At 41.5% G+C, this 288,358-nt stretch overlaps 3 protein-coding genes and 1 non-coding gene across 13 annotated transcripts in view; 2 read left to right on the top strand and 2 right to left on the bottom strand.

Annotated features, from left to right (window-relative positions):
- UPK3A (uroplakin 3A) overlaps positions 1-6,761 on the bottom strand; it is a 10,866-nt gene extending 4,105 nt beyond the window's left edge. The window contains exons 1-4 of one of the 2 annotated variants that reach the window (XM_038388144.2): positions 6,346-6,761; positions 5,081-5,236; positions 1,548-1,827; positions 684-766 (exon numbers count right to left, since the gene is read on the bottom strand). In XM_038388144.2, coding sequence (XP_038244072.1) covers positions 684-766; positions 1,548-1,827; positions 5,081-5,236; positions 6,346-6,400 — 574 coding nt within the window. In that variant the 5' untranslated portion in view covers positions 6,401-6,761. The remainder of the gene's footprint in view (positions 1-683; positions 767-1,547; positions 1,828-5,080; positions 5,237-6,345) is intronic. The other variant, XM_038388143.2, reaches the window with a different exon arrangement.
- Positions 6,762-47,843: 41,082 nt separating this feature from the next.
- On the top strand, positions 47,844-193,593 carry KIAA0930 (KIAA0930 ortholog). 7 transcript variants are annotated; one of them, XM_043515369.1, is made up of 11 exons: positions 70,956-71,089; positions 81,159-81,213; positions 138,730-138,878; positions 172,140-172,247; positions 173,629-173,706; positions 174,616-174,717; positions 176,217-176,357; positions 178,279-178,473; positions 181,104-181,266; positions 186,312-186,467; positions 188,369-193,593. In XM_043515369.1, exons 3-11 carry the CDS (start codon positions 138,768-138,770, stop codon positions 188,407-188,409), a joined length of 1,095 nt encoding a protein of 364 aa, XP_043371304.1. In that variant the 5' UTR covers positions 70,956-71,089; positions 81,159-81,213; positions 138,730-138,767; the 3' UTR covers positions 188,410-193,593. The 7 variants fall into 7 exon arrangements, 6 of the variants coding, with proteins under 6 accessions (XP_038258104.1, XP_038258053.1, XP_038258062.1 ...); XM_043515360.1 differs by lacking the exon at positions 81,159-81,213 and adding an exon at positions 96,778-96,829 and having other exon boundaries at positions 70,960-71,089; XM_038402176.2 differs by lacking the exons at positions 70,956-71,089; positions 81,159-81,213 and adding an exon at positions 47,844-47,977.
- LOC119850245 lies at positions 127,822-127,945 on the top strand. Its single transcript, XR_005290782.1, has one exon. It is a non-coding gene; the product is annotated as a U6atac minor spliceosomal RNA (small nuclear RNA).
- Positions 193,594-202,441: 8,848 nt separating the features above from the next.
- NUP50 (nucleoporin 50) lies at positions 202,442-237,640 on the bottom strand. Of its 3 annotated transcripts, none has more exons than XM_038374831.2 (8): positions 237,511-237,640; positions 227,819-227,897; positions 223,174-223,257; positions 221,275-221,470; positions 212,146-212,811; positions 210,201-210,279; positions 208,023-208,141; positions 202,442-205,475 (listed from the first exon to the last, which is right to left on the bottom strand). In XM_038374831.2, the coding sequence occupies exons 2-8, from the start codon at positions 227,885-227,887 to the stop codon at positions 205,273-205,275; spliced, it is 1,416 nt and encodes a 471-aa protein (XP_038230759.1). In that variant the 5' UTR covers positions 227,888-227,897; positions 237,511-237,640; the 3' UTR covers positions 202,442-205,272. The 3 variants fall into 3 exon arrangements, with proteins under 3 accessions (XP_038230759.1, XP_043371325.1, XP_038230750.1); XM_043515390.1 differs by lacking the exon at positions 237,511-237,640 and adding an exon at positions 237,214-237,357 and having other exon boundaries at positions 210,201-210,276; XM_038374822.2 differs by lacking the exon at positions 237,511-237,640 and adding an exon at positions 237,214-237,357.
- Positions 237,641-288,358: the final 50,718 nt, after the last annotated feature.

A 288,358-nucleotide genomic window follows, 5' to 3' on the forward strand; every position in this document is an offset into this window, starting at 1 on the left:
GAGAGTAATAGAAGGCAGATATATTAGCCCCAGGCTCAGTAGGTCCCTTTTCCCTGGGTAAGGTAACAGGGAAGGTTCCAGAACAATCAGGAACCTTCTGGAGACAATTAAGACAGGCTGATTAGAACACCTGTAGCCAATCAAGAAGCTGCTAGAATCAATTAAGGCAGGCTAATCAGGGCACCTAGGTTTTAAAAAGGACCTCACTTCAGTTTGTGGTGTGCATGTGAGGAGCTGGGAGCAAGAGGCACTAGGAGCAGAGAGTGAGAATGTGGACTGTTGGAGGACTGAGGTGTACAAGCATCAGACACCAGAAGGAAGGTCCTATGGTGAGGATAAAGAAGGTGTTGGGAGGAGGAAATAGCCCAGGGAGTTCCAGCTGTTGCACAGCTGTTCCAGGAAACACTCTAGACAGCTGCACTCTACAGGGCCCTGGGCTGGAACCTGGAATAGAGGGTGGGCCCAGGTTCCCCCCAAATCCTCCCAACTCCTGGTCAGACACAGGAGTCAGTCAACCTGGACTGTGGGTTCAGAAGAATGGCCAAGCTGAGGGCTGCCATGAAGCTCCAAGGTTAGCCAATCTGCCAATAAGCGCAAGACCCACCAAGGTAGAACAGGAACTTTGTCACAATATTTATTTCTTCCCCAAGAGGGAGCAGTTGACCTTGGTTTGAGGTACTTACCCCTACTGGTTTTCATTGGATCAGACCAGAGAGTTTGGTCTTTCACAACACCTGCAACCACATCTACTAAGAGGTACTTAAACCTGGAAGCAGAGACAGGCAGGTTAATCATTCTAGCAAATGCTTTGACAATCTGGCACATAAACCAATCCAGTAGCTGCCAAAAAATGAAGACTATGTAACATCTTTGTTAGAGATACATATAAAAAGAGACAGGCAATCAGGGGTGGCTGGCTATTCCAGAGGTTTTAGAGGGGGAACAGGGGAGAGTTAGTACAAAATCCTCTCCCACCTGTCACATTAGGTTTTTCAGTTTGTTCTTGTGTGCTTGTTAATTGTGTCAGTTGATAACCTTCCAACAGTAGCGTCTCCTAGTTAAATTCAGTATGATCTACACTAAGTTTCTGGGATGGTGTCCAAAGACTGGGTGCTGCAGGGCTCCCCTGCTCCAGGAAAGCATGGAAGAGACCATCAGGTTACCAGCTGGTGTATTATACTAGAGCAGATGAATAAGAGGTCTGCAGGCACTGAGTCAGACATTCAATGGCTTCTACAAGAGCCAGTTAAGACACAAGGTTTAAGGATCTCACTGTAACTTTGAGAAAAGGTAGCCATTTCATTTAGTTTCAACCCAGACACACCACTAGCCCTGAAGGGCTTAAGCATGGGTGGGGCAGCGAAGGTTATCTTTGTTTGGCTCTACTCAGAGCCATCCTTAACAGAGCCTTGAGGGTTCTGTTCCTGCAGTTGAAAGGAACAGTTTCACTATCATCAATTAGTGCAGCTTGCAAGTAAGTTTCATACCAAATTAACCTTAGTGCCAAGTGCAAGGACACCCCTATCCAAAAGAATTGTGAACTATACCTGTACGTTGTATCTTCGGCAAGAGGTGGGTTACAGGCACCAGGGAAGTTTGGGTCATATAAACAAGTCACATCATCTCCCACTCTGAAGAGGTATTGTTTCAAGACATCTGAAACTTTTTTCAGATTTACAACATCAGCTAGCATAGGGGGTGATGCACAATTGGGTACATTAAACAATGCAGCCCTGTAAGGTCCAAGTTGTCCTCCATTGGCATCTTGGAAAGTGGTGTTGAGAGGTTTGCTGCTATTGTCAATCACAGCTGATCTTACAGTGCTTGCTGCAAGAGAGTGGATATTTCAGCATAACCTTTGTTACAAGCGCCCTTCCCATCCACCCTCCCAATACTGAGCGCTTAGCTTTGTCAAAAGGAAGTACTCAAACAGACCCATGTTCAATTTTAACTTTTAGGGGCCCCAACAGACCCTTTCCTTTGCCCCATCCCCCAGCTTCCCTGCTACATCACTAACAGCAGAGGCCAGAAGAGAGAGACCCAAGACCAGCACTGGTGGTGGGAGGAAAGCACTTTCTGTAGCACCTGTTCTCCTGTCCCACTAAGCCATGAATCAGTTTACTTTTAGAGGCCTTGTTTGCCTCCACCACAAGAGATATAAGAAGCAACTGTGCTCCTATCTCCCCAATGGCTCCTGTAGTTGTCTGACAAGACAGCCTTGGGAAAGAGGGAGTGCCTCTGTGGGCTGCTCCCCTTCAGAATGGAGTAAATTGTCAGAGTGTATTGCCCCCAGACAGCCTGAAAAGGAACATCAGAGGAAAGCTGAGGAAGCTTGGAAGGCTGGTTAATTAAACCAGGTCATCCCTCAAGCAACAAGCCAACAATGGCTCCTGTAGGCGTCCTTCCCAGTGGGTGTTTGGGTCTGTGAGGCTACCCCAGACTTCTGTGCTCCACTTCTGGTTGGGATGGGTGAATCCCTTGCAGCAAGAGGACTGTAGGTATTTTCACTCACACACAGAGAGGCTCTGTATGTCCTTTCTAGCATTAGATCAAAAGACTCTCAGGAGGCATACAGAGGGACAGCTGTCAACACTACAGTAATCAGAAAGGGGTGGGGACCAGCCCAACAAGCTCTGCTGCTGCACTCCCACAAACACTTTTGTATTTGAGCCTCTGCCACTTTTAGTGGGTACAAATACGCTCTCATTCCTGCCTCTGTAGGTGTCCCCCACCACAAAAACTGAGGAGCAGCCTCTCAGCCCCTTCTGGCAGCACGGTCTCTGGGGATGGAACAGAATCCCTCCCCACCCCAGGGCCAAGCTTCTCTTTACCAGTCATCTTTGAGAAACCCACTACCTCATCCTCTCCTCTCACAGTGCTGAGGCTGACACAGAATGCAACCGCTCCTCTTCTCATATCATGCAGCTGCTCTTCATAACTGCCCCACCCCACATCCACTGGTGAATGTGCCAAGGAACAGGGGCAGGACTTATCCCTGAAGGAGGGAGAGGCAACTGAACCAAACCCTCCCCCAAATATTTCAAATAGTGTAAGGCAATAGTCTGGCCCTTACTCACGCCAGCCCTCTCTTGCCCGCCAGAGACAGAGTCAGTACAGAGAGTGCAGCCACACTGAGGCCCAGCTTTAAGCAATTTAAATTTGCCAACCAGTCCGTTCCGCCCACACACAAGTCACCATGAAGTAGTATTATGGTAGTTCATGGGTAAGTTTCATCTACCCCATAATGTAATCCCAGAAAAAAAATTCACGTCAGACATTAGTAATAATGTGGCACTAATCAAGTTAGCATAAAGCCTCACACCTATCAGGGTTACCTTCTCAAACATTCAGTAGAGGATCTCTGCACATTATAAAGGCAGAGTGTGTTCCTTTGATGGCAGGGAATAAGCCAAGTACTCCCAGGCTAGACAACATACAGTGTTCTGAGGAAGGTAAATCCATGTCAGTAATGCTTCCCCTCACCGTATGGGGTACCTTAGCATGATGAAACATGCTGCTTTTGAAGGCAGAGACAAACTTTAAAGAAATTGTCCCAGTTCAACAAGTAGTCAGGAAATGTTTCCTCATTTCAATGGTTGAATGCAATTCCTCCAAGCAGAAGTTCTTCCTTTGGAGCAGAGATGCGTTTTATTTATGGAGTGCATGCTATGGAATTTACTGTATGTAAAAGAGAGTAGTTTGATAGGGGTTTCATAACAGCTTTTAAGGTGGAATATTTTGAGACAAGCCACATGTCAAGAAAGTCTTCATAAAAAACTTCTACAGGTAGAAGCCTGGAGCCATTATGAGACACAGTTGTGTTTTAGTACTAAGACATCCTATAATACCAGTACATTCACAGCTATCCAGGTCACTTGAGTCTTTTTCAGGAGTTCTCAAATATTCAGAGTTAAAGTTCTTTAGTAGTAAGGAAGCATCTCCACATCCATCCTTCCAGACATGCAATAAGCCATGGGAACCAGGGATATACCTGCCAGCTAATTGAATTTCCTGGGCTATTCGTTTGTTGCTGCAGACTTACACAAGGTCTCATTTCCTGTGTCTGACTTAAGGAGAGAAAGAACCTTGTTACTGACACAGCTATAATTGCTAAGCTGTTACATGGCTTAGTTGAGCCTACTATTTGTAGTCAACATCTTTTCTTCCTTCAAAAGAATGTGAGTACTTGTGGCACCTTAGAGACCAACAAATTTATTTGAGCATAAGCCATCTGATGAAGTGAGCTGTAGCTCACAAAAGCTTATGCTCAAATAAATTTGTTGGTCTCTAAGGTGCCACAAGTCCCCCTTTTCTTTTTGCGAATACAGACTAATACGGCAGCTACTCTGAAACCTATTCTTTGAAGGCTCATCCTTCATCTAGATGCGAGCCTCCTGATATTAGCTTGGCTCTGCTGAAGTCGACTTAGCACTCAAGTGTTGCTAAATTGACTGCCCCTACAGTTTACATCTTTTAACAGCAAAGTTGGAAGAAGCAGGAATTCAAGCATCCTTTTTACTACCCTCACCAGGAAGTCACCTCATCTTTTTCCCCTCATTAGAAAGTGTACTCATGTTTGAGCAGTCCAATTAACTCACCTGATGCTGAGTTGATCAGAATAGACAAGGACCAGTCATGTACAACATTAGAAGTTAGAGCACCCATGACTAGTGGGCAATAGTCAACATGCTTGGTTCTCGTCTCTGCTGACCAGTCAGCCATAGTCTATATAATATCAGCCCACTTCATTGTTATGCTCAAATGCTAGATCTAAAATTTTTGTTAAGACCAGTCCTAGCAGAGAACAGGGAACAGACCATCAACTGGTATAGATCAGCAGGGCTCCATTAAAGCCAATAGAAGTATACCACTTTACACCCTCTGAGGAACTAGCTTTTGTTCTATATGTACTTTAGCCCTTGTTCTCTTTGCCCTGGCTTCCAGTTACAAGTGGACACTTGTCACACACACACTGCCACCAGAAGTAGAGGTCATCAGGTTTTAAAGAATTACATTATGTAGCTTCAAAGAGGGCAGGGGAGAGAAAGGAAAAAGAAAGGAAATAAAGCCAGATACTTACCAGAGTCAGCCATTGCATACAAGTAGACCATATAGGAGCTACCTGGAGACAGTGAATCATCAAACACACAGAAAGGTTTCTCTAGAGCAATTGTAGTAAGGGTAGGATTGTTTGTAGCAAGTTTGCTGTTTGCAATCTGAGGCCTCAAATTCTGAGCTAGAAGAAACAGGAAATTGAAATTAATATTTAATCAGTTTCCCCTCCTCCCTCAGACATAACCACAAAGTTTAAATAATAAGACCATTTCAAATAAAAGGTGGGTTTGGACCCTGTACTGGGAATACTTCTGAGTCATGCTCCATCCCCCTCACACCCCACTCTCCTTTCTGGAAAGAGAGCAAAGCCACAAGCAATACAGGTTTCAGAGTAGCAGCTGTGTTAGTCTGTATTCGCAAAAAGAAACGGAGTACTTGTGGCACCTTAGAGGCTAACAAATTTATTAGAGCATAAGCTTTCGTGAGCTACAGCTCCGATGAAGTGAGCTGTAGCTCACGAAAGCTTATGCTCTAATAAATTTGTTAGCCTCTAAGGTGCCACAAGTACTCCGTTTCTTTCTACAAGCAATACAGTTACTTTTTGCAACCTCTGGATACAGTTAGTGCTAGTAAGGAACTCATGGGAAGATCTATTATATCCTCCCTAGTAGGGATAGAGAGCAATTTCAGCAAGCCCTGAGCAGAGGAACAGAAGAGAGTACATTCACTCTCTAAGTCTCCTGAATTAGAAGGGGGGAAAAAGTAGTTTGAGATTAGAGCAATACTGAAAATATGATCTTGAAAAAAGGAAGAAAAAAAGAGAGAGAGAGCACATGCATGCGCGCGCGCGCACACACACACACACACACACACACACACACAGGGATTAGTACTAGACTCTCCCACCTCAACTCATCCCCAAGTCTTTCAGGGCAGTATAAGCAACAACCCCTGCAAAAAGCTTTATACTCAAGGCTGAGTCTGCTGACACTTTTCACCCCCTCTCCAATTTCCCTACTACTTCAAACACCAGACCAACTCAGAGGAAAGACAAGACTGTTTGCTTGGGACTGCTTTATCGCTTGAAGCAAAGCCATTTAAAAACAGATTTACAATCCCTGATCATCCCAGCTCTTCCCCCAAAACTCATTGGGTAGGGGGAAGACACCCAAAGCCTTTAAATTAAAAAGGGGGAAATAAAAACAGTTCATTGTTTGTGATCACAGACCAAAAAGTGAGGAGGACTTAAATCTCAGTGGGAGAGATCACAGGCAGATAGATACCACTTACCCACACACAACTGCCCTAGCCAGCAAAAGACTAGCATAACCCAATGGCTCTGCATGCTCAGGTACTGTAGAGAATCCCCCACAAAAACTATGCTAGAAAATAGCTGTTGCCCAAAATCACTGCAATAGCTCGTTGCTTTGTATCCTCTGCACTTGGACCGAACACACCTGAATCTCCTCACCTGCCAGTAAGTAACCTGCAGTGTTGTGCCCTAACTAACCGGACAGCCTCTCCCTCCAACCAATCAGCAGCTAGCTTTCCACTCCCTCTCTCAGCCTATTTGCATGCCTCCCCCCCCCCCCAGCCCACACAGGTGTATCCAGGCTGCAGGTGAAGCAGGGGATAGAGACCTTGTCCCTGCCCAACAGGACTATCTCACAAGGCTTGGAGAGAGGCGCAGTCCATCTCCCACAGGTGCAGCTGCAATGTGTTTCCATCATCCCTTTAAATGGCTTTGGTCCTGCCCTCTTGTTTCCCTTTCATACCCGCTGGAAAAGGGGGCTGAGATCATTTGTTTGAGGGTGCGGGTTTGAGGTAGGCCTAAGAAGAAGCCCAAATGGAGGGGAGGGACTGACTATTTGAATCCTGATTCTGATCTAATTTTTGAAATGGTCCCCTGTCTGAAGCCAAATTCAGAATTTATCTAGCCATGAATTTAGGGGTCAAAATCCAGCTCTGAATTTTGCTTCTTGGGGTTATATTGTACAAAAAACACAATGGATCTGATTCCTGTTATACCAATGTGAATCTGAGGTAAATTCACTGAAGTCAATGGAATTGCACAAATGGCAAACCAGTGTGAGAGAATTGGATTTGAATTATTGAAGTGGGACGATCGTGTGCCTTCCTCTTTATGTACTGCTGTCATTGATGATATAGGGGGTTCTAGTTCTGATCATGGAGCTGATAATCCCATACTTTAAAATAAAGCAAAACAACCATCCCAGTTCCTTAAAAAAATTTACAGCATTAGTGGGCCAAATTATTCTTGAAGCCATTGCAGTTACTACAGATTTATACCACTATCATTATGAACCAACTTTATCTCCCTAACTGTACTTTCTTAGGATAAACCAATTGCCCCTGAAAACTGTGTGAAATTGTAATCAAACGTTTATAATATAGCTTCCTTCTTCTACGTGTCTCATTCTGTGTCACATTTTATACATCAGTTTAAATGTATTAGGTTTGAATCTCCTCTCACACCACTGTTACAAGGGTACAGTATAATTCAGGGGTCGGCAACCTTTCAGAAGTGGTGTGCCGAGTCTTCATTTATTAACTCTAATTTAAGGTTTTGCGTGCCACTAATACATTTTAGCGTTTTTAGAAGGTCTCTTTTTATAAGTCTATAATATATAACTAAACTATTGTTGTATTTAAAGTAAATACGGTTTTTTAAAAAAATATTTAAGAAGCTTCATTTAAAATTAAATTAAAATGCTGATCTTATCAGTTTAGTGCAGGGGTCTCAAACACGTGGCCTGCGGGCCGCATGCAGCCTGCGGGGTTCTTTTGTGCTGCCCGCCAAGCTCCCCGCGCCTACCTCCAGGCCAGGGATGGGCAAACGACAGCCCACTAATTGCCCCCCGTGGCGCTGCGAGTCTCGCGCCACTCCCTGAAGCAGCCGGCACCATGTCCCTGCGGCCCGGGGTTGCGGGGGGAGGCAGAGGGCTCCGTGCATTGCCTTCGCTTCCTGGCACCGCCCCCGCAGCTCCCATTGGCCGGGAACAGGGGACCGTGGCCAATGGGAGCTTTGGGGGAGGTACCTGGAGGAGCGGCAAGTGCAGCACATGGAGCCCTGTGGCCCCCCCCCCAGGGGCCACAGGGACATGGTTCCGGCTGCTTCCTGGAGCAGCGCAGGGCCAGGGGCCAGGGCAGGCAGGCAGGGAGCCTGTCCTGGCCCTGGTGCGTGCCGCTGCCACCCCAGAGCCCGCACCCCTCACCCCTCCTGCACCCCAACTCCCTGCCCTGCGCCCCCTGCCGCACCCTGCACCTTGACCCCCTGCCGCACCCCTCACCCCTCCTGCACCCCACACCCCAACTCCCTGCCCTGAGCCCCCTGCCGCATCCTGCACACCTCCTGCACCTCAACTCCCGCTCCTGAGCCCCCGCCACACCCCGCACCTCTCCTGCACTGCCTGGGGGCAGGGAGGGGGCAGAGTTGGGGTGGGAACTTCAGGGAAGGGGTTGGAATGGAGGCAGTGAAGGGATGGGAAGAGGTGGGGCGGGGCGGGGCCTCATGGAAGGGGTGGTGGCGGGGCCAGAGGCAGCGAGGGGGGCGGTCAGTGATGCGGCCCTCGGGCCAATGCACTAATCCTCATGTAGCCCTCATGATCATTTGAGTTTGAGACCCCTGGTTTAGTGTGATCCTTGCCCTTGCTTTTTCTTGCTGAGTTTTCCAATGTCCAGCACATATTTGGATATTTTAAGCTGCACACAGGCTTCTGAGTGATCAGTTGTTAACCAGCTCCGAGAGGGACAGAGGGCAGATTTCATGTGTGAAAATATCTGTTCGCACAGGTATGTGGATCCAAATGCTGAGAGCACTGCAAATGCAATTTTCTTCAAACTGTTAAATTTCACTGGCAGGGACATCCAGCAGGTCAGAATAGAGGCCCCATGATCTCTCTCAGTAGCTTCAAGTGCACTCCGCAGATCTCCAGACTTTGAAGACTTCAAAATCTTCAACACCCATCCACTGAAATACAGACAAATGCAAGCCGCTTTCATTGAACTTTTCAGGTTTAATTAGAAAAGAAAGCATTGGACCAAATCGCTGGAAATCTTGAAATCTGTCAGAAAATTCTGATTCCAGTTCTTGCATGTACATTCTAATCTCAACGTCAAACGCAGTGCGCTGTTCCACATGGCATGATAGTGATGTAAGCAGCAAATCAGGACTTAAAAGTATCCCAGTACAGTGGTGCTGGCTGGAACAATTTTTAAGGTGGGGGTGCTGACTTGCACTCCCTCTTGCCCCTGTCTGCACCCCTCACTGCCCAGGCTGGGGCCAGTGGGCCACAGCTGGGGGCAGCTGCAGAGCCCTGGGCCAGTGGCCGGGACCCTGGGCGGGCAGCGGACAGAATCCCAGCTGGCAGGAGGCCAGCGGATGGTACCCCAGGCCAGCAGCAGAGCCCCCGGGACGGGTGGCCAGGACCCAGGCAGTCTGAGTGCTGCTGAAAATCAGCTCGTGTGCCGCCTTTGGCACGCGTGCCATAGGTTGCCTACCCCTGGTATAACTACACTGACTACAGGAAGTTATTCCTAATTTACGTTGGTATCTGTGTGATCAGACTCTGTCCCAGTGTTTCTTACAACACAGTAATGTATTCTGGGCCAAATTCTGTGCTAGAACAGCTCCATTGAATTCAGTAGAGATACACGAGAAGAGAATTCATCCCTCTGACTTTTATTTTCTCTGATGCTATTTGATAATATTTGCACTGGGAGGTCTGTTTGCACAACCTTTTTACTGATCTGCTAAAGAGCATTTTTGTCCATTAATGCATAACATAAGGCAATACATATATAGGGAAGAATGCCAAAAATGAAAAAAATTCTGAATATTCAGCAGAAACAGAGTTTACTGAACCCCAGGTTCCCTTCATCCTTCAGTCAAGCCAGTGCTTTCTTAAACAACTAGCCCTTTTAGAGCTGATCTCAAATTCCTCACTCAGGTAAAACTCCCAGTGTGAGTTTTGATAAGCTCAGGAGTGTGGAGTCAGACACATAATTTGCAGAATTTCCAAACAATTAAGTGAGGGAATCAAAGAAAACAGAGATGAAAAATCCTCTATTTCATCTTGTGCACCATTATCACTGAATGATTATTCCCCACAGTACATTTTCCTGCATTTTAATAAAAAATCAGATAAAAATAAAAGTAAAACAAAAATCAACAAATTAAGTCCCAGAAAAAGCGTTCATGTTAATTTCAGTTTTAAAATAATAATAATTTGCTTTGATTTGTAATCATCAAATAGATAAATCCCGCAGAGTTCTGCCTGAGTGAGGATTGTGGTGTCTGTTCCTCAGGCCCTGATGCTGCAAAGACTTAAACAGGTGCTTAATTTTACTACCATGAGCAGTTCCATTGATTTCAACAGGACTGCTCATAGTAGCAAAGTTAAGCACCTGTGTAGGTGTTTTCAGGATAGGGGCCTTATTCATTATTTTTCTTAAGGAGAAATACAGGGAGATTTATTTATTCAGATTTATTCAGGTTTAGTTTAATAAGTCATCTTATCTTTCAGTGTAGCTGACCAGCCACTCACAATGAGAACATTATTGTGTATATTGAATTATTTTAAAATTATTTCATGTTTAAATGTATCTGAAACAGAGGTAGAAAATAGTACAACAAGCACTCTCAGCTCCATCATAATTCTGAAGCCTATTACCAATCTGTGCCAACAGAGGATCCCCAAGTTAGGGTTAGATTTCATCCTCTTTTACACTGACGTAAGTCCATAATAACATCATGGAAGGCAGTTAGTATGGATTTATATTGATATATCTGAGAACAGAATTTGACCTGTATTTATTTTGACTAGGGCTGTCGATTAATCTCAGTTAACTCACACGATTTACTCAAAAAATTAATCGGGATTAAAAAAATTAATCATGATTCATCGCAGATTTAATCGCACTGTTAAATAATAGAATACCACTTGAAATGTATTAAATATTTTGGATGTTTTTCTACATTTTCATATAGTATTCTGTGTTGTAATTGAAATGAAATTGTATATTGTTTATTACAAATATTTGCACTGTAAAAATGATAAACAAAAGAAATAGTATTTTTCAATTCACCTCATACAAGTACTGTAGTGCAATCTCTTTATTGTGAAAGTGCAACTTACAAATGTAGATTTTTTTTGTTACATAACTTCACTCAAAAACAAAACAATGTAAAACTTCAGAGCCAACAAGTCTACTCAGTCCTACCTCTTGTTCAGCCAATCGCTAAGACAAACAAGTTTGTTTACATTTACCGGAGATACTGCTGCCCACTTTTTATTTACAATGTCACCAGAAAGTGAGAACAGACATTTGCATGGCACTTTTGTAGCTGGCATTGCAAGGTATTTATGTGCCAGATATGCTAAACATTCATAGGCCCCTTCATGCTTCAGCCACCATTCCAGATGACATGCTTCAAAGCTGATGATGAGCATTAAAAAAAAAGTGTTAATTAAATTTGTGATTGAACTTCTTGGGGGAGAATTGTATGTCCCCTGTTCTATTTTACCTGCATTCTGCCATATATTTCATGTTATAGCACTCTCAAATGATGACCCAGCACATGTTGTTCATTTTAAAAACACTTTCACTGCAGATTTGACAAAATGCAAAGAAGGTACCAATGTGAGATTTCTAAAGATAGCTACAGCACTTGAGGTTTAAGAATCTGAAGTGCCATCCAAAATCTGAGAGGGACGAGGTGTGGAGCATGCTTTCAGATGTCCTAAAAGAGCAACACTCCGATGCAGAAACTACATAACCCGAACCACCAAAAAAGAAGATCAGCCTTCTTCTGGGGGCATCTGACTCAGATAATGAAAATGAACATGAGTCAGTCCACGCTGCTTTGGATTGTTATCGAGCAGAACCCGTCATCAGCATGGACGCGTGTAGCCTGGAATGGTGGTTGAAGCATGAAGGAACATATGATTCTTTAGCACCTATGGCACATAAATGTCTTGCGATGCCGGCTACAACAGTGCCATGAGAACGCGTGTTCTCACTTTCCGGTGGCATTGTAAACAAGAAGCAGGCAGCATTATCTTCTGCAAATGTAAACAAACTTGTTTGTCTGAGCAATTGGCTGAACAAGAAGTAGGACTGAGTAAACTTGCAGGCTCTAAAATTTTACATTGTTTTATTCTTGAATGCAGGGGTTTTTTTACATAATTCTATATTTGTAAGTTCAACTTGTTTTTTTACCCCTTTTAGCCTTGCCCAGAGACTTTCAACAAGTCTCTCTCTTATTTCTAGCCTCAACCTCAGTCCAAGCGTATACATTTTTAACATATAAGGCAAAACCCCCTCCCTTTTTTCCCTGCCTGTCCTTCCTGAGCAAACTGTACCATTCTATACCAATATTCCAGTCATGAGTATTATCCCACCAAGTCTCAGTGATGCCAACTATGTCATAGTTGTGTTTATTTACTAGCATTTCGAGTTCTTCCTGCTTATTCCCCATACTTTTCGCATTAGTATACAGACATCTAAGAAACTGACTTGATTTCCCACCCCCAGTTCTGTCTTGTCTCTCCCTTATTTCTGCTATAACAGCCCATGCTTCCCCTCCCAGATTCTGACCCTCCTCCCAGGTCTTACCTGTGGGCTTTGGTCACCTACCACTGTCGATCTTAGTTTAGGCAAAATTCTGCTCTCTGTGACAAAGGCATACATCCAAAATAACTCTATTGGCTGCAATGGAGTTGTTCCAGAATTGCACTAGTATAACTTAGAGCGGAAATTTGGTCCTGTTGCTCCAATGGGGATTCTGGATTTCCATACAGATTTATATTGATTTCTTCCCCAGTGCTCACTTTGGCACAGGAAGGTAACATATGGGTCAAAATTAGGGCTGTCAAGCGATTAAAATATTAATCGCAATTAATTGCACAATTAAAAAATTAATCACGATTAATTGCACAATTAATCGCACTGTTTAACAACAATAGAATACAGACTACAGACTGGTTAACCTAGTGAGAAGGGTTTTAAACTAGAATCAATGGGGACATGTGACCAAAGGCCACATATCCGGCCTCAGCACTCTTACTGAAGGAATATCGGGACTCATAAAAACCATCCTCCAATCACTCACCACAAAAAGGGCCAGCTTTCTCCAGGACAAAACCGACTTCCTCCACAAACTGCAACATTAACTACCTCCTTCAAAACACCATCCTTGCCACCACGGATGTCACTTCCCTATACACCAACATCCTTCACAACGAAGACATAGCTGCCTCAAATATTTACAAGACAATGGACAACCCTCAGATCTCCACCCCAAACACATCGCCAACCTCATCCATTTCATCCTCGCTCATAACAATTTTACATTCAACAACAAACACTTTGTCCAAAGCATGGACATCATGGTAGCGGCTTTATTGATCGATTCAAGAAAAGCATTTCATAAGCAATGGGTAGCATGGATGAGAGTGCAGAAACAGTTGTGGAAGAAATGGACACTTGAGTGATCAAGGCTGGGCAGAGAGTGACACTGACATAGGGCATGTCTACATTTGAGCTGGTAGGTGTGATTTGCAGCTCATGTAGACATACTCGATCTAGCACCTAAAAAGAGCAGTGTGTCCATTGGTGGCAGTTCAGGCTTGCCACCTGCGTCAATGCGGCCACACTGCTATCTTTAGGTGCTAGCTTCAGCACACATTGCACAGGTACATCTACATGAGCTAGGAATCACACCTGCCAGATCAAATATAAACGTACTATAGACAAAAATGGGTAAGCGCAGAGGTGTAGAGCTGTGAAGGGTCATGAATGTGAAGAGACGAAGCTGACATTTGATGCACTAGAAAATGAAGAGCTAGTAGAAGGATTTAAAGTAGGGATGATGTAGTTGTAGAAACAGCTAAGGAAGATTATTTTATCAGCTATAGTTTATGGACTAGTGATGTGGGTGTAGGGAAGGCAGCAGAAGTCAAGATGTGAGAGACTGAAAGGCTGAGATGGAGAAGGGATTTGCCTTTGTATCAACTGTAGAAGAGTGCCTTAGCCACTGGGCTACAGGAATTGTGGTGTGGATATTTCTCACTCTCTCCTGTTGAAACTATTTCATTGTGTATAAATAATTAAACAGTCATTGGAGCAGGGTCTTGGGTCTCCCATATCCTAGGGTACAGAGTCAGTCTCACACTCTCTCTCTTGTCCAATGACTATTAATTGTCATTCATACTGACATAATGAATAGACATTGGCCAAGAAAAGACCATGAGACTGATTCTACAGCTTGGTGGTTAGGTTAGTCACCTAGGCTGCAGGAAACACATGTTCAAATCTTTTCTCTATATCAAGCAGAGGAGGGAATTAAACCTGAATCTCCCCCAACCCAGACAAGTGCCTTAACCACGAAGCTAAAGGTCACAACTGACCTTTTCTTTGCCCCTGCCCCTGGTAACCTACTTCTCTTTCCCCTTCTCTTCATGTTTAGTGAATCTAATCCTTTGCTTCCGTCAAAATCAGAATGAAAATGTTCAGGTCAAATCAAAGTGAAATGTTTAATTTTAATGCAATGCAAAAAAAAATTCCACTTTTCAATTCTCCCAAAACTATTGAAAATTTTCATTTTTGGTTTGACGCAAAACAAAACTTTTTTAAAAATTTATTTATTTTTCAAAATTGCCAGTGAACAAAAAAATCCATTATTTGCCCAGCTCTAGTCTGCAGTCTCCTGTATATACTTTTGGCTTCCTGGAAGCATGGCTTTTTGTCCACTGCTACCTCTGGGACCTCTCCATAAGGGGGAATTCTACAACACAGGGGAAGTGCCACTGTTACTTGGCTCATTACAGGAATTTCCAGATAAAATTTTGTGGTCCGTGTTAGCAGGAGATCAGATTAGGTGATCGTAATGATCTCTTCTTGCCTTAAAATCTAGGAATCTCGAATAGTTAGTGCAGCCTCAGGATGCATTCACTTTTTCACAGATTTCCTGCCTCCCCGGTTCTTTACCTTACTATGCATAAGTCCTGAGCCCCAGCCATGGACTCTGGGGAAAAGGAAAATGTTATTATGAAAGCAGCCAACTCCTTCCTTTCAGCACAGAAATAGAGAGTTCCATGCTGAGCGCATCCTATCTATATACAGATCTAGGCAGCATAACTCACTGAACCACTGATCTCCCTAACTCAAAAATCTTTTGTGTGTCCATAAGGAAATAGTAGACAGTTCTTAAGAGAGACTCATGGTCTTTTTTTTTTATCATCTAATGAAAACCATTTTGTGTAAATTAAAGATCAGACAAGGAAGCATGAGGAAATGAAAGACAGACTTTTACATAAGAGGCCAGACCTGCAGCTGATGTAAGTTAGTATAGCTCCTCTGAAATCACTCTACACCAAATGAGGATCTGGCCCCAGGTATTTTTTGTATTCCTAAAAGAACTCATGTAAGAGATCTTATTGCTGCAGTAAAATCTAACAATTTTGAAACATCTGTAACATGGAGCAGCTAGGAGTTAAAAATGAAAGTTCACTTTGTTGTGTTTAAACTGAGTTATTTCCTATGATGAGGAAATGGGTTGGAATCTAATTTTGTGTTTTATGCATTTTGTGCTGTTAAAAGCCACTAAGAAACAATCTCAAAATACTCTTCCCTTTGCAAAATTTCTGGGCCTATGTGACAGTATAGATAACCCCAGTATAGGGTAAGCTCCCTTTACTGGCTGAAGCCTGTTCAGACACTGTACCTTAGGCAAGTTGTTTAAACTCTGCCCCAATTTCCTCATCTGGAAAATAGGGATAATAATAGTTACCTACTTCAGGGAACTCATTATTGGTTAAGGGCCTGTTTCTACCATCAGTTACACTGGTGCGTAGGAGAAGTAAATTCTGATTGAAGCTAATGGAGTTACAGAGGTGTAAAACTGTGTGAGAAGAGAACCAGGTCTAGTGGTTGCAAAGTTCTCTGATGATGAAATGCACTCTGCATAAAGCCCAAACAATCTGGCTTTTTATGAGGAACTAAGCAGGAGTGGGGTGGGATGGAATACACCCACCCAACCTGCAAATAGGCTATGATGATGCCCATGTCAGGGTTTTAGTCTCTAGATTCATGCAGGAGTGGATCTTGGTGGCAATTCTTCTAGCCCACCCTCATGTATCTCCTCTATGATGGCATATTTTGAGTCAGTGCAATAACACTCTCACAGCCCAGCATGCCTAAAATTAGGTTCTGCAATAAGAAATTAACATGCACAAATGTGATGGAGGAAGATAGCTGTCATGAAAGACAAGATCTGGGGTCAGATCCTCAGCTGCTGTAAACTGGCACTGAAGCCAATCAGGCTATGCCAATTTATACAGGCCAAGGACCTCTTCAGTTCCTAATACAAAAAAGAAAATTGTCCAACACTTTCCTTTCCCATTAATCTCAACCCTATTAGGCCCATCCCTTCCTAAAGGCTTGGCTAAAAAGATAAGCTTTTCAGCATTCCCTGAAGGACAACAAATAATGGACTATTTGGACCAAAGTCCTTGTGTGATATGATACAGCTATTTTGAAGCATTAGAGTAAATACTATTCGATATATTCTGGTAGGATGCTGTTCAAAAGTACCTACCAGAAAAAAAAAAAGGGGGTGGGACTGGGTGGGGAGAATATGGTCAGATGTAGTCTACCCAGATCTTGGCTCCTTCCAATACCCACAGAGACATCGGCCCACACACACACACTTCAAGGGTCTCCATGACAGGAGTTGTAGAGAGGTGTTCTGAAGCAATTATAGTAGGTAGGGGCATGATTGGCATATTTATGTGTGTATGCCCCTCAAGTAGATTATGCTGGAAGCAGGAGTAATCTACACTGTTGGAGACTAAAAGTGTATCTGCTACTAGTCAAGATTTAGGTGCAATGTAATGTCAGTATTGCAGGATATGTGCAGTTATGTTTTGGGGAAATTTGCATGTTGTCTGAGAATTTGGTCCTCTATAAAAATGAGTTTCTGGTTGTTGTATACAAATTGGGAAAGAGGATGTTAAAACATCAACGAACTTCAGTTTCATCTTGGTATTTTTTTTCTGTACAATGTTAAAAAGACTCTCTGCTGCCAGTTATGCTCTTGTTCAGAGACTCCTTGCATAGCTTTTAACCTGAATAAAAACCTGGGTTACATGCAAGATTGGAATGCTGGCAAACTTGTGTTGAGTTATTTGTAAGTCTCTATGAGTAATGTCAAAAAATTGTTTTTTCAGGAATGCATCCCCATGGCTTGATATTAGTGCACAGCCCTTCTCACATTAAAGATTGTTCTCATGTTATGACAGAGGGGCCTTCAGGCCAAATTTCAGTTACTAGCATTGCAAACCCTATGAGCCAGGCACAACACCACTCTGTTTGGGGGCCCTCACAAATTGAGGGGGTTCAAGACAAAATGCCCCTACTCCCCGCATAGGAGATTCTGCAGTTGTGCTAGTGTAAATCTGGAGTATTTCCTTTGCAGTTAGTGGAGTTACTCCAGATTTACACATGCGTGCAGAGTCCAGTCCATAATATTAATCATATTTATCCCGTTCATAGAGCTTTTCATCAGTAGATCACAAAAGACTGTCCAAAAGAAGACAAGTATGGCTTTGTCCATTTCAGGGCTTAAATTCAGCTGGAGCCATCCAGAGCAGAGCTCCGGTAAATGTTTTCAAACCCACAGGAGCCCAGGTGTCTCCCATATGGCTGAAGCCCCAAGTCCCAGTGTGCTCCGCAGGGCTGAAGCCCCGAGCCCAGCACCTCCCAAGCCCCGGAGCTCTGGAAAATACTCTGTGAGAATTTAAGCCCTCATCCATTTTATAGATGGGGAAACTGAAGCACAGAGAAGAGAAGTGGCTTGCCCAAGGTTACATCATAATAAATCAAATGCAGGTCTCATGACTCCCAAGCCAGTGCCCTATCCACTGGACTATACTGCCTTGCAGATTATACTTTTTTCAGTGATGTTAGTGAGAGGATAGTATTTCCTTTTTCCTCTACTCTTACTGGCTAAAAACCTGCTTTTCTTACATACTAATAAAATCCGTCTCCTCTCTCACCACTCCAATAATATTATTATTTATTACTTACACAGCATCAGAGGTGTGCAGGGTACTTTGTGGACAAATAAAATTGACAGATGAAAAAATTACAGATTCAGCTCTATTTTGTATCTAAATAGTATGTCCTTCTTGCTTTGAATACTTTCTCGGGTCAGACCCTCTGTCACCCTCTCCCACTCCTGACTCCAGGTCTTTTTATTAACATTCTCCATTTGATTTGAACAGCTTCCTTCTACCAGCACCTCCTCCTCCAAATCTCTCCTGAAAATCTGTTCTATTCTATTCAGGGTCTTATACCACCCCTCACCATTGTAGTATCTGAGTGCCTTCCTGTCATGCACTAAGCAGTGTGATTAATATTCCTTATGTGTGGTTTGTTCTCTCTCATTCTCTCCCCAGGGGAGAATTGTGTTTTGGTAGGGTTTTGTTTTTGATTTTTTTTAGCTGTACACACTGTTAGGTGTTTATAGTAGAGAAGGTAGCGTTGAAGAGGTGCACCCTGCCCTTGAAACAGAAGGTGATGAGATCTGTGATGGTCATAGTTCCTGTGGGAGTTTGTTCCATGCTCTTGAACCAGCCTCCAAGAAAGCTCTGTCTCCTGCACAGATGATTCAACTAGCCTTTCACTGTGTACAGACTACGGCTTTACCTTCCCCTTCTTTGTGCCTTTGTGCTTGCACCGAATCTGTTCAGTTTAGAGCAAATGCTTCTGGGGACCTGACTAAAGATTTACGACTTGGTACAAATCCATGTAGCTCCATTGACTTCAGTTTGCTCTTTCTGCTTTCTAAAGTGCTGTGCTCATCTGTGATGCTACTTAAACAATAGTTATATTGTTCTGCAGCAGATTGGTTACTATGATATTATATAAAACTAGGTAGACATATTTTGCCATTGTGATTATTACATTATTGCATATTTAATGTGAAAGCCATGCATATATAATGTTAAACCTATGTTACAAATGCCACCCAAATTCCTATTTGATGTGCGTGTCACAAGCCACCTTGTAGTAGATACACTGCAGTAATGAAGCGAGTCAACATGGCAATGCAGTTAGTCTAAAAGGCCAACCTTACCAATGTATTAGGAGGTGTAAGGGACTGCGGAAGACTTTGTTACGGCCTAGCCAGGGAACTTCCGCTTTCTCGAGCTGAGATTACTGTGGGACATAGATAGCTGCTTCGTTATTGTGGGATAGAGATAGTTTTTGAAGGACACAGCTGCTTTGTTATTGTAGGAGACAGTTCTTGAAGGACACAGCTGCTTTGCATGGCCCTTCACCAGGTAGTAGAAAGCCCCCCTTTAAAAAGCACCTAACTTTATATTCATGAGCTGTTTTTGTATAATACTTATTAATGCTGACTGTCTGCCCCTCCGTCGGACTCCATCCCAGGCAAAGCTCCGGTGTGCTGGGTTCCCCGCCTCCGTGACTGCAACGCTTGGAGTCCCCGTTGCAGTCACTAACCTTCAATAAAGCCAATAACTCACAGCTGTGTGTAAGCCTTGTTTTTCTCAGAGTACTCCTGCCAGGCCTGTGGTGCTTTGAGCACCTTGGCACAGAACAGGAGGACTGCCAGGAGGTTTGTATAAAAGAAGATCTATGCCCACTCTTATACATTCACTGCATTAAGAACTGTAAAGAAGAGTCCTTCCATTTGATCTATGCCAACTCCACCTCCACTCATGGAAAAGTTTGATGTGTGAGAATCTGTACCTGCAGAGGAAAAATCTGTTAGCTGCAACCGTTCATGAAATGTGTGCCCCTTCACAAATGTTGCCATTGTCAATGCAGAGGGGAGGAGTAAATAACAGCAGCTAAGGCTGAAATACAGCCATGCAAAATATGAAAAAATACCCAAGATTGTTATTAGGGACTCATGCTTCAAGGCATAAACCAAGCTCTAACTAGTGAGATCTAGGAAGAAACTCTCTCTGGAGACAGGTTATTCTGTACCTGAAGCATCTTCCCTGGGGACTTGTTCCTCTGACGAATCTGGTGCTGGCCCATGTTGGGAGACAAGGTACTGAAACAGATGGACCTTGGGTCTGATCCAGTCTGGCAATTCCTATGTTTGAATTTGCCAGCATCTATTGGTTTGTGCTACAGTTGTAATCTTATGTAATGTATTCACTCTCCCTTTTAGAAATATCCCTTCCTGTATATTATTTTTTTTCTCTCTCTCTCTTTATTTCTCATTTTTTACAAAAAAAAAAAAAATAAGGGTCTAGAACCTTGGCCCTGCTAAATTCTCTTTGTGCCCCTCTGGCAGCGTAAAGCTGCCCTAAGTGGTCAGCTGGGTCCCTAAATGGTATAAAGCTGGTATAGCAAGTTATGCCACTCCCTCCTGTTTCTATTCTTCCTCCCCCTCCCCCAGGGGTCAGGGGTATGAGGGGGGGTATGGAATTGGGAGGAAGTGATCCCCATCATTGTAAGGGCACCTTGGGAGCTCCTAGAAGGGGGGAGTCACTTAGAAGAATCCTGAGGGTCTAAACTGAGCCCTAGCAGCCCTGTGGAGTTGGGCAGGTGTAGTGGAAACCTACCTAAGCCACTCCACCTCAGGTACTCTGAGTGCTACTCTAACCTAAAATACTCTTTAAATTGGAAAAAAAGAAATACATGAAATGGGGCCAATGTCTTCTCTTGAAGTCAGCAGGCTTATTCCAGTGTGACTGAGAGAAAGAATCTGTTCCTTAATGTTTATATTTACCAAAGGAGGCTAGAGAAGTTCCCAGATCTGTCCTGGAGGTATCAACACTAAAAACTTATTAACCCACAAATTGGGAGTGGCTTTTTGGAATTGTGTTGGTCTGTTGAGTAATTAAGAATTAAGATGGGGGGGGGGAAATATCTTAAAAATGCAAAGTAGGAAACTTAGTAACAAACCATTCTGGTCTGTCTGGAAAAACTAGAATCACAGTCAAGCCAAAAGAGGAAAGAAACATCTTATTGACTTGACAGAACAGAATGTCTGTTTTGAGGATAAGATATGGTGTAGAGGGCGGGGCTGCTTGGGACTCAGGAGCAGCAGGAGGTTCAAGCATGGCACCCTCTAGTGACTGTTCCCTAGCAGTGTGCTCTTGGCCAGTGCCGTTCTTTCATGCGTAAAACACCAAGTGATCGGGCAGTTTCCTATAGCTTCAGAAAGAGCTGGGGAAGCAGTGACTGAAACTCATCGTGGTTAAACAAAAGGAGTTGCTTCTGTGGGCCAGTAAGTGGCTCAGAGTGAAATGCAGAGGAGAGGTGAGCATCTCCTGATGCACAATACATGCTCTCAGCAGACCACCATAGTAGGATGTTCTGAAAAGTATCCCATGTGCAATATGGTGAGCCTGCTTCTGTACCCCCCTTCGGAAGGAGTACACAGCACCCCAAAAAAGGGGCATAAGGGAGGCAAGAGACTGGGTATGGTTGCAGTAATAGTGCAGAGGCCTCAGCCATGCTATGGAAGTGAGGTACTTAGCAAGCACTCGTGTAAAAGCAATATTTCTGCAAGAATCATTGAATCACCATTGAGCTTCCAGTAGTGTGACCAGAATCACCCTAAGTGAGGCACTTTCATCCCCAGCATGCTCACCTGTGGCTCACCCAGTAGGGCTCTCTCTGCCCTTTGCAGAATCAATACTGAACTCCTTGGGGGAACTCCTTGGGGGAGAATTGTATGTCAGTCATGAGGCGAAAGCATGAACACCTTCCACGTGCTGGTGTCCTGAAATATCACCTTGGAGCATCTTATTGACATTGTGAAATGGCTCATTTGAAGAGAAAAATAGCTTTGCAGAGAAAGAGAGAGCCCTTTTTTTGTTTTTAATGTCTTATTGGCAGCATTGGCCTTTCTCCCTGAACAGTTCTTCATCCACTGAAATATTTATAACTCAAGTTAGGATTGCCATCAAAATGTAATGATCATCTTTCCTCCTTGCACCAAAATACTGTCTGATGGATGAACAGATAGCTGGAATGGTAAGGTTTGGTAATAACAACAGTCCCTCACATTTAGATAGCACTCTTTCACACACATGAAACAGGATCCCAGCCAAGTTGTTTTATAGGCTATAAGCCAAATCCAGAACTTGTGTAAGCAGGTGCAACTGCACTGATTTAAGGGGAACTGCACCTGCTTCCAGCAGTTCTAACTTAAGGCTTATATATGCATGATCATGTATATACATACATATAGGCCCTAATCCTGGAATCAGATCTATATGGGCAGATCCCTGCCAAGGGCTCCACATATGTGCAGGGGTCCACCCATACAGATGTGACTGCAGGATCAGACCCCCTAATCACTGAAATCCACACTTCTATATCTATACTTATGATTTTTGTATTAGATGTAATATATTTGAAATGTTAGTATAACATGTAAAGAGCAGAAACTCTCGTCTCATATATTATGCCTTGTGAATCCTAGTTACTAGAATGTGGAGAGGTATTTTAATGCTAATTAATTTCACTGGAAGTCTAATTTTTTAAGAATGAATTATATTTTAAAATGATTTTCAAGAAAAATATAGCAATAGTTAGATGGGCCTTGAATTGCAGAATGTAATGGCTTCACAAGATGACACACAGCACAGAATGCATAAACTCCAAATAATATTGGAAAGAAGCAAAGCGCAATAAACAAAAAGCAACTTTACTCATTGGTTTACATTAAGTATGGCCTAAGTTGCTTTTCAATTATTTGATTTGTATTCCAGTAGTAGCTAGAAATTCCATCAGAGGTCAGGACCCCATTGTGGCAGGCACTGTACAAACAGAGTAGTAGACAGTTACTGCCCTGAAGAACTTATAGTCTAAACAGACCAGGGGAGAACAGAGGCACAGAGAAGATGGAACACCTCCAACTGGAAAATCATATTTTAAAGTACCACTGTCATTCTAGTTATGTCAATTATCTCAAAGTAAGATTTGTTTTCAGATTGATTTTTTTAATTCTTCCATGTTACAGCTTTTTTCCTCTACTAATTCCTTGGAAGAATGACCCAAACTCAACCCTGTGCACAGCCTGACATGGGGACCAAATGGGAAGATAGTGCTTCTCTCCCATCTTACTGGATGCCATGCCACCCACAATCCTCTTAGCACCATATATGGGGCAGCGAACTTCCCGGTCCCACTTTTGAACTGTCGCCTCAACTAAGGCTTATGAGGGTGAGGAAGCATAAAACTGAGTCCTATGCTGTGTCTGTGCTGAGAGAAGCCTCTCATGGTTCACTGCAACTTCAGCACAAGCTCTAGCTACTGCTGGAACAATGTACAGGTGCTAGAGTGGGAAGGGGCAGAAAATCTGTCCCTGGGTTTGTTTGGGAAGATTCTCTCCTCCTCCCTCCATGCTATGGCAAGGGAGGGTTCCCATCGAGGGTTGGACAAATAATCAAATTTTCAGTTCAGGGGTTGAACTGAAAAATAAAATAATAAATAAAAGAGTAGGAGACCAAGATTTCAGTCCCTGCTCTGCCTGATTCAGAGCCATCTGGGACGAAAACTGCTCACAATCAGGCAGAGCAAGGACTGAAACCTGGGTCTCCCACATCCAAGGCCAATACTATAGCCACACACACAATTTTTTGTGAAAATGTTCAAAAGATTTTATTTCCATTCCAATACATTTGAAACCCTGAAAGTTGCTGCACAACAGAGTTGTTGTCCGTTGTTCAGCTCCGATTTAAACTAATATGCCCTGGTCACATGCTCACAGCTAATGAAATGACTGCTTGTTAGGGTTGCAGTTCTTGGACCAAAGGACTTGCAAGTTCTGCACACAAACCAGCAAGCCTGTAACAGTAACAAGCTTAAGAGGTGGGGAAGAAGGAATTTCCAAGCTTCATAGGAAAATTACCTTCAGATAATTAATGCCTTGTTAAGAACTGAGATGGAGCACTCAAAATCAGGAGGTCCTAACAGTTTAAGTTGTAAAACAATAGTTTCTCATTCACACTGCGGTATAAGTAGCTTCTATTCCTCTTTCCCTTGTTAAATGTAAATACTAATATATTACACCATATTATTAACATAAACTCTTATCTGGTCTGATCAAAGTCATGGAAGTCAATGTGAATCTTTCCACCGATTTCAGTAACTCCTGGATTGGGTCCATATAGCACTATTCATCTGCACATCTCAAAGCATTCTACAAAGAAGGGTATCATTTTGCCTAATTTGCAGGTAGAGGAAACTGAGAGAGAGAGAGAGAGAGAGAAATGAAGCCCAGAGTCACACAGCAGGCCTCTGCCAGAGCTGGGAATACAGCCCCTCCAGAACAGAAAAATAGAACATCCATTCCACTGAGATTGCAGCTACCTTTTAAATTGAATGCCTATAAAATTTACCAGTGCTGGCAAATCTAGACAGTTTAAGACATACAATGGAGAATAATTTATCTCAATAAAACTATAGAAGAAATGTAGGCAAATCAGAATGTAATTACCTGAGTATGAGTCCTGTTCGTCTCCCATTGACTTAGATGAAAGCATGATCAAACTGTGAACAAGTGGGACTGATTCTAACTGTCTAGTTATATAGCCATCATCACCACTATGTCTAAGTGCCTCCGAGCCATTAATGGATTTTATCCACACCTCTGTGAATAGAGAACTCTATGAGATGGGGAACTGAGGCAAAGGGTAGATTAGATGATTTAACCAAAGGTCACAAAGGGAGTCTGTGGCTGAGCTAGGAACTAAACCCTGCTTTCTTGAGTCCTCAGCCAGTGCCCTCTCCACTAGATTGTCCATTTATTTGATTTCACTTAGGGTATGTCTGTACAGCAAATGAAGATATGAGATAGGCATGCTAGCATTAATCTAGCTAGCATAGGTAAAAACAGTAGTGAAGAGGCGGTAGCATGGGCTTCAGGGTGGCCTAGCAACCCAAGTAGGTCCCCAAGGTCACCTGTGGGCTTGTACCAAGGCTTATATTTAATTTACTATATATACATACCCTTGAATGAGTTTTGCACCGTGAATGCTATAGAACAGTGGTTCCCAAACTTGTTCCGCCGCTTGTGCAGGGAAAGTCCCGGCCGGGCCGGGCCGGGCCTGTTTGTTTACCAGCCGCATCCGCAGGTTCGGCCGACCGCAGCTCCCAGTGGCCACGGTTCACTGCTCCAGGCCAATGGGAGCTGCTGGAAGTGGCAGCCAGTACGTCCCTTGGCCCACGCCGCTTCCAGCAGCTCCTGTTGGCCCGGAGCAGCAAACCGCGGCCACTGGGAGCCTTGATCGGCCGAACCTGTGGATGTGGCAGGTAAACAAACCAGCCCAGCCTACCGGGGGCTTTCCCTGCACAAGCAGCATAACAGGTTTGGGAACCACTGCTATAGAATTCAGTGGCTGATTTACAGTGGTGTGAAATGAGAGCACAAACAGATACAGTAACTTTCAAAACTTAACCTTTTTGTACTAGCAGATAAGGTGTCTGACTGTTTCTTTTAATATGTTTCTTCACCTAGAAGTTTTCAAACTTCTCAACAGGAGAGAAATGCATATTTTAACTAAAAAATAAATCCACATTTTATCCTTTAATCACTGTGTCACTTTATACTCCGAGTTAATAATGTTTTAAAGCTGCCACTACCCCAAGACAGTAAGGAAAGAGGAAGCCCATGTCTTCCTTTGAAACACATGTTCAGTAGTGTGGGAACTTTTTAACACATGTAATAGATTTACGCTCCAAGAAAATGAATGATTCTTTCCTCTTTTCATGAGCTGTTTGATGGGAAAGTAATTGTTCTGCTCCCAGGAGGCAAGAAGGGCTACAGCTTCAAGGCTTCAAAGATGGTAGCCTCAGTACCACATCAAAGCAGAGCAAAGGTGACTCTGAGTGAAACCAGACAAACATGATGACAATCAGTCAGTATAAGAGCATTGGCCATCTGAGACAATATTTATACATCTGCAGGGAACATATTTTATTTAGTGTTTTGGAGCATGGTCATTTGATGAACAGAACTTGACTTTGTTTGGAAAGGAAAGAACAACCAGATGTTCTGGTTGAAAACTGCAGAGCTAGTTGCATGTTCACGGTTGCCACCTAGTGAATTCAAACAAAATGATTTTTCTGTTTTTTTCAGAAGCCAGCACATGAAATAGAGAAAAGCTCACGGGGCAGCCTGAAAAAGTTAACATGATGGGGAAGGAGTCAGAAAGAGTGAATGGCTTTTCTGACAGATTTTCAGGGCTGATTTCCTGTTTATCAGCATTAACATGAGTAAACCTAAACCTGCAGATTTTGGGGAAACACAATAACCTCCCAAAAGCTGTGTGTTTGTATTAATGTTCCTTCAAGTACAGAGAAGCTGCCTGGGCACTTCACTAGAGGCAGCACCACTCCAGCTCTTGAGTACATGGGCCTTGTGCAGGAGAAGACATTGCTGCTTCTGCCTCCTCTCCATGCATGATCCCTCCTTTCTCTTTGCGCCAGTTCCCCTTCCTTCTTTCCTACTGCCCCCAACCACTGCCAATTTCTGTCTCTTCATTCCTCTTCTCTGCCACCATTCTCTCTGGGCTTGCCAGACCCCAGTCCTCACTGCTGCCTCCCTCCTGTCCTCCCCAGGCTTTGGTTTGGTCCCCTGTACCTTTACCTTTGCTGCCAATTCCCTCTTTCCTCTCCCCTGTTCCAGTCCTCCCCAATTCTCTCCTTACTGGCTTTGTCAAGGCTCCTTCCCCACTCTGAACTCTAGGGTACAGATGTGGGGACCTGCACGAAAACCTCCTAAGCTTACTTTTACCAGCTTAGGTTAAAACTTCCCCAAGGTACAAACTATTTTACCTTTTGCCCTTGGACTTTCACTGCCATCACCAAATATCTAACCGGGTTTATTATTGGGAAAGGGTCATTTGGAAATGTCTTTCCCCCCAAAATCCTCACGAAAACCTTGCACCCCCTTCCTGGGGAAGGTTTGATAAAAATCCTCACCAATTTGCTTAGGTGACCACAGACCCAAACCCTTGGATCTTAAGAACAATGAAAAAACATTCAGTTTCTTACAAGAAGAATTTTAGTAGAAGAAAAAATAAAAAGAATCACCTCTGTAAAATCAGGATGGTAAATACCATACAGGATAATTAGATTCAAAACATAGAGAATCCCTCTAAGCAAAACCTTAAGTTACAAAAAGACACAAAAACAGGAATATCCATTCCATTCAGCACAGCTTATTTTCTCAGCCATTTAAAGAAATCATAATCTAACGCATATCTAGCTAGATTACTTACTAATTTCTAAGACTCCATTCCTGTTCTGTCCCTGGCAAAAGCATCACACAGACAGACCCAGACCCTTTGTTTCTTCCCCCCTCCAGCTTTGAAAGTATCTTGTCTCTTCATTGGTCATTTTGGTGAGGTGCCAGAGAGGTTATCCTAGCTTCTTAACGCTTTACAGGTGAAAGGGTTTTTCCTCTGGCCAGGAGAGATTTTAAAGGTGTTTACCCTTCCCTTTATATTTATGACAGGCTTGCTCCTTCTCCAGTTGCAGTTCTCCTCTGATTGTCTCCTGCTCCTACTTTCCTCCCTTCCAGTTTATGACAACCTTCTGCTTCCTCTTATTAGGGGCTGCCTCCTTCATCCCTCACCCACACACACATTTTCACCCACCCCATTCTCTCTGCTTTCATCAGCTAACATCTCTTTCATGAGAACCCTGAAAAAATTGTTCTTCTTAACTTCCTAGGATCCAACAAGAAGTAATGGGCTTAAATTGCATCAAGGGCGGTTTAGGTTGTACATTAGGAAAAACTTCCTAACTGTCAGAATGGTTAAGCATGGAATAAATTGCCTAGGGAGGTCGTGGAATCTCCATCATTGGGGATTTTTAAGAGCAGGTTGGACAAACACCTGTCAAGGATGGTCTAGATAATACTTAGTCCTGCCATGAGTGCAGGGGACTGGACTAGCTGACCGTTCGAGGTCCCTTCCAGTTCTATGATTGTGACCAAGTTGTGTTCTTTTTTGCTCTGGCTCTGTCCTTCTGATGAAGTAGTTGCTGGCTCACTACAATGATATGGCAATAGCTCTGTCTAGTGAAATGAATTGCAATCCACAAGTAGCTAGAACCACCATTGGGAATAAGAGTCTCACATTCTCTTGGTTGACATAATTACTAGAAATGGGTCTTCCCCTGTGTTGGATATCAGATCTAGTATTACAGCATTGACACATCTCTGCTAATTACCAAGTAGTAAAGATGGAACTCAAACAAATCCTGAGACTCTAAACACCCATGAACTTTGGGGCAGTTTGGAACCAGATCTGGATCCAGCTCATGCCACCTCTAAACCATGTTATACACTTGTGTCCCAATCCCCATGATTCTGGGGCAGACAGCGGCCAAACGAGCCCCTAGAGCATGCTAGAGTAGCCACAGGGCTGCTGTAACTTATGCTGACTAAAATGGTCCCCTAGTAATTGGTCTGCCATCTGGGGAGTTAATGAAGTGCATTGTGCTCCAGCTTCTCCGCTGCCAGCTCCCATCAGACTGCTTCCTATGTTGGCTGATGCCCTCCAAGTATTCCTTCACACTGGGGGAATCCTCAGGTGCCTGATATAAGGTCAGTTTGTGCTGCCTTACGAAGGTGTGAGGGTCAGGCCCCAATTCCTACTTGTCTCGTCTAGCCACTAAACCACATTTCTTTCTATACTAGCAAAATGTTGGAAGGGAGTGAAAGGAATCCTCAGAGACGTGGAGGAGGAAACTTTAGAAAAAAGTATAGAAAAGGAACATGGCATTTTAGCCTATCAAAATATGACATTCCTGACAGCCAGTATCAGTCAGTACTTCTCTGCATTGTGAATTGTGCACATGAGGACTAATTCAATACAACCACACCAACTACTATCTCCTCTAATCCCATTTTCTATCACTTCTATTTTCTCTTCATTTCCAAGTGCAGAGCTTCGTTTTTCCTCTTTCACTCCCTTCCCCTTGAAAGACAAGGAGATGATGGTGCTCTTCTTTCAAGAATGACAGCAACAGGGTATTTGTTTGCCCTTCAGCGACAAAAAGCCAAGAGAAAGACTGAAAAGGAGGCAGCATGTATTCTAAACCCTGAGATATCAATTATGAGTTCATGGCTGTTACTATGGATGCTGCATTTGTCTTTTGGAATCCCTTTATGTTGCTATACATACAGTAATGCTTCGTCACCTAGTCATTGTACTGCCTGTCCCCTCCGAGTTCTTAATTTTACTCTCCCTGTCCACTATTATTAATAATTTGTATTACAATAGTGCCTAAAGGGCATGATCAGGATTGGGCCCCATTGAGCTAGGTGCTGTACAGACACAGAGTAAGAAAAAACAAACCATCAGATCACACTGGGCACCAGGATCAACATCCAGCTAGAATTTTTTTTCCGTGAGGCTTTTACATTCACCATTTGCAAAGTCTGGTTTCTGCCAGAGTGGTAGAAAGCCCTCCAATGATAGAATATGGTGAAAAAGCACAATGGATCCCCATTCATCTCTGCTTTGCAGACTGGGGTTTGACCTGCTAATTAGACAGACTACTGAGAGTTTGAAATTGAGATAAAAACCAACAAAAAACAGACCCTTGTTCTGATAGAATTTGAATGACTATGTTTGCAGTCTGCTTAATTGTGTAGCTATATCCACTAGCTATATAATAAGGGTGCACAATGAACAGTATGTATACCCCTTTTCTGTGAGGCAGCAAGTATCAGGGGTCTTGCAAGTTGGCTTCCCAGTGGAGGAGAAATCAGTGATACAGTGTCTGGTAATATTCTAAGTGTAACTTATTTTATTTTCACATATACCCCAGTCCTGACACAGCTGTGGTCAAAGAGTCCCTTTTTTTCAGAAAGAAAAGGAGTACTTGTGGCACCTTAGAGACTAACAAATTTATTAGAGCATAAGCTTTCGTGAGCTACCCGATGAAGTGAGCTGTAGCTCACGAAAGCTTATGCTCTAATAAATTTGTTAGTCTCTAAGGTGCCACAAGTACTCCTTTTCTTTTTGCGAATACAGACTAACACGGCTGCTACTCTGAAACCTTTTTTTCAGGAATCTCAGCCCATACCAATGCAAGTTCCCAGAGAGCAACTCTGTTTCAAGGATTGACTTTAAACAGAGCCCAAGGCAGTGAACAAATTCTCCTGCTGCTCACATATGTTCCTCTTGCAGGATCACTGTCTTTAAAGAAAGCATTGCATAGTCCCAAAACTAAAACCACCACACATCTTTCCAACACTAAACATTTAGTTGCAAGTGAAGAACTTGAAAGACTATGTCTAAGAGTACCACCTAGTGATGCCAGCCATAACAATAGTAATGTAATTAATAATGCCACAGGAGATTTCCAACCCCTGGTCTAAACCAGTGGTTTCCAAACTTGTTCTGCTACTTCTGCAAGGAAAGCTCCTGGCGGGCCGGGCCGGTTTGTTTACCTGCCGCGTCCGCAGGTTCGCCCGATCGTGGCTCCCAGTGGCCACGGTTTGCTGCTCCAGGCCAATGGGAGCTGCTGGAAACGGTGCGGCCCCAGGGACGTACTGGCTGCCACTTCCAGCAGCTCCCATTGGCCTGGAGCAGCGAACCGCGGCCACTGGGAGCTGTGGTCAGCCGAACCTGCGGACGCGGCAGGTGAAGAAACTGGCCTGGCCTGCCAGGGGCTTTCCCTGCACAAGTGGCGGAACAAGTTTGGGAACCACTGATCTAAACCACTGTTTCTCAACTGGTGGATTCTGATCACTACAGGGGTTATGAAGGGCCATGGGGATGGTCGCGAGGTGTTGAAAATGTTATTACAACGTAAAGCAAAGAAAATCTTGCCCACCTACTCCCCCCACTCCCTTATCCTGTGTTCTGTGTTAAGAAAAAGTTGAGAAACACTAGTCTAACTAAAGCCTATAAGCTACTTCTCTCAGACAAAGGATGCTCTAACAGCACAAACATTTTGGACCAGAATTAAATTCAAGGATTTGTAGGACAGCTGAAAATTACAGAACATGAAAAAAAGTATGGTCTTGTGATTAAGGCATTGAATCAGGAGAACTGGGCTTAATTCTCAGCTCTGCCACCGACTTCCTGCGTAACCTTGGAAAGCCATTTAATATGTGTGCCTCAGTTCCCCATCTGTAAAATGGGGGAAATAATGTCTTGTCTTTTCAGACTATAAGCTCTTCAAGGCAGGGACTGTTGCTGACTTGGTGTGAACTAGAATTATAGGGCCTGATCTTGGGGGACACTAGGCAGTACTATAATAGAAACATGTACTTACAGTGTACATCTTCTTATTTTGTTATAGATACTCCATTGTTGATACATAACATTTTATCTATGTGCTTCCGAGACATATGAGCTGCCCAGAAAGGAAGCTGCGTGGAAGACGTGCCTGCTTTTAGTAGGATGGCGGATGGTTTCTGAAACATGGAACAGGTAGGTAGCTCGATGTCACCTGTATACAGTATAGAACTTAGAATGTTAGCTCAGAGGAATCATATAAAACGTGGCATAAAATCTTTCTCAGTGGTGGTGATGGGGTCAGCATATTCAGAAGATTCTGTATATTTCTCTAAAATACCAATTGGCTCAATGTGTAAATCCAGATTCTACCTATAGGAAGCTATCAAAGATATTACTGGGAATGAGATGCACATTCACTTAATGTACTAATCATTCAGAATAAGGAACTATAGGAGAGTAAGACTTAAGGAGGTGGATTTTCTGTTATTTACGTATGAAGAAGGAATCTTTTGTGTGGTTGCAAATGTCTTTTTTTTTTTTTGCTCTGGAAGTTGCAAGCTAAAAATAAGACCATCAACAGTTGCATTAGACGGGATAAAAATGTGTGGGATACAACGCTTCATGCATCAAGGTACACGCTCACCAACAATTGCATGGGTGTAGGGAGAAATCTCCCCCTATGGACAGATTAATCAATAATTATTTTCAGTGGGATTTCTTGAGCCTTAGATCCATTGAGGCAGGATGCTAAGCTAAGGAGATCACTCGTGTTACCTGAAATGGCAATTCCTCCTGTCTGTGCTTTCTATCTGAGGACTTCATAGTGTCTTACAAACTAATATATGGATGGGAATTTTTCTACTTCACTTTCTGTGTAGAACTGAGGATATTACCACTGTTTAACAAATAATAAATAATAGCACAACACCCTCAGAGAAATATTATCTCCATTTTACAAATGGGGAAACTGAGGCACAGTGGGGCTAAGAGAATTGTTGAAGGTCATACAATGAGCCAATAGTGGAGCCAGGTATAGAACTTAGATGTTGTGACTCTCCATACCCTATTCTGAACTAAACATTATCCCTCAGAAAATAAAGAGGTGTGGTTACTTGTATTGATGGGTGAGGGACTCATGTACTTAAAGTATTAATGGGATTTAGTGCAGAAAATTTGTATGTATCTCTGTCTAGGTTCCCTAATACATCACTAACCTACTCAAAAGAGAAGAGCCTGAATAAAAATGCAAATTCATGTTCATCAATTGTTGATAGGCCTCATTGGGCAAACCTTGAGAACTGGCTTAGTTACGCTGATACACAGGTCGTTGTCATTGGGTGCTTGAGGAGAACATGCTTGAAGCGATTACTCTTCTGGCTTTTAAATATAGAGTTGGCTTATTGAATCAGTTTAAGTATTAACCAATTTCATCCCTGTCTTATCTAATTGGGATCTGAGTAATGGAACATCTCAGGCCTTTCACATCTTGTTACTGAGACCATATATTTCTGGCATGGCAGGATGACTGAGCTGTTGCTCAAAGCTTCATTTAGGAGGCTATGTCAGCTGCTTCTAAAATATATTTTTAAACTATCTATTTACTGTAAAGAATTGATCTTCACTCATTTCATGCCAGGACTGGTTAGCAGGCTGATTAAGTGTCTGGGACTCAAGTTATTGAGTTTCCCTTGTTCTATTGCATTAAATCAGTGGTTCTCAAACTTTTGTACTGACAACCCCTTTCACATATCAAGCCTCTGAGTGCAACCCCCCTTATAAATTAATAACACATTTTTATATATTCAACACCATTATAAATGCTGGAAGCAAAGCAGGGCTTGGGGTGGAGACTGATAGCTCACGACCCCCATGTAATAACCTCGCGACCCCCTGAGGGGTCTTGACCCCCAGTTTAAGAACCCCTGCACTAAATGGAATGAATTAAGCATTCTTGTGCTTGGCTCCCTGAGCTAATCCTTTGAATGGTCATCCCTACTCGAACCACACGAACCCATGAATACAGCTTTACAGCAGGTGCTGTTTATTATTTCATAGTTCCTCTCTACATTCCACTTTTAGGCCTCGATCCTGCAGGATTAGGACCTCAGACGATAATGCAGTACAATGACTCAAATTGAACTCTGGTGTCTTTTCAGATCTGTTGATTGATCCAGATCTGTGTGATGCACACCAGTGGATCTAAGAGAAGCAAAAATCACTATTTTATAGGCAGTTGGGAGCCGTTTGCAATAGGTGCCTCTCACATGGATAGTGAAATGTGGAAATGAGAATTAAAGGTGCAGCAAGTAAATGATATAGGTACAGGCCTATTTAGGCCTTGATGTAGTTATATCTTGGAAGATGCACAAACAGACAGCATCCTTGCTAAAAGGCTGCCTCTGAACTCATTAAAGTCAATGGGTATTTTGCCTTTGACCTCAAGGAGAGCAGGATCAAGCTCTAAATGTCATGTGAAAATGAAATAATAATTTTCAGGCTAATCAATATCAATATGTAATCAGTGAAGTTTTTCACTGCTGTTGTGATGGCACAAAAAAGTAACAACCAGATTTTTTTCTTGCAGTGAATAGTTGATCCATAGCGTCTCCCTTAGAGAAACATACTCAGAATGGCATCTGCTAATTCTCTCTGCTACATGAGGTGGGCTCAGCCAATCAGGGAACAGGGAACCAATACCATAGGACTAATCACTACCAGCCAGGCCAGGCCAGAATTTGAAAGGGGGAACATAAAAACTTTCTTGCTGATATTAAAACATGCAGCCACACTACATCTATTATTGTCCTACATTTCATTTTAAAAAAATTGTCAAATTGATTCTCTTTTATGAACTCAAAACCAAACATAACAAATATTCTTTTTATAATGTCTATTTCAGCCAGATCCCTATACATCAATACTAGATTCTTGGGGCCAATTTTTTAAAAGATATTTAGGTGCCTTACAAAAGCATCTATCACCCACTGAAATGAATGGGAATCAGGCACTGAGATGCTTCTGAAAATCCATTAAGTGCCTAAATATCTTTAAAAATCTGGCCCTTTGGCTGGTCAACTGCAGCTCCAATTGAAGTCAGCAGGAGCCCGGGTGCTTAAGACTACTGAAAATCAAGCTTGATGGACATATCCAACTCTATTAAAATTAATGGAAGTTAGAGGTATGCATCAAGGGGACACCCTTTCATTTTAAAACTCAGCTGTAGCTCATTCCTTGTTTTCCTTTCTTTGGTGTGTGTTCCAGTAGAAGCTGAAAGGTCTTGCCATAAACTTTAGAGTCAGACTCACAATTATGAAGCAGAAAATCATTGTCAGAGCAATGCAACATACTGTATCCTAAAGAATCTGCAATTAGTGAAAAATGCTAGCACTAAAATGTGATTTGAATAACCCAGTATTAGTTTCTCTAGCTTTAATTCATTGATACTTATGCTCTCTACTTGCCAGCAGTCCCAGCTAGGAATTCCAACTCATGAGATGAGGAGTTTCTGGACTGCAGTGGTAATGTCATTGTTCTTGGTGATAAGGGAGGAAAAGAGCCTGGGAGAAAAGAAGTAAAAAATAAAAACAACCACACACACCCCCTACATTTTAATTTTTCTCCACAGTGATCATGGCAAGTAAATATTACTCATACTTACAATTCAGATAGAGCTGATCCAGTGCTGCCTCTCTATCTAGCACAAGAACTAAGCAAATATAGGCTCAAACTGCAAAATCTGAATCTGGATCCAGATTTCCAACACCCCAAAATTGGTAGGTGTTCAAATCACAGGTTTTGATTCAGCCCATCATAGAAAGAGGGGCCATAGTTGGATTTATGATGGGCACATCTCTGATACAAAGAAACATACAATAAGCAGTCTTTAATCAATGTCATAGTCTAATGTGGACACATTATCTTGAGTTCAAAAGTTCCTCAGCACGTGTCATGACCTGGAAGCAATACTGAGTAAAGCCAAAATCCTGACTACCTGTACTCACAAAGTCCCAGGAGTCTTTTCACAAGTATTATTCCTGGTATCTTGGCTAAATTCCAATGTAAGTAACTACATAAATCTCCCCCCAGCCCACACATCTCCAGTTGTAAACAGCACTTTTCCTTATGTCCTTTCCTAAACCACTGTGCAGTGTTACTGTGAGTTGTTAAATAATTGTTGTGCTCCACCTCCAGAGATGGCTGCATTTCAGCAGTGGGTGAAGTGACTGCTATATTATTCATCTTCCTCACAAAGGTGTGTGGAGACGTCATTAATGTTCATAAAGCTCTTTGAAATCCCTAGATGAAAAATGCTATAGAAATGCAAAGTATTCATAGAATCATAGAATATCAGGGTTGGAAGGGACCTCAGGAGATCATCTAGTCCAACCCCCTGTTCAAAGCTGGACCAATCCCCAACCAAATCATCCCAGCCAGGGCTTTGTCAAGCCTGACCTTAAAAACTTCTAAGGAAGGAGATTCCTCCACCTCCCTAGGTAATGCATTCCAGTGTTTCACCACCCTCCTAGTGAAAAACATCCAACCTAAACCTCCCTCACTGCAACTTGAGACCATTACTCCTCATTCTGCCATCTGCTACCAATGAGAACAGTCTAGATCCATCCTCTTTGGAACCCCCTTTCAGGTAGTTGAAAGCAGCTATCAAATCCCCCCCTCATTCTTCTCTTCCGCAGACTAAATAATCCCAGTTCCCTCAGCCTCTCCTCATAAGTCATGTGTTCCAGTCCCCAATCATTTTTGTTGCCCTCCGCTGGATGTTTTTCAATTTTTTCACATCCTTCTTGTAGTGTGGGGCCCAAAACTGGACACAGTACTCCAGATGAGGCCTCACCAATGTTAAATAGAGGAGAACGATCACGTCCCTCAATCTGCTGGCAGTGCCGCTACTTATACATCCCAAAATGCCATTGGCCTTCTTGGCAACAACGGCACACTGTTGACTCATATCCAGCTTCTCGTCCACTGTAACCCGTAGGTCCTTTTCTGCAGAACTGCTGCCAAGCCATTCGGTCCCTAGTCTGTAGCATGGGATTCTTCTGTCCTAAGTGCAGTACTCTGCACTTGTCCTTGTTGAACCTCATCAGATTTCTTTTGGCCCAATCCTCTAATTTGTCTAGGTCCCTCTGTATCCTATCCCTACCTTCCAGTGTATCTACCTCTCCTCCCAGTTTAGGGTCATCTGCAAACTTGCTGAGGGTGCAATCCATGCCTTTCTCCAGATCATTAATGAAGATATTGAACAAAACCAGCCCCAGAACCTACCCTTGGGGCACTCTGCTTGATACCGGCTGCCAACTAGACACGGAGTCATTGATCACTACCTGTTGAGCCCGACAATCTAGCCAGCTTTCTATCCATCTTATAGTCCATTCATCCAGCCCACACTTCTTTAATTTGCTGGCAAGAATACTGTGGGAGACCATGTCAAAAGCTTTGCTAAAGTCAAGGAATAACACGTCCATTGCTTTCCCCTCATCCACAGAGCCAGTTATCTCGTCATAGAAGGCAATTAGATTAGTCAGGCATGACTTGCCCTTGGTGAATCCATGCTGACTGTTCCTGATCACTTTCCTCTCCTCTAAGTGCTTCAGAATTGATTCCTTGAGGACCTGCTCCATGATTTTTCCAGGGACTGAGGTGAGGCTGACTGGCCTGTAGTTCCCCGGATCCTCCTCCTTCCCTTTTTTAAAGGTGGGCACTACATTAGCCTTTTTACAGTCGTCTGGGACCTCCCCTGATCACCATGAGTTTTCAAAGATAATGGCCAATGGCTCTGCAATCACATCCGTCAACTCCTTTAGCACTCTCGGATGCAGCGCATCCAGCACCATGGACTTGTGCTCATCCAGCTTTTCTAAATAGTCCCGAACCACTTGTTTCTCCACAGAGGGCTGGTCACCTCCTCCCCATGATGTGCTGCCCAGTGCAGTAGTCTGGGAGCTGACCTTGTTCATGAAGACAGAGGCAAGAAAAGCATTGAGTATATTAGCTTTTTCCACATCCTCTGTCACTAGGTTGCCTCCCTCATTCAGTAAGGGGCCCACACTTTCCTTGACTTTCTTCTTGTTGCTAACATACCTGAAGAAACCCTTCTTGTTACTCTTAACATCTCTTGTTAGCTGCAACTCCAAGTGTGATTTGGCCTTCCTGATTTCATTCCTGCATGCCTGAGCAATATATTTGTACTCTTCCCGGATCATTTGTCCAACCTTCCACTTCTTGTAAGCTTCTTTTTTGTGTTTAAGATCAGCAAGGATTTCACTGTTAAGCCAAGTTGGTCGCCTGCCATATTTACTATTCTTTCTACACATCAGGATGGTTTGTCCCTGTAACCTCAATAAGGATTCTTTAAAATACAGCCAGCTCTCCTGGACTCCTTTCCCCCTCATGTTATTCTCCCAGAGAATCTTGCCCATCAGTTCCCTGAGGGAGTCAAAGTCTGCTTTTCTGAAGTCCGGGGTCCGTATTCTGCTGCTCTCCTTTCTTCCTTTTGTCAGGATCCTGAACTTGACCATCTCATGGTCATTGCCTCCCAGGTTCCCATCCACTTTTGCTTCCCCTACTAATTCTTCCCAGTTTGCGAGCAGCAGGTCAAGAAGAGCTCTGCCCCTAGTTGGTTCCTCCAGCACTTGCACCAGGAAATTGTCCCCTACACTTTCCAAAAACTTCCTGGATTGTCTGTGCACCACTGTATTGCTCTCCCAGCAAATATCAGGGTGATTGAAGTCTCTCATGAGAGCCAGGGCCTGCGATCTAGTAACTTCCATGAGTTGCCGGGAAAAAGCCTCGTCTTAGTGCTCTATGTATTTCTATAGTATGTTGAATTCAGTCATTAATAGTATCCTTGGCATGCTTCTGTGGTGTGTTTGTGAAAGAACTGAGGAACTAGCAATGAGAAATCTAAAGAAAAAGGGGCCATCCAAAACAGCATAAGAACAGTCCACCTCCTCTCTCCCCATTTCCCTTGCAAATAAAATTAATGGGCATTCTATAATCAGCTCAGCAAACACTCACTGTTTTGAATAATTTCCTTTGAAATCATCCCCCCTGTACTCTTATGTGACTCTTCTGCCACCTTAGCAGATTAGCAATGATGCTCCTAATTAGAAGTGCCGTACAGGGTAATGAGATCTGAGCTTGGGCTTGGAGGCAGCAGCAAATGCATTCTGAAAGTGCTCTTCGAGTGCTGAATCTGCTGAGGTGAATTCAAACAACCAGACAGCGTTAGTTAGTATCAGTATGAAAGTTTCATGTCTCTTCTGGAACAAAGAACTCTGAATATTAGAAGCTTTCGCTCCTGTCAATGCAGCTATTGTTATTCATGGCAACTCCTCCCTTTAGCACATTTTACAGTTATTGAGTGCACTTATTTGGGGGCATGAAAGTGGAATTTCTCGCACTGCTGCATTGGTTGTTGCTTTTGTAGCACAACACACTTACTCTTAGTACGTATGACTAGGCAGCTGATAAGAGATGACAACTGCTACTGACTAGCTCTTCGCACCTGTGAATTGTGCACACAGCCTGCCTATGCTAAATCATTCTATTATTACCGTTACTCCATCCTCCCCTACTCCTTAGCCACATCCACTGGTCTGGTTCACCCAGCTGCTACTCTGTGTTGTTTAAATTGTGAGCTCTTTGGGGCAGGAATTGTCACTTACGCTATAGGACCTCAGTGTGACCAGAACATGTTGCAAGTCAATTAATAAGAATTTTTAAAATACTCCAGTGACTGTACAAAACGCTACAGCTTGAACGAGTGTGAATAGAGGATTTAAGGCCAGTACTGTAGAGAATAATGTTTTATTACTCTAAAAATAAAACTAATTTCCACTGTTTCATTTATGGGTCTTTCACAAAACACAGTAGAAGGCAGCTGATGTGCATGCAAGCTGGATACCAGTTGCTCTTTCCCCCTTTTTATTATTAAAAATAAACCAGCCTAACTTTCGTATTTTGAAATATTTATCAACAAAGACTTTAAAAACTAAGGCCCAAGATTTTCAAAAATAGGTTCCAAAAGTTAGGGTCCTAAGGCCAAAGTTAAGCACATAAATAAGGGGCTGATTTTCACACATGCTGAGCACCCAGCAGTTCTGCCATTGACTTCAATAGGAACTGCTGAGTGCTTGGCCCTTTTAAAAATCTGGTCACTTATTTAGATGCTTTAAATGTGGATTTAGGAGCCTAACTTTAGGTTCTTATTTTGAAAACTCTTGGGCCCTGGCCCTGTCTGCTCTGGGAAGCTACTGAAGATCTCATAGCACTGGCGATGTTTGCTTTAGTGGCTTTGCCCAAAATTTGCCTTCTCTTCACACTTTTCAATGTGCTGTGTGCTCCCTGGCTGCTATCTTCCTTCCCCAGAGCTGGCTGCAATTCAGTGTTGCTGTACATACATGGAGCCAGACTGTGTCCTGGCTAATACACCTGCACACAGAAGTAAGAAGCCTATGGCACCCTTTATTCCCCTGTGCCAGCTGCATATTCCACAGGGGGTAGCACCGAAGGGAGAGTAGCCTACCTGGGCTATGTTCCCTCCCCTGCATGTGGGAAGGGAGTAATCAGAAAGGGGTGGGCAATGGGGGGAGATGTGCTGGCCAACACAGCTGCAGTGGTGCACTTAGGGGAGCATGCTGTGCCAGGTGTGGAACTCATGTAGGGTAAAAGGGAACTGAGAATCTGAGCCATAATCAGGTCTCATGCTGCCCCATCCCTGGGGCTCATGGCAAAGCCACACTTGACTCCATCATGTGTGACATCCTTAAGAATGGAAGCTCCCATAGTAAGAGATTGCAACTCACATAATTTGGCCAGGTTTCAGAGTAGCAGCCGTGTTAGTCTGTATTTGCAAAAAAGAAAAAGGAGTACTTGTGGCACCTTAGAGACTAACAAATTTATTTGAGCATAAGCTTTCGTGAGCTACAGCTCACTTCATCGGATGCTCACGAAAGCTTATGCTCAAATAAATTTGTTAGTCTCTAAGGTGCCACAAGTACTCCTTTTCTTTTTTATATAATTTGGCCAGTTATTATGTGAGTTGAGTCATGGAGGTAGCGCTGAGATCCAACTCAGATCCTGGAAATTGCTGACAGCTCTGACATTTCATCAAAGTCAATGGGATTCTAGGGAGCTTAGCATCTTGCAGGGCCCTAATCTAGTGTTTGGGGGACAAATCAGAACTAGGGTTAGCCATGATTGCATGAATGCCTTGCAAAGGGGTGTCAGGCAATTTCAGCCCTACATACCAAAATCTTTCTTGTGAGATCAGGATTTACCAACAGTTCTACAGCTTGAAGTGAAGGCATGGATTTGGATAATTTCAGGGATAATCACCAGCATCACTTCCAAATTGGAAGAGATGTAGGTTCAAGGTTCCAGTTTTAATTTATCTCTGGTTATAACACCGTCTTCGGTGCTGAATGATACAGTGCAGAAGCAGGCTCCTCCGAGGCAAACAGAGCACAGCTGCAATGACTTCTGACAGTCTGCACCTTTAAATGGATGTTTTTTATGACACTGCCACTGGTATACACAGCCCTGTAGTAGATAAGGGGTTAAGTCTATTAACTGTGTCATTGGGGCTGCGTGACTGATCACTTCTCCACAGTCACACCAGACTTCACCCTTTACAGATTTAAATCCTGGTTGATGTTGTGAGGAGAGGAAAGATGATATATCTTTAAAAAGAGAGATGAGATCATCTTCCTTTTATAGAATCTGAGATCATTTGAAAGCAATATAGCAGTAGTCTGGGTGTGCTTCTCCTTGGGCATGAAAAGACCATTCTCTGGGAATATCTACCCATCTGAAAGGGAGATTATAGTAATCAGGTTTTATCTTAGCATCTGAACCCTAGACTTCTTTTTTTTCTTGCAGGGAATTGAGGGTTTGGTGGTGGATGTATTATTTTTTCTGCTGACATAATTCTGTCCATCAGAGTGACAACCAGGGCCTCTTTTTTTCCCTCTGTGTATGACTGAGAAATCATTATAGCACTTTTAATCTCATCTCAAAAGAGGAAAAGCCTTTTCAGTTGTCATGAAGCTATTATTAGTCATCAGAATGAAGCACTGAGGCCTGCCGAGAACAGTACCCCACTCTACTATTCATTTTCAGATGGGCAGAGTCTGTCAAATGCAGAGATATTTCTTTAACTTGTGTGTAATGTGCTGGAAAGATTCAATACTGATCCTGAAAAAAACTGCGCACATGCATACACAGATCTGTTCTATATTTGTACAGCACCTAGCTCAATGCTCCATGATTAGGGCTCCTTGAAGTTACTGCAGTGCAAAATAATAATAGCATCAGATCTGTCACAGATCAGCTTAATATTTTGTCTCATATACAAATGGAATATGTTCTATATGAGACAGTGTAGGTTTAATTCTTCTCTTGCTGGTTTTATAGAGTTGTAACTCCATTGCCGTTCATGGAGAACTCCTGATTTACCCTAGTGTAAGAGGAGAATCAGGCTCCTAGACTCTAAAGTACTTTACCAAGGTGGGCAAGCATCCTTATCTCCATTTAGCTGATGGGAAACTGAAGGACAAAGAAGTGAAGTGACTTGACCAACATCATACAATGACTCAGTGTCAGAGTCAGACTTAGATCCCAGATCTCCTGACTCTCACTCCAGGGCCCAGGTCACTAGACCTTGCTGCCTCCCATCAACAAGTACAGAGTAAAAATAGGATTTGTACATAGAACTGTAAACATTCCTCTAAATCAGTAATCAAAGAAAGTGAGGTAAAAATGTGGCATAGGCAGGGATGAGTACTATTTATGATAAAGGAAGTGGGAGTAGCACTGATTTATAATTTAATTATCAGGTTCTTGTTAGAGCTGGGTGCAATTTTGGCCCCCTCCCCCTCCAGAAAAAAAATGCAGAATTCAGTTGACGGAAACATTTGTGTTGAATCCACCCAATTGTTTTGGTCAAACTCCCCTCTCAAAACACAAGTTCCAAGAAACGAAGTGTTTCATTTTGATGTTTTCAAAATGAAACATTTCAGTTTTTGATTCAAAATGACTTTTTGTTTAGAAATTTCCTTCAATTTTATTTATAAAAAATAAAGTCTTTTAAAAAGCTCAGTCTAAACAAAATGTTTCATTTCAGGTCACACTAAACATTTTGTCTGACTCAACATGAATTTAAAAAAAAAGCTTTTTGGTTAAAAAAAAATTTCGCTTCAGGCTGATCTGAAACAATTTTCCCCCCAATTTTTCAGAAGTGCTGGTGAACAAAAAAACCCCCAAACAAACAATTATTTGCACAGCTCTTATTCTGGAACTGACTTGTCCTTATCCAGAGATGAAAGATTTTGAAACTAAGTAGCTGGCCAGCATGTATAAAGAGTTATTTATATTGATCGTAAGTGAGCTCAGTTTGTAATAATGAGAAATTTAATTATGCTTTGATGCCCTGATTTAGCAAAACATTTAAGCATGTGCTTAACTTTCAGCATGTGCTTAAGTGCTTTGCTAAACAGGGACCTGAGATCTGAAGAAATGTGTACATACAGCAAATGTTGTCATGTGTAGAAACTACAATATCAGGACATACTCTTCTGTCAGAAGTTATCAGTATTTAGTATGCCGGATTTTGATATTGACTGGAAAACAGAAGTCAGTGTGTCCACATGAAGTACTATTTTACATTTTTAGAGCACCATCTCTTTTGAAGAATCACAAAACGCTTTACAAACTATGGACCTAGTTCTGCAATCCACAAGAGTAGTCAGTGGGACCACTTGTGCCAGTAAAAGTGACTACCCCTAGATATCTAGCACCACTGAAGTGCAGCCAGCTCTGGGGCAGTGGAAAGGGGCATCTAAATGGACTACTCCACTGAGTTAATTAGAAAGCACATCAAAGCTGAGGTTACTGTGATTTGTGCTGGGAAATATAAGGCAGAAACAGGCTGAGAGAAATAATGTCACTTAGCTTTCAAAACCTCTCTCTGGGCATTTGTGTGTGTGAGAGTTTGATTTCTGAATATATTTGGTAGAGTTTTACGGCAGCACAGATTATCACAGTATACAGTTACTAGATAGCCAATCCTGTTAGAAATAATCTGGAGAAGAACATCAGGAAGGAATGTGAGCTTAGTTTCTGAAATACCGTATTGTCCTATAATTGCCTTTTCAATTCCCACTTTATATAAGCCCCTTGGAAAATCAGCTGTGAAATTTCACTCAGTGTTCATTGACAACCAGAAACAGGCACTTTGGGTGCTATAAAGAGCAGTTAATCTATTTAAGAGGATTATATTAATGATTTATAATACATAATAACACAGGGACAGATCCTCAGCTACTGTAAATTAACATTGCTCCATTGACATCAGTGGTGTTTTGCCATGAATTTACAATGCAGCACTAGCTAATTACCTGCCAAGTCTTTGTATGCACTTGAAAGAGACTTGGCAAGTGGACACAGCATCTGAAGTCAACATTGTGCAGGGGCCCAATGCTTGTATTTAGAAACATTAGCTCTTCCAGACAGGAAACTATTTTTCTCTCTTAAATTTCCACAATAAGCTAGCAAGATTCAAGATATATATACTTTGCATTGTGAATTTGACACTGATAAAACTTCAGGGACTTCTCTGAATAGCTAGGACTAGACAAAAGATTGAGCATGGGATGTGAAAGCTTCCCTATTATATCTGCTATAGCAATGCCCCTCATTCCTGACATGTAACCCCCCCCCATTCTAGTCCAGGGATTCTCTGGAAGAGAAGTCAATAATCATGCCAGTTGCAGAGTGGTTTTGTAATACAGACGGACATCTGCAAAGAAACAGGAGAAGAGCCCTGGAGTTGTTCTCACATTTAAACTTAGGAGTTGAATTTATGTCTGGAGGCAAAAAAGCTGCCATATTAACGGACTGCATCATCTATCCTTATTAGTAATGCTTTCTGAATTATTCCACCTATTGAATTTAGATTGATACTGCTTGGCTGATCCGTATCAAATGTGCCAAAAACATCCAATACACTGTATCAGAAAAAAATCCCTTAGTCCTTCTGTCCAGGATCAATGAAAAAAAAAATCCACCCAATCTAACAGATCTGAGGAGCACTTTTTTTTTTTTTGCTCATGTAAAATACTGGGATAAGAAAGGACAACACTGAAGAAAACACCATTTTGTTCATGAGAAAAAAGCCCAACATATGCCCGAGCAGCTCCACTCATCTGAATGCACTGAGGATTTAGACCTCCCCCTTTTCCAAGAACCTCTGTGTGGCAAAGGCAAGGCACAACACCAGCTTCCTTACTCAGTACCCATAACATGTGGAGATAGAGCTAAGCTTCCAAGTTTAGATCCAGATCTAAATTACCCCCAAATTCAGGAGTGTTCAGGTCGGGGGGGGGGGGGAAGAGTGGTTATTTGGGCTGATCATTACTAACATTAGTTCATGTTTATTTTGCTTTAGGCATTAATCTTGTGAAAACAAACACTGCAGCCATGGGAAAAACTACATAAAGGGATGACAAATTCCCCACAAGCAATGGACAGAACAGGATAACACCTTCTAGTTCAGCATTCTCCAGCCCCTCCTATTTTAGAGTTTCAACACAGTCCTAAAGATAAGGGGACTATATACCACACATGGTTGGATTGGAGGACAGTCTCCTCCATGTATAAAGGTCCAGACTTCACCTCTCATAACTGTCAGGGGCCCAATCCCAAATCATCTCTCTGGGTATATGAGGGCCCAAAGAATCTCAAAACCTGTGTGTGCTGAGAAGTGAAGGAGATAGGTAAAGCATTAGTGATGCCACACATGCGTGTGGACTCTGAACTCCCATATGTTCTGCAGAGGAGATTGCTACAGCTACCTGTGCAGCTCTCAGTGTGGAATGTGAAGGTATGGCCAGTGGGTCCAAGCACAACACACATCCATGTGATCACAAACCCACACAGGACGGAAGCATGAGGTTATGTCCATGTTTTCACTCCCCTTCATCTCCATGGTAGCCCAGGTGCATTGGACCTTGCTCCCAATTTGAGAGCTAGAATTCTGTTTCTCTAGATCTGTAGGAGATATTCACCCCGCAGCAGCTCTAACGGGGTTAAGAAGGCCCAGAAGAAGCCCATTAACTTTCACAGTTGCACCTGAAGGGAGCCCCAGGGATTTATAGATACCAATGGTTGATGAAGCCCAGCTGAGGGAGAAGCTGGGTAAGGAATATAAAGAGAGGACCTTTGTAATGTTAGGGGGAGAGTTTACAGACACTTGTTAGGAGTGGTGTAGTGGGAAACCCAGGAGAAGAGGGAAGGGAAGGAGTCTAGGATCCTAACCCTGAAAGAAGTGTTGACCAGAGGGGAGTTGTGAGGAAAGCAAGCTTGAGAAGGCTAAGTAGGAAGAAGATTTGGGGGAAAAAACAGCATCAAGGAGGGCGACTGTGTACTCTAGGGTCCATGGGCTGGAATCTAGTGTAGAAGAAGGGCCTTTGTTTTCCTACTAGCTACTGGGCAGTGGTATCTCCCAGTCCTGTGCCATCTGGACAAGGGGTTTAGTGGGACTTTGATACCCTGGAAGAGGGGACCATATAGTGACCTAGCTGAGTCAGGGAGAGGGAGTACTGAGAATTACAGGAAAAGAGACCACTGCACTAACAGAGGGACTATTGGCAAGCATGCCATATGGGAAGGATGCTGCTACTCCAAGCTGGGCTAGGAGCAGGTGCTATTGCAGTGAATGAATTCCCTTACAAGCTCCTTTGCTGTTTTTACAAGTAAATCCCTTCCATGCAATAATACATAGAATATAAAATACCCTTAGAAGAGAGTAGTACAGTATAATAAAAGTTGTGTATGCGATGTCCTTTATCTTGAGTGATCCCAAAGCCCTTTGTGTACAGAACCCACTAAAATGCTAACCAGCCAGTGCACAGTACTCTGCACAACACTGAAGATGAGGGTGAACCTTATCTATTGTTAATGTCCACACACAATAGAATGGACCTTGTATTTTAAGGACTCTTGATCTGTGGATGGGTATGGCAAGGTGTACTACCCCTTTAAGAAACAGCCTGGAGCTTATGGCTGAGACAGCCTGGGTGCGATCAAGGATCCCTGACCTGAGGTGGGCCATTTAAATAGGAAGAGACAGCTGAGCAAGAGTGTTAGAAATCTTGCTGTAGATCACTAGTCTGATGTGGGACCTAGAGATAGTTTATAAAGCCCTTACCTCAGAGCAACCAGACTTGTAACCCAAAAAACAAAGTTAAATAGCTGTTCTGCTGACATCTCAGGGAAAGGGAGAAAGCAAGCCTGCCTACCAACCAGAACAATATAAGAACTAGAGAAAGGTGAGTGAGAACACATTACCGGTGGGGAGAACAAGGCAAGATGGATTCCCAGCAGAGGTGGGTTTGGCGGAAGAGGGAGATCATGATGTGCAAAAGGGGGCCTCACCAATCCAAACAGAGGGTAGAAGGTCAAAAGCTGAGATTGAAAGAAAGAGAGCAATGAGCAGAGGGGCTTGAGAGATGCCTAGGGAGTGAGTTGGGGAGCAGGAGAAAAGGAGAGCAGAGATGATGTCACTGATCTTTAAGGCACTTCCCCATAGATTCTATCTCAGAATGGTAGGAGACAGAAAGAGGCGATAAATGCATAAGCCAGCTGTGACACCACCAACTTTTTTATGATTTAAAATAGCATTTTATAGCAAACACTTATAGAAGGTTGAAAACACTAGAAAGTACATTTTATGTTACTGGTGATCCTGAAAGCAAACCATTAAAGAGGATACAGAGTCTGATTCCACAGTCCTTACCCAGGCAAATCTTTCATTGACTTCAGTGGGAAATTTGGGCGAAGAAGGAGTACAGGATCACGTTCTTACTAGGGTTAGAGTGTTCCAGAATACGGCTGGTCAGCGGTATTCAAGCCACCCAAATATCATGGTGATGGGGAATAGATTTTATCTAAGTTCTTATCAGCTAGATGGATAAAGGGGAAAAGCTCTAGACTGAATTTAATGCTGTACCATCTGCACCTAGGAATTTGCTCCTGGATCCCTTCAGCTGTGCTGTTTTTGAGGATTGCAGCTAGCTCAGTAGGATGCAGGTGGTGAGGTAGCTTTTGTGATAGCAAGATCTGGGGTAATAATTGGACCTACAAATTTACCCTAATGATGAGCTCAACTGTGAGAAAGTGCATAAAAAGTTTGTTACAAAACCTATAGCAATCAACACTGATGGGGAAAGTGCAAAGGAGAGATATACTGAATTAGTACAAACAAAAAGACTTACTGATGTCATTCAAGGACTGTGTTAAGATCATGCCTGGTAAACAAGAGGAGCAGAGAACTGAAAATCAATGAACCAAAATTGGTAGGTCAGATACGAGGCATAATTGGTGAAAACAATAATGAGGGGATGGGCTATTCCACACATCTCTCCCTTTTTGGATTCTTAAAGAAAGAGACTTTGGAGACAAAATTGGCTGCTAGAGCAAGCTTCATTCATCATCACCATCATTCATATCAACTAACTTCTTCTCTTTTCCCTGCAAAAGAGGGTTATCATGATCTTTAATGCCATCTAAGAGACTGTCACACAAGGGCGGGAGGATTTCATTCTAAAAACTGTCTCCAGTTAAAGGTAAAGGGAACACGTGATGTAGTTAAAATGAAGCCTTACTCAATATGTTACCTTTCAAATGCTTCACTTGTTTTTCCTTTTTTTGTGTATCTTTAATAAAAGGTTAAAAGAATTTTAATGGTGTGTTTGCCATGGTACTAAGCAGGTTGAGGTCTCCATATATCAAACCCAGAACCTTGTTTAAAACTGTTTAATGTTGGACAGTGATTGGATTATGTTAATACCTTGGACTCTTTGGGCCCATATGTTCCATATTAATACAAGAGGTCTCAGCCTGTTCAATCAGTTTTGCATTAGAACAAGGACTTTGGTTGTTAATTGGAAGTGAATGGGGAAACCATGAAGTTGGTGAAGCAATGATGTCATGTGGTCAAGAAGACCTTTACTGCTTATGAGGGGCTGCTGTGGTTTGCCATGAGTTATAGCTTCAAGTACAGTGAGTTGCAAGCCTAAATTTAAGTTGGTGAAAGTACGGCTCACAGTGGCTAGCTACTCATCTGAACCTAAGAGTCAGGAAGTCAGCCCTTGCCAATGTTGCAGTCCATATGTCCATAGTAGTGATGAATCAGGCATAACCCCAAGGCTGTGCATTATCTTGATAATCAGAGCTGCATGCCATCAATGGTTGATGGTGTCTGTGTGTTACAAATTTCCTTAAGTGTTTACCTCTCCTTACATTATCATATCTGTCTTTCTTAACTGGCTGAGTTTGTACCAACTGTGCTCCAAGTCTGCCCATTTATTTATTTCAGGCTTTGGGACACCTTGGGGATGGTAAAGGCTGTAATAATTGAGTGTTGTCTGCATGCTAGTGACATCAGAGTCTGTGGTGTCTTACAGACTCTTTGGTGGGTTTGTATATATTTTAGAGGAAGGGTGAGAGTATTGAGCATTGCAGGATTCCAACTGAGATGGGTCTTTGTGAGGAGTGTCTGTTGTGACTTTGTGAGATCTGTTAGAGAAATAAATTGATCCACCATAGTGCTACACCAACTCAGTAGTGCTGAAGGCTTGTAAAAGTCTACTTTTGTTGGTATGGAGATTGGTTTTCAGTCCACGGCAAGGGCAATTAACCCATGGAACATTCTATTGCAGATATCACTGAGGACATGTTTATATGAAAGGTAAAATCATGTACAAATAAGACAGGATTTAATAAAAATATAAGGCACCTAAACCATTCTTTAGGAAAGAGATCTGTGTTAAAGCTTGCAAAAATATACACAACGATCAAAATAATAAATTAGAATGATCGTATTGGAAATGGATCTTTTGAATAGGAAATGGGATTTTATAAGCTCTTTGTAATGTGTTGTTTTGACTTTTGTGTATATCTTTGCAAATTTTAGGGGGAGAAAGATGGTTGTGTTGGTGATAAATCAGAGGGAGATGCTGAGTGATAAAGGATTATATGTCAGAGAGAAACTGTCTGGATCCTTTAATTCTTCATTTTCAGACATTCTAATGTGGCTTTTTTAAAACAAGATTGAAATTTTTTTGTAATGAAGGTATAATATTGGTTTTGGGTATAATCTGGACAACACTGAATCATGTGCTTAATCTTAACTATTTAAAAATACTTTTTGATTTTTTGCACATGTATATATTCCCATATATACCATTTAGGACAAGGAATTTATAGTCATAATTTCAATGCAATGAAAATAAAGTCATCTATAATTTTATTAACACTGAGAAAAATAAGAGAGAGAATCTGAGTTATGGGATCTGAGAACAAAGGAAATAATATTCCTTAGATGCAGATCTCCTTTTATAGATTGGACTGCATTAATAAGAGATTTTAGCAGCAGCAGCAGCTTTGGGAAGAGAAATCATTTAATACAATATAGTCTCCTTTCACAGACTCCTATTTACTCAAGTAAACATCCGGAATGATTTAATTACATGTGATAAAATCTAGTTAGTTATTCCTTCCATCCTATCCTCAGGGCAAAATTCTTCTCTCTAAGTCAGCAGTTCTCAAATTGTGGGTTGGGACCGCAAAGTGGGTCACAACCCCATTTTAATGGGGTCCCCAGGGCTGACTTAGACTTGCTGGGGTCTGGGGCCGAAGCCTAAGACCCAAGCCTGAGGGCTTCAGCTCTGGGTTGCGGGGAACAGGCTTTGGCTTCAGCTTCAGCCCAGGGACAGCAGGGCTCAGGTTACAGGCCCCCTGCCTGGGGCTGAAGCCCTCGGGCTTTGGCTTTGCGCCCCTTGCCCAGGTGGTGGGCTTGGGCAGGCTCAGGCTTCAGCCCTCCATCCCCCTCCACCCCCCGGGGTTGTAAAGTAATTTTTGTTGTCCGAAGGGGATCACGGTGCAATGAAGTTTGAGAAACCCTGCTCTAAGTCATGTGGGTGATTTCTACTCAGATATTCTGCTCTCCTTTTATGAGCAGAACACTCATTGACATCAGATAATAGTATTTCACCAAATTTGTAAAATACTTTGAAGTTCTTCTTCTTCAAGGTGTTCAAATACTGTAGTGATGGGGGCCATAAAGTTCTAAGCTAGATAAAGAGATTCTCTTCTGCTTATGGAAGGAGGAGTGTTTTGTGGTTTAGACACTGCATGTGGACTGAGGTGAAATCTTGGCACCATTGAAAGAAGTGGTAAAACTATGATGGATTTCAACAGGATCAGGATTTCATCCCTGAATTCTGTTCCCAGCCCTGCTGTGGACTTCCTGTGTGACTTTGGGCAAATCATTTCATTCTTCTGTTCCTCAGTTTCCTCAATTTCTAAACAGGGCAGTTTATTATCCCCAGTATTGGGGGTTTTTTGAAGATAAATTAATTAAAGTATACAAGGTGCTGAAAATCTATGGTGATTATTATAATAGAAAAGCCTATAAATATAGAAACAATTCAAATGAAAAGCACTATGTGAGCTCAAAGTATTATTAGAGCTGGTTGGAAGGGGGGTGGAGATAAAAATGTTGCAATTTTCCCCTGAAATTTGAAATTTAAAACATGTCTCTGTAGCTGGTCAAAAATGGAGGGGAAAAACTTGTGAAAATTTCACCAAAATTTTCTTAATTATTTTTTCCCAAACTCCAATTTTTTTGAAATAGCTTTAATTATCCTCATCAGTGGGAATGCCATGTATGTTGGAAGTGCAGAATACCTGAGCTGAGATCTACCACAAGGATTATAAAGGGGAAAAATGTACTTAAAGCTTTTGGAATGTTTTCTATACACCTGAAGCAACTTGGGGTACGGAGTTTGTCTTCCTTTGAGTTCCCTAGCGCAAGGGAGGTTTGAGGCCTCTAGCTGAGATTGTAGAACAAATAATAATAATCTTGTGAATATATGTGCAATGGAAATTGCTGGACAGGCTGTGTTGGAAAAGGAGTATTGAGGAGTATGTTGGTAGCTATGTCCCAGAGCAAAGTGGTTTTGAAGTTTAGTATTATTTCATTGCTTCAGTACTGTACAATTCCAACGTGCAAGACTCGTATTTTTAGCCCTTGTAAATGGGCAAACATCTTAGCCACAATTCATCACTCGTGCAGCTCACCATTGGTTGTAGCAGTGGTGAAGACTGAGCTCCTTGTTAGCTAACCTTCAGGGGTTCACACACCCATTCTCGGAAAAATTCCTCAACATAACACAAATTGGTGCAGCTCTTTTATTTTGCCTCATCTAATCTATCTCTTTAGATACTTTCTTGCCTCCCCTGCCCCCAACTCTATATTATCTGAGCAGGCAGAGATGAAATGCTGGTAAAAATTAAAATTCCGGTGCCCTATTTACCACTGTCAAGTTGCTCTGATACTGCAATGTTGGGAGATTTACCAAGACAAAACTAGCTTGTCACTTTGATGGGTTGGACCCCCCCTCGCCCCTTCTGGGATGCCACCTGATGTGCTGGGGTTTAACTGAGCCTCCCCTGCTCAATCAGCCTGGGTTCCCTCTCCCTGCTTTGCTGAATTAGGCTCTCCGGCTTCTTGCAGCACACACACGGAGGTAGGTCCACACCCCACTGCAGACACAGACTGAAGTCAGCTCTGTTTGAGAGGGTTCCTGCAGCTCTCATGTGCCCGCCTCTTTTGGCAGACAAACCCAAAATACTACTGTCTTGCCCTGTATAGAAATATTTATACAGCACAAGTTCATAAAATTCACCCTCTTCCTCAATTTGAAGAAAGATGTTGCCGCCCCCCAGTTAGAAATTATAGAAACTGGGTTTCATAATAAACAAAACAAATCTTATTAACTACAAAAGGTGAATTTTAAGTTGTAGCCCAGTGGGCTAGTTTGCTTTATTATATTCACTGCTACTGTAGCCCAGTGGGCTTGTTTGTTTTATTATATTTACTGCTTTGCATTATATTCCGCAATAATGCAAAAAACCTATAGGCCTCCTATCCTGTAAGACGTTAGCATAAGGTTTGAGACTTTGAGATTTTGATCAGATAAACGGCCCAACGGAAAAACCCCAAATATTTGGGGAGCTGAAATAGAGTTTAAAGGGAAGTTTTGACCACAGGTAAATAATTCAACCACAGAAGTGTCCTAGCAACGAACTGACATACATACATACATATCTTTTCTTTTAGGTTTGATTATTTGTTTTATTATAATAGGTTTATATTAGGGTATATTTTGGCTGTAACACAAGGGACCTCACGGCCACATTCTGTATGGTGAGCTAAGGCAAAATTAGCATACATATCTCTGGGACCTTTCACCTAGCTAGATGGAGCTAAAGCATAAAGTCCATGTCTGACGGCGACCTTTAACACAGAGGATGTGTTAAAGCAGGTTGGCATAGGAGCTTTCCTAAGTTCATACCCTTTTAAACTTAACAAGTACATCACAACTTGGAAAGAACTGAAATAACCAGTTAGGACAGAAATAACAAATGTGATATCTAATCACAAAAGGGCCATGGTAAATAATTGACGTATATAATAAGTTGAGATCATTGATATACTAACCTATAGGAAAAAGACACTCCAATGTTAGTGAGATGAGGAAATACAAATAAGGAAAAGGGGAAATTCCCTACTGAATATGCATCGAACATAACTGCGTCAGCGTAACATATTATAAAAACGGCATCCCAGCATAGGGGCGATAGGAGAGAGAGATGTAGTCCTTGGGAGGTGCCAGAATGATGGCCCCTGGTGATGATGGGGAAGGTGATGGTGATAAGGAAGATGATGGCTAACATTTCAGGTTGTTCTACAAGGGATGGTGTGAGTATATGGGTTTGTAGATGTACATTCTGTAGTATCTCTGTCTGTCTTACTAAGTTGTGGGTGTTTGTGATTGTGCTAAATGTATTAATAAACTATATTTGTAAATATATGAGTACCTGTAGTGTGAGTATTGCTGCTGTGCACATCAGGGCTCCCAACTATATAATAATTTAAATAATACTGGGCCTGATCTTGGGGCAAGAACCTGTCAACCCTCAAAATAATTGGGGATTTTTAAGTAATCAGTATAATTAATACATAATCTAAGATCAGGCTGCAAAGTGAATATAAGAGATAACAGACGGAATAAAGTAGATTACTGAGCAAATAAAACAAAGTATGCAAGCTAAGCTCAATATACTTAAGAAACAGGTCACAAAATGTAATTTCTTAACCTAAATATTATTTTAGGCAGCTTGTAACTTTTCTGTGGTTCAGAGTTCCAGTTATATTTCCTTTCAGAATGGACCTCTGTCTCGGTCTGGACTCCCCCACCCCCACCCTTCCCTTCAGGTGGCTTTAGCTGTCTTTCTTCTTGGGCAGACAAGCCATGGAGAGGAGTCCAACTTTGCTTTCCTCTGCACCTTTAAATAGGATTTACATAAGGCAGGAATTCTTTGTTTCCCAAATTTGACACCCCCCCCTTTCCCTTCCAGTGGAAAGTTACAAGAAGTTCCAAGTAATGTTTAGTATCAGGTGACAAGACCACCTGACTCTGTAGTATCACAGTGCTCCAAAAGTATCGAGCAGCAGGAAGGCCAAGCCTTTTCACAGTCCATTGTCCTCACTGATGTGCCATCTTCCCTGTGTGGCTTTTCCATTGTTGTACCTGAAGTTTTAGCAGTGGGCATCACTCAAAGTAGCATAGTTGAAATACAGATACATAGTCAATATTCCTAACTTCAGATACAGAAATGATACAGACATGCAAATTGGATAATCGCATTCAGTAAATTATAACCTTTCCAATGATACCTTACAAGACCCATCATGCATAAAGTACATCTCAGTTATGTCATATTCATATCATAAGCATATTTTCATAAAGAATATGGAATGAAACGTCACAAAAGCTGGCTTGTCAAAGTTATTAGGTTGGGGTAATATTTTCAAAAGCACTTAAATGACGTAGGAGTTTAAGTCCCATTGATTTTCAGTGAGATTTAGACTCCTAAGTGCGTAAGTCACTTTTTGGAAAATGGGATTCAGGATTCTAGGTTGTTTAGGGTGTATCTACACAGCATTTTGGATCGAATGGACACCAAAGCTTCAGAGTGAAATCTCCAGCCCAAACTGCAACTTCTAAGCAGTGTCTATAAAGCTATTTTTAGAGAGTTAGCGCAATCCCCGTTAGCCTAAATCTGTCAACCCAGGCTGGGAGACTTGCTCCTGCTCAGTCCAAAATGCTGTGTAGACATACTCATAGGCACTTTTGAAAATTTTACTCTAATGACATGGTGCTTAAAAACATTTAAGCCCTATCTACATTCCACTTTAGGGTTAAATGAAATAAAACCACCTGCCTCCCGTCTATGCTATAGCTTCCTTTGCTACCACTGCTGGAGCAATGCCAGTGGGGGATTATGGAAATGACATTTGCTTGCATAGATAGTCTTAGGTTACACTTACCTCATAGGCCATCACCAGTGGTGTACAGTGCATGTGTTGCTAAGCAGGCTGTGTCCACACTGTAGTGTGTAGCTATGCTTGATAGTGAAAGGCTCTGGCGGTGAGAAACTGCAAGCCTTTTCCTGCTGCCTCCCCCTGACAGATCCTTTCCCTGCTGCCATGGAAGGGAACTAGTGACTTTCTAGCAATCCAATTTCCTTTTGAAATTCCTCAGATATGTCATGGTCAGACTGGTCTACACCTCTTTTTTTCCAGTGAGGTACAAGGCAATCATCACAGAATAGTTAGTTAAATCTAAAACAAGAAAGTATTTCATGAAGTCTTCCAGTGCTGCGTGGTGCAAATTCCAATTAGCAGTCCTGACAAAATGAATAAAGAGCAGCAAAGACTCACCCATACTGGCACTTGTGCCATCATCTTCAGCTTTTTCCTGATGCTTGATATACTTTCGCACCAACCTTGCCAAATTCAGTTTATAGGTGCACTTCTTGTCGCGTATAAGGTGCCACTGAGCATTGTGTTTAACCAGATCCTCTGTGGGTGTGGTCTCCAAAGATTCAACTACTTGTCAGTATTCTTAGTTTCTTCTTTGATGCCTAAAAATGATCAAGACCAAAGTAAAAACAATAATTTTGTAATAAATTGTTTTGGAATTGTAATTACTTGTTTTATGTAAATATGTGCATACCATTTGCAGATGGATTCCAGTAATTTCTAGCTGGATGCTGACATCTTAACCACTGCCTCATTACAACTCTTTTGGCATCACAAACAAAGCTGATAATCAGTCTCACTGAGCTGCTTCTTTTTTTTTTGCCAGTGATGGCACATCAACTTGAAGCACTCCTTTCAATGATAGTAATCAGTAACACTAAAAAAATTAAGCCGGTATCATATTCTGAGCGCTCACTGATAGCATAGCACTGTCAGTCAAGGGCCACAATTTTACTTTGTGAGGGCTACATGTTTGCCATGCTTGTGTTAAAGTATAATCATGAAAAGATTGAGTTTTAAATTTTTTCTTGAATATATAACTACATAGTTCTAGGTTTGTCATGTTTGGGACCATTGTGTTCACGGGAAAAAGGGCTTTTGAATGATACCCAATGACATTGTATTTTCAAAATTTCCACCAACTGGAGGACCAGGACATGGGAGCCAGCAGGCAATGAGTCCCCCTGCCATGTCACCCTCTGTGTCACCATTGAAATTATGATTCTGTAGATTTTTACAAGTCAAAGGATACCTCCCTCACCTTTCTAACATTAACTTGTCCACAAAATGAGATTTTACTACATTATGCTCCCAGACTAAATGTCCTGTCTCAGAGGCCAGGGCCAGCTACTTCAGATATAAGTGCAAGAAGGCCCTTATTAGAAAATTATTCAACAAACTGCCCATCAGATTCAGTGAAGCAGGAGGGGTTTCAGAGTAGCAGCCGTGTTAGTCTGTATTCGCAAAAAGAAAAGGAGTACTTGTGGCACCTTAGAGACTAACAAATTTATTAGAGCATAAGCTTTCGTGAGCTACAGCTCACTTCATCGGATGCATTTGGTGGAAAAAACAGAGGAGAGATTTATATACACACACAGGGGTTTGTATATCTTAAAAATTGCTTATTCTCCCTAATGTAGCAGTGATACAAATGAAAATATTCCTTTCAGTTCTTAGGTTTAGTGGAAAAATTTGATTATTGTGAAATCAGAAGTTGAAATCTTTGCAGGTGGGATTTTGCAAACACTTTTTGCTGGCCTAATTCTGAAGTCAATGAATGTAGAAGTAAAGCAGTGCTGAGCACTTTTAAATATTCCATTCTATAATTTCACATTGCCTTTCATCTTGAAGTACTCCAGATATTTTCTAATCTATCAGCCAAAATTTATAGTAAAAAACTACACAAGGTAAATGGGAACATTGCTTGAGAAAAGACTGCAGACATAAGTTTGCTATTTAAACACACCACAAAGATCACCTCCCCACTGACACACAACCATGTGTGGAATGGAAACCAGCAGACAAAAGTGGGGGGCTCCATCGTAGTCCTCAACCATGATAACTCCATTAATGAGGCCAACCGGCAACTCTCTGACACCACATATTATAAAGAACTCAAAGAAAACCCTATGCCACAGTTTACCCAGGAATATAAGGATATTATCAAATCCTTCCACAAACAACTCCGAGAGAAACTCTACAACCTCATCTCGTACAACCCCCACACTCTTCCACCCCTGCCCAGGGACCTTCTACCTGCTTCCCAAAATACACAAACAAGGGAACCAAGGCAAACTCCTCATAGCTGACCACGGCACTGTTACTGAAAAAATAGTAGGATTCATAGAAATCATCCTCAACCACTTACCACACAAAGGGCCACCTTCCTCCAGGACACAACCAACTTCCTCCGCAACATTAACAACCTTCCTCAGTACACTATCCTTGCCACCAGGGATGTCACCTCCCTATGCAACGACATCCCTCACAATGATGGCATAGCTGCCTGCCTCAAATATTTGTAAGGCAATGGACAACCCTCAGACCTCCACCCAAAACACATTGTCAACCTCATCCATTTCATCCTCACCCATAACAATTTTATTTTCAACAACAAACTTTGTCCAAAATATAGGAACAGCCACATGTACTAGGATGGCTCCCCAATATGCCAACCATTTCATGGTCCACCTTGAAGAAGAATTTCTGGACAAATGCACCATAAAACCAATAAGATGCCTGAGATACATTGATGCAATGTTTTTCATCCTCTGACCAGTTGGCTTTAATTCCCTCAAAGATTTCCACCACAACTTCAACAATCACCATGCATCCATTAAATTCTCTCTGGACCACTCCCACACTAGCAGCAACTTCCTGGACACCACAATGAACGTCAACAGACAACTAGATCCAAGAAACCCATGGATCACCACACCTACCTTCATAGATCCAGTAACCACCCCAAACACACCAAGAAATCTGTTATCTGAGATACCACAGAACATGCTCCAAGGAGAAAGTCCGGGATATATACGTTAATTCACTCAAAACCACCTTCACCAAACAAGGACACTCCCCCAGAAAAGTAGATTGCATCATGGAATGGGCCACCCAAGTATCCCCAAGAGATCCTGCTTCAAAACAGAAATAAAACTCCCTCCGAGCACACACCCCTAGTTGTGACTTACCACCCAACACTGGAATCCATATGGGGTGTCATCAAACAACTACAATTCATACTCAATGGGGACCTCATCCTGAAAGATATGTTTCCTGAACCCCTCTTCAAACAACCCCCCCCCCCAACCTATCCAAAATCATCATCAGAAGCAAGCTCCCCACAGACCAGGACACACCAACACAAAGCAGCAGCAGACTCCACCAGAACAACAGATGCAAAACCTGCAGACATATCTCCACTGCTACAATGATCAACACCTCTTTCAAGATACCTGGCTCCTACATATGCTTATTACAACATCCAGTGCACTAAATTCCCCAGTAACACTGTGGATGAAACCAGATAATCACTATGCTCTCGAATGAGCTCATACAGGAAAATGATAAAAATCAAAGACTATTTCACCTTGGTGAACACTTTTCACAAAGGGATCACTCTATATCTGACCACATCCTCAAAGGAAACCTGCACACCACTTTCAAAAGACAAACCTGGGAGCTTAAATTCATAACTTTGCTAGACACTAAAAATTATGGTCTTAGGCCTTGTCTACACTGGCACTTTACAGCGCTGCAACTTTCTCACTCAGGGGTGTGAAAAAACTACTCCCCTCATGGAAGTGTTTTTTTTTATAGTGCTGGGAGAGCTCTCTCCCAGTGCTGGTGCCACAACTACATAGCCACGTTAAAGCGCTGCTAGTGAAGACATGCCCTTAATAAAGACACTAGATTTATGGCTTATTAAAACAATCTCCCACTAACCCCCTTTTTGTCCTCTGACTACAGGGGTGTTAATGGGCCAACAGAGTGGGAGGCTACCCAGTTTATTGCACCCAATGCAGCGTGAGCGTATGCGTGCATTCGGTGCAAGGAGCTCCTGGCCCTCAGAGACTGTGTATAGGCTTTGGAAACCAGAGTGGCTGAACTGGAGGAGCTGAGGAAGACCGAGAGATACATAGATAAAACTTTCCAGGACACAGTAGAATGGTTCCACCCCCGGTCTGATAGCTTCTATGCTGTTGAGGAGGATGAAAGCCCCAGGAAAGGAGAGCATCTACCTGGAGCAGAGGGAAACAATCCCATAGTTTGAGACCCTTCTTCCAGATGATGTTGTGGTATCCTCTCGCACTAAGGATATCTCTCCCTGGGGAGGGAACGCCAGCTATTAGAAAGAGACAGGTGTTAGTAATGGGCAATTTGATCGTTCGAAACATAGATAGATGGGTTTGCAATGACTGGGAGAACCGCATGGTGACTTGCCTGCCTGGTGCGAAGGTGGCGGATCTCTCAAGACAATTAGATAGACTTGTGTAGTCCTGGGGAGGAGCCAGTGGTCGTGGTACATGTAGGTACCAGGGGAAGGATAGGATAGGGGTCATAGGAAGGATAGGACATAGGGAAGGATAGGAGAGAGGTCCTGGAGGCCACATTTAAGCTGCTAAGTAAGAGACTCAAGTCCAGGAGCTCCACGGTAGCATTATCTGAGATGCTCCCAGTTCCACGCTCAGGGCCAGTTAGACAGGCAGAACTGCAGAGTCTCAATGCATGGATGAGACGATGGTGTAGAGAGGAGGGGTTTAGGTTTATTAGGAACTGGGGAAACTTTTGAGAAAGGCGGAGCCTATACAGGAAGGCTACCTAAACCAAAATGACACCAGATTCCTGGCACTTAACATTAAAAAGGTCGTAGAGCAGTTTTTAAACTAAGGGCTGGGGAAAGCCGGCAGGTGCCGAGGAGCACATGGTTCGGACATCCCTTAGGAGAGGATCTATTAATAGAGAATCTCTATGTCCTAGTGAGGACGAGAGGAAGGAAAATGATAAAATGATAATGATAAATGAAAATGATAACAAGCAGGGTTTGATCAGAAACAGTCAAATAAAAAAGAGTCCCATTCAATTACATCGTGTAATGGCAGACAGCTAAAAGGAGACAAGTTTTAAAAGTGATTATATACCAATGCTAGAAGTCTAAATAATAAAATGGGTGAACTAGATTGCCTTGTATTTAAGGTGAAACTAGTAAATTGGGGTTCACTGCACCTTTGGGGGGTGGAGAATCTGGAATATCTGTGAGTAGCCAGTGTCAGGGGCTGGATATCATGAGAATGATTCAAAGGGACTCAGGGATTGGTGTGCACCTATTGTTAACCTGTAAGGCATAGTTAAGGCTGGTGCAGACCAGAGGAGAGTGCTTGAGTGGCTGAAAGGCTGGTGGTGTCAAGAACGGACAGCCAGCTACCACAAGAAAAACTCCCTCTTGCAGGAGGCAGGGGGTAACAAGGTTAATCTCAGTCCTGGGTCACAACACCTCAAAGTTATTAGCCTTTTCCACAACTATATCACATTGTTGATTCTTTCAGTTTGTGATCCACTATAACCCTCAGATCCTTTTCAGCAGAACTATCACCTGGCCAGTTATTCCCTCTTTTGTAGCTGTGCATTTGATTTTTCTTTCTTAAATGAAGTAGTTTGCACACATCTTTATTGAATTTCATCTGGTTGATTTCAGACCAATTCTCCAATTCACTAAAGTAATTTTGAATTCTAATCCTGCCCAATGAGGTGCTTGCAGACACCTCCTTCCCCCGGCTCCCTAGCTTTGTGTCATCCACAAATTTTATAAGCATACTCTCCATTCCAATATTTTCATTAATGATTTTTTGTAATGAACAGTACTGGCCCCTGGACTGGCCCCTGTGGGACTCCACTATATACATTCTCCCAGACTGACTGTAAACCATTGGTAACTCTTTTTTTTAGTACTGTCTATCAACTAGTTTTGCATCCACTTTATAGTAATCTCATCTTGACTACATTTCTCTAGATTGCTTTTCAGAATGTCGTGTGAGACTGTCAAAAGCCTTACTAAAATTACTAGTCCAGTAGCCCTATTAAAGAAGGGAATTAGGTTGGTTTGGCATGATTTGTTTTCAACAAATACATGTTAGCTGTTCCTTATAACCCTATTATCCTCCAGGTGCTTAAAAACTGATTGTTTAATAATTTGTTCCAGTATCTTTCCAGGTATCAAAGTTAGGCTAATTGGTCTACAATTCCCTAGGCCTTCATTGCACCTCTTTTTAAATATAGTTACTATTTTTGCCATTCTCCAGTCTTCTGACACCTTACCTGTCCTCCATGAGTTCTCAGTGATGATTGCTAAAGGTTCTGAAAAAAGAAAAGGAATACTTGTGGCACTTAGAGACTAACAAATTTATTTGAGCATAAGCTTTTGTGAGCTACAGCTCACTTCATCGGATGCATTCAGTGGAAAATACAGTGGGGAGATTTATATACATAGAGAACATGAAACAATGGGTGTTACCATACACACTGTAACGAGAGTGATCACTTAAGGTAAGCTATTACCAGCAGGAGAGCGGGGGGGAAAACCTTTTGTAGTGATAATCAAGGTGGGCTATTTCCAGCAGTTGACAAGAATGTCTGAGGAACAGTGTGGGGTGGGGAATAAACATGGGGAAATAGTTTTACTTTGTGTAATGACCCATCCACTCCCAGTCTCTATTCAAGCCTAAGTTAATTGTATCCAGTTTGCAAATTAATTCCAATTCAGCAGTCTCTCTTTGGAGTCTGTTTTTGAAGCTTTTTTGTTGAAGAATTGCAACTTTTAGGTCTGTAATCAAGTGACCAAAGAGATTGAAGTGTTCTCAAACTGGTTTTTGAATGTTATAATTCTTGACATCTGATTTGTGTCCATTCATTCTTTTACGTAGAGACTGTCCAGTTTGACCAATGTACATGGCAGAGGAGCATTGCTGGCACATGATGGCATATATCACATTGGTAGATGCGCAGGTGAATGAGCCTCTGATAGTGTGGCTGATGTGATTAGGCCCTATGATGGTGTCCCCTGAATAGATATGTGAACACAGTTGGCAATGGGCTTTGTTGCAAGGATAGGTTCCTGGGTTAGTGGTTCTGTTGTGTGGTATGTGGTTGCTGGTGAGTATTTGCTTCAGCTTGGGAGGCTGTCTGTTAGCAAGGACTGGCCTGTCTCCCAAGATCTGTGAGAGTGATGGGTCGTCCTTCAGGATAGGTTGTAGATCCTTGATGATGCTTTGGAGAGGTTTTAGTTGGGGGCTGAAGGTGATGGCTAGTGGCGTTCTGTTATTTTCTTTGTTGGGCCTGTCCTATAGTAGGTAACTTCTGGATACTCTTCTAGTTCTGTCAATCTGTTTCTTCACTTCAGCACGTGGGTATTGTAGTTGTAAGAATGCTTGATAGAGATGTTGTAGGTGTTTGTCTCTGTCTGAGGGGTTGGAGCAAATGCGGTTGTATCGTAGAGCTTGGCTGTAGACAATGGATCGTGTGGTGTGGTCTGGATGAAAGCTAGAGGCATGTAGATAGGAATAGCGGTCAGTAGGTTTCCACTATAGGGTGGTGTTTATGTGACCATCGCTTATTAGCACCATAGTGTCCAGGAAGTGGATCTCTTGTGTGGTTCTGAGAGTGCTTCAGCTAGTTCCTTAACTACCTTATCATAAATTTCATCAGGCCCTGTCAGCTTGAATACATCTAATTTATCTCAATATTCTTTAACTTGTTCATCCTTATTCTAGCTTGTGTTCCTTTCCCCTTGTGGTTAATATTATTTGTGTTATGTAGCCAGTCACAATTAACTTTTTGTTTCAGTCTTCTAAGTATTAAAAACCTCAGCCTTCTTCGTGTTGTCTGTTATTAGCTCTTCTTCCCTGCTAAATGCTGGACCTATGCTTTCTTTCCTCTTTTTCTTGATCCTAATGTATTTGTAGAATCTCTTCTTATTGCCTTTGTGTAAATTGTGTGCCTTTCTAGGTTTAACTCATTTTGTGGCTCAGCCTTTCTCATTTTGTCTCTACATGCTTGTTCTATTCTTTAATAGGTTTCAGAGTAGCAGCCATGTTAGTCTGTATTCGCAAAAAGAAAAAGAGTACTTGTGGCACCTTAGAGACTAACAAATTTATTTGAGCATAAGCTTTCAGGGAGTTTCTTGAGCAAATGCTGTAGTTTCTTTTGGTAACCCTCAGTGGGATCAGAGGGTAATGGCTTGTAGAAAGTGATGTTGGAGAGCTACCTAACAGTCTCTTGTTCATATTCCGACCTATTCATAATGACGACAGCACCTCCTTTGTCAGCCTTTTTGATTATGATGTCAGAGTTGTTTCTGAGGCTGTGGATAGCACTGTGTTCTGCACGGCTGAGGTTATGGGGCAAGTGATGCTGCTTTTCCACAATTTCAGCCCGTGCATGTCGGCGGAAGCATTCTATGTAGAAATCCAGTCTGTTGTTTCGATCTTCAGGAGGAGTCCATCCAGAATCCTTTTTGTAGTGTTGGTAGGAAGGTCTCTGTGGGTTAGTATGTTGTTCAGAGCTATGTTGGAAATATTCTTTGAGTCGGAGATGTCGAAAATAGGATTCTAGGTCACCACAGAACTGTATCATGTTCGTAGGGGTGGAGGGGCGGAAGGAGAGGCCCCGAGATAGGACAGATTCTTCTGCTGGGCTAAGAGTATAGTTGGATAGATTAACAATATTGCTGGGTGGGTTAAGGGAACAACTGTTGTGGCCCCTTGTGGCATGTAGTAGTTTAGATAGCTTAGTGTCCTTTTTCTTTTGTAGAGAAGCAAAGTGTGTATTGTAAATGGTTTGTCTAGTTTTTGTAAAGTCCAGCCACGAGGAAGTTAGTGTGGAAGGTTGCTTTTTTATGAGAGTATCCAGTTTTGAGAGCTCATTCTTAATCTTTCCCTGTTTGCTTTAGAGGATGTTGATCAGGTGGTTCCGCAGTTTCTTTGAGAATGTGTGGCACAAGCTGTCAGCATAGTCTGTGTGGTATGTAGATGGCAAACTGGATACAATTAACTTAGGCTTGAATAGAGACTGGGAGTGGATGGGTCATTACACAAAGTAAAACTATTTCCCCATGTTTATTTCCCCCCCACCCTTCACTGTTCCTCAGACGTTCTTGTCAGCTGCTGGAAATGGCCCACCTTGATTATCATTTCAAAAGGTTTTCTCCCCCCAACCCCGCTCTCCTACTGGTAATAGCTCATCTTGAGGGATCACTCTCCTTACAGTGTGCATGGTAACACCCATTGTTTCATGTTCTCTTTGTATCTGTGTATATAAATCTCCCCACTGTATTCTATCTGCTACCCAAGATCCATAAACCTGGAAATCCTGGATGCCCCATCATCTAAGGCATTGGCACCCTGACAGCAGGATTGTCTGGCTATGTATACTCCCAGCTATCTTCAGGACACCTCTGACTTCCTGAGGAAACTACAATCCATCGGTGATCTTCCTGAAAACACCATCCTGGCCACTATGGATGTAGAAGCCCTCTACACCAACATTCCACACAAAGATGGACTACAAGCCGTCAGGAACACTATCCCCGATAATGTCACGGCAAACCTGGTGGCTGAACGTTGTGACTTTGTCCTCACCCATAACTATTTCACATTAGGGGACAATGTATACCTTCAAATCAGCGGCACTGCGATGGGTACCCGCATGGCCCCACAGTATGCCAACATTTTTATGGCTGACTTAGAACAACGCTTCCTCAGCTCTTGTCCCCTAATGCCCCTACTCTACTTGCGCTACATTGATGACATCTTCATCATCTGGACCCATGGAAAAGAAGCCACCATGATTGAGGAATTCCATCATGATTTCAACAATTTCCATCCCACCATCAACCTCAACCTGGACCAGTCCACACAAGAGATCCACTTCCTGGACACTACGGTGCTAATAAGCGATGGTCACATAAACACCACCCTATACCAGAAACCTACTGACCACTATTCCTACCTACATGCTTTCACCCAGATCACACCACACGATCCATTGTCTACAGCCAAGCTCTACGATACAACCGCATTTGCTCCAACCCCTCAGACAGAGACAAACACCTACAACATCTCTATCAAGCATTCTTACAACTACAATACCCACGTGCTGAAGTGAAAAAACAGATTGACAGAACCAGAAGAGTATCCAGAAGTTACCTACTACAGGACAGGCCCAACAAAGAAAAATAACAGAACGCCACTAGCCATCACCTTCAGCCCCCAACTAAAACCTCTCCAACGCATCATCAAGGATCTACAACCTATCCTGAAGGACGACCCATCACTCTCACAGATCTTGGGAGACAGGCCAGTCCTTGCTTACAGACAGCTCCCCAATCTGAAGCAAATACTCACCAGCAACCACACACCACACAACAGAACCACTAACCCAGGAACCTATCCTTGCAACAAAGCCCGTTGCCAACTGTGTCCACATATCTATTCAGGGGACACCATCATAGGGCCTAATCACATCAGCCACACTATCAGAGGCTTGTTCACCTGCGCATCTACCAATGTGATATATGCCATTATGTGCCAGCAATGCCCCTCTGCCATGTACATTGGTCAAACTGGACAGTCTCTACGTAAAAGAATGAATGGACACAAATCAGACGTCAAGAATTATAAAATTCAAAAACCAGTTTGAGAACACTTCAATCTCTCTGGTCCCTCGATTACAGACCTAAGAGTGGCTATCCTTCAACAAAAAAGCTTCAAAAACAGACTCCAGCGAGAGACTGCTGAATTGGAATTAATTTGCAAACTGGATACAATTAATTTAGGCTTGAATAGAGACTGGGATGGATGAGTCATTACACAAAGTAAAACTATTTCCCTATGTTATTTCTCGCCCCCACCCCACCCCCCACTGTTCCTCAGATGTTCTTGTTAACTGCTAGAAATAGCCTACTTTGCTGGTCACCATGAAAGGTTTTCCTCCTCCCCCCCCCCCCCCCCCCGCTGCTGATGGCTTATCTTAAGTGATCACTCTCCTTACAGTGTGTATGATAAAACACATTGTTTCATGTTCTCTGTGTGTGTATATCAATCTCCCATCTGTATTTTCCACCAAATGCATCCGATGAAGTGAGCTGTAGCTCACGAAAGCTTATGCTCTAATAAATTTGTTAGTCTCTAAGGTGCCACAAGTACTCCTTTTCTTTTTGCAAATACAGACTAACACGGCTGCTACTCTGAAACTTCTCACCAGGATAGTTTGCAGTTGTGCCTTGAATATTGTCTCTTTGAGAAACTGCCAACTCTGCTGAACTCGTTTTTCCCTTAGCTTTTCTTCCCATCTGACCTATCAGTTTTCTGAGTTTGTCTTCTTTTTTTAAAGTCCCTTTTCCTTATTCTGTTACTCTCATTCCTTCCTTTCCTGAGAATCATGAAGCCTATCATTTCATGATCGCTTTCACCGACATTGCCTTCCACCTTCAGATTCCCAAATAATTTCTCTCTGTTAGTCAGAATCACATCTCAAATGGCTGTCCTCTGGTTACGTCCTCCACTTTCAGAAACGGGACACTGTCCCTAACACATTCCAAGAACTTTTCAGATGTTTTGTTATTTCAGTGGTTTGTGTAATGATGACACAAACACTAAACATCAGTGAAGAACACTGATGAATAAGATTGCAATAGGGTAACCAGACAGCAAATGTGAAAAATCAGGACGGGGATGGGCAGTAATAGGAGCCTATATAAGAAAAAGACCCAAAAATCAGGACTGTCCCTATAAAATCGGGACATCTGGTCAGCCTAGATTGCAACCACAGGGACATGTACTTACCAAAAATGGAATTTGATCAGGACACCAGACAGATGGCCCTTTTATTTCAAAAATGTCATAGGGTCTTTAATGACAACCATTAGTTAGTATCTCAGATTTATAACTGATCCTAACAATGGCAAGTCCCATAGCACATGGCCCCTAACATCATGCTAGAATATTGCTTCAATACTAACTCAAAGGGGAAAATGCTTGATGCTTTAAATAGAACAGACTATTCTACAGATGCAGACTAAGTTCTCTCATTACTTATGTCTCCCATTATAGAGGTTCTAGATCATTTCTTTCACATCTTACTAAGGCCAGAAATAAATGATCTGGAGGCTAAAAGTACAAAACAGTGTTCCACTTTTTCCATTCGCAAAACATTGGATAAAAAGAATCTAGAGTATGCACAAAGAAGGCCAGTATGCAAATACAATCCTTTGTTCTTGCAGGACTAGAAATCATTCTTAGAAATAAGGACAAGAGAAGGGTGCAATAGTCCTGCCGTTGTACCAGTTTGTGTAGTGTGTCCCTTGTTTTAGACCCATAATTACTTTTGCTCCCTGAAAACCTGTTTCACCTGGAGGGGAAAAAAAAGGGTTGATTTCAAAATCATACCATATTTAACATATAGCTGATCAGTAGAGATGGATAATCCCACAAATAGCTAAGCAAGAGGAAATACAATATAGGAGTATATCTGCTAGTGTAGAATGTAGTAATAGTGTCCAGCAAGTTTATTATGGTTAATTTATTTGCATCAGAAATAGTGACTCATAAAACTGAGCTTGTAAATAAATGTCTTTTATGGTAAAGAATTTAATCCTTCACCATTTTGAAGTTCCCTCTGCCTTATTCTGCCTCTCACAGTGGGGATGAAATTCATCTCTGTGCAGAGGGCCAGCCCATAAACTTTGGAAGTTTAAAGTTTATGCACCCCTTAAGTCCAAATTAAGCCCTCTCACAAGTCCTTAAGAACCCTTTAAGACGCATTTAAGTTAAAGTAGGTCTGAAGTGGGACATGAGAGGTGAATAGGCCTTGTGATGACCTTCTGCACTAGGGAGAACCTCACTGAATGAGAAAATGTGGAGTTGAACTGAGCAATATGATCAAATGTTTTCACAAGTTAATTCTTTGATATCAAACACAGCAATTTTGTTTAGAAAATTATTCACAAAAGGCTATTTGGCTTTCAAGAGTGTTAGTCAGCTAGCTATATTATGAGCTCTGTGGGGCAGGGACAGTCTTTGTTGATTGTCTGCATGGTGCCTAATGCACTGGGGCTGTGATCCCACTCCACACAGTTAACTCTGGATGTCATCTTGCAAACAGAGGTCTCCAGGACTATGAAGGCTGTCACCGTCATGCACCTGGCTAACTGCTGATCAGGCATCTGGCAATGTAACCCCACAGCCAACTCATAAGAGGAGGATTTCTGCCCTTCCTGGGGCTGGGGGCAGGTGGAGAGGCACTGGGCCCTCCTGGTCCTTCTGCTGTTTGGACAAAGAGGATAATGTCCAGGTTCCAGCGATCTGGTCCAGCAGCAGTGAAAGCCCCTGCTAGGCTACTGCCACACTAGTGTCAAGGTCTGGTTCTGGAATGCCCTAGCTGAGGTGCTCTCCTGCCTGGTGCACCAGTGGCAGCTGCTGCCAGCTAGTTTCTAGCTTCAAGTGGGCCAGCTTTGCCCCCAGGAGAAATTATTCCTTTGATTCCTGAGTGGGTCCTGTCCCTTCCCACTGGTGTCCTCAGAAGAAAGGGGACTGGCTGAGCTGAGCTGCTTTCCCCTGATCCACCCCAGCTCCATCTGCTGTCAGTTTAATGGCTTCCAATAGCTTGACCTTGCCCTATTGAGAGGATTTTACTCCTTAACCCACATACCTGAAGCAAAGGGCCCTTGTTCTCTCCTCCTTGTTGCTACCTGGGTCTCAGGAGACCCCCTAGTTTGTTTCTTTGTTAATTTTTATAATATATATCTGTGTGTGTCTGTGTGTGTGTGTGCTTGGAACAACAAGTTGCTAACCTTGAACACAAAGGTGTTTGTTTATCAGGCTTCTGTTGTTAGTACCTTCCTTTAGGGCAGTGAAAGCTGGGTCATGTACTCCAAGCAGGAGCAGAGATAGAACAGCTTTCACCTCTGCTATCTTAGAAAAATCCTTGGAGTTACTTGGTACCAGTGGGTCACCAATAACGAGATCATTGAGAGAATGGGCTTACAGTCTATACACACTGCTGGATGTTTGCAGGCTTTGCTGGCTAGGACACTTGGAGCATGTGCCTCAAGATTGTCTGCTTTGCTCTATGGCCAACTTAAGAACTGCCTGCAACGCAGAGGAAGGCCAAAGCTCCCAAACAGCAGCAAGGACAAGCAAGGCCTCAAGAAATACAGTGTTCCTACAGACAACTGGGAAAATCCTGCTCACAATTGTTCCCTTTGGAGAAGCCAGGTCAAGGCTGGTACAGTGACTGTGGAGAGCTGAGGCCCGCAATGAGCCAGAAAACAGTATGCTTGAACTTCCATCTGGTGCATGGACCTGTAGCCACTGCGGGAAGGTTTGCTGCATGCGCATCGGGCTCTTTTATCAGATCATTGCTAAGTACCACTGACGAACCAACTTTGTTGCATCGCCTTTCATCTGTCAAGATGTTGGATGGCTATATAATTTGTATTACAGTAGTGCCTAGGGGTCCGAACTGAGATGGGACCCCAGTGTTCTAGGCACTGTACAAACATAGATTAAAATACAGCCCCTGGCCTGAAGAGTTTACAAGTATATGAAATACACAGCCCTAGTCCTGCAAAGATTTACATTGGGACTACTAACAGGTTAAAAGTTAAACATGCATAAATCTTTGCAGAATTGAGGCCTAACTTGCAACATTCACAGTTCAGAAAGGTATCTCCTAGTCCCTAGTGAGTATGCATAGTAGAAATTCATTAGTTCACACTAATGCCTGGAAATTAATTTACAGATCAGTGAATGCTGCCAATTGGCCAGTAATCCCTGTCAGGACTAACAATAGTACTGAGTGACAATGGGTGTCAATAACAGATGCACCTGAAGTGGGACTGAAATATCCACAACTTTAGTTGGGTACAATCCGCATGTATATCTACACTGGAATGTTAAGTTGTGTTTTAACTTGTACTCTCCTATCGGTGTGCTTGTAGACTTCTGTCATCTTGTCTTATACTTAGATTGTAAATTCTTTGGGGCAGGGATTTTTTGTTTGTTTCATGTTTGTACCATGTCTAGTACCATGAGGGTCATGGTCCATAGTTAGGGCTTCTGTAGTCTACTACACAATAACAATACCTGGAATGTGCCATCGTTAGTTAACCTCTTAAAACATGATGGAAAATTCAACTTTAGATGGGTCCTAAGTTTAGCGCCCTTTCAAAACCTATGAGTGAATCGGTACAGCTGAACACAGCTTGGCCTTGGCTAAGCTTGCAGGTAAACACCAGGTTTAGCTGGCCCCTTGTTGACAGCCCTTGTCATGGATTTTTCCAACTGTAGACAGGGCCTAACTGAACAGATAGGACAGAGAAGCAGAGAAAACCATGGCAGTTTGAAGTAAAACAAATCCTGAAGGGAATGGATTAATGGCCAAGAGGCAGTCAAAGGGGTCCTCGGACAGTGCCTTTACTTCTAAAGCGATATGCACGCATATGGTTAATTGCACAAGCAGAGAGACCGAAAGTGAGGGGGAGGGATTTCAGCTTGTCATGATGACTTCAAACAAACTCCACCCTGCAGCCCTCCCCGCCCCCCTTTCTCCTTGTCACACATCGGCTCCTTGCGGTCATTGGTGGGGAATTGCCTGATGCCTCTTTAAATCGCCTCTGCTGGTGCCTTGTTTCAGGAAGTGTCATAGGCAAGCCGCCCCGGCTCTTCGGCTATGGGAGGCGGAAGTGCCTCCTAGGTAAATTGGAGCAAATTGCAATCGATCTGCAGCCGGCTTGCAGAAAGAAGCGGGGTTAAACCCGGTATTTCCAGCAGGTGGATGAGAAGGACTCGGAAACTTTCCAAGGAGCTTTGGCATTACAAAGGGACCAGCCCGCCCCCACCCGCAGCACCGCCAGCGGCAGGAGCGAGATTATTATTATTATTATTATTATTAATTGTTTTCTTAAAACAATCTCATCTCCCAAACCAAAAAGCATCCGGCCCCCTTCTCCCCGCAGGTCTCTCGCCGCCCCCACGATCTGCCTAGGCGCTCGTGTGCTCTGTGCGGTGCGGTGGGGCGGGGCGGGGGCAGCCCTGCAGCCTGAGCCCGGAGGCAGACTGAGATGAAATCATTTGCGGTGGCCCTAGCATGGCATCTCCCAAGAGTTTCGGCCGGGCTGGGCAGAGAGAAGAGGAGGAGAACGGAGACCTGGACCGATCGCTCCAGCACATGCTGCGGGCGATAGTGGAGGAAAGGAACCGCATTAACATCCGCCAGGAGATCAGCGGGCTGGGTGAGTCCCCAGGGTGGGGCCCCGGGGACGGCGGGGGGGGGGGGCGCGCGCGCGCGGGGCTGCTGCCCCCTCGCATCTCCCCCTGCAGAGCGAGCCAGGGGAAGGGAGCGGCTGGGGAGCAGCCGTCCGCAGAGCCAGCCGCGCGGGAGCGAATAAAGGTAGCGCTTTGCCTGGCGCCTCCTGCAGCCGGCCCGCCCCCGGGGCGAGCTCCGGCTGCGGGGCTCGGCGAACGCAAGGGGCTGTTGGGCCCCGGGTGTCTCCCCAAGAGACCACATGGCTCGCCCTAACCGTGATGGCCCGGACTCCGGCGAATGGCTAGGGCAGGTTGAAAGGACAGAGCTCTAGCGTGGGGATATTCGTAGGTCCCGGTTAGCAGTGGCTCTGTTGGGCGGCGGAGCATTTCGCACCGGTACTGAGAGGCTGACTTGTGCGGGCGGGGGCGAGCGTTTCTGCTAGCTTACTCCTGGGGCCCAATATCGAGACCTTCCTTGTCATGCAATAAGGTAACGGGTTTGAATTCCTGTACGTTGTGTCGTGGGTGATTTCCACAGGCTTAGTTTACCACACAAACTCCCCTACCTCCAGCCCCCCCCCCCCCTTTTTTTTCCCCCTATCCCTGGGTGGTGGTTAATGGAAACCGAAAGTACCCATTTCTTCTGATGATAGGGATCTGCTTTTGTATACGCATTGGTTAAGTGATGAGAGAATCGCATCCTGTAGGAACAATCCCCTGCCGTCTGTAAGAGAGAAACAGCATTTCTCTTCTGATCTCTTGGAAGAATGGAAGCTCTAAGATGAGCAAAGCTAGCTGTGTGCCATTGCTTTCCAGACTGCAGTGGGAGCAGGAGCCTTTTTTTTTTTCTTCTTCATAAAAAGCCTGTAGACTAAATCAAAGTCTGTTGGTTTGTAATATACTGCTAGCCAAAATTGCTGCTGGGAACCTGTTGTGTGCTCTAGGGCTATCCTACTGTTCCAGAAATGGGCCTAATTTTAGTCTAAGTAGGCAAAGAACTGAAGAGATCAGTTCACTCTATTGTCTGAAATGCCCTTGGAGGAAAATGGTCAGAAGGCACAATATTGATAAACTGTGTTGTTTTTTTTTTTTAAATAAAAAATATTTTTTTTCCCTGGATCTTGGAATACATACCAGATATACACTTTTTTTTTCCGGTTCTTGAGATCACATGGCTGTCAAATGATTGATCCCTTTTATGTAGCTTTTTTTCCCTTATGAATCAGACACCTTCCTTTTCGGAGTAAGTGATTTCATACTGCTTGCCAGGGTCTAGGAAGAGCACAATTTATTTTTTTTTATAATCAAAAGATTTTCTTCCCTATTTTTAGCTACTTAGTATTGACTAAGAAGTAAATATTGAAAAGAGCTAACGTTACTTGAGAGGAAATAAATATTGATCAATCCAGTTACTGGGGAAATGGAAAAGGAGTACTTGTGGCACCTTAGAGACTAACAAATGGGCGTGTTGTGAAATAAGAGTCCAGGGTTGAAATCTGAGTAACCTACAAACCTGAATGCAGTGAAATTCTTCCTTAACCTAAGTCTCTCATATTATGAAGTCATTTGAATCCATTTAGGTTAACGGATAGAAGCTATGACCATACAGTATTATGAGTACTAAGACTAAAAGAAAAAACAGCTGTTATTCAACAGATGTTTCTGATATGAAAAACTATTTTACCCTTATTTTAAACCTAGCTTGAAATGGTATTTGTACCTTGGCCCCAATCCTCTTATGAGCTCATGCGGTTGGACCCATGTACCAGTACATAGCTCACTGCAGGATCAATGCTCTAGATTGCAAGTCTCTGAAACATTCACAGCCTTCTTTTATTTCCAGGTGGCCTAGATGTGTGGTTGAGCTTCCTCAGCACACATACAAGGCCCCAACCCTTTCCATTTTTAAGTCCTTCTTAAATATTTACTTCTATTGTGCTACTTATAGTGAATCTCCTTGACTTGAACACAAAAGGGATTTTCTATGCTTCTTCCCTGGCCTTTGTATTACCTGTGCATGCATCTGCCCTTATGCTGTGATCTCCATGGGGCAGGAATCATCCCTTATTGTATGTGCTTCATACATAGTGGGTGCAGCCACAAATAAATAGGATAATAATCATTACTACATGTTTGTACAGCATCTAACATAATGGGGCCCCAAGCCCTGACTGTAGCCTCCAGGTGCTACTATAACAGAAATAATGGACAATTACTGATCAGCATTTGGTGGTTTGCAGTTTTTATTTGGCCTATTTATTTATTAGTAGTAGTATACAGTTAGAGATACTGCTAATTAACTTTGGGCCTGATAGTTAAGTAAGTTGTAGCCAAAATGTTGTTTTTTAGTTGGTGGGAGGGAGATTAAAACATTTGCTCTGCAATAGGTATGAATCTCAACACTATGATTCTGCAGCACTGTCTTGAGAGAAGTCCCATTGTGTGAGCTTGGGCTGATTGTATGAATAGCACTTGTTGGGAATTTTTTAGCTAAATGTTTTATAATCAGAAAATGCTGTCAGCCTCCTCTGTCCACATCGCTGGGGGCTCACAGTGGGAGCCCCTCCTTGCAAGCTCTGGCTATCAGCTCTGGGTGGCTGCTCCCTGCTAGCTTGGGGAGCGGGAGAGGGGACCCCATTGCACCCTGGGGAGGGTGAAGAACCCTAAGAGAAGCAGAGGTGAGTTTGGAACAGCTGAACTATGGCCGGGGGCTGATAGGGTGGGGGGCTCTATTGCTGGTGGGTTCTGAGCAGATGGGGAGAGTGCTGGGAGGGTGAACTGAGGGCAGCAGGGGGTTGATAGGGTGGTGATGATGGAGGGACTGAATTGAGGAAGGGTTGTGTGGGGACAGAACTAATGGCGGGCTGGGAGACAGGATTAGTTGTTGGGTAGGAGATGGGTAGATGTGGGGGTGAAGGCTACTGTAGCAGGGGCCAAAATGGCCTTATCCAGTACATGTTGGACAGTAGGCAACATTGATTATCACATGCACACATCCTGGAAATGGGCAGGGGGAGATCAGAAATCAGGAGGCTGACCTAAAAAACACAGTATAATTTTTTTTTAATATCATGATTTTTTTGTGTAAATCTTCTGATTTTGGGGGGGGGGGGTCCATCTGATGATTTTTGATCTCTTGAAATTGGCAATCCTGTATTAGGAACGGATGGAATTATATAGTGCTGGGAAAAGTGAGAACTCTGAATTTAAGGTGGAGAAGCTGAGGAGATGTGATTTTAAAGATAGTCTTGAAGCTGTGTTTTGGAAGGAGGTTAGATGGGAGAAGAAAGGACAGCAAGGAACAAGCCTCAATTTTTGAGAGAACGAATAGAGCATAGATATTTAGAACAAGAGGCACTTGGCTATCACTCTGATAGGTGCTGTATAAGATCCTAGACAGATGAGAATTGGTGTCTTGGCATGAAGGCTGGAGATGGAGTGACTCTTAGATGCTGTGCAGAGCCAGGGCTGGATTTACACCTTACGTGCCCCAGGCAAAGCATCTTCAACACCCCCCTGCCTACAGCCGACCTTTGTGTTTTCTGTAAAACATGAAACAAAGAAATATAAACACAGGTTCTCCAGGAAGGCACGAGACCCTCTGCTACATGCAGCGCTCTTAGTCCGAGTTGGGGTGCAGCCCACCCACCCCAGGCAAAGCGGGGGGGGAGGACTACTTCTCTCCAGGGTGAATGGTCCCCACGTGTCTTCCATCCTTCCCGCAGCCTGGCGCAGCAGCCGTGCTCCGGCTCTGTCCATGCAAGTGAATGGGGCGCCGGCCACATCCCTACTTCTTCCTCCCCGGCACGGGGTGGAGGCAGCAGGGAGGCCGAGATTGGGAAGAGTCTGGGACACTCCCAGCACCTTCAGCAGCCGCCCCACCTGGCCGTGGCTCACAGCACCCCCAGGCGGGCAGACTCGGACGCACACCCCACCCCAACCCCACATGCTGGGTGGCCACCAACCCATGCCAGGAGCTCAGCCATCCTCAGGGGAGCTGTATGTATTAACTTTTTAACTTTTAGGTGCCCCTAGAACACTGGCACCCCAAGGCACGTGCCTTCTGTGTCTAATTGGAAATCTGGCTCTGTGTGAAGCCAGAGCCTAATTCTGCTCCCACCATTGCCAATGCAGGATCCAGCCTTTCATGCAGGTTCCCTTCCAGCATAACGTAGCACAACCCACCCTTTACTGCATCTTACAATCCTTCCTGTAAGAGTGCTATAAAAAACCTCCCGGGCTCTCAGGAAGGTGATTATATCTATTTGTTACACTGGCTGCTGCGTTATGGAGAACAGTGATCCAGGGTACAACTCCAAGATGAAGCTGCTTGGAGGTAAATAACCTTTTTATGGCAGTTCATTTAAAATTCCATTTAGTTTGTTTATTAGAAGAGCCCCATTCATGCTGTTGTAGTTATGGGCCTGTCACGCTTTCCATTGCAAACCAATATTTTCAGGGAGTTTATAACTCGGTCATAAAAATTAGCTTCAGGTTGGAACTTGACAGACATGGTCTTGGACCAATAATAAGAGCTTGTCCTTTTGTTGTTGTTATCTATCTCTTGAGCAGTTGGGTTTTGTGGTTTCTTTTCTTTTTTTTCTTAAAAAAAAAAAAAAAGTGCCCAAAACAGTAATAGAGGCTTCTGGAGTTTTTTTAGGATGCTGTCCTGCACTATTAGAACTCAACAACAAGGCTGTCAAAAAAATAGAGATAAACAAAATTTAAATTTTACAGATGATGAGCATGTATTGGAACCTGTCATTTTACTGTCCTCAAAAAATTTGGCCAATCCCTCTTCCCAGAGGGGGTGAATGAATATACGTGTATATACAAATCCCCAGTAAAAGCAGCTGAACCAAAGGGATGATAAAGAACAAGGGCCAAGAAGACTTAAAAAAAAAATGGGTGCCTAAAATTAGGCTCCTACATTTATAGCGAGGCACTAAATAAGTAAGTGGTGCAATTTTCAAAAATGCTGAGCATCCAGTTGCTCATGGTTGACCTCAGTGGAAGCTGTTGGGTGCTCAGTCATTTTGAAAATGAGGGTCTTATTTAGGAGCGGAACTGTGAATCTAGGAGTTTAACTTTTTAAGGCACCCATTTTTATTTTTTTTAAATCTTGCCCAGTGTCTCTTATGCACACTCCTCTGTGGGAGTCTTCCACTGGTCTTTGGTACCTAGATAGCATGGTGAAGGATTCTTTAATATAAATCTCATAGATGATGTATGGAGGCGCTGACCACTACTTTTGTAATTAAGGATGAATTCCACTTTGCTAAAGCAGGAATTCAATCTCTTTGTAATGGATTAAAAATACAATATAGACTTTAAGGCCAGAAGGGACCATCTTGATTAGGTAGTCGGACCTCCTTCACCTTGCAGACCAAGGCACCTGACCCAGCCGTTTCTGTAAGACCCATAACCTCTGGCTAAGTTACTGAAGTTCTCTGTAACTTGTATTCTTTTAAATCAAGATTTGAGAATCCACCATTTATTTTAGTTCAGACTAGCAGGTGACCTGTGCCCCATGCTGCAGAGGAAGGCAACTGCCTTCTTTCCCTCTCCTCCCCCCACCCCGGGGTCTCTGAGAATCTGACCTGGGGGAGAATTCCTTCCTGACCCCAAATAGGGCAATCAATTAAACCTTGAGCATGTGGGAAAAACCCACCATCAAGACATCTGGGAAAGAATTTGCTGTAGTAACTCAGAGCCATCCTCATCTATTGTCCCATTGGAGATACTTGCTACTAGCAGTCACAAATGGGCCACGTGCCATTGTAGGCAATCTCATCGTACCGTCCTCTTCCCTAAATTTATCTTCGCTGAATTTGGAACCCATACTCTGAATGCAGAATGAATTTTCTCAGAATGTACAAGGCAGTCTGTTAACTCATAAAGCAATTAACATCAATTAAAAATGGAGTCCTTTATGAAATTCAGCACGTGTCAACCTTTCCTTTGTCGTGAATGATGAAGCAGTAGTAAGGCCAGAAGGGATCACTGTGATCATCTAGTCTGACCTTCTGTATAGCACAGGCCACAGAATGTCACTGAAGTAATTCCTATTTGAACTAGAACACCTCTTGTAGCAAAACATCCAATCTGAATTTAAATTGGTCTGTAATGGAGAATCTATCGCAACCTGTGGTAAATGTTTACTGTGGTTAATTCCACTCACTTTTCTAGCTTCAGCTGCAGTGGAATAAATAAAGACAGGTGAAACTTTTCACATAGGTACATTAATTGAAGTTTTGCAGGTAGGCTATATTGAAGAAATTGGGTTGTAATAAAGCAAAGTTACTAATGACTGTTCCAGTTATGATTCTATAAGTCAGTCGTGGCCAGACTTTACCCAGGAGGGCCAAATAAACCTAAGCACAGCCTTGGGTAGGCCAAACAGATTCTATATATTTTAATAAGATTTAAAGTTACCTGTACTGATTTATAGTTGTTTGTTTCGTATGTATTTAGATAGGTTGTTTCTGTGTACAGTATTGTCTGTTTACACATTTGTGTAAACTAAAATAATGTAAACATGACAACAAAATGCTAATGAATTGGCAGTTAGTATATGGTGCTGAAGCAGGCTGTGGGCCTTATGAAATGCTCGGGTAGGCCATAGGTTGGGCATCCCTGGTATAAGTGACAGGGAAAGTCAGGTCAACAGCTCAAAAACCTCTTAAGTACGGTCATTGTGATATCAAAGGGAAAAATAAGGGGGAGGATCTCTATTAATCCGTTTAAAATCCTCTGGTGCCCCATTGGGAAATGACCCTGCTTTCCTGCAGTGGGCGCCTGGAGGGAGCAAAATGTAGACCTGGGTAAAATTTTTCTGCCAAAACTTTCTTCACTGAAAAACACAAATGAGGATCGACTGAAACATTTTTGAGAAGTTGTGTGGTTTTTGTGAATTGTTTCAGTTAAATTTTTTCCAGAAATGTCACAGTTAACCATTCTGACATTTCCAAAATGAAATATTTTGATTTTTTCAGGCTAGATTCACAAGGGGGCTTAGCACCATTCAGAAAATGATGGCAATGGTGGTGATGCATGCCCCCCCTCCCCTTCCCTCTCCTGGATATAGCCCAGTAGTTAGGACACTCACCTGAGATGTGAGGTTTGAATCCTGTCTCTGGAGCAGGGCCTTGAACACAGATCTCCTGGGTCTCCCACATTGCAGGTGAGTCCCTAACCACAGGGCCATTGTGTATAAGTGGGTATTGCTGCCATCAGCACCTCAGTTTTGTGAATCTAGCCCTTCATTTCCTTTGCTTTTATTTTAAAAAGCTTAAAAACACCCCACATCACAATGAAACATTCAACCTGAAACATATTTTTCTAACTTTTCAATTTCCCAAAAATTCAGAAAAATGTTGGTTTCAGGTTGACCTGAAACAAGTAGAAAGGAAAAAATATTTTCAGAATTGCTAGCGAACTGAAAAATCAGTTATTCACACACTTCTAGTGAAGTGTAGCAAACTTCATTCCTGCAGGAAGGTGCAATTTGCTTAGGTTTTAGCTGAACGATAACGTGATTCCACAGAACAGTTTGGTCCCATCTACCCAGGAAAGACAATGCTGTAACACACAGTCAGGGCGCTATCCTGGATATGGTAGACTTTGCTCTGTAGAGGTGTCAAGTTGATACTGGGCAAACTAAAACAAAAGTGAAATTAATCTAGTTTCATTGCCTAAGATGAGTGAAATACAAATGCATCCATGGCGAAAAATAAGTTCTGTTTTTAAATTCTTAAAATCAAACGTCTGAATAACAGAGTAAGGAAATTTTAAGGGAGCCCTTTTTAAGAACATGGTTTTAAAATTCTGGTTTTGTAGGTTTAAGTGAGTGTCTCTTGGCCTGTTGTTGTAATATTATACAGGAGTTGAATGTCTGAAAAGTATAATACTCTCTCCCTCCCTTTCAAAAATCAATTGAAGATGAGGTGAAGGTAATGGAATCTGAATTGCTTGAGGGGTTTACATAAATCTGGGGAAACAAACTCAAGGAGGTTTTTAAAAATATATATCTTTCAGGTCAATGTGTCACTTTGCAAAAAGACGCATGTTACTGCTGCTTAACCACCACTTTTAGTAATAAAAAGAAATTATCTCTTTTAATGGGGACATGCACGAATAGAATGAGGAGATGGCTATTGGTGTTTTTATATGTACTGCATTTGATACATACCCCAGAAATACTGTTTGCACTACTATCTTCTTAGCTTTGGCTAATTGTCTATCACAAAACACTATGTGATGAGTAGTTTTGTTTCTCAGCATTCATACAAAAACGCTGCAGAAAGCTTTCTAATATAATAGAAAGAAAAGGAGTACTTGTGGCACCTTAGAGACTAACAAATTTATTGGAGCATAAGCTTTCGTGAGCTACAACTCACTTGAAAGCTTATGCTCTAATACATTTGTTAGTCTCTAAGGTGCCACAAGTACTCCTTTTCTTTTTGCGAATACAGACTAACATGGCTGCTACTCTGAAACCTAATATAATAGAGTGGCCCAAATTCCGAGAGGAGTTGGAGAGGGTGTGACAACATCGTTGTCCAGTGCCCTCAGCAGGTAGGTTAATCAGGTTGGACTTTGTAGTCTTTCACCCTTTACTTAGTGATATAAGCACTATATACTGGATTGGGAATGGCACTGGTTTTGGTGCTGTATAGTAGCCTCAACCTCAGGCACTCTTCCTTCTGGAACTGTTCATTGAACATGATGGCTTATGTCCTCTTGTGCCTTTAGCTGATTCTCCAATAATCCTTGGAGTAGGTATAGATCAGTCCAGACTTTCTTGTACTTTAAAGTTTTGGCATCATCGGAGCCTTGTCCTGGAAATCTAGACGGGATTAACATGGGACCTGCTCATGAACAATGGCAGATTGACAGCTCTGGAGACAGATTTTCATTTTGTCCAAAGAATATGCATAACATGGGCCAGAGTAGAATCCTACATTGCTTACATGCATCAGCCTTGATTTGGAAGGACTGTCTCCAATAGTGAGAGGGTGGTTCATTTTCCATGTCCACTCAAAATAGTGCCTCTCTGCTGACCCTACCAGAAACAAGTGCAATCAATCCATGGTGGTAGTTTTTGTGATGTAAACACATGAACTAGGAGCTGGACTAAGATCACTGACTTATGTCACAATAACCAAATAGCTTTCAGATAATAGTGTCTTTATTCTCACTTACTACAGACCTGAGTTGGATTCAAATGCATCACTTTTAAGTCAGACTCTGCATAATATTCATCACCATAGATCTTCTGTGTGCCAGGCTTCTTAACATCAACTGATTTTCAAAGTTTGACAAATCCCTACCTATTGCAACCTCCTTTTCATCTACCCCAAAGAACAGATGTGGTGACAGCTCTTCTAGAGGCACAGATTCCAAGGCCAGAAGGCACCTTTGTGATCATCTTGACTGACCTCCCATATAACACAGGCCAGAGAACTTCTCCAAAACAATTCCTTGAACTGATCCTTTAGAAAAACAGCCAATTTTGATTTAAAAATTGTCTGACGGATAATTCTCCAGAAATGTTGGTAAATTGTTCCAATAGTTAATTACGCTCACTATTAAAGTGTATACTTCATTTCCAGCCTGAATTTGTCTAGCTTAAACGTCTAGCTACTAGATTGTGTTATAGTTACACCTTTCTCTGGTAGACTGAAGAGCCTATTATTATTTAATTGTCCCCCATATAGGTACTTAGACTGTAATCAAGCCACCCCTTAACATTCTCTTTGTTACGCTAAATAGAGCAAGCTCCTTGAGGCTATCACTGTAAGGCATGTTTTCTAATCCTTTAATCATTCTCTGAACCCTCTCCAGTTTATCTACATCCTTTTTGAATTGTGGATGCAGTATTCCAGCAGCAGTTGCACCAGTGCCAAATACAAAAGAAAAAATCAACTCTTTTCTTGTACTTGAGATTCCCTTGTTTATGCATCCAAGGATCATATTGGCCCTTTTAGCCATGGTGTCGCACTGGGAACTCATGTTCAGCTGATTATTCACCATGACCTCCAAATCTTTTTCCAGATTCACTGCTTTCCAGGATAGTCTCCTTTCCTCCCCCCCCCCCCCCAACCATCCTGTAAGTATTCTTTGTTCTGAAGTGCCCTCAGAATTCTTACAATCAGTGGTGAGTTGATTTTTTTTTTTTTCCCCCTGTTCAAATGGATATGGAGGATAATTGTATGTGGAAGTAACATCATTCTTTTCAATGAACAGATCCAGTCAAGTGCATCTTAAAGGGTTTTGAGGAATTGTTTTTATTTTCCATAAAATTCTCCATTCTCTGTTCCATAATGAAAGGTGTGCAGTGTAATTAAGTAATCTGTTTAGAGATTATAGGCTTATTGTCTCAGAAGGTTTCAGAGTAGCAGCCGTGTTAGTCTGTATTCGCAAAAAGAAAAGGAGTACTTGTGGCACCTTAGAGACTAACAAATTTATTAGAGCATAAGCTTTCGTGAGCTACAGCTCACTTCATCGGATGCATTTGGTGGAAAATACAGAGAAGGGTCACTCATGGTTAGCTATTGCCTGAGTAAATCTCTTCTGACCAAGGTGAGTCTTATGAAACAGCAAACTCATCACAATGCAACTTATAGCTAAAGCTCTGTGTAAACAAGGAGAGTCGTATATAATCAGAGTCCAGCTTTACATTTGCCATAGGACTGTTTCAGGGGTTGTTTTTGTGAGAAAATTCATTCTAATTAATGATGGCCTGAATGGAGTGACCCTTTCTCTTAGAACAAGGGTGCCCAAACATTGTGCCACCAAAGCACCACATTGAAATACCAGAGGGCCACATCTTATTTGCATACAGTGGAACTGACTATGGGCATCTTTAATACAGAGACCACAGGTCCCATTTGCAGTGCTCTTTCTTGGTCTGACTGGCTGGGGTCCATAATGAAATTTGTAATTTCCACGTGGGCTGCACTTCTGTATTAAAGATTTGGGCAAATTATTTTAGATCTTCATGGGATGCACTTTGGATGCCTCTGAAATGTCCCAGGATCTGAATTGTTGCTATTTAGTTTTTTTTACTTGCTATTGGAAGACAAATGCCGGGTTGATTTCAGATATTGACAATCAGGGTTCTGAATTTGTTGAATTTTAGAAATCCTAAATAAGAACAAAGAGCATATTTTTGTCCCTTTGACAAAAGGTGTAACTCCTGTTGGGGAATTATTCTTTCATTAGCACTATGTACTTTGCTTTAATTTAAAGAAAACTAGTCAGAATACTGTAATATGCCCTGAAATTGTGATGGAATAGTCCATATTTAGTGTTCCTTGTTGAACGGTTAGTGGGAGATTGTATCATAACTACCCTAACAGGCTTGACGAGTGTCCCAAGCACTAGGCCAATGTAGGAGGTGATGGCTGGGGCACCACATCAGGAATAATAATAACCTCCCCTCCTCGCCCCACCCAATAAAAAACAAACAAACTAGGGTGAAGTGAATTTTTTGATCCTTGTTGACCTATTTAATTTGTTTTATTTATTATTTGTTGCTTTTTAAAAGCAGCACTTCTGTATTATCCATATAGATGGACCCAGTCTGAGAATATGGATCTGTCTGGGGTTGTCCAGATCTTCGATATTGATTTAGGCTAACCTTGTGCATGAGATTTAACAGGAGATGGAACAAAAGTCCTTCTGATTTGGTTTGTTCCAGATGGTGCTGGGAAAATTAGGCACAACACTGTTGCTGAGCAGACCTGTATCTGTCAGGACACTGTATATGAGGCAACTACCTTCGCTGTGAGGTTGGACTGGGACACCATTTCAATTCAATAAGATGATTATTGGCAAAACTTGGAAGAGTTTTTGTGCAAAAGTGCAGAAGAGGTTCTGTCTGAGTGAGGTACAGTCTATAAATCTGGGGCCCATAGTGGGATTGGTGTTTTTTCCCCTCTGTTAGTTTGTCATTATGTCTGTTCTTTTGTCCAGTGCTTGGTTGCTATGCGCTGGTAGCAGCGCAGAGGGAGTAGGGAGGAATATATTGGTGAGAGTCCTGTGAAGACAGTTATACCTACAGAGAAGAAAGTTGGTCTAGTGGTTAGAGCACTAGCCTAGCACTTGGAAGACCTGTGTTCAAGTCCTTGTTCTATTACGGATTTCCTGTGTGACCTTGGGCAAGACCTTAGCCTTTCTCTGAGCCCTGCCCTACCTCACAGGGATGTTGTGAGGATAAATACAGTAAGAATTGTGAGGTGCTCAGGTACTCTGGTAATGGAAGTCCTGCCCATCTTATCTATCTCAGGTACTTGCAGAAGGGGAGGAATGGCCACAAGCAGCAGACCAGTGGCAACTAGAGGCGCATAAAATACTTCAGCACACCAATCGATATTTGAATTCACCTCTCAACACAAGGTGCCCCTATAAGTCCAACTTCTATTTTATTTTTGCTGAAGGGTTGGGAAGATGGGAGTAGCAAGAGGAGAGTGAGGGCAATTTACAAAGTGCCATCCTTCAGGATGTATCAGCTTGGTGCCTACTGTACTCTCCATGATCATGTGATGTGCCCCAGATTGAGTGCTATGCCTAGAGTTCATAGTACTGATCATGTGATATTCGGTGACTAGTCACAAAGGCTTTGGAAATAACAGATCTATATTTCAGTGCTTCGTTAGTCACTGAACTAAATGGGAGCATTGAGTTCTGCATTCTTATTTTAAATTCTAGAGATAAAGTCGAAAGGTAGTAAAGTGAAGGTAATTACAGAGGGGATTTAAAGAGGCACTTTTTGTAGTTTGTCATGCTACACAAAAAAAACCCACCCTAGAGTATTTCCCCTGTGCTGTTGCTGAAAATTTATCTGAATCATCATCTGATTATCTGATCATTCTCCTTCAACCCACATGATCCAGTTGAAGTCCACAATCATCGTTGCAGAAAGGCAGCGGCATCTTCGGAGTTAAAGTTGCTCCTAGGTTCCATTTTCTAAATCTCATATTGTTAGCCCCTTATAACTTTACCTTGTGTAGCTGGTGGTGAGGTATATTCAGGTTACATAGGTAAAATATAAGTATTCAGTCATGCTGTAATGCAAGGGACTGCAGGCCACAAGCCTGTAAGACAGATAGGTTGGCCAAAATAACCAAGGCCTAAGGCCTGAATTTTAGTTGACCCAAATAACTAACTGATGAGTGACCTTAAAGCCACAAGATAAAGTGTTGCAGGTAACAGATTTCTTATTTCACCATTTAACAAACTACAGAATCACAATTATTAATATTTTGGGAGATTGCTAAGAAATGGGTGTCAGCGAAACTTGCAGATGTCCAAATGCAATAATGCTATAGCAAGTGATTAATCAATATGCTAACAAGCATGATGCACATGGTTATTTAGCCAACAGAAACTAGGAACCCAAACATGAGTGGGGTCTGGAAGTTCAGATAAGGAAATGGGGCTGACCTCATCGTGAATATGCATAATACACAGTGGTTGTTAGCGTAACCCATTATAAAACTGGTTACCTGCCTAAGACACACGATACGGATAATTTCCTGTTGATCATCTCACCTATTTCAGGGTTCCCCCCCACAGGCTATGTGAGTAATGCTATTGTTGGACGTTCTGTATTATCTCTGTCTTTTGTTATCTTGCAGTGTTTATTGCTTTATTTTGCTGGATAATCAATTTGCTAATAAAAACACTTAATAAGAGTAGGCTGGTTCTTTCTTGCTTCACAGATCTCATTCTGATGACAACCATGAGACTGTAGCTGATCTGCAAACTGAACTCTCTCAGACCCCTGCATGCTAAACTGTGCTAATAAGAATTAAGATCTAAACATGCAACATTTGCTTAGCCTGGAAATTGTCAAACTTACTTTGAAAGGAAAAGAGAGCATTTCTGCAAAAGTCAATGAAAATTCTTCAAAGATTTTGAATGATGGGTACTTCTAAATGTACCCTGATTTGAAATGACTTTTGTCTTCCTATAGCACAATAATGACTTGTTACTTACCCCTTCAGGCTTCCCAAATAGTTAAATCTTTTTGAAAAGTCATACAGCAGCAGGTGGAAGAAAACAGGTTGTAATTAAGCAAGTTATTTACTTTTGTGCTCAAAACTCTTCACAACAATCTTGTTTCCATTTATATCAATGGGAGGTTTTTTCACCATTGACTTGAGTGAGAGCAGAACTGGATGCCAGGGTCAGAATTTTCAAAAGTGACTAGTGATTTGGGGTGTCAGTTTTTGGTGCTGAAGTTGGGGCACCTGGGCCTGATTTTTCTGAGTTGATCAGCTTCCATTGACTTCAGCTGGAATTGTAAGTGTTCTGAAAAATTAGGCTACTAACAATTCCAGCTGAAACCAGTAGGAGCTGAGGTGTATCAGCCCAAATCAGTGGCCACTCTTGAAAATTTGGTTTTGTGTGTATATGTGAATACTGCATTTCAGAAAGAAATTGTTGCCGTTTATTAGTTTTGTACTACAATAGTGCCTAGATGCCTCAGTCAAGATCTGTGCCTCATGGTGCAAGGCACTGTACACACACGAACAAGATAGCCTCTTGTTCAAAGAGCTTATGCTGTAAATGGACAAGATAGACAAAGGGTGGGAAGGGAAACAAAGGCACAGAGAGGAGATGTGATTTGTCCAAGTTCACACACAAGCTCACTGGCAGAGAAGGGAGGAGAACTCGGGTCTTCTGTATCCTAGTCCGGCACCTCAGCACCTGGATCACAGTGCCTCTGTTCACTCAGCCACCTCTTGAGATGTGCAGAGTTTTTGTTAAATTTGTCTAAGTCCTTTTCAAATGCAAGTCAAATTGCATTTTAAGAGTAGTGAAGCTAAATCAAACTGAAAATGGAGTGTGTGTATTTAAGCAGCTAACAAACAGTAATGGCTGCTTCATAATAGGGGCTCTTAAAATGCCAGCAGAGTGTAGTCATGGTTTTAGATCCAAGAAGTTCTCCCCAGAATTTGCAGACTTAGAATGGGAAAGGGATCAGCACTTGAGGGCAGGCAGTGTTGTCTCTCTCTTCCAAGTGGTGTTGGTTTGGCACAGATGTTCAGTCAATTACTTTTTTTTTTTTTAAACCATAAGGATCACTTCCACCAACCAGTTACTGGGTATTTCTTTGTTTGTTTGTTTGTTTAATATGCAGCCCTGCTTGGTGTTTAAGCTTTAGAGGTACCATCTCTTCTCTGTGTGCTTAGACTGACAGCAGCACAAAAGAGTTGCACCAGTGCTGTCAAGGGGATTGTTCAATGCTGTAAAGATCCATAACTGTGCAAGCTGCAGTGCTGTGTGCACTGGCCAATCTTTCTCCTGTGATAGGTTCCCAGAAAGGTTAGGAACTGCTTAAGGAAATATCTCCTCCTTGTGTGTCTGAGGCTTGTTGAAACAGGGAACCCGTTATAAAAGGCACAGTAATTTTGCAATGGAGAGGAAGTCTGCAACGGCATTTCTTGTGTCATACAAACATCTAGATTTGTGTGGGCTAAATCTTCAAGACTCAATTTGTTAGACGTTACATCAAGCACCCAGTTGTTGTAAGTCAGGATTTTCAGAAAGTGACCCAACCTGAGACACTTTTAAAAGGGGCCTGATTTTTACAAAGAGATGAGCATCCTTCCAATAAGCCTTCTTAATTGTGTATCCTGTGGGACACCCAAAATTTGAGGGACCCAAAGTTAAGTAACATTAGAAAATCTGGGCCATAATTAATGTGTTATGTTGGATTAAAATGACCATCTCTAGCTTCCACATTAGAACAGTTTCATTGTGCTAGAAGACGGAGGAAATGAGGCTTCAGATATGATTGTCATGTGCTCACTCAGATAGCTACTGGCACTGTTTCTACTTAAAACAAAGTAAAGAGCTGAATTTGGATCATTTCTGTCATTTTAATTGGGTGGGCAATTCTAGGTGCCTTAGAGATATTTCTGCTTATGTGGAAAATGCTGCTGTGATTGTGTCACCTCTTTTTAGTGGCAGGATATTTACCAGCATATAGCAAAGAAAATATACATCCAAAACATAAATGATGTGAAACATTCTGGATCTTTCCTCTAAGAGTATAGTTCTTCTGAAATACTGTATTACTCATACCTCCAGTTCCCTAAAGTCAGTGGTGAGCTGGAGCCAGTTTGCACCGGTTCACACGAACCGGTGGTTAAATTTTGAAGCAGTTTTAGAACTGGTTGTTTAAAAATTGTTATGGCTCCCTGAGCTCCTGGCCGGGGAGGCTCCCTTAGCCCCTCCCAGGCCTTCCCCCCCTCTTGCAGAGCCTCAGCGTAGCGTGCCACGCCGCTGGTGCCAGTGCTCTGGACCACTGCTAAGCAGCTCTGCAGCTCCTGTCACTTTGAGTGGCATGGTAAGGGGGTGGGGCAGTCAGGGACAGGAAGTGGGTGGGGGTCAGATAGGGGGCGGGGACAGGCTGTTTTGGGGGGGACAGCCTTCCCTGCCCGGCCCCCTATACAATTTTGCAACCCTGACGTGGCCCTCAGGCCAAAAAGTTTGCCGACTCCTGGTCTAGTTTATTATTTTATTAACGAGGTCATATTTGCCTCGTTCGTTATGTTGATATGCGTTTAATAAAGCAATACTTTGTTTCTATTTTAATAAACATGTAAACTTTTTTTTTAATTGTTAAGTATGACTCCCAATGACTCAATGCATTGCCACTTCTTATAGAGAAGGTACAAAAAATACATACTGTGGTACACCCCTTAAATCAGAACTTTTTTTAGGGAACCAGTTAAGATTTTGGCAGCTCATCAATGCCTAAAGTGATGCCTTGAAAGTGCTTTCCCACAAGTACTTGTGTGAAAATGAAAATGTGGGCATCAAATCCCACTTCCACAAGAAAGTGATCGCAGTATGCATCAGCTGGTGTGGTCTGCATGACTGGTGTTCTCTTAGGAGGAGAGTGACTGAGCAGACATGGAGCAAGAATAAATTTATATAATGCTATATATATACATAATATGTAGTAAACAGGCAAGAGAGCTGTTCTGATAGTCTTGTAATCTGTAGGTGCAAGAATTCTGTTTCCCCAAACTCTGCGTACTGGACTTAAGCCCAGGCAGTGAGGGAAGTCTTTTTTTTTTTTTTTTTTTTTTTTTTTAACTTAAACCTGTATCTGACAAAAAGATGCACTAGCAATATGAAACTTGTATATAAATTGGTGAATATATCGTTCCCCATCCATCAGTCTTTCTAAACGAGATCTGCATAAAACTGGATTGCATTGAAAGGATGCGTATTTGTTGGATGATAACATTTGTTCTTTCAATTTGTTAAAATTCAGAAGTAGATTACTAACATCAACAGTGCTGATAATTTCTGGATTTATGGCATTTAAAACTGAATTGGGCCATCCTGTAAGTAAGCAAAGGCACAACTGGATATTTATGAAGTGCTTGTTTTCTTTCGGTATTGACATGTGGCAATTAAAAGATGTAGTCATTATTTATCTGCCCTTGAATTTTAACAGATAAGATTACAATCTGTGCAGAATCATCCCCAAAACTGTTTACCATTCAACAATCTGATGAATTTCACATCTCCTGAAATGTATATTAGTGGATGCTGTATGATAGTTTAGCTGTTGGCAAGAAAGGTAGTAGCATTTGCAGTTACATTAGTTAGGTTGAAAAAACAGAAATTGCTTTTGCACAATTAGCTGTGGTTTGGGAGCAGAAAGGTAATTTTCAGCCTCATCTGAAGCCAAGTCAACCCCAGAAGGGAAGAGGCTATGCTGGACAGACCAATGTTCCATTATGATTTTGCAATCCACTGTTTAGTTGGTGTTTTTATGTCCCTCTCTGTGCCCCATTGTCACATTCTGGGGTGCAATACAGACCAGTGAGGGGTTGTCACCACCTGCTCGGCATCCTTGGGTGCCTTGCAATGCTTTGCTGTTGTATCTCCCAACCTGGGCTGCTCCCAACCAGCCTATCAATATCCAGGTCATACCCTGAGTATCTATGTGCTAGAAAGTCTTGGTTCAGCAGCCCTACCCCAGCAGCCTGTCTACAGCCGCAGTCTGGCTTTCACCAGCCTGGGTTACTACTTGCAGGGCGACCCAACACACTCCAGTGCTGGATTTTCCCAAGAACGCATGTTCTGCAATGTCCAGTCCTCTCCTGGACAGTTCAGATATTAAGGCTCATTGCTTCTGTTACTCTAACTGGAGTTCCCAAACAATTCACTTTAAACACAGTACTGGATTAGTTTAGATTAAAAATAAAACTAGTTTATTAACAAAAGAAGATAAGATTTTAAATGAATTCAAGTCTAAGAGATAGTTAGAAATGGTTACAAGCAAATAAAAGTGAAAACACACATCTAAAAGTCTAAAATGTAATCTAGCAAGTTTTGGTTCAAGGCTTTGTTAAGATAGCCTTTCTCACCCATGGTCTCCCAGCAAGATGTGACTGACTTTTTCCTTGGTCAAGATCTCTGAGAGCCCCAAAAATGCTGGTGCCTTTGTCCTTTTAGGTGAAAGAGAGAACTTAGGGTTTTCTGCCCCTTTCTTTTATAGTCCAGTGAACCTTTGAAGTGGATTCTTCTGAAGGTTACCTCTCAAATCATAGTTTACCCAAACAGTGAGGCAGATGAAATGGAGTGTAGTGGTGAAGGAGGCTCCATGCTCGCTCTTCCCCCAGTTGTTTGCTAAAGTGCAAATTGTTCAGTTTCCTGCCATCTCCTCCCCCTGCTGTTTTGAGGACCCTATTTACTACTTGTATGTAAATTGAGGTAAACACATTCTTTTGTTTAGAATCATCCTGTTTAACAACTTTTGCCTAGGCAGGGCTGTCCAGTTTTGAACACTTCCTAATAACATCCTACAGGAAGAATTCATAACTTTACATATACTGTTTCTACATACGTTTCACTGTGATGTTATTCACCAGCGAGTTACTAGTTTTCAAATGAAACCTCAGAAGGCATATTTCATACAAAGATTACTACAGGGGTGTGTAGGATGTGAATACAGGGGTACTTTTGCACACACTGATCTAAAGGGGATGCAAGTCTGTTACTGCCCCCACTACTGGCTGGGGTCTATATATTAAGCTATAGAGGTTCATGCTTTTAGCTCTGAAGATCCCTGACTAGGGTTGCCAGGTGTCCGGTTTTCAACCGGATGCCTGGTCGAAAAGGGACCCTGGCCGCTCTGGTTAGCACCGCCAACCGGGCTGCTAAGAGTCCGGCTGGCAATGCAGTGGGGCTAAGGCAGGCTCCCTGCCTGCTGTGGCTCCGTGCAGCTCCCGGAAGCAGTGGCATGTCCTCCCTCTGGCCCTTAGTCATAGGGGCAGCCAGGGGGCTCCGCACGCTGCCCCCGTCCCAAGCGCCACCCCCGCAGCTCCCATTGTCCGGGAACCCCAGCCAGAGCCCTCGCTCCCCATCATGCACCTCTGCCCCAGCACTGATTCCCCTCCTGCCCTCCAAACCCCTCGGTCCCATCCCAGAGCACCCACCCATACCCCCAGATGGAACCCGCACCCTCTCCCGCACCCTAGCCCAGAGCCCCCTCCTGCACCCCAAACTCCTCATTTCTGGCCCCACCCCAGAGCCTGCACCCCCAGCTGGAGTCCTTACCCCCTTCCACTCTCAATTCCTGAGCCAGCCCAATGAAAATGAGTGAGTGAGGGTGAGGAGAGCAAGCGACAGAGGGAGGGGGGATGGAGTGAGATGAGGGAGGCCTCAGAGAAGGGGTGGTGGAGGGGCATGCCCTCAGGAGGGGCAGGGCAGGAGGTGGGGCAAGGGTGTTCGGCTTTGTGTGAGTAGAAAGTTGGCAACCCTATCCCTGACTTGAGGAAAATTTAGATCCTGAGTCAAACTTTGTAGCTGGGTGCTTGCTCTTAAAGGAACTAAACAAAATCTCAGACTGCAAAATATTGATGTTTGGGGAAAGTCCTCATCCAGATCAAAGCTTGGCTCTTGGGACTCAGGTGAGAGAAAGTGAGTTACAACACAGAAACACTAGTTCTAAATTTACATAAGGACAGACATTGGTCTTGGCTTGAATGTGGGCTGAATATAGAAACTTTCTCTCTCCTACTATAGGTATCCAGTAGCCTTGCATCTTATGCAAGACAAATAAGTTATTAACTGAAATGAACAGGGCACTGCATTCCTTTTGTTGATAGGTTTTGTTTTCCCCGTTTGTATAAAACATGGTTCTAAGACTGGCAAACCTTAAATCTCAAATCTTTTGTGTAGCCCTTCCAGTTTCAGCATTCCTTTGAAATAGCTCATGAAGGAGCTGTCAGGGTTCCCTCCCCATTCTGAACTCTAGGGTACAGATGTGGGGACCCGTGTGAAAGTAAAGAAAAGGAAAAAAACAAGATGCAGAATGAGAGGATACTCTTACAAATTACTAATGGCCCAACAGTGGCGTTCTGTTATTTTCTTTGTTGGACCCGTCCTGTAGTAGGTGACTTCTGGGTACTCTTCTGGCTCTGTCAATCTGTTTCTTCACTTCAGCAGGTGGGTATTGTAGTTGTAGGACTTCCTACTTCCTTCTTACTTCTACCCACCTGCTGAAGTGAAGAAACGGATTGACGGAGCCAGAAGAGTACCCAGAAGTCACCTACTACAGGACAGGCCCAACAAAGAAAACAACAGAACGCCACTAGCCATCACCTTCAGCCCCCAACTAAAACCTCTCCAACGCATCATCAAGGATCTACAACCTATCCTGAAGGACGACCCATCACTCTCACAGATCTTGGGAGACAGACCAGTCCTTGCTTACAGACAGCCCCCCAATCTGAAGCAAATACTCACCAGCAACCACACACCACACAACAGAACCACTAACCCAGGAACCTATCCTTGCAACAAAGCCCGTTGCCAACTCTGTCCACATCTCTATTCAGGGGATACCATCATAGGGCCTAATCACATCAGCCACACTATCAGAGGCTCGTTCACCTGCGCATCTACCAATGTGATATATGCCATCATGTGCCAGCAATGCCCCTCTGCCATGTACATTGGCCAAACTGGACAGTCTCTACGTAAAAGAATGAATGGACACAAATCAGACGTCAAGAATTATAACATTCAAAAACCAGTTGGAGAACACTTCAATCTCTCTGGTCACTCGATCACAGACCTAAGAGTGGCTATCCTTCAACAAAAAAGCTTCAAAAACAGACTCCAACGAGAGACTGCTGAATTGGAATTAATTTGCAAACTGGATACAATTAACTCTAGGTTTGAATAGAGACTGGGAATGGATGAGTCATTACACAAAGTAAAACTATTTCCCCATGGTATTTCTCCCTCCCACCCCACCCCCCACTGTTCCTCTGATATTCTTGTTAACTGCTGGAATTAGCCTACCTTGCCTGTCACCATGAAAGGTTTTCCTCCTTTCCCCCCCCTGCTACTGGTGATGGCTTATCTTAAGTGATCACTCTCCTTACAGTGTGTATGATAAACCCATTGTTTCATGGTGTGTGTGTGTGTGTGTGTGTGTGCGTGTATATGTATGTATGTATGTATGTATATATATATATAAATCTCTCCTCTGCTTTTTCCAACAAATGCATCCGATGAAGTGAGCTGTAGCTCACGAAAGCTTATGCTCTAATAAATTTGTTAGTCTCTAAGGTGCCACAAGTACTCCTTTTCTTTTTGCGAATACAGACTAACACGGCTGCTACTCTGAAACTTATCTACTGTGTGTATTGTTCTCTTCCTGGTGTCGTTTTAGGAACATCTCTCCATATGTATTCATGGGTCCTTCTCCTAGATATATGCCTTTATGAGAAATTCAGTAAAACTTCAAGTTTTAAACAAAAATAAAGAGCTTTGTGCCATCTTATTTGAAATGTATAAAAGGCTGTAAGAGCTAAGGAAGCTACTGAAAAATACTTAGCATTGACTGCCAAGTGTTTGTCTTGTATGTTAGTCAAGCAGATGGGATTGTTTCACTTTCAGTTGTTAAATGTTTTAATCTTTTAAGGTTAAAACCATAAAATCCCAATATATGTCAATTTTAATTTTTCCTGTGTTAGGGTTTCCTTTTCTCTCTTGCTGTCTAATATACTAGTTGTCTGCACTCCTTATTTCTTTTCTCTTTTGAAATCTTGTTTTGCTTAAGAGAAAGAGGGCTTGGGGAATCATTCAAATGGAAGGATCCAGAGCATCACCAGAATTTCCTAAAGACAAATCAATTTAGTGTTTTAGATTATGGCTGTATCTCAAAGGTTGTCCTTCAGCTTTGCCCGGTCAAGGACCTTTCTGTGGCACTTCTCCCTCCAGTGATCCTGCTATCAGACCTTGGGTGCATGTGGGTGAGGATGCTTTGGCTCTGACCGTTTCTTTTATGTAGATTTTCCTCCTGGGACATCTGCTTCAGTTCACCCCTGGCTGGGAGGGGTGCATGTGGGCAGGCTGAAACAGCTGTGAAGAGGAGTAGGGTGATCTGGAACACATGTCTAGAGGAAGAAGAGGATCTCTTCCAACCAAGTTTGACTTCTGAAATGGGAGGGGAGAATGGTGGTTTTGGTAGTTGGAAAAATGCACCTGAAGTTGAGGAAAGGGCAGTCCAGAATTTTCCATGGTTCCATAGAAATTCCACTAAGACCAAGTCTCCTATGTAATATGATATATTACAAGCTTTTATATCCTTGGAACAAATGTTTGTTGCCTGATCTAAACTGAGGGTGTGACATTGATACCAGCTGCAAATTAACGCTTTCTGGGTGTCTGCTACATTGCACACCTCCTCTTCTCTATGAATATATAACTGGGGGTGCATCTCCTCCAATCCAAACTCTCAATTGTCTTTCTGTGTTTTAAATAGGATTAGTCTAAACTTGATATTTCTCAGCTCCTCACAGTGCTCTTAAGTACATTTTTATGCTGTCCTGAAGCTCTGACATTTCTGCACTCAAGACACTGCAGAGTTATTGGCGATGTAGCCTGAGATCAGTGTACCCTGAGGAGGAAATTGTGGTACAGACTTGTCTCTAATTCCATTAAGTCTTGACAGCAGTCCTACGAGGTAGGAATAATAAAATGTTGGAACAAATTAGTTTATAAACCAAAGCAGATTAAAGTTAGTGGAGCTACTCAAATTGAGAGGACGGGAGAAAATTAAGGTTTTGTGTGATGTCTTAATTTATCCAACATGCCCAAAGATGACCATTCTAGATGATAACAGTTCAGTAAGGACTTGTGTTAAACTTGAACAGATCTATAATACATTCACCATGAATCAGTCACTACTGTTGTGCTCATGTAGTTGTGTTTAATGTCATACTGTTACAGAAAATGAGAAGGATTTTAGCCAAGCGTAGCCTAGAAAAATGTAATTTTACTTTGTGTGTGTGTGTGTGTGTGTGTGTGTGTGTGTGTGTGTGTGTGTGTGTACATGCAACTTTCCATCTTCAGCTCTGCAAGTATTAACTAATCCTCACAACACCACTGTCAGAATAAAAACTATTATTATCTCAGCTTTACAGATGGGGTGAATGGAAACAGAGAAGTTAAGTGACAGGCGTAAGGCCATGGAGAGGGTCAGTGATAAAGTAGGGATTAGAGCACAGTGGTTCCTAGCACCTACTCTTGTACTTTTAAGATTTAGCAAAAATGGTTCAGCTGTTTCTCAGATTAAGATTGGGGGGGAAAGTAAGTTTTGTGCAGATTAAAATAATAATTAAAAAACTCACAACCTTTCAATTGAGAAATTCTAGTACCTCCATGCTTTGGAGTAGGGACTTGAAAAATGAGTCAGGGATCCTGTGGAAAAATAGTACAAGATCTTGTAATTTAAAGACTGTGTCATAATATATAGGGAGTCTGAGTTAAGGATGCACATTGTCTCCTAACTTTTTAATGCTTGACTTCGTAACATAAACTTCCTTTTAGTGTAGTTTGTATGTAATCTTTCTGTACAGTGGTGCAATTTATCCAGAAGGATCACAAAATATTTTAGTGACCTGACTGATTGACACGCTATTTACAGGAATCACTTCTACCCCCACTGAAAGGATGAAACTCAACATCTGTTATATGACACTTTAGTGGGGGTCCCTCCCCCTTTGGCTCAGTTGGAGGCCACTCCGCCTCGCTACGTCTCTGGGGTGCTACTCCCTATCGGGGATTAAAGCCCCGGCCCTTAAGCAGGATAGCTCAGTCTAACGGTCTTTAGGAGCCTAGGTCCCCGGGCAGGGCAGACAAACCAGTTTCAAGGCTCAGGCCCTGAGGCGGGATGGAGTACCAAACAGTCCAACGTCCCAGTGCTGGCAGACAGACGCAGGCCTCTTGGCTTAAGGTGGAGAGGCTGCCATCCCATGGGTGGGATTGGCAGCAGGGGATATGGGGACCTGAGCCCACCCTACTCCATCGGATCCCAGCCCAGGGCCCTAACAATGGTGGAGTGTTCCACACTATATCATTGGGGATCTGATGTTCAGGCAGAAACACAACCTGACTATATTTGGCTGTCCCTGGGCTACTTCCTACTCTCCCACTGTAATGTATATGTGGTGTGGGGTCATCCCCTGTCTCTTCAGGGAACAGGGTGAATGGCAGTCCTGGTAACTCTTCTCCTGGATCAGTCTCCTCCTGGGGCAGGGCATGGCACAGCACAGGTTCAGCTCCGGGGATCTGCAGCAGCTTGCTCCCTTCCTTGGTTCAGACTCAACTGAGTTAGAGGCTCTGCCTTTTATACTTCCTGTCCCACCTCTTAGCTTCCAATGGGAGGTGTGAGCCCAGCCTGGCTCTGGCCACCAGGGATCAGAGAGTGGCTCAGTGGGCGGCCACTCCATCTGACAACAGACACATAGTGACTCTATTCATCAGTTTTATTATCAGATGTGAAGAATATCTTACCTAATGGGAACTGCAGAGGAAATTTAGGTGGGCAGATGGTAATTTCCTAAGTTATACACATGATTCCAAGGTTTCAGAGTAGCAGCCATGTTAGTCTGTATTCGCAAAAAGAAAAGGAGTACCGGTGGCACCTTAGAGACTAACAAATTTATTAGAGCATAAGCTTTCGTGAGCTAAGTGAGCTGTAGCTCACGAAAGCTTATGCTCTAATAAATTTGTTAGTCTCTAAGGTGCCACCGGTACTCCTTTTCTTTTTACATGATTCCAAGACCAACTCGTCTAACTTTTGTTAAAGAAGTATTCATATGATCTTCTTTAATGATCAGGAGTCGGATTTCTGTTTCATTTTTCATCTGAAAGGCAAACTGTACCAGTGGCTAATAATTAATGTGGTGGTAGAGAACAGAGGAGATATATGCACCTTTATAATGGTAACCCCAGAAAGGGTCAGTTAAGAAGATTTCTAGAAAGGTTTTTGTATGGTAAATTGGGATGGTGATATTGATGGGTATAACTAGGTGCCTTGGCTGTATAGATAAGCACGTCCAAACAACAACAGCAAACATGAGGAAAATTGAAGAATAAATAATATTAAACTTCTGTTGTTTCAGCTACAGTACTTGTATTAGCAATCACTGAGTTAGGGATCAGGGCTTCCTTATTGTTCCACACAGCACTATGTTGTTAGTATACAACCAATAACTGACATATCAACAAACCAACCAGACCAAGCAGGTTTTCTTTGGAGATCCTTTCAATCCTAAAATTGATTGTCATGTTTAAACAACCCCATTGAGGAATTATTCCATGATTGATTGATTTCCAGGCAGTGATGCTGTATCTGTCACTCTTGTTGTTTGCTGCTGGCTTATTAAGAGGTGGGGAAAAAAAGACCCAAAACCCATTACAGAAGTGCTGTAATTACATGCATTAGGAAATCTGTGTATATGTCGTTAGATTAGCAATCACCATCCTTGTTTTAATTATTAGATTCTAGTAATTCTGTTTGGCAGCTAAGCCTCTTGATGATCAAGTTAAATTTATACAAAGTGCTCATTTGAGAATGGTGTAGATGCTGGAAGGGAATAATAAAGTATTTTGCAAACACGTGGGCAGGCAATAGCGTTTTATTTGACACGGCAGCCACTTGGGAGGGGTGGGGAAATAGAGATGCTGCATTTTCCAAAAAAGGCAGTTTTCATTCCATATCTCTCAACTGTACTTCATTTCCAGGAACACCATTAATCTTAATCCCACAAGTCCCTCTGTTCCACACTAATGTAACGTTCCCCTCCCTTTTTTGTTTGAAATTATTTACAGCAGAAACGAAGAATCATGAAATTGAGGTTACAGAAAGTAAACGTCCACTAAAGGAAAGAATCCTACAGCATTTTTACTTCCTGGCAGGAATAATTTTTGTATGTTTCTTATTTTGGATCTTCTGTTGCACATCATGTTCCATGTTTGAGCTTTGGCAGGTTGGGAGGTATGTTTTCTGCTTTGAAAGTGTTGAACTGCTTCATTCCCCATTGTTGCTTCTGTTCCTTAGCTTCGTCTCTCCTGTCGTTCTCCAAAGGTTGGATTCCCTCAGTCGTTACTCATGCAACATCAGGCTGTATCTGATACAGTATTAGCAATGAAGTCTGAATCCCTAAAAATCAAAGCGTTGTTTTTTTGTGGGTTTTTTTTTTTTGCATTTCATTGTGAACTTAATTTGTCCTTAAAATAGTGTCCATTGTGTCCTTAAAATAGGATTTTTTTTTGAGAATGGGACTATTTCCATCCAACAACTAGTTCAAATAAAACGCCTTGAATTTATTTTATTTTGCTCACAACCTAAGAATTAGAACTCTTATGTGATTTGATGCGACACTGTCAATTTCACTAAAGTGTCATAAAAAGTGGTAATTTGGTGCTGCAAAATAGCCCTGAGCAAAATAATTTTGTAGCTCCTCACCTGCCATCTCTCCTTCCATTTAAGGACTACAGGATTGGGCACTAAGGGCCTGATACAAATGCTGTTGAAACCTATAGGATTCTTTCTACAGGACTTGAGTGGGCCCTAAATGTTGCCGCTTCACAGAAGTGGTTGCCACCAGTCGGTATCCTACACAGTGCAGTCTTGGTTGCCTAGAATTGTTGTTAAATATCATTTGGAGTTGGGGCTAAAACCTGCCTTGCTACTATAAATGATTATATACAGTTCATTGCAGTGGCATTGTAGCCGTGTTGGTCCCAGGATATGAGAGACACAATGTGGGTGAGGGAATATCTTTTACTGGGTCAACTTCTGTTGGTGGAAGGGACAAGCTTTCGAGCAACAAAGAGCTCTTCTTCAAGTCCGAGTGTCTGATTCCTTTTTCCTTCCCCAGATGTGAAGAGCTGTGTGAAGCTTGAAAGCTTGTGTCTTCCACTAACAGAAGTTGGTCCAGTAAAAGATATTACCTCCCCTACCTTGTATCACTCCCTATATAATTACATGATATATAATTTGTTCTTAACTTGATTTTATTACCTATCTTATATATTGAAAACATATCAGTCTGAACCACATGGATTTATATAGGCACATATAAATCCAGAGTACTGTAAGTGCTTCCATGCGGTCAGACCACATTTTGGAGGGGATTCCAAACCACCTGATTCAGGGTTAAAACTAATCTCTAATTATTATGGGTTAAGAGGAGGCTTCCTTGTTGGGAAGATTATGCTACATCTGCCTACTGTACAGTTCTTGCACCTTCCTCTGAAGCATCTAGTGCTGGCCATTGTCTCAGACAGATACTGGACTAGATGGACCATTGGCAGTTCCAGTGTGGCAATTCCTGTGCCAATGTAGAGCCCCATCAAAGTCAGTCCATCTGGACAGAGCTTCTTGCAGATGAGTCTATATTTTGTAAAATAGAACTGTAAATACATGAGTTCAACATGCTGTATGTAAAAGGTGTCAAGTTTGTAGTGTTTAAAATACATTTTAAATGTTGAAAATACAGTTTTCACATGTGAAGATCCCTTTATGTTAAATTGTCTCTTCTGTGTAGGTTGGGCTGTTCTCTTTCTGGAATTGGTTAAAACTTCCCAAGAGCGGCAAAGCTTATTGTATGAGAACTAGTCCCTTTTGAGTATGTCTGTTCTTGACTTTGTAGTCACATTGTAATGAACGTAATTGTACATTTTTGTGTGAACATTAGACAAATGTTTCTTCCAGGGTCCTGTCTACACTAGAATTTACAATTCTGTTTGTTAAAACAGGACTAAAAATTCAATGTAGAGCTACCTCTTCAGCAAGAAGTAAGGTGTTGGTGCAGCGCCTAGCACAATGGGGTCCTGGTCTCTGACTAGGGCTCCTATGCACTGTATGGTAACACAAATAATTAATAATAATAAAGGGGAAGGGCCTTCCACTTTTTATTGGCTCTTAGATGTTTAAATCATTAAACAATATAGAACCAACCATGGACTGATACAGTCCCTTAGATTGTTGCTTATGTTTGCAGTATTTAAAAAATTGAAACAAATAAGCAAACCTTCAGTTAGGAATAAAAGGGCTGGCTACCAGAAGGCAGCCTGACATAAAGGCATCCCTGTTTCTCTTCTTCATGTGTAACTGCTTCAGGAAGGAGGGAAGGGATAATAAGTAGTTTGCAGTTACACATTTGTGGGTGAATAATGTGTTGATAAATTTCCTTGTGGAGCTTGCAGAATCATTCTAGATCTTACTCAGGTAGCCAGACTAGTTTTAGTAGTCACCCAGTAACTTCAGAGGGAGCTTGTCAAAGGATACAGGGCCTATTTAAAGAGAGAAGAAACTCTTTCATAAAATGCAATAAAGTGCTTGTTAAGTGGATCATAGGGGAGAAAAAATAGTTTTGCAACTGATGCAATTTAACCTTCTTTTCATAGTCTTTGAATGACTTAACTTGCATGGGAACCAGAGGGTATAGAAGAGTGCAAACATGAAAGTTTCCTAAGCTTTACGTCTCTTTCTTGAAAGTAGAATTGGGGCCAGATCCTCAGCTGGTGTCATTCAGTGTAGCTCCATTGATTTCAATAGTGTTGCACTGACTTACACTTGTGGAGGAGACTGTATACTGCAGTGGATGCAGTGTTTCTAGCGCAGTGGCTGCTGGGGATTTGAACTGAGAAAGCGTTGATAATAATGGACCTTGTAAATGAAAATTTGATGGGGCGGGAGAAACTTTGTCATTTAGCCCATTTATTTAGGGTACTAGAGTATTTAAAGTGCTGCTATAATCAGAAAAATAACCTCATAAAATTGGCGTAATTTTTCTCAACAGATGTAACTGTGTATTTGGAGTCCTGTCTGCTTTGCCCCCAAGGAGTTTACAGTCTAAGGGCTTGTCTTCGCTACCGGGGTAAGTTATCCTAAGTTACGCTATTCCAGCTATGTGAATAACGTAGCTGGAATCAATGTAGCTTAGGTTGACTTACCCCGATGTCTTCATTGTGTGGCATGACACTCTCCGGTCGACTTACCTTACTCTTCTCGGAGAGGTGAGCTACCAGGGTCGACTGGAGAGCACTCTGCCGTCGACTTAGTAGGTAGGTCTTCACTAGGCCCGCTAAATTGACAAAGCCTTGATCTCCCTTGTAGTGAAGACAAAGCCCTAAGTAACGGATTAATTTCTTCTCTTCCCCTGAGGCAATTGGGCAGTTTTCACTCTACTAAGTTTCCTCTAGAAACTGATGGAGACACCAGAAAACTGCTGAAAGAGCATTCCACTGAATAATGGCTCAATCCTATCCATACCTGTGCTGAATCTGATAAATAGCTCCTATTTTTAATTTTGGTATTGTAATTCAGTGCAAAAAAATGGAACTTGTTATGGCTGCTTATAGAACTGTCAGCTCTGTTTTTGGTTACTGCATGTAATAGGGTACTGGCCCTTTTAATTCAGAGGAAATAGTTTGAAAGGCCAGTAATCCTTTTCCAGGTGTCCTGGGAAGGCGAATGAAGACTGAAATAATAACCGATTATGGATACTTGGTGAGAGGAAGATCGTCACCAAAAATAGTTAATGTCTGGGAAGGGGAAGGTGTAGGAAAAACCCTGGCTATTGTTCCTCTAACAGCCTAGGACCAGTAGCCGGGTAGAAAAGGTAAGGCAAGAATAGTTGTGAGAAATCTCTTCTCCGGTTAAAGGCAAATAAATATCTTGTTGCAACAATGTCTGAGCTGCTTAGCTGACCAGTTGCCAGTGTTACAAGGAAAATAATTGGCTATCAAATTCACAGTAAAACTTATTTTTTAAATAAATCAATACTTGTGTATGTGGCTTACTGTGTGACATGAATAGGGAAACACTACTTTTTTTGATCTATTTAAAATATTTATAAGGTGCTTTGCAATAGGCATCTGTCTTAAATAAACAATAATAAACATTTAAAATCCAATATGAAGAAATAGCCAGTTAGCAAGAAGCAAAATATCTAGCATCAGGTGTCAGGGTATTAAAGTGGTGGATCTAGAATTGAATTTACAAATTATCTAAATCTACTAGTTTGTCTAAAGCAACTGGTAAAGACCAAGTGTTCACAGATATTTAGGTCCAGATGCCTTCAGTGACTTCTGTGGAGCTATGCAGATTTACATCCACTAAGGATCTGCCCCTTAGTGCTTATTACCTGGGGATCTCGTTCTCAGGCTTGCTCATTTCTCCTTGGTCTCAACAAGAAAATGTTGTGTTTGCACACGGTTGTATAAAGTCAATGCTGACCAGGTCAGTGTAGACTGGGACATAATGCTGAACATATTTTCCTACTTTACACTGATCAGTCCATCACAATCAACATTGTGTCACTAACTCAACTCTTTACGATCATGTTCAAATATGATAATGGTGCCTAGTGAACAGAAGCCCTCTGTCTCTCACCCTGACACACACAGACTGTAATGCTTCAGCTGCACCACTAAGCCAGCTGCAATCAATTATTATGTCTTAACTTCTCATTTCCCTGTACACTTTAATTTTGTGTATGGTTTTTAAGTTACTTGTCATGCAAACATAACTTAATTAAGGTTGTCAGTGACTTTTGGTGAGTCACTTACACTTAGAATGTTATTAGCAAGGAGAGGATATTTATTTTATCTGTATAAAAACAAAAATTAAGGGTATGGGGCTTCCTTGAAAATTAGAGGCTGGGCAGGATTTGGGCTTTGTTGGTTAGCTGGAAAACTAGGATTGTGTTTCAGGCAGTGATGGCCTGAAATGAAATTAAATGAAGTCTCAGTGCCACATGCTCCTGGTTTATTATTTTATTAAAATTGGGCTCCTGAAGTACAACCATCCTGCCTAGTTAATTGGAGAATTACTGCTTTTAACAATATTGTTTCATGCATCTTGTGAACATCAGAAGAAAGAAAAAAGAAAAGGAGTACTTGTGGCACCTTAGAGACTAACAAATTTATTAGAGCATAAGCTTTCGTGAGCTACAGCTCACTTCATCGGATGCATTTGCGAATACAGACTAACACAGCTGCTACTCTGAAACCTGAGAAGAAAGAAAGTGATACAAAAAGAAGACATAAATATGTCTAAGGCCTGGTCTCCACATAAAAGTTGTACCAGTGTGTTTTGGTTTTTTAATATTAGCACCATTGCTAGTATGGATGCAATTACACTGGTATAAAGGTGCCTTATACTGGTATAGTTCATTCTCCTTTCTGTAAAGCTATCCCAGTTTAAGTATACCAGTATAACTATGTCTGCACTAGAGGATTTGACTACTTAACCATAGTAGTATAGTTAAAGCAGCACAGCGTGTGTGTGTAGACAAGTCCTAAGCTATATTCTCAAACTGAGCATTAATACTTAAGCAAGAAAGCTTCTGTTTAAAATAGGTATGCCAAGGTCTTAGCATGCATCCCAGCAAGAGCGTTCTCCCTCTGCATAAGCTGAATAAATAAAGGTATTTCCTTTTGTCCTCAAGCATCAGAATTGGCTCACGCTCAAGAGCCCATGAATTCTCCGACTTTGCCTCCTTGTACTACACACAGTTTCAATGCACTGCAAAGCCATTGGGTGTAAGTGGTCATATGAGTACTACATTCTGGATAGGGGCTGAAATCTGTAGACACCAAAGAGGAAAACCAAAAGACTTAAGGCAGACTTACATGCATCAAACTATTTTGCTTGGTCTGAACGGACTCTGTTTCCAAAAACCTGTTCCTCCTTAGAATCTTGTCAATGTATACTGCACATTCAAATTAGAGGTGTAACTTGCACATAGATGCACTGGTGGAAGTGAGTGCAACTCAGAGGGAGCAAAAGGGTGGGACTTTATGAGGAAAAACAACTAATTGGAAGTTTTAAGGTTGAATTTGGGAGGGCTGCTTTAAATCGCTCCAAATGTATAGCACATTCCATTGAAGGATTGTAAAGAGCTTTACAAACACTAATAAATTAAGACCTTGTCTACACACACAAGTTGTACTGCTTTAACTATATTGGTATAAAGTAAAAGGGGTACAACCCTCCCTTTGTGGACATAATTATATTGGTATAAAAGTGCTTTATACTGTAACTATACCTATTCTTTTGTGGAGAGGGGAATAAACTATACTGGGATAAGTCACCCTTATACCTGTATAATTGTGTCCACCCCAGGGCTTTTACTAGTGTACCTATATTGGTAAAAATCACACCTCTACCAAAATAGTTAAACTGGAACAATAACTGTGGGTATACCAGGCCCAAGCCACACAACAGATAAAATTTGAGGCACAGAGGAGAATTGACGTTGAAGTCGCACAGAAAACGTGACAGAACTAGGAATTTCCTAACTCCCAGGCTTTTGCGTTAACCACAGGAACGTGTTGCCCTCCTGTACATGGGTATGTTTTGTGTAACAGGTGTTGTGTGTATGGGTTCATATTCCATCCTCATCGCCAATTTTGTAAAGAGACCGTTCAATCCAACACAATTCTCTGCTTACAGGACTGCAGTTGCTTTTATTCACAAGCATCACAACATTGTGATTGTGTGTGTGTGTGTGTGTGTGTTTGTAAGGGGGGGGAGGGAATCCCCTTTACAAATTAGGAAATAAGAAAGGGATGGAGCATAGCTGCATCACACAATACTCTGGGTAACCTAGTTAACCCCGTTGTGACGCTTTACTACTCTGTGAGCTTAACAGGGACTAGCTGATCTTAAAAATGGATGTTTTAATGGATTAGGTATGTTGTGAATTTTATATTTTCTCTTTTCAGACTTCACTGAGGAGGGAAACAAATGCAAATCTAAGTCCTTGGTATCTTCTTCTTCCTCCTTTTATTCCTGTTCTCACTGTTTTTAAAAAACTTCTCCCGCTTCGTATTCATTGCCATTTTGGCAGTTTTGAATTTGAGTGAAAGGGTGAAACGCTTAGTGATTGGAATATTTAGTAAATAGGAATTAATAAGCGTTTAGAATGATTCATATGAGCCCTCAAACTTTTAAAATGTGTGAAGTGGTCTTGAGTTATCCTGATTTGAAATATATAGTGAAGCATCCTAGAAACATGGAATAAGGCATGTTGTTGGGGTGGAAAAAAGGGGTGATTAAATCTTCTAGTAGGGAAAAACTGATTCTTAAAGAGATTAGGTGTCATCCTCATCAAAGCTCAGTTTCTGAGCTGCTGAGCATTCACTCAAGGAGCACATGCAACATTCTGTGAAAGGTACGTTTGACTAAATCTATAAGGATGGCGTGGCAGAGGTGAAGACATTCTTTATTTCAGAATTCCAGGAAGGAGAGAGGGAATATGCCTGAAGATGCATCATTCAAACGCAAACAAAACCCTGTAGTCATACACCCTGGCTGGCTGAGCTATTCACAGCAAAATTTGAAACCACTTGACCTTAGCATGGGTTTGACATTCATTGGGGTTCTGAACATCCAATCCGTTACTGAGAGAGATTCACAAACATGAGCCAAGTTGGTCATTTGTGTTTGTAGAGACTGCTTCCCCCTTAACTGCCACCCTCTGAAAACCAACTCTGATGTCTTTTTGGGGAAAGATGAGGCTGATAACCTGCCCTGAGACTGGGTGGCTGCTTTGTCAGCCCTGCACCAGCAAGGCCATGTGTTCATGATGCATGCTACTGCCCTCCTATCTGCACAGTGCCTCCCTGAAAGTCCATTTCATTGTAATGCATTACAAGCAGCAGATGGGTTGCAGCAGCTGTCAGGTAGCAAAATCTAATGACTTGAGGCTGAGTGATGCCCAAGCATTGCTTGTAGAGTAGCTTCTCTCATCCACTACTCAGTAGAGCCAGTGTCTGGAAGGAGGAGCAACAGCTATGCTGCTTCTGTTATACACTCTGCCTTCCTAAACTATGTCAGGGAGATCTCGGGGACCAGTGCTGGTCCACAGACTGGTCATTGAGAAACACTGATCTAGACCCGTCATGTATTCTGCCCCTGTGATGGGACTCCTGCGGTACACTCTGGAATCATGGGACTGCTGCGCCCCCTTAACTCTCCAGCCTGGGCTCTCTCTCACAATGCTTTGCCATTGACAAGCAGCAAACCCTTCCAGGCCCTGTAGTCACTCAGCCACCACATGCAGAGGCACCCCCAGCTAAATTGCATGAATGCTCTCCAAGCCACTCATGAACTATACACAGGGAAACACCAGTAAATCTCCCAAGCCCCCAGCCTTGCACCCCAGCAATATACCGTCTCACACAGCTCAAGACCTTCTCTTGACCAATGTAAGCTCATTAATTAGTTCATCACTTCATCAAAGGAAAGTGGTCATGCACCAGCCTTTGTAATCTGAGCAGATTCCCCACACATTTTTAACAAACTCCCTGGTAAGGATAAAACATTAAAATAGGTGTTTGGTTTTTTTTAAACTACAGAAAGATAGATTTTAAGTGATTGGTAGACATAAAGGTCAGATGTAGTTACCCTAAGAAAATAAAAAATAAACTAAATAAACTTCTAAATCCTAAACTTTTAGACTAAGCAAGATTTGAATCAAACAGCTTTTCTCACTCCACTGGATTTTGCAGGTAGGTACAGTTCTTAATACACAGGTTGATTTCCTTCTCAGCCTGGGATCAGTCTCCTCAGTTCAAAGTCTTTTTCTCTTCCCAGTGTTCTTGTTGTATCGTCTGCTATCTATACTGAAGGCAGGTGGTCTCATGATGCTGCTGTGCCTTATTTTATACTCTGTCCATGTCCTTGGAAAGATACTGGCCCAGGCATGTCCTGGTGGGCCTTGCTAAGTCCCAGAGTTGAGCAATCCCTATTGTGTGGAACTCTCGCAACTGTCTCTTACAGAATTGTAAATCTCTTGTTTACAATTCCCCTGCTGATCAATGGTCATTTAGCATCTGCTTGGGTCACTACCCTTTTAGTCACTGGAGAGCTAACAGTGGTTATCTTCCCAAACTCGCAACATATTTCAATAACAACCATATAGCAAAATCTCATAACTTCATACACAATAATGATATACATATTTTGACAGAACAATGAGTTTAATCAGATCATGACCTTTCCTATGATATCTTGCAAAGCACGCTTTTCATGATCTACTACAACCATATACCAGTGATGAATATGGGGGGGTTACAGAGTGATACTTTGAGGTGTAACCCCTCTCCCCTTAGTTTACTGCAAGAGTGTGAGTCACTGTCTAACTTGAAGACTGTGTGTGTTAGGGTCCTTTTGAGGTTTAACAACAGTATTCCCAAGTGTTGCTAAATATTGTAGCATTAACCACATGTGCTCCTGCAAAGTTCTGTGCATCTTTTAGCACTCTGTGGACTAGTCTAGTGATTTCATAAGTTAACAAGTGTGTCTTCTCTGGTTTGCTAGAAAGCATCTCCTTGTACCTTTGCATTACTGTTACCATTTCTGCTTTCCCAACTGGTGTTAACTCAATGTAGATATTAATGTTTTCCAGTATGTAGGTATCTTGGCATCTAGCCATTGAAGTAATGAGGCGGCGTGCCTCAGTTTCCTCTTCCACACACCAGCCAGGTTTATTATGGCTTCTCTGCTAAGTCTGTTTACAGGTAATGGCTGAGAAGCAGCATTACCATAAGGCTTCTTGACATTACATGTGTTCCCAATTACCATTCCTAGCATGTCCGAAGTCAATGAAGCTGGAGCTGTATCGATTTACATCAACTGAGGATCTGGCTCTTCATTAAGATTTTGTAAGTAGCATGGTTGTTATCTTGTAAACTACGTTAATACAAGCTATATGAGTGCAATCCTATTGAAAGGCATGTGCATGTTCCCTCCTTGGGAGGCATGTCGTTCAAGGGAAAACCAGTCCATTATGCAGTGGTGATCTTATTAGATAAGTAAACAGGAAGGTGATGGAACACTGCCTCAGCACAGAGTGAGCCTTCTCATTTTGAGATGAGCAAGACTGTGTGTAACTGTGGTATACCTTGGCTACCAGGTGTGTCCATTAATTGTTCAGGCTATGTCATATAGTCAAAGATTGAGTGAGTATAGTGTTGAGATGTCTGAAGCTTGGTCTACGCTGAAAAGTTATATCAGCATAGATACGTTGGTAAGGGGTGTGAGCAACACACCCCAGTGTAGAAGCAACTTTGTTGACAGAAAAGGGTCAGTATAGTCTCCATAGTGTAGACATATCTTAAGAAAGAAGCACATGCTGTGACAGTGAATGCAACCTACTGTCTATGGATTAGAAAACATTTCTTTGGCTAAGTCCTCCTCCTCCCTCATTTGGTCTGATGCCATAATTCATCCTGAGTAGCGCTGTGAGCAAAGAAAAGATGGTGCAAAGAATCCCAGAAAATTTCAGTCAAAGTGTAATAGTCAAGAGAGCTAAATTCTAAATAAGCTTGCAGGCACAGATTCATCATTCTTGTCTTCATCCTTTATTGCCTCATGACATTTTAAGGAATGAGGAACAAGAGCTGGAGTGAGGTGCAGGAATTTGTTTGCAGTTCTCCTGTGTGACTCATGCACTGCAGACAGATGTAAACCAGGTTTGCATGCTAAGCACCCTACAAAGATTCACTATTAACAGGAGCATTTTTAATAAATCCAAATTTAATATTTGTATGCTCTTTACATATTTTGTTGTTATGTAAGCATTATTAAATCACCTTTACTTTTTTTTTCTTCTTCATACAGTCCCTCCTAGCGTAGGTCTTTGTCCCCCCTTTATTGGCTGGCTGATATAAGTGACTTTATCTGCTGCTGCTTCCAGCTTGGGGACTTTCTCCTTTAGTTCATGTGGCCAACACTCACACTTTCAGCTCTGAAAGTACAGGGTCAGATTGGATTGACAACCTGAGTCAAGTGAGTTACAGACATTTACCAACAAATATTGCAGAGAGGAATTTAGATACAGATGAATAAATAATACAAATATATATAAAAACATATTTAAAAGAGCACAGACGTCATCTGGAAAATGTTGACTGTCTGGAATATTAATGCAAGGGAAGAAATGTGCCAATGGTATTATGCTTTAGGAATCTTAAGATCTGGCACAGGAGTTCTGTCTCCTATGAGACTATCCGTGTATAATATGTAACACAACCTGGCCATGTATTCAATAGATCTTTGTTTCTGTAGATTTTCCTTATTGGAGTGTTCATACTTCTTTCTGTCTAAAGTACTTTATCTGGCCCCCATTACTGTAGTATCTGAGCATCTCGCTGTATTTAATGTATTTCTGTTCACCACACGCTGGGAGGTAGGGCCATGCCATTATCCCCGTGGTACAAATGAAGAACTGAGGCGCAGAGAGAAATGTGACTTGTGTAAGGTCACATAGGAAATCTATGACAGAGCAGGGAATTGAAACCAAGTTTCTCAGGTCCTAGTCTAGTGCCCTAACCGCTAGGCCAAGCTTCCTCTCTAATGGTTTTAAATGAAATCTTCAAAGAATGGCTTGACTCTTTCCTGACCCTTCCCTTTCACTAGTATTGGGAGCTTCATCTTAAGCTCTTTGGGGCAGAGATCATCTCTGAAAAGTGTACAATCCCCAGCACAATGGGGCCTCGATCCTGAGGTGTTTACAGCTTCAGCTGATAAAGGCAATAGTGCTGATATAATATACTTAGACTTGACTTGATATTGCACAATATTTTAATCAAAAATACTAGAAAGATATAAAACTAACATGGTGCACATTAAATGGATTAAAAGCTGAGTAGCTGACCTAGCTGGCTAGGTCTCAAAATTTAATTGTAAATGGGGAATGATTGAGCAGGTGTGTTTCTAGTAGGGTCCAGAAGGGATCACTTTTTGGCCCTATGCTTTTTAACATTGAATCATCACTGATAAAGTTTGCAGATTACACAAAAATTGGGGAATAGTAAATACCGAAGAGGACAGGTCACTGATACAAAGCAATCTAGATCGCTTGGTAAATTGGGTGCAGACAAACAATATGCCTTTTAAATACTGCTAAATGTAAATGTGTACATCTAGGAACAAGGAATGTAGGCCTTACTTGCATGATGGGGAGCTCTATTCTGGGAACAAGTGACTGTGAAAAAGATTTGACACTAGCTAAAAGAACTAATGTAATTCCCAGATGCATGAAAAGGGGACTCTTGTGTAGGAGTACAAAGTTTATTTTGCCTCTGTATTTGGCACTGGTGTGACCACTGCTGGAATAGTGTGTCCAGTTCTGGTGTCCACAATTCAAGAAGGATGTTGATAAACAGGAGAGGGTTCAGAGAAGACTCACAAGAAAAAGTAAAGGATTAGAGTACCTGTTTTATAGTAATAGATTGAGCTCCTTGAGTCTGTTAAACTAAACAAAGAGAAGGTTAAAGGGTGACTTAATTACAGTCTGTAAGTACCTATGTGGGGGAAAAAATGTTTAATGGGCTCTTCAGTCTAGCAGAGAGAGATATAACATGATCCAGTGGCTGGAAGTTGAAGCTAGACAAATTTAGGCTGTAAATCAGAAGTGAGCAAACTACGTCCCATGGGACCCTCCTGCCCAGCCCCTTAGGTCCTGGCCCGAGAGGCTCGCCCCCAGCCCCTCCCCTGCTTCTCCCTCCTCCCTGCAGCCTCAGCTCACTGTGCAGTGCGGTAAGAGGGCAGGGAGCAGGGGGTGTTGGATAAAGGGTATGGGAGTTCGGAGTGGTGGGCAGGGTGCGGAGATGTGGATGGGGTCGGGACAGTCAGAGGGCAGGGAACAGGGGGGTTGAATAGGGGTAGGTGTCCTCGGGGGCAGTCAGGAAGGGGGGGGTTGGATGGGGCAGTCGGGGCAGAGGTTCCGGGGGCGCTCAGGGAGAATGGGTGGTTGGATGGGGCAGGGATCCTGGGGGGGCAGGGAACGGGGGGGTTGAATGGAGCAGGGGTCCTGGGAGGGGCAGTCAGGGAGCGAGAAGCAGGTGGGATTGGATGCGGGGGGGCTGGGCCATGCCTGGCTGTATGAGGAGGCACAGCCTCCCCTAACTGGCAACTAACTCCCCTAACTCCATACAATTTCAGAAACTCAATGTGGCCCTCGGGCCAAAAAGTTTGCCCACCCGGCTGTAAATTTTTGACCAGGAGAGTAATTAACCATTGGAACAATTTACCCATGGTGGATTCTCCATCACTGACAATTTTTAATTCCAGATTGTATGTTTTTCTGAAAGATCTGCTCTATGAATTATTTTCAGGAAGTTCTATGGCCTGTGTTATACAGGAGGTCAGTCTAGATGATCACAGTGGTCCCTTCTGGCCTTGGAATCTGTGAGTCTATAAGCTTCTACCACAATACACAGTACTTAAAGTGGTATGAAAAAAAAGTGTTTGTGTCGGGGTCTATCATAATCTGGGAATAGCAGCTTTGGCAAAACAGTAATTAAAATGTGCTCCTCAGCCACGTGGCTCGATTCAAAAATAAATAATTGCCAGATCTGTGATCTTTTGAGATTTTCTCCCCCACTCACTTGAAACACTGACTACACAAAAAATAACATTTAATAATTCTTATAGATCTGACAGTAGTAGTTTTTGAAATAGTCTCCCTTCGATGACTGTGGACCTCCACTCTGCCGATGCCTCAGGGTGTGGTGCTCATACCAGTAGGTTGGGATCTCTTTCTACTGGCATTAGGTGCCTCCTGAAGATGTCTTGTAATTATTTTATGGGGAGGAGAAAGAGACGGAGAATGGAAGGGAAAGTGAGACAGTGCATTGGAATGATGAGTGAGTGGACAAGGAGCCCTGGTGCTTTCTGTTTTCTCACTGGACCTAGAACTTCCTTTGGTGGCCCTGCCTGTTGGAGTTGCTGTCTGTGGGCCAGAAAAGTCTTGGTTTAAGACTAGGACGAAGTAATGAGCACTTGGGCTCTACTAAATTTGTTAGTCTCTAAGGTGCCTCAAGTTCTCCTTTTCTTTTTGCAGATACAGACTAACACGGCTGCTACTCTGAAACATGCAAACTCAGTGAGTTCATCCACTTACTGGGTTGAGGAGGCTCCACTAATGGGCAGAGTCAGTGTTCTCGTCTGGCTATGCATTAGCAAAGAGATCTGAGAATATCAGGGAATTCAGCTATAGAGCCCTCTGCAACCTGGGGAGCTCCCCCAGGTGTTTCTGATTTGACTGGCTGCTGAAGATTAAAGATTTTTGCACATCTCCCACTTGAGAGTGTGGGTTATTTGTTAGGTGATGGATTGTGGTATGGATATGAAAGAGAAGGATTCTCTCCTCCCCAAATTCCCAGCCCTGCCAGGCTTCTTATTACTGTTGACAGATCATGATACCACTTTAGGCTTCTTGATATGGCCAAGGACCAGTGCAATATTACTAGGAAGTGACCTTAGTTTGATGCTTCAGTGGGATCATAGAATGCAACTGCAAGCAACTAAGGGAGAGATTTTTCAAAGGGGCCTACAGGATTTAGGCACACCCATCCCATTGAAAATCAATAGGAATTGTGCATGTAAATCCCTTAGGTGCTGTCAAAAATCTCTCCCTAAAAGTTCAGGTGGAAACACATGCCACAAATGAGTAACAATGGCATGTTACTTCTTTGCTCCTTGGGTGAAATCTTGGTCCCACTGAAGTAGATGGCAAAACTTCCATTGATTTCAATGAGCCCAGGTTTGCATGCCTCGTCTTTCCTCACTTGTTGTCATGTCTAAAACTAGATTATATGATTTCTGGGACAGGGCCCACACCTTGCTATTTACATTGCAAAGAGCCTTCATGATTTTGGTGGCCGTAAAAGTAATTGTGGCTCTTGGGTGCTAGAGTAATTAATGTTCCAGAGCAGGAGCTGCATGTGCATGGTACATGTGTGGAGAGTGCTGTTTGTGACTGCTACCATAATACAATTAAATAATGGTGAGATCATATGCCTTAAACCTTGGCTGTGAATGGAAGGAAACAAGTGAGAAAAGGCCAGGCGCTGTGCACTAGTCTAATGGAAAACCTATGTCCGGAGCAGTCCCAAAGACTCCTGGAAATACAGAGCATCTGTCAGCATTAGGAGGACATGGGGAAGAAAAGACTGTAGAAGTTCAGCATAGGGAATGGGACTAAAAGGGAAAGTACAACTGATGGAGATGGAGAGATGCATTGTATCTGTAGCAGTTAGATTGGAAGGGCCCAGGCTAATTCTGTTGTTAATGAATATATGGAGCAACTAAAAGCATACTAGGTGCCATCTATATGAATAAAATAGATATGGTCCCTGCCTCAAAGAGCTTACAGTTTTGCAATTGGAGACGGGCCCTTTACCACTATGTCAGTGGAGCTCTGCATATAGAAATCCACCCCTGTGGATCCAATTGCAGCTCTGGGGCCTAGAAAGAGATGTGAGAAGATGAGGGCAGACAAACCAGAGAGGAGGTAGAGGGAATGGAGGACAGTGGTTGCAAATACAAGGTCCTGGGGAAGCCTACTGGTACTGGATGCATCTTAGTTGAAGATGTAAGAATCCACTTTTTTTTTTCTTTTAAACAAACACTACAAGATAGGAAACAAAGGCCCCAATTCAGCAAAGCACTTGAGCAGATGCTTAATTTTTAAAATTCAAAGCACCTGCTGAAGTGCTTTGGTGAACACGGATGGATTACTGAATTGGGGCTGAAGTGGACGTGGCAGCAGGAGGAGTGATGTGGAAATAAGAGGGAGTTGAAGAACTAGGGGAGTGGAAGGGTGGGGAGTGGATGAGAGGTGTATAGCTTGGATATAATAGCACAGTGGAGAGGAAGATTCTGTGCATTATAAAAGTGGGGATATGTTAAGTATCTCTGAAAAATTAAGTATTAAATAAAAGTGATCCTTAAACATTTTCTTCTCTTCCCTTCTTTTGAAAAAGTATCTTTCCAGCCATAAGTTAGCACTGTCCGTATTGCAACTAGATCAGTTATTCACACACACAGCAGTTCCTTGTTCCTGACCATTGCTGATTTGTTTTTTCCTTATTTTTAAAACTGCTTGTTCCTGCTTTGTCAGCTGGAAAATAGTCAAGCCCAGATAAATCGGACTACTTCAAAACGTTCTTTATTCTCGTGATGATGTATTGAGGACTGGTAGAGCTATATGGGGTAAGGATTTTTTAGTGGAGGGGCATTGAAGTAAACTCATGAAAGCGAGTAAATGGTCCTCTGCAAATCCTGGTTCATCTCTCTTGCCTTCCCAGTGTTATCTTTGGACTCTTTAAAAAAAAAAAAAAAACCCCTTCCTGTAGGTGAATACTCTTTGTGCTAATTTGGCAATGTTTCTATAGGAAAATATCAGAAAAATTAGGATTTTGATGTCCCAAGTTAATATATCTCTGATGATTTTGCAGCTACACAAACAAAGGGAGTGTTCAAATGTTCTTAGATTTAAACCTCAGTTCCGCAAGATACTTAAGCATGTGAGTAGCTTTGACTTAAATTGAATTACTTGCATGCTTAAATACCTTGCTAAATTGTGATCTCAGTCTACAGAGAAATGAAAATGAATTTTGTTCACAGATTGAACAAAATCCCATTCTGGTTATAAATTATTGCTCCTCTCTTGTCATCCCAAGGGAAAAAAAATTACAGAAACCTCAACTTTTCAGGCTAGTTAAATATGCATGTATCAACTTCTCTGCACTCTTATTCTGCCATTGAGAATAGCTGCAAGAAACTAGATTATGTTTTGGTGAGATTTCATATGAACATTAACTTATATATCCGTTTGCTTGGATTCTCCCTCCACCTTTTGGCCCCTTAGTTTGGCATTTGAATGAATCCCAAAGCTCCTAAGCAAAATTCAGTCTAGTTTTACCTGTTTAACTTAAAGCTTGTCTTCACTGCAGAGTTAACTAAAGTTTATAGCTCAAGTATTGCCCCCAACTCAAGTCCTGTCCACCCACAAACTCCCTCAACTTGAGTGTGGTGGTGCTTCTAAGTCACATTGACTGACCCACCAGGGGCTACCGCTCTGGTTAGCACAAGTTGTCAGATAACACAATCTCGCTGTGCAACTCCAGTGTTGTTTTGCAGTGTGGCTGCTCTTGCTCAAGTTAGACTAACTTGGGAGGAGTAGCTTAACTGTAGATAACTCAATTTAACTCTGCAGCAAAGACATACCCTGATATCTGCATGGTTTCCATCCCCACATCTTAAAGCACTTCTTTGTAAAGCTACTCAATCAAAACTTGACTCAGCTGTGCTGAAAAGGTTCATGACCTTTGCTGAACCTTCTGGTGAGTTTGGAGTTGGTGACAAAATCTTAACCTGGATGAGTAATTCCTAGCTTCAAGTTTCATTAAGGAAGTTCTGCCTAGCTCCTGTAATAAACAACTTCTGATAACTTTTGAAAGCTGGAATTAACCATTCTTTAGAGTAAACAGTAGACCCTGTTCTTGTCCTGATAAAGTTAATTCATACAAGATTCTGAAGTAAAATAAATTAATAAACAAGTCATGAGAAACGGACAGACATTGGATTTGGTTTCATTGCCCTTGTTGCTGTTTCCATGCATGAAATTGCACTTGTGTATTTTATACACAGCAGTCAGAAGTAGGAACTGAATCTACTTATGCAGAAATAAGTCTAGAGAGGAGTTACTTTTGTTTTTTTTATCATCTATTTGTAACTTTAGTTATCTGTAAATTGTGAAGTTCAGATTGGGTCCAAGTCCCAAAGTTTAGGTGTGTTCATACCAAGCGTTTATACATCTCTATAAATCACTTAATACAATTGACTCAACAACTTTCACATACTTTGGGAATATACAAGTCAGAGATCAAAAAGGATAAACGTTATTAAATGGTTATTTTGATATTGTTGTTGTTTGTACTGTGGTATCGCCGAGAGCCCTCCAATGCTTTATGCTAGTCATTGTATGGAATATAGAATGGTCCCTGCCTCAAAGAGTTTATAATCGAAGATGGGATGCAACGGTTGGATACACAAAAAGGCAGTGGAGGGCACAAAGTAACAATGAGACTACATGGTCTGTTACTAGCATCTCACCCTTGAAACAAATCTGTTATATAAAAAATAAATGTAAAGGGCAAGGACTGTAATTTGACCAGCTGAAGGTAAAATCTCTAATTGTTCTATTATGTTTGAGCTCAGTGTTTTTATGCAGATAGCACATTTTGGAGGATTGTTCAACTGTGAGCAAATGAGGAACTTCATACAAATGATACAAAGACGACTTCCTTTTGTTTTAGTAAACGGATATTCAACAGTGAAACCTCTGCTGAAACTGGGGTCAAGACTTAACCAGTAAATACCAGTTTAAGCCCCCCAAAAGGTCAACATTTATTTTTGCGGGTGGTTCTTGCCCAATGTCAGCCTTAGGTTGCCATAGAAGTTCACGTCAGATCAAAAAATTACCTTAAAATTCAAGATTTTTTTGGATTAGTCGTGTTGCTATGCATATTTAACTAAAAAGCTCAGTTACTTTGGAGAGTAGAATGTTTACAGTTTTGTGGCTACAGACATCCAGGGTTCAGGCAAACCCAGAGTCTAACTGTCTTTAGGAAATGTTGCAAAACCTTCCTGTTTGGGAAAAGCCTTTCTACCATAAGAATGACGGTCACAAGTAGGCAAGCCATTCATCTGGTTTTAAGCTGGACCATCCTGTTTTTCTAAGGTCCCCCATATAGTTGCAAAAAAACCCAACAGGATGTGGTTTTGTTCAGTATCAGACAGGTGACGCCATTTTGAAGACTGCACCCTGCCCTGTGGTGGGACCTTACATGCCTGGTGGGCACATGCTGTTCCTGGAAGTACTGGAATGTCTGGTATTATGGTGAAGTATAAGTGCCCCACCCCGTCCCATTAGTGACCACTGACTTCTATCCCCAAAGCTTCTACAAACCAAAAAACCAACACAATCCTACCCCTTGCAGAGATTTGACTCCCAAAAAAGAAACATGCCAGAGACTCCATGAATGTCACAGATAGCATCTTTCTGATCTCTGTGTTCATTTTAAGTGCCAGGCACTAAGTACCCAAAGTTTTCAAGCAAACTTTGGATGGTTTCTAGTTTGCAGCAAAATCATCTGAAATTTCATATTTTCCTCTCAAACTAAAATTGTGCTGTTTAGTCTCAGTGCCTCTGAGATTTTGTTTGTTTGTTTTTGTTTTGTTTGAGATTACTTCAACAAAAAAGCTTCAAAAACAGACTCCAACGAGAGACTGCTGAATTGGAATTAATTTGCAAACTGGATACAATTAATTTAGGCTTGAATAGAGACTGGGAATGGATGAGTCATTACACAAAGTAAAACTATTTCCCCATGGTATTTCTCCCTCCCACCCCACCCCCCACTGTTCCTCTGATATTCTTGTTAACTGCTGGAATTAGCCTACCTTGCTTGTCACCATGAAAGGTTTTCCTCCTTTCCCCCCCCTGCTGCTGGTGATGGCTTATCTTAAGTGATCACTCTCCTTTACAGTGTGTATGATAAACCCATTGTTTCATGTTCTCTGTGTGTGTGTATATAAATCTCTCCTCTGTTTTTTCCACCAAATGCATCCGATGAAGTGAGCTGTAGCTCACGAAAGCTTATGCTCTAATAAATTTGTTAGTCTCTAAGGTGCCACAAGTACTCCTTTTCTTTTTGAGATTTTGTTGTTTGTTTTGTTCAATTGCCAAATTGCAAGGAAAAAATGGAGGCACAAAGCAGTGTGGAGCAAACTGATCAAAATTTACACACCAATCCCTGGGTAGCAAAACTATTGAGTTCAACACTGTGTTGTGATTTTTTTGTTTTTGTTTTGTTTTGTTTTTAAGGGGCATGAATTTTAGCTCTTTGCATCACCCAGCTCTGGTAATCATATTGGTGCTTGTTGCTGCTGCAGTTTACTTAGCCTGGTCTACCCTGGAGCTGATGTGAATGTACAGAATAATTGCTTGCACGGTTCATGGAGCATGGCAGTGGTCCTCTCCAAGGATATGCTGGGAGTTCAATTAGGCATTAGGCCTCCAGTAAAAATTGTTATTGATTCTGCTTCTGTCCTATTACAATGTTGCGTACTCACTTCCCCTCAGACGACAGTGAGAATTTGTCCATTTGTATAAATTATGTATGACACTTTTTGGCTCTAGACATATTAAAGTATAGATGTGAAATTGCATTCGTAACACTTTTACTAGTTGTTGAGAAATCAGCTTGCTCAGCCTGGAAAAAGACTAATTGTTATTTCTTGGGGCAGGGAGGCTAAACTAGGAATTTTCCTGAAAATGTTTCCTTTCCCTGTTCAACTCTAGCTGTTTTTTGTCCATCAGTAGGATTTCTTACATGACTGTTAAAATTATGATCACTTTATGCCATTTAGAACACTAGAAAACACCATGGGCTAAATTTAGACCTGGTGTAAACCATTGGCTTCACTGGATATATTTGGACCAATAGGTGTGGTATTCTACTAAGGAACGTGATTTTCTAACTATAAAGGCTCTCAGTACAACATCTTGATGATTTCATAATTTTTAACCTTAGTTTTTGCACTTGGAAAAGGGAGAATTCACCTTCAGTTGATCGAAAAGAATGTAGCATTTCCACGTTGCTGATGTTAATGTTGTTAACCAGGTCAGGAGCAATGAGCATGGGGTGAGGTGACAGGGAGTATGATATAATGGAATCAGGAAAGGATGTGGAGTCGGGACATCCTCCGTTCTAATCTTGGCTCTGCCACTGGTTTATTTCTATGATCTTGGGCAAGTCACTTTGACTTTCTGACTTCGTTTTCCTCATTTTATAAATGGGAAAATCAGTGCCCACCTATCTCCTCTCTCTTGTGAGGATTAATTTGTAAATATTTATACAATTCTTTGGACGTCGAAAACTTTACAGAAATCACACACAAAAACCCTTTGTTAAAAGACCATTATTAAAGTTGCAAAGTCAAGCATTCAGAAGTTAGGAAATGCCAAAATTAAGGTCGTCTGTGCAATCTTAATTCAGCTCTCTTGTGCATCTGCATTATGATACAGTATTTAATTACATGATCAGACTGTTTTTTCCAGAGGACCTCACCTCATTCAGTGCAGTGGATGGGTGTTGCTCTCTTAGTGAGCAGCTATTCAATTATTTTGTTTTCTCTTCCTTGCTCAGTATGTGGCTTGTGGCCTTCATTATTGCACACACCCTATTCAAACCTTGTAATGAAGACAAAATTATTAACATTTCCTCATGGGTTTTTCAGTGGTGCTTTATCACTATCGTATCAGCTTGCTCCACAAATATAAATGAATTTATCTTCACAAAACCCCTGTTAAATGAGTGGGTTGATATTATCCACATTTCTCAGCTGGGGAGCTGACGCGCAGAGAGGTTAAGATCAAAAGTATCCACTGATTTTGGTGCCCAAATCCAGACAAATAGGACTGGATTTTTTCCAGTCCCAGTCTCAGACTCCTTTTCCCAGTTTGCTCCTTTTACTCCCCCTGCTGTAGCTTTTGCTCCTCTGCATTAGAATCAGGCACCTTTCCTCCCCTCCCCCTCAGGCTGCTTGGGTGCCAGCAGGGGGGTCACTGAGAACACAGGCTTCCTGTTCTCAGTTGTGCACCCGGGAGCAGCCATTACGGGTAACCTCCATAGTCCTGGTTCAGAGCATGCTTGGCCACTCTGCGTGGATGGAGCATGCACAGTCTAGTCAATGCTAAGAGCTATGGAAACTCGAGTGTGCCCATAGAGGTGATTTTAGGTGTTAAGCTCTAACAGGTCTTTACTGAGCACATGCAACTGTGACCTTTTTTTTTTTTTTTTTCCAAAGGCTTGTATTGTGGCCAAAATTGGGTGGATTTTCACAAGATGGCAAGAGGCTCATCCCTGACATAAAAGCCTTCCCACTCCAAATTTCAAGTCCCTGTTCCGAAGTAGGGGGGCACTAAAGCCATTGAAAGAAAAGGTCTCAATTTTTTGACATGGGCAAAACTGATTATCTTTCCCTAGTCTTGTTCTTGGAAATGGCTGAACCATTTTGGTTGAAATTTTCCAAAACAATTCAACCTGAGGCAGATGTCCAGCATAGAAAATTTCAACCCAAGTGGTTAAAAATCTGGCAAGCTATAAGCAAGTGAAAAGAGGTCTTTTAATGAGAAGTATTAGGCAACCTTAACAATAGGCTGGGCTACTAGTTCTGTCTGTAATGCTAAATATTGTTAGTAGTCACGTACACCTGTCTTGTTGAGAATAGGGGCCAGACCACTTGTTAACAGAACCTTTTACACATCTGATGATTTTATAATGTGCATCCATGATCTGTTTCTGGAGTTTGGGATAAAGAGATTACATATTGAAATTCACTGGATAACGAGGGGCCTGGACGCCTCATAGGATTAGTAAATCTACACCAAAACACTTACAAAGGCCCAGGGTTCTCCCGTTGCTATTGTAAATTCATCTGCCCAAGAGGCAGTGTTGAACTAGCGCTGATTACGCGGCGACTGAGGTTGGCTTTGTTGCATGATCTTAAATTATGTACTAATTATATTGATTATTTAAGAATCCCTATTTATCACTTTGAGGTTTGCCAGGTTCTTGCCCCAAGATCAGGGCCAGTATAATTGAAATTTATTATATTGTTGGGAACCCTGATGTGCACAGTTGCATCACTCACACTATAGGAGCTCTTCTATATTTACAAATACACCTCTACCCCGATATAACACTGTCCTCGGGAGCCAAAAAATCTTACCGCTTTGTAGGTGAAACTGAGTTTTATATCGAACTTGCTTTGATCCACTGGAGTGTGCAGCCCTGCCCCCACGGAGCGCTGCTTTACCATGTTGTATCTGAATTCGTGTTATATTGGATCGCGTTATATCAGGGTAGAGGTGTGTAGTTTATTAATACATTTAGCACAATCACAAACACCCCAGTTTAGTAAGATATACTACAAAATGTACATCTCCACATCCCTATGTTCACACCATCTCCTGTAGAACAACCTGAAATGTTAGCCATCATCATCAGTGGCCATCATTCTGGCTCCTCCCAAAGACTACATCTCTCTCTTACTGCCCCTATGCTAGGATGCCACTTTTATAATATGTTACGCTGATGCCACCATGTTTGATGCATATTCAGTAGGGATTTTCCCCTTTTCCTTTTTTGTATTTCCTCACTTTACTAATGTTGAAGTGTCCTTTTCCTATAGGTTAGTATATCGATCTCAAATTATTACCATATACATCTATTCGTTACCATGGCCCTTTCGTGGTTAGGTATCACGTTTGTTATTTCTGTCCTAACCTGTTGTTTCAGCTATTTCCAAGTTGTGGTGTATCTGTTAAGTTTTTAAAAGGGTAGGAAATTAGGAAAGCCCGTATGCCAACCTGCTTTAACGCATCCTCTATGTTAAAGGTTGCAATCATACATGGACCTTATGCTTTAGCTCATCACTATCTATCTAGGTGAAAAGTCACAAACATATGTATGCTAACTTTGCCTTAGTTCACCATACAGGATGTGGCCGGCAGGTCGCCTGTGTTGTAGCCAAAATATACTCTAATATAAACCTATTATAATAAAACAAATAATCAAACCCATAGGAAACTTATAAGAAAAGATATATAGGCAAGCAAGCAGCCTATCTTTAGATGTATCTCATGTACCTGTTATGTATGGCAGTTCGTTGCCAGGACATCATTCAAGGCTGTGGAATTTTCACAGCCCTCAGCGGCATGGCTTTGTCAAACTAATTTTCTAGTGTAGACCAGCCCTGAGTGATTGGTTCAAATTCAGCTCTGAATAGTAGCAAATGAAAGCTTGTTACCCTGTGATGGCTGATTGTGAGAATTGTTGAATTCAGTGGCTTCTATCCAGTGTTCAGTGGAAAGTTCCCATGTCCCAAGCCCAGTGCTATAGCTGCCATGAACTGGTGTCTGTGGGCAGTGTCTGTAGAGGGCTGAACGGGCATGAGGGCTGAACAACCCAGTCATCTGTAGAGCGGGTCCTTCCAGGTAAGAATTGAAGCAAATATGAAGGGTAAGAAGCTTGCACTGCTGCTAGCTGTTCTGTCCACACGTTGCCTGCCTTGAGCACTACAGTCTCTGTCATGCACGTTCAACTTTAAAATGTGCATGGTCTTGTAAGGATGAGCTAACACTTTAACACACCCTTTCTACAAAAGATAATTGCAAAGCAAAACACAATTAACATTTGCTAAATTGAATTGGGAACCCCAGTGTAATGAATTAGGACACTTTGGGCAAATCCTAATTTTCAGTGATGGTTCTGTGTTAACAAAAAACATACACTATCACAGGAGTAGGAAAATATTTACTTTATGATTAACCCATAACAAAAGCTGGTGATAGATTCGTCCTGGCAAACAAAAGGGAAATGTCATAGGGAGAACCAAAGATCGGTGTGATCCTAGGCCCTAGATCTGCTGGGTCAAGTCTGCTTTAAGCCTGGCCGTGCAGCTGTTGAAAATGGAGCAGGGTAAATGTGAGATTCAACTGTAACCGTTGGTCTGCTGCATGCTAATGATGAGCTATTTGTGTGTGTGTGTGTGCGCGTGTGTGTGTGTGTGTGTGATATGCATCTATAATAACCGTGTGTGTATGTGTCTGTTTGTGTTATAATAGTGAGTTACTAAAATTCTCCATGTACAGATGAGGAAACAACTAAAATTAAAACAAAATGTGGTTGTTTCTCAGGTTGTAAAAATATTTTAAGATTTGTAAATATTGTAAAGATTATAAACACTAAAAATAGAGGTCATTTTAATCTGTGACATTAACATATGGCTTCTGCTGTCAGTTACTCACCCTCCTCGCTGCTCTGAAATCATGGTGCGATAGCAGTAGGTGTTGATGACCTGGCAGAGTGTTTGGTGTAACAAATTCATTTGAAGGCATGGTTCTACTTGTAAAATGACTGTTGAATAGCATTATACATTTCCATGTTTGTCTCAGTGAAAGGTAAATGCGTTCAGCTTACAGTTGAGAAGAGATTCTTTTTCCTAATGAGGACAAAAACTCAACCGTGAATTTAAAGTCAGTCTTGGTTCTTACCTGCTTGTGCATCTTCCTCAGTAACCTTGACCAGTACAGAAATATATTTGTAAGTGTCCATCTATATTAACTACAACTATAGCTCACCTTGATTTGGTCACAGTGGCTTGTGATGATGCAAATCAAAACAAGTCTGGCTTGATTTTCAGAGATCAGATGTAGTTTGCTTTGTTTGCATTAAAAAGCAAACCAAAACTTTTTTGAATAGAGCAAACTTGATTTGAAGCTGTTCAAAGGAATACAATAGGAAAGTTTGTGGTTCCATTTTTCCAGATACCCTTTTGCAGAATCCCTCTTCAGAGTCAAAGCATTGCAATGCAGTTTGCGGGATTTTACGTTCAGTTGCTCTAGAGGGAAACCAGTGAAGAGTCATGTCTGCAGTGCAGAAAGGTCTGATTGTGTTGTGAAATGTGTGTTCATAATCTTGCATTCAAGCCATCTGCATTAATATTGTCAACAAAACAATTTATTGTTTCAGTTTAACAGTAGTTTTACCACTTCTCAATTTTTTCTCTTAGAGCTGGCCCTGGAGCCAGTCTCATAAACAGACCTTCCATTGGAATCAAAAGCAACAAAAGGCCCAAAGCAGTGGTTTGAACATACATCTTCCTAATGCTGTAGTGTAGGTTCACTTCTTTTAGAGTGAAGATCAATCTCTTTCTTGATTGTATGTGCTATCCTCTTTGTGTAGGATTGTGTCTATCTTACCTGTGTAGTAGAAATTCTGAAGGTACACATGTGGTTCCTGATATATTACATCATGATAATAGACAGAGTCTCTCTTTTGTGAAAGTGTCTTTTTGAAGAACAGTGAAAAAGCAGTTTTAAAAGGTTTAATTTGGATGGAACGTCATATAGCTGTTCAATGAAGATCAGTTGTTGTTCTTTACGTTTTGAAAGGGAAGTAAAATGTGTTTTTAAATATAGGTAAATGCAGTTTCCAAGAATAGTGCACTTTGCTTGTACCATTTTCAGTTATTCAGTGAAAAAAGTATTTTGTGTGAATTGGTAAGCAATTACAACTTTGTTTTAATAACATAAAAAGTGTTGGGTCTGTTATTACCATAATGTCTGGGTGACACATTCACGTAACTCTTCTATGCACCCGAGAGAGAGATGACCCAATGATGTTGCAACCAAAAAGCAGAAGGATCATTCTATTGGGATAGATAAGGACTTTTGCAGTAGAAGTAGTGCAGAAAGCAGTCTCTTGAGTTCTTTCTCACGTAAGAAGAATCTTTAGGAGGTTATCCCAGTGTAGTGCATTTGATATGGTTCATTCTAAATAGCCATGCTGAAATAGAGCTAATCTAAAGCAAAGTCTATAGCACATCTAATATTCAGAGAATACTTGAATATTCAAGACGTTTGGATAACTTTGAATAGCAATTGATGCAGTACCCAGCAAACCCAGACAAAGATCTTTTTCATTAGTTGCTTAGCACTGACTTCTAAGTAAATAGAGTAAATAAAACGTAAAATCAGCAAGCAATTAGTGATGCTAAGACCTGTCCTTGGTCCTGATAGACTGTTAGTTTGTGGAGGTTAAAAGACTCCAAACATGTTTACCATGTGTAAAGATGTAACAGTTTTTAACTGTTCAGTGCATTGTTCTGCTGACTTCTGGGCTCCAAATAGAGCATCAAAAATCGTACTATAAAGGGGATAAATAGAACTCCATTAACTTGGTTAATTGACTAATTGCTGATATGATAATGTCACCTTTGTTTTGTATAGAATTTTCTTCATCCTTCTATCTTCTTACATTCACTGCTACAATTACTATATAGGTCTGAAGAACAACTGAGCACATAACATATCTTGGCATTCTGCATGTATTTGACAGTTACTGCGGAGAGTAATGATACAAAGGATGGGCATCCCCAGTGGGGCTAACTTAGATCAAAACGGGAAGGGGTTGTGTGATGTCATGTGACGCTGCATCACTTGTATGGCATGACATAGAATAGGGAAGAGAATGGAGTCATGTATCTGGAAGGAGTCTGTGTCCTCAAACAAGCTTACACCCAGAAAAGTATTGTAGGGGGAAACATCCCTTATGCTCTCAGCAACCTCCTCTACTCGTATTCTCCTCTATGGGCTTCTAGGAAGGAAGAGGGAACTGACAGGGCCACTCTGTTTCCCCTGGATTCTGGCTAGAGGATGGCATATAGAAGAGTCGTGTTTCCCCTGGGGGTGGGGGAAGAGCTGTAGGGACAGGATCTGCCTGTAACTTTGAGGGAAGGTGGAAACCAGCAGTGGGAAAGAAGAAAAGGAGGCAGATAGCATAGTTCCTGGCACCAGTGCTATTCCTCCTACTGGTGGGAAGGCTGAGAATTCTATGAATGCCTCATCACCAGCTTTGCCTATTGCTCCCTATCCTCCCTCTATGAGGGTCTTAATCTCACTGGCCAATGAAAAGCAGCAGGAGGAAGAGCTGATTTCTCCCAAACTCAGGAGAGGAAGCTTTCAGCATTGGAGAATGAGGGTCACTCTCCCATGCTCCCATCTTGTATAACAGCTGCTCAGCAACTCTGGCCTGATGTCAAGGCACAGAATTTTGGGAAGCAGCTGGTTTATCTTTAGCTTGCTGCTCTGATGTCAAGGGGTAAACTGCAGTGAAGTTACTTATCCAGGAACTCGTCCTGCGGGGATGATGAACAGGTTTCCTTATGGTCTCATGTTCTGCATATAGCCTTGCTGGGATGATAAGTCATGCACATTTGTGAAGTTATTAGTTCAACCCCTTTCATTTTCTGGCCTGATGTTAAGCTACAGGCCTCTGATTCTGCAATCTCTAGCTTGCTGGGCTGATGTGAAGTCTTGTGAGGTTAGCTCCTCTAGTTTGCTCAATTTATGTGAATGCCAAGACTTTTGTGAGGTCTCTGGCTGAGCACCCTCACTTGCTGGGCTACTGTGAAAGTGTGCGTGTGCGCTGCAGTCTCAGTCCAGCCAAGAACATATGCTTGGAAAAAATACAAAAAGAAAAGTGCCAGTTGTAAGATTTTGCCTAAGTTTGGTCTTGTTAAAAATAATTATTGCTTTGTGCCCTTTGCCCCCAGCCTCTTGTGCTGTTGTGTTATGGATCTGAACATAATTACAACAGCAAAAAACTCAGGGTCCAACATACTGTTCTCTACCAGTAGCCAATAACTGGTCCTTTTTAGAGGAAAGGCTAATTTCTCCTCGCATCTCCCTCATTACCACTACCAGCCAAAAAGGTACAACTAATTTTCCAGTACTGTTTGGGGTACTTTCTCCCTGATTGCGGCTTATTATTGTAACCCTGAAATATCAGGATTTAGACTAGTTTCTGTGCTGGGTAGAATGCTGCAGACATTATCCTTATCCATACAAATGTTTAATCCTTTTTTTATTTGCTGGAAACGTACTAAGCTTTTTGCCCCGTTAAGAAAGAAGGCCTGTCTAGCCAGGGCTATTTGGCATAAAGGTATTTTCTTTCATGTATGTCAACTTGCCACAAGGTTTCTGACAAATGCTTTCATTACTTAGACAGTACAACAATAGTGATGGCGAAGCAACATGTGACTCTTTAGTCTTCAAGTCAGTTTAACAGCTGATGTACTGCAAAGAACGCTGAACTTGACTATGGGAGGAAATGAATATGCCAAGGTACTGAGATGTCAGCTAGCCTCTGCAAAACAAGACTGTGGATGCAAGAGTAGATTTGAAATGCTGGCTTTCAACCTATGAAGCACAAGATTTGGAATAGATCACTGTTGTACTTTTAGCCTCCTCTGCTCTGTAGCTAACAGGCAGCCAATTTATAAGATGCACACTTACTGCCTACCTCTTCCTTCTCCTCTTCCTCCGCCAATTACTATGCATGCATATTCCCATTAGACTTATTTAACACTGTCCACTCAAATACATTCTGTAATCAAATGATGTGTTAATTCATTTAACTGCCTCACCAAAAACAAGAAGGGATAGGTGTCTGTAGTACGGATGGGTGAACTTACTTTTATACTGTCCTCTATTCACAAAAGCATCTCCCATTGAAATCCATGAGAGTTCTACCCTAGTTCAAAGGACCACAGAGAAGGGTTGGAGTTTTTTTGTGCATTTTACTTACTTTCTGTTGAATTCAGATCTTTTCTTGCTCTTTTTTCATACTTAGTTCCCCAAATATCCTGAATCTTGGTCTTATTTGGCTACATATTTCTCAATTGTTTTCCTGATACTATCAGCTCCAAGTGCTTGGTGACAAAACAAGCATAGAGGCTTGGGGTGCATTTAAGTCTCACAAGAGCATGCCATGACACTCTTGGGGTCAAATCCAGAGGTGACCTATAAATGGTGAAGTAAATTGCACATTGGTGTATGTTGAAGGTAAATGGGTTTAATTTACACCACGAGGTGGTGCCAGAAGTGCGGAGTTATGGCAAAAAAGCCAGCAAAAGAAGAGTGTAAGAAGGTGTACAATGAAGCAGCTTCCCCTTTCTTTTTGTCACTTACCTGTATAACAGTCCTACCTTACTGCTCTCCATTGAGGTTAAATTATATCCACTTATTACTATATTACTTACACCTCCAATTAGGACATGGCTTGAATTTGATCATTAATTATGTGATCTGTGACTCAGCCATTTTGCAACCATGCCTGTAATAACTTTTTAAAATATACTTTCTCCTCTGTCTGCCTTGTGGTGTTGATGCTGCCATTGCAATTCACATTTTAGCCCTCTTATTTTGTCTTTACATTTTTCTGAATTCACATGTTCCCAGATAACATCCAAACAGTAGGCTCCCAAAGCTGAATGCCATCTGAGTACTGGTGTATTCACCCATCCTGTGCCTGTAGGTGAAGTTTTGTTGTTGGCCCAGCCTGGCAGCTAGAGGATATCCATGGAGGATTTCCAGTCCTTTGTCGCCTGAGGATAAGAGCTTTTAAATGTTCACATGTATTTCCCAAGTACCCAACATTTCTCAGACTACTGCTTTGCCACAAATGGGGACCTGAACTTCTCAGCGTCTCACACCAACTAATGGCGTGTGTGTGCGTGCGCATGCACGTGTGCGCGCACAGTTACAAAGGGCCTTGGTCTGGCATGCTGCTTTGTCACTGACATCAATGCAAGTTCCCCCAGGGATTGAAAGGGCAGAATGAGACTGAAGAGTATTTTCTTAGTGTATACTGCCTTGGGTGGTTGGTTTTGTTCAGTAAGCAAATCTTTCCTTGCACTTATTTATTTTATAATTTTATTCTTTAATGTTTATTGTCTATATGACAGTGGCATAGCTGAGATCAAGGCCTCAATGTGATTGTATTGCACAAACACCTAGTAAGTGAAAAGAATATCCCTGCTCTGATGATTTTACAATCTAAATAGACAAGGCAGCCAAAGAGAGGGAGAAATGAACTATTGTTACCGCCATTTTTACAGATTGGGAACTGAGGCGCAGCCAGATAAAATGCCTTGCTTGAGTTGTATGAAAGGAGAGAAGGTTAGCACTCCCCTTGATAAAGATGGAAGAGGTCCTAGTGACCTTTACAACACGCATATGGTTAAGGCATTGCCATTTCGTGGCATCTAACCAAGTTTTTGGTTTTGTTTTTTTTGTTTGTTTGTTTTGAGATCACTAAAGAAGCCTGTGACAGAGCCAGGAACTGAACCCAGATTTCCTGCACATTAGTCCAGTGCCTTGCCCACAAGACCTACCTACCTTCTTATGTGCTGTGTGATTTGTTCTCGAGAATGCTTATTGCTTTCTTTCTGCTTGGATGGGTCTAACAAGAAGATAAGATGTGAGTGGTGAGCATTCTGAAAGCAGTTTGGCTCAGTCTTTCCTTTGCAGCTGAGAGCAAAATTCTAATTGCTACCTTTACTGTAGATTTTTTTTTTTTAAAAAAACAGGCTTTTATTGTTCTCACAAGTATTTGAATAACTGAACACTACCCTGTCCATCGTTTTGTATCCCTCATTTCCCACTGCTTGCCATTTACCATTCCTTTTTATTTTTTGACTGAAACAGCTCGTTCATACACTTCCCTTGCATCATATCTTATAAAATATTAAAGATTTGATCTTTCAGAGTACATGTTTAATGTACCAAGCCATTGCTCACAGGCTCCACACAGGAGCAATCACAGTGAATGAAAGTCGTGCGTGTGTCTGTTGCAGCCAGAGGAAAAGTGTATCAAATTTAATCTGTTTGCTTGATAAATTTGTTTTTCAACCACTATAACTAATTGTCTATTACAACTGTGTCTGCTTACTGAGTGCCATACTTTATATACATGTAGGTGCTAGAACAGGGTTTGAATTTTGAGTAGTAGTCATGAGAGCAGATTGCAAAATCTGATCACGCTTACAATAAGGTTTGTATCTTGGCTCAGTGAATTCAGTTAATATTTCCAGTAATCTTTCCATCTCACAATTCAGTCATTCATTCTCCTTCTGGATTCTTGTCTTTGAATTAAAAATGGGGGAAAAAATCCATTTCTTATTTTTTCATCAAGTTTTTTTTTTTTTTTTTAAAGAATTGTGTTCAACTGAGAAATTAAGAATGAACTCTGTTTAAGAAAATACTTCTTTTTTAGAATGAAAAATACCTGCATTAAACTAATGTGTGTATCATCAGCAGGTCAGGGGACTTTTTAGTGACAATATCAGAAAGTGATTTGTAGTGGGATTTTCCCCACTCTTTAAAATAAAAACAGATTCCTCTGTCCCCAGCCCTCTCCCCCTCTTATTGGACTGCTGTTTCCCTTGTTTAAATTGATGGGTGTACTTTGTAAATACCAAAGGGCATGGTTCTGACCTTAACTGACCCAAATGAGGCCCGCACTAGGAAACATTAACCGGAGTCAATGGAAGGTATAATATTAACCATGACACAACTGTGAATTCAGGGGATGGCAGCATTTCTTAGATGCTTTCTAGAAACAGACATGTTGTTGATAGAATTCCTTCAACATCATGATAAACAGCTAAATCAATTAAAAAAAAAAAAACTAAAGCAAACCCCAACCCATAATTTATTCATTTTAATGAAAAATTAATTGCTGTCAATCATAGCTTATAGAGTGTTTGTTTTTCTTTGCTTTGAAATTGTAATCCTGATGCTCTCCTGTTAGTCGAATGCACACTAACAGGGTTCTGCATATCCATGAAAAAATGGAAATCCCCATCCTCACTTTCCACGTTTGAGACCTCTGGACCACCTTCCTGCCAAATCCCCCCAGTGAGAGAGATTGTCAATGTTAATATTGATCCAGAAGGAGTTTTGTAATTAAATGGCAGATGGATGGGATATAAATTTCATTCTCTCTAATTGATTCCCATAAGAAAAGGAGTACTTGTGGCACCTTAGAGACTAACAAATTTTTTAGAGCATAAGCTTTCGTGAGCTACAGCTCACTTCATCGGATGCATTTGGTGGAAAAAAGTTTGAAGTTTGTGAGCTGTAGCTCACGAAAGCTTATGCTCTAATAAATTTGTTAGTCTCTAAGGTGCCACAAGTACTCCTTTTCTTTTTGTGAATACGGACTAACACGGCTGCTACTCTGAAACCATTGATTCCAATGAATCACTGTTTCGATAAGGTACTTTTTACCTGGACCAATTAATGCACAGTACATTAGTGTGCTCTAGTAATCACTCTTCCCCCCCCCACCCCCACCCCATCCCTCATAGTGCATTACCCCATTGTGTAGATGGGCCCTTAGAAGCCTTAGTCTTGTTTGGAAATGTTAGATCCCAGCAGTATTTACAGTGCTTAGCAGGAGAGGTTATCTATTCTAGAACGAAATGATGCATATATCCTTCCCCTCTCCCTTTTCACAGGAGGGACACCACCTGTAGTTGATCTTAATGGCCACAGTGATAATGGGCCACAGGCTCACATGCTATTTCAAATCAAAAGGGTCAGTTATCGAGCAATACCAGAGCGATTACATTTAAGGTGTGTACTGAAAACTGCAGATGGATTCTAGAGAGAATATATTGAATTCGGACAGCTGTAAAAATGGAGTCATAGCTATTTGAGCACCATTCAGTCATGTTTAGAAAGGTGACAAATACAGGAAAATCAATTACCATCTATTGGCAATCGGGTGTGCATGGTACAACTGCTGCAGAGTTAATTGCTTACCCCACCTCAGTGTGTTTTAACCCTTTCATGTTGGTGACCCTTATTTGAAATCAAAACATTTTGGAACCCCTTTCCATTTACTGTAAAAGTATCGATGATCAATTATATAGGCTTATTGTTGTGGATGTATTTTGACAGCGAATATTTGACCTTGAAGTGTAAAGATGTGAGGAGAGCCGGGGTGCAAGATTTTCTTTGCTTTAGATTGTAATAAAATTTTCAGTGCCTCATGACCCCCCCCATAATTGACCCATGTGATGAACTGATTGAAAAACACTTGGTCTAATTTAATCAAAGTTATCCTTTCATATCTTCTAATAATTCCCTTCCTGTACGGATCTTCCATTTACGTCAGTGGAACATCCATGAAAAGTCGAATACTGGAGTCAGGATCTGTAGCACAGGAAAATCTGTCTCATGTTCTTCTGCTATTTATTCAGTATCTTTTTCTCTCAGTATTGGAAGCCCCTGTAATAAGTTCAGTGTTTCTTTCAATTCTTTGGTATGATTAGATAGAAGAAAAATCCAGAGCAACCAAGGGAAAAAAATTAATGCTCACTCCTCTTTATTGCAATATTTGCTCGTTATTTCAGTCTCTCTCTCTTTTTTGAGGTCACAGTGCTGAATTCCCTCAACATCTACTGTAGTTAGTGAGTGTTGATGGTGCTCATTACTATATATAATTTGCAGAGTGGAACTCTTTTCAAATTCCAAATCTACATAATACTTTTAAAACGTGAAAGATATATATTTTTTACACTTGGATGAGCCCATGGATTTTCTTCATTTTCAAAGAAAATTGATCCATCTGTCTTAATTGCTTATATGGCACTCATTAATGTACTATTTAAACACCCCATAATCTTCAATGCGTTTATCCTTGCAACACATGTGTGAGGTAAGGCAATGGTGGTCTTCCCATTTTACAGATGGGCAATGGAGGCTCTAGAGACTAAGTGATATGCCCAAGGTCACACAAGAAGTCTTTGGCAGAGGAAGGAATTGAACATGGGTCTTGCATGTTCTAGGCTAGCCCACTAGCCGCTGACCTTTCCTTCTTTCTTTTCTACCAAAATTTTTACCAGAAGAAGGATGAGATATTTCTGGTGAAGTATAACTTTTTTTTAAAGTGGCTTGGACCTTCCTGCCTGAGCAGGTACTTCTCTTCCCAGGCTGTATTATCATGGTTAGGATTGGTAGAGGTGTTCATGCCCATGCTCCTTGATGTATCAGAGAAGAAGCTATTGGCAAGATGTCCTCTATGAGGGCCTCTCATTTTGGTGATTTTCCACATGGTCTGAAATGTCCTGATTTTCTTGATCTTCTGAGCTTGTTGCAAAGTCTGTCTTTTTGGGATCGCAGAAGTGATTAGGGGTGAGCTTTTTTCTAACCCAGGGAGGGAAGCTTGGGTGCTTTTGGTTTCTAATATGCTGACTAGCTGATGTCTGATATGCGGTCAGGACAAATGTGCCATTCTGGTTTTGTGCTAGTTGTACCTTTTTTAATACAAAGAGTGTCTATATATCAGGGTAGGCTTTTTATGTTAAATCTGAATATTTTGAGAATATATGGCTAAAAGAGCAGTTTATCACATGCAGAGCATTTTGCTAACTCAAAACCAAAATGAAGTGTAATAAAAATCACCTACATGTCTTGACTGCTTTTAATCCTAAAATCTTGAAGAGCTTCACAAATAATTTAATTAACCTTCAAACATCTCAGTAAAATCATATTACTAAACCCATTTTACAGATGATGAAACTGAGGCACAGATTGGTGAAATGACTTGTCTTATGTCCCACGGTTTACAGTAACTCATGGCAGAATTGGGGATGAGACATGACTCCTGGTTCCTTGCTCAAACCACCAGATCAGAGTGAGATTATTTTTCTTCTTTATTGTATAAGTGATAACTACCAACAGAGTAGTTATCCACCAAATATGAAATCACTTTTTTAAAAAGTTTTCCTTTTGAAGCAAATATATATTCTGACATATTTTCTTTTTAGCCAGTGATTTTTTGCTTTTTGAAAGCATTTATTAAAAACAATTCCTAACCTGTCATTATATGGGTCTGGAGCCAGTTCCCTCAAATGAATATTTGATATAAAATCTAATACAGGTAAAAGGATACATTGACTGCATATCAGCTGACATAAATCTTGACTATAATGAGAGTAAAATCCATGCAAATGAATCATTGCAATGAATTGTTGTAATTAGGATTTATTTATTACACAGGTCTCATAATCATATAATTAACTTTTGGTATATTGAGATTTATAATCTGAACTCCTAATTCCATTTTGTTCGTTTAGAAGCAAAATCTATTAGTGGCAGAGTGTTCTCACCAAGCTCTCTCATGCTGTGTTCTGTACTGTGAGTGGAATTGAATCCCTGATCTAATTCCATTGTAATAAAGGGCCCAATTCTGCTCCTGTTAAAGTGAGAGTTTTACCATAGATTTTAGTCGGAGAAGCAATAGCCCCATAATAACTTTTTCAAAGACTCCAGTGTTTTTAGAATTAGCAAGTGTCTCATTAAATATCCTCCAGCTTGGCAATGGTATTTATACAGGCTTTTTATTCTGCAAGTCTGATGTAAGTCCAGCCAAGGACAAGAATGATAGAAATTTGTTATCGTTTCATGGTTGTGTGAAATGAGTTAGGTCTCAGTTCTTCCCACTGGATTTGTCTACGTCGCAAAAGCAAAAAGAAAAGGAGTACTTTTGGCACCTTAGAGACTAACAAAAAGCAGTATCAATATCAAGATGAACTTGTTAGCAGAGGTGCCAAGGATTAAGTGCCTGATCCTATGGAGCAGAGTGCCTTCTACTGCAGTTGTTCAGCACCTTGCAGGATTAGTCTATGGCTTGGAGAGAGAGCTACTCTCTTGACTCCCTAGAGGTGGCCCCTGCAGGGCAGGTTGTGGCACTTTGATGGGATGATGACCAGTCAAGGCCTGCGCTGTCTCTATTCTCTGTATTTTAAAAGAGGATTTCTGTCTCCTGGGCTTGACACCTTTCAAAAGCATGAACTACCCAAAACAATATTTAAAAAGCAATTTTGTGCAGGTAATTAGAAGACCTCCAACTTTGCCAAGGTTTTAACATTCAGCTGTGGATTTCTGAAATAATTGTTGCCAAATAGGCTGCTTTTGTTTTTGTTGAATAAATTGGAGAGCTAATGAGCTGTAGATGAACTTGAAAGGGTCTGTTACTTTCTGGCATTAAGTTAAAATTTTAAAAGGAGAGAAACGTCAATGATTAAGAGCAATGAGCTCTCCCCCACAATTAATTCCACTGCATTTATGGTAGATTTTTGCACCAGTCTCCCTCTTACCCCTGACATGGGGGGTGTAGTTGTAATTCTGTTGCATTCCAGCTATTTTTGGCTGCCACAGTCCTTTAGAGGTCATTGCAGCCAAAGAGAAGTTAGAACAGAACTGAGGCTGCTCTTAGTTAGACTGGAGCTGGGGTAGCTCTGAAAAGACACTTCTGCCCCCATTCCTTCATCCTTCTCCCTCCTGTTCCCACTTGAGCACAGCTCATCCAGGACAGAGAATCTGCCAGAAATCTCAGGTGGAGTTGTAAAGTCACCACCTCATTTCCTTGTTTCTGTGTCACCAGTTTTTCCTGAGAAGTTCCATTGTGGCTCTGTGGATAACCAGTTTCATTGCAGCAGCATTACTGCACGAAAGGAAGCTGACAGTTTCCTCTCTTGTTAGGGATGATCAATTTAATAAGTCAAGCTCATCTCCCCTCCCCTCTTGTCCTGTAAATATTGTAAATATTCTACCCTGAGGAGTTCCTGGTGCAAATCCCCAGGCCTGGTCTTTTCTCTGTACCTCTCCCATTTATACGAGTGCATTGCAATTACTACTTAGGCATCATTCTGGTACAATACATTAATGGTTATATATTATTATAACACATGCATGACACATGGCACTGAATGTTATCGACTCAGAATTTCACAGCTGCAACAGAGATTGAACTGTGATCCAAAAACATGATCCCCAAACTGGATAGAACAATATTGCAAGGATGACTTAAGTACAACATTGTATAGAGTTACACCACACCAGAAGACACTGTGTATTTAGTTATTTAAACCACTTACCTAGATACCTACATCTGCTTGCATGTATTTATTGACCTGTATAAAAACCACTCTAAGAAAACATCTGGATCTCCCTACTCCAAAAGCACAGACTCCTACAGCTTGAGTTGAAGGAAAACTCTCTCCTTCAGCTCATAGCAGCTTTGGGCCTCTGACATATGTGAATATGAGTTGAACCTCTCTTCATCCATCCAGTAAAGGTCAAATGGTGACACGTACATATAGCTAGTGAATTAAAAACTCATTCTGTTCCATTTTAGGTTCTTGTACTAAGTCCATCACCATGATATCGGTGTATACAGAGTTCCAATTTCCATTCTAAACCCACCTGGCCACCAAGTTTTAGTCACTTATAAATTACTCGAATGAATTTGTAATGTTCAGTTAAATCAGTTGGCTTTGAGTTTTCTAAGTTACAAGTTTGGACTGACATTTTATAGTCGTATAAATTGCCTTGTTGTATAGACTTAATTGATGAAGGAAAACTAAGTTTGAAAGATTTTTTTTCCAAGTGATGATAAACATTAGAATTTTTTTTAAGACGACTGTACATGACACCTCCATTTTTCCTCATCCTCACTCATTTCTGTAAAACATCAGAGAAATTAAATACAAAGCCCCATAACATTTAATTCAGTGTTAAGACTGTGAAATCAAGCACTCAACAGCTAAGAGATGTAACAAGCCCAGATTTCTGTGGGACATTGGGTGGGTCATGATGTATTCCTGTACTGTTTTCTGTTCTCTGTTCTCTGCTCTCTGCTAAATATGAAGTTTAATGTATTACTGCTTGTTATTAAATGTGTCTCAAACTTTACACAAGGCCAAGTATTGTTGCTGTGCACACTTGAGCAGTTACAGTGTCTTCAATACAACCATTCAATGAGTAAAGCAATTGCAGCAAGGCTGAGAATGTGCCAAATTACTGAAAACTTTTTGACTATCCTGGCTTCTTTGTTCTGTCTCAGCTTTTTTATTAATGATGGTTATCACATTTAATACACAGTAGATATTTCCTACAAATGCTGTGGCTTCCTTATTGATGATGATTGATGTATTCTCTGAATGGTCTTGCAGTGAAATTTCATTTCGTTTGAACTGTTGCTCTTGGACTTAGTTGGAAATGAAATCTAAGGTCTCTCCGGTCAGCTGTTTCTCTGGTTAAAGATTTTAAAGTCTAATCTCTTTGCCTGCTACATTAATTAAGAATGGAAAGAAAGGTCTCTCCTCTAAATATTAAATGCACATATAATGAGGTAGGAAAATGTGCTGAACAGCATTTGTGGATTAAAAGACTGACTGGTCCCTTATGAAGCCTGGAAGATGGTGACCAGAGTCTAAGAAAAATAATTTTTTGTTGTTATGGGAGATCGCACCTTTCTTTGCAATTGTCTAAAAACTCTCTCAAAGCTTAATTCAGATAGCTCCATAAATAAGTGTTATGTCTCACTGGATAAGATTGATTTGTGCTTCTCTACAGAAATTGTTGTATATTCCATATATGCAATATACTGCTATAAGGCGAATGTGCTACATTGAAAGATAGCTGTGGGGTACAAATCTACAAAGAGGTGGTTGTTTCTATTTAATTAAAAGTAACTGTAGTATCCACTTCAGGTGTTTTTTGTTTCTTTGCTATGAATCAGTAACAACACTTGATATAGTATCTTTCATTTCAGAGGACAGCAAAGCAGTTAAGAAGCTGGACTGTGGCACATCACCAGGGTGCCACCTTTGAGGGCAGATGGAAGTGGTAGAAAACCACAATTCATGCACCTATTAGACCAGGGGTGGCCAACCTGAGCCTGAGAAGGCGCCAGAATTTACCAATGTACATTGCCACAGTAACATCAGCAGCCCCCCATCAGCTTCCCCCCCACCCACCCCGGCTCCCAGTGTCTCCCACCCACTGGCAGCCCTGCCAACCAACACCTCCCACTCCCTCCCCACACTTCCCAATCACCTGTTTCGTGTCGTGCAGGAGGCTCTGGGGAGGAGCAAGGGCAACACGGCAGGCTCCAGGAGACGGAGCAGGAAGGGGTGGAGTTGGGAGTCTGGCCTGTGGCAGAACCAGGGGTTGAGCAGTGAGCACCCCCCAAAACATTGGAAAGTTGGCACCTGTAGTCCCAGAACCGGAGTTGGTGCCTATACAAGGAGTCGCATATTAACTTCTGAAGAGCTGCATGTGGCTCCGGAGCCATAGGTTGGCCACCCCTGTACTAGGCGCTCTGGTAACTCCAAGCACAATTGCCTCACTACCAGCCACCAGATGAGAGGATGCAGCATCTGTTTCCCTCTCTGTGCTCCAGGACTTGGCTAGGCAAGAAGAACAGGAGTACTTGTGGCACCTTAGAGACTAACAAATTTATTAGAGCATAAGCTTTCATGGGCTACAGCCCTCTTCATTGGATGCATAGAATGGAACATAGAGTAAGAAGCTATATATACATACAGAAAATATGAAAAGATGGAGCAGTGCTGCCCAGAGGATCCAGGGGGCCCGGGGTAAAGCAATTTCGGGGGTCTCTTCCATTTTAAAAAAAAGTTAGTTTTGCCATCCCAAGTGGCGAAGAAGAAAAAAAAACCTCAAGTCGTGCCGCAGAAGAAAGAAGAGGATAGGAGGACCCACCGCCGAATTGCCGCAGAAGACTGAAGCGGAGCAAGTGGGCTGCCGATGAGGAAGAGAGGGACTGAAAGACCTGCCACCGAATTGCTACCAAAATTGCCCCCCACCCTGTCTGTGGGGCCTGGTAGTAGGTGACTTCTGGGTACTCTTCTGATTATCATTTATAAATGTTTTTTTCTCCTGCTGATAATAGCTCATCATAGCTAATTAGCCTCTTACTCCACCTTTTCATATTTTCTGTGTGTGTGTGTGTGTGTGTGTGTGTGTGTATATCTATATGTCTATATATCTAACTCTATATTCCATACTATGCATCCGATGAAGTGGGCCGTAGCTCACAAAAGCTTATGCTCAAATAAATTTGTTCGTCTCTAAGGTGCCACAAGTACTCCTTTTCTTTTTGCGGATACAGATTAACACGGCTGCTACTCTGAAACATGGCTAGGCAAGGACTCTGGCAAGCAACTGGGCCCTGTGGGGCTGAAAAGGGGCTTCTTGTAGTATCTTTGCCCTTTTATTGTATTTAACTATGTAAATAGCTTCACAAAATTGTAAGTCAACCTCTGCTGTGAGTCCTTCTCCCAGTGAGATCTGAGAGACTGAGTCTCATGCTGCTTCTTTCTTCCCTGCCCTCCCGATCCCTGACTCCTTCTCTGGTACTTTTGTGGCATCGGAATTAGCAGGAACAAGAGACTTCACAGTCTGGTGTCATTAGCAGTTCTTGTTTCTGCATTCAAGAGGACTTTGCTACCCTTCATCTTCCACCCTCCTTATCCCCACTCAAGGAAAAGTTGATTCCCCATATAACTTAATTAGACTTCTTGATTTGGCATGAAAACCTAAGCTCTTTGGTCGGTTGGGTTTTTGGGGGGAAGGGTTGGTCGCTTTCCCATTAGGAATTCAAATCAGTTTTGTATCTTGACAAATGTGGGATGTATTAGAGGGTGCCTTCAAGGTCTGGGCTCATTAATACGATTGGCTAAAGAAAGATAATTAAATAATTCACTTTCTGCAGTGCTTACCACACTCCCCTGCCAACATATGGTAAGGCTATTGCAAGCTGACAGATTGAAGTAATAAACTCTGGCAAATGGTGGTGGTAGCTGCATTTGAAATTAATTCCCTTCTGTGCTTCTCTAATGTCTTCTAGATTGGTGCCTTGGCCCTGTCTTTTCCAATGACACCACCAGAACAGCTGGAAAAATAGAGAGAAACTTTAAGAGCCAGATCCTCAGCTGGTGTGAAGTTTTGTCTATCTGTATTGTCATCAGAGTTGTGCCAACTTACACCAGCTAAACATCTGGCCATAAACATGGCATGGGTGTCACACAGGAGTTAAACATGTTACCTTAAGTCATACAACTAATCCTTTAGTAGGATCACGCTTGGTCCCACAACATACGAACTCATGCTGTCTATAGTATTAAGTAAAATCAGATGTGACAAGGTGTCTTCTACAACTCTTAATTCTCCTGTTTTATTCCCCTTAGGTTGTTTCAAAGACGATCGCATTGTGTTCTGGACTTGGATGTTTTCTACTTATTTCATGGAGAAATTGGCCCCCCGGCAGGATGATATGCTCTTCTATGTCCGCCGAAAGCTATCCTACGTTAGTGGTGATAGTACAGAGGGAAAGAAGGTGAGTGAACAGAACTCAGAGTTACAAACAGACCAGTCAACCACACAGCTCATTTGGAACTAGGAAGTACACAATCAGGCAGCAGCAGAGACAAAAGAAGAAGAAAAAAAGCAGATACTGTACAGTACTGCATTAAATGTAAATTACAAAAAAAAATAAAGGGAAAGCAGCATTTTTTTTCTGTATAGTAAAGTTTCAAAGCTGTATTAAGTCAATGTTCAGTTGTAAACTTTTGAAAGAAAAACCATAACTTTTGTTCAGAATTGCAAAGATTTCAGAGTTACAAACAATCTCCATTCCTCAGGTGTTTATAACTCTGATGTTCTACTGTATATTGTAGCCTGGAAAATATTTTTCACCCATTTAGCATAGAATTTGGCTTTTTGATGTGCCTTGCTTGTCTGAAGTATTGCAGGGATACTGTAAATTGAGGGTGGGAAAAATCAAGCTCTGCCCACAACAAATTGGCCTGCAGTGAAATATCTTAGTTAACAACATGGATTTCAATAATGGTTTCAGTAGGCTTCAGAGTTAATACCCCAAAGAGATGAATGAGTGCAGTTCACATTTCTGATGGAGCTATTGTGTCTGTCAATCTGCAGACTCAGGAAAACAGCACAGTGTTGGTTCACATCCAGAAGGTTCCTTTTTGCAACTATAAGGAGTAGAAACTTTTTTTTTGTTTTTTGGTTTTTTAAATGAAAGCTTAAATACTGCAGAAGGAGAGAGAGAGAGAAAGAGCCAGCCACCAAAGTAGTGCTGATTTGATGCATCCATACATACCAGGACAATTCAATATTGCACCCATTAGGCACTCCGCAATGACTAACGCAGAACCCTAGGAACTCCTATAAAGGGGTGATGAGGTGATGTATAAGCAACTAGTAAACAGAACCTCAGGTATCAAAACCTATTTGTTGAGAGAGGGAATTTTGGCCAGAGGGCATCTTGGGACTTTTTTTTTCTAATTTTTGAAGATGGGGGGAAGAGGGGTAAAGTGTCTTCAATCAATAGAGCCACTAGACAAAAAAAAGATCCTAAGTTCAACATCTTAGGTGAACAACAGTTCCTGATTAAACTGACGTATAGTAGTCTTCACTGAAGACTTAGGACAGGGTATTTTGGAGGTTTGTAGCTCTTGGAGGAAAGCTATGCTTTAATAAATAACCCTTACCGAACCCTTGAAATTCCACAGCTGTATTACTGTCCTGCATAACACAAGACTGTGGTTTCATTTAGCCTGGTAAAAATGTGGATCTTTTGACCTCTTCTTCTTCCCAATGGAAAAGAAGAATCACTTGTTCACTTGAACAGTTTCATTCACATATGTATACTTAGCTAATTTCTAATCCCTAAAGCTTTTTAAATTATTCATCTTTCCTGTAGGGATTAGGAGATCAAATAACCCCTTGCTTATATCAGGCTAAATGAAGCCCCAAGCATAAATGCAGTCATAAATATTTCTGATCTGTGAGGCTTTTCCATAAGTAGAAGTCCTCGTTTCAGATTCAGTCTTAGTGAACTGCCTACCACAATGGTTGATGTGGGAAATAAGAACTTGTGTGTGCGGAAGCCTGGCACACTGAGCAAAGGGTACATTGTATGCTTCAATATTCTCAAGCTCTGAGAAATAGGCTGTTTCCTCTTGGGGATATTGCAGTACTTTAGAAGGTCTCGTGGGCTCACATATTTTACGAGTTCTTTTCAAAATTGTCCTGTAGGCTCCTGTTTGAAATGAGGGTTTGTGTTGCTTGGCAGTTTCAACTGCTTCTTGTATGGGGTTATTGAGCCTGTCTTGTGAAGTGAAACATTGATCTGTTACTTTTAATCTTGATTTATGGTTGGTTTAGTTTTAGTTTGACTTTGCAGCTTTGTCAACTATCTTGTGAAAGACAGACAACTGTCTGCAGTCCCTGATTGCCATCTCTTCACTGGGACTGTAAAAGTGCCTCCTATTTATTTGGATATGAAAAGGCAAGGAAGAACTAGACAAAAGATCAGGCTTTCAACATCAGTCACATTTTAAACTGCATTTTAAATCTGCCAACCTCCAAATTGTATACTCTCCTTAGCTACTGACTCTTGAAAACAGGCCCATCCCCTCTTTTCTACTGTGTGTGTACATACAATAAGTTCTTGATAGGGCCCATGTCAGGACAGAAATTATTTCTCTAATGCTGGGGATTTACTACGGTGTTCAATCTAGGATGTTGATTCTATTAAGCACTGGAATAAATTGCCTAGAGAGGTTGTGGAATCTCTGTCATTGGAGATTTTTAAGAGCAGGCTAGACAAACAGCTGTCAGGGTCAATCTAGATCAGTGGTTCTCAAGCTATCTGATGTGGGAGACCAGCAATTTTTTTTTCCAATGTGTGCGCAGACCGGCAGCTGATGGCGCGCAGACCAGCATCGGTCCGCCGGCCACCACTTTGAGTAGCACTGGTCTAGATAATACTTGAGTGCAGGGAACTAGACTAGATGACCTCTCGAGGTCCCTTCCAGTCCTATGATTCTATGATTCTATCCCAGGAAAGAGAATTAGACTCTCGAGTAACAGCTTTTCTTTTTTATTTATGGCAAGAGTGCGTCGTATCAAGTTTCTAAGGCTTTAGTCTTCAGAATCTCTGTAACCAAAATCATAGGACCCATCTGTCATCACCAGAGCAATCAGGGTAACTTAGAACAAACCTTTTTTCATATTTAACAGAGCATTAGCAGTTTAAGGGGGAGCCGTCTGACTCTCAGTTGTTCAATACTCCATTATGTCAAGATCGGGGGGGAAAAAACAAACCAACCCTCACTTCCCACTCCGTCCTACATCAGCCAGTGTCATTTAGTGAAAATTTAACACGTGGTCCTCCTTTACATTAAAACCCCTTTTTTACTACAGGAGTGATGTAAAGAGGCCTTAGTATAAATGGAATTAGGCCCTTGGTATAAGAAGTATAATGGTTTATATTAATGCAGTGGTTCTCAAACTTTTGTACTGGTGACGCCTTTCACATAGCAAGCCTATGAGTGCGACCCCCCCCACCCCTTATAAGTTAAAAACACTTTTAAATATATTTAACACCATTATAAATGCTGGAAGCAAAGTGGGGTTTGGGGTGGAGGCTGACAGCTCGCGACCCCCTGAGAACCCCTGCATTAATGGTACAATCTCTCTGCCACTTCTCCCTGCAATAGACATTTTTAAAGAATTACATTTTGGTACATTTACAGACAGCTCTGATTTTTCTATATAAGACAGTAGGAAATTGTGATCTCAGGGTATTAAGGGAAATCGTAGCATGGCTTTCTTGGCAACTCACCAAGGAAGAGACCAAAGTAAAACCTGAAGCAGCAGTATGTCATCAGTGCCAGATTGTATTAGCCCATTTGCCTTTGAATTCTTCTTTGTCACGTGGAATGTGCACCACATCTCTGGTAGGACTGAGAAGGACTAATACTTGTATTGTATGTATTGAGTTTGTTAAGGGTGCCCAGAGCTGGGGGTGGGTGCTCTCTTGGTTGGCGTAAATTTGAATAAATAAGTGGTGTTGGAATCACTGCTAATTAGATGTAACTTAGTTGCCCAAACAGCTAATCTTCCCGAAGGCATAAAAGTTACCAGTGTTGGTGCTCCATCTTCAGAAATAGAGAGAAATGTAGCCCCATAGATTATATACTAATGGGCCTCCAGAATTTGAGTGATATCTTTGTTCTATCTCCCCTTAAAGTACCAAGTATTGGCTGTTGTGGGAGACAGGTTGGTTGAGATTTTCAAAGCCAAAGGGATTTAGGCACACATTTCCAATGAAATTCACAAGAGTTGTGTGTCTAAATCCCTTGTTCACTGTGAAAATTTCCTCCTCCATCTGCCAGACTGTATTGTCCGACAGTCTGAGCCCGGATGTCATCTAACAGAGATGGCAATTTCTTTGTTTCATATCGTTGTTAATTTAAACTCTTTTTTTTTTAAATACTTCACCTTACTAACCAATGATGGCTTGGGTTTTTAAGCAATCTATGGGGCTGTAGGAAGAAGAATCTAGTGTAAGTTGTAACTTCTGGCAGTTCCAAAGAACTGGTTGAAAATCACAGTCACAGAAACAAGTAGCAAGACTCTGCATTTCCGCCTCCCCAGTAACTCACCAGCCCTTCTGCATAGTTAGAATGTGGGAAGGGATTAGTCACATGTGTGTGAATCGGTTCACAGACAACTGTGCTGCCTAAATGCTTAATATTTTGCTGAGTCTTCGAGTTGTGTTGTAGTCATAGCTGTGAGTAGGAGCTGCCGGCATTCCTGGAAGAGGAGAATGTTAAGTTAGACAAAATGACTCTCATTGTAAAACCTGAAAATGAAAAAGAGAGACTGTTTGCATTGCCAGAGTTTTTTACTATGACTTTCTTAAAGGAATTTCAAAGCCTTAGAAAACATGGTGATCTTACTTTCCACTGTACATAAGTTACCTGCAAAAACTCCTCCTGCATTTAACTTCATGCTTAATTTTGCTAACATTTTATTGATCCTATAAATTTGTGAAGATAAAAATTCTGCTACTTGATAGTCTCCTATCTGTGACATCAGAATGCATCACAGAAGAGAGCATTAGAATATCTAAAACTCATTTGAGAATCTATATTCCTGCACAGTTAGGAAAGTAACTGAAATAGCTTTATTGTGTGGTGATCAATAAAATATCTTCTCTGTTGGATTGAATTTGGGTGTGGCCATCAGGGGTTAAAGCACTATCACTAAATTTGATCATTTTTGGTGCTTTTTAAGTTGAATATTAGGTGTATGTGTAATATGTGTGGGTAATGGGTATATTATTACAGTTTCGGTGGCCATATATGTTTAAAATGTTTGTAGGATTTTAGAATAATTTAAATAAAATTAATTTAAGAAAACAAGAACAACAGCTAAGTGGATTCCTAATATAAACTATATATAAAAGTGTAGCAGGATTGAGCTATGCAATTGAAATGACATCTTACTGGAATCTACTAAATACATATTATTCTTATCTATATTAGATGTTAAAAGAAAACAGGGCCACAAATTTGCTTGCTTATATTTTAAACCTGGCTTCTGTGGCAGAGATTAATTTTGTTATGAAGGAAGTAAATACAAACCCGATTCCCCATCTGATGGGGGAGAAAAATGTCATTAATTACTGCAAATGCAGCACTTGTGAGTCACTAGAGGACTGAAGGACAGGGGAGAGCTGCCGAGGTTGGGCTACAATAAAGGAAGTGGCTGATAGTAGTTCTCCGACAATCTCATCAGTCCACTTCTCAAGCATCAAAATGCACTGAGGAAAGATCGGTGTACTCAATCAGTGAGTTACACAATGGCGTGTCAACTAGTTAACAATTGCAGGTATGAAAATGTCTTTTTTGAGGCCAGAAACTTGTCAGTCTTGTATATAATTTATGCAACCGAATCAGAGCGTTTGAATATCATAATTAAGGCTCTAATGTCAATGATAGCAAAATGCTCAAGGCAGAAAATCTTCAATCTAGACCATTTACCAGCTCAGTTTTGTATTCCACACTTTATATTCAGTCACCTGTTATAAATATTTCCCGACCGGACAAATATAATTTGAGATACAGTTGTTTATTAACTTATTCCAATCTCACTTCCTCCATATCTCTCTAATGCAGTGATACTCAGACGTCAGTGGTTTAGGAGCTGAACTATCGATCAATATTACCCAAAAATAAATATATATATAAATATGTACGTGCGTGTGTGTGTGTGTGTGTGTGTGTGTGTGTGTGTGTGTAAAAACAGAGAGAGATGATTGACCAAGTATTCTACAATTGGTTAATAACATATTAACCAATCAGGATGTTTTTACTAACATATTTTACTAATAAAATCACAGTGTTTTAATATCATGTGCTGCAAAGAGCTGCAGGAGACACATTAAAGAACCACTTGCAGCTCCTGAGCTTCAGTCTGAGTCTCATTGCTCTAATGCATCAGTTACACTATTTCTGTAGCATAATTTCCCACATTATGTCAATTTTAGGCATTCCATTTGCCATTTCAGGTATTCACCCCCGTATGAATGAGTCCAGTAAGGCTAAAAAATTGCACTCATAATGGACAATCCATTGCTGTAGTCTGTGTGCCCTGCTGCTCTGAGGATAAAATATGCTCGTATTTACGCTTACTAGGAATTGCTTATTGAACAGTTCTAACAGAGTAAAAATCTAAGACAAATGTTTTTGTCAATTACACCTATGTAAATACACTGGTCACCACATGGCCTTTGATCACACTTGGCTAATGCTTAAATTAACAGATGTGTACAAGAATAGGAACAACAATTTAGCAAATTTATGGAGGCTGAAACCCAGATTACTGAGGGACTGAATCAATGAATGAAAGATGTTACTGTTTTCAGAATACTAGCATAAGACAGGAGCTAAGAACAGTTTGTCAGCATCTTAAATGCATTGATTTTTCATCTTTCTCATGCTGATCACAATCTCTTCAATCCTATGCAGGAAGTAATGGTTCTGTTTCCCAAAGCAGTTAAAACACACTTCTTCTTCTTTTCCCGTGCAACAATCACAACAGCTTTCTCAGTGCCAAAGCTACGCTTCAGAAAGACCATTTCTGTACTGTCAGTTTCTTTCCCCCTAACATGTTGATCATGCATCACTGGACATTCTGAGCTCTCAGATATTTGGCCACGTTCCTCTCTAGCTTCTCACTTATCTATTATTTGCATTGCAATAGGGTCTAGACAGACAAGGCAAAGTGTGTGCGAGGAAAGAGAGGCACAAAGCAGTGAAGTTCTCTCTCCCCCCACCCATCAGGCTGGGAGGCAAGATATGGAAATATCCCTCTATGTGAGCAACAGATTGCAATAGGCTTTCCTGAGCCTAATACTATTTTAATTAATGCAGCTGCCTTTTTGCAGTCCTGCATGTCCTTCAAGGCTTCGCTTTTGTCAATTATGCCAGCTGAGCTATAGAACAGCTTCCTCTCGAAATGACTTCCCAGAGTATGTGGAGGAGTAGAAAGAAGAGTGTATAGAGGGGCTCTGCTTACTTGGGAATGGGGCTAGGGAAAAGTCCTGCATCCAAAATCACTAGTCACTCTTGAAAATCTCAGGGTACATCTGCACAGCAATTAAACACCTGGGGCTGGCACGGGTCAGCTGACTTGGGATCTCTGGGCTTGATCGGCAGGGCTACAAAACTGCTGTGTAGACATTTGGATGCAGGCTAGAGCCTAGGCTCTGAGACCTGGTGGGGGGAGGGGTCCCAGGCTCTAGGCTCCAGCCCGAGCCCAAACGTCTACACAGCAGTTTTTCGCCCGACAGTGCAAGCCCAAGTCAGCTGAGCCAGGCCAGCCATGGGTGTTTAATTGCTGCGGAGACGTACCCTGAGATTTTCAAGAGTCTCTAGCGATTTTGGACCAGGCCTTTTCCGTAGCCCCATTCCAAATGCGCCACAAGTCTTTCATTGCAGATTACATGCACCTTCAGTCCCTAGAGTTTCAGTTGTGTGTCCGACTCCTGGCTAATGAGATATAGATTAAGCAAATTAATCTCTAGCTAGATTTTTGGGTACTTTTTTCTAATATAGGTTGCTCCTCCCCCACCTCAGGAGCTTAGTATGGGTTTGTTAGGTTCTACATAATGTAGAAGTCTTTCTAAGAAAATAAGCTAGCTGCCAATCCATAGAGTGAAATCATGGCCCCATTGAAGGTAATGGCAAAATTCCCACTGACTTCAGTAGGGCCAGGATTTCACCCATAGACTCACTTAATGATGATTTGGGAGAAAGGTTCATTCCTGCTACACGCAAAGTGCAGGTGTTTGCTTTGTCAGTCTTTGAATAGAAGTTTAGGGACAAAGTGGGATTTAATCTTTTATGCATTGATGACTACCTTTTTTTTCCCAGGTGTCATTTTTGCCAAAAGTGTTGTTTTTATGGTCCATTATACAGTACTACCATAGAATATATATCTTGTTTGGAGTGCTGTGTGACCTTGTCATTAGGGTGAATTACTATTAGGTCTTCATTTTCTTGTAGTTAACATAGTGTCCCCTTTGGCCTTTACTGCTATTGGGAGAATAAATTGGATATTGTTATTTAATGTAAATTGTGTGTGTGTGTGTGTGTGTGTGTGTGTGTGTGTGTGTGTGTGTGTGTGTGCATGCACAAAATTGTGCATCTTTTCTTTAGCGGCCTATAAATTTGGTTGGCTCTCTGTCTATTTGAGAAGACTCCTGCCTTGTTCCTGTGGCACTGGAGTGGCAGATTATACCTGTACAAAAGAGAATTTAGAAGCTAATAATGTTCCACAGGCAGTTAACACCAGCACCATGCCCTCTGGTTAAACCAGCCATTGAGAGTTTGTTCCTGTAATGCAGTGCTTGTAACTGGGAATCTCCTTCAGAGTTTGTGGAAGTGCAGTTTCTTTAGAATGAGACAGAACTGGAATGCTTCCTTTTTGCTTCTATCTATAATTTCAATTAAACTAAGTAGAAGTAAATATTTAACTTCTAGCTATCCTACCAGTTTTATTCAATTTTCTCATCTCTAGACTTATTGTTGCTCTAAACATGACAGTCTGATCCCTACAATTACTGATCTGCAGATCCTGAAAATAAAAGTATGTGTATTTAAATCTTAGTTGTCTGTAACTTGGATCCACTAATCCAGAAATAATTTCCTGAATTCTAGTTTGTGTTTTAGCTTCATATTAAAAATACCTTTTGAAAGCAAAAAGAAAAGGAGTACTTGTGGCACCTTAGAGCCTAACAAATTTATTTGAGCATAAGCTTTCGTGAGCTACAGCTCACTTCATCAGATGCCTTGACTTGGGGAGTTGACTTGAGGAAGAAAGGAAACCATGGTGGAAGATGCCATATAGTCTTACAATTCTGCAGGTTTGCTGGTCAGTGTCAGAGAGAAAGTAGCAAACGGTAGTTTTGGACTGGTGACTCTGGGAAATAGAAAGTATCTAAGTGAAAATTCTCTGGCTTTGAGAAGGGATATGTAGAATGTTTCCCATCAGTGTATTGGTGTGATAGATTGGCCTCCACTCTTGTTTTGTCTCACTAGGAGATAAATTAGGTTTGTCTCTAAAGTTTGCATTTCAGTTCAGAAATGGTAATAGTTCAAACTCTGATTTTTAGAGAGAGGGACAAGGTGGGTGAGAATTTTTTTTTTTTTTTTAATGGACCAACTTCTGTTGGTGGAAGGGACAAGCTTTTGAGCTTCAGAGCTCTTCCTCAGGTCCGGAAAAGATAACCAGAGTATCCTAGTTAAATACAAGGTGGGACCTATCTGATTTTATTTTTTAGAGGTTCAGTAGCTCAGAAAACTGGGATACTCACAGATCTAAGTCAATGTGAGATTTGTAGTGATTGCTCAAACCTTTCTGGAAGGGGATGGGATTGCAACCAAAGTAATTAATCTGGAGTTTCAGGATCTCACCTCCCCAGGCAAGGGCGTCTCTTTCTAAAAAGTAGATTGCTCGAATTCTACATTTCAGTCTTGCACCATTGAACTATCACCTGCTACTGGATCAATAAATGTCAGGAGAAGGATTGCGTTATAAGAAATTAGAGCAGTGCTGCTGTCCCCATGAGCAGTGGGAATAATTGGGCAAGAAACTAAATATCAAAAGGAAACAGATGAAGAGGAAAAGAGATTGAGTGAAGGTTGATTTTTTTTTTTCTGTTTTTGAATTTTGACTGCAACTGAGCAGATTCAGCAGAGAGACGCTGAAATCACTGAGACAGATAGATGTGGTAGTATTAAAGGAAGAGTGGTAATTTAGGACTATAACTAAGGGATTACAATATATCTACTAGTATTGAGGGGTGCAAACACCGGGGAGAGAGAGCGGTACAAGGCAGCCAAACTAAAAACAATGAGATAAAATGAAACAATGGAAGATTTAGGCTGAATATCAGACAGTGTTTCTAAATCCTGAGACCTTTGACTGTGGAGTAGTTTCCCAAGGGAAATAGTGGAAATTTCATCACTTATGTCATTTAAAAGTGGAGTGGACAAACCCTACAGCATATTTTGCTAGTGTAACCGACCTTCTTTTGAAGAAAATGACCGAATGTCTTTTTTTTTTTTCCCTCCCTTTTTCTAATTTCTGGCCTTTAAAGCAGTTCAGCCCTGCAATTTGGACCCCGGTGTTCAACAAGTTTACAGAGAACCCTTTCTATAATCAGTCACAGCCCTGTTACCCTCTGATATGGATACAGTCTTCTCTAGAAAGCCATTAGCCAGGTTAGGAGGGGAAATTCTCATAGAATATTAGGGTTGGAAGGGACCTCAGGAGGTCATCTAGTCCAACCCCCTGCTCAGAGCAGGACCAATCTGCAACTAAATCATCATGCAGTACACTGTATACAAATAAAGATTACTTTTAGGTTTACCTATTTATTGGTACTAACTTGTGACACAAAAAAAAACTGTTAAATTTTGTTGTTTTTTTAATCTCCTAAATAAACTAGAAAATGTAAACACTTCTCTCCGCTTCTACAGATGGCCAAGTGTTGCTTCTAAATATGAAGTAAGCTTAGGTGACTGGGAAGACACATTGTACTTTACTATAGATGGTGGAGTGGATGTTACCTGTTAACCTCCTCAGATAATAAACCATCAAACCACAGAAATAAAGCATAATAGTTCTGCTGATTATACAGTTGCACTGTCAAAATGTTCTTTTGACAGAATACTTTTTCTTTCTTTCCCCACCATGCTAATTTCATCGTTGTACATCTGATTAAGTGACAACAAAAGAGACAATGATTTTTTTTTTTACAATTCAACCTTCCCCCATGCCAAAGCATAAATGTTTTATACAATCAGATGATTTCATTCTCCCTTCCTCATCACTCCCTACCTTATTTGTAATCATTACTGTCACTTTATATATTCCAGTATGAAGACCACTAAATTCTACAAGGTCGGTGACTTTCAATGATATGACTTCAGATAGCATTATAAACCTGGCAAATTACTCCAGCTGGCCAAAGAAAAGGTTCTCTACAGTGAATCTTTCTTTGTATTTTTTTTACGGTTATGTACAATTATCCTTATTAAGAAATTAGAGAAATGTCTTTTTTCTTTGTGTCATTTTATCTAGGTTAACGTAGAATAACCAATCACTTCTGCATCCAATATCAAAAGTAGCCCTGTGGATATCCCAATCTACTTGCACATAGTTAGAAATTCTTGGGCTGACCCTCTGGCCCCGTTGCAGTCAAGGAGTTATTGTCATTGACGTTCGTGGGGCCTGGATTTTGCCCCTAGTTAACACAAATGGTAGAAGCAAAAGATGTAGCAATGTTTTTAGATTTGTCACATTTTTTTTTTCTCCTTATGGTTTGTTGGACACTGATGGTTTCCTCAGTAGTGCAGAGGACTCAGGAGGCAATATAGGCCCCTGAACAGTGTAAATAAACTTGAGAATACATGTCCTTTGCTTTTGTTCTCTTAGGAATAAATAAATAAATAAAAACCTGAAGTTGTCTAAATTTAATCAGATTAATGGTCCAAATCTTCAGGTGCTGTAAATGTAGGAGATGAAGTCAGTGGAGCTAGTCTCATCTTCATGGATAAAGAAGAACAGACCACAAAACTAAAAATTAATGGTAACTTAGGTACAAGCAATCATAACTTTATCACATTTATAGTATGCAAACAGAACAAAGTCTAGACTGCTAATATACTTGGTGCTTTAAAGGGCCCAATTTCACAAAGCTGAAAACAATTATGAGCCAAATCACCTGGGAGGAAGAATTTAATCAGAAAAAATGTGAATAATAATTGGGAATTGTTTAAGAACACTTTACTAGACGCCCAGAAAGTCACAATTGAGAAAGAAGGCTGTATTGTTTTTTTTAAAAAGCAATCTGGTTTAGAGCAGAAGTGAAGGCAACTATATAAAAAAAAAAAGGAAGAAAGAATAAGTTGGTAGTAACGAATATAACTCAGAAGCTAGGAATTGATAGGGAATCAAAGGGACACAAGGAGAAATCTATGACCAGCAGAGCTAAGGACAATAAAAAAGGAGTTTAAGTTTATTAGAAACAAAAAAAATCCTAATGATGGTATTTGGGCCATTACTAGATGGACATGGTAGAAATATCAATAATAATGCAGAAAAGGCAGAAGTGTTCAATAAATATTTCTGTTCTGTATTTGGGGGCAAAACGGACAATGTAGTCGTATCATATAACAACACTCTTTCCATTCTGCTAGTATCTCAGGAGGATGTTAAACAGCAGTGACTGAAGTTAGACATTGTTAAATCAACAAGTCTGGATAAATTGCATCCAAGAATTTTTTAAAAACAGGCTGGGGACTTCGTTGGACTGTTCATGTTGATTTTTCAATAAATTTCGGAACACTGGGTGATTCTAGAAGACTGGAAGAATGCTAATATTGTGCTAATATTTAAAAAGAATGAACAGGATGGCATGAATAATTGTAGGCCTGTCAGTCTGACATTGCCAGGTAAAATAGTGAAGCAGTTGATATCGAACTTGATTAATAAAGAACTGAAGTAGACTAATACGTATAACAATTGCCAATCAACATGAGTTTTGGGAAAATAGATCCTGTCAAACTGTAATAGACTTCTGTAGGGCATATAACTTGGTACTGCACGACACTTTGATTAAAAAAATTAGAAAGATATAAAATTAACATGGAACACATTCAATGGACTAAAAGCTGGCTAAGTGATAGGTCTCAAAATGTTGTAGTAAATAGGGAATCATTATCAAATGTGTGTGTTTCTAGTGGGATCCCATAGGGATCAGTTCTTGGCCCTACACTATTTAACATTTTTATTAATGACCTGGAAGAAAATATAAAATCACTGATAGTTTGCAGATCACACAAATTGAGGGAGTGGTAAATAAGGAAGAGGACAGGTCACTGATCCAGAGCTGCTTGGATCATTTGGTAAACTTGGGTGCGAGCAAACAATATACATTTTAATATGGCTAAATGTAAATTGTGTACATCTAGGAATGAAGAATGTAGGCCAAACTTACATGAGGGGGACTTTATCCTGGGAAGCAGTGTCTCTGAAAAAGATTTGAGTCATGGTGGATAATCAGCTGAACATGAGCTCTCAATGAGACACTGTGGCTAAAAAGGCTAAGCTATCTTCGGATGCATAAAAAACAGAGCCCCCAGTAGGAGTAGAGATGTTACTTTATCTCTATTTGGCACTGGTATAACCGCTGCTGGAAACTGTATTCAGTTCTGATGTCCAGAATTCAAGAAGGATATTGATAAACTGGAGAAGATTCAGAAAGAGCCACAAGAATGATTAAAGAATTAAAAAACGAGCTGTATAGTGATCGACTTAAACTAAATAGATTGAGCTCTTTACCAAAGAGAACATTCAGGGGTGACTTGCTCATGGACTTGTATGCAGTGTTGTTGTAGCCATGTTGGTGCCAGGATGTTAGAGAGACAAGGTGGGTGAGCTAATAGAAGTTGATCCAATAAAAGATATTGCCTCACCCCCCTTGTCTCTCTCACAGGCTTATAGATTTTCAGGCCAGAAGGGGCCTTTGTGATCATCTAGTCTGCCCTCCTGCACATTGCAGGCTGCAGATCTTGCCCATCTACTCCTTTAATAGACCCCTAGCCTCTGACTGAGTTACTGAAGTCCTCAAATCATGATTTAAAGACTTCAAGTTACAAAGAGACCACCATTTACTCTGTTTAAACCTGCAAGTGACCTGTGCCCTATGCTGCAAAGGAAGGCGAAAACCTCCCAAGATCTCCGCCAATATGACCTTGGGGGGAAATTCTTTCCCAAACCCAAATATGGTGAGCAGTTAGACCTTGAGCATGAGGGCAAGACCCACCAGCCAGATACTTGGGAAAGAATCCTCTAGTACATCAGAGCTCTCTCCATCTAGTGTCCCATCGCTGGCCATTAGGAATATTTGCTACTAGCTGTCACAGATGGGCCACATGGCATTGTAGACAGTCCCATCATACCGTCCCCTCCATAAACTTATCAAACTCAGTCTTGAAGCCAGATATGTCTTTTGCCCCCACTGCTCCCCTTGGAAGGCTGTTCCAGAACTTCACTCCTCTGATGGTTAGAAACCTTCATCTAATTTCAAGTCTAAACTTCCTGATGGCCAGTTTGTATCCATTTGTTCTTGTGTCCACATGGTGCTTAACCTAAATAACTCCTCTTCCTCCCTGGTATTTATCCCTCTGATGTATTTATAGAGAGCAATCGTGTCTCCCTTCAGCCTTCGTTGGTTAAGATAAACAAGCCAAGCTGAGTCTCCTCTCATAAAGTAAGTTTTCTATTCGTTTGATCATCCTAGTAGCTCTTCTTGCACCAGTTCCAGTTTGAATTCCTTGTTTTAAAAATGGGATACCGGAATTGCACATAGTATTCCAGATGAGGTCTAACCAGTGTCCTGTATAATGGTACTTCCCTATCTCTACTGGAAATACCTCACCTGATACATCCTAGGATTGCATTAGGCTTTTTTACGGCTGCATTACATTGGCAGCTCATGGTCATCCTATTATCAACCAATACATCCAGGTCTTTTTCCTTCTCTGTTGCTTCCAACTGATATGTCCCCATCTTATAAAAGAAACTGTTGTTAGTCCCTAAGTGCATGATCTTGTACTTTGCATTATTAAATTCATCCCATTTCTATTATTCTAGTTTTCAGGGTCATCCAGATCATCTTGTATAATATTCCAGTCCTCCTCCACATTGACAATACCTTCCAACTTTGTGTCATCTGCAGATTTTATTAGCACACTCCTACTTTTTGTGCCAAGGTTATTAATGAAAATGTTAAATAAGATTGGTCCCCTGAGGAACTCCACTAGTAAACTCCCTCCAGCCTGACAGTTCACCTTTCAGTATGATCCATTTTAGGCTCTCCTTTAACCAGCTCCTTATCCACCTTTCAGTTCTCATATTAACCCCCATCTTCTCCAATTTCACTAATAATTACCCATGGGGAACTGTATCAAATGCCTTACTGAAATCCAGGTAGATTAGATATACTGCATTTCCTTTGTCTAAAAAATCAGTTATCTTCTCAAAGAAGGAGATCAGATTGGTCTGGCATGTTCTACCTTTTGTAGAACCATGTTGTATTTTATCCCAATTTACCTCTATGTCCTTATGTACTTTTTCTTTCAAAATTTGTTCCAAGGCCTTGCATACAGCTGAAGTCAAACTAACAGGCCTGTAGTTTCCCACATCACTTTTTTCTGCCTTTCTTAAAAATAGGGACTATATGAGCAATTCTGCCATCATAGAGTATGACCCCCGAATTTACAGATTCATTAAAAATCTTTGCTTGATTAGTCCTTAAGTACCCAAATGGGGAACAAATATTTAATAAATATAGGCTCTTGAGTCTATATATTTCATGATCTAATGGTTGGAGTTTGACTAGACAAAGTCGGACTAGAAATACGATATAAATTTTCAACAGTGGGCATAATTAACCAGCAGAACAACTTATCAAGGGTTGTGATGGATTCTCCATCACTGATGATTTTGAAATAAATATTGTGTATTTTTCTAAAATATCTGCTCTAGGAATTATTTTGTGGGATGTTCAGTGGCCTGTGTTAGACAGGAGGTCAGACTAGATGATCACAGTGGTCCCTTCTGGATTTAGAATCTCTGAATCCATGAATTCTGCTTTACATCAGGTAAAGGTCTGGCTCAATGCTATTTTTCCTCCCTCCAAACTTCTGTTGTTTTTGGATGCCCTGACATTGCTGCTTGTATACTGCTGCCATACTGATAACTATAGGCCATGTTGCGTATCTCTACATAAATCTGCATGGGTTAAAATGTGCCAAAAGATCTGCTACAATTAAAAAACACAGGTTACCCTAATCCCGCTGAAACCCACACTCCATAGGGTACTGTTGGATAAGGGGGCATGGTTTTAAAAGGGCCATAAAAGAATGCATTACATAGAAAAGGCAACATCAGTTCCACAAGATGCTGGTCTAACCCCTGAATTTGGTTATGTGGTAGTCTCGCATGCATGTGAGATGTCTCCTGCCACTGGAAAGTTGGGCTTGACTCTTTCCTATTATTGTTAAAATCATTTCTCCCGAGCATTTTCCAATTCTATAACACAGTAGCTGGCCCATTAAGCATCTTATATAGGCCCAGTCTTTGATGCTTATAAACATGCTCAGTATCAACTTACTCCATAAAGTAGATCCCACTGAATATTTTATACATGTATACAAGAGAAGGAATGGGTACATTGCCATGCACCTTCTGTTTTTAGAGGTGCATCTGTAGTTCCGGTTGTGATTTACTCTTCTGTGACCAGGGAAACAACCAACACTCCAAGTAGTAGCTTGGGGTATTGGACTGTGGTCTGCAGTTCTACTGGACCTTTTGTGCTGCGGAAGCTATTTCTCCTCACAGTGCTGGAGTCTTTTGCGGGGAGAGAGGGGGAAGCGTTTGTGGAGGTGCGTTGCAGAGGACATGTGGGAGGAGAAGGAGAGCGGCAATTGTAAGAATGCTTTACCCTAGGTTTAGCTGTTTATTTAAAAGTATACATCGTTGTCAAAGTAAATCAGAACTGGTCAGGTCCCTACAGGTAAGAAAGATATGTGTAGTGCCTGCTCTTGCAAGATGTTGAACGCTTTCAACCTCTGTTGATGGTACTGAGTAAGATTGATCTCCTAGTCAGGAACAAAAGGGTCAAAGGAAAGTGGGTTATTCTTGTCTTTTTTTTTTTTTTTTTTTTTTAAATGCAACAAGCCTCTGTTTTGGTGGTCATCTCTGGGTATCATTCCCCTGACTAGGCTGGGAAGGGTGTATGAGATGAATATCTTCTTTAAAGCATCATCAGACTCTCGTAGCTTGTGTGGTGAAAGCATACTCCATGGTGATCTAAGGTCCTGATCCCACAAACATTGACACGTGCTTAACTTCAAACACATGTAATCCCACTGAAATAAATATTAATGTTAAGCAAACATTTTAAGAGTTTTGCAGGAGCAGAGATAACTAGGCCCTTTCTCTTGGGATTCTCATATATGGGCTCTCGCAGGAGGGTCATGGACACCCTGTCCTTCCCTTAATGTCAAATGGGGGGGCGAGGAGGGGTTCGCAGGGCAGTTCCAGCTGAGAACCACAGCTCTCATTCATTCATTCCTCTGTTGGGATTCTTGAAGGAGCCACTGCACCATGCTGGAGATACACCACAGGATTAGCTTTTTGCCATTTTGGTTTATCAGAGCATGGAAGATCCTGGGAAAACAAGATACCCTACAGACAATTTTTAGTTGGCTGCAGTTTTATTGTTCTATGTCGGCTCTATTATTACAAAAAGAAAAAACTTTAGGAAATTAATATCCATAGAAATTAAACTAATTTGATTTTGGTTTTGTTGTTGTTCATGACTGAACTTTGCCCATTACACAAGCCAGTTCACAATTGCATCATCGCTGGAGGCTTTGTTAGGGCTTTAGAGCCAAGAGTCTAGTTGCCATAGCTACTGGGAACTGTGCCTTCTTGTACGTGGACTCCAGTCTGCATTCCAGGGGCATCAGGTGCAAACTGTAAATGATTGAGTGTATGTGAGACGGGGGAGTGGGTTTTTACTTTTGTCTGGGTTTTGTGTTTAATAATTCTGCAGCACTAACTCCAGTGAAAATTAAAATGTCCGGTACTTTCTAAATAAAAACCCATATCACATGTAAGTTGGGGTGGGTTTGTTTGTGGGTTTGTTTTTGCTGTTTCTATAGAGTGGTGTGCTGATAAACACAACCGTCCCTTTGTAAATTCAGTCTGGATAAATATTGTAGACAGGGCTGGTAGTGTCACCTATTATTGTTAAGGTTGCTGGACATTTCCCATTATAACATACTGTTTTATGTTAATTTTCACTCTCCGAAATGTCAACAATTTGGGCTGAAATTTTCCATGCTGAATGTCTGTCTAGGGCTGAATCTTTTCTGAGAGTGAGGCTAGGGAAAAATACACTGTTTTGCCCACATTAAAATTTGGTGACCCTTTTATTTATTTAAATAAATAAATAAATAAATATTTATTTTTTTAAAAAGCTCCAACCCACCCATACCTTGGAATAGACTTCAACTTTCACAGTATAATGGCTTTTGTGGGTGAGACGTGCCTTTGGATATACCCAAGAATAGCAAATCAAATTAAGCAAGTTATAAACCTTTTGAAAAATCGCAGTTCACACACTCTCAGTGAAGACTTTCTTAGGTTTTTGCAGCTAAATTCCACAAAGGCTCTGTCTGCATTAAGGATCCTCCAGCAGAGGACTGAACTTTCCCTGCAACTGCAGTTCTGGGGTTCTGTGCTTTGGGGATGCACTGTCTCTTCTGTACTCTCAGTGCCCTCCACGCTGATGCCCAGGCTGTGTGGAGGCGGAAGCTGGCTGATTTGAATGCAGAAGGGGCAAGAGCTGGACTTGTGAGGGTTGAGGGAGTAGATGGGTTCGGGGTGCTGTGGGGTAGAGGTAATAGAAGGAAACTGGAAATCGGGAGGATAGACAAGACTGGGCTGGGCAAGGACATAGGGATCTAGAAAGAGAAAGAAGGAGGGGAAGACTTGGAGCCAGTGGGTGCGGGGAGACGAGTTATCTGGGCAGAGAGTAACTGGTGGGGTGCAGGAATGGAGGAGTGGGGGTGGTGACATAATCTGACAAAGAGATGGGGGTCAGTGGAGAGCTGGGATTGGCTAGGCAAAGAGACTGGAGAAAGGAGTTTGGGGGAGAGACTGGGAGCCAGGGAAGATGGAGAGCATGAGTGAGGTGGGTGGCAACTGGAGCCTGAGTGGGGGAGACAAATGGGAGAAGGACCTGGGAATGGGGGTAAACTGGGAATGATTGGGCAAGGAGACTAGGACTAGGAGTGGTGGGGGGAAATTGGGCCTGGGTCAGGAAGTCCTAATGGGGAGTCTGGGACTGGGCTGAGAACCTGAGGAGTAGAAACTGGGACTGGCTTGGTGAGGAGAATGAGACTGGGACAAGGAGCCAAGATTTGAGACAAGGACAGGCTGGAGAGGAAGGGGCAGAGGGAATCAAGCTTGGGGGAAATGGACAAAAGAGTTGGTGCCCATTAAACCATGCACCCTTCCAGAGCCTGGAATAGAACCCAAGGTTTGTGAGTCTCACCATTCCTCTGCTGTCAGCAAACACCTGTGAAACCCACTGGCAGAGTGTCTCTCTCATCCCCCTCTAGTGCTGTTCTACTACTGCCACCAGTTTCTCTGTTAGCTGGAGTGACAGAGGTCTGTGGGTTGGATATAAAGTTTCCAACCCTGCTGATGACATGTGGGTATCAATATGATGCCACGTGATGCAATTTTTTGCTCTTTTATAAACCTAGGAAATTATACACTCACGCAAAACCTACGTTGAGAACGTTATTAAGGTCAGACACTCAAAAGCTAGGAAATGCCTGTGTAATATTAATTCGGCACCTTGGTGCGTATGAGTTATGATACCGTCTTTTAATTATATGATCGCATGCTATTTATGATGTGCTATGACAGGGGGAGTTCCTACTGGAGCAGTCTCAATGCAGCCATGCTACTGTGTGGTGAGGAGGGCACCTGAGCTATTGCAGGGTCTCCACGCACATCCCATGGTCCCACTAGTTTTGGCAACAGCTTTTGTGTGTCCCACAGCCTCTTTTCCCCTCACCACCCAGGATGATAGAGGGGAATCTCCATGAATAAATCCTCTCAAACATTTCCTCGCACAAAACGCCTTCCCAAGGCTCTAACCTGGGCCAGGCTGGCCCTACCCAACTTATCGACTCGTTTAGTCCTGACACCTGCTGAAAGATGTGATAAACTGTTCAAATCATAGTGGAATGATCTAAATAAAGGCAACTAAATCACTTAAAAATTATTTAAATCAGCTTGATGCTTTGTAAAATAATTTTGAAAATTTGTGCTATTGCAACTTTATTTTGAAATATATAATCAGCCAAATTATAAATGTGCCCATTTCCTTTTAATGCCATTATTGGTAGTGATACTGGTAGTTGAATTTTACAGCACTGCTATAAGCAAGGGAAGAAAAGAAAGCCCTGATCCTTCAAACATTTAAGCACGTAAATAGCTTTACTAATATGGATAGTCCTATTGACTCCAGTAGGATGACTGGTGGTTAAAGTTAAGCATGCGCATAAGCATTTGCATTGTTACCCATTTTGGCCTTAAAGCTAGTCAAAGTTTGGGGCCCTGTGGGTTGCTTCCACTGGAAGGCGAAAATGATGGATGAGTCTAGTACCTTTGATGCAAACTTATTTATTTATAAAGAATGTGCAAAGTCCTGTTTGCCTGACAGGAGGTCATGTCTTTGCTTACTTCCTCAAGCTCCTTTTAGCCGGCTTGTCCAGGCAGTGTGGGTCTTCTCGTGTGCACATATACACATACAATTGAAAAAACAAGCGCAAAACATCCTCTTTAGCAACTTAATGAGTATAAAATAGGAAGAAAGTAAAGAACTAGAAACACATAAAAATTCGGATTTAAATGTCAAAAAGTCATTATTTAGATTTTTTTTTTAAATTCATGTTTTTAAATCATGATTTTTATTTTTACTGATTCAGATGCAACAATAGAATACAATTAGACATCTAATCCAGAATAACTTCTATTTGCCATTGCATATATAATATCAACGAACGTATAAACTCTTCTTGAAGCCTTCTCTAGGTTTTATAGACGAGATGGGGAGAGACTGGCTAGGAAAGATAATCTGCTGGCTGAGTGAATGATGTAAACAACCCAATATTCTTTTTCTCATCTTGAATGAAAATCCAGATGAGAAATCATACATAAATCTCTGTTTATCTAATCTAATCTATTCTATTCTATTCTATTCTATTCTAATCCATACATGATTATAAAAGAATACATTACAGCCTTATAGAAATCAGTTCCTCTGTTTCCAGAAAAAACTTTACTAGCCTATGAACCCTTAGAAGCCATTTCAGGTTTCTCTTCATTTATTTTTGAACACATTCCAAGTGCTCGTTATGATTTTGCTTGACTGTTGCCTGTTGAATTTATTTGTATAGCTAATCAATAGCATAGGTATCCTTAGTCATTAAAGCAGTGTAATTAGGGTGGCCACTCATGCATCCCCAGAATACTGAACATCAAGTACTTCCGGGAACAGCATAAACCTTCCCCTGCTGATGTGATCTCACACACATGGTGTGTGCAAGGTCATGCCAGCAGGGTGGGGTGCTCTTCACAATGTAACACCCCACCCTCCCACATCCAATACCGGACAAAACCATGTCTGGTTTTGTCTCAGTACCAGATTGGGGGGGGGGGACCTTAGAAAAGCAGGATTTTTCTGGATCAAAACTGGACAAATGCCCTGCCTAGGTATGATGATCCTATATTTGGGCTAAATTGGTTTTGAGAACAAATTCAAGCACTTTTGGGGGGGGGGCGTGTTTCAGGTTACTTGCAAGAAATATATAGAAAAATGTAAGTAAACAAAGGAATTAGAAACAAAAGCAAAGGGGATGTAATGTTCTGCTCGGGTTTGGAGGGCAGACCACTCTAGTTATATCCATAAAGCATATTTGACCGTGCTTGATATAGCCTATCGGCATTTAACAGCACATTTTTGTTGTTCTTAAATATCTCCATAATTTTTAAGAGGTCTTTCTTTTGTTCTTGTAAATGAAATATCCAGCTCTGTGCTAGATTAAAGACTGGTAAAATGTAACGTTGCTTCATGGTCCTGATTTATAGCTATATGCATCATGGTGTGTAAAAGATAATGCACATCGATTATTCCTGAATCTGATACAAAAGCTGTAAGTATCACATAGGTTGAATCTTACTTGTGCAAAACTGCTAGTGATATGAAGGCATGACGTGTCCTGGAGAACAGTTGTTTCCATTGGGCTGTTTATGGATCTGTGTGTGTTTTGCCTACAGACTGTAAAGCAGCTCATTAGTTTTTGACAGGTTGCTGATTCACGCAGTGATACTGTGCTACACAGGAAGCTACTTAATGGAAAAGGGATGCTTTAGGACCCCAGTTCAGCTAAGCATATTGACTTCAATGGGTCTGCACATAGTGCTTAAAGTGTGTGTAGGAGAGGGGACAAATAATAAAAATTGGTGTGGGTCGCTGAGAGATACACTTTAAGCACTGTTTTACAAAAGTTCCTACTCCCAGATTGATAGACCCCCCCCCCACACACACACTTTTTCAGACTACTTTAAGCACTGTTTGTACATGTGCTTAAAGTTAAGCACATGCTTAATTGCACTGCTGGATCAGGACCTAAGTTTTCTGAAGCATGTTAATGTTGTGAAGTCAGCTAAAAAGACTTCTCACATTGGAGAGTATAACAGCTTCCTTATCTCTCCCTCCACTCCCCCCTCAAAAAAGTAATTTAACAAAAATTGGTAGTAAAATCCTAAATCTAGGAGTTTTCAGTCTTAAATTTATAAATGGACAATGTATGTCAACAGCCTGTTGCATCTAGTATTGTGGGCTCAGCACAAACTGGGCAGTTTATTTGGGTGCCTACCTGTGGGTGTGGGGTGTGTAACTTTGGACATCCGAGTTTAAAATGTTGACTACATTGCCATCAAATGGCATACTAGACCAAAACAAAGTTTGACACCAACTTTTGGTTCAGTGTATAGAAGCATCCCATTGTTGATCAGAGTACTTTCTCTGCACTGTGATGGAGTGACTGCATCTGAAATATAGCATTGACCTATGGATACCTCATTCCTAGAAAGAGACTGATAAAATGGAAGAACAATGTAAGTGGCTGGAGAGATCAACATACAAGGAAGGATGAAAAGAATGAAACGTCTAGTTTGGCAAGGTAACAGCTAAGATGTGGAGGCACGACATAACTTCTCAAATATTTGAACAGTCTTTTGAAAAAAAGATTAGATCAGAATTATTTTGGGTAGTAGCTAAAGGTGTAAGTGTTAGTAAGTGGGGAAAAATTAATAAAAGGTACATTTTGGATGACTATAAGGAAATCTTCCTTATGTTGAGAGAAATTAGGCTGTGGAATAGTGGAAGTGGTGATAATGCCATTGGCTAGGACATTTAAAAACTAGTCTGGACAAATCACACTAGTAAATTTACAATAGGGAATAATTCTGCTTTGGCAGGGAGATGGACTACATTGATTATATATATTCCATCATTAATTTCTTTCACCAAGAAAACTTAAAAATCAAGTACCTATCTGGGTGCTTGTTTCACTTCATAGAGGGGAATAACATTTTGCCAGTTGAACTTGCAAGCATATCTTTGTGAGTGAGCTTTGCCTCATCTCCCTATTATAAAATAGTTTCTTTGTTTTTGGATCTGGTCGAGTAAACCAAGAGACGATGTGACCTCTGGAGAGACCTGCAATCCCCCTAGAGTCTGCAAAAGAGAACCAGAATCATCAGATTTGCTGAACTGTTTGTGAATACCAACAGCTCACTACACCCTATTTTACCTCTCTTGCGCTCCACTGTCTTCTCTCCCCCCAGCTGTTTTCTGATAGTCACGGACTGTCTACGTGGTTCTAAGTGACCCTGTGTAAGACAAGCCCTCTGTGATGTCCAACAAGTCCATATTAGAGCTGAAAGTAGATCCAAGGTCTGGTGCATACTTCCTTTTTTAGGAAGACTCATGTACTAGTGAAAATCTAACAGGGTCCAAGAGTTGTCCTGTTATAATACACTTTTGAAGAATATTCTCACCATCCATCACAGTATTGTAAACTTCAACTTTATAAAATCTTGGGATTCACTTTTTTAAAAATACCTTTTGAGTTCTTAATTGCCTTCTAGTTCGTGAGTCTTCAGGTCACATTTTCTAGCTTTTCTCCACAACCAACAGGGCTAGACACACATTTTTGTTTTTTAAAATGAAAGCTGAGATTCTCATGTATTTACATGTCTCCTGGAGCTATTGCTTAAAGAAAAACACCAAATATCAGGAGGCTCGCAATAAAATCATGGGAGTTGGCAACAGTGACCTACATAAATGTATATACAATAGAACCTCAGAGTTACGAACACCTCAGGAATGGAGGTTGTTCATAACTCTGAACAAGATGTTATGGGATGCTTCTCAGGGCGGACTGCTTGGAGCGGGGCTCACAGCTGTGCCTCTGAACTTCAGCGAACCTCCGACCTGTAAGTGGCTGCCCAACAAGTAGGGATGGGGACAGGCAGCTGGTTCTAACCCCCTGGCTGCCAGAGTGATGAATGAGACATCCTGGGGCATCGTGATGTCGGTCGGCATAGATTCATAGAATATCAGGGTTGGAAGGGACCTCAGGAGGTCATCTAGTCCAACCCTCTGCTCAAAGCGGGACCAATCCCCAACTAAATTATCCCAGCCAGGGCTTTGTCAAGCCTGACCTTAAAAACTTCTAAGGAAGGAGATTCCACCACCTCCCTAGGTAACGCATTCCAGTGTTTCACCACCCTCCTAGTGAAAAACATCCAACCTAAACCTCCCTCACTGCAACTTGATATCATTACTCCTTGTTCTGTCATCTGCGATCACTGAGAAGAGTCCAGATCCATCCTCTTTGGAACCCCTTTTCAGGTAGTCAAAAGCAGCTATCAAATCCTGCCTCATTCTTCTCTTCCACAGACTAAACAATCCCAGCTCCCTCAGCCTCTCCTCATAAGTCATGTGTTCCAGTCCCCTAATCATTTTTGTTGCCCTCCACTGGACTCTTTCTAATTTTTCCACATCCTTCTTTTAGTGTGGGGCCCAAAACTGGATACAGTACTCCAGATGAGGCCTCACCATTGTTGAATAGAGGGGAACAATCATGTCCCTCAATCTGCTGGCAATGCCCCTACTTATACATCCCAAAATGCCATTGGCCTTCTTGGCAACAACGGCATACTGTTGACTCATATCCAGCTTCTCGTCCACTGTAACCCGTAGGTCCTTTTCTGCAGAACTGCTGCCGAGCCATTCAGTCCCTAGTCTGTAGTGGAGCATGGGCTTTTTCCGTCCTAAGTGCAGGACTCTGCACTTTGTCCTTGTTGAACCTCATCAGATTTCTTTATCCCCTAATTTGTCTAGGACTCTCTGTATCCTACCCTACCCTCCAGCGTATCTACCTCTCCTCCCAATTTAGTGTCATCTGCAAACTTGCTGAGGGTGCAATCCACACCATTCCTCCAGTCATTTATGAAGATATTGAACAAAACTGGCCCCAGGACTGACCCTTGGGGCACTCCACTTGATACTGGCTGCCAACTAGACACGGAGCCATTGATCACTACCCGTTGAGCCCGACAATCTAGCCAACTTTCAATCCACCTTATAGTCGATTCATCAAGCCCATACTTATTTAACTTGCTGGCAAGAATACTGTGGGAGACAGTGTCAAAAGCTTTGCTAAAATTAAGGAGCAACACATCCACTGCTTTCCCCTCATCCACAGAGCCAGTTATCTCGTCATAGAAGGCAATTAGATTAGTCAGGCATGACTTGCCCTTGGTGAATCCATGCTGACTGTTCCTGATCACTTTCCTCTCCTCTAAGTGCTTCAGAATTGATTCCTTGAGGACCTGCTCCATGATTTTTCCAGGGACTGAGGTGAGGCTGACTGGCCTGTAGTTCCCCGGATCCTCCTCCTTCCCTTTTTTAAAGGTGGGCACTACATTAGCCTTTTTACAGTCGTCCGGGACCTCCCCTGATCACCATGAGTTTTCAAAGATAATGGCCAATGGCTCTGCAATCACATCCGTCAACTCCTTTAGCACTCTCGGATGCAGCGCATCCAGCACCATGGACTTGTGCTCATCCAGCTTTTCTAAATAGTCCCGAACCACTTGTTTCTCCACAGAGGGCTGGTCACCTCCTCCCCATGATGTGCTGCCCAGTGCAGTAGTCTGGGAGCTGACCTTGTTCATGAAGACAGAGGCAAGAAAAGCATTGAGTATATTAGCTTTTTCCACATCCTCTGTCACTAGGTTGCCTCCCTCATTCAGTAAGGGGCTGACACTTTCCTTCTTGTTGCTAACATACCTGAAGAAACCCTTCTTGTTACTCTTAACATCTCTTGCTAGCTGCAACTCCAGGTGTGATTTGGCTTTCCGGATTTCACTCCTGCATGCCAAAGCAATATTTTTATACTCTTCCCTGGTCATTTGTCCAACCTTCCACTTCTTGTAAGCTTCTTTTTTGTGTTTAAGATCAGCAAGGATTTCACTGTTAAGCCAAGCTGGTCGCCTGTCATATTTACTATTCTTTCTACACATCAGGATGGTTTGTCCCTGTAACCTCAATAAGGATTCTTTAAAATACAGCCAACTCTTCTGGACTCCTTTCCCCCTCATGTTATTCTCCCAGGGGATCCTGCCCATCAGTTCCCAGAGGGAATCAAAGTCTGCTTTTTTGCAGTCCAGGGTCCATATTCCCCTGCTCTCCTTTCTTCCCTGTGTCAGGATCCTGAACTCGACCATCTCATGGTCACTGCCTCCCAGGTTCCCATCCACTTTTGCTTCCCCTACTAATTCTTCCCAGTTTGTGAGCAGCAGGTCAAGAAGAGCTCTTCCCCTAGTTGGTTCCTCCAGCACTTGCACCAGGAAATTGTCCCCTACACTTTCCAAAAACTTGCTGGATTGTCTGTGCACCGCGGTATTGTTCTCCCAGCAGATATCGGGGTGATTGAAGTCTCCCATGAAAACCAGGGCCTGTGATCTAGTAACTTCCATGAGTTGCCAGAAGAAAGCCTCATCCACCTCATCCCCCTGGTCCGGTTGTCTATAGCAGACTCCCACCACGACATCACCTTTGTTGCTCACATTTCTAAACTTAATCCAGAGACTCTCAGGTTTTTCTGCAGTTTCATACTGGAGCTCTGAGCAGTCTACTATTCCGTGACATACAATGCAACTCCCCCACCTTTTCTGCCCTGCCTGTCCTTCCTGAACATTTTATATCCATCCATGACAGTACTCGAGTCATGTGAGTTATCCCACCAAGTCTCTGCTATTCCATCATAATTCCTTGACTGTGCCAGGACTTCCAGTTCTCCCTGCTTGTTTCCCAGGCTTCTTGCATTTGTGTATAGGCACTTGAGATAACTCGCTCATCGTCCCTCTTTCTCAGTATGAGGCAGGAGCCCTGCCCTCTCGCGCGCTCCTGCTCATGCTTCTTCCCGGTATCCCACTTTTCCACTTACCTCAGGGCTTGGTCTCCTTCCCCCGGTGAACCTAGTTTAAAGCTCTCCTCACTAGGTTAGCCAGCCTGCTTGCAAAGATGCTCTTCCCTCTCTTGGTTAGGTGGAGCCCGTCTCTGCCTAGCACTCCTCCTTCTTGGAACATCATCTCATGATCAAAGAATCCAAAGCTTTCTCTCCGACACCACCTGTGTAGCCATTCGTTGACTTTCACGATTCAACAGTCTCTAAACAGGCCTTTTCCTTCTGGGAGGATGGACGAGAAGACCACTTGCACCTCAAACTCCTTTATTTTTCTTCCCAGAGCCACGTAGTCTGCAGTGATCCGCTCAAGGTCATTCTTGGCAGTATCATTGGTGCCCACGTGGAGAAGCAGGAAGGGGTAGCGATCCGAGGGCTTGATGAGTCTCGGCAGTCTCTCTGTCACATCGTGAATCCTAGCTCCTGGCAAGCAGCAGACTTCTCAGTGTTCCCTGTCAGGGCAGCAGATAGATGACTCAGTCCCCCTGAGGAGAGAGTCCCCGACCACCACCACCCACCTCCAACCCTGCAGGCTGTGGCCCTTTAAAACTGAGCTGCTTCTCCAGAGCACATTGTCAGGTGGGAGCTTGGGTTCCAGCAGCTCTCACTGCAGGCCAGGCTCCAGCAGGAGCTCGTGAAGTTTCTTTCCTGGGCTCGGATTGAGCATGCAAGCTTATCTCCCTCCCAGGAGGAAAAGGGGGGCACTGCACGCCTGTGGCTTACAGGAAAGTTGCACAGACCCCAGCGCCACTGCTGCTCTGCCTGTTTGGGGGCTCACAGCTGTGCCTGTGAAACTCAGTGTCTTTACCTCCTACCTGTAAGTGACTGCCCCGCCCATGTGGCAAGTAAGGGGATGGGAGTGGGGACAGGCAGCCCAGATGTGCCTACCTTTAAGATGCAATACAGGCACAATACAGAATTTGCTGGGCATGGGTTTGAGGGTTTTTTGGTCCCCCCTGTTGCCTGATTGCTTATTTCCAGTTCCAGGTGGTGTCTGGTTGACTGGTCAGTTTGTAACTCTGGTGTTTTGTATCTTCGAGGTTCTACTGTAGTAGTTTTATAATGCACCAGGGGCCGGGAGAGGTTCTGCAGCAATCCCACTGCTTGATGATATTTCTCAGTGCATAAGGTTATGTTGGTGAATCAAATGTCAGCCTTTGGTTTCCCACACTGTCAATCCCTAGAGCCTTTAGCGCAGTGCTAAACTCTCACTTTAAAAATATAAACGGTCACTGTTGGGCCTTTATTCTGATTCTTTTGGGGTGGAAATTAAGACCCTTGATGATGATTTTGAAGTAGATTCTAACATTGTTCCCTTTGTTTCATTGACACTTGCCTTCTGCCCATTTGCTGACTAGATAAAGTGGTAGGGGTTTAGGTTTGGGGTTTTTTGATATTTTGCAGCTTTTTCCGTGGTATTTGCAGACAAAGCCAGGAAGATGAATGAGAACTTGCATATAATCCATTAAGGACTTCCTAATGTTGATTTTTGGATCCCTTTAGTCCCCGAGTCAGCCTTAAAGGACAATGTGCCAAGGAGCTTAGATCTCTTATAGAATTTGTTGTTTTAAACAATAGTCATTAACATCTACTAAGCTGCAAAAGCTTCGGTGCCAGGATGTTTAAGCACTGTATGTCAGAATGTCAGTTTACTTAGATACTTTTTTTTTTTTATGAACTCCCTATTGGCTGATCATATAAATTTTGTGTATGACTTGAATGAAAACAACACTATTTGTTCTTGCATCCTTGGCTTCTCAGCTGAGACTTCAAGCACTGGGGGCCAAGTGGTAATGTATTTATTTGTCCAGTAGGAACTGGATTGAGACTGTTGATTTATTTATTACACATGAAGTATCAAACACCTGTTGTTTGGTGGTGACTTTCAGTTACGACTATCACTTTCTCACCTCATGGTCCCCAGTTGTACAGAGAGCTAGGATTACTTCTGGAGCCACAAAATTTACAAGGGATACAGGTTCCCAAGGGACTACTTTGTTTTACTTCAAGAAATCTTACAGGATCATTTTTACTGTTGTTTTTTGAAAGTAGATTTTGGAAACTAAATAAAAAGAGAGAAAAATGTGTAGAATTCATAAGGTGGTTATAAGAGAGTGGCTAATATTTCCAGATGTGCCTAGTGATTTTGGGTGCCCAAACTGAGACACATTAATGAGTAGGAGGATGGTCTAACCTTCTCAGTGACATAGGCCACATGGGTAGTTGTATGGCACATACATGGGCCACGTACAGTGAAAAACGGCATCCTCCATGCAATGTGATTTTGCTCATATGGTGCGTGCAAGGTCACACCATGTGGCGTACACCATTTTGTAGAGTAGATCTGCTGTGGGGGCAGACACATTTGGGGCTGGATGGAATCATCTTGTGGGCTGGATTCGGCCCAGAGGCCAGCAGTTGGACCAGCCTTATTACTTTGTGCGACTCAGGCCCCTGTTAGTGTCTCAAGTTGGGCAGACAAAATTCAAGGCACCCAAAATCTCTAGGCACTTTTGGGAATTTCAGTCTCTTACTGTAATCACCAGAAAAGTGCCATTAGAGCTGGTTCATTCTCCTGCTGTTTCCCTGGAGGTGCCCAGAAACATCAATAGGATCAGAAGCATAAATCCCCTACATGTCAGCTGGAGATGAATTACCCCAACATAATAGAAAACATTAAGTCGTCCACTTTTATCTTTCCTTAGACAGAATAGTGGGTGTTCCTCAGCTCTTGCCCATGATGATTGCTTTCTCTGTGTTTGGGGAGACGTTGTCCTTCTGCCCCATGCGCTATTAGGTGGCTTTCACGGTCAAACCTAGAGCTCTGTATAGTGTTAGTTATTACCCAGCCAAATTTGTGTTCTTATTTCCCTAAATACTTTTTCTTTGGGGATAGTGACACTAAAGTAAAGGACCATGGCAGTAATTCACTGAGATGCAGTGTCCTCAACCATATGTTTTACTGTTCACAAAATCATCTTATAAATGAGTATACAGGAAAAGGTATCAGAGCTGATTAGAATCCCCTTTATCTTCTTCTCCACTTCTATAAGTTAAGGGACATGGGGAAGGGAATATGTGAAAGCAGAATAGAATTTAGATGCAATTATAGTATTTATATTCAATAATTACATTCAAGCTTGAATCATTTTTCACAGATATCTTGCAACACTTTGATCAAAAAAACATGAACATCTGGTGACTTTTGTGAAATGAGCTTTGAACTTTGTTGCTGAGAGACAAGTACGTTCTGATTCTATGGCACTGTGTAAGAATAGGACTATGTATGGGAGAGTCAACTAACCTAATGTCTTATAGGAACCTGTACTGCTTAATCTGTCTTCCCCTGCATAGTCAGCCCACTGTGACCTCATTGCTTCCTTCCTTGAGTCTGGTGTACACTTTCCATTTTCCCAAGGGGAAGTTTGTCAAATTGTGTAGCCATGTGAACATCCTACCTCTATGCTCGTAAAATGTGTCCAACTTGGAACCCCGAGTGTACAAAGGTGCAGCCATCCTTAGTTTCATGTTGGAGTGGATATATATTAAAATACTGCTTTGCATTTTACTCCTTTCCTTTCTTCTTCTTGTTGCAGCCTCCTATCTGCAACTCACAATTAATCTCTGGAACTCATTGCCATTAGAAATATTGGAGGCCAGGAGCTTAGCAGGATTTAAAAAAAGGATTAGCCATTTAAGGAAATCCTTTTTGAAAGGTGTTTATAATTATGATAAATGCATATGGGGTATGATCATTCTTCAGGACATAACCAACTGACAAGCTTTAGAAAAAAAAAACTTCCTCTATGATGCAGGTTGTTCCATGACTGCCAGTTTATGGTGATTCTTATGCCTTCCTCTGAAGCATCTAGTTCTGGCCATTCTAGCATATTCAACTAGATGGCTGGCCTGGTCTACTATGGCAATTTCTCCTGTTCTAGCATTTCCACACTCTTGACACTGCTGGTACCAGGAGTTTCTTCCATGTCTCTCCTACCATCAGGAATGTTCTTTATGAACCTTTCTACCTCACTGATTTTCTCCTCTTTGGAAATCTCCCATGGGAAAAAATAATCTTTACCCTTTTGCATCTAACTTAGTTTATTTTATTTTATTTTACTATCAGCCTTATTAATATATTCACCAAAGAGTGTCCCAACTTCACCTTGTTTATACCACGTACAGTTTATGGTCTGGCACTATTTAATTTTATAAAGTATTCTGAGATGTATTTCCTGTGAAAGGTGATTTACAGAATAATGTTTTGTTTTATTTTAGTAACATAAAATTGTTCTTTCAGACCTCAGGGTATCTTGATTATGATTTTTGCTGCCTGCTCTGAAACACACTGCTGCCTCATTTCCTTTCTTCTGTATATGTCGGCCTTCATTCTAGCATTGTTCTTTTCAGAGGATTTGAGTTATGTTTAGAATTAACATAGTGCTGGATTGTATTTTCTAGGGTGTTTGTCTTGTGATTTACTCTCCTATTCTGGCTTTTTTTTTTTTTTTTTTGCATTCTGTTTTTTGGTTTTTTTTTTAACTCAGTGGTTCTCCTCTTGCCCCAACGAAAACAAAATAAAGGTGCATGGGTGGACAGTTTTTAGCTGTACCATGCCATCTGGCATTTTCTGGACACTCACCCTTTTGTAGTAAGGAATTGGTTCTTTTCAGCTATTCTGGTGTTCTGTCAAATAATAGCTTGCAAACATATAAACAAATATTTACATAACAGACCTGAATAGCTTCTTTGGAGATATTGTATATATTCAGGTCTATTGGTTGTGTTCCCCATCAGATTTTTTTTTTAATATATGCCATCTGATAGATCCAACTACACTGCAAATTCAACATATTGGTACTGTGCCAAACACAGTCGTCATTTTATAAATAATACATGTGCACTATTCAGGTTTTAATCTTCATATCTAGGCCATTGTTCTCATTGTCATCATCTGTAGTTTCATTGGTGTGGGTTTTGCTTTATGGGTTTGAGTTCAGACTTGTGATCTTGACAGATCCCTAATGGTAAGCAGAGCCAGTACTTGATGGGAAACCTCTAAGGAAAGCCCAGGGACTATAGGAAGTAATGTGGTAGATACTCATTTTTCAGAGTCAGTACTGAAACCGCGCTCCAAATGGTAATAGGTGATACTGTGCTGGAGGGTCTCTCTCTGGGTGAGATGAAAAACCCAATTGCAAGTAATGTGGTCAGTAAAGATCCCCTAGCACTTTTTGCATGAATAAAGAGGTGTGTGCTGGCCAAATTCTAGTTTGTGTAATTATATTCTGCCTAAGTTTCCCTTGTGATTTCAAATGTCTACAATATTCCTCTTTGCTTCCTGTCCATTGTATGCAGAATTGCTACAGTGCACCCCAAAGGTGTTTCACTAGTGGGTGAAGTGATTCCTTACAAAGCACTTTACAAATCCACTGGACTAAAGGTATCTCTGTCCCGTCAGATGCCTTTCATTTAGGATTCCTACTGGTGCCCCCATCATTCCAAACAACAACCATTAGATTACATTATGCATTAATTTGCTGACGTATTTCACTTACTTGGTGCCATTATCCTATCCCTTTTATGTGAGTATCTTATTTATGTGTTTGGTTAAAATATGACTAGCCAAAGCTCTAGGCGCACACACAAACTTTACTTATACATTAATAAATGAGACCAATGTCCTAAACTAAAATCCCTTCCAAATTCTCAGAACTATAAAAGCATTAGAAAATAACACCTCAGTGTATCTCCTGGGTCATCTAGTCCAGTCCCTTGCTATTGCAGGCAACTGCTATCTCTCCCACATTCCCTATTCTACATTCATCCCTTACCTGCAACCCCAGAAAAAGCCTGCAAGAAGAGCTGGCTTTGCCTGGTGACTGAGGGTCAACAAATCCAGGCTCTGGCAGACAAATAAGGCAGCAATTTTCAAAGCAGAGGTTCAAAGTATAGTGTAGATGTGTGCACACGAATGGGTGTTCGTATATCACGTTTACCTAGGATGTCTTGTTTTCTATCAGCAGGTTGAAGTTGAAGTTTACCGTAGGGATTCTAAGAAGCTTCCTGGCCTGGGTGACCCAGACATCGATTGGGAAGAGAGCGTCTATCTGAACCTCATCCTGCAGAAGGTCACAAGAACCTCTTCCTCTTCTGATGCTCACTTTAGTCGCACAGACTACTCATGATTATAGGGGATTCAAAACCAGCTCTGGTCTACAATGTAGTGTGAGGCATTTGAGCAATTAAAGAAAGGAAAAAAACAACCCATGTGTTTCATTTTGACTCTCTGGGTCTGAGTGAACATACCGAACAGATGAAGTCATCATGTTTTGTTTAGATTTCGATAGCTACATGATTCAGACCTAAAAACCATAAATACACTAATGTTCAATGAATCTGTGCTGAGGTCTGTAACCAAATGGGAAAATAGGTGAGCTTCACCAAGTGATAAGAGAAGACTGTTTGTTTGTTTTTAAAAAAAAAAAAAAAAAAAAAAAGGCAACATCTTCATTGAGATTTGAAATGTTGATAGAGCTATGAAACCGTTTTGAGCTCTCACCAGTAGCACCACTGCATTTCCACTGAGTTGCCACTTGCCAGCTACTGGCAGCAGAAGTTTAGTAAGCTATTTCTCATTTGGAGACATCTGAAAGTAGTATAGATTGTGTGTTTGTTTCTTTCTTTCTTTCTTGGATTAATACATGGAGTGTTTAGGTAGTACATGTGTTGGAGTTTTTGGGAGGCTGATTATTTTTATTATAATCATTCCAGATCTATACCATATTTTGTTGATTTGTGATCTCAGAATGGGAGACTTTTCATTAATGGCACATGTACTGAGTTGTGTTCATTTTCCTTCTTTCTCCACCAAAAAGACTAATTCCAAAGCTGCTCCTCAGAGAGCAATTTTCATCCTTAATTTTTTATGTAGAGTACAATAGAACCATTTCACTGCAACTCAAAATTCTGAGATTATCATCACAGCTGGGAAATGTTTGTTGCAAGTTTTCTCAGATTACATGGCAGGGTACTTTAAGTCTGTGGATATTTCCTGGGTGTTGCCCTTTTTCATTAATGTTTCCATTGTTTCCATGCCTAGGGAGGCTATTTCATCCATTTCAACCTTAAACTAAATACTACATGTGGCACACCTACTCCTCCAGCTAACCCCTAACCTTACATCTGAATAGAGTGCTAGAGAGATTCCCACATCCAGAGTCGATTGTACCCCATAGCAAGGGTCTTTGCAGAGCTGTTAGATATTGGAGTAATGGTCAGAATAAGTGTGTCTTGGCTATGAATAAAACAGCAGTGGTTTCAGTGTGTTCAGTGAGCTGGGGCAGAAAGGACATTGGAATACAAAAATGGTTCTGGTTTTTCTTTGAAGCCAGACAGAAAGATGAAAACCATGAATGTAGAGTGTTTTCTGTTTTGTGCACTGACATTTAGCTCTGAATGTCTGTTTTTCCCATCCCCACCACCAACTGACACCTCTATCGTCTGTTTCAGCTGGACTATGTGGTCACCTGTGCTGTCTGTACTCGCTCAGATGGAGGGGATATTCACATTCACAAAAAGAAATCTCAGGTGAGAGGATCCTACTATTGTTGAGGCTTCAAGAACAAACATTTTGCACCCAAACTTCACCACCCCTAAGAACTGTATAAAAAACAGGGCAGCGAGTCTCAAGTTGTGGTCTATGAAGCTGCTTCACAAAGGAGATGCCTCCATCCATCTTCATGAAGTGACGTTTCCTGATAGTTACATCCCAGAGCAGAGCTCATTTAATTTCTCAGAATGGTTTTTTGAGGTTGGCTTAAAATCCAAAAAAACAACCCACTCCAGTGCCTGTCAGCATCTTTGTTTGTTGGGTGTCTCTCTTTTTGGTGTAAATCCAACTGTGATCAAATCTGAAGATTGCCCTAAAAGTATCAGGGTATCAAACCCAGAAGAGGACAGAACCAAAAGGCAGCTGGGAGAGATTGTAGCATTGGGGGCTGTAGGCAAGGAGAAGAGACTTGATCCTACCAAAAGGTCAAGTCTACACAGAGGCCAAAAATCAACAGCACAGATTAAAAAAGAAGGACAAGAAGCAATGGGCTTAAATTGCAGCAGTGGCGTTTTAGGTTGGACATTAGGAAAAACTTTGTCGGGGTAGTTCAGCACTGGAATAAATTGTCTAAGGAGGTTGTGGAATCTCCATCAATGGAGATTTTTAAGATCAAGGTAGACAAACACCTGTCAGGGATGGTCTAGATCGGGTCTGCAGCAGCATAGACATAAAGGTGGCATGGTGTGGGGTGGAGACGGGAGGGGCATAAACTGCTACAGACACAAAGAAGTTTGAGAACCACAGGCTTAAAGGAAGGTGAAATTCCCCTATAATATGCCCTTCGCCAGTTCTGCCATGTTTTACTATGGAATTGTTTTTAAATATTCATAATTGTACATACGTTGAAGAAATAAGGTAGATAACATCTTCAGAATTTCTTCCAGCAAGTATTTGCATCTCCAAGCAAACACCCAATGGACAGCAAAGGAGAGGAATCAAAGATCAGCTACCCTAACATATTCTTCATGATTGATAACTTTGAAGAGGTGAGTCTGTTGTTAGAGCGGAACATTTTCCTCATTTTTGTCTTGTAATCTCCCTTTCCTATTGTTTGTCCAACTTGATATATCCCCACCCATATATTCCTGCCTTGAGCCACAAGGCAACAGTTCACGTAATTAGTCTTCGTGGAGCCCCAGACCATGGTCCAGCCAGCTGGACAAAGCCATGATTTTTTTCCCAGAAACATTAATCTGATGTGACACGCATCAGGTGTACCCAGGGTTAGTGAGGCACCTCACCACCAACTGCCCTTTGTGTTGAGGCAGCTTTGTCTGTGCCTGCTGTGAACCAGCTCTCTGAATCCACCAGCCTCTGGCAACATGAGCACTACATTCCAGGCCTCCGCAGGCCTTGCTCCCTCTGTGCAGTGTAACGAAAGGCACACACCAATGCCTGAGCCCTCTCCTGGTGTTCCCTGGAGTGTCCAGCCCCTCATCCACTGAACGCTCACAGAATTACCAGGCCTGCTTTTCCCAAAGGAACAGTACACACCAGCTTGTAGAATTCAGCTCCAGACCAGCACTTTGCTTGGCACCACAGCACAGAGATATATTTACCATGAAAACAAAAATAAGTTTATTATCAAAGACTAGAGATTCAGGATATAGTGAGTAAGGATATTGGAAGCAAATGGAAAAATATGAAACAAATTCATAACATGCTTTCTCGTAACTAAACTTAGCTAACAGGTTATCCTCCTCTCCAAAGCAGTTTATCTCATCCAAAGTCCTCTTAGAATTTTCAGCTGAGGTTGGCTGAGACTCTGTTAGCATGTTTGCATTCATGAAATCTGTTTACTTCCTAGGTGCAGGATGAAGGGGTATCTTCTTTGCCTTCTAGAAATACCCCAGAGATCATTATTTTTGCTCGTAGACAGGATACCCACCTGGGCCTTGTTTTTTCCTGTATGCTCCTTTCCTGTTGAGCTTACAACTTTAATATTTGACTTCATATGTAAACAGGCAACCATAGTGTTTAACGGTACTTAATTTACTTACAACAGAGAGATGCACGTTTCTTACCTCCTGTCTCGAGGAAAACTGGTTTTTCATCTTTGTTGGTGGCTGATCCCTTGATACAGACTTTACAAACATATTTTCAGTATATAGACATAACTCCTTATATAGTATCTGTACATACATTTCACAACAATATTAATGACCAGTGTGACACCGGCTTTCATTTGAGACCTCACATGACATTCTGTGGTAAACTAGAACGTACACATGAAACTCATGAGTTTTTTGTAACTCCTCCATACCCCATTACCAGTTGGCATTAAGAGGTTCCTGGGTTGCACCTTAACACCCCAAACTTTCTGGGTATTGGAAACACAGATCTAGATCTGAATTTTCCAAGTGGCCTCTGTCTGTACAATGGGCTGAAGTCAACCCATGTATCCTGAACACACTTGAGCTATATCTAAAGTATCTAATCACTACAGTTTTTCCTTTGTGTTTTGTTTCCTTGGATGCAATGGCAGGTGTTCAGTGACATGACCGTGGGGGAAGGAGAGATGGTCTGCGTGGAGCTGGTGGCCAGTGACAAAAGCAACACCTTCCAAGGAGTAATCTTTCAGGGTTCCATCCGTTATGAAGCACTCAAGAAGGTCTATGACAACAGGGTAAGACATTTCCTACCCAGAGAACCTATTTTGCAGCAATAGTGGTAGTGAAATTTCCATGATGTTTTCTATACTATTGATGCTGCCAGCTTTTTGTCTTCTCAAGCTACTTATGCTGAGTACCTGATAGTCTTCATGGCTGTGAAAATTACCACAAAGGGCTGTACGAAAATCCACTAGATTTGGTTCACACAGCCGTGGTGAACTGAAGTAAGCAGACGAGTCAGGCAGGATTTGTAACTCCTGTTGTTTGCTTGGGATTTAAAATTGGTAGGAACCTAAGAAATCTAAGTGAACCTGGTGTGAATCCTAAGAAACTTGCTAGTTCTGTAATAAAATGAATGCTTTGCTATATCACTTTTTGTATGATCCTCTTCTTTTCAGAGAGGTCCTGGGTCCTATAGTTATCTTCTAAGAGCCAGGAAGACCCTCTTAGCTTTTTTACATCTGTTGGTTTTAACTTTCCACTGGTGTGTCTTGTTACATAGGTATCTCTCTCTCTCTCAGATGTATTCTGTATGTCCACGTGCTTTGAAAGGATTCCTGCAATTTTCTTAGCTACTGAAGTATTAATTTGCTATGGAAATGTGAATATTAACAGTAATGGCTTATAATTCACTTTAACTTGGTGTAGAATTCCAGAGAGTGAGAGCCTGCAATAGAACCTCCCACAGAGAGCAGCTCTGAAGGCAGCTCTGACAAACATGCTAAAAGTTTATCTTAACCAGGGGTGAAAGTAAAATTGAAAATTTATGGGTACGGGGTCAGTTCCAGCCCCCCCAAAAGGGGCATGGCCTCTGGCAGAAGGGGCGGGGCTGGGGGGGTCAGCGTCCCCCAGCCAGCCCTTCCAGGCTGTCTGGTCCACGCCGCCCGGGGCTCCAGCGGCGATTTAAAGCATTCCAGTTTGTTGTTATGTTAGCTGAAATAGACTAGTTAGATCTGTTAAGTTTCAGAGTAGCAGCCGTGTTAGTCTGTATCCGCAAAAAGAAAAGGAATACTTGTGTTAGTCTCTAAGGTGCCACAAGTCTTCCTATAGATCTGTTAAGTACTCAAAGTTGCAGACTGGAGGGGACTCTAAATCTGAACCGTGGATCCATTGTCATTTTTTGCTACTACTTGAGGGAAAGGAAGAAAAAATGACTGTATTTTTGAAAGCTGTTTGGTTTCATTTCGCCATATTAATCCCTGGTATAACTCATGCGGCTCATTTTTCACCAGGAATAAATTTGACCCACTATCTTTCAATGCTGAGATTTTGAAACACACAACTTTGGGAATAAATTCCCATTTATTCCGACAGGCTGATCCTTGACCATTTTGGGACCCATCACTTTTTTTACACCTGTTTTCTCTGCTAACTGGGAATTGATCCATGATGTCTGGTATGTTTGTTTAAAAACTATCAGGTTAACCTTTGTGACAGATTATTTTGTTGAGGTTAGTTGTGTATTTGGACTAGTCGGCTCTTTATTCTTGCTAGGCAGTGTTGCCTAGTGGATAGGACACTGGACTGGGAGTCAGAAGACCTGGATTCTATTCCCAGATTTGTCACTGATCAACTGTGAGGGAATTGCCTGAGCTCAGTTGCCTCAGTTTTCCTATCTGTAAACTGGGGATATCATCCTCCTTTGTAAACCACTTTGAGAACTACAGATGAAAAATGCTATATAAGAGCTAAGTGTTGTTCATTATCTGCTTCTATTTATTATTTTGATTTTAGACCAACATTTTCAGAGTGCACCCAATCCCTGATTTGAAATGCAAGCCTTAATGTTTTACATTGGTGTTATTGTGTGATGCTTAGGTGCCTACTCACAGGCATCTGTACAAATGTTCTATAGAATTATAGTGTAGAGCAAATGTATACTCTAATGTTTAGCAATTCATGTTACATGCTTCTTTCCTTTTCTGTGCATTGAAGGTGAGCGTTGCAGCTAAGATGGCTCAAAGGATGTCCTTTGGCTTTTATAAGTACAGCAACATGGAGTTTGTACGGATGAAGGGGCCCCAAGGTAAAGGACATGCAGAGATGGCAGTGAGTCGAGTTTCAACCGGTGACACTTCTCCATATGGAACCGAGGAAGATTCAAATCCAGGATCCCCTGTGCATGAGAGAGTAGGTAGTATATGGAAATGCTGGATGGATGAATAAACATTAATGCACCTTGCTTCAGAAACCAATATGTGGGCCAAGGCTGTGATTAGTCACCTGTAGACTCTGAAGTTTGCTTCTGCAAGTTGTGTACAGCCAGTAAGTTGGTTGCTTTCTGTGCCCGTTGCTCTTGACCAGATAGGGGATATAGAAAGTTATCAGACTACTCAACAGTTTTGGAGGGATATTTTAATGAAGCAATAGTCAGGGTGGTGCAAGTCAAAACTGAGGCCCTGTCTCCTTTGTGCAAAATCAAAAGATCCCTCTGCAATTTCCATAAGAGATGGGGTCCCTTCCGAAAGGTGCTGTAGTAATGTAAAGTATTTTGTGCATTACTACTAAATCTAATAGGACACAGCACAATGAGGAGGCGCTTCCAGGGAATTTTGCCACAAATGTGACTTCTAGTCTGGGACCTGTATATTATTAAGGCAAAGACTAGGGCCCCAGAGCAAAGCACTTAAGTACATGCTTAACTTTTAAGCATGAGACTAGTTCAATTGACTTCAGTGGGACATCACCTGGAGCAAGACACTATTCCGTGGAAGAAGAGAGATCGCAATCTGGCCATAATTCAGTTCTAAGCACAGTTTCAGGTAAGCTGTTTTGCCTGGCTAGTAGGGATGTTGCCATACTGTGTTAGAACCTACCTTTAAGAGCCATGTCCTAGCCTAGGCAGTTACCGGTGTATTCTCCTATACGCCACCAAAAGAGCCCCAGGAAACAATGACTGCAACCCACTTTATTCTATAGGTCTCGGCAGTAGATTCTGCCTCTCCTTCCTCAAAGTCCCTGTTTCATAGATTAAGGTGAGAAGGGACACTTGTGCTCATCTGACCACCTGCATGAAACAAGCAATCTCGTTTAGTCAAGGAGAGCTGAACAGAACTTCTTCAAAGCTCATCCATGCTACCCCTTTGCTCAGCCACTGCAGTGTGAAAAGACCTTCCTGTGTCCGTGGCTTCCCAAAGGGCCAAGAAGAATGGCCACCACAGTGCTCTCCATGCTTTGCTGGCCTGCGGAGCAAAAGATCAAGCTCCTTAACCAAGCCTGGTGTCTCATATCCTAGAGTAGAGTTAGTTTCCCTGAGTTGCAACTTTGACAAGTCAGGCCTGGAGGGAGTTCCTGGTCTCTTCATGTCTCAAGACTTCCAATGTTCTTACTTGATGGTTGCTTGTGTCTTAACATTGCCCTGCTGGTAATGGTTTTAATTATGCATAGTTTACTATTGTTTTTCCATGTATGTGTTGTATCTAGTGTGTAATAAAGAAAATGATAAGAAAAGAATAAAGAAAATGCTTTTTCTAAGGCAGCCAGAAAATAGAGACTAAATACAAAAACAGGAGGATCAGATGGGTGTAAAAAAGCTTTTTGAATTTTTCATATTACTGACAGAAAAATGATGTGGAGGGATTCCTCAGTGCAACACCAACCTGGCAGACATTGCTGTCATCCTCAATTGTGTGTCACATAGCTCTTTATACATAGGGACAGATATGAGCAATGTAAGACTGCATCCTACAAGCTGCAGCAAAATTGTTAAATTAACCGTGTAGAGAAGAAAAGATGAGATGGGGATTTCTAGGGCAGCAAAGTAGTTTATCCATTTTTTCACTTGAAAGGAAACCATTGAAGTAATACTAGCAGCAGCACTCCACCAAGACAGTGAAAGCGTTCCTGAACTGGTCAGTCCTAGTCCTGGTTTGGCCCAAGAGAGACTGTCTTTCCAATGAAGAATCTCTCTACTTTTCCATCCTCTAGCTTTGCTCCACTCTAGGCAGCTGTCTCCATGCAATTATCATCACTTAGCCTAACTAAATCATTACTAGTCCTTTCCGCACATTTTCTTATCTGCCATAATGATGTACTGACTTCATTTTCACATCAGCATCCTGGCCTCAGTAATTGCTTCCTGACCCCGCCTCACTGAGACAGAATGTCCTTTCTAAAAGATTCTATGTCATCCTAAAGGCAAGAAAAGTCAACCTGATTTCCAAGGCAAGGTGCATGTGCCATTCAAATGCCAATCCATAACTTTTAATAGTTGTTCATGCTTGTTTTCTTATCCGTTTTGCCTAACATTTTAATGTTCAGGTTGATCTATTTTTATTGTTACCCAAATCAGTTTATAAATCTTTTTTTCTCTAGTTTTGTTTCCTGTGAATGAGGTGCTTGATAGACAGCCCTGAAGAATGAAGCCCCTCTTTACTCACAGCACAAATAGCAACGGTGCCAGACACTCTGCCTCCACCTTGACACACACTTCTATGGGTGCAGGGTTGTCCAATCACCATGGTTCATTTGCTTCTTGAGCACTGTGCTGAAACAACCAGGGAGAGTGCCAGCTGTGGTAGTGATTTTTGCAACATGCACACTTGTCCTCTGCTAACCTTACTGAGACAACCAAATAAAAACAGAGTTCAAACAGGAATTAATTCAGGGAAGTTCCAGGCCTGTGTTATACAGGAGGTCAGACTAAATAGATCTCAGTGGTCTCTTCTGGCCTTAGACTTTATGAACTCATTACATAGAAGCAGAAGTCATCAAATAAAACTCTGCCTCCAAAAATTCTTCTGTTCCTATTTCCCTTTCAGGTCACTTCCTTCAGCACGCCACCAACCCCAGAGCGCAACAATCGGCCATCCTTTTTCTCCCCATCCCTCAAGAGGAAAGTGCCCCGAAATCGGATCGCTGAGATGAAAAAATCCCACTCGGCAAATGATAGCGAGGAATTCTTTCGAGATGATGATGATGGAGGTGAGGGAGATTACATCAGAAAATCCAAGTGGCCTGGTGTAGGATACAGAGCTCGGGAAAGGGATAAAAGTGGAGATTTTTCAAGGGGCCCTAAGCAAGATACGCACCCAATTCCATTGAAAGTGAAATACACAAGCACTGATTTTCATTGGGCACCTAACCCCTTCAGAAAACTTTTGAAAGTCTGAACCTGACTATTTTTACCTGTTTCCAATAATACTCTTCTTTATCTGGGGGAAAATTGTGCGAAGAGAATCCTTCATTTCAGATGCACTTTCCAAGGCAATAATGTACAATAAACTAATTGGCAAGTCATCCGAATACCTTATGTTATAAAGGCCTGACCCAAAGCAGATTGAAGCCAATGGAAAGGCTCCCATAGACTTACAGGAGATTTGGATCCGGTCCTAAGTACACAGTTAAAAAGTCTGATACTACTAATGAATTGCATTTATGCATGTAATGATTTAACACTTCATGCAGATCTTAGCATATTTTCTCTCTCCACTTCCAATTAAATTAGACTTGGTTATTTAATAGGAAAAACCAACAAGGTTAATATTGAGCCCCATTCAGAAGACTGTAATTGAATACAATCACATTATTTTCCATCTCATAATTTTGTAATATAAAAACTCAGTGATGAGAAAGTCAGAACTGTCTTTCATATTCAAAAATGTATTCGGAAGGAATGCCAACAAAAGTAGGCCCCTATTGATATGATAATATGTAAATACAAAGGTGGTATTTTCTATATCACAAAATGGTAATAGAAATGATCAGTCGCTGCTCTTTTATATCAGTCAAATGTCAATTAATTTTGACCAGATTATCCAACTAGAAACCATGCAAAATTAATTCTCAATTAATGTAGTGGTAAATACATACATTTCTAGATCAGAGTTTCAAATAAAAAAGCAAACTTAAGTAACAACATTCTATTCAAATTCTGTGAGATAAAATCAAGGTGCTGATCTTCATCTAAATTCTTGAAATGTTCATCCACAGACATCACTCTCCTCCCCTTTCCCTTAATTTCACCACTTCACCATAGCCATAGAAGATGTACTTAGCATACGTGACTAGACAAAGTTTAGCACAAGAGCCGAGGCCTGACTCCTGTACTCTGTAGTGTGTGGGGGAAACTGCTGTGACTACACAGAGCCCCACTGACTTTGCTGTGTTCTTGCTGCATGCAACACACTGTGGGATAAGGGCCTATGGGACTTATCCTGCTGAACTTGCTGTTAGTTATGCTTACTGTGATAGCCAGGGCTGGCTCTAGGCACCAGCAAAGCAAGCACGTGCTTGGGGTGGCACATTTCCAGGGGCAGCATTCCGGCGCCGGCAATCATAGGCTCCGACTCCATGGGTGCTCTGGGGCTGGAGCACCCACGGGGAAAAATTGGTGGGTGCTCTGCACTCACCGGCAGCTCCCTGCCCCAGCTCACCTCCGCTCCACCTCCACTTGCTCCCCTGAGCGCGCCACCGCCGCTTCGCTTCTCCCTCCCTCCCTGGCTTGCTGTGAAACAACTGTTTCGCGCGGCAAGCCTGGAAGGGAGGAGGGAGAAGCGGAGCAGCGGCGCTCTCTGGGGAGGAGGCGGCAGTGGAGTGGAGGTGAGCTGGGGTTGGGGAGCGGTTCTTCTGCCCCCCCCAAGAGTTACTTCCTGCGGCCCTCCCTGCGCCCCGCCCTAGCTCACCTCCGCTCCACCTGCTCACTTGAGCGCGCCACTGCTCCACTTCTCCCCCCTCCCTCCCAGGCTTGCCGCGCAAAACAGCTGTTTCGTGAGGCAAGCCTGGGAGGGAGGGATAGGAGGGGATATACAGCATGCCTGGGGGAGGAGGTGGGGCCGGGGATTTGGGGAAGGGGTTGGAATGGGGCGGGGAAGGGGCGGAGTTGGGGCAGGGGGCGCAGAAATACAAGGGAGGGCAGCCAAAAAATGTTTTGTTTGGGGCAGCAAAAAACCTAGAGATAACCCTGGTGATATCAGTGGGACTAGACTCATAGACTTTAAGGCCAAATCATGATCATCTACTGTGATCTCCTGCATATTGCAGGCCACAGACCTTCACCCACCTAATCCTGCAATAGGCTAATAGCTACTGTCTGAGTTACTGAGGTCCTCAAAACTTGATTTAAAGACTTCCAGTTACAGAAAATCCACTATTTACTCTAGTTCAAACCCACTCTAGATCCATGCTGCTGAACAAGGCAAAAACCCCCCAGTGTCTCTGCCATTCTGACCTGAGAAAAAATTCCTTCCTGACACTAAATATGGTGATCAGTTTGACCCTGAATATGTGGGCGAGACCCACCAACCAGACACCTGGGAAAGAATTCTTTCCAGTAATTCAGAGTAATTCCCCATCTAGTGTCCCATCTCTGGCCATTGGAGATATTTGCTCTCCTGATCTAAAAAGGACACAAATATTACAAGAGTAGTTCAGGTTACAGCATTAGAACAGATAGAATTACTGGAATTTTGTTGGGAATCCAGACATATTTTAACATGTTGTAATAAGGGATTAAATTTACACATAGATAGATAAAGAATTTAAAAATAGATAAGTAATGTACATTAATTTGGTTTGTGGACTTCAGAAACCCAAGAATCCTACCGTTATTTGCTTGGAAAGTTGTTGAACTTCAGGGGCACAGTACAGAACTTACAAACCAGGGGGAAGGAGGACTAAGCCACCTTGGAGCCCTTGGTCTTGGGCTGCCCTGGGAGAATGAAGAAACCCTTGGTATTACTTAAAGATCATTGGGGGCTTGTCTAAGTTGTGGCAGCCTCTCTGCATTGCCCTCTGCATAGCCTGGAATGTGTTCAGTACTGCATGCTGCCAATGGCAGGATTTGCCACTATGCCAGGATTTGCAAGGGGATCCTTGCAAGACAGCCTTTTGGCTTTCTTCCACCATGCATGTGCCTGGGGAATCCTGCCCCAGACAGAGCTTTTAGGGCCCAGTTATGGTGCTGTGGCCTTTTTACCAGATGTAAAGGGACCAGAGCAGGGGTGAGGCTCTGATCTCAGGATTCTGAAAGATTGATGAGCAATCTTCTAACAAACTCTACTTTTTCCACTGGCTGAGTTTGCAAATGGGGCATATTTCCTTCTGCTCGTCTTAGAGACACTTCTGCTATCTCTACTTTTTTTTTTCCTGGAGATTTTATTCAATAGGAATTTAATCAATTAGATGTGGGGTAAAGTTTTCAGTAGCGCCCAAGTCATTTTTGAAAATGAGTTAGGCACCTAAGTCACTTACATGCTTTTGAAAACTTTGTCCAAAGTCAAATTGAATTGAATTGGTCACGTACTAACTAAATTGATAATACTCTTTTGACCCTATCATGCTAGATCTATGTATATTTGGGTTTTCTAAGGCATCTCCTGGAATGGTATCTAAGTGGGAGGGAAAAATAGATTTATGGACTGAACACTTCTAGGTCTCTGACAATGAAGAGAAAAGATGAGATTGTCTTCTCACATCCTTTGTTCTAGGTGTTGCTGGAATGGTCACTGCTACACATTTCTCTACTGTTTAAGGCCTTTTGGTTCTAATCTAGCTTTGGGTTTTGAGCAGAGCTTTCCAGAGCTGGGATTTCAGATCCCAAGTTTTTGTTCAGCCCGATCTCTACTTTTAATCACTGTTGTTCCTTATTAAGTCCCTGTTGTTACTTTGAGAGCCTATTTTTGGAACTGTAGATTGATAATGTAAAGAAAGCCATATGGCATGGGATCCCAAGCTGTGGTCCATGAAACGCTTGATGGAGGGGTGAACTGAACTGGCTCATCACATGATGCTGCCTCTCCTGGCTTCCAAGTGTAGATCTTAATTGAGAGCTAAAAATACCTTAATTTCCTAATATTACTTTTCCTCATAAGCAATTTCTGTACAGGGATATTTTGTGATCAAGAACGTCTCTGTATCCAACCAACATGTTAGAAAAGCCCAAGTTCCACACTGGTGGTGGACCACTAGAACAGGGATGGGCAAACTTTTTGGCCTGAGGGCCACATCAGGGTTCCAAAACTGTAGGGAGGGCCAGGTAGGGAAGGCTGTGCCTCCCCAAGCAGCCTGGCCCCCGCCCCCTATTCTCCCCCTCCCACTTCCCACCCCCTGACTGCCCCCCTCAGAACCCCCAACCCATCCAACACCCCCTGCTCCTTGTCCCCGACCGCCCCCTCTGGGGACCCCACACCCCTAACCGCCTTCCCAGGACTCCACCCCCTATCCAAGCCCCCCCTGTCCCCTGACTGCCCTGACCCCTATCCATACCCCTGCCTCCTGATGGTCCCACTGGGACTCCCACACCTATCCAACCCCGCCCCGTTCCCCGTCCCCTGCATGCTTCCCCCCCCCCGCCTTTGCCCCATCCAACCTCCCCCTGTCCCCTGACTGCCCCCCCCAGGACTCCCTGCCTTTATCCAAACCCCTCCCCAGCCCATTACCATGCCACTCAGAGTACCAGGACTGGCAGCCGCGTCGCCCGACTGGAGCCAGCCACACTGCCGCACTGTCTAGAGCACCGGAGCAGACCAGCGGCTCTTGCAGCCGTGCTGGCCGGCAGGAGCTCACAGCCCCACCTCCCAGAGCACTGGCAGCACGATGAGCTGAGGCTGAGGAGGAGAGGTGACATCGGAAAGGGGCCAGCGGCTAGCCTCCCCGACCGGGAGCTCAAGGGCCGGGCAGGAGGGTCCAGCAGGTTGGATGTGGCCCGTGGGTCATAGTTTGCCCACCTCTGCACTAGAGGATAACCGCTTGCTACTCTCACCAGCTAATGGAGTCACTCTGTTAATTCAAGTGGTAATGGTGTATTCTGTGCAAGAGCCTGTATTCAACTGCTACTAACGACCTCTGCCTGATGAAAGTGTATCAATGCCCTGCAGGGAATTCAGCTCTAGATAATAATTTACAACCCCACCACTACCATCCTATTTGTGATGGGTTCTTTTCAAGATGAAACTGATATCTGAACGTGCCAGGGACTGGCTGGCTATAAAGCACAATTACTTTAAGGTTATTTTCTTCTACCTTGACAGATCTTCACAATGCTTCGAATCTAAGGTCACGGTCCTTATCTGGAACAGGACGGTCTCTGGTTGGCTCATGGCTGAAGTTAAACAGAACAGATGAAAACTTTCTACTCTATGCACATTTAACCTATGTCACTTTGCCACTGCATCGAATTTTAACAGGTGAAACCTTTCAGATCTTCCCATAAATACCAAAAATGGTCTAGTCCCCAGGTGACACACACCTGTGAGTTAGATAGTTTTTTTTGTTTTTTCCCTATATTCACATCAATTGAATACTGCCCAGTTAATTGACCTATGTCACAGCCATGACATAGGCTTTCAATAGTGGGGTTAGACACCCTTTATATATTTTGCTTTTGACAATCTATGTAGAATGCCTAAACATTCCCCTCCCATTGCACTATTTTCAAGGGTTTTTTTAATAGGGCCATGTAAGTTGATATCCAAGGTGATATATGTACACCAGTGTACAGATTTATATTCAGCTAACTCCAATCTGTCTAAAGACAGTTATTGATGATGGGCTGAGGGAAACAACTGGAGGGCCCTGTACTAGCACTATCAATTGAGGGAGCATACGAACCTTTCTATGATAAGGCTGTCAATCTAGAGTTCCTGTCGGATCCTGGGCCGCTTTTGGATGCGGAGAAAGCAGCAGTGATCACAAGTTCTTGTTTATGTCGGTCTGGAGACTGGCACTTCTCTTGATGCTTGATGCAAACCTAACCATGCCCCTTTCAGCTCCAGATTGGAGCATTGTAATGCCCTGTCCATGAAGGTACCCTTTCAGACCACTTAGCAAGTTCAGACAGTGAATATTTAGTTGCCCATTTACATAACGTTTCATGCTATAATACAACTGTGCTACATTGGCTCAAAGATATTTTTTGGGTGCAATCTAAGGAGCTGGTTTTGATCTGGGAAGGTATTTGTTACTTGACCTCTTGTATCTTAGAATCCATCTCTCTCTTCATGCTCCAGTCCAGAAGTTGAGATCACCTGAGACGTGTGAGCTGATAGGTACTAGATTGGTTTGTCTGTGTGCAGAGCTTTCACCTAATGAAATCACTTCTTGCAGTTCCAGTAAAACCCCAAATTTATTGCAATTCAAGGAACGTTATAAACATTATCTATTTGTCAGGGTCTTCTTGTGAGGTGGCTTGAAGAGGGGGTGGACTTGTGAAAATCTTGAGTCCGTACTAATGCCTGATTTTTGCAACTTTATGCGAACGTACTTGATCTGCCTCCTAATTATGAAATATAAATCAACCCTCTTTTATACCAAATAATAATCTTTACTCTTTTTGTGTTGCCTAATAAAGGAGAGACTGGCAGCCCAATTGCTAAAATATCTCAAGTGCCCATTTAGGCACCTAAATACAGATTTAAGTGTCTACCTTTCCATGCCCATGTTGAAAATGAGGCCTGACTCTCAAAAGCGCTCTTCCAAATCAATGTTTTGCTGGACTAGAACACAGCAAAAATGCTCCAAAACCCCTTAGGTTTTGTGTTGTCTGTAACCAAGGCCAGCAGATGAAATCCTATCCATGTTTGTGTCTGTTTCTGAGGCTTCAAGAAAACCAGATGCTCCCTTGGTGTGTGAGAACAGAATTTGGGTGCATTTCTCAGTGGCAGCAAAAGCTTGTCTTGCTACAGTAATTACTGAGTAATGGGGCTCCACCAGTTCCCGTGGAAGACTATTCCACTGTCTAACAATGTTACCTGAAAGGATCCCCATACAACTGCACCTTTCCTGTCAAAGGACTCCATATCACTATAAAAACTCGACATTGGATCAGTTGTCCTTTCTCTCTGAGCCCATAGCTCTTGTTTACTACCACACTGTTAGTATGCTAGAACAAGAAATTAACATGTATTTGGTGGTATATGATGTGACAGTTCTGCTTTTTAATCCCCTTCTGAATTAGTGTGAAAACAATTTGACTAACATGCAATCCATGATTAGATCACTGGTTCCTCTTACTTGCTGTTTAACAATTACAAACTTTTGCCAGATATTCTCAATATGGACTGTAAATTGTCTTCCCTTGTCTGTTTAGATATTCTGGAAGTGCGGCAGAAACCAATTCTGATGACGTAGCAGAGCGCTGGGCACTGCCTTGGAATTTTGCTGCCAAGTGCCTATCCATGATGGTTTTCTGTGATAACGCTACCATCTAGTGTCAGGAACATAAACCTACACAGAAAAAAAGGAAGTCTAAGAATACCAGCCAATCAAAGTGCCTCTCTCTTCCTTCCTCTGCTGTCATACACCGTCTGCACACAGTAGTAATACATCTCTTTATAGTGTTCTGACTAGAGGACTTTCAAAAACAAAACCAGAAGGGGCTGTGTTTAAAAACAAAATCAATGCTTTATGAACAATTTGTTACCGTGTTTACTTTATAACTGAGAAACCAACATGTACAGAATGTGTTGAACTTTATATTAGTTGAGAGAAACAACTTTAGGATTTCATAATGATGTACCAATGAACTTTGTTCATAGACTCTTGTCCATGCCCTCTGTGTTATAATGGCTTTGTGTGCATGTGTTTTGGGATGCAAGGGACAATGGAATATTTTACTAGTCAGGAGGGGTAAGGAAAGAGATGCAACAAAGATGTGTTGCCATTGTGGTATGTGCAGTTGGTCAGGATGGAGCTGAAATGATGCTTTCAATGTTCTATTTCTGTTGGTGTGTCGTTCCTGAATTCCTAAAACAGCTTTATTCCGTGATGACTGTTTCCCCATTTACCAAAGAACAGTGAAGACTTCAAGCTCTAGAATTGTCTGAGGGAAAGAGCCAACATAAGAAGGGAAGAAAATGCTGCTCTAGAAAATCTGTAGTCCAGTTCCAGTACTGCTGCTGCTATGATATGTAGTGGTAAACCCAAGTCTTAATGTATAGAGAAATGGGAGAGCATAACTAGACTCCAGTACCAAACACGTTCAGATTATTATTATCCTTCTGCACTCGCAGGACTGCAGTGTAATGAGTTCTCCTCCTGGAAGCTTTTGACTGACTCAGCAATTTCCCTGGATTCTGTGTTTGTTAGTTTCTGTGACGATTCACTGTACTGGGGCACAAAGGGTTTTCTTTAAAGACAAGCTTAAGTATAGTTGCTTCTCTGAAAAGTAACTTGTAGTTGTGTGCTGTGTTTAGCAGTAATGCATGTTTTTCTAAATAGCAGCCCTGTAAACCTCTCTGGGAATCTGAATGTTCAATTGATAAATATTCTTCAACCAGCATTCAGTTAACAATTCTGATGGGGGCGCCAGAATATAGCATAGTTCCCTTTCTTAGCACTGCAGAGCCAATGCAGTAACCAGCAGACCCTAAAATACACACAGGAAAGAGATCAGTTGAGAGAGCAGATGCTCCTTAGTTACTCTTCAGGGCTTGTCTACATTTATAAACAAGCCCTCAGAATATAATGACCCTATGCTCCATGCTGGCACTGCTGTTACCAACATGGCATGTGCTTAAAGCCTAAATCTTTGGTTTTCCCCTTGACCTTTTCCCAAACTGCTTTGTTGTTGTTCTCTCAGTAGCATCAGGCGACTTTCAAGTAAAGCTTTCAGCTTCATTTCTGCCCAGAATCCATGGAAACAGTTCCACTGCAGCTTAAAGGTAGACTGTATCTTTATAGATCACCCAGCATGATGGCTCCATCTGGTAAGAAGTACTTGTCAGACTGTTTATAGTTACACTTTAAACCTAAATTAGAATATGCATTATTGGAGCCTAAGGCTGGAAGAAGTCAACTTAATGCAAAGTGATGGTATTTCTAACACTGGCAATGTGAACACAGTACAAGAGACTGTAGGCCAATTTCCCATTCACTTTAGGCAAATCTTTCAGCTTTAAGTAACTCATTAACTATAAAGTTATTTTGTTAGTGCTAACCAAAATTACTGCAGGTGAGAGACTGTCTTAAACATTGTTCCTCCAGTGCCTGTATCAAGAATTAAATCACTTTCGGCAAGAGAGCAACCTCCAGCCTTTGTCTTGAGCCTCTTAAAATGCCTTTATTCTTCACTTTTGTACTGCTGGGCTAAGCAAATCAATGCAGTTTTCCTTTAACTGTTCATTGCAGTGGGGAGGGAGAAGAGAGATAACGTTTGTACTTCTAGAGGCAATTGGAACATTTGAACCAAATACTCTTAGGTTAGTAAATATTATGAATAGGAAAATTTACCCATTTGGAAATGTGACTTAGGTGTCGGAGTACTGTTCTGTCTCCAGCCATGTTCCCCCCTCCCGCCCCCAGGCTGACATCAATATGGTAGGATTAAATAGTCTAAATTCTCATGGGCTGGAGACCCGAACAGTTCATGCTGTGTATATTTTCAGGATAAATGGCAAACATGGCATGATACTAAACTAATCAGGAAAGTATGGACAGTTCTAGGATCAAGGAGTACAAATTCCATAGCCTTATGCAAGACATACTGTCTTGCTGTATTGTATCTGGACTGGAGTTTTGCTAATGTCTAGTTTTTAAAGGGCTAAGAAAGTCAGCCAGTCATTTTGGTATATTTTATACTGTGTTAACAGATCTGCCACAGCCACTCTGAATGAAGAGTCACCTTTTTGACTTGCTGAAATGGACTGTAAATGCACCAGCTTGGACAGCCACAAGAAATACAAATCCATGTGTACTGAATGTCGTTAGTGCTCTGAGGAAATAGCTAGATGTGCCAGACTCTAAAATAGCCCTTCTAAAAATCTGAAGTAGAACTCTCTGTACAGCTCTAGTCAGTTGTCTTCTGTCAAGTGAAAAGTTTAAATATTTTTAATGAAACCTAATACTCCATCATAGGAGGATTTGGGTTTTTTTTTTTTATTAAACTATTAGAATCAAAACCTACAGTCCTTGCAGACAGGAGTCCCAGTGACGTTAGCAGGAGGTTGGCCTAAGTGAGGCTGGCATATTATTTGAACCTTGAGTCTCTTAGAATGCCCTTAATCTTCACTTTCATACTGAAAAGAACCTTTAGCATATTGTTGCACTACACTACATAAGAGAATGTGAGGTGGGAGCCGCGGATCTTTTTATTTGGAATTTTTCCATCCTGTAACTCAAAAGCATTAAATCAATGGAGCTGAGGCACCACCAGAATTTAAAAACTATCAAGGAATGGACTGAATGTTGAGCTCCATAAGTATACCATATAGACTACAAATAAGAGTAAACAGGGTTTCGTTTGCCCAGTTACTGTTTTGACTATTGAAGCAGCAGCAATTTTAATGATATGTACTGAAGCTTGACAACTAGAATGGAAGCTCTTTTAGTATGAGAAAGCACTGTGGTTAACATGAGCCTGGAAAGCTTTGCTGCTCAGGTCAATCAGTTAATCAATTGGTTATTCTTGTTTGGTCTGATAGCATTTTCCATTGTGCTGCACAACCACCACTTCCGGAAAGCTGAAATTTGCCATATTCATCATCCTCAGGATAAATATATAGACAGATGTCAAATACAAGAGTAAGAAATCTGTTTAGGTTGCAAAACTTAACAAGAGCTTATTACACCTTGAAATGGTAACATTAAAGACATTCTCCGTGATCAATTATATTGTATTAGCAGGGCGGCGCTGTGCCTTAAAGACCACAGTGTATGTAAAATTCCATTCAAAGTCTTTGCAATTCCCTCCAGCCACCACAGGATGTCTTCCAAGCCTGTCCAACCTCTTGCATATGTCACATCGTTGATAGAGGACATTGTTAGAAATGTATAAGCTTGAGCAGTCTTGGTTCATCTAAACTTTGAGTATGGATTCACACTCATTCTCATTGGATTCACTCAACCTTGAAGCAAAGCTTGACTGAGTCAAAGCCACATGAACCAACCTGGGTTTGCATAGTCCTTGTTCAGAACCATAAGCCAGGTCACCTTGCTCACCAGGGCAAACCTGGCTTTGAAACAAAAGTAGGGGAGCCTCAAGTTTGCATAGGTTGAAATCTGATGTGACCTGAATCATGCTGTTCTCCACAGTCCTCCATTTGCAGAAAGGATGCGATGGGCTTTTCTAAAAAGAGGGATAAATTTAGTTTGACTTCCAAGGGGAGATAACACATTAAATTTCCAAAATATCTTCTTGTACCAGCATTCAGTTCTGAAACTTCTAAGGCCACAACTGGATCCATGTAGCTACAGCCTTATGTCGACACATGCAAGTGCTTGTAAATCCCCTTTGACATTCCTTTCAGCCAGTCATTGTAATATTTTGCTTTCCAGCTGAGTTTGTTTTGTCATCTACTTTTTCAAGTCTAAAATCTTCCTGATAAAAATTGATGTAGGATAAACTTTCCAAAGTCCCAGCAACAGTCAATGGAACTTTAAAGTTCTTAAACGCATGAAACAAAGGTACTTGTGAGAATTCTACTAGTGCTAAAGAGACAGCCATCAGAAATGGCGAGTTTAACTGTACTTGGCAGAGCTGGCTATTTCCTATGGACACACCTTATATGCATTAGCAAATGGTCCTCATAGCCTCCACAGGGTTGTGACTCAAAAGCATTGGGAATTGGGTTCTCTGCAATCACAGCCCAGAGTTATCTGGGGCTGCCCCACTTTGTAGTATTAAATGTGACTGAACCAGATTGTGTAGAAATCGTGTGTGTTGAAAATAAATAGAATAGAACCCATGTAGAGAAATGGCTAAATGAATAAGTTGCCTGTACACCAAACTTTAAATGAAAAAACCAGTATTTTACAATCAGAATGTAACTGTACAAGATAATATAAGACAGCAAGCAGGTTACAATATTCAACATTCTCTATGTACATATATAAATATATTCTCAGACTAATTTTAACCAACTAACACTTTGTTGCATGGTTTTTTGCCTCATTGATCATCAGCATTGAGTGACAGATGATCAACTGAAAATCATGCTGGCACTGTAGCTGAGCCCCTCGAACAAAGAGCGGTGAGAACACCTTTGTGCACCAAAAATAAGACTAATGTTATTTATTGCAACATGAAGAAAATGTTGAATCCTTCAGCCAAGAAACAAAGACCTCTTAAATGACCATATGTTTTGTTAATAGTATTTTCTTTGTATTGTATCCTATGATGTTTGAGAGTAGTATGAGTCTATATTTCCAGAACATTACGAGTCTTTATATTAAGCAGCAAGTTAGAAATTGGTTGGGATAATAATGTGAAACATGTACCAAGGTCCACCAAATGGGCAATTATCTGAAGATGAGTATCCCATTTACTGTTCACTTTCATTTGACCTGTAGTAAAAAAGATTCATCTTATGTGACTAACACTGGCTCCTTGTGTGATCACTTTAGTATTTAGGGAGGGAAGGGGAGAAGGGAGGGGGAAATGCAACATAGTCTTAAAAGGTTTTTCATATTTTCAATCAAATATACTAGATTTTTTTTACTATTATCTTTTAAAATTGTGTTTTCCTTAATGGCTACATAAATCATTATGTATTTATCTAGTGGAAAGGTTAAATAGAATGGAATATTGAGACATGACTAGTTGGAATTTTTTTCTTTCCTGACAAGCTCAGGTACTTTGAAAGTCTCCATATGGTGAGGCATTATTAAAATGGGATTCCAGCTCAGGTGCTTCTGCTGACTGCAGTGTGACATGAGAAATGAGGCAGACTTCCAGGTAGGGAAGTCCAAAACTGTTTAAGGTATAGGATTTGATCTATAAAGCCTTAAACTGTTCAGAAGCCACTGGAGAACACAGGTACTATATGTTCCAAGGGATATATATAATTTAATAAGAAGGGTAGATGCAATCTGTACAGACCTCAGCATCCAAATGGATTTTGAAAAAAAAAAAAAAAAACTTTCCTGCCTCCTCTCATCACATTGGACCATTGGGTCCATACGGAGTTCCCTGCGCTTCCCAATTGGCTGCTCATAGCCTAGATAGTGGATTCTTACAAGGAATATACATTTACTTGACTGTTTCTTTTGTTGGATTTATTACCTTTATCTTGGGGGAGGGAGTATTACGAAACTTGTAGTTTCACATTATCAGGCACGACTAGCTGGTTATGAAAGCTATCGAGCAACTGACATATGACTTATTTGATACTGTCAACCATCAGTGGGCAGAAGTGACCTCTGGCTTATACCGAAAGAAACAGCATTGTTAAAACAATGTAGCAAGAAATCTTATGTTGGGAAAGAATTAGTTCAATTTAAGCCAATGGTTTTCAAGCTGTGGTCCATGGACCCGGGGGATGGAGGAGGACAGGGAGTGCCGATTATGTCTGAGATTTCCAATGGGGTCTACCCCGGGAGGAGGGGAAGGTTGGAAAAAACCAACTGCCCTAAGCAGTCTCTAGAGCCAAGCAAAGTTATTTGCAGAGATGCTCCATATATATGTTTTGATATTGTATGATCGTAAGTTTCTTCCTTCCTCTTCTTAGTTTAATTATCTTTCTCTTTAGTGATATAAACAGTGGCAACTCACTCCACAGATTCAGAGAGCGTTTCAGGAGCAATGTAGATTATTTTGTGTTTAACAGGTGGTGACTCTGGGGTTACTACCCCTAGTTGGCAGCTGTGGTGGTTACCTTGTTTGCTGACGCTCTTCGTATGTGAAAGCAAAGCCTGTGGTGATGCTGTGAGTAGCCCAAGGCTGACTCACCACTCAGTGCACTTTGAAAGTGTCCCCACCTGTGGTACATTGCTGAGGTAATAGTTCTGCTACTAAGTGATTCACTAATTATCTGGGTGATTCATCTAGTCAGCTGGAAACAGTTGAAAAGGGAGGGAGAAAGACATGTATGGGAAGCCTGGAAGGATGCACCAGAGATTCCCAAGATATCAGAGGTGAGAGCTCTCTCTTCGGTCCTGTTCTATGTTGGGGGAGTAGGTAAAGTCTTGGGAGGAAAACCTTAGGTTGTGGTGGAACAACTGTTTATGAAGCACATTGTAAATAAAGCATGTAGTGTTGAACTTGCCTCTGGTGTGGATGAGGATTGTGTGCACTAAGAATCCAAGGCAGGGCAACCCTCACATTCTGACAGCTGTGTTGTTCCTTGTTCTACTGTTGCTTGTGCTTCTTAGATAAAAAGAGACAAAAGTTGTGCTAGAAGGTTGGAAGAGATGCAGGGGAGAGGAAACCAGGAAGATTCTGGGCCTGATTCTCCTCTGTGACCCTGACCTGAAGAGAAAGTCTGACAGTAGCTCTGCCCCAGTCAGTGTGTAGATAAGCCCTCAGTAAAGAAAACACAAAGAGGACAAATCTTGCCTCCAGGAGTGCTCAGACCACATCCCTGGTCCCATACAGCCATATTTAGCAACAAGGCATCTGCCTCAATAAGTCAGCAAATACCCCTTAGCCAGAAATGGTTAACAGGGCAGGCTGCTCTAGATGACTTACTGTGAAATTTAGGTGCAGGGGGAATCTACGCCCAGCTCAATCGTGAACAGGGAAGTATTGCTATAGAATGTGGGTTCTCTCAATGCTCATTAGTATTAGCACCTCCTGCGATGTTCAAAACCAGCAACAGTGGGATTTTTTCAAAACATAGAACTATTTCTTTAAAAACTGTCAATCTAAAAAAAGGAAGGAATCAGTAAGTGTTCTCTGGGCTGCTGGAAAGGTGATTATTTATAAGGATCCCCCTTATTTAAGAATCATACCTTAAAAATTAGTTTGGTTAATGAACTTTGTTTTGGAAAATAGACAAATACACTTTTAGATCCTGTAGATAAGAAAATACAGTTAAGAGGGAAAATTAACCTGTTACAAACAAGTGAGGCACAAACACGTAGATGTTAAACAATAATATTAGGGCTCTTAGCCAGAAACTTCAAACAAACAACATTGGGCTAAATCAGCCATCCCTCTAACTAGAAATAAAAGGGGAGACTTAGTAACTGGCACCAAAAAGCTCTTTGATATATTTGCTAACTTTTTCCATACTTTGTACAGTTCAGAGCTCCTCAATTTATAAATAGATATGAACCATGCAAAACTACTTCATATCGCAGAGGATGACAGGATTGCTTTTGATAGGCAAATTTCTGCAGAGGAAGTTGAAGATGTAATTAAGAATTTAAAATCCAATAAAGCTCCACGTTCTGAGAGGTTTTCTGGAGAGCATTACAGAACTCTAAAGCGAGCATTGGTCCCTATTTTAATTAGAGATTGCAGATTCTTGGAAAGGGACAAAAATGGCGGTTATTCCTAAAGAAGGAAAAGATCCTACCCATTGTGCATCATACACCCCTAGATCTTTAATTGATGTGAATGCTAAAATGTATGCCAACATGTTAGAAAAGAGATTGTGTCCTCTTGCCCAAATATGTTCAGCTGAATTAGTCTGGTTTCATTGCTGGTAGGTGTCTAGCCAATAACAGCAGCAGAATTCTGAATTTGATCTATAGTGCTAATTCTAACAATTCTTTCCATGCACTGCTTTCATCGGAGAGTGAGAAGGCCTTCCACTGGCTGGAATGGGAGCCCTTCAGATTTTGGTAAGCTTTGGTTTTGGGAATCCATTTTATAGGGGCATATCAGCCCTCTGTTGTACTCCTCAAGCATCTATTGTGGTAAATGGTCATCAATCCCCTCCTCTTAATTTGTCTAGGGGAAGACAGGTGCTTTGTCACACTCTCCCCCTCCCCCAAGTTTGGCAATTGAATCATCTTCAATAAATGGGAGAAACAGCCCCTTTGTAAAAGATATTAAAACGCCTTCTGGACTAAACGCAAAGCAATTTTGTATGACAATGCTGTGCTCTATAATTTTTAATGAGGTTTCTGCTCCTGCAAATAATACAGTTGATGCTGGAACTGGTGCAGGTAGCAGGCTTCAAAGAAACTTATCAGCTACATAAGTTTAAATGGGCAAAGGAATTGAATTTATTTAGGAATAAATATTGTGGAGAAACAAATTTTAAGGCAAATTACCCCAGTGTGGAATAAAATAAGAGTTGGAGGGATGAAACAAACACACAATGTTTCAATATACATACATATATAATTTATTGCTGAAAACTTTCTTCCAACTCTGAATTTTAAGGGGGACACAGAACAGAACTCTAGTCAACTGCTAGGCTCTTTTTTCCCTGGGTCCCAATCTTTTAATCTAATATATGCAGGGGCATAATCAGACCAAGTTATAACTCCAAAATTAGTGTTTTTGGACCAAATTAGCCAAGGTCCTAAAAACAAATTTAGTCAATCCTGGAATAAGATCCATGAGTTGCAGAATAATATGTATAGTCCCTGACATTGATTCATATCTTGCCAACCATCCACCAGATGCTCATTTTTTAAGTGATGCAACAAATTTGTACTTGCTCTTCCCACACAGCATGTGTACATTCAATTATCCTAAAGTGGCAGTAAGCATCTCATTGCAATTCCTTCCCTGCCCCAGCCCCAATATTCAATTCCCTAAAAAGCTTTCCATTGACTGAGAGCATATACATTGGCAAAGGTGAGGCGTTTACCTTGCAAGGATCCCTTTTACTTAAAATATATTTGCCCTCTGTATCTGAATGGTGCTGAAATGCTCAAAGGGAAGTGTGTAGCAAGAAGTATTGCCACCTGTCTTCTATTAAATTGCCCTGTAGCCACATGGTAGTGATGTCCAAGAAGAAGTAAGATCTTATTTTTCTTCAAATCTATTTCCTGTAAATAGATAATACCAGAAATTCTTTCAGTGAGCAGAATGCCTTTTTTCCTTTGGGTTGGATTGTTTGTCCCCTTAAACAGGCACGAGAATAAAAAAAAAACCTCACTTGAGTATCCAGTGCCCTTTGATAAAAAGCAAAGAGATCTACCCATCCCCCAGCCAGGTGCCAGGTCTATTACATTGGTGCCTCTTTTTAAATAAGCCATTTTAGATAAAGTTGTTATATCTTTGAGAGGAACTCCCACATATAGATTTGCCTGGGACATCTTTGTATGGTCATAACTGATTTACTATAATTTTTTTTAATTGAGCCCCTTTTAGAGCTTTTCTATGAAAACCTGTAGTTTATTTCCTTCCTTCCTTGCCCTCCCTATGTCGCCTGCTTCCCTCTAGCTGAGGGAAATGTTAATGCTTCAAAGGCACACAATAAGTATAACATCCAGTGATGAGCTGCCCAAATATTAACAACCGGTTCCCTCCTCACCCCATGAGGGGGTCGTGGCCCACTCTTGCCCCATTCCACCCCCCGTGTTCCTTGATGCCTGCCCCCAGGCCCCTGACTGCCCCCAGAACTGGGCAGGAGGGTCTCGTGGGCCACTGTAGTGGGTGCCCACCCCTAAGAACCAGAGGGACCTGCCCGGGGGCAAGGTGGGAAGTCCTGGCGATGCTTACCTGGGGCAGCTCCCAGGGAGCATCCAGCAGGTCCCTCTGGCTCCTAGGGGTGGGGGAGCGTAGCTAGGGGGGGAGCAGCGGGAGCGGCCGCTCCCCCCACTGATCATATCAAAAGTGGCGCCTTAGGCGCCAACTCCCTGGGTGCTCCAGCCCTGGAGCACCCACAGGGAAAATTTGGTGGGTGCAGAGCATCCACCAGCAGCTCCCCCCTGGCCCCAGCTCACCTCCGCTCCGCCTTCGCCTCCTCCCCTGAACCCACTGCCCCGCTCTGCTTCTCTGCCCCCCTCCCCCCCGGCTTCCCGTGCATCAGCTGTTCAGCGGGGAGCCCGGGAGGGCTGAGAAGCAGGCGGGGGCTTCACTCTCAGGCCGATGGAGGCAGAGGTGAGCTGGGGCGGGGAGCGGTTCCCCTGCGCGCCCCCCCGGGTTACCTGCTGCAGTGCCAGCGGCCCACCTCGTGCCCGCCTCAGCTCACTTCTGCTCTGCCTCCACCTCCCTGGGCCTGAGCGGGAAGCCACCGCCTGCTTCTCAGCCCTCCCAGGCTTCCCGCCGAACAGCTGAGTCCTGGGAAGCGGGGGGGGGGGGGGGGGTGAAGTGGAGCAGGGCAGCGCATTCAGGGGAGGAGGCGGAGCGGAGGTGAGCTGGGGCAGGGCAGGGAGCTGCCGGTGGGTGCTCTACACCCATCAAATTTTCCCCATGGATGCTCCAGCCGTGGAGTCTGTGCCTAAGGCACCATTTTTGGCCAGTTGTTAAATTTAGAAGCCCTCTTAGAATCAGTTGTCCCCTGAGGGCCAACTGGTTCTAGCTAACCAATGCGAACCGGCTCCAGCTCACTACTGACAACACCCCCTACAGACTTTGCACAGGACTCTAAGACTCCATTGCTTCTTAATAGCCCAAGAAAATACAGAGCATTTAGAAAACAGACATCCTGGACACAACGCCCCTCACTCCAGCTCACTGTTCCCGTTGGAGTTCTAGCTGGTCCATCTGAGTTTAGGTAGCAGGGCTTCCCCCTGCCTCATCAGGGTCCTGCAGCAGCTTCTTTTTATTTGGCAAAAATGGCAGAAGACCCCAAATAAATCAGCTCCTGCCCTTTACAACAGTTCAGTCCCTGGCAGGTGGCTCCTACATCCGCCTCAATAGGTGATCAGACCCCCCAGCTGGTGCCATTTTTCCCATGCAACTTCTTCCCTGAAAAAGCAGGAAGCTGGTGGACTGTTTAGGGTGTCTGAATGAAAGACCATCCTGATTTAATTACCCTCCTGGCAGCCCTGTATTACTCTTCCTTGGAATTTCGGTCCAACATGGACTGTCCATCTCACACTGGGAGAAGTTCACAGTTCCACCATGCTGTTCTGCCTTATCTCCAGATTAATGAGAACAATTTTTTTCATCTTTCTCCTTGTAAACACCTTTTATGCATTTGAAAACGTACATCTTTACTCAGTCTCCTTTCCTCCACAAACCCATTTTTTCCATCTTTTCTTGTAGGTCATGTTTTCTAGTCCTTTAATCATTTTTGTTGCTCTGCAGTGGACTTTCTCCAATTGCTCACATCTTTCCTGAAAATGTGGCACCCAGAACTAGCTACACTACTCCAGTTGAGACCTTATCAGTGGACAGTAGAGTGGAAGAATTGCTTGTGTGTGTCTCGCTTACAACGGTGGTGCTGATAGATGGCAGAATGTTCACTTTTTTTGGCAACAATGTTACTGACTCATTCAGCTTGTGATTTACTATAAACCTCAGATCCCTTCCTGCAATACTCCTTCCTAGTCATTTCCCATTTTATATGTGTGCAACTGATTGCTCCTTCCTAAATAGAATACATTGCATGTGTTGTTCTTGAATTTTATCCTTCAGACAATTTCTCCAGTTTGTCCAGATCATTTTGAATTTTAATTCCATCCTCCAAAACACTTGCAACCCCTCGCAGCTTGGTATTGTCCACAAACTTTGTAAGCACATTCTCTATGCCATTATCTAAATTGCATGAAGATATTGAACAGAATCTGACCCAGGACTGATCCCTGCAGAGCCCCACTTGTTATGCCCTTCCAGCTTTAATGTGAACCCCTGATAACTACTCTCTGGAACAGTTTTCCATCCAGTTATGCACCCACCTTATAGTAACTCCATGTAGTCTATATTTCCCTAATTTGTGTATGAGGTCATGCAAGACTATCTGAAGCCTTACTAAAGTCAAGATATACCACATCTACTGCTCCCCCATACCCACAAGGCTTGTTACCCTGTCAAAGTGGTTAGGTTTGTTTGACATGATTTGTTCTTGATAAATTCATGTTCATTGTTACTTATGATCTTATCTCACAGGTGGTTGCAAACTGATTTGCTCCCTTATCTTTCTGGGTACTGAAGTGAAGCTGACTGGTCTGTAACTCCCCAGGTTGTCCTTATCCCCCTTTTTATAGATGGGCACTATATGTGCCCTCTTCCAGTCTTCTGGAATCTCTCGCATGAGTTTTTGAAGATAATTACTAATGGCTGAGATCTTCTCAGTCAGATCCTTGAGTATTCTAGAATGTATTTCATCAGGCTCTGCTGACTTGAAGACATCTGACCTCTTCCTTCTGTTTTAGCCTCAGATCCTACCTCATTTTCACCTGCATTTGCTCTGTTAGCTGTCAGATAGCAGCTAACCTTTTTGGTGAAAACAAAGGCATTTAACACTTCTCTTACCACATTTTCTGTTATTGTCTTTCCCCTCTCATTGAGAAAGAGGCCTACTCTGTCCTTGGTCTTCCTCTTGCTTCTAACGTTTTGTAGAATGTTTTCTTGTTACCCTTTATGTCTTTAGCTAGTTTAATCTCATTTGTGCCTTGGCTTTTCTAATTTTGTCCCTATATGGCTTTTGGGGTTTTTTTATGGTTATCCTTTGTAACTTGACTCAGTTTCCACTTTTTGTAGGACACACTCGAGTTTCAGATCACTGATCTCCGGGTTAAACCAGGGTAGGCTCTTGCCATACTTCCTATCTTTCCTATGCAGTGGGATAATATGCACGTGTGCCCTTACTAATGGCAGTTTTTCAGAGAGAATTCTTGAACTGTTTTTCTCAGACTTACTTCCCATCTTACTTACTAAATGCCCTAAGTTTGCTGAAGTCTGCCTTCTTGAAATTCACTATCTTTATTTTTTCCCCCCTACTGTTGATTAGGATCAAGAACTCCATCGTTTCATGATCACTTTGACACAAGCTGCCTTCCACTTTGAAGTTCTCAACCAGTTCCTCCCTATTTGTCAAAAATCAAATCTAGAAGTCTCCCTCCTTGCTTTCTCCACCTTCTGAAATAAAAAGCGTTTCCATTGCATTCCAAGAATTTGTTGGATAATCTGTGCCCAGCTGTATTATTTTCCCTGACAGACACTGGGGAAGTCCACCATCACCACCAAGTCCTGTGCTTTGGATGATTGTGTGTGTGTTTTTATTTTAAAGCCTTATCCACCTCTTCTTCCTGGTTAGGAAGTTTATAGTAGACCCCTATCATGACATCACCCTTAGTTTGTTTTTTTTTTTAAAACCCCTTTTATCCTTACCCAGACATTTTCAACAAGTCTGTCTTCTATTTCCATCTTGACCTCAGTCCAAATGTATACATCTTTGATATACAAGGCAACAACCTCCTCCCTTTTCCCCCTACTTGTCCTTCCTGAGCAAGCTGTACCCTTTTATACTAATATTCCAGTCGTGTATTATTCCACCAAGTCTGTGATGCCAACTAAGTCATAGTTTGTGATTGTATTTCTAGTTCTTCCTGTTTATTCCCCATACTTCTTGAAAGATGACAGCAATGCTCTATCTACAAGGCAAGATACAAAAATTTATTGAATTAGAATTCAAAATAAAACAGACACCATGATATAAACTACATGATGGTAATTTCCTAACAACTATTTTTACATTTGCTTTTAGTTTTTAGAGCTTAATTTCTAGTTAAATTTTCATGCACACAAACAAAATCCCCAGGTTTTGTATTAAAATCCGTAGACTAATCCCAGAATCTACTTTTAGGTTTCGCCTTCCAAAAGTGCCCTATGAACTACAAATAAATCAAACCATAGTGCCACAACATTTTTATAACTCGGAGCAAAATAATTTGTGCTGTACAATTGAACATTACAAGTAAAAAAAAAAGTGTAAGTTCTCCCCATCTCACAAGTCAAGTAACTGAAGTCAATATAAGATACATAGATCAATTTTACACTGGTCATATCTCTATCACTTTTCCCTGTTTAATTTTGTTTTAAAGTATTAACAGCAAAGATCTGTTGTAATAAAAACTAGGATTACGAGCTTAAATGAAAAATACTGGTTTTAATGTTAGACTTAAGACATTTCATACATATACTTTTCCTTTTAAGGGAGACTTTATAGGGTAAGCTAACGTAAAGATGTGAGTATACACTTACCTATTTCCATCTTTCCCATGTGTTTCCATACCATTTACTGATACCAATACATGCTCAGCTAAGGTGTGCCACCTCCTTTACTCATTGTTTCCCAAAACTATGATAGAAAATTTGTGTATTTACCAGCTTGAGCATTGTGGGCTACAAAGTTTCCAGCATATTAGATTTTCATTAATTAGCATCTGTCCCATCCTCTTTCCTGTCCTCAACACCATCCTCAAACATACAATCACAATTTAAATAATGTTTTAAACAACTCTTGCAATCACAGATACAGCAGGATCATTCACTGGCCTCTTCTACTAGCCTACCGAGCTTCAAGAGCAAGCCAAAACATGCGTGTACACAAGTCCCAGATTTCACTCATTTCAGAGGCAAGTATCATTCAGGATGGCTGTGCAAGGGGCATGTGGAAAGTTAGTTACATTTGCCTCTCCTAATGAATTTCTATCTCATTTATTGGTCCATATTGCAATTGATGGAAAGTACATTACTATACATCTTTGCACATGAGGAAGTAAACCAGTACCAAGCACAGTATCTCTAACAGTCTAATACACAATTGCTCTTAAAGTGTGAAGTGCTTAATGAGTGATCTGCTCATCACAAAAGATTATTCCCCTCCATGTGCAGTGACTGGTACACTACAAAACAATTTCTTCACTGAAAATTTAAGACACTGTCTTCTAAAAACAAATGCAAAATTTCAGCCCTTAGCCCTTTAACCTGAGCCTGTAAAACTTGTACACATCATTTTCATTCACAGAATTAACATGCAAACATTTAAGTTCTGACCTCTGAGCTATGTACCAGCATGAAGTTAGAAAAAATTGAGGAAACTAACCCCACGCGCACACAAACTTTAGTGACTAACTACAAAACCAAATGCAAAAAAGGCACCAATTTACATTTAAAATAGCTATGTCTACACAGCATCCGAGCTTCCTTCCAGGTTAACACTAAATACTTACTCACACTTTAAGATGAAAAGGAGGACTTGTGGCACCTTAGACTAACATTTATTTGAGCATAAGCTTTCGTGAGCTACAGCCCACTTCAAGATGTTTCAGTAGTCCAAAAGATAGAACAATGCAGCCAACACTAGTGCCATATTTGATGCCAGCAAGTAGTATTCTGTTGCTTTATCACATCACAAAGACAAATATTTAATAGTATAGTACCCAAGTTTACACACACACACACACACACACACACACACGGCTATGTCAGCAGACATTTACAGCACAATTTTTTATTTATTTTTAAAAACTTTGATGCTCATGACACACGCTTAGTAAATTTTAACAGACAGGGCATGTATTTGCCTTGCCTAATTTCTCCCACCAAACTACTTCTGCTGTTGTGTCTCAACCATAACCTGGAGGGAGTAGGGAAGAATACTTCTACGAGAGAGATAGTATTGCAATCTCCTCCCTTGGCCTCTAGCTCTGTCAACAAGAATACCGATTATAGGGCCAGTCTGGTTGTGGATTGAGAGCTAATAGTTTTCCAGTTGTCTATGGATACTATTGCACACCATGAACTTGCTGCAACAGTAAGCACAACAAAACAATTGTTTGCAGCAGAGCAACATTAAAGTCAACAGGAATAATGCAAGCAAATCATTTTCTTTGAGGAACCACAGATGCAGTCTCTGAATCCCAACAGTACATCAAATTTCTTACAAATTTAAAAACAATCTACAGAGGCATTGTTATTCAGGTACATAATTATCCAGGTGACAGTCCGAAAGATTAGATCCCTTACTAGAAGCTAGCAGACACTGATTTTGTATGTTTAAAAAAAAAAAAAAGCTATTCATCCTAGAAACAATTTCAAGAGTTAAACAATTTAGCCTCCTCCCTTCTCAAAAAAGGAGGTTGCTGCACTTCACCTTAAACCTGTGAAGAACATGTGGTACAATATTTTGTACTTTGATTTTAGTCCATTCAGCAATCACTTTAATTTAAATGTACACATTTTATCCAAATATGGTTCATACATTAGATATTCCAAAAAAGGAGGGAGGACAGATGGACACTTGTGTTCAGTTAAAGCTTTTATTAGCCATTTTAGCTTTCCTCACAAACTTTTCAGAATTCCTGTCACAGTTCTTAGAATGTCAGAGTAGAGTGTTAAGAAGTGTTCTAAGAAGTTAAAGGAAAAAAAAAGTGCAGCAGCAGTTTAGCAGTAATTTCTCAGAGCATTTGACTGCTGTATGTTTAGGCCTCCTTTTTCTCCAGTAAAATTTTGTGCAACTCATCTGCATCCTCACTTGTTTTCACTCTTATTAACATAGTGACAGGGATAGCGGAATTCTTCTCATCAATTGGTGGATTGGGAACACAGACAATAAGAACGTTGTTTTTTCCGGTTCTTGTGCATGGCATTTTGGGCGGAACCAACACATTCAATAGTATGTTACCTGCATTTGTGAGAAAAGAACATATTCCGTTAAACAAATTATTGGTATTGTAAGAAAATTTACATATTAGTAAGCTTACTGAGCAGGAATTTAAGCTTTAGTATGAAATGAGGGATACTCCCTCCCCGCCTCAAATTCCCCCTTCCCCCACCATTTATATTCCCAAGGGATTCTCCCACCAGCAAGGACTGTAGGTATGCTTTTGCTTTAGGATTTCCTTGGGGAAGCAACAGCAAATCGGTATGGTCTGTTTCATTCTGATCATCCATTTGACAGAGTAGTGTGTGTAAGTGGCAAAGCTTGCTGATGTGATCTACTACAGCTGCTGGAGATGCTCTAGTGGGAGGAGACAAAGGAATTTTGTTTCCCAAATAATATCTATTCCTCTGCTATTTCTAAAACAATGCTTCACTAGTGACCCAGAGGAGATGACATTCATGGAGATCATCATGAATTCATCAGATTCTTTCTGCCACTGCCAGAAAGGCCTCAAGTGGAAGTACTGACCAACTGGTAGTACTAGACAAGTTTAGGTCCAAGGTTAGGCCTGTAGTCTTTTGCCAGTAGAGATGGGGGTGTGTTTATCTTTGCTTTATAAAATACTTGGCTTACCAACGGTGTATCCATAAGGCTCTAGGGGCCTATTTCCCACCTCTTAGCCAGAGGTAAAATGTCAGTGAATTGTAGTTCATGGGAAGGAAGGAAAGAAATGTGAAACCTTCCCTCCAAAAAAGTAAGAGAACAGCAAAAAAAAAAAAAAAAAAAAAAAAAAAAACTGGAGGAACAGTGTTAGAGTGCAGAGCACAGGTGGGATTTTGTTTTTAGGAGGGTGAAGTGTCCCTATGACCAACTTAAACCTCAGCTAAATGAGGAAATGCAGTACACAAACCAAAATCTGAGTGTTCACATTATATCTATATAAACATAGCAACTACTATTCCGAGACATCAAGCACAGTTCTTAAGCCGTAGAAAAAAACTGCACTAAACATACAGGAGCTGTTAATATAGGACTGGATATGTTGTAGTAGAATATAATTTTTTATGGTTACCACTCTTCATTCATACAACATATGCTGGAAATAGAGTATCATTCAGCTATAAACAGGCATAAGTTAACATTAAACTACTAAGTGATTTTAAAAAAATCACATTCAAAGTTAGTGCTGTATTAGAGCAATTTCAAATTTAAAGTCAGCAATATGCATAAACAAAAGAACAATTTTCATAAACCTAGGAAATAATTCACAAAACTGTAGTACTACTGGTGGGAGAGGGTGAATTCAGTGTTCCATTGTACCATACCAATTACACCTTAGAGGTTTTCATGAACCAGAGCTCAGCAGCACCCTACACACACAGAATTTCTAGTGTGAAATCTAATTCAGATCTATCTATACCCAATAACAAGCCCATTCCCCATCCCAGATGCAAAAGTCCTGACTTCTACCTCTTCCTAGTGCTCTAGTATTCACAATTTATATCAAAATCACAGACATATGGCAATTTCCTGCCATATCCCTGGAAAACCTTACTAAATTAAATTTATGTATCTTTGGGGTCCATTGTATTAAATTAATGATTTATATATTGTGGTGGTCCAAGATTGTAGGTAACCTCTCGCGGGGGGGGGAACATGATGCGAACCCTGGAAAGTGATATGAACTTCAAAGGACTGTTATGTTTAAGTATTGAACAATATACCAGACAGAAATGGATTTTTTTTTGACAGTGTCAAGTGGTTTGCCTGGGGAATCTCTAGGGGGAGCTGAATGCAAATTCCCCACCTTCAGTTATGCAAAAACCCAGACTTTTGAAGCTATGCCCTGAGGATAGGACCATTATCTGCTGATTAGCTGTTCCCAGGGTCTCAAGATCAAAGACCCAAGCTGTATAATGGACAAACTAATCCATTCATTGGTGTGCTAGTTCTGAGCTAAGGCTGTTACAGACTTATAACCATACAAAACCCCCCTCGTAAGGTCTGGAGGACTGCATTCTAGTAGAGACCCTGTTGCAGCTGGGAGGTAATCTCTGGTAAAAAGGTATTAGTATGCATGTAGTTTTTTTATTATTATTATTAACATTTTCTCTGTAATGCTTTCACCTTAAGAATAAATGTGCTTGTTTATAAAGGGCTGTGTAGTTACTTCTAATGGTTGGCAATTACTGCTATTCATAGCCTTCAAAGCAGAAGCAAAATGCAGATGCTGGGTTTTTTAGGTAATCTGGCTTGCTGGGAATATCACTGTGTAGGCAGGGAGAACTGTGCAGCCGGTCAGGAGGAAGACACATGCAAGTCTCTACCTAAGTGGTGACGGCTGAGGAGCTGGAAGCCTAGGATGGGTGCGTTTAGTGGACCATGAGGGGGAAAGCGGGTGCAGTTGCTCTGAACTGTGACAATCACACACTAAAAAATGCATACACTTGTGTGCTCAATATGTACAAGTACTCAAATAAGAGATAGTTACAGTGAAAGCACTGGATTCTTTAGAAAAATAGAGCATTATTAGGACCAGCAAGACAGACTCAGAAGAAAGTTACATACCTAAATTGGTGTCTGCTCGCACCAACAGTTGAGTTTTTTCATTTCCTGCAGGTTTTAAATGCAGTGTTCCTACACCCTTTTCTTTAAATTCATTATCTTTTTTGTAGAACAGTTTGCATCTATAAAATAAGTCAGAGAGCATGTGCAGATATATAAACAAATTTAAAAAATCTCCCCGATAGTACACAATGGAGGATTTGATCTACTGTTAAGTCCTTTAAATAATTTAAACCGGATAATTTGAGAATAGAAAAAAAACAAAACAACCCCCCCCCTCACATGTCCAGTCTCCCAGATCACAACAAAATGCAGTAAGAACCTAAATAATGTAACTACCCGGATGATAGATCCCATAGCACGGGTAAGCTGTCTGTATTAATGTTGTTTCAGGAAGAAAGTGTGTCATTTAGGCTTTAAGTATAAATGTTGACTATCAACATTTGAAAGATGCTCAAAAAAAGGTGTGACATTTTGACTATTATAACAAAGGACAAAGCATTTTAAGTTAAAACTTTATGAAAAATAAGGCTATGGAAAATCTGAATAGTTTTGGAAGTTTTATGAAGATACTGGGCTTGTCTACACTTACCAGGGGATTGAGGAGCGGCGACTGATGCATTGGCGGTTGATTTAGCTGGTCTAGTGAAGACCCACTAAATCAACCGCATATCACTCTCCTGTCGACTCCTGTACTCCACCAGATAGAGAAGAGTAGGGGGAGTCAATGGGACAATGTCTCCCATAGACGTCGCCTAGTGTGGACCCCACAATAAGTAGATCTAAGCTACATCGATTTGAGTTACACTATTCACGTTAACACCAATTGCATAGCTTAGATTGAATTTTCCCTGTAGTGTAGACAAGGCCACTGAAAACTTGGCAAGAAAGAGCTACCTAAGTCCCATTCGGTAAACATCTGTGATAGCTGATCTCACTCTTCAACAAAATAAAATCAAATATGCAAGACACTAGTTTCAAACAAGGACACCAATTTATGGTATATGAAGTGCAAGCCAAATGACCATATGTTATATAAAATAAAGACCTGAGAAAAGCAGTTAAATAATACAGATTTTAATACATAAAACTCTTGGCCATTATTTGAAACGCTAATTTTACCGCAAAACTGGGGAAAAACAGTCAGCATTACGCACTATGGGGTCGCAAGTTAAAGCATAAAAATAAATTTTAGTAGGACCACAAAGCAAAAGGTTCAAAAATGGGAGAGCTTAACTTGAAAATATTAATGGTTAAAGTCAAAACCCCAGAGTTTGCAATATACTAAATTAAAATGTAGAAACTGTTATCCTAAAACAAGATCTTGTGTACTTTGTAAACCTTGCTTCAAAATATTTAAATTTAAAGCCCCAATCCTGCAAAGATTTAATATGGTACATGGTACTCACATGAACAGTTCCTTTTATGTCAGTGGGACGACACACGTGCTTAAAGTTAAACATTAAGCAAGCATTTGGAGCATCAGGCACTAAAACTGTATTTTGATTAAACACTTCTTTTAAGAAGCTTAAAGTCTGAATCCGAAACAAGTTTGGTTCCGTGTTAATGAAAAGTTATTTAGACTTAAAATACCTTAAATATTATGAATTATTTCATATACAGACAAAAATTTTTAAAAACAAGGAGTCTAACTTTAGACTCCTATGCCCAGTCTCCTCTGGGAGGGATTGTCAAAAGGACCTAAGTGACTTAGGAGAACAAGTCTCTGACTTCAAATTGCAAAACCTAATGGAGGAATATAGCTGGTCAAAGTATTTCAGCTTTCTTGAGCTGTGGAAATGCAATATATCAGAACGCAGTGTCAGTTGCAAATAGAGCACAAACTTTTGCTCATCAATTTTGTTTGAATAGGTGTTCTCACAGTAAGGATGTTAATAAGACCCTAGACATTCCACATAGATGAGCTCAGACGAAACTTCACAGGAAAAAAAAAAAAAAAGTAAAAAATCTGAAGTTCTAACAATTAAACTAAAAAAAAAAAAAAAGACGAAAACATCAATTTCAGCAATTCAGGACTGTAGAATAGGAAGAATGTATAGAACTTGCAACATGTAAATAAAAACCAACGATTTCAATTTTAAAAAAAAATTGAAATTTTTTAAAAAAAAAGTCATGATTTTTATCCACTATGACTTGTAAACATTAAAAATGACCACTCACTTCTTTGAGTAGAAGGCATCATCTTCCTTTACCTCATTAACAATTGCTTTTGGCGGCTCCTCCTCCTCTTCTCCTCCTCCTTAAACAAAGGAATGGTTTAATACAACCCAAAACAACTTTGCGCAGGTACCACTTAAAAAAATACTGTTTTCCTTGCACTGTATTATTGATAATACACAAACATACATATTTAGAGTGCACATATACAGTCCCAAGACTGTCAAATTATTTTAAATTGATTTGTGTCTTGGAGGTAAGACAACTATAAGAAACCTTCTGTGATCAGTAAGTCTAGTGTTTTCACAGCTACACCAGCTAAATGCAGTTAGGATCATTCTGATCTGCATACTCATTTTTGTAAATTTGAATAGCAGCTATTTAATTATAAGGTTGGTTAAAAATTTTTTTTTTTGGTTGGGAGGTTTAGTTTGAAAGTAAAGAGATATTCATGAGTAGTTTTTCCCCCAATAAAACAAATTATATGGAGCGCTTAAAGTATTCTAGGGTTAAGTCGGGGGAGGAGAGCTACACCAATGATATCAAGAGACAACAGATTAAAAATGGGTAAGAGCTCAGACTCTTTCCACCCCCCCACACTTGCTAGGAATTCTACCAGGATGCCCTGCCTGCCTCTGCTGCTACTCACAACTTTTCTAAACAGCAGCTGAAGGAAACTGACAAGATCTTTTGTAGTTTTACTGATCCCTAAATACTTAGGGACAGAGCAGCGAAACTGACCAGAATTTTTTTAGTTTCATTCTGCAGCTGCTTGACAAAGCTACTGGGTGCTGCTGTGGGACTGAAACTGCTTGAAGGCTTTAATGTACCACTGTGTAGTTGGTTCACTTTCAGAAAGATCAGAAACTTAGTTTTGTTGAAAAGTTTACATTCCACAGATACTGAAGTTTTGGGGCCTTTCCCCACCACACCTGCAAGGGAAGCTACCTCCCACTCCTCTCTAGTGAGTTGTTCCTCCCCCCCGCACCACTCCAAGTCCTAGATTATGTAACTTTTATATAAGCACAGACTGAAATGGTGTGTATAAGCAAATAGCGTTCCACCTCCTATATTAAACCTCAAAAGATAGACATGGGTGGACAGAGTTTACAACGGAAACATTTATAAATATTTTCACAGTACTAATCACTAGTCATTTTGTTCCAGAAAAAGTAAGGTATAGGGAACCAAGAGTACTCCAATTACCAACTTCACACATAAAACACTTTTGCATGACAGTTTAATCAGTATTTGACAGTGCTATTTAAAATTCAGCACTGTTATAAAAATGACGCTATGGACCACACTACGTTTGTGCGCCATTACTTGTAATTATGTGGAGTAGTGTTTAAAACAGATAAAAGGGATCCTTCCTTTAAGGATGGTGGGGATGGGGTGGGTTTACAGTCCCTTTAATTAGATAGGCAGGTTCCAGTACAGTTTAAGTTACATTTGGTTTAATTTGAGCTAGAGATTACAATGTAATTAAATTTCATCAGTGATTATACTTATCACATTGCAGGGAGAAATGTGCACTTTTTAGTATATACTAATCTGACAGAATAATCCAGATCCTCTGTTGATTTATAAATTTGGTTAAAATTCTGGATGAACACGAGTAAGATTTTTAATCATAAAATTTCAATAGTTGTGTAGGCAAATAAATTGCTTATATAATACTGAAAAAATGCTATTAAAATGTATAAATCCACTTAAAATTTACAGTTTTACAGTCATGACAGCAAAACAGAAATTCAAGATTAGAGGCAAAGTTCTGCAATTGTTCAGTACTGAAAATATAAAAGAGCAAAAAAGGTGAATAAACCTATACAAGCCCTTGTCAACCTTAATAGCTCACTACGAAGCAGCCTTGGAATATTAAGTTACATCCCCACATTCAAAACCTATCATTAGCTAAAAGTTCAATTTATCAAAAATCAATATTTACCTTTATCCTCACTACTTCCACTTTCTGTCTGAGCTTCCAATACCCTGGTGGAAAGTGTGGAGACAGACTTTCCCTGGTTTGCATCTTTTCCAAATACACCCGAATTCCCAGGGGACAATGAAAAACTAGTTAATGTGCCAGAACCAAGGGAACCCAAAACAGAACTATCAACATTCTTGCCAAAATTAAATGAGATATTTGATGCAGCTCCTAATGGTGATTCCCTGTTCTTTTCCGATGTAGATTCGGTTTTCTTGTCTGATTCATCCTCAGTTTTGTTGCTGTTAAACAAAAACGTTGATCCTTGCTGAAGTTTTGAAGTCCCAAACGTAGGAACAGACTGAGTTCCAGTTGTTTTGTTACTTTCATTTTCAGAGCCACTGTCACTACTGCTTCCATGATGTTGTTCAATGCTTGCCAAATATTTCTCATAGTCTCTAAATATGGGTGTCAGATCACAGAGGGGATTTGTGTTTACATGCTTTACTATCCAGTCACGCACAGAACAGTTTAGAGCTGCTAACTGTTTGTGATAAACGCTAGAGCTGCACATTTTACTTTGACTGTAACCAGAGGATGAGGATTGTTGACTGCCACCATTAGCTTTTGTGCCTGAAGCCTTTTTCTCAATCAATGTGGTAGTGGGACCATTTGATGTCACGGATCCTATTGAAAAAAGTAAGAGTCATTTAAAAAAAAAAAGTGATCTGGAAGATACTTTCTTCAAAGTTTATATATCAAATCATCTACGTTCTTGCTCAACTAGCCCTCTCTGTGAGCTCAATTTAATCTATATCACCACAATATTTAAGAGCCAAGGGAAAAGAAAAGGTGGAGCAGTACAAATAAACAGATAATGCTTTAAAACAGGCCTAGTGTGTTTGCAGTCTGGAGTTTCAAAATTGTATGGCTAGTGATTAAAGGTAAGAGGCAAAAATTCCAAAAAAAACCAATAGAATTAATAAGGCTAAACAAAGTATACTACCACCCCTGCCCCCCCCCCCAAAAACCCCAAAGCAAAGTGTAGAGAAATACAAGGGAAGATTCTAGGTATAGGTTAGTTTTCAGTCACTTATCTGCTGCATGCAACATGATTAGCTAATAAAAAGACCCAAGCTATTACAAGTTTAAATATGCACATTTAAAATCAGGAAATGCAGAAGTTATACACAGCCAAGTAAATATTGCTATCTTGCACAACTGCATATTTCACAATGTTATACATACAGTAGTTATAGTCACACTCTGAATCTGTTCTCATTGAAGTCAAAAGATCTGTCATTCACTTCAATGAGCCAGATCAGTCCCTTAAATCAGAAAGGCAGGGATATAAAATACTGAATACGTTCAGTACAGGCAACTTAACTTTGCTTTTGAACAACTTTAGCTTTTATATATTTTTCTCTTCAAGAGAATCTAATTACCTGTTTTATAGCTTTAATATTCAAAAGATTTTCAACTGAACTTTCCCACCTTTTACTGCTATTTGCCACAAAGATTTTCAGCAAAGCTTGTAACAGGGCAATAATAATAATATTACAGGGTAATAATTATACTTTTACAACAGAAAGCTATTTGTAAAGTTAAAAAAATCTAGAATTTACAATCTTTTAGAACATGACAAAGACAAATGCTGCAGTGATAAAAAAATTTGTTAGTCTCTAAGGTGCCACAAGTACTCCTTTTCTTTTTGCGAATACAGACTAACACGGCTGCTACTCTGAAAAAAATCAGATAATCTTTGAGTGTTTCATTGAAGTAAATTTAACAAATTGTCCTATGCCACTTGTTTTAGAGCAACCAGAGTGTAGTAAATCATATCTTTGTCTTGTTTGAGCAGGAATTTAGAGGGACTCCATAGTGATCTCACAATAAGATTAATTTTTGCTTAAAGCATGCCAAATGAGCACGTTCAGAAGGTTTGTTTTTTTAATTGATCATAACTCTAAATAAAGGCATTTATCAGAGCAGACTAAGTCCATGCTAAATTTCAAGCATTCATCATTTCCAGTCTGTGACTTAGGTTAAAGTTATTTTAACAAAAGCATTTCTTTCTTCTGTATCTAACACAAGGGATTAGGGGAAAATAAAAAGGTTACTATCCTTCTGTAACTGTTCTTCAAGATGTGTTACATATGTCCATTCCAAGCTTAGTGTGCACACCCTGCACACAGTCATAGGACATTTTCCCCTCAGTGGCACCTGTTGGGCAGGTCAAGAGCCCTCTGCTGTCATACACCACTGTTGCCCAGCTGCTCCAGAGTCCACTCCGTTTCTTCTTGCCTGACAATTCCAATGCAGAGGGGTAGGAGGGCAGGCTAGGGAATGTACATATGCAAAACATCTTCAGGAACAGTTACAGAAGGTTAGTAAGCATTTTTTTTTTTAGTTACTGCACATGGGCATTCCACTCTGACTCAAGCTGTAAAGTAGGAGCAGGGATTGGAGCTTATGTACACACACACTGGGATACAACTTGTCCACATTTAGCATAGTCTCTAGAGTGCTGAGTGATGGCATAATGGGATGCGAAGGTGTGCACCAAAGACCAGACTGCTGTTCTACCACTGTCCTGGATAGGGACCTGCATGAAAAATGACACTGAGGCCTCTTGCAAACTTGTAGAATATGCAGTTATTTTGCTCAGTGGAGAAATGCCAGCCAGATCAGAACATACATGAATACTGGAAGCTCTCCACGATAAAATTCTTTGTGAAGAGACTGGGAGACCTTTCATCCTGATTGCAGCAGCCATGAATAGTTAGGCTGACTAACGGAATTGTTTAGTCCTGTCTAGAACACGAGAGCTCTTCTAATATCTAGGGCCGATTTGCCTGGTATTGAAGTTAGGCTTGCTTACAGGTAATTTGCAAGGATTGCCTCTGGAGCAGTGTTCCCTCTGATTTTTCCTCACATATGTGCAGAAAGAATTTAGTTACGTACACCAATATGGAGGTGATGTGTGACGCAACCTCCATATTGGTGAACATAAAATTCATGCGGCAGGGGTGGGGCTGTGGGGTTTGGCGTGTGGGAGGGGGATCAGCGCTGGGGCAGAGGGTTGGGGTGCAGGGGGGTGATGACTCTGGCTGGGGGAGCGCAGGCTCTGAGGTGGGGCTGGGAATAAGGGATTTGGGGGTGCAGGAGGAGTGAGGGCTCCAGCTGAGGGGAGGAGTTTGGGATGCAGGCTGTCCTGGGGCTACGGCAGGGAGAGAGAGGACTCCCCACAGCAGCTCCAGGGCTGGGGCCATAGGATAGGCGCCTCTTCCCTGGCCGCAGCAGGTCCAGGGGAGGGTCACCTCTCCCCCCACCCAGGAGGTCCGGGGATGGGGGGGGGGGCAAGAGAAGAAAGAACAGGACTGGACAGCAGTTTGTTCAGTCTCTCGCCGTTTGGTACATATACCATTTTGAGCCATGCTTGAAGGAAATGCATGTGGGATCTTGTGTGACTTATTACAAAAGGTGCCTGCCACCATGTACTCCAGTAGTTGTAGGCAATTTCTGGCTGAGGACTGCGGGCTGGCCTGGATTGTGTTGATTTAAGACAGTTAAGGTGTTGAACCTTTGTAGTGGGAGAAAGGCTTTGGCCTTCACTGCATCTAGATAGGCTCCTATGAATTCTAGATGTTGTACTGAGTTAGAGTTGATTTTTGAACATTCAATTTTTAGGCCCAGCTGCATGAATATATTTACAGTATTTTGCATGGCTGATAGGCCACCAAAGGATCATGCCTGGAGTAGGCATTGGCAGTCATCTACATATGGATATCACAATTCCTAGTTTGCAAAGACATGCTGCTACAACAGACAGGTTCTTTAAGAACATCCTAGGTACAAATGATAGGCTGAATGGAAGTACCCTGTAGTGAAAATGGTCTTGACCAAAGAGGAATCTCCGAAACCTATTGTGGGATGGCTGGATCATATTTAAATAAGCATCTTGTAGGTCGAGGGCCGAGAACCAGTCTCCCTGGTGCAGAGATGGAATTATTGCTGCTAATGTAACCATACTGAATCATTGTGTCTTTACATATCTGTTGAGTGATCTCAGATCCAGAATGAGTCTCCATTCTCTGTTCTTTTTCGGGACCAGATAGTATTTGAATCGAAACCCTTACCTCTGTGCTGACTGGGAACTGGTTCTACAGCACTGAGATTTAGGAGAGGGTTTATTTCCTGTCTTAACAGTTGCTCATGAGAAGGATCCCTGAAGGGGGACAGAGAGGTAGGTAGGTAAATAAGGAAGGGGGATGGAATTAACCATTGGAGATGATTTCCAGTATCTACTTGTCTGATATCTTTTCCCAATTTGGTCAAAAAAACAAAACAAAAACAAAACAAAACCAACCCAACGAGATCGCGTCCAAAAGGATTAGATTATTCGAGTTTTGCAACAATTGATCATGGGGGTGGGGTGGTAGCTCGGGCCCTTGACCTATGCATCAAAACTAATGTTTCAACATTGATGGTTGTGAAGTTGAGGTTTGGTCTGTTGTCAGTCTTGGTTTCTGCAGCAGTTGTCTCTTCCACTGGGGGTTTCTAGTGTCTCTGGGGTGGAGGGAACTGAGCGGGCTAGGACCTTTGTGATGTCTGAGATTTACTGTATTTCCTTTTCTGTACAGGTGTATAGATCCCCAGAGAACACAACGTGGCTCTGGAATCTTTTAGTGTGTGGAGGGATTCATCTGTTTTTCCGCAGAGTTTGAATCCTTTAAATGGAAGGTCCTTCACAGTCGTTTTGGACTTCTCTTGGGAGGCTAGAAAGGTGAAGCCACAAAGCTCTCCTCATTACCACTGCTGTAGATATGGAGCTGGCAGCCATCTCAGCCACGTCTAATGGGGTCTATAATCTTGCTAGAAGCTGATGATCAGCAATGATGGCTTGGTATGGCTCTCTCTGATCATTTGGGAGATATTCAGTAGACACACTGAGTTTCAAATAATTTATATGATTGCTAATTATCAGGCCCTCGTGGTGAAATACTATCCTAAATTGTAGGGTTGCTGAGGAGTACAATTTCCTGCCAGATAAGTCCAGTCTTTCCAGTCCTTGTCATTTGGTGTTGATTTAGTGTGGTACCATGTTCATTTACAGCATCTACCACAAGAGAATTTGGGTGTGGGTGGGAAAATAGAGTCCACATCTTTAGAGGGGACATATATATATTTTTTTTAAATCGGCCCTTTTACATGTGGGCAGTATTATGGCTGGTGTTTGCCAGATGTTTTGGCTGGGTCTAGTAAGGCCTTGTTGATAGGAAGGGCAATATCAGCTAATGACGCCTTCCCTTCTTCGAGGGGGATCTGAAGTGAGTCCACTACTCTCTTGGTGAGCTCCTGAGAACGTTTGACATAATCTACCATGGTTGGTGATGGAGGTATAATGGCTTCATCTGCAGAGGATGAGGAGATATTTGCTGCTGGAGGAATCTCCTTGTCCAGTCTGCTTCCTGGTCCTCAAAAGTTCCTGTTCCAAAAAAAGATCTGGGGGGTCTAGAAAGGGAAGCTGAGGAAGATTGTCTCACATCAGGATAGAGGAAAACTCTTGAGATCCTAGAGAACTGGTATCTATAGGTTGCCCATGGGACTCAGTACAGTCACTGGGGTGGTGAGAAGGGCATGGGTGTCCATACCAAGCGGATAGGCCTTGTCTGTCATACTGATACTGTGGCTCTGTGACCATTTCTAGGTGACTGGTCTGTTGACATTACCCTGGGGAGCTTTGCACTGAGACTGAATATATATCAGTCATCCTCCTCTTCTTCACTAGATAGAGGTGGAACAGACAAGGAGGCTGATGGTGAGTGTCTTAGTACCGTGGGGAATTCAGGGGATCAAGATGTAATTGGTACTGCAGTGATGCCAGTACCAACTAATGGGGATTCAGGTGTTTCTGAAACCAATAGGTCTTTGGAGAAATGGAATTCCTGTGATACCGTGGTAGCAATCAGTACCATTAAAGTCTGCAGAGAGGGGACCATCGTTGTCAAGGAAGTCAACAGTACCTGTAGTCTTCTGGCCACTCAAACCACAGAAGAAGGTGCTCTAGTCTTTTGGTACTGAGGCTCTCGACTCCAGCAGTGACATTTTAGAAGAGCTAGTGCGCCCCCTACCGCTCCTGTCCTCTGACAATACGGACGTCCCTGTGCCTGTGTCCTTCAGATCTTTAGGCTTACTCGCAGTTTCAATGCCTGAGGAGCCTATAGCTGCATGGGTATCCAGTCACAGTTTGGTCGATATCACGGTGGACGATTTTGCCAGGGATCTTTTTTCCCTAGTCAATTCTTTAGTCTGGGGACTTGAAGCTCTCTTTTTTGAGGTTTTCTGAGAATCACCAGATTTCCTCTTTGAAGCCACCTGAGTGTGATGTCATGAGGGCACCGATGGGTATGTTGGGAACTGTTATTCTGCGGCGGTCCAAGGAACTTTCCATCATGAGAAATCTGGGTTTCAGCTGATTGTTTTTTTTTTTTTCTTGCCCTGGATTTTAATTTCAGGCAGAAAGTACACTTCTGTGGTACCTGACACTCTCTGAGGCAGTGAATGCAGTGTGAATGGCTGTTACTGACTGGAATAGCTTCTGTGCAGGAGAGAAAACGTTTAAACCCAGGGGAACCGGCCATGCCTCTCCGGGTTTCGCTTCCCAAAGGGGAAGAGATGACAAATCAGTATGGACAGGGAGATAACTTTTCAAACCCCCATCCCCTCAAAAAATATTTAAAGGAAAAAGGATAGTATTAATCTAATGTAAACTCTACTAGCTATAGTATCGACTGGAAATACAGTTCAGAAATAAATTGTCACTTGGACTCTGCTAATGCTTCATTTCAGGCCAAAAGTGGTTGAGAAGAAACTCGGGGTGGCTCACCTGTGCAGCGCTAGATAGCCTTGAGACAGAGCACAAGACAGGGAGAGCGCATATGCAGGCCAATCGGGCACTGCTATCTAAAATCTCCAATCTGAAGCACAGGAAGGTGGATACACCTACAGTGGAGCACCCATATGAACACTACTCGAAGAACCACCAATCTTTCAAAATGAAAAGTTCCATCTTCCAGCAGAGAACATGCAAAGAATTCAATCCTAAAATAAGATTATTTATCTTATAAGATTGTTTAGCCTAACTAAAAGAAGGTTGAGGGGAGATATGATTGCTCTCTATAAATATATCAGAGGGATAAATACAGGAGAGGGAGAGGAATTATTTCAGCTCAGCACCAATGTGGACACAAGAACAAATGGGTATGAACTGGCCACCAGGAAGTTTAGACTTGAAATCAGACGAAGGTTTTTAACCATCAGAGGAGTGAAATTTTGGAATAGCCTTCCAAGGGAAGCAGTGGGGGCAAAAGATCTATCTGGTTTTAAGATTCTACTTGATAAGTTTATGGAGGAGATGGTATGATGGGATAATGGGATTTTGGTAAGTAATTGATCTTTAAATATTCAGGGTAAATAGGCCAAATCCCCTGAGATGGGATATTAGATGGATGGGATCTGAGTTACCCAGGAAAGAATTTTCTGTAGTATCTGGCTGGTGAATCTTGCCTATATGCTCAGGGTTTAGCTGATTGCCATATTTGGGGTCGGGAAGGAATTTTCCTCCAGGGTAGATTGGAGAGGCCCTGGAGGTTTTTCGCCTTCCTCTGTAGCAGGGGGCATGGTTGACTTGAGGGAGGCTTCTCTGCTCCTTGAAGTCTTTAAACCATGATTTAAGGGACTTCAATAGCTCAGACATGGGTGAGATTCTGTGGCCTGCACTGTGCAGGAGGTCAGACTAGATGATCAGAATGGTCCCTTCTGACCTTAGTATCTATGAATCTATAAGATGTGCATGTTTACAAAATATTGGAAAAATGCTGAAGCCACAAGACCTGTGTGCTGGAAAATATAATCTCAAAATAAACTGAACGAGTACCATAATGAAGAGCCTAGAGTAGGATGAGTATTTTTGTTTATATACAATCTATATTTAAAATTATAGTTATCTTATTTATAAAACATTCTCTTACTGGTCAATTCACTAGAGCATAAAATCATACAGCTTTGGGAATCAATTATCCTGCAGTTTTCAGCTAAGATGCCCATAGCTCCACCTAGAGCTTCTATGGAGCAAAGAGCCAACATTTGTTTTACCTCTTCATTCAAGGAAAAAGGTAAATGATGATCCCACCACCACCAGAAGGAAATAGGATACAAGCATTATGAAAACCCAAAAGTTGTCAGTTTGACTCCAGAAAACTAGAGCCAAAAGTATTTTATACAATATACAAAAGATAGGATTCAAATCATCTTTAGTTCCAAGTTTGCCTATAGGAAACTGCAGTACAGAAAACTGTTTCAGATTATTGTAGCTGATTTATGGATAGGTTTTCAGTAGTTGTCACAAGTTATTTTAGAAAATTATAGAATCAGGTGGCCAGAATCATGATTTTAACATTACTTCGAAAACACTATTAAACACCATAATGGCTACATAAAAAAAAAATGGAAAATTCCCTTTGCTCTGGTGGGCAATCCATAAGTATTTTAAAGTAACATTTCTCAATGTGCTCAGTTTGATTTTAAGTAGATTAGCAATGTGTTTTATACATAACAAAATAAAAAATAGCATAGTTTTAAAGTCATTTAAATCTCTTCCCTTAAGATCTAAACACTATCTGATCCATCTTTCAATAATGAGAGTTGCAACTGAAGCAATCACATCTGATGGGTTACTTTCACTGAATTTTATTCCTCTAAATTGTGGAATTTATGAAAATATTTTATCAGCAGGATTTCATAAACTTGGCATGCTATACCATGTTTCAGTCTTCCATTCCCATTCATTCTTTTTTCCAGAAAGCCTCTAACTTCTACTTAATCTATTGCCAAATATGAATTAGTTTCCAAATGTCACATTTGGACATCAAACTGAGTATATGACTTGCCCTTCCCACTTGTTTAAAGTCTTTGTAAGAAACCCAACAGAGAATAGAATTTTTTGAAACTTTCTTTTACTGTTACAATGAAAAACTGTCACTTAAAGTCTGGACCACCACTTTAGCTTAAACAAATAATTAATGACTTTGGAATTTCATTTACAAATAAATTTTATTTTATTTACAAATAAAAGATTAGTCAACTTACCAAATGCAGGCTGTGCTTCAGAAGCAGTCTTTACACTAGTGAAAGAGGGAGTATTAGAAATACCACTGCTTCCATTCGACAGCCCTCCTAAAGGCTTCATTTCTGTACCATTACCAAATCCAGTGAAGCCACCACCTCCTTTTCCAGAAGGTAAAACAAAACCTTTAAACCCTTTAAAAGCTCCTCCATTGTCAGACTGAAATAAAATAAAATAAAAAAAATACAAACCAGTTATATACGCACCTCACCCACAAAAATGCTTTCATCTACTTAGTATGAATCAAGCACTACTGCAAAACAGTTCCAACAAAACAAAAAAAAAATTGTGAATGGTACCCAATCCCTAAAAACAAACAAACACGTACTAGCGTTTCTGTAGTTTACAACATTTGACAAACAATCATTTTCTAACCACTCTATTTACAGAAATCAGACATCAATTTCCTTCCGGTTCATACATGCTTTGTTTTCAACAAATATTTAGAATTACTGTGCCTTAGCTCAGGCAACTGACAATATCAGTGCAAAGGTACATAACTAAGCTTAGCAGAATTCTATTTTTTTAATTTCAATAGATCTGGTTTTTTAAAGCATTTTTTAAATCTATTTAAATTTTCATAGTTGTCGGAAATTGGGGGAAGGGGAGGTCAGACAATTATTTAACGACAGTAGATGCTGATTCAAAACTTAAAGCTTTATAACTATTAACACACAAATTGCCAATATCACGTCAAAATATACAAAATAAATATCCTTAAATCAAACTGTTTTCAAGCAACATTTTCCTTACTTTGACTATCTGTAAATTTTGAGTATTATTGACAAATACTTTTGCGTTGGTGCATGCATATGGTGAAAGACGTTTATCGACATTTACCAATAAAAATCTAATCCTTCCAAGCCTATATGTACACACACCTCACCTTGAGAGGATCAGAAGAGCTCATACTAACTAACATACTAACTAAATCATCAGAATAGGAAGACAAATTTGAGAACAAAATCTGCAGGACTAGTAATGAATGAGTAGGGAAATGCCCTATTTTAAGAAGTACATTTTGTACAGTATGTGGAAGTCAGACAGGAAGACATGATGTTAGTAATTAAACATTATACTAGCAATGTTGATAAAACACAATTTGATCTACTCCCACAACAAGAATGCATCTTGCACTGAAGAACCATTAATAACCTGCTTTGCTGAGCACATGGAAACCTAGAATGACAATTTCAGATAAAAACATAGAAAATTTATTTCCTACACATATACCTTCTGCCTGTTTCCAGAAAAGGTCTCCAGAATTTTTTTTAACATCAGCAAAATTCAATGTTTTTTCCCCTAACCTCATCCTCATAAATGGCTGAACCGTTTTGGCTGAAATTTCCCAGCCCAAATGGTGAAAAGTTTAACAAAGTTATAGCAATTGAAAATAGAGTATTTCAGGAAATGTCTGGTAACCTTAATAACTGGCAAGTTTATCAGCCTTCCTCCAACACTAAGTTGTTATTAAAATCTCCAAAATATTCCCACTGTTGGAAAACTGAAGCTATTCAAATGCTTGGTTTCTTTTGTCTTTAGAAATGCTAGTTAGTTGTCTGTAGTGCAAATTCAAAATGTTTTAAAGAACTTTCATCCTTTTTTGACCATGGCATTTGTACTGTCTATATCCCATTCCACCCTTACCATTGCTATGTGGACAGTTACCGAAAATACCTTCTGCAGCAAGCAGGTTTCTGTATTTGAATAGTGTCCACTATAGTACTTTTAAAAAAAGCTTGCTATACAAGTTAAATTACAGGGGAAATGTACAATACATAATCATGAAAGAGCACAGGTGGCACATTTTTCAGTATTAAAGATTGAGTGTGTAACTATAATTAGTCTTAAATGTTAGTTACCTCAAACCCAACATTTCGGCGCTTTGCTTTCTTAATAGCTCTGTTCTTCAGGACTTCTTCACTAGCCACTGAGAAAGTTCCCACCTGTAGGAAAAGTACAAACTGTGGAATGCCTGGTGAGGGTCTGAACATGCAGGGTCAAAATACCCTGGAAAGAAACCTACTAGTGGTATTAGTCTTCTGCGTACCAGCAGTTGTAAACACACAAGAATGGCCATACTGGGTCAGACCAATGGTCCATCTAGCCCAGTATCGTGTCTTCTAACAATGGCACGTGTTTTAGAGGGAAAAAACAGAACAGGCAATCATTGAATGACTTGTTTCCTGTTGTTCTCTCCCAGCTTCAACAACAACTACCACTCCCAACAATAAAACACATTGCCAAGCTCCCAGAAGTCAAAGCTTCACAAACGAAAAGTGGAGAATAAAATGATAGAGAAAAGGGAAGAAAGTGTGTTTTTAATAGTGGAAAAGGAACATTGATTTTATGAGCATTTATCTTATGAATGACTAGTAATATGAACAATTTTTCTGCTGTCCAAATCATCTTTCTGCTGCCAAATGTGACTTCAATCCTTCAGCTGACATTCAAGCAACTGTACAGGTTTGAAGAGCCAGAGTGATTTGGCAGCAAAGAGATGCAGTTCCCTAAAATAGAGAAATTCTTTTCTTTCAGAGAAATGTATCAGGCATGCTGTATAACATTTGTCATCACTCATTATGTACCATATCAGTGAACGATTAACTGATGTACCAGGCCTGCTGTAATTCTCAGATGTTCAATTTTATAAACTCCTCAATCCCCAAGTACTTCATAAAATAGAGATTCTACCATAAATAAAACTATTGTAAAATGATGCTATCCGTTACAGTGCAGACCAATTTGGGGACAGTGCTTTAACACTTTTCCAGTATGAAGAGAAAGTAAGCTGAAAAAGCCAGATATGTTGTTTGACAGGACTAGGCTTCAGACACTTTGGGTGGTTAGCTGGAAGTTTGAAACTACCTTCACATCCATCTCTCTCATATCATTCATTTTACTTCCCTTCCTCACAAATCCAGTTTGATTTCATTTTTATTATGGCAAATGAATGACTTCAGAAATTCAGCTCTTTGAGAACAAAGGTTACACAATATTGATGCTGGAGAAGTTAATCCCAAATTAGCAACTGCCTGCACTACTACTCTTGTGACCTTCATTTTGGCCTTGGCCTGTTAGATATAGATTGTGTGGCCATAAGTCATCACCAATTTTCTGCAAGCTGTTGCATTTATAAGGCAAAACCTGACCACCACCACCACCACCGAATAAATGGAGGACTTTAATACAATTTGTTTCAAAAACGTATTGGTAACTTTAGATTTCTCTCATTTTCTATTGGCCTAAGTTTTCACATTTTGAGAACTGCATAAGCTAGTATAATTTGTTTACAAATGATGCAAAAGTGCAGGTCTTAACATATTTTGACACTATAAATACCGATTCTTATATCTAGTGGAATGTGCTGTTTGACTGGTAGCTAACTGCTCCTACACTGTCAGCGAGGAACTAAGCAAAGTGTTCCAAGTTAAATAACAAGAAACATAATTCTGAAGTTGACCCATATAGAAACTAAGTGTGATTCGAACAGAAGTTCTGTACTTGGCTTTATCTATGAAGCCTCAGTAATGGCATAGCAGCCCACTCAGTGACTTCTATCTATATCTCAAGCAGTCAAAGCAACGGTCCCTACCAAACTTGGATAAGTATTGTAAAACTCTTCTACTCCACATGCATCTTAAGAACTCAAAACCCTTAAGCACTCTAACATTCACAAGTCTGGGTTCCCAATATAAATTTAACATCCTCTACTCTGTGCAAAAGGACTTGGGCTTCTGAGGAGGCTAGTTCCCTTCCTGTAATTCTAGCGACATAGCTAGAGGGGTGATCAGATTAAGGTCCCAGGATTTCTTAAAGTACACCTCTACCCGATACAACGTGGTACTCAAGAGATAACAAAATCGCACCGTGTTATAGGTGAGACTGCGTTATATCCAACTTGCTTTGGCCCCCCGTTCCTTGTTCCCTGACCACCCCCTCCAGAAACCCCCATCCCTAATCACCCCCGGACTCCACCTCCTACCCAACCCCTCTGCTCCCTGTATCCTGACTGCTCCAACCCCTATCCACACCCCTCGCCCCCCAACAGGCATTCACAGGCAGTGATGGGAAGCGGAGCAACATGGCCCCAGCCCGCTCCACTCCACCACCTCCCAGCCACGGCACTCCGTTTCCCGCCGCCGATGAGTGCAGGGAGGTTGGGGAAAGGACACCCCCAGCACTCACCTGCGGCAGGAAGCGGAGCGACGCAGCCCCAGCCTGCTCCACTTTCCTTGCCCGGCCCCAGCTGTGTCGCTGGGGACAGGGTTGGGGAAAGGTCCCGCACTCACCTGCGGCGGGAAGCGGAGCGCTGCGGCTGGGAGCTGGTGGAGTAGAGCAGGCTGGGCTGCTCCACTTCCCGCCGCCGGTGAGTGCGGGGAGGTTGGGGAAAGGATGCCCACCGTACTCACCTGCGGTGGGAAGTGGAGTGACGTGGCCCCAGCCTGCTCTGCTTTCCTTGACCCGGCCCCAGCCATGTCAATGGGGGGTTGGGGAAAGGTCCTGCACTCACCTGCAGCAGGAAGCAGAACACCACGGCTGGGAGATGGCAGAGTGGAGGGGCTGGGGCCAGGCTGCTCTGCTTCCATCGCTGCCGGTGAGTGCAGGGGAGATTCCTTCCCCCAGGCAACACAGCTGGGGCTGGGGCAGCAGAGCAGGCTGCTCCTGGCCCCCCGCTAATCTCCCAGGCCACTCTGGGACTGCGGGGCCCCCAGAAGTGCCCCCCCCAGCAGCTCCTGCCTCCCAGACCCTGGGGAGGGGGGGGAGCCCCTGACCGCCCCCGAGATCCTCTGTCCCTTATCCAACCCCTCAGCCCGGCACCCTTAACATGCTCTCAGAGCAGCGTGTCAGAGTTTTACCACATTGTATGCGAACCCACGTTATATCGGGTTGCATTATATTGGGGTTGAGGTGTATTTTCTTCAGCCTACATGGCACACAGAAGACCAAAATTCAGCCTTTTTTTGGTGTGATCTATGAACTCCAGGAGGCCTTGTTCCTTTTATCATGACTGAATACAGTCTTCTCCAAGACCAAAAGGAAAGTGAAATAGCTAGTGAACCCCATATATCATCTACATATATCAGTCCTATTTGAACGAGTGTAATGCAGGAACTAATCACTGTATAATACTATTAAAAAGTAGCCCCTGTAAAGGACTTAAGACATGTGAACTATTATTTCATCTTCTGCCCTAAAGAAGCTAGAAAAAAGGAGAGTTTGTTACCCCAACATGAATTCATTTTAAGCTGTAAATTAATAAGCCATTTGAACTGGTTCATGTTCTTTTTCAACAAGTTACAGCAAACAATTAACTTCATTGCTTGATACATCTTGGAGACTGTGATAGGATATATACCCCATTCTGGCATTGAAAGGGTTAAATGTGGGTCTGCAAGACCAATTAACTGACCTGGCTGCACTTGGAGGCTGGGCCATCCCCAATTAAAGATAAATGCCAAGGCTGAGATGAGCTGGGTGGTTAGTACAAAGCGAGGAAGCTTGGGGTAGAAGATGGCAGCTGCAGTCATTGGGGGGAGTCAAGGAAGAAGTCCAGGGGGAGAATTGGCCTTGGGATCCTCTCAAGTAAAGAAGTCTGACAGGAGAGAGACAGAGAATACTGGGGTGTGGAGCAGGCTTCAATGGTGAGGAATCCTGACAAAAGGGCAGGATCTGGAATTCCAGGGAGTGTACTCTTTGAGGTGTTCAGTGAAGAAACAGAGCAAGGGGAATATAAAAGAAACATGAAAGGTCAAGTCCATGGAGCGTGAATTTGGTTTAAGTTTATACTTCTGGTTGGGGATTTACTGGAGGATTCCAGGGAAGAGCCCTGAGAGTCCTGGCCCTGACAGAAGTGTGAACTAAGTGAGAGACCAACTGACAGGTTACAGTATAAGCAGGACAGCAGCAGCAAGGAATCAAAAGGAACAGATTTTGCTTGCTACAGTTACAGGATCTGTGAACTGGAACCCAATGTAGTCGGAGGGCCTGGGTTCCCCTAACAACTACTGTGGAAGGTGGTGTGACAGAAAGATCACCCGAGAAAGGCATAAGCACAACTAAGAGCCCTGAGAGAAGGGCATGCGGACTACAGGACCCACAGTTGGGAGCTGAAGACCCTTTTGTAAGGACACTGGACTGTTATTTGTTGTACTCATACCCCAGAAGAAGTGGGACTAAAATATGACCTGGCTGGAGGGCCAAGCAACAAGAAGAGAGACCATGGAAGGTCTGCAGCAGCTGTTGGCAGGGGGCATTAAATGAGGAAACAGCTGCTATGTGTGGCTGCAAAAGGACACACCAGTGGTAAGTCAAACCTTCTACAGAGGCCTTTTATTACTCAATTTTTCCAACTTGAGCTTTAATTTCTTGAGCTTTATCCAGTTTTACAGAATTAGTGTACATCTTTCACACATACTTGTTCTATACCTCAGGGGAAAGACCTCACTGTTGGCTTTGTCACAGGCATTTTATTATCTTGCTAGGAAATGCAAAAAAATCCTTTACCTCCTCAGTTTCATCCTCCTGATCCCAATTTCTGTCAGTCAACTCCTTCTCTGCAATTCTCTTCGCCATTTTTCCACACCTGTGTAAGAGTTTCAGTAATCAGCAATTTGTATTAAGTGTCAAAGTGATTTTAAAAGGAACCAAAAGTTAGTTACAAATTGAAGATCATTCTACTAATAAAAACAATGGGAAATTTGAAGTTTTTTATACAAAGTCATGTAAAATTGGAAATGCACACTGGAGCCTCAATTTACAGCATGTCACATCACAGAAGATGAACGACAGTTACCTATTTGACACTGTTTAATCAACATTACTATGAACATGCTGCTTTGTAAACCACATGTTCTTATATATAAAAACAGTTTCATTGCATCTAAAATACATACTGTAGAAGACCTGTAGAATTTTAGGCCAAATGTAAAAGCTATTGACGAGTCAACATAATCATGTTGCTCTTTTGAAACCAAAATTACTGAAACATTACTTATGAAGTTGGGGAAACTTGCACTTTGGTTCAAACACCAAACTGTAGTATAGGACAGCATGACACTTCGAGTGACTTCTGAAACATACTGAGAGAGGGAAATTAGCTGTTCATATTTGTCACTCTAGTGATCACTTTACTGGTCATCTCTGCAATATAAGAACCTTGTAATGTTTGCCAGGCATCAAATAACTGAAAGCTTCTGCACTCTAATTTAGCACAAAATGTTCTGAAAATGTATGTATAAATCAAGGCTATAAATTTAACTATTTTGCCCATGTCATAAATATAAAGGGAAGGCTAACCACCTTTAAATCCCGCCTGGCCAGAGGAAAAACCCTTTCACTTGTAAAGGGTTAAGAAACTAAAGATAACCTCGCTGGCACCTGACCAAAATGACCAATGAGGAGACAAGATACTTTCAAAGCTGGGGGGGGTGGAAACAAAGGGTTCTCTCTGTCTGTGTGTTGCTTTTGCCAAGACCAGAGCAGGAATGCAGGTCAGAACTCCTGTAAAGAGTTAATAAGCAATCTAGTTAGATATACATTAGATTCTGTTTTGTTTAAATGGCTGATAAAATAAGTTGTGCTGAATGGAATGTGTATTCCTGTTTTTGTCTTTTGTAACTTAAGGTTTAGCCTAGAGGGATTCTCTGTTTCTTTAATCTGATTACCCTGTAAGGCATTTACTATCCTGATTTTACAGAGGTGATACTTTTACTTTTTTCTTTAATTAAAATTCTTCTTTTAAGAACCTGATTGCTTTTTCATCGTTCTTAAGATCCAAGGGTTTGGGTCTGTGTTCACCTATGCAAACTGGTGAGGATTTTTATCAAGCCTTCCCCAGGAAAGGGGGTGTAGGGCTTGGAGGGATTTTGGGGGGAAAGACGTTTCCAAGTGGGCTCTTTCCCGGTTATATTTGTTAGACGCTTAATGGTGGCAGCAATAAAGTCCAGGGACAAAAGGTAAAGTAGTTTGTACCTTGGAAGTTTTAACCTAAGCTGGTAAAAATCATCTTAGGGGGTTTTTCATGCAGGTTCCCTCATCTGTACCTTAGAGTGGGGAAGGAAACTTGACAGCCCATATTGTATCTTGACAAAAATGTTTGTAGATTTAACCGCAAACTCGAAACAAAATTCTTTAGAAACATATATAAGAATATTTTATAAAGAAAAGAGGTTTGTTGCGTGTGTCCCCCCCCCACTAGTATTAGAGATAGGAGTCATTCTTACAATATCATACGACCCCAACAATGGAACTACAAGTTCAGAAGATACTTTTAATATATTAAAACCAGTTATTTCTTTTTGTAAACAATCAAGTGCTTAAGTTACTAAGAAGCTTTTTTTTAAGAAAAAGTAAACTCCAGCACCATTACAACACAGTTCAATGAACTCTAAGAAAAGAAGAATGGCCATATTGAGTCAAACCAAAGGTCCATCAAGCCCAGTATCCTATCCTCTGACAGTGGCCAATGGCAGGTGTCCCAAGGGAATGAAGAGACAGGTTATCATCAAGTGATCCATGCCCTGTCACCCAATCCCAGCTTCTGGCAAACAGACGGTAGGGATACCATTCCTGCCCATCCTGGATAATAGCCATTGATGGACCTATCTTCCATGAATCTATTTAGCTCCCTTTTGAATGCCGTTTTTGTATTGGCCTTCACAACACCTTCTGGCAAGGAGTTCCAGAGGTTGACAATGCTTTGCGTGAAAAAATACTGTGTGTTTGTTTTAAATCTGCTACCTATTAATTTTATTTGGTGGCCCCTTGTTCTTGTATTATAAGAAGGAGCAAACAACACTTCCTTATCTACTTTCTCTATACCACTCATGATTTTATAGACCTCTATTATATCCCCCCTTAGTCGCCTCTTTTCCAAACTGCGAAGTCCCAGTCTTATTATTCTCTCCTCATATGGAAGCTGTTCTATACCCCTAATCATTTTTGTTGCCCCTTTTCTGAACCTTTTCCAATTCCAATATATCTTTTTTGAGATGCACCGACCACATCTGCATGCAGTATTCAAGGTGTGGGCATACCATGGATTTATATAGAGGCAATATGATATTTTCTGTCTTGTTATTTATCCCTTTCTTGATGATTCCCAACACTCTGTTCTCTTTTTTGACTGCTGCTGCACATTAAGTGGATGATTTCAGAGAACTATCCACAATGATTCCAAGATCTCTTTCTTGAGCGTTAACAGCTAATTTAGACCCCATAACTGTATATGTATAGTTAGGATTATGATTTCCAATGTGCACTACTTGAAATTTAATGTTGATAAATGCAATCTGCCATTTTGTTGCCCAGTCACCCAGTTTTGTGAGATCCTTTTGTAGCTCTTCGCAGTCTGCCTGGGTCTTTTGTATCATCTGCAAATTTTTCCACCTCACTGTTTACCCCTTTTTCCGGATTGTTTATGAATACGTTAAATAGGGCTGGGTCCAGTACAGATCCCTGGGGGACACCACTATTTACCTCTCTCCATTCTGAAAACTGGCCATTTTTTCCTATCTTTTAACCAATTACCAATTCATGAGAGAACCTTCCCTCTTATCCCATGATTGCTTATTTTGCTTAAGAGCCTTTGGTGAGGGACCTTGTCAAAAGCTTTCTGAAAATCTAAACACACTATATCCACTGGATTTCCTTTGTCTGCATTACTTGTTGATCCCCTCAAAGAATTCTAGTAGATTGGCTAGGCATGATTTTCCCTTTAGAAAACCATGTTGACTATTTCCCAACAAATTATGTTCATCTATGTGTTTGACAATTTTGTTTTTTTCGATTGTTTGAAACAATTTGCCCAGTACTGAAGTGAGGCTTACTGGCCTGTAGTTGCCAAGGTCACCTCTGGAGCCCTTTTTAAAAATTGTCACATTAGCTATCTTCCAGTCATTTGGTACAGAAGCTGATTTAAATGATAGGTTACAGATGACAGTTAGTAGTCCTGCAATTTCACTTTTGAGTTCCTTCAGAACTCTTAGGTGAATACCATCAAGTCCTGGTGACTTACTGCGATTTAGTTTATCAATTTGTTCCAAAACCTCCTCTAATGACACCTCAATTTGGGAAAGTGCCTCAGATCTGTCACCCAAAGAGACTAACTCAAGTTTGGGAATCTCCCTCACATCCTCAACAGTGAAAATCAATGCAAAGAATTAATTTAGTTTCTCTGCAATGGCCTTATCCTTGACTGCTCCTTTAGCAGCTCGATCATCCAGTGGCCCCACTGGTTGTTTAGCAGGCTTTCTGCTTCTGATGTATTTTAAAAAATTTATTACTTTTGGAGTCTTTGGCTAACTGTTCTTCCAATTCTTTTTGGTCTTTCTAATTATATTTTTACACTTCATTTGCCAGAGCTTATGCTCTTTTCTATTTTCCTCATTAGAATTTATCTTCCACTTTTTGAAGGATGCCTTTTTGCCTCTCATTGCTTCTTTTACTTTGTTGTTTAACCACAGTGACTCTTTTGGTTTTCTGACTTTTTTTTAATTGGGGTATACGTTTAAGTTGAGCCTCTATTATGGTGTCTTTAAAAAGTTTCCACGCAGCTTGCAGAGATTTTACTTTTGGTACGGTACCAAATTTTAATTTCTGTTTCACTAACCTCCTCATTTTTGTGTAGATCCCCTTTCTGAAATTAAATGCTACAGTGTTGGGCCGCAGTGGATTTTTCCCTACTACAGGGATGTTAAATTTAATTATATTATGGTCACTATTATGGTCACCAAGCGGTCCAGCTATATTCACCTCTTGGACCTGATCCTGTGCTCCACTTAAGACTAAATCAAGAATTGCCTCTCCTCTTGTGGGTTTTAGGACTAGCTGCTCCAAGAAGCAGTCATTTAAGGTGTCAAGAAACTTTATCTCAACATTCCTTCCTGAGGTGATATGTACCCAGTCAATATGGGAATAGTTGAAATTCCCCATTATTATTGAGTTTTTTATTTTAATAGCCTCTCTAATCTCCCTGAGCATTTCAAAGTCACTAACACCATGCTGGTCAGTAATATAGCCCTAATACTATATTCTTATTTTTCAAGAATAGAATTAATATCCATAGAGATTCTACAGTACAATTTAGTTTAAGATTTTTACTTCATTTGATTCTACACTTTCTTTCACATATAATGCCACTCCCCCAGCAGCACAACCTGTTCTGTCCTTCCAATATATTTTATACCTTGGTATCACTGTGTCCCATTGATTATCCTCATTCCACCAGGTTTCTGTGATGCCTATTATATCAATATCCTTATTCAATACCCATTTTCATATTTAGACTTCTAGCATTGGTATATAAGCATTTTAAAAACTTGTCATTTTTTGGCTGTCCCCTATTGCATGATGTAATTGAATGGGACTTTTTTTCAATTTGACCGTTTCTCATCAGATTCTCCCTGTATTTTATCATTTTCCAACCTCTCCTCCATAGGGGAGGATCTATAAATGGAGATTCCCTAAGGGATGTCCGAACCACATGCTCTTCCACACCTGTTGGCTTTCCCCCAGCCTTTAGTTTAAAAACTGTTCTATGACCTCTTTAATTTAAGCGCCAGCAATCTGGTTCTGTTTTGGTTTAGGTGTAGCCCATCCTTCCTGTACAGGCTTCCCCAGTTCCTAATAAATCTAAACCCATTCTCCCTATGCCATCATCTCATCCATGCACTGAGACCCTGTAGTTTTGCCTGTCTAACTGGCCCTGCGCGTGGAACTGGAAGCATTTCAGAAAATGCTACCCTGGAGGTCCTGGACTTCAATCTCTTACCTAGCAACCTAAATTTGGTCTCCAGAACCTCTCTCCTATCTTTCCCCACGTCGCTGGTACCTACATGTACCACGACCACCGGCTCCTCCCCAGCACTACATACAAGCCTACCTAGATGTCTCAAGAGATCCACAACCTTTGCACCAGACAAGCAAGTCACCATGCGGTTCTCCAGATCATCGCAAACCCAGCTATCTATGTTTCTAATGATCGAATCGCCCATTACTAATCCCTAATAACTGGAGTTCCCTCCCTCAGAGAAGTATCCAGCGCGAGAGGATACCACATCATCATCTGGGAGGAGGGTCCCAACTATGGGATAGTTTCCCTCTGCTCCAGTTGGATGTTCTCCTTCCCCGAGGCTTTCATCCTCCTCAACAGCACAGAGGATGTCAACCAGGGATAGGACCGTCCTACTGTGTCACGGAAGGTTTCATCTATGCATCTCTTTTTTAGTTTGAATCTATTAAATTTTATTTGGAGAGTTAATTTTGAGATTTAAACCAGTCTTTAGAACAGCTTCTAAAAGGAATTAATTTAGTTAGCGCTGAAACTGATTGGTTAAATTATCTGAGATCTTGTTTAGTTAAAACTAAACTAAAACTACTTTTATGTAGAATCAGAAGGCTCAGATTTAACAAATCATAAAGTTTGATATGTTGCCTGTAAGAACTTACACATTTAATACGGAGTTTGTTTGGAGCAAAGCTTTAGAGTATCCTTTAACTCAACATCTTGGCTGAGAACTGTTGCAAGAGGGTTAATATCTCAGCATTCTATTAATCTCAATACCTCAAAATGAATCAACCTCATAGTAAACTGATCACTTACTACAATTAAATAAAATTGTAGAATTTCTATAAGACAACTATTGTCAGAAAAGGTTAAGTTTTTCATATTGAAAAGGAACAGGATGTTATTCTGTAGAGTTTGTCAACTTTTCACCCTGCAAAAAGAAATTAGGCTAAGTGATAAAGAAATTAATGCACTACTGCAATTCACCAACATCAAAACTACCTTGCTTTTCATAAGGTGATACTGGGGCTTGACCTCTTCTACAGCAAGTATAAATTTTAGTGCTTCCTGCACGAAACACTAAGTAGCAGTGGGTTTAAAAAAAAAAAAGTTCAGTATTTCTCACTAATACCTAAAGCAGAAAATAAAGTGAGATGCTTTCTGAGGTCTTAAAACAATTATACCATATTCATATCTTACCATATCATAACCAGAGTCTATGCTATAGGCTGGTCTACACTACAGAGTTAGGTTGACACAAAGCAGTTTACATTATCCTATGTAAGTGTCTACTCTAAAATTTTACTCCACCGACATAATTGCTGCTATGCTGATTTAATAACTCCACCTCCACGAGAGACGCAGTCAGTGTCAACATCGTTAAGTCGAGGCAGTGTAAGTGTAGACCCTGTGTTGCTTACATCAGCCATTACTGGCTTTCAGAAGCCATCCCACAGTGCCCCACACCGACAATACAGTTGGTACAAGCGCTTCTGGTGAGGACACTCCTGGTGAGTGTAGGGTGGACACGCAAAAGCTATTTAATTACTGCATCAGCTGTACACAGAGATAACTTAGGTCAATATAATTTTGTAGCATGGACATGCCCTATGTAATGACTTACACGGTTTAGTCAGTCAATACATGTTTACAGTCTGTGAACCTTGCAACAGTACTTCTGTATGAATTACTCTACAGATACAAATAATCCTGTTCTGTCAGAGTCATGTTAATTGTTTCTCTGTGATCTGTTTTGCAAAAAAATAACTAAATTAAGTAACAGGATGAGTAAATTAAGTAACAGAAAATATTTGGTACAAGAGTAGAGGAGATTCGTTTTGAGACATGATAGGTGACTGCAGTCCATATCCTACCCTTACTTGTAAGTATAAATACAAAAATACAGAGCCTGAGCCCTATGGCTTTAAGCCCCAAAGCTGGGCTGTATAGCGAGTTGCCACATCACTCAGGGACCTTGGTACTTACTGACTAATGATTCTGAAGAGCCCAAAGGCTGGGGGTGGGGGGTGGGGAGGGGGAAGAGAGGAGCGGAAGAGAGAATCCAATGACCCTTCAGAGGCAAGAGACAGGTTGCTGCAGCCAAAAAAAAAAAAAAAAAAAAAAACACAAGCTGCTGTCTGAATCAGGTTGAGAGTGATAATCAGGTTGAGAGTGAAACACCCTGCATGTCACCCACAAAATAAATTATTTGTGTTTTAGGAAACTGCAATGAGTTCACCATCTGCCCACAAAACTAAAATTTCTCCCCTGAAATCCAGGGGAGACACCTCGATAGTGAGAGCACATTGGAGCCTGTAAGCTGATAAAAGTGAATAAGGGAACAGTTTGGCATGAAAGCCCCTCCATCTACAAGAAAGAGGAAAAAGCCTACAGGTCTGGGCCCCAAGCTCCTCCAATTGCCCACTTGTTCACACAACTCCTCCATTTCAGTAAAGGAGCCATGAAGGGGCAGGGGAAAAAAAAGGATATCCTATTAAAGCAGAGTTTGTCTGTATCCATCTGTTGTCTCCTGTCTTATACTTAGGCATTGTTTCAGTTGTGTCACTGCAGCGCTTCAGTGGGGACACTGCCTACACCAACAGGAGGGGTTCTCCTGTCAACCTACGTAATCCACCTCCAAAAGAGACAGTAGCTCGATTGGCAGGGCAGAAGAATTCTTCCGTCGACCGAGTGCTGTCTATTCAGGTTGGCTTAACTATATTCCCCCACCACACACACACACAATGCTGACCAGTGTAGTTAAACCAGCCTAATTTTCTAGTGTTGTCCAGGCCGCATGTCTATGCATTAAGTAACCCAGTGGGGATTCTGGTCCATAATTAGGGTGGCTAGGCACTAGATAATACTAATTAACAAAATTATCAAAATCCTAAACAAGTTGTTTCTCAAATTAGAAAATGTGAGACCACTTCTACCCTAAATCCTGCGTGTATATATACAGTGGCCAAACATGCAGCTCTTGCACAAACTCTAGTGGGAGCGAGGCAGATCAGTAAGAGGCACAGAAGGAAAAAAAATTGGTTTTACTTTTAAAACCCAATATAGGTGTGTGTATCTATCCCTGACTTATTAAAATTAAGTATACAAACCTATTCATGTAAAATTAAGGAGGCAAATTTAGAATTACATCAGGAAATGTAAAGGTTAAGGTTATCTCTGCAATGTTAGCATTAGCATTTCACATACTACAATATAGCATAAGCCGACTCAAAGTAGAAAATTAAATGCAAAAAAATGGTAGTCCAGTATTACTGCTGCAGTTTAAATTAGTTTATTATGAGTCTGTTTCATGATATGTATTTAATGTAGTGTCCACAGGAAATAAAATTCATGCAAGTTAATGTTGTTAGAACCAATCTTCTTTTGGACACTGAATCTTTGTTTAATACGTCCCACTTATCTGATGCCCAGAGGCCTGTGACCAATCATGTGTAAGCTCAAGACTTAAAGTGGAGGGGTTTTTTTTAATAGTTAAGAGCCAAATATTTCCAAAATGAAAAACTAAATGGATCAGTCTCAGACTTTATCCCAGCTCAGCCACCAGGACACAGCATTGCCAACCCCAAAGGGTCAAAAACCATGAGCTAGGCCTTAAAAAAAAAAAAAAATCAGGAGCGTGACTTAAAAAATCATGAGCTTAAACAAAAAACAAACAAACAACTGGGCTTTTTTATTTGCCCTCCTCTTTCTCAGCATGTCTAGGGTGTGCTTTTTAAAGATGTTTCTTCACAACCAGGAGGGCTAGAAAGAGAGCAGCAGATTCTCCCCTGGTCACGTCCCTGCAGGAGAAGCCTTCCCAGGGCTACTGTGAGATTCTTAACACAAACCGCAGTGGGAGTCGCCACCCTGAGACTGGGGCGTTTTAGGCCGCGGGGGGGGGGGGGGGAGAAGGCTGCTCAGATAACACCGTCCCCGCGTGCGATCCCCGCCGCCCACCCCCAACCTCCGGGCGCTCCCGGTGCGGACAACGATGGGGTTAGATACGGGGAGGGGCGCAACGGGATGACGAGCTCCCTCTGCGCCCCGCAACGAGCAGCACCGGGCCCGGGAAGCCGAGACGGGAGAGCCGCGCAGGGCGGGGGCCGGGAGGTACCTGTCTCGCCGCTTCCCTGTCCGCTCCAGTCAGGCAGGGCCGGCGGCGGGGAGCGGACGGTGGCGCCTCCCGCAGCGCTGCGGGGCCGAGGCGGAGTCTGGGTCGCAGGGCGCCTGGGCCACGAGCTCTCACACGCCACCCCCCGACACAGGAAGTCCCCTCCGCGTTCCAGTCAGGGCCTCGCCGCCGCTCTGCTTCTCCGGGCCGCGGCCATTTTCTTGTTGTACCTCTACAGAATTAAACCATTCATACGGGAAACCGTCGGTGACCCGGACTCCCGTGCACATGCGCACTCACCTCGCGGGAGCCCGACTGGCGGGCAACGCACAGGCCGGACAAGCGGCGCAAACGCGGTACAGAGGGGGGCGGAGACTCCGGAGAGTGACTCGCGCCCGGCGGTTGGAATGACGGTCGCGTGCCGCCCACAGCCAATACTCAGGGCTTCTCTTGGCTCGTCCCACTAACGGCCTGCGCCGGTGGGGGACTGGAGCGCGTGGGGTGGCTCTCGCGCCTGTCGTTCGAATTCTGGTCACGTGTCCCAAGCAGTGTTTCTATATAGAGGGCGCCTCAGACTCTTCCACCCTTATGTCTTGGCCTTGAAGAAAAGGAGGACTTGGGGCCCCTTAGAGAGGAACAAATTTATTAGAGCATAAGCTTTCGTGAGCTACAGCTCACTTCATCGGATGCATTCGGCGGAAAATACAGTGGGGAGATTTATATACAACACACAGAGAACATGAAACAATGGGTTTTATCATACACACTGTAAGGAGAGTGATCACTTAAGATGAGCCATCACCAGCAGGAGGAGGGGGAAGGAGGAAAATTTTTCATGGTGACAAGCAAGATGGGCCATTTCCAGCAGTTAACAAGAACATCTGAGGAACAGTGGGGTGGGGGCGAGAAATACCATGGGGAAGTAGTTTTACTTTGTGTAATGACTCATCCATTCCCAGTCTCTATTCAAGCCTAAGTTAATTGTATCCAGTTTGCAAATTAATTCCAATTCAGCAGTCTCTCGTTGGAGTCTGTTTTTGAAGCTTTTTTGTTGAAGGATAGCCACTCTTAGGTCTGTAATCGAGTGACCAGAGAGATTGAAGTGTTCTCCAACTGGTTTTTGAATGTTATAATTTTTGACGTCTGATTTGTGTCCATTTATTCTTTTACGTAGAGACTGTCCAGTTTGACCAATGTACATGGCAGAGGGGCATTGCTGGCACATGATGGCATATATCACATTGGTAGATGCACAGGTGAACGAGCCTCTGATAGTGTGGCCGATGTGATTAGGCCCTATGATGGTGTCCCCTGAATAGATATGTGGGCAGAGTTGGCAACGGGCTTTGTTGCAAGGATAAGTTCCTGGGTTAGTGGTTCTGTTGTGTGGTGTGTGGTTGCTGGTGAGTATTTGCTTCAGGTGTGGGGCTGTCTGTAAGCAAGGACTGGCCTGTCTCCCAAGATCTGTGAGAGTGATGGGTCGTCCTTCAGGATAGGTTGTAGATCCTTGATGATGCATTGGAGAGGCTTTAGTTGGGGGCTGAAGGTGATGGCTAGTGGCGTTCTGTTATTTTCTTTGTTGGACCTGTCCTGTAGTAGGTGACTTCTGGGTACTCTTCTGGCTCTGTCAATCTTTTTCTTCACTTCAGCAGGTGGGTATTGTAGTTGTAGGAATGCATGATAGAGATCTTGTAGGTGTTTGTCTCTGTCTGAGAGGTTGGAGCAAATGCGGTTATATCGTAGACCTTGGCTGTAGACAATGGATCCTGTGGTGTGATCTGGATGAAAGCTAGAGGCATGTAGGTAGGAATAGCGGTCAGTAGGTTTCTGATATAGAGTGATGTTTATGTGACCATTGCTTATTAGCACCATAGTGTCCAGGAGGTGGATTTCTTGTGTGGACTGGTCCAGGCTGAGGTTGATGGTGGGATGGAAATTGTTGAAATCATGGTGGAATTCCTCAAGGGCTTCTTTTCCATGGATCCAGATGATGAAGATGTCATCAATGTAGCGCAAGTGGAGTAGGGACATTAGGGGACAAGAGCTGAGGAAGCGTTGTTCTAAGTCAGCCATAAAAATGTTGGCATACTGTGGGGCCATACGGGTACCCATCACAGTGCCGCTGATTTGAAGGTACACATTGTCCCCAAATGTGAAATAGTTATGGTTGAGGACAAAGTCACAAAGTTCAGCCACCAGGTTAGCCGTGACAGTATCGGGGATACTGTTCCTGACGGCTTGTAGTCCATCTTTGTGTGGAATGTTGGTGTAGAGGGCTTCTACATCCATAGTGGCTAGGATGGTGTTTTTAGGAAGATCACCGATGGATTGTAGTTTCCTCAGGAAGTCAGTGGTGTCTCGAAGATAGTTGGGAGTGCTGGTAACGTAGGGCCTGAGGAGGGAGTCTACATAGCCAGACAATCCTGCTGTCAGGGTGCCAATGCCTGAGATGATGGGGCGTCCAGGATTTCCAGGTTTATGGATCTTGGGGTATTCTATCTGCTACCCAGGTTGGGTTCCAGGGGTGTGTCTGTGTGGATTTGTTCTTGTGTGTCGGCTCCCTAATAGTACTGATAATAAGGGGTAGGAAAAGAGCTCTGTGCAGTCCCAGTGCTGGTCTCTCTCCAACAAAAGTTGGTCCAATAAAAGATTTTACTTCACCCACCTTGTCTCACTCATGTCCGGTGACAGGCAGAGCTATGCCTGACCCTGGAAATGCCAACGGAGGGTTGTTCTGAGGGTTGCTTCTGTGGGTGGCCCTTGGCTGAGTTCAGTCACCAGACTGTGTGATTGTGGGAATGGGATGTCCGCTACAGGTGTCCGGGTGCGCCATGCACACCCTGCTAATGGCAGCCACATGAACCCTGCCCGCCCATAGCCACGGGTGACTCACTGCTCCACCACCTCAATCCAGGTTAGACCAAGTCAAGGAGCATTTGTTTACAGAGCTCTTTCCCTGACTGACTGGTTCAACCCTGGCCCATTTACTGCACTGCCTAGGGCTCTCCATTTTCTGAGTCAAATATTACACTGAGGGTGTGCCAGATGTGGAGCCAGAGTAACTCCTGAGGAGTTAATCCAGGTCTGATGCTGTAGTATAGATAGGCTTGGGTGTGGGGAAGGGTTATATTTTTATCATTAAAATGTTGCTAAACATCAATTTCACTGTATGCTCAGAAACTGAAAAAATAATTCCTTTGAGAATAATCAAAATTTACAGCTGGACAAAGTCAGAAAAATGCTGCTTGAGTTTGAGAACTTATTAGAGTTTGATTTTAAGGACATGCATGCTGTGTATTTTGACATGTGACAATGTGCATTTTAATGGTGATAAAGCTTTAGCTTTTTGAAGCTCAACATCTGCTGTCATTAAACCAGTACCTGATTCCCCCAAAACACAGCAACTGAAAATTTAAATTGATAAAAATAAAAAAAGCTTAAAAATAAACTATCTGGTGAAATTAGTAACAAATAAGAAGAGAATTCTGCCAAGCCTAAGTATAGAGAATAATTTTGTTATGTATAGCCATGGGTTGAAAAAGAGCAACCATAGAGATTTTACACCTCTTACTTTGAATATAAATTACCCAATTTACCACCTTGTAGTATTAATGAAGGACTACAAATAAAAATTACCTGAATCACCATAAAGCTCTGGTTCTCAAACTATAGTCTGTGGATTAAGAGTTCTTTCATGGAGTACTTTCTGGTGACTCACCAAGAGGAACAACTCCAATTTAAATACTGAGGACTGATGTTAGGTTGGGAAGTGGGGCCATAAAAGAGTCTCTGTCTTCCAAAGTTAAGTTGATACACAAGCCAAAAGCTAAAACTGAAGACCAACTGGCAATAAATAATTATATGTAGGATCCTAAACTACCTGAAGAGGAAGTTTAAGCCCATAAATATCTGCTAACTGGTTCTTACATTCAGTTACTACCAAGTGAAACAATGCATTCTCCCACTCGTTTATATGTTTTTTCTGTGGTTTGTTAATCCTTGCTAAAAATATTGTTGTAAACTATTTACCTTAGGGTATGTCTACACTACTGTGCCACAGCTACGGTGCTACAACTATGCCACTGTAGTACGATAGTAGAGACACTTCTTATATTGCTGGATGGAGTTTTTCCATGCTGGAGTTAATCCACCTCTCCAAGAAGCGTAAATTAGGTCCATGGAAGAATTACAGCATCTACAGTGGGAGTCAGGTTGACCTAACTGTGTCACACAGGGCACAACCTTTTTCACTGCCCTGAGCGATTGTAGCTAGGTTGATTTAATTTTTAGGCATACACCAGACCTCAGTCAATAGTTTAATCTCTGACCCTACACCCACCCTCCAAGAATTTGACAAATAAGCCCTTTATAATTGACCTCATCTGACTTTTCAGCCTGGAAAAGAGATGACTAAGTGGGGATATGATAGAGGGCTATAAAATCATGACTGGTGTGGAGAAAGTAAATAAGGAAGTATTATTTACTCCTTCTCATACCACAAGAACTAGGGGTCACCAAATGAAATTAATAGGCAGCAACTTTAAAACAATCAAAAGGAAGTATTTTTTCACACAATCCATAAACAACCTGTGGAACTCTTTGCCGGAGGATGTTGTGAAAGCCAAGACTATAACAGCGTTCAAAAAAGAACTAGATTAATTCATGGAGGATAGGTCCATCAATGGCTATTAGCCAGGATGAGCAGGGATGGTGTCCCTAGCCTCTGTTTGCCAGAAGCTGGGAATGGGTGACGGGGTGGATCGCTTGATGATTACCTGTTTTGTTCATTCCCTCTAAAGCACCTGGCATTGGCCACTCTCAGAAGACAGGATACTGGGCTAGATGGACCTTTGGTTTGAGCCAGGATGGCTGTTCTTATGTTCTTATCTTGAAATTTCTTCTGAAGCATCTGCTACTGGCCACTCAAAAATAGGACTGTCAGAGCCCTGGTTGAGCTGGATACTCACAAGGCCGCTGTGTTTGTATTCCAACATTGGATCTGTGTGCTCCTAAGCTTTCCTTAGGTCTGGGTAGAGTCACAGCTCTATCTCTTTGGCCTCTAGGTTCACTCCCTGAGCATGGGCTCTCTTTCTGGTAACCCTTCTTAGAAGTGGGACTCTACAATCCAGCTACCCTAGACTCGAAAACCAGTGCTATATACCCTACCAAGACTCCCCACTTGCTTTAGCATGCCCTTTCTTAGAATTCCACCCTTTGAGAACTTTAAAGTTGTCCCCTTCAGGGATACATGATTGTTGACGCAAATAGACACAGACTTTGCAGAAGTATTTCTAAAGCAATTGCTCTCTAGATAGCACAAGAGATCTACAGATCTAGGAGAAAACAATAAACACCTGTATGCTATTCCCTGCCTCAGTTTCCTCACCAGTGCTGAGTATTCTTTTGGGTTTGGATCAGCGTCCTTTCAGGATTCTCTCATTTGTAAGAACAAGAGGTCATACAATTAAATTAATGGTATAGTAAGCAAATATAGAACAAATATAAATAAATAGCTCTTCATATAAAGCATAATTGGCCAGTCTTGGAAGAGAGAGAGAGTCAAATGATGTACGTAACTGGATTTTAAGAAGTGCTAGATAATTTTATAAGCAATAACATTTGAACTACTTTAAATGATTGCTTCTTGGAGCAGCTGGTACAGGAACCCACAAGAGGAGAGGCAATTCTCGATTTAGTCCTGAATGGAGCGCAGGATCTGGTCCAAGAGGTAACCGTAACAGGACCGCTTGAAAACAATGACCATAATATAATAACATTTAACATTCCTGTTGTGGGAAGAACACCTCAGAAGCCCAACACTGTGGCATTTAATTTCAGAAAGGGGAACTATGCAAAAATGAGGAGGTTAGTTAAACAGAAATTAAAAGGTACTGTGACTAGAGTGAAATCTCTGCAAGCAGCAGGGACACTTTTCAAAGACATGATAATAGAGGCCTAACTTAAATGTATACCCCAAATTAAAAAACACAGTAAAAGAACTAAAAAAGAGTCACTGTGGCTTAACCATGTAAAAGAAGCAGTGAGAGATAAAAAGGCATCTTTTAAAAAATGGAAGTCAAATCCTAGTGAGGTAAATAGAAAGGAGCATAAACACTAAATAAAAATTTAGTGTAAAAATGTAATAAGAAAAGCCAAAAAGGAGTTTGAAGAACAGCTAGCCAAAACTCAGAAGGTAATAACAAAATGTTTTTTAAGTACATCAGAAGCAGGAAGCCTGCTAAACAACCAGCGGGGCCTCTGGACAATCGAGATACAAAAGGAGCACTTAAAGACGATAAAGTCATCGTAGAGAAACTAAATGAATTCTTTGCTTCAGTCTTCACGGCTGAGGATGTTAGGGAGATTCCCAAACCTGAGCCGTCCTTTGTAGGTGACAAATCTGAGGAATTGTCACAGATTGAAGTGTCACTAGAGGAGGTTTTGGAATTAATTGAGAAACTTAACAGTAACAAGTCACTGGGAGCAGATGGCATTCACCCAAGAGTTCTGAAAGAACTCAAATGTGAAATTGCGGAACTATTAACTATGGTTTGTAACCTGTCCTTTAAATCCGCTTCTGTACCCAGTGACTGGAAGATAGCAATGTAACATCAGTATTTAAAAAGGGCTCTAGAGGTGATCCCGGCAATTACAGACCAGTAAGCCTAATGTTAGTACTGGGCAAATTAGTTGAAACAATAAGAAAGAATAAAATTGTCAGACACATAGAAGAACATAAATTGTTACGCAAAAGTCAACATGGTTTCTGTAAAGGGAAATCATGTCTTACTAATCTATTAGAGTTCTTCAAAGGAGTCAACAAACATGTGGACAAGGGGGATCCAGTGGACACAGTGTATTTAAATTTCCAGAAAACCTTTGACAAGGTCCCTCACCAAAGGCTTTTATATAAATTAAGTTGTCGTGGGATAAGAGGGAAGATCCTTCCATGGATTGAGAACTGGTTAAAAGACAGGGAACAAAGGGTAAGCATAAATGGTAAATTTTCAGAATGGAGAGAGGTAATTAATGGTGTTCTCCACGGGTCAGTCCTAGGCCCAAAACTATTCAACTTATTCATAAATGATCTGGAGAAAGGGGTAAACAGTGAGGTGGCAAAGTTTGCAGACGATACTAAACTGCTCAAGATAAGACCAAAGCAGACTGTGAAGAACTTCACAAAACCAAGTGATTGGGCAACAAAATGGGAAATGAAATTTAATGTGGATAAATGTAAAGTTATGCACACTGGAAAAAATAACCCCAATTATACATACAATATGATGGGGGCTAATTTAGCTACAACTAATCAGGAAAGAGACCTTGGAGTCATTGTGGATAGTTTTCTGAAGACGTCCACGCAGTGTGCAGCGGTAGTCAAAAAAGTGAACAGGATGTTAGGAATCATAGGAAAAGGGATAGAGAATAAGATGGAGAATATCTTCTTGCCCTTATATAAATCCATTATACGCTCACATCTTGAATACTGCGTACAGATGTGGTCTCCTTATCTCAAAAAAGACTGGCATTAGAAAAGGTTCAAAGAAGGGCAACTAAAATGATTAGGTTTCCATATGAGGAGAGATTAAAGAGGCTAGGACTTTTCAGCTTGGAAAAGAGGAGACTAAGGGGGGATATGATAGAGGTATATAAAATCATGAGTGGTGTGGAGAAAGTGAATAAGGAAAAGTTATTTACTTGTTCCCATAATATAAGAACTAGGGGCCACCAAATGAAGTTAAAGGGCAGCAGGTTTATAGAATCATAGAATATTAGGGTTGGAAGGGACCTCAGGAGGTCATCCAGTCCAACCCCCTGCTCAAAGCAGGACCAATCCCCAAACAAATAAAAGGAAGTTCTTCTTCATACAGTGCACAGTCAACCTGTGGAACTCCTTGCCTGAAGAAGTTGTGAAGGCTAGGAGTATAAGAGGGTTTAAAAGAGAACTGGATAAATTCATGGAGGTTAAGTCAATTAATGGCTATTAGCCAGGATGGGTAAGGAATGGTGTCCCTAGCCTCTGTTTGTCAGAGGGTGGAGATGGATGGCAGGAGAGAGATCACTTGATCATTACCTGTTAGGTTCACTCCCTCTGGGGCACCTGGCATTGGCCACTGTTAGCAGACAGGATACCGGGCTGGATGGACCTTTGGTCTGACCCAGTATGGCCATTCTCATGTTCTTATGTTTAAGTTATATGTACTAAACTTGTTCTGAACAGAACTCACATTTAACAGCCCAATCTGATTTACATGGGGTTATGAAGGATGCCATCATTGCACATATATCCTGTCCACTCATGTACAGTATTAGCACCTCACAAGTTGGGCAAAATTCACCTGTGACTACTTTGACCACTGAGAACTTATTTACATGGGCTTGTTAAATCTGACTAGTTTGTTTGCTCTAAGTGCACTGAATTAACTATATCAAACTGAAGTCAATTAACCAAACTAACTCCCATGATTTCTCTTCTGGCCTCCCATAATTCATCTGTAGTTTGCCAGTGCCATTTTGAAATTGCTGTTAGGCAGTATGGAGGACTGGCATGGGGGTCTATACATTCCATGCTGGTTCAACAACCAAATGCTTAACAAAGCAACTGCCTGCTCAGCCAGAGCCAATTGGCAGTCCCACAACAGTTGTGAGCATAAAAAGGGCTGCAAATCAGGAGGGTAGTGTGGCTGTTAGAGAGCTAGAGGGATTGTAGATACAATTGATACAACTACTGACCGCTATTCCTACCTACATGCCTCTAACTTTCATCCAGATCACACCACAAGATCCATTGTCTACAGCCAAGCTCTACGTTATAATCGCATTTGCTCCAACCCCTCAGACAGAGACAAACACCTATAAGATCTCTATCATGCATTCTTACAACTACAATACCCACCTGCTGAAGTGAAGAAACAGATTGACAGAGCCAGAAGAGTACCCAGAAGTCACCTACTACAGGACAAGCCCAACAAAGAAAATAACAGAACGCCACTAGCCATCACCTTCAGCCCCCAACTAAAGCCTCTCCAATGCATCATCAAGGATCTACAACCTATCCTGAAGGATGACCCATCACTCTCACAGATCTTGGGAGACAGGCCAGTCCTTGCTTACAGACAGCCCCCCAATCTGAAGCAAATGCTCACCAGCAACCACACACCACACAACAGAACCACTAACCCAGGAACCTATCCTTGCAAGAAAGCCCATTGCCAACTGTGTCCACATATCTATTCAGGGGACACCATCATAGGGCCTAATCACATCAGCCACACTATCAGAGGCTCGTTCACCTTTGCATCTACCAATGTGATATATGCCATCTTGTGCCAGCAATGCGCCTCTGCCATGTACATTGGTCAAACTGGACAGTCTCTATGTAAAAGAATAAATGGACACAAATCAGACCTCAAAAATTATAACATTCAAAAACCAGTCGGAGAACACTTCAATCTCTCCGGTCACTCGATTACAGACCTGAGGGTGGCTATCCTTCAACAAAAAAACTTCAAAAACAAACTCCAGTGAGAGACTGCTGAATTGGAATTAATTTGCAAACTGGATACAATTAATTTAGGCTTGAATAGAGACTGGGAGTGGATGAGTCATTACACAAAGTAAAACTACTTCCCCATGTTATTTCTCGCCCCCACCCCACTGTTCCTCAGATGTTCTTGTTAACTGCTGGAAATGGCCCACCTTGCTTTTCACCATGAAAAATTTTCCTCCTTCCCCCTCCTCCTGCTGGTGATGGCTCATCTTAAGTGATCACTCTCCTTACAGTGTGTATGATAAAACCCATTGTTTCATGTTCTCTGTGTGTATATATAAATCTCCCTACTGTATTTTCCACCGAATGCATCCGATGAAGTGAGCTGTAGCTCATGAAAGCTTATGCTCAAATAAATTTGTTAGTCTCTAAGGTTCCACGTGTACTCCTTTTCTTTTTCCAAATGTTGTTTGTGCCGTTAGCTAACTATTGTAAAGTGCTTTAGATAAAAGTGCTATATAAATAAAACTTTAATAATAATTAACATATTTTTGTTTTACAAATAAAAGCACACAACTCATATTTTAATATCCGTAGTCTTAACTTTCTAATGTGATGGATATGCCTGTTTTTGTGAGCAAAGTTCAGGGAAGTTGTGTGTAATGTGTTTGGCAGCTTTAGCCTTAGGTCAGGTTCAGCATTCATCCTGCTTCTGTATTTGGACTTGAGGGCGGTAAGTGATGAAAATCCTGTCTCACACAGATACATAGTAGGAAAAGGCATCAGAAAACGCACTCCTTTGTCTGCAAGTTCTGGGTACTCTCCAGTTCTTTGAATCCAAAACTCAATTAGGGGATGTCTTTTAAATTTTTACCGTAATGTTTCGTCACAAGAAAGCTCCAATAAGCACTCTTGTGCCTTATTGGACAAACCAGAGGGCAGCTCACTGATTTCAATTCCAAAAGGATTACATACCCAGTTGTTTGGTTCAGCTTCTACTGGAAAGTAATTTTCAAACTGTTGCTTAAGAGCAACAAAATGTTCTTCGATGTCATTTTTAATTTTTTTTTGTAAAGAACCAGTTCATTTTCAGACAGAAACCCTTCCAATGTTGGAATGAGTCGAAATCATCCTTTTTTACGTGACTAGCAAACAAGTCGAGTTTCTTGATCATAGTATTGATTTTAGCTCACACATCCAATATAGTCACTGAAATTCCCTGCAGCCCAGCATTCAACTCATTTAGGTGTATGAATATATTGGAGAGGTAAGCCAATCACGAAAGCCAGGATGAAATCTTCAAAACAGCTTGTGAATTGGAATGAGTGGTCTGTTAGAAATAGCTGTATTTCTGAACATAGCTCAAACAAATGAGTAAGTACTTTGCCTCTTGACAACCACCATACTTTTGTATGAAGAAGAAGTTGTACATGAGCACTACCCATTTCATTGCACAGTACACTAAAAATTCGAGAATTCATAGGTCGTGCTTTTATGAAATTAACAGTTTTCACAGCAGTTTTCCAAAACACCCTTCATTTCCACTGGCATTTTCTTGACAGCTAGTGCCTCCTGATGAATGCTACAGTGCACCCATGTGGCATTATGTGCCACTTTGCGGATACAAGTCATTACCCCACTGTGTCTTCCCACCATTGCTCGTGCACCATCAGTACATACTCCAACACAATGTTGCCAGTCAATACCGTGTTCCTTCACAAACTCATCTAGTAACTGGAAAAGTTGTTCGGCAGTTGTTCTTGGCAGTGAATGACAAAACGAAATATCTTCCAGTACTTTCCCTTCCCACTCATACCTGATGTATGCAATATCAGTCATCTCATCCAATTGCAATGCAAAATACCTACTGTTGTTCACACGTTTCCTGAGAATGTCTTTAACATTAGCTGCCATATCTTGAATTCTCCGTGACACAGTGTCATTTGAAAGAGGCACACAATCTACCTGCTTTGCCGTCTTCTTTCCACATATTATAAATACAAGTTCTTTAGCTGCAGGCAGAATAATTTCTTCCCCAATAGTGTGAGGCATCCCCACTTTGGTGATTCGAAGGCTTGTACGAAACGAAGCTTCCAGGGCCTTTACATTTACTGTTGCATGAGCAAACATTGTTACTTTCCCTTGTTACAACTCATGCAGTTTGTGATGAAAAAATTCAGGAGGTTTATCTTTGAAAGCAGACTGATTTGTCTCCAAATGACACCGGAGATTTGCAGGCTTCAAGCTTTTGTTAGCCAGCACTGTGTAGCATAACACTCATTGCACCATTGGTTCATCTTGTTCACCAGTCCATGTGAAGCCTACATTAATATAGCTTGAGTGATATTGTCTTACCAGTTTTCGGCATTTCAGTGTATTTTCATTACCGGTACTCATGCTGGTTCCTGGTAAACACAGGTCTGCACTCAAAATTTCCTTTGTACATGTATGTTGGCTTGCTGTACTCTCATGTTTGATTCTGAACTTTTCACTGATCTCACTGTCACTGGTTTGATTATTTGTTGTTGTTTTCTTTTTTAAATATCCTGTTTTCAACCACAAATCCATGTCTGGGGGTTGACTACTATCCTACTTACTGGACTGACAACTGTTACATTTTTTGAAAAAGCACTAGATTCTGGTACAGTCAGTACTTTCTGTGGTAAGATGAGGCTCTGCAACATAAGCCCTTGTATCAGAGGCCTGGTATGAGGCCTGAAACCTAAACTAAAGTAATGGTCAAGACTTTGCTGACATAAAGCAAAGTTATGCTATGAGCCCGGCAGGCCCTGCTCATATCAGTTGGCAAGAAGAGGGCTGATAATTGTACGTATACACAAACCTAAAGAGTATCAAGTACTAATAGGATAAATATATGCCAGGCTGGCACCAGAACAGTCTGGTACAAACACATTCCACAGAGATAATGAGGAACAGGCTGACCCATCCTATAAAACAGGGTCAAAAGGATAATATGATGGATAGACTTGTTTGTTCAAACCAACATGTACCAGAAGAGAGGCAGCACCCCAACACGCAGAGGTGTTGTACCTCGATGCGTCAGGGGGCAATGTGTAACTTGTTTGTACCTGTCTATAAGAATATATCCCTGAGTGAATGTCTTTGTCCAGCCTAGGGGGCAGTGGAGAGTCCTGCCACTGACTGAGCCGGTCCATTGTCAGGGATGTACTAGCAGAACCGTAGACATCTGATCCTGGGAGCTAGAGACTGTGTTTCATTTGGCAATAAACCTGGCCTGGTACCTTCTTACCTTATCGGAGTCTGGGGTCATTGGGGGTTCTCTTGGGGTCTGCTGTGTCAGCTATTTGCGCAGAGCTCGGGCAACACACAGAGGGAACACATGCATGCAGCCAACTGTTATTGACATTGAACAGAGCAGAGCACCACACCAGTGACGTCTGACGACACTTTCCACGTTACAATGATGCCCAATAAATACAATAGGTAGGTTAGCTGAATTGCATCCAATGCAAACCATGCATACACAGCTGAAAAATGAAACCAATTAAAATTATGTATATAGTGTAGTAGAGTACCAATTTAAAAAAACAAACAGTTCGCTTCTGGATTAAATATGAATAAAAATAAAATAACACCAAAGACCCAATTAAATAACCTACTCCTACCATAGACAACTAAATCTCTCCATTGGGCTGGGAAAGGGGTGTTTGTCTCTCCCCCACCGCAGCAGTCACCAGGTGGGGAAGAGGTGTGTGTTTCTCCTCTGCTGTAGCTGGGACTAGGAAGGAGGGGGTGTCTCTCCCCCACCATAGCTGGGGCTGGGATGGGGTGGGTGTCTCTCCCCTGCCATGGAAGCCACTGGGCTGGGAAGGAGGGGGGATGTCTCTCCCTCACCACGGCAGTCACTGGGCTGGGAAGGATGGGGGTGGTGTCTCTCCCCTGCTGGGGCTGGGAAGAAGGGCCGTCTCTCCCCAGCAGCCGCAGCCCCCGCAGCCCTGCAGATGCTAAATTCCCCCCACCCCCCTTCTCACCCTACTGCCCCCCCAGTTCCTATTTTCCCCCTACCCCCATTCATGCACATGCGCAGCTCCACTTACAGGGAACTATCTGCAGACCACCTGCATGGAGCTCACGGACCACTGGTGGCCCGCAGACCACAGTTTGAGAACCTCTGCACTAGCCTGTTATCTTCAATAGAGTTCCCGAGACCTTTCAACTTAAACACACTGGATCAGATAAAACAAGTTAATTAACTACAAAGAGATTTTAAGTGAGTACAACTAAAGCATAAAAGTCAGAAATGGTTACAAGAAAAATAAAGAGAAAATGCTTTCATGTGCGTAACTTAACAAACTGTATTAGAGTCAAGCAAAATGACTCACCACATACTACCAGCAAGATTACTGACCAAACTCTTCAGGTCAGTAGTACCATCATCCTGAGTCCTACAGCTATTTCCTTTGTCTTCTCAGGTGCAGAGAGTGCAATGGGCAGAGAGAGACTACTCCTGAGGGAATTCTGCACCAATTCTGCATTAAAAATTTTGCACATGATATTTTAAATTCTACAAAAGTCTGCATATTTTATTTGTCAAAATAACACAATATAATCACTCTGGTTTCAATTATTTTGGTAATTTATTTAAAATACAATAGTAACATAGCTAGATTTGACCCTTTATTTCTAGTTATTAGTCAACAAATATATACAGCAACTCTGGCAATGTAAAGGAACCTTAAAACTTTTACACCTGTTTTATACTACTGGGGGAATTCACAAAGATGATGGGAACAATTCACTAAGAAGGTAGGCTGCTACATTCTGCTCTGCCTGAGGTGACAGAGCCTTCCCCATGCCTACCTCCTCAGAAACACGCCGAAGCCCTTTCCCTCCACACTGAGCATGCTGTAATAGCGAGTGAGAGGGAAAGAGTGTCTCTCTCTCTCTCAGACACACAACTGCCCTGCCCCTGCCCCCTCACAGTGGTGATTTATATCTCTACCAGCTGCTCCGGGCACCCGAACCAACCTGCCTGCTCTGCCAGGGAGGGGCGTAGGACTGCTCTTGCAGCTTCCCTTTGCTTCCCTTTCAGAAGTCATTTATCTGTAGGGAAGCAAAGAAATCTGTGGGGGAAATTAATTTTGCGCACGTGCAGTAATGCAGAATTCCCCTGGAGTAAGAGAGAGAGGGGTCCTTTGGCGTGTTTGCCCCTCCTTTTTATAGTTTCAGCCCCCTCTTGAAAAACATTACTTGCCGAGAATCAGGAGACAGAGTCTATGTGGAAGGAAATTCCCTACTGTTTTTTTTCACCTGTTTGAACTTCCTTTGTTTTCCCTTCCTGCTTGATGACTCTGTTTACTGCTTAAATGCAAATTAAGGAAAGCACACATTCCTTTGTTTAGGACAGACCTATCTGTAGACTTCTGCCTGGGCAGGGCTTTGAGGCTCGAAACATTTGTTAACATTATACAGGGGAATCTTATAACTTCACATACAAATGTTGCCACACATATTTTATCAGGACAATACTGCCCAACAAATTGAGTTTTCAGATGATACCTTACATGGCATGCCTTGTACAAAGACTACTGCAATAGTGTGTAGGGTGTGAATACAGGGATGTATTCTGTCATGCATCTACCCTATTATCCAAGACATTAATGAAAATATTGAGTAGAACTGGACCCAGAGGTGACCTCTGTGGGACCCCATTAGATAAGCCCTCCCAGTTTGACAACAAACCATTGAAAGCTACTCTTTTACCCAGTTGTGCATCCACACTATAGTAATTTAATGTAGACCACATTTCCCTCGTTTGCTTATGAGAATGTCATGTGGGATTGGGTCAAAATAATTACTGAACTCAAGATATATGATATCTATTGCTTCTTCTGTATTCACCGGGACAATAAGCACGTCAAAGAAGGATATCAGGTTGGGTTAGAATGATTTATTCTTGACAAATCCATGATGGGTATTCCTTATTATCCTCTAAGTGCATACAGATTGTTTTTATAAGTTGTTCCAATATCTTCCCAGGTCTTCGTTGTTCCCCTTTTTAAAGATAGATAGTATGTTTGCCCTTCTCTTCTGGAATTTCACCTGTCCTCCAAAGTTCTTGAAGATAATTGCTAACAGTTCTGAGATTTCAGAGTAGCAGCCGTGTTAGTCTGTATTCGCAAAAAGAAAAGGAGTACTTGTGGCACCTTAGAGACTAACAAATTTATTAGAGCATAAGCTTTCGTGAGCTACAGCTCACTTCATCGGATGCATTTGTAGCTCACGAAAGCTTATGCTCTAATAAATTTGTTAGTCTCTAAGGTGCCACAAGTACTCTTTTTCTTTTTAGTTCTGAGATTGCTTCAGTTAGTTCCTTAAGTACACTAGGATTAATTTCATCAAGTCCTGCTGACTTGAATACATCCAACTTATCTAAATATTCTTTAACCTGATCTTTCCCTAGTTTGGCTTGCCTTCCTTCCTCCTACTTGACAATATTAATTGTATTTTGGTCACCATTACTCTTGTTAGTGAAGAGTGAGACAAAATAGGTTTAAACATCTTGGCTTTCATAATGTATCAGTTATTTCTTCTTCTCTGCTAAGTAGAGAGGATCTACACTTTGCTTTGTCTTTCTCTTGATCCTAATATATTTAAAGAATCTCATCTTATTGCCTTTTATGTCCTTTGCTAGGTATAACTCATATTGTGCCTCAGCCCTTCTGATTTTCTCCCTATAATCTTGTTGTTCTTTTGTACCCTCCTTAGCAATTTGTCCATGTTTCCACTTTGGTAGGATTCCTTTTTGATTATTGGGTCTTTAAAGAACTCCTAATAAAGCCATATTGACCTGTTACTATTCTTCCTACCTTTCCTTTGCATTGGGATAGTTCGCAGTTATGCCTTTAATATTGTCTCCTTAAGAAACTGCCAACTTTCCTGAACTCTTTTTTCCGTTAGATTTTCTTCCCATGAGACTTTGCCTATCAGTTCTGAACTTGTCAAAGTCTCCTTTTTTTAAAATCCATTGTCCTTATTCTGCTGCTCTCATTCCTTGCTTTCCTTAGAATCACAGACTCTCTCTTTTCATGATCGCTTTCACCCAAACTGTCTTGCACTTTCAGGTTCACTGCCAATTCCTCCCTATTGGTCAGAATCGACTCTGAAATGGCTTTCCCCCTGATTACTTCCTCCCCTTTCTGGAACAAAAAAGATGTTTCCAACACATTCCAAGAGCTTATTGGAAATATTGTGGGTTGCCATATTAATTTTCGAGCAGATGTCTGGGTAATAAAGTCCCCTGTTACTACCAGATCTTGTGTTTTGGATATTTCTGTTTTGTTCTAGAAATGCCTCATCCACCTCCTCTTCCTGACTGGTGGTCTATAATAGACCCCTACCAGGACATCACCCCAATTTTTTTTTACATCTTTTATCTTGGGCATACTGAAACACGCTCATTTTAGTCCTGTTGGTAGAGTACTCAAAACTGTTCTTCTTTTCCATGACTGGGGGGGTGAGGGGGGTGACTGGTGTGAAAGGGCGTGAAATTTGATTGGTCCAGACTGAGGTGCTAATATGGTATGTTCTCCATAGTTTGCAAGACAGGGCTAGTTTGGGGTGCTATACTTGACCTTTGTAACAAAATGTGTTCCAGTGCCACTGTTTGGCCCTGCATTGTGTGCAGCATATAAGGCCCAGTCCAGAAACATATGCTCTGTTTCAAGTCTATGGAATTGCTCCAGGAAACCATCCTCCACCCTTCTGCCTTCGTGGCCTTCTGTTGGGATGCAGTTGTTAGGATATAGGATATTCAGGCCTATACTCTATATCCTAACAGCAGTCACTAGTTTCCTGAAGATCTTCGTTCTCATATTCTCTCATTTCTTGTACGTGTGGGCTGTGGTGTTGCAGGTGCTAAAGAAAATCCAAAAAGCACAAATATTTATTGTCCCAATACTTGTCTCCATGCCAACAATGATCAAATGTTGCTTTCCCCACAGTTCTGGAATACCATTCCCATCTCTTTTCCCACTCTGAGGTTCAAGATAAGACATTTTCCATCTTTCTTCCACCCAGCATTGGTACCTGGTCCTATATAAGGCCTAAGAGGGATGTGTGAGTTAAGAGGACAAGAGGCAGGTTAATAACTTCATGTGCAGCCCTGCAGGCTGTCTTTATATTGGAGCATGCTACTGCCAGGCATGTCTCCAGGAGACACAGAAGAGTCTTGTTCAAAAAAACAATGAGCAAACCAGGAAGATATGCGCAACAGCTCTTTACCATGATCATGTTGCCACTGCTGGTATAGTGGTGGATGGAAAACACTAGCTATATTGGCAATACTTATACTGAGGGAATCACTGCAAGATATTTTTTTCTATGCATTTTGAAATGTCTCTGTAGCCTGACTTTTGGCAATTTGCTTCATAAAATTTAATTGTACCTAAAAACTCCATGCACTGCTACAGTTGTGACCCAAGATACACTGTCTATTGCCTTTTCTGTTTCTGTATCTGCTGTTACAGTAATTTTTTGCCATAATTTTTTTTAATCTCTGTTAACTCTGACATCTTGAACAGGAGGGAGGCTTGGGGTATGTGTGCAGTCAACTGGGAAGAAGAGTGACCCTCAGGCAGCTTGGAAAGGGTGGCACTGGAGTGGTATGTTTGGCTGATGGTTATCAGATTTGCTAATTCAGGGAAATAAAACCTTTATAGCTTTAGGTATCTGGTGCACATGCTGTTTTGAGCATGGCTTGCTGTTGGGGATGGGGAGAGGGGTGAGGAGTGTGACCCAGAACCTGTCAATGACAAGTGGCAAATAAGGGGGTACAAGAATATCCTGGTTCTGGTATGTACATTCTGATTCACCGAAGAATGACATGTGAGGTATTAAATGAAAGCCAGGTTCACAGTGGTCATTGTTAAATGCACGTACAAATACTAGGTAAGGAGTTATGCATGTATATTGAAAATATGTTCTTGGATTCTGCACCACAGCAGAGGGGGAAAAACAGGTTTCCTGTTAGACAAAAGATGTTTATTCACCTGTCTGTCAGCATGTAAATTAAGCATCGTAAGCCAACAAAATGGATGCACATTTACATACGTCAGAGATATGAAATCAACAGGGAAGAGCACACAGGAAAAACAAGCAGCAGGGGATTGTACTGTCTCTGAGTACAGATAATGAACTTTGGGGCTATAAAGAGAAGGGAAACAGGATATCCCCTTATTCTGCACCTAGGCAGTAAATAGGCAGTGAATTTACACACTAACAGGCTGTGCCCCAAGAGAGACCATTGTCTGCTGATCACCTGTTATATGAGGACCAGATCAGAGCCCAAACTGCATAAAGGAGTGACTCAGATTCATGGGCATGCATGTTCTGAGTTAACAGCTATTAACAACTTGTGACCACCGGAAGAACCATTGGTGGTGTCTGAAGGACTATTAACCAACCAGAGCCCTTGTTAGATTTGGGCGGGGAGGGGGGAATCTCTGGTAAGCTTATTAGCATGAATGTAGGTTGTTTAAAATATGTTTTCTTTGTAATGCTTTCACCTTAAGAATAGATGTACTTGCTTAGAAAGAGCTGTATGGTAACTTAAATAGCTAATCACACTTTATAGCCTCTGAGGAGAAAAGCAAAACAGGGTATACTGAGGCAGTTTTACTGTGCTAGGGGATTCACAGTGTAGGCAAGGAACTGTGCAGCCTTGAAATTCCTTGATCAGGAGCGGGAAGAGATGTTTGTGGCTGCCCAAGAAAAGTGACAACTAGAGAGTCAGGAGCTGAGAGTAGGTGCCCTTGCTGACCATGGATGGGAATACAGGTGTAGTTGCCCTGAACTTTGATGTCTGTACAGTTCTTAGCACAATGGGATTGGAGCCTTTAAGCCCTACAAATAATCCACACTAATGCTACTATTCTCGGGGGTGGGGAGGGTTTTGACTTGTTCTCTGAAACATTAGGCTGCATTCAGGATGTTTAATAAGGTAAGATTGTATAGGATAAGATTATATCTTAATTTAAATAAATATTAAATATATATTTAAGTCAGTCAGGCTTCACAAGTATGTACAGTATGCCAGGGGAGAATTTAGCCCTTGAAATATAAACTGGGGCTGAAGTACAAAAGCTGGGAGAAAGAAGAAATTTTTCCCCTTGCCAGAAAGTCATTTTCAGTGTCTGTTTTTGGGACCTGAACACGAGACACCCTGAAGAGGCCTGATTTCCAAAGGGTGAGAGCTCAGCACTTTCTAAAAATCAGGCCTGTTCAAGGTATCTCAGGTTGGGGCACCGAAAACTGAGATACCCAAAATCACTAGTCACTTCTGAAAATCTTGTCAATCAATAAATGTTATTGCAGATTGACTGGTTAAGAGCATCCACTTGTAATATGATAAAAGTAGTAGCTAAATATAGAGGTATCCTTTTCTAAGTTACTATTGCTGTAAATTGCACACATCATAATTTTCATGTAGTTTCTGTGTGGTTATAATACATGTAGGTCATATTACACTGTTACTGGAACACATTCATGAACTGAAGCATGAAAAATTTATAGACTAATGTACAATTATAATTTTCAATCATGTAATAGCACTAAATTTATGTCTTGATCCTGCAACACTTAAGCATTTCAGCAGCAATACGACTATTCAAGTGGATAAGTGTTCACAGGATTGGGGCCTTCTTTTATAAAACCCTGCTCCTGCAATGAGCTATAAGCAGGTAGTCCCCTGCACCCACAGTGGGATCCCTTGAAGTGATATGTGATTGGAGTAGCTTGGCCTAAGGTTGTAACTATTAAAAGAGTGGTGTATTTACTTATTACATTTATATGACAATTGCTCTGGCCAAACAGAACCAAAAAGAGTAGGTTCACTGTTGAAACTACCAATCTTGACAGTACTATTTTAGGAACCAAAGAATGTGTTTGATTATACACAACTTATAGAAAGGCGAACCTAAAAAGGTTATTCAATTTGATTACAGCTTTTATATAGTCCCATAAATCTATACTTTAATCTTAAAATATGGTACAAACAGATTGCGTTCAAGAAATAATGTGCTTTTGATAAAATATGTAAATACATCAGTGGCTCTGCAAACTCTTACTTAGATTAATGATCTCTTTCACTTCACTGGACCATGCATCCATGTAGCAGTCTGCAGGGCTGACCTGAGATTCCTAGCAACACAATAAAAATTGACATCAATATTATCCATGTTGGACTTACACCAGAGCTCAACCTTTTAGTAAATTAGGAAGGAGCCTCATTACCTTTCAATGTGGGACAGTAAACTATAGCAAACCCAAATGCTTTCCCTCTGGTTTTTGGTAGCTCAATTTTAGCATTAACATTAGAGAACACTGACATTTGCATTCCATGAAACAGAATAAAATTATTGTGAAATTATCAGTGTTCTGCATCAGAAAGGCCTCAAAATTCCTCCCCTTAATTTATTGCAGGAATAGGAAGCCAGATTCCCAACTCCAGTCTGGCCCCTTTGGGCTACCTAGGTTGCTCAAAGTAGTGGGACAGTGGTTACATCTAGCCATCTGATATTACTCTGGCAGATGGGAACTCTCAGCTGGCACAAATCTCCCAGCGTGTAATAAGCAGAAGAGGGTATGGCTGGGATGCTGCTTCATTTCATGAATTCTTAGCTGACAAAATGGTCCCCTGAGAACCGTTGCCAGCTGGTGTAAGATAGACCATCCCTATGACTTGCATGTACAAGGCAGAGAATCAAGGTGCTGTAACCAGCTCTTAGCAGATCCCAGCACAGCAGAGAATCTGGCCTATAATCCATTTGAATTGAGTAATCACAAGGTGTGAGTTGGGATAAACCCTTAACAGGACGGCCGGGGAATCTTCCGAGGGAATTTGTTTGGGAAATGCTAGGGTTTAGACCCAACTAAAACACTAGATCCAAACATACTCTGGATAAACTTGGATCTTGATCCAAAGTTTGCAGCAGGGCTGTGTCTATAACAAAATAAACCAAAATTTCAGATACTGATATAATCTTTGTAGTTGAGGCCCACCTCTTGAAAATGCATGCCATTATTTGGTGCAATGTTGTGCATTCTTAGGGCAAAAACTTACTCTTCAGAAATATTTTTGAGCCAGATAAAAGTTATCCTTAGCAGTGCTGGTTTAACAGTAACAAGAGACAGGGAATTGCCTCCAACTCCCTCTTCAGTCTAAGAGCTGACATAAACATTTGCTTTGTCTTGGTAGGTGGCAGAGAGGAAATAAAGAGGAATTGAAGAAGTCATGTTATTGCGAGACACATTCTATTTAAATTAAAAAGGTCACTGCCCATGTGTTTTCATCAGCCACCACATCAGGCCAGTTGAAAGTATTAGGCTTCAATAGGTGGCCTCTTACTGAGGGCAAGACATTTCAGGTGTAGTTTCCATTGCTGTAAAAAATAAGAAGTCACACACACATACACAAAACCATGCTGAGGTGTAATAAATGGTAAAAGGAAATTTTGATACATTTTTAGTAAAACAGACAAACATTCTTTTCTCCAATATTTACACATTTTACATATTTACTCTACACATTTCATCCAGAAGCTTAGTTGTTTAAAATAGCTTTACCTGTGAACTCCCATTCACTGTGATGAAGGCACCCAGAGTGCTTAAGAAAAAGTCCATTTATAAGATGCTCATTCACTAAGAAGTCTGCCAGGTCACTCAACAGGATTTTCAACTTTTCCTTATTCTTTCCTAAACTTGTATTTTTGGTATTGTAGCCTGGAAGACTCTCTCTAAAGAATTCCTTGAAAGTATTTTAATTGGAAAATCATCTTTTATGTTGTATGAGTGTATCCTGAGATACACTGTGCAGAAGTCTATAATTAGGGCACAGTATGCAGTGCTGACTAGTGGTCAGAGTAGTTAGGCTACCTGAGTGCAGTTACATCAGCTGGGAAACAGACTCCCTGTTGATCCAAGGTTAGACATTTGTTAGAGGTTCTCTTGTTGATGCCTCTGCTTTGCTACGTGATCTTGGACAATTTATTTGTCTTAGGTGTGTTAGTATAACCATCTAGAAAACAGCATTTATTATGGCTATTTCCTACTGGCCCAAAAATATCTATCAAGTGGATTACCTCCAGAGGGTAAATTGAATTTGCTTTCAGCATGGCCATCACCTCATTAGTCTCTGTAGAGTACTAAGAATTGTCTCCCTTATCCTTGTGTTGTTGTTGTTGGGTTTTTTGGGGGGGTGGAAGTGGGGGGAAGGGAACAAACAATAGGATACAATGAAATGACTGATGACATATAGGTTCATACTCCTCCCAAATGATAATTCCCTATACCTACAAAACAGTCACATGATTAGGGGAACTGAGAGAGAGAGAGGTTATTATTAAATTTAACACTTAAAATATTGGCTTAGTAAGATCAACAAAAAATAAGATTGGGGTCTATTTAAATCTATTACAGAAAGACAAACATTTATTTTTTAAAATACAAGAAAAAATGCTTATTAGTATGTATTCAAACCTGTTCTGTAAACAAATATAGTGAACAGACTTTTAATTTCTCTGATAACCCTGGGAATTTCTTCCAAATGTCCAGTAAGATGCTTTGATCCCAGCAAAACAAACACGGTAGCATGTGTCAGAGCCTGAATCTACAGGCTTGGGCTTGTAGGATCCTTGCTACCAAACTAAAAATACCAGTAACTAAGTGAGAATGTCTACACTGCTATTTTTAGCACTGAGGCATAAGCCTAGTAAGCCTACATCTGTAAAGTTGGGCTCAAAGATTGGGTGCCTTGGGTGTTATGTGTGTGTGGGTCCGCAGTGTAGATATACCTAAAGACTATGGGTGGGGCAGTGAGTCCTTAGCAGGCTGGGGAGAAACTCTACCTTGTGATATTGCTTTCCCTGTGCAGCAGGGAGCTCTGGAAGGCATTGTGCCTCTGGGAAGCTCAGTACTTCTTGGAGCTCTCTTCGGGGGGTACTACTCTGCACCATGCTAATGTAGGCCACTGTTTGATATGCAGAATAATGTCCCTAGTAGGCACAACAGTTGGTTTGAGGTCAAGCTCCCAAATTAAAGGAATGGGTGCTCAGATTAAGGTGTGGCTCCAAAATTACTTGTTTCCTGCTACCCCAGTTAGAAAAGTATTTTGGATGTCATGTCTCCGTTCCCCCAAGAGATTTTTATGGTGTCATTTTTCAAGATTCTCCTGCAGGTGACTGCTGCTCTACTTTATCATAGTTGTGATAGTAATTACTTCAAAGAGCAATTGTTAGCCTTAATTAATGTTTGCAAAACACTCAGATATTAAGGTGAAATGCTATAAAAAGCTAAACTATTTTTTGTCAAAGTAACAAAATCTTAGGAATATGAGAGTTTGCTACAGCATTATCCTATTCAGTCTTAGCTGCAAAATGAGGGGGGACCACTTTTTTTTCCTTCTTTTCTATGGCTATGTGATGTAAATTCTACCTATACATTGCTTAAACAGAAAGATTACTTTGAAGCTAGTTTTGCAGATCTGCATCAGTAATTGTCTCAGTTTGTAAAACTAATTACTTGAGCTATGTTTTTATATATAAGGTTTCTCATTGTACCAACAGATGTCTCTCTTTTTTTTTTTTTTGGCTTCATCTGTAAGGTTTGGAGAGCCATCAGGTTTATTCATATTTTCTGTATTTATAGAAAACTTGTGCTTTATAAATATCAAATTTTGATCTTCTCTATGTATGTTTTGTAGAACAATAGAACCAAAATCTGCCTTGAGTGAGACCACAGTGATGGGCATAAAAGCCGAGCTAGATAGAAGTATTATTTCCATGCTTTGTCCAGATGGCTGGAGTGTTTGTGTGGGATTTTTAGCTGTTCCTTTCCCTCTCCTCAGATGGAAATGTAAGAGTTGTTATTCTAAGCCCATAGTTATTGTTAGAAAATCAAATTCCATCTGTTTCCAACTGAACAAGGAACAAGGGAATCAACAGAAAACCCCATTTGCTAAACAACCCTCTTTGCCACCTGTGAGTGAAGAAACTCAGGGCAAATAAAGTCTGGTTAATCTGTCAGTCGCCCTCCTGATCAATTAGAAAAACGACATCTACTTTTAGAGAGAAAGTGGATGAGGTAATATCTTTTATTGGACCAACTTCTGTTGATGAAAGAGACCAGCTTTCAAGCTACACAGAGCTCTGTTTAAGGTCTGTGTAGCTCAAAAGCTTCTCTCTTACTAACAGAAGTTGGTCCAGTAAAAGATATTACCTCACCCACCTTATCTCTAATACACTGGGACCAACATGGGGTTTCTCCAGGAGCAAACACAGATGCTGCAGGCTCTTGTGGATCTATGGATTCAACAATCATGGGTTTGCCAGCCTTTGCAGTCCATGGAGAACTCCATTATAACACCTCCCTATATTCCCTACGCTCTACATTCCACACATGGATCAGGAGTTGCATCCCTACCATGCCACCCCAGGGAACATTAACGACAACCACAGCTTCCTGTACACATACATGTTAAATCACGGTTGCTTTATGTGCAGGTAAAATGGACGTGAATGTTCTGTTCCATTAATTTAGTTTTTAATGTATTTGCTTTTAAATTGCACAGATTTTTCTTTTCACTTTGTTACTGAATAAAATTCTATTCTTTATTAGTTCACAAGATATGCTGCAGAGTGCCTAGCAGCTCTGAAACTGACCACATACTTGTTACTCTACAGTGTGACACAACTCATAGGATCAATGACACACAGTGCAATAATCATAAAATTTACAGCAAGCAGTGTAAAATTAATAGGTGCATTCACAGTGTTATATTCACAGATGTGCACCAAGCACCATATATTTCTTCCCTAAAATAGCAGGGCTAGGTAGTTCACGGTATACCACAATGCATTACTGAATCTCACTCTTAAAGTGCTCTTTTAAAGCCTCCCTGAGCTGTATAGCTCTGCATTAAGCTCTTCTAATAGCGCTTGCATCTCCCTGTTCAAACTCAGCAGACAGCTTCACCAACTCTGCCTTCCACCCCAATGGTGACTTTTTCCACTTTGCTTTACAGATATTATGCAGGACACAGCAGGAAGCTATAACCAGTCAGATATCTTTCTCACTGAGATCCAATCTTATGAGTGAGCGGCAGTGTCCCTTCAATCTACCAAAGGCACATTCACCTGTCATTCTGCACCTGCTGAGCTGGTAGCTGAATCTTTTTTTGGTGATGTCAAGGTGGCCAGTGTACAGCTTCATGAACCGTGGCTAGGCTGGGTCCCCCAGGAACGCTATTGATGTTTCAGCATCACCAGTGGTAATAGACCAGTTGGGAAAGAAAGTCCCTGCTTATAGCTTTCTGAACAGTCCTGTGTTCTTAAAGATGCAAATGTCATGCACTTTCCCTGACCAGTCCACACTGATGTCAATGTAGTATCCCTGGTGATCCATCATAAACAAAGAAAAGTAGCCCTTTCTGTTTATGTACTTTGTGGTAGTCTGGTGCCAAAATAGTGATATGCATGCTGCCTATTGCTCCACTGCAGTTTGGGAACCCCATTGCTGCAAATCCATCTTGCACATTGCTGAGAGTCACAGCCCTGTGTAGCAGAAGACAATTAATGGCCCTGCATAGTTGCATGACAATGGCCCCTGAGAGGATTTTCCAATTCCAAAATGATTTCCTACTGGCCAGTAGCAATCAAGTGTTGAAAGTTTCCACAGTGTGATTGCCACTCATTTCTCCACTGTCAGTGCAGCTCTCAGTCTTGTGTCCCTGTACTGAAGGCAGGAGTGAGCTCAGCATAGAGATCCAGAAATGTGGCCTTATACTTCCAAAAGTTCTGAAGCCACTGCTCGTCCTCCCAAACCTGCATTATGAGGTTTATTATTATCCACCATCTGCAGTTGCTCTGTTAACACCACCAACAACCTTGAATTGATTCTTACTATGTCCCACAGCAATCTGTCCTTCAAGAAATTGTACAGTCCCCTGCTGATCTGGTTCTTCTTATTGCTCTGCAAACACTAGACTATCATGTGTCCTCTGCTTGCAAAACTTATGACCAGAGCGCAGAGCTGTGCAGACTTCTGTCAGAGATGGTGGATAGTGAGGAGGGCCATGCAGGTTCATAGGATTTTTTAAAAAGATGTGAAAATTATGGGATATAGACATTATGGGATCGAGACAGTGGCACACTGGGAAGTTGACCCCTTGTTCCCAGTCATCCTTGTGCCACTCGTTTCTGCCCCACCATGCATTGCCACAACTTCCCAAAAGACAGCACACTGGACAACGACGGGTTGCACACTGGGGATATCTACCCATGGTGTACTGTACTGTGCATCAACACTAGTATTCCTGGGAGTACATGCAGCACAGACAGAAGAAGCCAAGTATGCACATGACCAAGTAATATACTAACAGTGGCAGCTTTATGCTGACTTAACTTGTCAACCAAGGTTTGTAGTTTAGACATGGCTTAAGTTACCCATGACTGTAATATTTCTAGATGTAGTTTAGGCAAGGAGAATGAACTAAATGAAGGATCCTGACTAGTTAAAACATTAATTTTGTTTTACAAAATAATTGATTAATATGTCTCATAACTTACATGTTAAAAAAAAGTACTGTGGCAATGTTGTTCCCCCAAGGGATAGTATTTTTGCTTTTAATGTGCTGGGAAAGGACCTGTTGTGAAGCAATAATATAAGGGGAAATGAATTACCGAGCTTGGAGGTGTGGGGGGAAGGGAGGGACTCCTAAAAAGTAAATTCACAATCATTCACCAGTGAGGAAAAACTCGTACAAAGAGGCAACAAGGAGAATAAATAGAATAGAAGAATCAATCATCTTTGAAAATTGAACTAGTAATTTTGCAAATGAGTATTTTTTTCTTCATTTTTCAGAGTGAAAGAATTTGAGATATATACAGTGTATGCACTTAGTAAGATAATGTGTAATGGATGTTTATCACATTTAAGATTAAATTTCTGCACAATAGTCAATATTTTGTCTATGGACCAAAACTAATGTTTGTTTTTCACACAATTAAATGCCTTATTCTATCAATAATTCTACTCTCAGAATTGAAAGCAAATACAATACTCTGTAGATTAATTTATAGCTGAGTGAATCAAACAAATTAAACACTTTCTCTGAAAAAAATATTTTTCCTCTGTCAGTGAAGGGATTAGTAAATAATTCAGAAGTTATAAAGCAGTGCAGTAAACATCTGTTAGAGAATCTTCTCAGTAATTATAATTAACATACATTGCCCTTATATTGATATAATACCTTTCATCCTGAAGGATCCCAAAGTGCTTTACAAACTTTGTGAACTCAACCAGATACATATATTAAACAAAAATTAAAAGAAAATAAATTTGGTCAAGTATTCAGAAGTTAGGAAATACCAAAATTAAGGTTTCCTGGGTAACCTTAACAGAATTCCTATGTGATACTATGCAAATCACTTAAACCTTTTTTACAGGTGGTCACTCATTGTGTGTTTCTTATTTATGGAGACTTGAGGTGCTGGGGTCTGATTTGCAGCAGTTCTGAGCACTCACAGCTGCAGCTGAAATCAATCACAGCTGTGATTTGAATGTATAAAGTGCTATATAATGCTAAGTGCTTTGAAAAATCAGGTTCTAGGTGTTTCAATTGGGCACCCAAAAGTAGTGAATACCCTTGACCTTAATTTCTTTATGCCTCAGTTATCCATCTGTGAAATGGGAATAACAGCACTGCCTTAATTCACCGGATGCTGTGAAAATAAATTGATTAATATTTATGAAGCACTCAGGTACAATATGGACGTGCACTATGGAAAAGCCTGTGAGGTAATGAATAATTCTGTCTTCAGAGCAGGGTTTGAATAGCGTGCAGTAAAGAAGGCCTGGGGCCACACATTGAACAATGAAAAGAAAATGGTCATTGAATGGCTGGTCAATAATTGAGCACCATCTTTTCTGTGCACTGAACGAGACAGGGGTCCTATGGGGGAAAACAGTATGTGATCGTGTAATTAAAGTCTGTATATAATACATGCACAAAAGGGAAGGGCCTGAATTAGTTTCACAAGCACTGTTTCACCATCACCTCTGGAGGGGTGGTGAGGAAATCTTCCTGGAAAAGACGCTGGCTGCACATTTCCTGGGGCAGCCTCTAGCCCTCTTATATTGCATGTTGCTTTCTGCATATATAGTGCTGTTGTGTTGTAATAAAGTACAAGCTGTACATAAGTTTATGCATGTTTGCTGTGATCAGTGGAATTATGATGCTACCTCAAGGGCTAGAAAAGACTTCATTCATCCACAAAGGTTTTTGTACATCTATAAAAATTAATGTATTCAGGCATTGCCTACAATACATCTGCAGTTATGTAATGGTATTCAAAAACAAACAGTGTCAGGCTAACGCTTGCTGTTTAAAGCTTCTCTCACCTGAAAAGCACTAGCAATGTCAGTGGTGGTAATCGTGCTAATTTCAAGCTGTTCAAAATCAGCAGCCTACCTGCCCTGGCTGGCAAGCATCTCATTCAGCCAGGCAACTCTCTCACCTTGCTCTCACAAATATTATACAACACACAGCATGCAGCAATAACTGTAAGAACAGTTTCCTTGTTTAGGTATAGCCTTGCCATGAGACGTTTCCACCTGCCCTTCAATTTTCAAAAGGCACACTCCATTCCTTTTGCAAGTGTACAGGTGCTTAGTTAGACCTTTCCTTGCCTTTGTCCAGCTTACCATTACATGGCTTCATGAGCCAGGGAAACAAAGGGTAGGCAGAGTCACCTAGAATCAGGATTAGCACAGAAACCTTGGGCAGCCCAAGGGAAGAAAGACCCTCTTGTCAGATTATCAACAAGTCCTGAATTTCTAAAGATCCTGGCACTGTGGACTCTTGCAGACCATCCAAAGGTGACGGTAGTAAAGCAGTGGTGGGCAACCTGCGGCCCGCAGGCCACATACGGCCCATCAGGGCAATCTGATTGCAGGCTGCAAGACATTTTGCTGATGTTGACCGTCTGCAGGCACGGTCCCCCCGCAGCTCCCAGTGGCCGTGGTTCGCCGTTCCCAGCCAATGGGAGCTGCAAGAAGAGGTGTGCCGCAGTGTGCCTACCACAGCAGTAAAGCATTCATGGTGATCTACCAAGGCCTGCCATGCATAACTATTTGGTGGTTAGGCAGTGGTGTGGGGAGTGGCACAGAAAGAGGACATGTGTGCCATCCATCACCCCAGCACAGTTAGAGAAGCCCAGCTCTGTGAATCCATCTGTTATTTCCTGTACATTGCTTAGTCTGACCAGTTTGTGCAACAGGACATGCTTTCTCACCTTACAACTGCCCCCACTGTTGATTTTTCCAAAACCAAATTGATTTTCCACTAACCGATAGCAATCTGGGATTGCAAGCTTCCACATGGCAAGCATCACTCTTTTCTCCATCATAAGGGCAGTGCTCATCCCGGTGTTTCTGTGCTCAGTACACAACTCCAGGGATGTGGGCTTCTGCATCTGAAAGATCTGGAGCCACTGCTGATTGTCTCAGGTTTGCATCATATTCAGTCCCACCAGTTGGGGCTTATTGGATTGGCTCAGAATTGCTGCTCCACTGCATGTAGTTGCTCCATGAATAGCTGTTAACAGTGTAGCCTCTAAAGTGATTGTCACATCACTCTCTGTTGTCTGTCTGAGTGCACAGTCTGCAAGTACAAGAGGTTCGTATGCTGTCCTTATGACAGGGAAGAGAACAGACTCTTTCTCTGTCATATACATGTTTGCAGCAGTGAGCTCGTAAATGGCGTACGAGAGTGGTTGATTATGGAATAGGACAGAAGGAATTGTGGGCATTTGATCCCAAATCTCCACAATTCCCTCAGAAGTGTGCAGGTATCCCACAATACACTGCAACCATTTTTATTCTGAGTCAATGCTAAAGAGATTTTGTTATGATGAAATACATATTTCTTTGTACTTGGAAATAATAATGTGCCTTTTATGAAGGCAGTATGAGGTTGATAGGGTCCTTAGCTGTTCAGTTAGTTGCTTTTAAGTGCTTGGGTTTTATAAATAAGGTCATAGATAGCTACATTGTTCACAGATCTAAAGGGAGTGGTCTGGGCCAATACTTTGTATTAATATACTGGTTTTTCATCTCTAGATCTCAAAACACTAGACAATGATGGGGGTGCACGATTAGCCCATTTTATAGTTGGCCTACCCAAACCAAGTACAGAGATTTGAACTAATTTGAATGAGGTATACTCTGGGTCTATTTCATCAGAGTTCTGTTCCCAGCTATGTCACAAGCTTCTTGTGTAATCTTTGGCAAGTCAGCTAGGCCCTCTGTTCCACAGTAATTATTTGGTTTAATTAAAGTTTTCAGAACACATTCTCATTGTCAATGAGATTCTGAAGACAGAAGTTTTGTTGTTGTTTGAGTGAGTTGGAGCCTTATAATGATTCTATTATAACCTAAACAACGGTCAAACTATCACCTTTGGGACTAGAACCTTGGTTCTCTAACTTTAAAAATACAGAGCTCCACCAACTGAGCCAAAGAGCTCACTGGAGTTGTAATCTATATATTCTTTCTAAGCTTCAGCCACTCAATAGACAGCAACATGTCCCACATACATCAGGGTCCAGATCTTTCCTGATGTTCAGAAAGAAGAACATACCCCTTCTCACCTACTCTGAATGCCCCTTAACTGCAAATGAGGATATGGTCCAGAGTAATGGATACTGCTCCAAATAAATCAGTGGGATTGTGAATATGTGTGTGTGTGTATGTATGTGCATATATATACACCCACATACACCCATACCTCTCATTGACATCAATATGGGCCGGACTGACTCCCAAACTATCCTCAAGAGAACTCACTAATAGCTTTGCATAACTCTAATATATTTTCTTCAAATGTAGCTAACATACATAGGTGCTGGAACTAGGGATGTGGGGGATGCTGCAGCATCACCGGGCTTGAAGTGGTTTCCATTATATACAGGATTTACAGTTTAGTTCAGTGGCTCTCAGCACCCCCACTATAAACATTGTTCCAGCACCCCTGCCAACATATAATTTTTGCAAGGAGATTTAAGCTTGACGAGGAAGTAACAAGCTATTTAGGAGCTAGGGGGAAGATAAAGAAATGTTAGAAAAAACTCAATTTCATATCAGGGTAATTGTTAAATGATTCATACAGTTTGACTTTTCTTTGTACTTTGTGGAAATGTTCTTCTTTGTCTTCAGAGTAAATATGGTAATTTTTAGTCCATGCCAATCTGGCAAGCCAAAAATATAGTGAAGGTAAAACAGAGCTTTATAATGGATATTGGTTGCTGATTCAGAGGCTGTTTGTTACAAACACCACTCATTCTAATATCTATGTTTTCCCTAGAGGAGTGGTTTTCAACCTTTAGTCATTTGTGGACCCCCAAATTTTTTTAAATGGAGGTAAAAACCCCTTTGGAAATCTTAGATATAGTCTGCAGACCCCCAGGGGTCCACGGACCACAAGTTGAAAACCACTGACCTGGAGTATTCCTGCCTAAGTACAGACCTAGTTCAATACTACTTAGCTTAGAAATTCACTAGATAACAACTTGAGATGTTGTGACTATATATTCTTCTGTTTAAAAAAATAAGTTTAAAAATGTTGAGTATAAAATAATGAGGACACAGTTTGGGTTTGTTGTGAGAAATTTGGCAGTTAGCACCAGTGCTGTTAGCTTTTCAAATCTTGGCTGACGGTTCAATCAAGGTTCTCTCCAGGTTGACAATTAGTATGCATCATTCATCTAGAATGTGTCCCAGCCCTAGGTCCCCTGCTTAAATGTTTGGCACACATAACCTTTGCATTTTGGCAGGTGTGATGGGGTGACTACCCCACATTTACCCTGCAGGGTTTAATGCAGGCCAGATGAGCCAATTAACCCATTAGACAGCTGATTAAGGAGGCTCAGCTGCACAGGAATAGGTTGGGCCTATAAAGCCCAAGATCTGAACAGCTACAGGGTTGCTGGGAAAAAGCAGACACTTCTAGGAGAAAGGGAGTAATGAATGAAAAATACAGATACTCTCTGGGATGAGGGGAGGAGACTTTGGGAATGGTAGCCCCAGGAAGAAAAGGAGAACTGATGCTAGGAAGAAGCCCAAGGATAGAGCACTGAGTCCAGAGAGAGAGCAGGCCCAGACTGCTGAGCTGAGAGTTCCTGGACTGGAACCCAGAGAAGAGAGTTGTGGGCCTGGTTTACACTATCAGCCACTGGATGAATGGCACTGAGCCAGTGAGCAAGAAAATTGCCTAGGACTATTGAGGTGTTAAACTCTCCTGGACAGAGACGTGGCTTGAGGCTGAGCCACAAAGAGGACACTGTGGTTTCTGAGGCTTTAAGAGGAGCTGCAGGTGGATAGAGTGATGGGGTGCAAACTGGATGCCAGGGTGTCAGCCTTGAGCTAATCCCCAGAATATCAGGAGGTGCCTGTCTAGTGGTGTGCTCTGTGACAGCAGGCTGTTCATCTTACTTCAGTTGGACCGTCTTAATACGGATCAACTGAGATTAAAATTAGACAGCGTGAACAGTTAACATTATAGAGATTTGTATACTTAACCCCTGATTTTTCCCAGTGCTGCCCATTATTCATTGCAGGTTTTGGTTTTTTTTTTGTTGTTTTTTTTTTAACTCTTTAAGCATCCTTCACACAAACAATTCAGAGCTCTTCATTTCTGCCTGGTGTAAACTTAAAAGTTTTGATAGCAGTGTTCGGTTGGTTAGGAGTGTGTGTTGGGGCGGGGGAGGGGGAACGCACTCCTGACCAACATAGTTATGCCAGCACAAGCCCCATTGTATATGCACTTACACCATCAAAAAAGTCCTTTTGCTAATTTATAAATAAATAAATAACTTATTTTGAACTGGTCTGAGCTATACCAGGAAAAGAACTCTTGCTGGTATAAACTGGCCTCCACTAGAAGGGTTTGTTGGTATAGCTATCCCAGAAAACCTTTCTAGTTAAGACAAGGCCTTAGAGTAAATAAAACAACAGGCAGAAATAATGAAAAAGCTTAATAGCTCCTCAACATCTGTGGCTAAATTTTTTAGTCTACTCTTTGGACTAACTGGAATAGTAGTCCAAGTGATGAGAAAGTGGTCGTGAGAAAGCAGGAGACAGTGTGTGACAGAGATTTTCCCCCCTGCTAATGCATTCTAGATAAGCCTAGTGGGATTGTTTGATTTCAAGTGGTGAAGTCCAAGTCAGAACCATTTTAATCTGAAGAGGTCCCCACTGTAATCGCACAGAATTTATCTGAGTTCATCAAGTCAGTGGTGGATGGGATGGTATAGGTTGCACTGACCTAGCAAGCTAATGCTTTGCCAGCAGTGGCAGCCCCTGTAGATCTCCTCATTGACCACTTGGAGAAGTGTCCTTCTTTACAAATTCAGTAGGATTTTTTTTCTGTTCCCTATTAGGGCTCTGCTGTACCCATGTGGGTGAAGTAAAAGTAGAGAGATGATTCCCACAGTGCAGTTCTTTATAGGAAAAACATCGTGTGACGGTTCGGTCACAGAGACCCCCTTGGGACTGCCACCTGATGTGCTGAAACTACCTCTGAGCCCGTTTTCCACTGCCAGCTTGGGACTTCAGAATCCTGCCTTGTTTAGCCAGACACACTAGTCTTCTGCAACACAGACCCAGGTCTGATTCAAACACCCCCAAAGCTGCAGGTTGGTTTTTTAACTGAAAACCACTCAGCAGGTATTCCTGTCTCCAGCACCCAGACACCCAGCTTTCAATGGGATCCAAACCCTAAATAAATCTGTCTTACTCTGCATAAAGCTTATACAGGGTAAACTCATAAATTGTCTGCCCTCTATAACACTGATAGAGAGAGATGCACAATTGTTTGCTCCCCCAGGTATTAATCAAGAACCCTGGGTTAATAAACACAAGTGATTTTATTAAGTATAAAAAGTAGGATTTAAGTGGTTTCAAGTAATAACAGACAGAACAAAGTAAGTTACCAAGCAAAATAAAACAAAACATGCAAGTCTAAGCCTAATACATTTAAGAAACTGAATACAGGTAAATCTCACCCTCAGAGATGTTCCAATAAACTTCTTTCACAGACTAGATTCCTTAGTCTGGGCCCAATCCTTTCCCCTGGTACAGTTCTTGTTAGTCCCAGCTCAGGTGGTAACTAGGGGATTTCTCATGACTGGCAGCCCCCTTGTTCTGTTCAACCCCCTTTTATAGCTTTGGCACAAGGTGGGAATCTCTTGTCTCTCTGGGTCCCCACCCCTCCTTCTAAATGGAAAAGCACAAGTTTAAGATGGATTCCAGTACCAGGTGACATGATCACATGTCACTGTAAGACCTTATTCTCCATTCTTTCAGGGCTGAAACTGCACATACCCAGGAAGTTTGCGAGTAAACAGAGCCATTCGCAACCAATTGTCCCAGTTAATGGGAGTCATCAAGATTCCAAGCCACCATTAGTGGCCCATACTTTGCATAGTTACAATAGGACTTCAGAGTAATACTTCACATTTCTAGCTTCAGATATGAGAATGATACATTCATACAAATAGGATGAACACACTCAGTAGGTTATAAGCATTGTAACAATACCTTACAAGAGACCTTTTGCATAAAGCATATTTCAGTTACTTTATACGTACACTCATAAGCATATTTCCATAAAACAAATGGAGTACGATGTCACACATAGGGTATGGGTTAAGGAACTATAGACTGTAGGACTGTCTCTTGTGTATGCAATGTTTGGTGTGTACAGTATTTTCGAAGTTTATTTTCTTTTGGTGTTCTGAAGAGCAATAAAGGAAGAAAAAGCACTCTATATAGGACTTTAAAATTCTCTCTGCATCATTGTGATATCTTAGAAATCCTTTGTCTTGTTAGTTTTGTTTCCTTATATAGGGAAAAGAAGGCAGACTAGTGATCAATTTAGAAAAACCCACACAGGGTGCAAAAAGGACTTGTTTAATAGGCTAAACAAAGCTGTGAGACAACACAAGTTTCAGCTTGACATGGTTGTAGTTAGTATAAGGGGACCATATATTTTATACCACCTTCCACATCACTTTGGATCACAGATTTATCTCTTAAAAATAAGGGTCACTATAAATAATTATGGACATATTTAGAACATGATCAAATTCAAAGCAACACTACGACCCAGATCATCCATGTTTGTTTTTTTCCCAGGAGTGAGTGGTCTAGACCCATGAATGTGAAAACAAATGAAGCACCATCTTGGTTTGAAACATTTCAAACTCTTCTGAACTTGAGCTGTAGTGACATCACTAAAATCTCCACCAAAAGTAACAGTGAAACACGTCCTGCATTTGTTCCAGATGCAACAACCACTGGAGACCTGGACAAGGAGTGTTTCAGATCAGATGGGCAAGGTTCAAACCATGAATAAGAAGATCTTCTTGTTGACAGCTGTTCCTTGGGCAGCAGCCATTTTGTCAATTACCTTCTCTTGCTGAAAGGTTACAGATAAAGCAATAATTGGAAAGATCAACCTTTTTTTTTAGTATTGATGTCACTGCTTCTAAAGAAAGGGATTGGTTAACAACCTAAAAGCATCATCAGCCTTATGTTTGTGTGGACTCTTTCCAAAAAACCTGCTCAGCTTGTAAAGTGAACTCAGGGGAGACTGCCAGGAATGGCAGACCTTCTGGAAGAAAATTGGGCTTCTAATGTTTTGGGGGTTTTCTTTGTTCTTGAAGATATTACTAAAAATCCCCAGGATTCTGTGAACATATCAGTACTAACATATATATCAGTGCACTTCTTCGCATACAAAAGCAATCATTACCTGTGTTTGGCTAGAATAGTAGCCAAACTTTAGCCCTTCTCAACACATGGAATGTCCTACCAGTGAATGTTATATGATGGGCTCTACTTGTCCAGTAGAAGGAGTAGCCAATAAACCAAAATATTCCTCTCCTTTCTTGGGTATAAACACTCTCCTTTCCAGTGGAATAAATCCTTTCTCCCTATGTACCAGGGCAACAGGCAGTGTCCAATCTTTTACCCTACACTCCCATGACTACTTTTCTCTTTCTCCTTTTCTACATATCAGCCATCTCATGTGTAGTGTAAAAAAAACCAGCTGTTTTGGCTTTCTAGTCACCTATTAACCCTTGCTTCCATACTCCTGCAGACAGAGCAGAGATAATGAGGCAGGGGATGATAGCTCGACCCAAGTGGACCCAGCCAAACTATCTGAGCACCTTTCTGGACAAAGATGTGGAGTACCCCATACACCACCACAGTGACTAGATCAACAAATAAGGTAAGACAGAGGTGCAGATAAGTGTAAAACTTGTTTTTTAAAAATAGGAAGAGAGAAATCATTACTTTCTGGCAGGGGTTGAAAAAGATTATATAGACTAGGTGGGTCAGTGAGAAGGCTGACACAGGGCAGAGTGCAGTGATTTAAGACTCTGCGGGGTAGGGCATATGGATGGAGATATAGCCAATTATTTTAGTTCATTTCTTGTATTATAATTAAATGTTATGTCATATATAATCATATATGTTGCAGAATTATAGAAGTATAAGATTGATCAGAATGTAGAAGGAATAATCGTGTATTAGACATCTAAGTAAGTAGGGCTGAAACACAAGGCCTGCAAGATTTTAGCTTAGCAATTTTGGGCCTTGGAGTTAAGAAATGCTGCTATTAGCAAGTGACCATATATGTAACTTGTGCATAGGTCTTTATAGAATTTGTATATGCTTAGGTATTTGTAACTTTAATAAAACTTCTAAAACAGACTAGATCTTGTACTTTTAAATGTATGTGTGGTCACTACCTTTTGGTTTTTACATGTTCCTAGAGACTATAAATCTGAAGCATGTAAGAGAGGTGACTTTCACGCTTTTAAGCTTGAAACTGTAGCCACCAGAGCTGAACCCACGGTGGTGTAATGCCACATTACAAAATTCACTTTAAATAAATAAAAGGCTACAGAGAAATACTACTGTTGCCCTGAGGCAGCTGAAGGGAGGGGGACCCAGAGTGTTGCCAAAAGATGAAAGCCACAAACAGACACTGAATTGTATTTTTGGAGAGAATAAGGAGCCAGTTGCAGGATATATAGAGTAGGGAATTTGTGGTCATACTTGTGTATTCATGATTGAATTGATTTTTCAAAGCAAATAAAAGGAATACTTAATGTTTAGCTGTGGAACTAGAAAGCCTCCATCTTGCCCTTTGTTTCCATCTGTTGGGAACCAGAAAGATTTTCAACTCGTTATCAATATTTTCCCACCTTCCTGTGCAAAGGACAAGTGTCCTTGAAAGGACTATAGTTTTGAATTTGCTGATTGTCATGTAGACAAGGACATTTTCCAAATAAAAAGCACACAATCCATTTGTAAATCTTCTTGAATATATGAAAGTATAATCAGGCTGACTCAGACAGCTGAGCTATGGCATACCTCATTTGAATTCAGTCTTCCCCCAGGCCTTGTCTATAGGAAATATGCATACATTGTACTGTAAGTAGGAAACATGAATTATAACAATACTCATCTCTGGAGTTCTGAATTTATTTTAGTTTCAAATGTGTCTGAGCATTTACCTTTTTCATATCCTGGATGTAATTCTAAGAACTCTTATAAAGCCTTTTCTTGTAGCCATACTCTCAAGCACTGAAGCACCACAACTTTCCTTCACTTCCGTTATTCCTCACTCCAGCTCTTTCATGGTACTTTCTGCAGCAAGCCATATCTGACAAACAGAGGCTAAGGACACCATTCCTTACCCATCCTGGCTAACAGCCATTAATGGACTTAACCTCCATGAATTTATCCAATTCTCTTTTAAATCCTGTTATAGTCCTAGCCTTCACCACCTCCTCAGGCAAGGAGTTCCACAAGTTGACTGTGTGCTGTATGAAGAACTTCCTTTTATTTGTTTTAAACCTGCTACCCATTAATTTCATTTGGTGGCCCCTAGTTCTTATATTATGGGAACAAGCAAATAACTTTTCCTTATTCACTTTCTCCACACCACTCATGATTTTATATACTCTATCATCTCCCCCCTTAGTCTCCTCTTTTCCAAGCTGAAAAGTCTTAGCTTCTTTAATCTTTAATAGTTTAATAGTTATTTTTTCCAATGTGCATTACTTTACATTTATCCACATTAAATTTCATTTGCCATTTTGTTGCCCAGTCACTTAGTTTTTTGAGATCTTTTTGAAGTTCTTCACAGTCTGCTTTGATCTTAACTATCTTGAGCAGTTTAGCTGATTATTATAGCTGATCAAAAAACAGGAAAAATTTCATTAACATTTTCAGTTTCATGGTTTTCCATTTTGCAGGGTTCAAAATGGACATATTGCCTGTTTTTACTAAAGTTTCCATGATACTTTTTTAACAAAACATTTACCATAATTTGTATTGAGATAGTTTGAAAATCTTCCTTACTGAAAATCCTGCTGTCAGTTAAAATGAATTGTTTACAAAGGCCCACTTTTTTAAATAAAAATTTCAGTTAAAAATGTACCATGGACATTCTTCCAAAAAAGTGGAATATTTTAACCTCAAATTGAGAGAGCTTTCTATTATGAAAAAAGGCCATTTCCTGAGGAGTGGAGGAGGGGTGATCTCTTCATGCAACATGCTTGGTTGAATTTTGTGGACTGCACAAAATATTACCCAAGCCATTTCTGCCCACCATCTAACCCTGACATGCTTGTGTCACAGATAGGAGCTGGATGAACTTCAGTGAGTTTTTCCTTTGGGTGGATGAGCTCATTGTAGCTGAGACTGGGTGGAGAGGTCTGTAATCTTTTAACTATGCCTTCTGGCCCCTTCAGCCATTTCATTTCCATCTGCCCCCTGATGCTACACTCATCTTTACCGCTGCCACCACAGTTCATTTGTCTGGGATTTTATCCTTCAGGCCATCCCTGATGCTGCATAACCGTTCTGGAAGGGGAATTTTATCCAGTTTGCTAGGGTAAATCTGTAACCTTACCACAAGTTCCACGGCGCTTTAGCTGCCATACAAGCTCTGAGGCTTTGGTTTGTAAGGTTTCCTGTGATACAGTATGTATTACCACTTGCAAAACACGTAGTCTTTTCTCTAATTGTCATCATTTGATGAAATTTTACCAGGCATAATTGACTTGTAAAAATGAAATTAAAGAAAAGGAGCTCTGTGATATTTGATAGGGAAATCACAGCAGGGAGTGAGAAGGGGAAGAATAACTTTTCCTAAAAAGAAAAGTAACAAAATTTGGAGGGCAAAATGGTTTTAGTGCCCTTGAAAGATGCTGGTAGATGACTTTGAAAACTGATGTTCTGACTCAGGTAGAGCAGGAATTTGAACTTGGGTCTTCCGCAGACTACTTCAGTGCCCTGACCAGCAGACTCTTGGCTATTCTGAGGCAGTATGTGCTTGTTCTCACTTGAAGTCTTGTTTTCATATACAAATTTCAAAAAGTCTCAGGTTTGTCCCAGTATGGAACAGAAAAAATTTTGAAATCTCAAATTTTCATCAGATGGGAAAATCATTTCCCATTCAGTTCAGCAAGAAACATGACGTTGATGCTGGTGCGAAAAAGCAAAAGTCACTCCACCATTTTGTGAAGTTCTCTGTCAGTTTTGCTCTCTAATGGGAAGAGAATGCTGCTTATGTCCAATATCGCATGTTCATGACAAAAGGTTTGACACAGTCATTATCTATGAGAACACTGACTCACTTATTTCTGCCAGTTACTGTATTCCTAAGAATAACCTTTTCTAATTGCTGGTGATGACTCAGTCAAAATGCAAAAGACTAGGATGTTTACATTGTGTTGCCTCATAAAATGTGCTTAATCATCCTTCTAGAAAATATCACCTATTATGGCTGGATCTTTCCCCTGGCATTAACTCTGTTAATAACAACCAGAAAGAAATCCCGTCATTGTGTCTTTGCTTTACTCAGTTTATAACCACTGTGAGCCATAATTTGAACAGACTTAACCTGAGTTATGCACTGTATAAATATGAAGAATTCTTGGTAAAACTGAAGAATGCCCTGTCCTACAGAGGTCCCTCTTGCAACGGAATCAAAAGGGGTGGCAGGATTTGGGATGGCCATGGGAGTGGTGAACACCCCCTGTATAGCACAGAATGCAACTCTGCAAGAGCTTTTTACTTTACCAGTTGTTGGGAGGCTTGGAGATAGGATAGGGCTGAGCAGAAAAGGTCAGAACACAGATCCTCTAATCCATCTCTTCCCACACCACAGAGACTGCTCCAGCTATGTAGTGGACATGCAGAGGACATCCACAAGAGACAAGAGAAAAAGAGTTTTAACACAATTAAAGGGGTGTGTGTATATATGTCATATTCTGAGGTGCAATCCAAACCAGTGAGGGATTGTGTCACTGCTATCCCTGTAATCATGGGCTCCTTACAATGCTTTGCTGCTGTAGATCCCACCTGGGTTGCTCAAAAACTAGCCAGCTAATATGCAGGTCACATCCTGTGTATCTATGTGCTAGACAGCCCAGTTGAGAGACTCTAGCAGCCTGGCTGCAACCCTACCTCCATCTCTGGCTTCTAGTAGCCTTGGTTACCACTTGCAGGGTGAGCCCCAAAACACTCCCAGTCATCACTTTTCCCAAACTGTGTGTTCCACAATGTCCAGCCCTCTCCTTGACAGCTCAGAGATATAATATGATGTGTGTTTTCCTCTAAACACACAAAAACACATCATGGCTTATTAACTGAAGTGGGGGTAAATATACCCTGCCCTTTAAACACAACACTCAGTTGATTTTTGGTAAAAATGAAATAAATTTAACAAAACATACATAGTATTAAGTGAGTTCACATATAAGAAATGAAGATAGAAAGAATTATAAGTAAAATAAAACAAAATATGCTTTTAAAAGTCTAAAACTTAATCTAGCAGGCTACAGGCTTTTTTTCAAAATGGCTTCTCACCTGTCCTTCTGCCCAGCCAGAGTTCAAGATGCTGGCTTCCCTTTTCTTCTTTGGTGAAAACTCTTTGCCTAAGCATGTTTCTCACCTTTATTCAGTTCTGGTCCCTTGTCTTCCTAGTGATGGATGCCAAAGATGGCTTCTGCCCTTGCTTATATCTTCCAAAATTCAGTGAACTTTGTTTCAAGAGGCAGGATGACCTCTTGTTGTTCTTCCCCCTCCTGTGGGCTTCGCATCCCCCGTATGATTTCTGTATATAGGACTTCTGTTGTTTGATTCCACCATGCTTAATTGAAATAGGAGACAGGTAGATATCTGTGACATTCCCTCTTGTACAGCCTAATATAAATATCTATAATTCCTTATATAAAGGGTTAAGTTAATGCATACATTTCACAATTATATTAATTCAGTGTGTCACTAGCTTTCAGAAAAGATATCTCTATACACTTTAATATAGTAATATTGTACACATTCAGTTGTTTCAATTGCTTATCATTTGAGGTTCAACCAGCCTGTCTTTATAGACCAGTAAACCTTTGAAAAGGATTCTTCTGAAAAGTAAAACCCAGACCAAGCTTCTCTCTCCTGCTGTGTGTAAATACCATGCTATCTTTTCTCCTACTTGTTAGTGAGGTTTGCCTCTACCTCTTGTTAGCTTGATATGTCTGTTTACTGCTTATTTGTAAGTTGAGATAAACACACACCCATTCCTTTGTTTAGGATGGAACTGTTTAACCACTCCCTCGGCATACCTGGTTTATACACACTTTAGTTATAATTCCAGTATATAAACTCTTAATATCTATCACATACATAGATCAGACAAGAATATTAATCATCAGTGAGTTATTAGTTGTCAAATGAGACCTCAAGGCATATTTGTACAAAGATTATTACAATAGTGTGTATAGGGGTGGGGCTTAGTGTCACAATATCTTACCCTAATTCCTACCACACTGTGGTGGTGGGCCAGGCAGGTTTTCTTTCTTCAGAGTCTCCCACAGAGTGTGTCGCTGTGTCAGTCCCTTGTCCATGAACAGCAATTTGAGAATTGCTTCCTCTCTCTCTAGAGTGTGATGTTTTAACTCTTTAGCATCCTTTTAATCTTTTGGTTTCCAGCATTGACAAAACAAGTCCTTGTAACTGCTGGAGCCTGGAAATGACATCTTCCCAGCTAACAGCTTGGGCCTTGTCTTAATGACCTCCCCCCCCCAACACATTTACTGGGAGGTTATTAATCTAGAGCTACTGCATTGCCATTCTGTTAGCTTCCTCAGAGCCCTGTCTCTAGACTAAACCACTGTATGCGTATGGCAAACATTCCAATAACTCAAAATACAGCAACTAACCCATAACCAAGCCACATATAGAATTCATAAGTTAGTGCGGAACAGACCAATGTCCTTCACAGCATATACAAACTTCAAGATTATAGACTGATCCAGTTACTCTGTAACATATAGTTGAGTGCAAAGGAAGAAAAGCAGATCAAAAGTTCCACCATATTTTTGTTACACACTATCGAAAGACCAGGTGCTGTTCCTAGTATATTATTAATGTCATTCACTCTACTTAAGAAACTGCCCCACCATAAACTGCTGAAAAACTTACATTTTTGTAACAAAATTGGTAAAGACTGAAAATAGCATATTCATGGAATCATAAACTTTAAGGTCAGAAGGGACTGTTATGATCATCTAGTCTGACCTCCTGCACAACGCAGGCCACAGAATCTCGCCCACCCATTCCTGTAACAAACCACTAACCTATGTCTGAGCTATTGATGTCCTTAAATCATGGTTTAAAGACTTCAAGATGCAGAGAACCCTCCAGCAAGTGATCCGTGCCCCACGCTGCATAGGAAGACAAAAAAAACCCAGGGTCTCTGCCAATCTGCCCTGGAGGAAAATTCATTCCTGACCCCAAATATGGCAATCAGCTAAACCCTGAGCATGTGGGCAAGACTCACCAGCCAGACACCCAGGAAAGAATTCTCTGTAGTAACTCAGATCCCATCCCATTTAACTTCCCATCTCAGGCCATTGGGCATATTTACCGCAAATAGTCAAAGATCAATTAATTCCCAAAACTAGGCTATCCCATCATACCATCCCCTCCATAAATTTATCAAGCTTAGTCTTGAAGCCAGATGTGTCTTTTGCTCCCACTGCTCCCCTTGGAAGGCTATTCCAGAACTTCACTCCTCTGATGGTTAGAAACCTTTGTCTAATTTCAAGTCTAAACTTCCCAATGACCAGTTTATATCTATTTGTTCTTGTGTCCACATTGGTACTGAGCTTAAATAATTCCTCTCCCTCCCTGATATTTATCCCTCTGATATATTTATAGAGAACAACCATATCTCCCCTCAGCCTTCTTTAGCTTAGGCTAAACAAGCCAAGCTCTTTGAGTCTCCTTCCACAAGACAGATTTTCCATTCCTCGGATCATCCTAGTAGCCCTTCTCTGTACCTGTTCCAGTTTGAATTCATCCTTCTTAAACATGGGAGACTAGAACTGCACACAGTATTCCAGATGAGGTCTCACCAGTGCCTTGTATAATGGTACTAACACCTCCTTATCTCTACTGGAAATACCTCGCCTGATGCATCCCAAGACCGCATTAGCTTTTTTCACAGCCAAATCACATTGACGACTCATAGTCATCCTGTGATCAACCAATATTCTGAGATCCTTCTCCTTCTCTGTTACTTCCAAGTGATGTGTTCCCAGCTTATAACAAAAATTCTTGTTATTAATCCCTAAATGCATGACCTTGCACTTTTCACTATTAAATTTCATCCTATTACTATTATTCCAGTTTACAAGGTCATCCAGATCTTCCTGTATGATATCCCGGTCCTTCTCTGTATTGGCAATACCTCCCAGCTTTGTGTCATCCACAAACTTTATTTGCACATTCCCACTTTTTGTGCCAAGGTCAGTAATAGAAAGATTAAATAAGATTGGTCCCAAAACCGATCCCTGAGGAACTCCACTAGTAACCTCTCTCCAGCCTGACAGTTCACCTTTCAGTATGACTCGTTGTAGTCTCCCCTTTAACCAGTTCCTTGTCCACCTTTCAATTTTCATATTGATCCCCATCTTTTCCAATTTAGCTAATAATTCCCCATGTGGAACCGTATCAAATGCCTTGCTGAAATCGAGGTAAATTGGATCCACTGCGTTTCCTTTGTCTAAAATTCACTGAAATAGGTCAGACTTGAGATTCCTTGTCAGACCATAGGAAAGGTTGAAAGCCACTGCAGGCTTCCCAAGCCTTGTCTACACTAGGGTTTTTGGCAGAAATTTCCCACCAGTGCAAACTTCACCAGTGTCTTAGGGCTCCCACTATTGCTCCCATCAGTGGAGGATTATCACTGGTAGCAACCATGGGAAATGTTTACCTAAAATATACCTTCGTGTAGATACAGCCCTACTGTCCTGAAGGGTTGGGCTCAAGACTCAGGTTTTTAAGATACTTGAGTAGGTTACACAAATAATCATTAGCACACTTCTTCACCTGTGATCTCAAAGGCAGAAGAAGTTGCAAATGGATTAATTTGGCCTGGTATCTCAGTTAATAGCTGGCCACATATTGTAGCTACCCTTGAACATCTTTTGTTAGTTTAAGGAGCCTCGTTCCTGTTTACAAGCAAAAAGGGCTGCCGAAACACTTCATTAGCTGAAACCATAATTATCATTTTCTTACCTTTGGCTAATATAAGTATGTTTCTGCTGAAAGATTAGGGTCGCAGTGCCGATGTATTTACAATTAAAATACAGTGAGTGGGCTAACGGCTGCTTTTCACTTGCCACATATGGAGGCATTTAAGGCTAAGATTTTCAAAAATAGAAGTCTGAAGTTAGGCTGCTGTGACAGGAGGGATTCCTTTGCTACCCCTTTAGGACAGCTTTTTCTCTGCCTCAGCAGTGCAAAGCAGCCAAACCAGAATCAAGCCCCTTGCTTCAAAAAATAATGTGAATAGACTTAGTTTTATATGAATTACTTTTCAGTCTCTGCGCAGAAGAAAATTATTTTTTCCTGTCTGGGAAGCTAACATATTCATGTGGGAAAGAGAGATTCTCTTATTTCATATTTTTCAATAAAATCATGCTAAAACTTCCCTGGCAGTATAACATCTCCCCTCCAGGCATGACAGGGGTTTCCCAAGTAACCCTGCAATTTCATTAATTAACCATACAAAAACAAAGGAATTGGTCAGAGGAGGAGGCAAGCGGAGCCTCTGCTGGGTTGAACAGCCTTTTCTGCAATAACTTATCCCAGAGTCGCTTTGGGAACAGATGTAAGGAATGATTTATGTATTCCATTACTATAATCCAATTTGTTTCTATTACTTATCATTATTCTGTGATACTGTGTACTAATAATCATGTTACTTCATTAAAAGAAAGGTTCAATTTATGCTGCCTGAAATTATGACAGCTCTAAGAAAGAATGATTACAAAATTTACCGTTTATTTTCTTCAGTGAAGTGCATGGATATTTAGAGCAGCTCGAATTTTGTACTCTGAGCCTTTAAGTGGAAGGATTTGCTATAATAATCTTTTGGAATGAGTAAGTCACATGGCAACTCCTGTACCATAGGGTAAAGTGTACAGGCTAATCTCTGGAAGCAACATATCCATGAATAAAGGAGACTCTTACTGTTGCTGCAGTGGACTAAAGGAAATGAATGTTTAACAATAAATATGACATCCCTGTTTGAATATAGTATGCTGTCCAGGACATCAAGTCCTTGCCTGCTCCCAGCAGCTGCCTTATCTTAGTGGGACCCTCTTACATAATGGATGCTATGGTTTTTTCTCCTCCAGTGGTGGACCTTCAGAGAGTCGCACGCACACACACATGACATGCAGTGGTATAATCAGCCCTTTGTCCTGGAAAGACAGGTCTCAGCTGTAATTTTGCAAACCTCCCACCCTCTACAAGACAAAGCGATGCCATCAGAATCTTCACCCCTTTCTCCTCCTAGAGACCAACTGGAGAATCTTCAGAGACACACCCACCCATGTGGAGAAAGCAGCAGCAGCAGAACTTTCCCGCTGCTCTTTCCTCGCAGCAAGGAGGGGCACAAGGAAATGCCATTCCCCATGTTAAAATCACTTCTTTGACTCATACCTTTTGTTTTTAAAGGGAAAGTCACAGGGCTAAAGTAAAGAGATGAGAGGAAGTGAAAAATATCTGACTTCCATACAAATCCTGCAAGATTAGGGCTCTTCAAGATTTAGAATCCGCCACCACATGTCGAATGGAAACAATCAGCCTTGACGGAGGCCAGAAGAAGCCCAGGTAGCTGGTTCTGACTTCTAAGGACAGGGGACTTGACTACTGTTGCTCAGGATACACTTAGATTTAAAATATGGTTAAAATGATCTATGGTGTATCGTTTTAAATAAAATCTGCAGATGTTACTGGGGGAGGGGGAGACTTACCCCCATGCTACCCTAAGTAGAGACATCAAGTTTGCCTACCCATTTTCAGAACCGTCCCTGTTTTGAATACACAGAGTAATGGAAGGAGTCAAAGGGGAGTGAAAACTACAATGGATCTCCAGAAAGTAATAAGCCCCATGAGGACTATACCAAAAAAGCTTGTGACTGACAAACTTCCTAGTGTATACTATTGGAACATGTAATTTGAATGAGACCCAAAATGTGAAGCTCATAGTGATAACAAGCGCTCATGGTTATGGCAGTGAAACTTCTAACTTCTGTGCAGCCTCAGATATAATTCTGGTCATACCTGATGCAAGCTTTCAATACCTATGAGAATCATATTTGATCTCTGTGAAAGTTATAAACTCTATAAGGATAGCCAAAAGAGGCTTGTAACTAAGTATATGCCAAATAAATAAATAGTTAACCAAAACTGAATAAGTGGACATTGTGTTTTGCCAGAGCTGAATTAGAAGCCAAAGAGTAAACAAATCAATAAATGATACCCACATAAATTATATATGCCCATGTCTTCTGAAAGAAAGTTGGTCAAAGGATCAATGCTATTCATGAATCCATCTCATTGTCTCACAAAATAAAATAAATTCTACCCTAGTATAATTTTACTGAAATCTGCCTCTTGTAAATATTTAAAACATCCTTTTTGGGAATAGAATATTGGGTCAGGAATTGAGTCTACTAAGCCTTTCTTTCCATCTCTCCTCCAATTCCTCCTGAAAACTTGGCATATAAAATCAGGAACGTCAAATACACTAGTTAATCTTTTTAAATGACCTTCCTTCTCCCCCATCTCTGTCTTTCTCTATTTGATTCCAAACATTTAAGATTTAGGTAATGCAGGAATTACAGGGAGTTAGTTTCTTTACTTTTAGTCAATAAATAGTATTGCTACTAAAAATATGCAGGAAAACATGAATTGTTTGTTTTATCCAAGCTACCTCACCTGTAATTAAACTCTTGCCAACTAGAGCTGGGTAAACTATTCACAGCAGGTCATTTTATTTAATAAATGTAACTCTTTATTATTCTGTTTGTAAGTCTTCCATAAATATCCTTTGATTTGTATCCATTTGCCATTTGTTCACAATTGTTTGAATACTTTATTCAAATATATTTCAACCAAAAGGCTGCTTCTGAGCTATTTGCTTCAGCTATGTCTTTGACTATTTATTCTTGTTAACTGCTGGAATTAGCCTACCTTGCTTGTCACCATGAAAGGTTTTCCTTCTTTCCCCCCCCCCCTGCTGCTGGTGATGGCTTATCTTAAGTGATCGCTCTCCTTACAGTGTGTATGATAAACCCACTGTTTCATGTTCTCTGTGTGTGTATATAAATCTCCCCTCTGTTTTTTCCACCAAATGCATCCGATGAAGTGAGCTGTAGCTCATGAAAGCTTATGCTCTAATAAATTTGTTAGTCTCTAAGGTGCCACAAGTACTCCTTTTCTTTTTGACTATTTATTATTTGTGTTGTATGTTTGGACACCTAAATCCATGTCGCAGTGTTTCTGCTCCATAGTTAGATTACTGAAACTCTTTTGGAGATGAGGAGGAAAGTCAAAAAGATTTCAAGAGGGTGATGTGAATCCTGGTGTCAACATATGTTCCTACAGTTTCTCACATTTTCACTTCCTATGAACATTCTTGCTCATAAAAAAAAAGCATTTGTATTAAAGTTCGTGGGAAAACAAATAGAAATTCACGAGGGTTTCCCAAATACTACTAAAGCAAATTCAGTTTCTTTTCAAACATATGTGAATATATTGTAGATGTTACCTAGCTTCAATTAATTTTTAACTTGTTTGCAGTGTTGTAGCCATGCTGATTCCAGAATATGAGAGAGACAAAGTGGATGAGGTAATATCTTTTATTGGACCAATTTCTGTTGGTGGGAGATACAAGCTTTTGAGCCACACTCAGCTCTTTCTCAGGTTCCCAAGGTTGTACCTTCCACCAACAGAAATTAGTCCAGGGAAAGATATTACCTCACTTACCATGTCCCTCCCAGTGATTTTTAGCACATTTTTAACAATTTGGCTTGATACTTAACCAAATTTGGTATGGCCAGCACAGCTTTGGTCCTTTGATTTCATCAGTATTCTGTACTTAAGTCTAGTTCTTTTCTTTATCCAAACAAAATTAGCCATGTGTTTCTTTAATGTAGTACAGAATGTTTTTTGTTTCAGTCTATTGAGGGATTGAAAAAGGAATATGAAGCTGTGCAATATGCATCCTAAATATCAGGGTTTTAACATGCAATAGTGTAGCCATGTCAGTCCTAGGACATTAGAGAGACAAGATGGGTGAGGTAATATCTTTTATTGGACCAATTTCTGTTGCAAGAGACAAGCTTTTTTGAGCTTACACAGAGCTCTTCTTCAGGTTTTGACATGACTGCTTTATATAGAACAAAAGATTAAATCCACAACAGAGAGACAGTTTGTCATTTTAGGACCCATCCAACACCCAGTTCATTGGGAGTCTTCCCAGTGATTTCAAAGGGCATTGGATTGGACCTCTTGAGAAAAACTTTCTTATGATTATAAGAGTTTTATCCTGCATTCAGCTGTCCCATTGACTTTAAAGTGAGTTAAGGACAGCAGGATTTAGCATTACATTATATTTAAAGTCTCTTTGATGGATTATTTGTAAGTCTTTCTTTCTGTCTTTGGGTATATAGTTTTTAACATTCCTTGGCAAACTGTAATTTAAAAATGAAGTGATATTTTTTGACAGTCTAGCCTTGAAATTATTTCTTTCTGGATAAAAGGCAAGTAGTTCTGATTCAGCCAGGCTGTATCAAAAGAGGATTTAAAAGCACAGTACTTTAAAAGTCAAGATCAGGAAGGCCATATGTAATTACATCTTGATTTTAGTGAAAAGGGACATGTTTTATATAAGAATAAATAATATGCCTGGCTTAGTCTCTTTCTTTTCTCTGCAGCATGCTTTCTACTGAGTGAAAATAAAAATGGACATAAATAGAAAAACATTTTTAAAGCACTCTTTATGGTGTCTCTTGGCTCAAATACAACATCAAATGTTGATTGGTGGTGTATTCTCTATAAAGCATTTAAAACATTAATTATGATTTCATTAATGTGACTAAGCTTAAACTACATGGTCCCATTCACACTACAACTGAAGTTCTAATTGCTATTTTGGAGCACTGTTAGAAACCTGTGCTTCTGATTAATAGTCATTGCATGGGTGAGCAGGTTGAGATGGTGGGATCATAAGCATAGTTTAAATAAATCCTCATCCATGCTGTTCAGGGAAACCATAATGTGAACAGAACATCTGTAACCAGGTGAAAAATGCTTGACCTTTAAGGGCCTGCTTCTCGGAGGGGCTGATTTTACCAGGTGCTCAGCACTTCCTATGAGTTGCTTTGCACCATTCAGGATCAAATTCTAAGTGAGTGTCCATTACTAAGGAAATTTGATTTTAAAGGACTGGTATGCTAAGAAGTTTTAAAACGTGCATTCAATTTTGTGGGGACCAGGAGGCATGGTGGGTTGCTTGCTGTATTTTATGATATTATTGCTATACTCTTATTTCTAGAGAATTAGATTAATCATGTGTAGTTTAGGAGAAAAGTGAAAATGAGATTGGTGGTACGATCAGTGTGTGGTTGGTTGGTTAAAATTACAATACCACATCACCATAACAAAATCTGGCAGCCTCTTCTTTGGATACTTGCAGGATTAGAATTAGGGACCTTCTCCTAGAGGTGCATGAATCAAGTATTGGTGGCTGAAGGCACTATATAGAGGTAATGACTACAGGCATGCTATGTGGAGAGAGAGAGAGAAGCATGCTCACTGGAACCCTCTGCTACATCCTTTTTAATAGCTGTATCTTGTGCTGTACCCATTGCAAAACTCAGTGCTATCGGTTGTGTGAGCAGGTGGGACACAACGCCACACAGATATACCCCCTCTGGTTTTCCGGTGCCCTCACCCTCAATGCATGCAAAATGACACACAATTTCTGGCCTAGTGTGAACAGCTTCCCTGCCTGTTGGATCTTGAATTTACAGCAGCTTCCAGACTCTGGATGCTGTTACCATACAGCATGTGCTGCAATACTGAGGCAGTGGTGGTGGGCTATGAACAGTGCTTTAGCATTCAGTATGCATTCTGTAGGTTTCATCAATGTAAGCCAACCCCTTAACATATTTTATTATGGTT

This window comes from Dermochelys coriacea, chromosome 1 (genome assembly GCF_009764565.3).
Source record: "Dermochelys coriacea isolate rDerCor1 chromosome 1, rDerCor1.pri.v4, whole genome shotgun sequence".
In the NCBI taxonomy this organism is placed as follows: domain Eukaryota; kingdom Metazoa; phylum Chordata; order Testudines; family Dermochelyidae; genus Dermochelys; species Dermochelys coriacea.

Bases quoted from the DNA above. Each gene is read 5' to 3' on its own strand.
- KIAA0930 (XM_038402125.1), top strand. From the start codon at position 70,945: ATGGCATCTCCCAAGAGTTTCGGCCGGGCTGGGCAGAGAGAAGAGGAG. The intron at 174,718-176,216 runs GTGAGTCTGTTG...ATGCAATGGCAG, and splicing joins TGATTGATAACTTTGAAGAG to GTGTTCAGTGACATGACCGT. The intron at 181,267-186,311 runs GTGAGGGAGATT...CTACCTTGACAG, and splicing joins TCGAGATGATGATGATGGAG to ATCTTCACAATGCTTCGAAT.
- NUP50 (XM_038374831.2), bottom strand. From the start codon at position 227,887: ATGGCGAAGAGAATTGCAGAGAAGGAGTTGACTGACAGAAATTGGGAT. The intron at 212,812-221,274 runs GTAAGTTGACTA...TTTTTTCAATAG, and splicing joins TGAAGCACAGCCTGCATTTG to GATCCGTGACATCAAATGGT. The intron at 210,280-212,145 runs GTAAATATTGAT...CCTTTGTTTAAG, and splicing joins TGGAAGTAGTGAGGATAAAG to GAGGAGGAGAAGAGGAGGAG.